This window comes from Myodes glareolus, chromosome X (assembly GCF_982192425.1).
Source record: "Myodes glareolus chromosome X, mMyoGla1.1, whole genome shotgun sequence".
NCBI classification, from domain to species: Eukaryota; Metazoa; Chordata; class Mammalia; order Rodentia; family Cricetidae; genus Myodes; species Myodes glareolus.
The window spans coordinates 130,973,428-131,261,785 of NC_142053.1; the positions used below are offsets into that span (position 1 = coordinate 130,973,428).

Genomic DNA, 288,358 nt, shown 5'->3' on the forward strand with positions numbered 1-288,358 from the left:
CTTTAGTGTTCCAAAGTTTGACTCTGATTTAACTTGACATAAATTTTACTATATTTTCAGTTCAGTTAGCATCAATAGGCTTATACCTTCTGCCAAATCTAGCAAAACTTAAACTACTTTTCTCTAAATGCTTCACTCTTACACTTTGGCCCTCTCCTTCTGGAACTCCGGTGGTGTGGACTTTACAGATTTTATTATAATCCTACAAGCTCCTATTTTATAGTTGGACCACAACTTCTCTCCATTTTGCCCATCCTGCTTCCTCCAGGTCTGCCTGGTATCTCTGCCTTTCTTCTTACGCAGGGCTCTCTCTGTTCAGAAATCCCTGCTATACCTCCTGCCTAGCTATTGGCCGTTTAGCTTTTTATTAAACCAATCGCAGTGACATCCTTTACATAGTGTGATCAAATGTGGTGATTTCCTTTCAGGCTTTACAGCAGGCAGGAAAAAAAATGATCCACAGAATTAAGAATGAAACTCAGCTCATCCCGATTTTATTGTAACTGGGTTGGACCAGGACTTCTAGAGTCTAGACCAGATCATTTTGCTTTAGTCATATTTAAGCACAGCACAACTTTTGAAAAAAAAAGTATTCAGATAACAATTAATTCAGCCCAAAGTACATAACAATTTAAGACATGTTTACATTGAGATTCCTTACACAGCACCTCTGGCTTCTTTCATAAGAATGGAAACTGTTGACTCAGAGATAGGGCCCAAGATCTAGGGGTAGGGAGCTTGACTGAGGTAAATATAATCCCTGTGGGTGTCAGGATTGGCCTGGCCCTAAAATAGCATAGAAGTCACTTAGGCTGTTGTGAAGCACAAGTGACAGCACAAATAAGAGTAGGTTTTATGGTCACAAAGCAATACTCAAGATTTAGGGAAAAGGGGTCTTGGATAAGGAAAAACATAAATTCTGGAAGGTATGTCAGAGCCTGTCTCATCAGACAGCAACAGATCACCACATTGTAAAATGCTATCATTCCTAGTATTTCGGAAAGGTAAGCTGTGTGCTTAACTATGCTGAATTCTCTAGTGCTTATCTGTGTGCACAAGGCTTTTTGCTCTCTACAATTAAATATCTCCAACACTATTTAATTTATTGTTTACATTAAGCAAGGTCAGGGTGGCTTGTCACAGCCTGAATGAGGTGACAGTCCAGGCTTCTCCCCTGACCTCTGCAGACAGAAGTGAGTGGAGCCACCAGGCACTTCCAGTATTTGGTTAGAGTTTTCTGCCTTGCAGCCTTCTCCTTTCCTGAATCTTTTTCTGGAAAGAGTAGGTTTTTTATTTTTGTCTGAAATTGTTGGGGTTTTTGTAAATCTCTAGAACTCGTTCTTGAATATTTGAAGCACAAACGAAACTCACAGAATTCACCTTGTTTCTTGAGCTTAGAGATCTCTAGCTTAACTGTCTCCTATTATATACCTCTCGGAGTCTCCTTGGTTTTGTTTTAGATATAACTACCAGAGCTTTAAACTAGATTCAATGAGGAAAAGAACGTTTGCTCTAACTTCCTGAAACTGGAGGTCCCTGTTATCCTAAACTATAAATCTCTGTCTTTGTTAACTCTGTTAACCCTCCCTTCATTCTTTTTTTTAAAAGATTTATTTTATTTTTAAATTATGTATATGGTGTGTGTTGTCTCCAGTCCTTTTGTCCCTTACTGTTCATTCGGAGTCAACATTCTGGGCTCCTTTTCCTATCTGAGAGATTTTGAAGTTTTTTATGTTTTTCCATCTGATAGAGGCTATCAGACAAAAATTTTCAGTTTACACTGATTGTCTCTTAGTTATAAATACCAAATCTGAAGATTTTTTTCAAGCTCCATATCCATATATCTAATAATTGCTTACAGGATTTAAATACTTAAGTATCTTGCATGCATTTCATAGTTAACATATTTTCAAAAACTAAGCTCATTATTTTCCACTCAAACCTGGGTTTTTTTTTGGTATTTTCTTGGAGACGTTGTGGGGTGGAAAGATTAAGCATTCACTCTTTGTAACCTCAATTCAAATTAAAGTTCATTCAGTTCTGATGCAGAACTATGAAAAGGCCGTTCTATTTGTACATGTACCATTTTTTACCACTTATTAAGTTAGGTAACAATAATAACTACCTCACAGGCTGAAAAGTGGACTACTATGCCTTAAAATTTTCCAAATATTGCCTTTTTTTTAAAAGGTCAAACCCAAACCCACTGCTGTCATGGCAAATAAGGCTTCGTTCTATGCATTGACGATGCGCTCCCTGACACTAACTCCATTTTCTTTATCAATACATAATCTACACTAGAACCTACAAACTTTGCAATTTTCAAAATAGACCAGGTGCTATTTGTACTTGGCCCAACCCTTTTCAAGTAATTCTCATCTTTTAAGGAGCTGCTCAAAATCAAACCACTGAAGAGCCTCTCTTGGTTCATTTAACACTTACATAACATTTTCCCTTCTCTAGATAGGGTCCTAAAAGCTTCACATCCATCATCTCATTTTATCTGTGTAGTTCCATGGGTCATACTATCATTATCACCATTCTAATGGGAGAGGGTGAAGCACAGAGGGATTATACAGCTAGTAAGAGGCTAAGTGACTCTATTACTCTAGGTTTATCTCCTCTAAATGCATGTATAGATGGAATACTTCTTTTATGTGCTTCTACTTAACTCTACACACACTTGAAACTTAGTGTTTATCAGCTTTGGCATTGCTTATCTCCACTCCAGTGCATGGCTGTGGGGAGCTGTCTTTGTATTTCAACATGCAGCACAGGATCTGGCTGTGGTGGGTTGAATGAGAATGGCCCCCATAGGCCCTTTGGTGTATCTGAATGCTTGGTCTCTAGATGGTGGAGCTGTTTTGGTGATAATTAGGAGATGTGGTTCTTTTGGGAAAGTTGTGGCCCTTTTGGGAAAGGTATGTCCCTGGGAGTGAGCTTTGAGGTTTCAAAAGTCCATAATATGCCCAGTCTCATTGTCTGTGTCTCTGCCTTGTGCTTATGTAATCCAATGTAAATCAAATGTAACCTCTCAGCTACTGCTCCAGTACTGTGCCTGCCTGCCTGCCTGCCTGCTGCCATGCTTTTTGTGACGGTCATAGACTCACCCTCTGAACTATAAGCAAGCCTCCAATCAAATGCTTTATTTTTTTAAGTTTCCTTGGTCATGCTGTCTCATCATAGCAATAGGAAAGTAACTAAGGACCATTAAATCTTTGATGAATAAGTGAATTGTACAAAAGTTAAAAGAAAGATGAACTGCTGCAGCCAGCGCAGCCTGGATAGCCAAGACTGGTGGGGGGGGGGTGCCGGGACTGAGACACGGAGGCTTCTTTTCAGGTGGAAGAACAGCAACCTTTATTTTTTCCCAGCAACCTTTTATACCTCAACTCCTTCTGTGGAGACCCACCAGCCAGAAAGAACACAAACATCCTTGTCAATTACAGACCACAAGGAAGTTCCGCTGTCAGTCAGGGGGAGTGAGGGCAGTTGGATCACAACAATGAACTTAACAGGAATAAATGTAATAGACTTCTCATTGGTCCTAAGGACCAGGATAATAAATTGTTTTCACAGTCCATGTGACAATTAAGTAGAGTTATGGTTTGACAGTGACTCCCATTAGAGCCAAAAATGGGATATGGTTGTCAAAGTTCTAACACAATAACTTCTTACCAGCTTCACCTTCCACAGCTGGAGTCTTTAAGAGCTGATTCCAGACATCAGCATGAGACAATCTTGAGAAGTCACGAACATTTCAAATCTAAAATGGCATTCAATTACAAGCCTCCTCAAGACATACCAGAAGGCTCTGGTGTCCTGCTCTTTATTTTCCATGCAAACTTTTTGGGTAAAGAAGTTATTGCTCGGCTCTCTGGAGCATGCAGTGTACAAGCTCTGGCTTTAAATGGTAAATTTCAACTTCCTGCTTTTCTGGAGAGTCACTTTGTTTACTCATTCAACCCTGTTTCCAGCCCCTGTAAGTTGTTTATAAGATTGAAGGAATCACCCTTGCCAAGGTCAAGTTGCTAATAGGTGCTTCCAGAGTGCACCTGCACTGACCTAAGGACTGAGACCAGGGCCATCTTTGAAACAGTGTGGAATCATGGTGCACCTGAAATGTTCAAATATAGTTTCCCTAGAAAGTAGCAATTTAAGTCTGTTTGTTACCTGGTAAGGACAACAGGGGCTTTATCATACATAGTCTACATGTAAGTGTTTGTGCCATTGTTGAAAAGTTCAATGTTCTGCATAGCTTATTCTCACAGTGTGGAACAGTACATATGAGAACTATTTAATTAAAAACTTATGAACTTGAAAAAAATAAAATAAGATAAAATGGCATCCAGTGTTAAATTACATAAAACTTTCATAATCGTCAAGATGAAAAAGGTGACTGAGGGCCATTGAGAGATGCTATTGATTGAAAAGACCCATTTTGCCTTCGAAGAAAAGTGTATGTTTGAGTTGATGAAAAATTAGTATCTGTATCTTTAGATGAATAAAAATTAATATCTGTATCCCACCATTCAGTGAGATTCAATATAACCTCACTATCAATCTATTGGCAGTGCTAAAGCTAAACACAAAGTCCTGCAGCCAGCGCAGCCTGGATAGCTAAGACTGGCAGGGGGTGCCAGGATTGAGACACGGAGGCTTCTTTTTAGTGGAAGAACAGCAAACTTTATTTTGCCCAGCAACCTTTTATACCTCTATTCCTTCTATGGAGACCCACCGGCCAGAAAGAAGACAAACATCTTTGTCAATTACAGACCACAAGTAAGTTCCGCTGTCAGTCAGGAGGAGTGAGGGCAGCTGGATCACACCAACAAAGCTTTTGAATATTTTCTGATTTCTAATATTTCTTTTTGCCTTTTCCAGTTTCTGCCAATTACTCTGTTAGCCCAGGAAGTATGACAAAATATCTGTCTATGCATTTGTCTGTCTGCCTTGAGATCTTCCTTAACATCAGTTCCTCTTGGACCAGGAATCTACTATAAATCCTAGTCCATGTGGATGAGGCTGGACTCACATCTCTGAACCCTTTTATGGGGGTTTGAATGAGAATGGCCACCACAGGCTCCTATGTTAGGACACTTGGTCCCTAATTGATGGAATTGTTTGTGAAAGATTAGGACATGTACCCTTGTTAGAGGAGATGTGAAATTAGGAGGCAGGTTTTGAAGTTTTCAAAAGCCTATGCCATTCCCAGTTAACTCTTTCTGGCTCATGCTCATGAATCAAGATGAATCTCCAGCACCAGCCTACCTGTTGCATGTTCCTCGCCATGATGGTCATGGACTCAAATCCCTTGGAACTGTAAGCCCCAAATTAAATGCTTTCTTTTATAAGTTGCCTTGATCATGGTATTTTATCACAGCAATATGTACAACACTAAGACACTTCTACTCATCAATTAGAGGTTATGCTCAATAAATTAATTACCCAGAATCTTCTAACATTGAGAATACTAATATTGGGCTTCTTAGTCTCTGTGAGCATTTGTATGATGCCCTGTGCTGCCCCTGTGTTTGGGTTGCTATGACCTAGAATTGTTGGTGGCTCCTCAAAGGTTAGCTTCTGCATCCCAGTTAGTACCAATGGCACTATACTGCTTTATTATGAAAGGCTATTGCACCTGCAAAAAAAGCTGCTCCAAAAAACCCACTTCATGGTTTGAAGGCTACTACAGTATTTAAAGCACACTCCATGCTTGATTACAGCCCATGGATAATTTATTTTGCAAAATGTCTGTGGTCATTTTGAGCTCAAATTTGCCTCTACCACAATTGCAGAGGCTATATCCAGGCTCCTGCACTGTCAGTGACCAGGCTCCCTACTCCTGTTCCCAACACTTACTGTATACTCAGGAAATGCAAACTCATTCTAATATCAGCCTAAGTAAAACAGAATTAGGAATAAAAGAAGTAATAAAACAAATAAATAAACCTTAATGCCTAAAGAAGATAATTGCAAGCTTTTCACAACCACAGATAATCTCATTAGCATGTATCAAGTGTGGACTTGATTCTCTGAAAGCATTCAAAAGCATATATAAATGTGTAGCAAGACAAAATTCAGATAGAAACATACATTTTAGTTATCCAGAGATAATTTATAATTGATATCTCTCTGGGACCAGACTAGAAATCAAAATGTTATTTTAAAATAACACCACTAGAGAAACAGAATGAATTGCATGCTTGCTCATTGCTATTAAAACTAAAAAATTATGTAACCAAAAGATATGGGTGGACTGTACCAGAAGATCCATCGGAGGGATGAGTGTGTTCCTGACTGGTTGCAGAAGCCCCGAAAAGGGAGCACAGACATTCCTCAACCCCCTAAACTTTATGGTCATTCTGCAGGGGCTTCTCTCCCCGACTAATGCCTCTCTCTTCCTATCTCATCCCAGCTTGCGCCCAGGCACCCCTTCCCTTCTTTGGGGCCATAAGACCCCCCAGCTCAGACTGTTTTGGGGCTGGGATGGGGTGGTGAGTGCAACTGGGCAGGAGTTCCTTTGTTTCACTAAGCCTGCAAGCAGCAAGCTAGGCCTTTTGTTTGCCAGGTCCCTGGCCAGCAAGGGGCCCTGATCCTGTACCAGAAGATCCATCAGAGAGCATTTGAAGGAAGAATTCCTCCAACAATCTGAAAAACAACATGATAACACCAGAACCCAGAGTACATACAACAGGAAGACTTGAACACCCTAATCCAGAAGAAGTAGAAAAAATTGACATTATGAAAGCGATAGAGTCCCTTAAACAGGAGGTGAAAAATTCCCTTAAAGAAATGGATGAAAAGAATGACAAAAAGTTTGAAGAAATGAATTAAATCCGTAAAAGATACCCCAGGAAACCAAGAAAAAACAATCAAACAGATAATGGAAACAGTTCAAGACTTGAAAACTGAAATGGAAGCAATGAAGAAAACACAAACTGAGGGCTGGTTGGATATAAAAAATTTAGGTAAATGAACAGAGATGACAGAGACAAGCATAACCAACAGAATACAAAAGATAAAAGAATCTCAGATGCTGAAGATACCATAGAGAAAATAAACGCACTGATCAAAGAAAACAGCAAATCCAAAAATGTCTCATCACAAAATATACAGGAAATCTGGGACACAATAAAAAGACAAAACCTAAGAATAATAGGGGTAGAAGAAGAAGAATTACAGCTCAAAGGCCCAGAAAATATATTCAACAAAATTATACAAGAAAACTTTCCCAACCTAAAGAAAGATATTCCTATGAAGGTTCAAGAAGCATACAGAACACCGAATAGACTGGATCAAAAAAAAATCCCCTCGCCATATAATAATCAAAGCACAAAACATACAGAATAAAGAAAGACTATTAAGAGCTGCAAAGGAAAAAAGGTCAAGTAACTTATAAAGGTAAACCTTTCAGACTTACACCTGACTTCTCTATGGAAACCCTGAAATCCAAAAGGTCCTGGATAGATGTGCTGCAGAAACTAAGAGACCATGGATGCAAGCCCAGACTACTATACCCAGCCAAGTTTTCGTTCACTATCAATGGAGAAAACAAAATATTCCAGGAAAAAAACAAATTTAAACAATACGTAGCCACAAATTGTAGCCACAAATCCAGCCTTACAGAAAGTAACAGAAGGAAAATCACAACCCAAGGAATTCCAACAATACCCACAATAACTCAGACATCTAGGGACCCTTCACCAGCACAACTCAAAGAAGGGAAACACACAAACTCTACCACCAAAAAAGAAGAAAAAATAATCGGAGTGAACAACCACTGGTCATTAATATCTCTTAATATCAATGGACTCAATTCACCTAAAAAAAATCACAGGCTAATGGATTGGATGAGAAAACAGGATCCAACATTCTGCTGTTTACAAGAAACACACCTCAGCCACAAAGACAGACATCTACTCAGAGTAAAGGGTTGGAAAAAGGTTTTCCAATCAAATGGACCTAAGAAACAAGTGGGTGTGGCCATACTAATTTCTAACAAAATTGACTTCAAATTAAAATCAATCAGAAGAGATGGAGATGGACATTTTATACTCATAACAGGAACAATTCATCAGGATGAAGTCTCAATCCTGAATATCTATGCCCTTAATATAAAAGCACCCACTTATGTAAAAGAAATATTACTAGAACTCAAGGCAGACATCAAACCACACACACTAATAGTAGGAGACTTCAACACTCCTCTCTCACCAATGGACAGGTCAATCAGACAGAAACCTAACAGAGAAATAAGAGAATGAATGGAGGTAATGAATCAAATGGACTTAACAGACATCTATAGAACATTCCACCCAAAAAGGAAAGAATATACCTTCTTCTCAGTATCTCATGGGACCTTCTTGAAAATTGACCTATACTCCTTAATGTATTTGACAAAATAAAATCAGAAGAGTCATTGCCAAACTCTTTTTATGAAGCTATAGTCACCCTGACTAAAAACCCACACAAAGACACAACCAAGAAAGAGAATTACAGATCAATCTCACTTGTGAACATCAATGCAAAAATTCTCAATAAAATTCTGGCAAACAGAATCCAAGAACACATTGAAAATATTATCCGTTATGATCAAGTAGGCTTCATCCCAGAGATGCAGGGCTGGTTCAACATATGAAAATCTATCAATGTAATCCATCATGTAAATAAGCTGAAGGAAAATAACCATATGTTCATTTCATTAGATGCGGAAAAAGCATTTGACAAAATTCAATACCCTTTTATGACAAAGGTCTTGGAGAGATTAGGGATAGAAAGATCATATCTAAATATAATAAAAGCAATATACAGCAAGGCGACAGCTAATACCAAATTAAATGGAGAGAAATCCAAAGCGATTCCACTAAAATCAGGAACAAGACAAGGCTGTCCACTTTCTCCATACCTCTTCAATATAGTGCCTGAAGTTCTAGCAATAGAAATAAGACAGCATAAGGAGATCAAGGGGATTAGGATTGGAAAGGAAGAAGTCAAACTTTCGTTATTTGCAGATGATATGATAGTGTACAGAAGCAACCCCAAAACCTCTACCAAAGAACTCCTACAGCTGACAAGCACCTTTAATAATGTGGCAGGATACAAGATCAACTCAAAAAAAAAAAAATCAAGCCGGGCGGTGGTGGCGCACGCCTTTAATCCCAGCACTTGGGAGGCAGAGGCGGGTGGATCTTTGTGAGTTCGAGGCCATCCTGGTCTACAAGATCCAGGACAGGCACCAAAGCTACAGAGAAACTCTGTCTCGAAAAACCAAAAAAAAAAAAAATCAGTTGCTCTCCAATACACAAAAAACAAAGAAGCAGAGAAAGATAACTCTAACCAAGGAAGTGAAAGAAATATTTGACAAGAACTTTAAGTCTTTGAAGAAAGAAATTGAAGAGGATACCAGAAAATGGAAGGATCTCCCATGCTCTTGGATTGGGAGGATCAACATAGTAAAAATGGCAATTCTACGAAAAGCAATATACAGATTTAATGCAATCCCCATCAAAAATCCCAACAAAATTCTTCATAGACCTTGAGAGAACAATAATCAACTTTCTATGGAAAAACAAAAAACCCAGGATAGCCAAAACAATCCTATACAATAAAAGTATTTCCAGAGGCATTGCCATCCCTGACTTCAAACTCTACTACAGAGCTACAGTAATGAAAACAGCTTGGTATTGGCACAAAAAAAGAGATGTTGACCAATGGAATCGAATCGAAGACCCAGATACTAATCCATAAACCTATGAACACCTGATTTTCGACAAAGGAGCTAAAATTATGCAATGGAAGAAAGAAAGCATCTTTAACAAATGGTGCTGGCATAACTGGATGTCAACCTGTAGAAGAAAGAAAGTAGATCTATATCTATCACCATGCACAAAATTCAAGTCCAAATGGATTAAAGACCTCAGTATTAATCTGACCACACTGAACCTGTTAGAAGAGAAAGTAGGAAGTAGTCTACAAGACATAGTCACAGGAGACCACTTTCTAGGTAGAACCCCAGTAGCACAGACAATAAGGGCAACATTGAATAAATGGGACCTCCTGAAACTGAGATGCTTCTGTAAAGCAAAGGACACTGTCATTAAGACAAAATGGCAACCTACTGATTGGGAGAAGATCTTCACCAACCCCGCAACAGACAAAAGTTTGATCTCCAAAATATATAAAGAACTCAAGAAACTAGACTTTAAAATGCTAATTAACCCACTTAAAAAATGGGGCACTAAACTGAACAGAGAATTCTCAACAGAAGAAGTTCAAATGGCCAAAAAACACTTAAGGTCATGCTCAACCTCCTTAGCGATCAGGGAAATGCAAATCAAAACAACTTTGAGATACCATCTTACACCTGTCAGAATAGCTAAAATCAAAAGCACCAATGATAGCCTTTGCTGGAGAGGATGTGGAGTAAGGGGGACACTCATCCATTGCTGGTGCGAATGCAAACTTGTGCAACTACTTTGGAAATCAGTGTGGCGGTTTCTCAGAAAATTTGGGATCAACCTACCCCAGGATCCAGCAATATCACTCTTGGGAATATATCCAAGAGATGCCCTATCATACTACAAAAGCATTTGTTCAACTATGTTCTTAGCAGCATTATTTGTAATAGCCAGAACCTGGAAACAACCTAGATGCCCCTCAATGGAAGAATGGATAAAGAAAGTGTGGAATATATACGCATTAGATTACTACTCAGCCTTAAAAACATCTTGACATCTTAAATTTTGCATGCAAATGGATGGAAATAGAAAAATACTATCCTGAGTGAGGTATCCCAGACCCAAAAAGATAAATATGGTATGTACTCACTCAAAAGTGGATTCTTGTCATAATTAAAGGACATTGAGCCTATAATTTGTGATCTTAGAGAAGGTAAGTAGGAAGATGAACTCAAAGAAAAACATATAGTTATCTTCCTGGATATTGGAAGTAGATAATATTGCCAGGCAAAAATTGGGAGTTTGGGGGTGGGGTGGGGTGGGTATAAGGGGAGATGGGTAGAAGGAAGTGAAAAGGGGAGGATGGGAGGAGCTTGGGGGAATGGGATGGTTGGGATGGAGGAAGGATGGATATGGGAGCAGGGAAGTATATATCTTAATTGAGGGAGCTATTTTAGGGTTGGCAAGAGACTTGACTCTAGAGGGGTTCCCAGGTGTCCAAGGAGATGTCCCCAGCTTGTTTCTTGGGCAGTTGAGGAAAGGGCTCCTGAACTGGCCCCATCCTATAGCCACACTGATGAATATCTTGCATATCACCATAGAACCTTCACCTGGCGATGGATGAAGATAGAGACAGAGACCCACATTGGAGCACTGGACTGAGCTCCCAAGGTCCAAATGAGAAGCAGAAGGAGGGAGAACAGGAGCAAGGAAGTTAGGACATGCGCGGGGGAGGGGGGAGGGAAGGGTTGTACCCACCCACTGAGACAGCGGGGCTGATCTAATGGGAGCTCACCAAGGCCAGCTGGACTGGGACTGATGGAGCATGTGATCAAACCAGACTCTCTGAACGTGGCTGACAATGAGGGCTGACTGAGAAGACAAGGACAATGGCACTGAGTTTTGATTCTATTGCATGTATTGGCTTTGTGGGAGCCTAGTCTCTTTGGATGCTCACCTTCCTAGACCTGGATGGAGGAGGGAGTACCTTGGACTTCCCACAGGGCAGGGAACTCTGACTGCTCTTTTGACTGGAGTGGGAGGGGGAAGAGGAGGGAGAGTGGGGAAGGGGAAGGGAAATGGGAGGAGAGAGAAATTTTTAATAAAAAAATAAAAGAAAAAATAAAAAAGAGATATGGGTGGGGAGGGGATGAAGAACTAATAAATCTAGGAGAAAAGGACAATGAAGGGAAGTGAAGGGGCATATAGACCCTTTGGAATATTTGGTAATAATGATGAATACAGTAAAACTAAATAAAACAAAGCAAAAACAGCAGTGTTGCCTGCTACAAAACTATGGCAATGGTCCATGTCAGTGGCTAGGGTATCTTCGGGGATAGATTGTAGATATTTGCACTCCACTGATTTTACCCCCCCCCAATAAAAGATGAATGGTGGCAAAATGGTGGAAATAAGTGATGAGGAAAAAGAAAATAAGAAAATGAAATCCCAAGGAAACTAAGGTGGGGGGGAAACATGTGGTAAAAATAACGCTAAAAGTGTTTGAGAGTTAGCTATTTTAAGAGGTGCTTGATGTGATGAGCCAACTTCAGTTATAATTGGGTACTCATTGTTTAATTCAATGCCCATCACCTTGAGTGTTCGAGATTTGTATGAGTCAGGATCTGTGCGTATGTATATATGCACACATAATTCTATGGAAACTTGGGGAAGATCTAAAATTTTCTTCCACAGAGAAACAAAAATCTTAGTCAAATGCATTTCTACCTCTGTTTCACCAAATCCTTGCCTTCTCAATTTCACCAAGCCCCAATAATGTCCATCTTCACAGGACCACGGCTTTCCTATCTATAGTATGCATCTTGTTGATGTGGAATGTCCTTCTGTATATGTGTTGCATTTATTGGTTGATGAATAAATATGTTTCCGCCAATGGCTTAGCAGAGTAAATCCAGGTGGGAAATCAGAACAGAGCTAAAAAAAGAGAGTGGGTAGATTCAGGGAGACACCATGTAGTTGCTGAAGGAGGACACACCGGAACCTTACCCAGTAAGCCATAGCCTCGTGCTGATACACAGATTAATAGCAATGGGTTAATTTAAGATGTTAGTTAATAAGAAGTCTGAGCTAATATGTTGAATAGTGTTGTAAATAATACAGTTTCTCTGTGATTATTTGGGTCTGAGTGACCGGGAAATGAACGAAGAGTCTACATCTACACCTTGCTTTAAGTCTGCATGTATGATTCACTGTATTTCCTGTTCACTCATTTAGGATAAGGAGCAGTCACTCACAGTACTTTAGCACAGAGAAGACACACAGTAGGTGCATGAAAATACAGAACATCTGGATTAATTGAGTGGAAAATCACAGAATTCATTTTTAATTGAGCTCTTTTGCACTTCACTAAATGAGCTATTGACAAGTTTGCTTTAATTTAGAGAACAGTTAGAAGAGGTTCTTCAAAAAACTAAAAATAGATGTACCATATGACCTAATATTTTTTTTTAGAGAAGTAGAAGCTTGATTTTGTTCTCCAAGGAATTATGTTAAGTTAGAAAAGGAGAGTAGAAACCTTCTAGCATGGTGACTGAAGGTTACCTTTAATTTCTTTGGAAAATATATACATAGGGCTGTTTATTTACCCTTTTCTCCTCCCAGAGAGCATCCTGACCCCAAAGGTCATACCAAGAAATGGAATATCCCATGGTTAGTCAACCTATAATGATCATAAATCCTTTATCCTTTGGGGTCCACATAAAGTTTGATCACATAGTTTAGAAAAAAGCCTATTTTAAGGCATTTTTACTATATTTTGTAAGAAAATGATTCTATGTCTTCATAGTCAGTTAAAGGACTTTAATGCTGTCTGTAGGATGGATATTATCTTGCACACTGAAAAGAGTCTCCAGAAGTTTATTAGCAGACTAGGGACTTGAAAATGATAATGACACCTAATGTTTGAATAGCACAACCCAGTCTAAAAATACCTGTTATTCATTGTAGCATGTAATTCTCAGAGCCATCCTGTGAGGTATAATTTAGTCTATCAGTTTTAAGATTAAAAATTGCAGTTCAGAAAACCGAAGTGACCCTTTGCTATTAAAAGATATATAAATCTGTATATATTTCAAATGCCAACTCTTGTCTATGAACTCCTGTTCTTCAGTCCCACCAGCAAGAACATCTTGCCATAATCCCCTGATGAATATTTTTAAAGCTCTTTCCTTTGGGTCCCTGTCTGTGATAACTTGGAGTCAATCTGGCTTGTTCTTCTTACCCACAACCTTCATGCCAGATGCATGGTCAGATGAATATGAGTCATTTACCCACTATAAGCCTCATTTTATCTCCATGAAGCCATTTGAGGAAAACTTTTAATAATATATGTGCATTTATTTGTGCAGTTTATTAAATTGTACTTTACAAATCCAGCCAAGTTCAGTCAAATAGAATGGACTTAGTGAATATCTCCTATTTGGAATATCTGTCTTACTAAAACCTCCATCTAACCCTTTCCTCCATCTCTGCTGTATCAACTTCTGTCTTACCTTGAGATTTAATTCAAGTTTAATGGTCTTTGTTTAAACAACTCATCATCATTTCTTGGCACATTCCAATTTCAAGGGTCTAGCTACTAAAGGAATTCAGGTTATTTCTCTGTCTTCAACTAATATAACAGAAGAAAAATAGACTTTCATATCTTCATATGACACATACTTATTGAGTCACTTATAGGCCACATACTCAGTAGGTATTCCAGACACAAAGGTGAGTACAATATAAGACATTGCCTCTAGACATTCATAAAAAAGATCAGATGCATTAAAAATGTATTACTACACTATGGGATAAGTATTCTGATAGGTTACTCCTTTAGTGTTCCCCTTGGCAACAGTACTGCCCCTTAGAAGGTGATAAATGACAGGTCGTAGCACTGTCTGGCATTGTCCTGCATTTCATAAAATAACTCATTCCCCCTATTATGAGCATGCTTACTTTGTCTCCCCTATTCCCAAACCTCCCAAAATCTACTTGTCTGTACTTTTTAATAACATCATCACTCAACTCATTTCTCTGACTTGATAAGATTTCCTCCCTAACTCTTTAGTTGTTTTATGCTTTGATTGTTTCTCTCCATTCATTTCATTTGGCTTCTCAGGATCATATTTAATCTAGAAATTCCAAATTGTCTTTTTGTATTTATGACTTTTCTGGATCCTTTCATCCAATCCCATACCTTCTGTTATCATATATTGACTAATAATACTGAAATAAACATTTGGAATAATAGTCCTTACTTGTAGGTGATTTTACTGTGAGAAGTAGAAAGAGATTGTTAAATATCTTATAATATGCAGGTCTATTCTCTATAATGAAGAGTTATATCTAAATGCCTAGTTTACTACCAGCCATATTTATTACCTACCTCAAATGACATTTTTTTAATTTTTTTAATTTCTTTTTTGTTGTTGTTTGGTTTTGCTTTTCAAGACAGGGTTTCTCTGTACCCTGTCCTGGAACTAGTTCTGTAGACAAGGCTGGCCTCAAACTCACAGAGTTCATCTGCCTCTACTTCCTGAGTTCTGGGATTAAAGGTGTGCACCACCACTGCCCGGCCCCAAATGACAAGTTTACTGAAGCTGAGAAAACGTGATTTAATGCAACTAAAAGTACTCAACATTCCTGAACAAATATTTTGCTTCATTCTCAAACAACAATTTTGAGCATATGAAGTAGGATATGGTTGTACATATCTGTGATCTTAGCACTGGGAAGCTGCAGCAAGAAGATCATGAATTCAAATCTAGCCTGGACTACATATTGAGACCATGTTCAGATAAAAAAAAGAAAGAAAGAAAAAGAGATAGAAAAAAAAGGAAGGAAAAAATGATGGGAAGAACAAACAACAGTAAAAAAAGACACAAACATACATACTTACATGTGTGCATACATATCCCAAACTCATAATCTCAATGACTATTTGAAGAAATCAACAACAGACAAAATACTATTTATTATATCTGTGTCTCATCTTTACCACCCATGGCCCCTATTCTGAAAACTATAAATCAATTTTTACTCCTTTCTCTTAGGCATTCTCCCCAGAGATAGCTACATACCTACCTAAACAACATATTTTTCTATTTTTGACAAATATCAAAATTGTCCAGTTTTGTACATTTTTGCTGCCCCAATCCAAGTCAGCTTCCAATATCATTCCATTTCTACTACTGAAAGAGCCCCAGCAGGTTTCATTGTAAATCCTTTAATCCATTCTATGTACTAAGTCCAAAGAAAACCTTCTAAAGTATAAATCTGATATTATTCCATTTCTCATCTTTCAGATTTTTTCAATCTTTTGAAATCAAAATACAATGATGTCATCTCCCCTTCCCTTTTCTCTCTCCAATTGCTCCTATACCTCCCCTGTCCCTTTGCTTCCTCTCAAATTGATGGCCTCCTTTTCTTTGTTATCATTACACTTATATATGTGCATAAATATAACTTCCTCAGTCTATTTAGTGTTACTTGTATGTAAATGATTTCAAGGCTGATTAATTGATACTGGGTAAACAATTAAGGGACTTTTCCTTAAGAAAGACAATTTCTCCATCTCTGAGCAGTCATTGGTTGCTTTTGTCTATGGGTGAAGCCCATGAGATTTCCCCTTCCATGTTAGAATGTATGCTAGCATTGCCATTGTTCAGGTCTTGTTTAGGTAGGTATATTGCTGAAGTTTCATGGGTATAGCTTCCCTGTCATTTCTAAGGGATACAATCTCACAGCAGATTTCTTGATCCTCTGACTCTTACTATCTTTCTGCCCACTCTTCTGCAATGTTCCCTAACCCTTTAGGTATTGGAGTTGTATTGTAGATGCATCCCTTGAACCTGACACCCCACTATTAGTTGGTCTCTGCATTTTGACCAGTTGTGACTTTTTGTAAGCATCTCTGTCTATAGAAAAGATACATTTTAAAATTTAGGACAGAGTTAAGAATTATTTTGGTTTATTATAGTGATAATAGTAGGTTACCTAAGATATGTTACTTCACTAGCCACAGAAAGTTTTGGACAAGTTTCTAGTGCCAGACATGATTTCCATCCTCTTGAGTGGGTCTTATGTCTACATAATACAGCTATTGGCTACCACCAAGATGTACATTTGGAAGTATCTTGTCATACTGGTCATTGTTGTGGATAATAGGCACATTGTTGTGGATAGTAGGACCATTGAACTATTGAATGTTCTGGCACTATGAAAGCTAATCCTCAGGGAAGATGCCCCCAAATCTTGTGTATGAAATGTATGATATCTTCAGCAATAAGGTATAAATGGAGATTTCTCTGTCCTGTCCTGCCCCACAGCTGCTTCTAAATAATCACTCAGAGGATTAATATTGATTACAAACTGCTGGCTTATAGTTCAGGCTTATTACTAACTAGCTCTTACATTTAAACTAACCCATTTCTATTAATCTTTGTATTGCCATGTTGCCATGAATTTTACTTGTCTGCTGACATATAGTTTCTTAGGTGACTGGCTTGTATCTCTCTCAACTCGCCCTTTCTCCCTGTATTCAGTTTGACTATCCCACCTAGCTATATTTTACTTTGTTATAGACCAAAGTACTCTTATCATCAACCAATGAGAGCAACATATATTCACAGCATACAGAAGGGTTATCCCACAGCAATAAGGATATACCTTCAACCTCTGGGAAGCAACCAATATACCACTCAATGTTTGAAAGAACAGAAAGACCTTGACTCCTGATTTACCTTCATAAGTTTCCCATATAGACATTTAACTTAGATCCCTCAGGTTATTAAGTAAACCTTGATATGATTCTGTGCAGGTTTTCTTTGCAGTGCTGAGAAAGGAACCCAAGGTACTTTGAATTCTATGCAAGCACTCTGCCAATGAGATATGACTCCATTTATGTATCTTGTCATGCCTACTCAAAGTAGTCCCGCTTTATCACAGTATAGATGTTGGCAAACACATGGAATAGGTGTGGCCATTTAAACATACAATATGATATTTTACCATATCTTGTCAAATAAATGAATATTGAAATCATAATAAGTTATCATGCCATAGTTTTCAGAATAGCTATAATTAGAGAGACTGAGAATACAAAGTGCTGATACGTGTGTGGATCAACAGGGATGCTGATACACTTGTGGTGGGAATGTTAATTGGTCCGGCCCCTCTAGGAAACTGATGCCATCTACTAAAGTTGAACATCTGTTTACCCTATAACTCAGCAGTATCACTTTTAGATATAAACCTAAAATAAAAGGGTCATACAAATACTAATTATAAACACTAATGTAATCACGTACATAAAGTTAAGTTTGGGGTTATGAATCAGGTGGCAGAACTTTTGTGCAAATTGGTTATGAATAGTTCTTTGCCTTTTAAAAACATTTATTTGTGAGTGATTGGTTGTAAAAAACTGATTGTTAAGGAGAAATAAACATCTCGTATTACAGATTCCAGCTATGATTTCCTTGCTAGAGTGTCAGTGGACTACTGTGTATCTTCACTCATCCTCTCTGACTCTCCCTGTGAATACCTCAAAACCTTGCTATGTGCTACTTCCTCTTCCTAGATTGACCTTCATTTCTATCTAAAATTCTTCTGTATGAGCTGAAATGACGCTTTTTTCAAGAAATATAGCCTGTTAATTTGTTCAGAAAAACTAACACTTTGCTTCATTGATTCTTTGTATTGTTTGTTTGTTTCAATTTAATTAATTTCAGCTCTGATTTTGATTCTCTCTTCCTGTCTATTTTATCTGGGGAGAGTGTTTTGTTTTTCAAATGCTTTCAGCTGCATGATTAAGTTAGTAATTTGTGTCAATCATGTTTCTGTTTTGATGGAGGCACTTTTGTGCTACAAACATTCCTCTCAGGATGCCTTCATTGTGTCTTATGGGTTTTGGTCTATTGTGTTTACATATTTATTCAATTCTAGAAATTTTTTAATTTCCTTCTTGATTTTTCCTTGATCCAGTTGTCATTCAGTAGTTTGCTGTGTATGAAATTTTGTACTTTCTGTAGAAAGTTGCTGCTGATATCCAACTTTATTAAGTTATGGTCAGCTAGAATGTAGGGTGTGATTACAATTTTCCTATATTTGCTGAGACTTGCTTTGTTTCCTAATATGAGGTTCATTTGGAGAAAGTTCCACAGGGTTCTGTGGAAAACGTGTATTCTTTAGTGTTTAGGTGCAATGTTCTGTAGATATCTGTGTAGCAAGCTTTCTTATATGACCATGTTTGGATCACCAGCCCCCAAATAATGAAATGGAGACTTATTATTAATTATGACAGTTTGGACTTTAGTTTAGACTTGTTTTTCAACTAGCTCTTTTTTAAAATTATTTACTTACTTACTTGCTTACTTACATACTTACTTACTTACTTTACTTTCTGGCTAAAGTTTCTACTCCAGCATCCACCCTTTGTTACCACCCCCAAATCCACTTCTCCTCCATTTCTGTTTAGGAAAGGGCAGGTATCACATGAGTATCAACAAAACATGGCATATCCAGTTGCAGTAACACTAGGCACCTCCCCATGTATTAAGACTGGGCAAGGCGACCCAGTATGAGGAATAGGATCCCAAAAGTTGGTAAAATAGTCAGAGTCAACCTCTGTTCCCACTGTTAGGAGGCCCACAAGAGGGCCAAACTACCCAGCTGTAACTTATATGCTAAGTTCTTAGGTCAGTCCATGTTCCCTGTTTGTCGGTTCAGTCTCTGTGAGCCCCTATGAGCCCAGGTTAGTTGGTTCTGTGAGTTTTCTTGTGGTATCACTGACCCCTCTGGCTCCTACAATTCTTCCTCCTCCTCATCTGCAGGATTCCCTGAACTCCACCTGGTCACAAGAGATGAAAAGATCAGGCTATGTATCTGCTATTGCTAGGAGACTAAGCTGGGGTCTTGTGAGAAGGAAGATTCCCTGGGAGATTCCCTTGTGCCAGGTTTTTTAACTGACCTCAAAATGTGCCCAGTTTCCAGTAGTCTCTTCCAATACTCTTACCTTCCATCACCTTAGCCACCCACCTTCAGGTCACTCAAGAATTCTGCTCTATTTCTCCTTCCTAAGGAGATCTGAGTATCACCCCCATGAACCCTCCTTGTTACCTAGCCTTTCTGGGGATGTGGATTATTATCATGGTTATTGAAGTGATATTTCATTTGTGTTATAATAAATAAAGCTTGCCTGAAGATCAGGGAGTAAAATAGTCACACTGATCTATCTTACAGACCAGGCAGTAGTTACACCTTTAATCCCAGTAGCCACACTAGTTTGTCATAGAAACTGGGCAGTCATTGTGCACACCTTTAATCTCAGACCTAGAGAGGAATATGAGAGGACACAGCTCTCAACCCTGTCTCACAAAACCAAAACAAACAAACAAACAAACAAAAGATGGGAGGAGACAGCTCTCACACAGATTCATTCTAAAATTCCAGGAGGCAAGATTGCCATTTCAGATTGAGGTAGAGGTAAGAGCCAGTGGCAGGCTGTTTTGTTTTTCTGACTTTCAGGTTGAATCTCAGTATCTGTCTCTGGGATTTAATTAATTGAGTTACAGGCTATTCTTTATTTTACATCTAATACACATTTATGAGTGAGTACATGCCATGTTTGGCTTTCTTGGTCTGGGTTACCTCACTCAGGATGTTTTATACTTCCATGCATTTGCCTTCAAAATTCCTGATGTCCTTGTTTTTAACAGCTGAGTAATACTCCATTGTGTAAATGTACCACATTTTCTTTATGCATTCCACCATTGAGGGACATCTAGGTTGTTTCCAGGTTCTGGATATTACAAATAATAGTGCTATGAACATAGTTTAGCAAGTGTCCTTGTGATCTGACTGAGCATACTTTGGTTATATGACCAAGAGCAGTATATCTGGGTCTTGTGATAGATTGGTTCACAGTTTTCTGAGAAACTGCCACACTGATTTTCAAAGTGGCTTTAGAAGTTTGCACTCTCACCAGCAATGGAGGAGACTTCCTCTTTCTCTACATCCTTGCCAGCATGAGCTGTCGCATGTGTTATTGGTTTTAGCCCTTCTGACAGGTGTAAGATGGAATCTCAGAGTTGTTTTGATTTGCATTTCCCTGATGGTTAAGGATGTTGAACATCTCCTAAAGTATTTCTTGGCCATTTGAGATTCTTCTGTTGAGAATTCTGTTTAGATCTGTACCCCATTTTTAATTGGATTATTTGGTTTGTTGATATCTAGTTTGTTGAGTTCTTTACATGCTTTAGAAATCAGCCCTCTGTCGGATGTAGTGTTGGTGAAGATATTTCCCCATTCTGTAAGTTGTCATTTTTTCCTATGGATGGTGTCCTTTGCCTTACAGAAGCTTGCCAATGTCATGAAGTCCCATTTATTAATTATTGATAGTGTCTGTGCTATTGGTGTCCTGTTCAGGAAAGTGTCTCCTATGCCAATAGGGTCGCAATTATTTCCTGCTTTCTCTTCTACTTGGTTGAACTTATCTGGACTTATGTTGAGATTTCTGATCCACCTAGACTTGAGTTTTGTGCAGAGTAATAGATATGAATCTATTTGCATTCTTCCATATGCCAACACCCACTTACGGCAGCATCATTTGTTGAAGATGCTTTCTTTTTTCCATTGTATAATTTTGGCTTCTTTGTCAAAAATTAGATGTCTATAGGTGTATGGATTTATGTCTAAGTCTTTGATTTGATTTCATTGATCCACCTGTCTGTTTTTACGCCATTATAATGTTGTTTTTAGAACTATAACTCTGTAGTAGAGCTTGAAATCAAGGATGGTGGTGCCTCTGGAAGTTCTTTTATTGTTCAGGATTGTTTTAGCTATTCCGGATTTTTTGCTTTTCCATATGATGCTGAGTACTTTTCTTTGAAGGTCTGTAAAGAATTGTGCTAGGATTGTGTTTAATCTACAGGTTGATTTTTGTAAGATAACCATTTTTACTAAATTCCAGAAGGGCTTGAATTGGTGTCTTGCAAACTCTAAGAGACCACAGATGCCGACCCAGACTGCTAAAATCTGAAAAACTATCAATGACCATAGATGGAGAACACAAGCTATTTTGTGGCAAAGTTAAATTTAAACAATTTAGAGCCACAAACCCAGCCCTACAGAAGGTACTAGGAAAAAAAATCTAATGCCAGGAAATTGACTACACTCACAAAAAACACAGACAATAGATGATTTCACACCAGGAAAACCCAAAGAAGGGAAACAGAAACACACAGAGACGCATACACACACCCCATACCACCATACACACACACACACACACACACACACACACACACACACACACACACAATCACCACTGACAACAAAATTACAGGAATTAACACTCATTGGTGATTAATATCCATCAATAACAATGGACTCAATTCACCCATAAAAAGACACAGACTAACAAAATGGACTCAAAAACAGGATATATCATTCTGCTGCATACAGAAAACACACCTCAATATCAAAGATAAACATTATCTCAGAATAAAGGATTGGGAACAGATTTTGCAATCAAATGGATATAAGAAGCAAGCTGGTGCAACTATCATAATATCTAACAAAATATGCTTCTAAGAAAAATTATTCAAAAGAGATGGAGAAGAGCATTTCATATTCACCAAAGGAAAAATCCACCAAGATAATATCTCAATTCTGAATATCTATATTCCAAGTGCAAGGGCACCCACATTTATAAAAGAAACATTACTAAAGCTCAAATCACATATCACATACCAAGCCCACACACAAATAGTGGAAGACTTCAACACTTCACTCTTACCATTGAGCAAGTCATCCAACAGAAACTAAACAGAGAAATAACAGAAATAACAGACATTATGACTCAAATGGACCTAACAGATGTCTACAGATTATTTCACTCAAGCATGAAAGAATATACCTTCTCAGTACTGCATGGAACTGCCTCCAAAATTGACGGTATACTCAGTCACAAAGTAAGTCTCAACAGATACAAAAAAAATGAAATAATTCCCTGTATCTTTTCAGACAACCATGGATTAAACCTGGATTCCAATAACAGAAACAATATAAAGCCTATAAACTCTCAGGAAAAAAAACTCTCTACTGAGTTACCACTGCATCAAGGAAAAAATAAACAAGTTAAAGACTTCCTAGAATTTCAATGAAAATAAATGCACAACATACTCCACCATATGGGACACAATGAAAGAAGTGCTAAGAGGAAAGTTCACAGCACTAAGTGCTTCTATGAAGAATTTGGAGAGATATCATGCTAGCAACTTAACAGCAAACCTGAAAGCTCTAGAACAGAACAAAGCAAATTCACCCAGGAGGAGTAGACAGCAGGAAATAAACTGGAAACTGAAATTAATAAAATAAAATCAAAGAGAACAATGCAAAATAAACCAGTGAAACAAAGAGTTGATTCTTTGACAACATCAACAAAATAGATAAATCCTTATCCAAATGAACGAAAAGACAAAGAGAGAATATCTAAATGAACAAAATCAGAAACAAAAAGGGTATAACAACAGACTCCAAGGAAATCCAGAGAATCATTAGGTCATACTTCAAAACTCTGTACTCCATAAAATTAGGAAACCTAAAATAAATGAACAAATTTCTTGGTAGATACCACTTTACAAAGTTAAATCAAGACCAGATAAACAATTAAATAGACTAATAACTCCTAAGGAAATAGAAGCAGTCATTAAAAGTTTCCCAACCAAACAATTCTAGGACCTGACAGTTTTAATGAAGAATTCTACCAGACTTTCAAATAAGAGCTAATACTGACAATTTTAATGAAGAATTCTACCAGATTTTCAAATAAGAGCTAATACCAGCACCCTTCAAATTATTCCACAAAACAGAAACAGAAGGAACACTGAGAAATTTTTTTATATGAGGCCACAGTCAAACTGATACTCAAACCACAAAAAGATACAACTAAGAAAGAGAATTACAGAACAAGTTCCCTCATGAACATTGTTGCAAAAATACTCAGTAAAATACTGTCAAACCATATTCAAGATCACCTCAAAAAAGATTATCCACCATAACCAATTAGACTTTATCCCAGACTTTCAAGGTTCAATATATGAAAAACTGTCAATATAATACACCATATAAACAAATTGATTAAAACCCACAAGATCATCTCATTGGATGCTGAAAAAGCCATTGACAAAATCCAACACACCTTTATGATATAAGTCTTGGAGAGATCAGGGATACAAAGGACATACCTAAATATAATAAAGGCAATATATAGCAAACCAATTGCCAACATCAATTTAAATGTAGAGCAACTCAAAGCAATTCCACTAAAATCAGGAACAAGAAAAGGCTGTTTACTCTCTCCATACCTATTCAATATAGTACCTGAAGTTCTAGCTTAAACAATAAGGCAACTAAAGAAAATCAAGGAGATACCTGTTACAATTTATAATTTATAATAAAATAATCCCACACTAGCTCAGAATGGAGTATAATAAAGGATTATTTAATAGAGAGTGAACTCACAGAAAGGGTAGCAATCTGCAGTCCTCTGCATGTGCTGGGAACTAGAAATGAATTCAGCAGCCAAGAGGCCTATGCATGCTTTACATCTGCATTTATAACACCTGAGACCATGCCCAAAGTAGGCTGGTATCTCAAAGTCTATTGGCTGGAGGAGTTTCCACAACATTCCCCTTTTTTGTCTAGATAAGAGAGTTTCAAACCCAATACAAAACTATGTACAATAAGAACAATATCAAGTATAAAAATTAGAATTACAACAGCATAAAAATATCAAGGAAGAACCATATGCTAAATGTTTCAATAGTTATCCTAACCTGTTAAGAATATTTCTAACACAAGCTCTTTGCCAATGCAAAAATCCCAATCAAGCCAAATTAAAACAAATCAAATTAAAAGATATCCAGGTTTAATTGGAGTCCTGTGTTATCAGGTAGCCCTCCCCCAGGGGAAACCGGAAGCCACCAATGCAACCGTGGGGGGGGGGGCGGGAATAAAAGGGAAAACGACATGTTTATTTTGGGGTGAAGCAGTTTAAATAGACTGGGGAAGTGGTCTTGACCTTTTCTGGGGAAGGTTCAAGGTTTGACAGGCTACCTTGACCTTCCTCAGGGAGGAGTCAAGGGGCACAGGTGTGGGGCCTTCAGAGGTTGGGATTTATTTACATTTCAGACTGTTTGTATAAGGGGCGACAGGAAGCTGAGGTGATATTTATGACCAGCATTTAGGCTCTCTTTGGAAAAAGGGGTGTTGACTCAAGTCTGGCTACTTCCTGTGATCATGGGGCAATGTGGGGGAGGGGAGAGCTGGGTGTTGGTGTGGCTGGAAAGGTATCCTGTGTACTGTCATACTGGAGACACCAGGCATTTGTTCCTTGGGGGAGGTAAGAAGGCATGTGTCTAGGAAAAAAATATTGCTATTAACCATCTTGTTTGTATCACCAAAGATTCGTGTGCCAGGATGAGGAGCAGGTAGGCCCTTAATTATGGCATCTTAGAAAACCAGAGGGTGGAAGATCCTGACTGCTGAACAGATCAAGTGTCCTGAGTAGGTGCCCTCTTGAACCTGGAGAGATAGTACCAACATGGGTATCCCAGGAGCTTGGCAGCCGAGGGGGTGGTGAGGATTACCATGTGAGGTCCTGCCCATCAAGGTTCAAGAGACCTAGAAGTTAGCTGTTTGAGGAGTACTCTGTCCCCTGGGGAGAGCAGGCAAGTTTAGGGGCATTAGCATCCACTGGTGTGGGGGCAGGTAGATAGCTCACAGCATGTGAACAGAGAAGGGACCTCAGGAGGGAGAGGTAGGGTAGGTACCCCACCAGTGGAGGAGTTTGGACTGGGAGGTGATGGTTAAGGAGAAAGGGTCTGCCATAAAGCAACTCAAAAGGTCTCTGGCCCTTAGTTCCATGAGAATAGCATATAGTTCTCATTTGGATGGAATTACAAGGGCTTTGCTCCACCTTATCCACCTTTTTTGATTTTACAAATCAAAAGAGCTTCTGATTTGTAACCTTGTTGGGGTGAGCTGCTTCTTCAAACCAGCTGCCCAGAACCAAAATCATTAACCAGAAATTGTATTAATTAAAACATATCTTCCCTCTGTATTAAAATTCCTGTAGGAGAAATTCTGGGGGACAATATTACTAGAATGCAATTAAGACTCAGATCCATCCAGTCCACATGTGCTTCCTGTAATTACTCTTCAATTAAAGTCAATTCTTTCTTAGCCTCAGTTGTTAATTCCCTGAGACTATTTAAGTCTTTGTCGCCATCTAAAGTTTTATTTAAATGAATTATGAGATCAGGTGTTATCTCAATAGTGGGTTATAGATTGGAAATGTCTCCTAGCAATCTATGAAAGTCATTAAGAGTCCCCAATTGATCTCTCCTAATTTGAACTTTATTTGTTCTAATTTTCAGTAAACCTATTTTATACCCTAGGTAATTGACAGAATCTCTTCTTTGTATCCTTTCAGGAGTGATGTGTAATCGCCATTTAGGCAATTTCTTTTTTTACTTCTTCAAACATTCTTTCCAAAGTATCTACATTTGAATCAGATAGCAAAATGTCAACCTTGTAATGACAAATTATAGATTAAGGAAATTGTTTACATAGTATTTCCAATGGCTGACTTACAAAATATTGACACAGGGTGGTCTATTAAGCATTCATTGTGGAAGGACCCTCCATTGATGTCTCCTAGTAGACTGAGAATTATTGTAAGTAGGTACTATGAAGGCAATTTTTCTCTGTCCTTTTCTTGTAAAGGTATAGTAAAGAAACAATCTTTTAAATCAGTAACTATAAGAGGCCATACTTTAGGTAATAGGGAAGGCAAAGGAATTTCAGATTCTAGAGGGTCCATTGGTTAAATTACCTTATTGACAGCTCTTAGATCTGTCACCATCCTCCATTTTCCAGATTTCTTTTCAACAACAAATACAGGAGAATTCCAATGACTGGTTGATTCTTCAATACAGTTGCTCCTGTAACAGTTGTTCTAAAGGCTGCAGTTTCTCTTCTGTTAAAGGCCATTGTTTAATCCATATTGGTTCCTCAGTTAACCACTTTAAAGGCAGGGCCATTGGTACCTCTGAAGGATTGCTAGTTATTTTATATTTTTATACAGCTTGAATGGCTTGTGACTGTTTTTTATAATACCTCATAATATCCTTCCCAGAAACATGAGTTGGTTTATGTCTCATTTCTGGGACTGCAGGAATGTTAATCATAGTATTCCATTGCTTCAGTAGATCACAAGCCCATAAATTCACTGCTATATTAGCCACATATGGCCTCAGCCTTCCTCTCTGTCCTTCTAGCCCTATGCATTTAACCCATCTTGTGCTTTGTTTTACTTGAGATAGGATTTCAATTCCTAGGAATTGAACATCTGCCTCTTGAAGGGATCAGTTTGGATGCCAAGATTCTGGAGAATGATAGTCACATCTTTACCCTTATCCAGTAATCCTTAAATTACAATGTTTTTTATTTGTACTCTCAGCATTTGTCTTTGATCATTTATAGAAGTCTGCCAAAATATGTATTTCTTATTTTATATTAGAATTTTTGAGTCCTCCTCCATGTTTATTCTATCATCCAGTACACTATGGTTTTTTTACAACAGGCACTAGATTTTTAAATTTCACTGGGGAGACATGTCCTCCACAGTGACTGGGAATGACTGAATCACCTTTGACCTGAGGGCTTGCAAGAAGCTCCCCAGGAGTTTCCTGATGGTAACAGATTGGCTTGTTTATCTCTTGTTGATCTACATTCATTGGTCCAATATCAGCCTTTGCCATATCTTCTACATAAACCAGAATGTCGATATCTTCTATTTTTGTCATTCCTATAGGAGACATTATTTCTAGGAGCACCTTTTCTACAATCCCTTCTCAGATGTCCTATTCTGCCACAATTAAAACATTTGACATTTTGATGTCTCTTCACATCTTTGGAAATTGTTTCTTCTACACAAGCCTCAGTGTTATAGACAAATGCCTTAACATTTACTTATGCAGGATCCATTTATCCATTGGTGCTGATCTAACTTTAAAGGCCCAAGTATCTTTTTGCATTCTAATTTGTCATTTTCAAAAGCCAGAGATTCAATAGGTACTTGTGTAGCTTCTGGATCTCTTACTCCTATTTTTACAGCTTTAGTTAATCTTTGTAAGAAGTCACTAAACATTTCTCTTGGGCCTTGTTTAACCTTAATATGTGATTCAATTCTTTCTGGTTCTTCCTGTCCCAAGAATTTAAGGCTGCTGTACTGCATAGGGACAAGATGTGTTCATTATAAAGAGCTTGACTCTGTGGATCATCATAACAGCCTTTGCCAAGTATTTGATCTTGAGAAATCTCAAATACTTTGACCCTTCCTTGTGGTTATATAGATAGCTTCATCTATCCAATAGCTCTTCCATCATAACTACAGCCCATTTTCAAGAACCACTGAGACTAATTGAAGCCAATCTTGAGAAGTAGCTTTATTGCTTGAAGCCCACATTTTTTTAACCATCTCCCTAACAAATAGTGAGAGCATGCCATAAGATACTAATGCTTGCTTAATTTCTTTTAGATCTTTCATACCTATAGGATTTCATTTACATTCTTTGTAACCATCTGGGCATTTGAATATTTGCTGACTTGTCAGAGGTAAAAATTTGATAAGTAGCTAAAACTCTTGGTAAGTCATCTTTGATTCTGAGAGGAAATGGTAATTCTAAATTCTTTGCTGGTACCTTCTGTCCTTGCTTATCAGTTCTGATACATTCCTCAATTGATTCATTTTTTTACCACTGTTGTTTATAAAGCCTGAATCTCTTGACCTGTGAATATTTTCAATGATTTCATCAATTCAAATGATTTCTGATCCTTATTCTGCACATATGACTCCAAATTATTAAACTTTTCCATTAATGATAACTTCTTATCCTTGGATATTATTTAAATGGCATGCAGACTGCCTTCCTGGAGAGATGTTCTATATGCTAATTTATCATAACTTTTTAACGGAGTTTGATTGTTAATTTCAGCAGTATGAATTCTTTCAGATAATCTCTCAGCATGCTTTTGTAATGTTTCATAGCACATTGACATGGATCGAATTTTGTCTTTAAAATTAAGATTATCCTTTTCAACATATTGATTTTTCAGCTGATTTCTGATTTCTCATTATTAGTCTGTAAAGATTATATCATTTCTAAAAGTATCTCATTCTTGACTCTGTTATCAAACAATTTCTTTAAGAATATAATATGAAGAACAAGGATAATCACAAAAATGGATGTTCAAGGAATGACATGTAACCCATGCAGAATTCTACTCATAGTAGAAACAAAAATGTTATTAAATTCCTGGATGGTGATATTGTCTGCAATTATCTTGGAGTTTGTTTACAAAATTCAAATTTATTTATTTATTTATTAACCAAATGAATTTATCTCCATTATAGTTTTTCAGAAGATTGTTGTAGGTGTAATAATCTTTATTGGCCAGCAGCTGTCATGGTTAGGGACACACAGCAGGCAGATGCAACTGGTGGCCATATGAACAGTCTAGATGTGGTTCCACAGTGGTGATGGCTTAAATACTAACAAATATACTAAAAAATTAAGAATAATTAAATTAATTCCATCAAAGAACTCAGAGCTTGAACACAAACCAGAAAAGCCTATGCTCCCAGAGTTGTAGGCAGGGAAAGCTGCATGGGCAGGCCATGGAAAATTGCCAAGTCACCTCATGGCAGGCTAGCCAAATGGTTTGCAACTGCATGCCAAAGGGGTAGCACAACTGTGGAGGGGTTTCAAGCCATGTGGGCAGGGGTAGAAGAAGGTTGCAGACCTTCTGAGCCAGTTGCAGTAATGGCATGGACTTGTGCTCTACCCCATGTGGTTGCCAATCTGTTGCAATTTATAATAAAATAGTCCCACACTAGCCCAGAATGGAATATAATAAAGGTTTATTTAGTAGGAGGTAAGCTCACAGAAAGGGTAGTGATTTATAGTCCTCTGCATGTGCTGGGAACTGAAACCAAATGTAGCAGTCAAGAGGCCTGAGTATGCTTTATGTCTGCATTTATAGTACATGAGACCACACCCAAAGTAGGCTGATATCTTAAAGACTATTGGCTGAAGGAGTTCCCATGACAGACACCAATTGAAAAGAAAGAAGTCAAAGTATCATTATTTGCAGATGATCTGATAGTATACATAAGTGAACCAAAAACTCTGCCAGGGAACTCCTACAGCTGATAAACACCTTTAGTAAAGTGTTTGGATTCAAGATTAGCTCAAAAAATTCTGTAGCCCTCCTAAATACAAACATTAAAACAGCTAAGAAAGAAATCGAGGAATTTACTGTGGAGTCCAAAAACTGTATGCCTATTTCCACCTTGTCCATAGGTCAGAGAATTTGAGGTTGCTCAAAATTATTGACAACAACCAGGGTTACAAATCTTGATCTAGGGTGTGGTTACTTGGTCCTTTTGACATTAAGACAGCCCATACAGGTAGATCCACTCTACCCTGACCAATGGTCAGAATATTCAAATATATTTCTGTTCCTTCTTTTGAAATAGGAAGTTTGACCTTGGGAGTGGCTGCCTTCAGGATACTTGGTTTAGAGTGGGTTCACTGCCTAAACAACAGAATGCTAAGGACTTGATACCTCAAAATATTGAAGCAAGTAACTGATCTAGTTGTCCTTTGTATCATGTTAAAGCAGTCTTTTGTCTTCTTCCCCCTGCTGTATTAGGGTATAAAAGTATATAGAAAATTAAACACAGGAATTTCAGTACTCACTGGAACTCCCTCCCAGTACTAGCCTATGTTTTCTGTTTCATTATTTTTACTTGCATCTTTGTCCTCTTTACTATTTTTCTGATCTCCATGCCCCTACCCTGGTAAGTGGTATTTTTGTCAAAGCTGGTCTCTGAAAATTAACACCCTTTACAATTGCCTCAGATAATATAATAAATCTTGGCATAAGTAAGTGAAATAACTGAATGACAAAAGCTTCAAGTCTTTGAAGAAAGAAATTGAAGAAGATATCATAAGATAGAAAGATCTCCCATGCTCATAGATCAATAGAATTAACATAGTAAAAATGGCCATCTTACCAAAATCAGTCTACAGATTCAATGCAATCCCCATTAAAATCCCAACTAACTCTTATAACTTAATTAATCCATTTTTTTAATCTACATTTTGTCATGTCACTCGGTGACCTCTCCTCAGTATGGTATATCTGACTTGCTCGAGCCTCTAGTGAAAACCATAGGCCTAGGTTCCCCCTCTTCTTTCTCTCTCTTACCAAAAATCTTTCCCCATTCTGTAGGCTATCATTTTGTCTTGTTGACCATGTCTTTTGCTTTGCAGAAGCTTTTCAGTTTTAGGAGGTCCCATTTATTAATAGTTTCTCTCAGTATCTGTGCTGCTGGACTTATATTTAGGAAGTGGTCTCCTCTGCCAATGCATTCAAGTGTACTTTCCACTTTCTCTTCTATAAGGTTTGATGTGGCTGACTTTATGTTGAGGTCTTTGATCCATTTGGACTTGAGTTTTGCGCATGGTGATAGATATGGGTCTGTTTTCATTCTTCTACATGTTGATATCCAATTATGCCAGCACAATTTGTTAAATAGGCTTTCTTTTTTCCATTTGATATTTTTTGCTTCTTTGTCAAAAATCAGGTGTTTGAATATCTATTAACCCATATTTTTAAATCTATGTTCTATCACATTTTAGTAGGAGGAGCATGCTGTGTCCCGCCATCTGGCTAGCTTAACCCCCCAAAATAACCACACAGAAATTGTATTAATTAAATTACTGCCTGGCCCATTATCTCTAGCTTCTTATTGGCTAACTCTCACATCTTGATTTAACCCATTTCCATTAATGTGTATCGCCACTTGACTGTGGCTTATCGGCATGAGTCTAACCAGCGTCCATCTCGGGCAGAAGAATCATGGTGTCTGCCATACTTCCCTTCTTCCCAGCATGCTGTTCTGTCTACCCCACCCACCTAAGGGCTGCCCTATCAAAAGGCCAAGGCAGTTTCTTTATTTGAACAATGAAAGCAACACATGGAAAGAAGAACCTCCTACACCATTTCCCCTTTTTCTGTTTAAACAAAAAGAAAGTCTTTAACATGGTAAAATTACATATAACAAAACAGTTATCAAGCAAGAATTATAGTTACAATTTTATATCTATTTTATCTTTTATAATAACTAAGGAAATCTATAACTATCTATCTATTCTTCAACTCCATCGAAGACTTCAGAAGGATATAATATTACCTAGATAAACAGGAAGTATATTGTAAGCTACTTCCAAAACTCTAGAAATGACAGAGACATCTTGCTACCTGTACAACAATCACCCAAAGTTCTTTTGTACTGTTGGGGCATCCATCTTTAGCCTACAGGCCCGTAGTGTCCAGCAGACTTTTTACATGAAACAGGAAATTTCAAAGACAGTTCAGTCACTTTTTTCTGTGTCCTGCAGAATGTCTTGCAGACTATTTTTATGAAACAGGAACCCTGAAGGATCATCTCACCTTTTGGCAAGTTCAAAAGTCATCTCTCTGTGGGTTCTTTATGTCCAGTTCATGCAACAGTCCAGGCAAGAGCAGTTTCTTGCCCCAATGACTATCAAACTCCATAAAAAGCCTCTTTGATGCCCATTTTCCTCTTGAAGTAGCTGGTGCTGCCAGGAGTGGACGTGTCTCATTGTCATGAAAAGCCTTAAGTTATTAAAGCATTTTCAATGCTATATTCTATAGTCTTTGAAAGATATGAAGAATGCCTAACTAACTGAAATATATCTCTATATATCTAGAAAATCTAACTAATATGACTACAAGCTTGACTATTATTGATGATTATCCATTAACAACCTATATTTCTTAATTATACATTACATTTTTAGATGAGCTACACAATCACAATACCTTAACCAAGATCAGAAATGTATATACATATAACAAAATTGACCTTAAATTTATATCAATAAAGCAAGATCCATACCAATGCAAATTATTCATATCTATATCATCACATGGCTTGGTTACCTCTCCTTAGTATGGCACACTGACTTGTTCAGAGTCTCTGGTAAAATATGTATACCTAGATTCCTCCTACTCTTTCTCTCTCTCCCTGGAAATCCTGCCTATCTTCTCCTCCCTAGCTATTGGCCATTCAGTTCTTTATTAAACCACTCACTCAGAAGATGCCTTCAGCAGAGACACATCTTTACAGTGTATACAAGTATTCCACAACACATCTGTTAAGTCTATTTGATTCATGATGTCATTTCAAAATAGCCTATAGTGGCATTTCATTTGTATTTTAATAAATAAATCTTGCCTTAGGATCAGAAATGTAAAACAGCCACACTGGCCAGCCTTACAAATTAGGCAGCAATGACACACACCTTTAATCCCAGTAGCCACACTAGCTTGTCATGGAAAGCAGGTGGTAGTGGTGTATGCCCTCAATCCCAGAAATAGAGAGGATTATAATATGGGAGCAGACAGCTCTCACTCTCAGCCTCATTCTGAGGTTTCCTGGGGGTAGCATCATTATTTTCAGACTGAGGTTAAGGTAAGAGCCAGAGGCTGTGTCTGCTTTGCTTTTCTGGTCTTTAGGTTGAATCCCAATATCTGTCTCTGAGTTTTTATTAATTGTATTTTAATAGTTATATGGAAATTTACTGTAGGGGGACAGATAGATAGATAGATAGACAGACAGACAGATATTGTAATACATATGTGTATATTCTGTATATAAATATATACACATATATATTTATGTATATATATATATATATATGAGCAGGTGGTGAGAAAGGGAGAGAGGGGTAGGAGAGTTAATTATAATGTAGAAGCCCTACAATAGTATTAACAATGTCCCTATTGAAGTCCATAAAATAACAAATAAAAAGTTTCCCAGTGATAGGAAAGGACTTTCCCTTTTTAGAGTTATTGGCTAGTGAAATCCCATCGATTTCCCACCATTTCAGGCTAATGCCAGCCTCCAGAACTTGATAGCAAAACTCTATTCCTGAAAACACCACATGCTTGAAACACTGAACATGGAGATATTAAGCAGGTACTGACCTAGAAACTGCACTTCTACTGACTAACTTCCATGGTGTTGGAATGGGCTATCAAAGGAGAAAAGTAATCATCCCCTTTATCCTGGTGTGAACCCTGTGGCCTAAAATAACAAGTGGCCTGGCAAGATATCCCCACTGGTACAATAGTGGCTTGAGCATCATGGGAGCAACCAACCACTTTCTGATTGGCTTTAAGTACTTCTTCAAAAGAAAATGGAACCCTTGGCTGGATCATTATCATGCCAAGAACCTGTGGGTAAGACAGGTCATGGGCCCCAGGAGAGAAACTACTATTATTCTTTCTAAAGGGATATAGTATTAAACTGACTCCTAATGACTTATTATTGTTGTACCTATAGATTAGTGAATCCCTCAACCCTCATCAGAGAAGCTGCTATTTGCTTTAGATGATAATTAACAGTAAGTCCCACAGTTAGCCAAGGTTCAGAGAACAAGAGACTAAGGAGTGTTCAACCCTAAATAGAACATCTATATTGTACCACCTCCTTCCAAAGCTCAGGAATCAATATGAAAATGGGAGCAGAAAGACTATAAAAGCCAGAAATGATGAATGCATACAAGGAAATACTGTCATCTGCACACAATAGGACAGTTGCACGTACAAACTTACACTGTTTATGACAGCATGCACAAGCCCTGTGCAACTGCAAGCCAGACCAAATCCTAGTATGGAGAGAAGAGGTAAACATGAAGTCTTAACTTTAGCCCCTAGCTGAGGAGATATTGGCAGTTGATGGCTGCAGGGAGAGAAAGTGTTGCTACAGGCTGGGTGAACACAATCTAGTGAAAGACCACACATACAGAAAAGATTATATTTAAGAGAGAGAGAGAGAGAGAGAGAGAGAGAGAGAGAGAGAGAGAGAACACATGGGTAGTAAAGAAGAAGAGAACTGGGAGGAGTGGGGGAAAGGGCAGGGAAAATATGATCAAAATTCATTGTACGAATTTCTCAACAATCTAATTTTTTTTTAAAAGAAACTTATTCACAGCTGATACTTAACATCATTCATTTCTACCACCAACATTCTGTACTATTCACCCTCACATAAACCCGGCACATTGGATAATAATTGCTTGTTTAGGGTCTTATTTACCTTGGTAGTCCTAGCATCTGTCACATGTTCTGGCACATAATAGGTACTCAATGAAAGCTGCTGAATGAATAAATCAAAGAAACTTCATCTCTGTGAAGCCATTTCAACCTTTCCCAGTAGAACATATTGCTCTTTCCACATTCATAGCTCCTTTTCAGAGCGCTCTAGTCTAGGCTGCCTGATGTGGTAAGTAGACATATACCAGCTGCTTTCCTCACAAGGTTCCATGTTTTGGGGGCCAGGGGTAGTGGAGGCAAGGAATTAACCTAATTTATCTTTGTATTTTCTCTGCAACTTACCTTCTTCCTTATTTGGCTAAAGCAGACTAAGAAATGTTTGCTTGGTTGAATTGAATTTCTCTGCTCTCTAGACCTATTGGCACAGAGTTTAAAGATTAGTAATGATTGGTTCATGATCTGGAAACAAAAAACCAACTGCACTAGAAAAAATGATATTATAAAAACATGTTAGTGACTGGGAAAAGCAGATAAAAATGAACATATAATATGAGTAATTATCTTCTAGTTTAAGATTTCGTAGATAGTATCAAGGAAGTTTAGATATAACCATACTTCTGTGATTATTTTTGGTGATGTGATTCTTCTGCTTTTTCCTTTTTAGGCGTGTATTAATTAGGTGAAACTAGAGCTAATTTTAAAGAACTAGATGAGAAAACGGTGAGATACCACACACACACACATTCCTACACGTGGAAAAAAGGTCATAAATTAGACGTTTTTGGTCTCATCTATAATCTGAAAGGTCCCAGTTAACCAAGATGAGAGGCAGTATAACGAAAACAGCCTGACATTTTTGCAAGCCACTGATTTAAACTCAAGGCATGCATAGTCATTCTTTATAATTTGTTGCTTACATTGCACTCTTGTCTAATCACAACTTTTAAATTAAACTGAGTGTTACAATCCACTCCACTGCCCTCCCAGATTCTCTTTTCTTTGCACAGTACATCTTCTACACAGCTTCCTTATAAACTACAAAGCACATAGTGCATGATCACTGCTTAGAACTCTCCAATGGCTTTGTACTTTGGCCCAGCAGGACCAGGGTGACTCAACTTCTACCTACTCCTTTGACTATTCAACTTTCTCAGATCTTCTTTCCATCCTGTAAATAATTCACACTCCTGACATCTGTTGACTTTCTCAGTCTTAAGTGAGTCATTTCCTTGACTTCATTGAGTCATTTTGGATGTGGCTAGGCACACCTATAACCCTAGCATGTGGGAGGCAGGTACAGGAGGATCACAAGTTTGAAACTAGATTTGGCTACATAGAAAAACTGTGTTTCAAAATAAACAAAAATAAATGTAGCTCTGTATCCCAACATTGATCCTTTCTAAATCATTACCTTCATAGCCCTTATCATTATATAATACAATTATATAATTCCTTATTATGTCTTACTCTTTAAGAAAGCAAATTCTATTCAAGAAAAGGCCTTATATAATACTATATCTTCAGTAGCCTGGATAGTGTGCTTTGTTTATTGAATATGCTTCATAAATGTTAGTAAAATAAGTTATCATGAAAAGCAGTTAAGATATTTTGCAGTATTCAATAACTTGCCCAGTTCTGATTAATTCAACCTGGTTTAAATTAATTGACTATGCATTTATTTCTTTTATTTACCACCAATGATTATCTAGAAACTAAGCCTGTGTGGCACATAGTAGATGCTGAACTAACAAGGGTTAAATGGCTGAATACACTTCATGCCTTCTTTGTGCAACACTGAGATAGAAATAGGTGCTGGATATGGGGGTCATAGTAACAAGGAAAGCAGCCCAGGAACCATTTGTTGACTGCCAACAGGCTAAGGCAAAGGCCAGGGCTAGTCTCCATGGCAACCATTCAATAGAAAGCATAGGAAGGAATCTATGTTAACCTCCTCCTTGGGCCAATTAGAAGCTCCAAAGATGATGAGAAAAGAGAGAGGCATGTTTTCTGAGGCTCACGTCACCTCTCCTTTTCAGTGGCAGATCTCCACACTGCTCGCATGGTAGGCTTGGAGAAGGAGGCCTCTCCATCGATCCTGTTCCCACTAGAGTGTTTGAGGGAGGAGTGAGCAAAACACCATGTAAGGTGATCCCCTGGGGCCTGCCTGAATCACTGCGGGGGAGGAGTTTCCATGGAGAGGGCTGCTTCCTTTAACTCTGTTAGGCCTGGATAAAAGGTAGGCAGGAGGAGGAGGAAGGGGCTGAGGTTGGAGTCAAGCTGAGGTTTGTAAAGCAGGAGACAGGCTGTGCAGCACTAGCTGCTCTTTATCTAGGTAAGCATCTCCTGCTCCCCTAGTCTGACATCCGCTGACATCTTTATGAGAAATCCTACAGTCTATAGAATGGATTTCTGTTCTAAAAACACCAACTCTAGATTGCTGTATTAGTATTCTTCTCGCTGTTGAAAATACCTGACAAAAGCAAATTAAGAAATGAGAGTTGATTTTAACTCAAATTTAAAGAAAATATACTATATGGCCCATCATGGTAGTGAAGACAAAAGATCATAAGCAAGGGGCAACCAGGCATATTGTATGTGCAGTCAGGAAGCAGAAAACAAGCAGGAAGTAGGGCCATGCTATAAAATTTCAATGCCCACCGGCAGTGACCCACTTCCTAAAGCAAAGCTGTACCTCCCAAACATCCCATAAACCCTCCAAATCAGCAGCACTAGCTGGGGAGCAAGAGTTTGAACATGAGCCTGTGAAGGATGCTTCACTTTCATACAACAACCATCCACAGTCCACGCTTAGGAATTCTGAACCATGGAACCTTCTTATTGACCTCATTATCTTTAGACTAACTTCCACTAGGTGCTACCAATGCAACATGGAAGGTTAACACTTAATGAAATGGGGCCATACCACTCCCAGGTATGGCTGAGAAGGTTTTTATTGTAGATTAAGAGTGAGTACTGTCAGAGGTATCTGGAAGAGTTCAGAACATGGTCAGAAAATGGTGGACATACCAGTAAAACTGAACCCAACCATGGGAGGGCAGGGAGCAAGAGAGGAAGTGGAGGGGGATGGGCAAGCAGATCAAGAGAGCCCAGAGGGCAAAGAGAACCAAGAGAGCACGTGATTACGGAAATGGCAGGTTTACATAAGAATCAGAAGCTGGAGGAAGGGAAGCCCAGCCCAGGGAGGAAGTAGTTTATGGTAGGGGGTGGGGTGAGAACAGCTGAAAGGAGCCACAGGTACTGAATTAGCTGGGAGGCCAGCAAGTGCTTTGGTATGCTAATAGACCCTACAGTTTGCCATTTGTCCTGGGTTTCCTTGGGGCCTGACAAACACACAACAAGCCCACTAACACATCCTTAAAGCTCAACCCAGGCGCCCACTTCCACTGCAGAGTCTCCATTATCTAATCCCGTCTATATGTAGTCATGGGCTTAGCCATATTTCAATTTCCTGGTAATCAAACTTTCCACAAACTTCTCCTATGAGTAATGGTTAAAATGCAGTCCTTTGTCATCAGTACCTCAAAACGCAATTATCTCTGAGAGGATAGCATATGAGACAAAGTAGGCCCTAATACCAAAAATGCCAGTGTTTCTAGGAGTATCTGTAAAGGATCAGATAGCTGAGAAAAATAGGGTACAAAATCCAAACTTCTTGAGGGCTGGGGCCATGGCTGATACATTCACTTCTATAAGAAGACCCTGCTTTTACTGTGCCCTCATTCATGGTGTTTTATTTACTCAGAATGCCCATTTGTATTGCATACTAACTCTTCCAAATACATATGTGCATCACTAGTGTGGAAATTGTACATTACTGCCTCAAGTCATCAATTCTGAATTTTGCAAACAGCACATAGTCTCTTTCAAAAGGTAGGGAAGTGTGTGCTTTCATCTCTTTGCCTCTCCTTTTGACCATTGTCTTAAAGCAAAGGAGAAAAGAAAGCAGAGTGGAATTTCAACTGCTCAAGATCTGAGATGGGAATAAGAAACCAACAATGTCTGAAATTTCCCGAGCTCACTACAGGACAGAATCTGTACAGAAATGATTTGAGAGTCACGCTGCAACCCTTCTGGGAATTTTTATGATCCCTGATCTCAGTGACTGTCATCGCTGAGCTGCTATTAATCAGCAAGGCTCTATTCTTCATTCCTTTTTATAATGGCTTCAATTTTCCCTGTCCTCAGGAAGAGCCTTATGACAGTGTCCTGCTCACTGAACGTCAACCAATCATCTGTCTCTTTCTGTGTCAGACAGGCTTACAGCTGCCCATTTTGTATTAAAGCCACTTAAGGAGAGGCAGAGACAATGATCCTATGAACTTCTTTCTTTCAACAAGGTACTTTTATGATTTCTTGAAGGGAGGATGCATCTGGAAGCTTCCCACACCTTTTTTGATAACTTATCAATGACATCCTTACCTAGAGAAGGGACTGTGAGTTGTCACAATTGTCTGTTTAAAATAAATCCCTGCAAGAAATAAAGATATTGAAAATTCAGGATCAAAGAAAAATATTTTGAGGTTGGTAGCTAAAATTTATCCACTATCTTACGCTTTTGCCAATAGCACAAGCAACCCTTGTCTTCTACATTACTGATTTTTGTCCTTTGGAGCCTTAGTAAGTGAGATCACGAAGTGACCTAATTTTAAGCATATTTATTTTGGTGTCCCACATCACATTCCCTACAACATATTATATATCTTCTCTTCTGCTTTATTCATGCTCTACCTAATCATACCTTCACCTTATTGTAATCGTTTTGATTACAATAAGTAAGTAAGGAATGAATTCTATTATACATACCTCTACTTTATACTTTACCATGATATGTCCTTCCTATCCCTATTTTTCTCTGCAACTATTCTTGGTATCAACCTATCCAAACTTTCGTTAATCTCTAGCACTCTGTTGTCTACTCACACTTCCCTTAGTCTCTAGCACTCTGTTGTCTACTCACACTTTCCTTAGTCTCTAGCACTCTGTTGTCTATTCACACTTTCCTTAGTCTCTAGCACTCTGTGGTCTATTCACACTTTCCTTAGTCTCTAGCACTCTGTTGTCTATTCACACTTTCCTTGGTCTCTACCACTCTGGTGTCTATTCCTCACCACTCTGTTGTTGTTGTTGTTGTTTTTTAATTCTTTTTTTTTAAAGATTTATTTATTTATTATGTATACAGTGTTCTGTCTGCATGTATGCCACCAGACCAGAAGAGGGCACCAGACCTCATTACAGATGGTTGTGAGCCACCATGTGGTTGCTGGGAATTGAACTCAGGACCTCTGGAAGAGCAGGCAGCGCTCCTAACCTCTGAGCCATCTCTCCAGCCCTGTTTTTTAATTCTTGAGACAAGATTTCTCTGTTTATCCATGGCTGTCCTGGAACTAGCTCTTGTAGACCAGGCTGACCTCTAACTCACAGAGATCTATGTCCCTCTGCCTCCTGAGTGCTGGGATTAAAGGTGAAGGCCACCACCATCAGCAGAAAAAATACTTTTTGCTTTGTTTTTCAAGACATGACTTCACTTTGTTCTGTGGATCTCACTCTGTGGATCAGGCTGGCCTCAAACTCACAGAGCTCTGCTCCCTGCTTCTGCCTCCTGAGTGCTAAGATTAAAGATCTGTGCCACCACCACCACCCTCTTCACCACTCTTGCCCTCTTTAATTTAATCAACAAGCCCGTGGAATGAGGTAATTCTTGTAGAGTACATGGTACAGTTCTAACACAGAATGGTTGTTCAATAATATCATATATCTTCCCAAATATTCAAGCTAGCATTCACATAATCCTCACATGTGTGCAGCCACACATACACAGAGGTGAGGAAGAGACAGACAGACAGACAGACAGACAGTCACAGATATAGAAAGAGACAGAGACAGGGACACAGAGAATGAGAACTCCATTGGTTTTCTCTCAGAATTCTCAGCATTTACTTCTTGATGACAATTAACAGCCCTGCTCACTTTCCTTGCATTCCTGGAAGTTTCTGTTACCTGTCTTTAGATACTATACATTAGTGCAGGATCTTATTATTTCTTTCTGTTTTTATGACTGCCCTACTCTCCCCCACAACTGTGGTCCTATTCCAGGGTCCACAGCGGAAATCTCTTTTCTCCCTGTCCGCATCCTTTCACAGATCACTGATACTCAAACAATGTATCGTGGATCAGTGTCCATCAGTAAACTGCCAGTTATAATGGAACACAGAGTGATAAGCAGCATGTCTAGAATAGAAATCACTCACATCACTAAGCACATAAGTTACTTCTCCTGGCATTTTGATACGGATTTCTAATAAAAGAAGAAATGTGTTTAGTTGAAGCATTGTCTCTTCCATTGTATGGTAATGCCATTTAAATTTCCTTTATATATTTCAGGAAGCTTCTACAGAAGAAAATTTCCATATGGATTTTCAAAAAGCCTTTAGTATTAGTCTTCTCTTTCACATTTCCTCCTTTACCCTGCCCTCCCATCCCCTCCTCATTCAATCCTTGTATTCTAGTGTCCCTTTTATTCCTCCCATCACTGGTCCCTTATGAGCCACCTGACCTCTGAGGGCATTCTAAATGAAACATACATGTAAAAATCTTACAAGCTAATATTTAGATATAAGAGAAAACATGCAATGTTTGCTTTTCTGGGTCTTGGTTACCTCAATCAGGATGATTTTATAAAATAGTTCTATTCATTTTCTTGCAAATTTCACTTTTCTTAACAGCTGGATAAATATTTCATTGTGTAAAAAAATGGGCCACATTTTCATTATTCATTCATTGGTAGATGGACATCTAGGCTGTTTCCAATTTCTAGCTACTATATATATATATATATATATATATATATATATCCAATGAATATGAATGAACAAATATCCCTGTAGTAAGATACAGAGTACTTTGGATACACATACAAGAGTAGTATAGCTGGATCTTTTGTTAGGTTGATTTTCATTTGTTTGAGAAACTGCCACACAGATTTGCACAGTGACTGTACAATTTTGCACTCCCAATTGCAATGAATAAGCGTTCCCCTTTCCACGCATCCTTACAAGAATGTGCTGTCATTCGCTTTATTGATCTTGGACATTCTGAATGGGGTAAGATGGCCTCTCAAGTAGTTTTCATTTACAGTTCCCTGATGACTAAGGATGTTGCACATGTCTTTCTTTCACTGCCATTGTGTTACATCTTTTGACACTCTCTGTTTAGTTCTGCACACTGCTTTTAGTTGGGTTATTTTTTAATGTTCAATAAAAATTCTTTATATATTTTAAATATTAACCCTTTGTTGAATATTTAATTGGTAAAGATATTTTCCCATTCTGCAGCCTGATGTTTTGTCCTAATTACAGTGTCCATTGCCTTACAGGAGTTTTTCAGTTTCATGAAGCACCATTTATTATTTAATGAGTGTGCTATATGTACCTTGTTCAGAAAGTCTTCTCCTGTGCCAATGAGTTCAAGACTGTTTTTTACATTGTCTTCTATCAGATTCAGTGTATCTGGCATTATGTTGAGGTTCTTAATCCCTTGGGAGCTTTGTTTTATGTAGGATGATGGTTATGAATCTATTGATATTCTCCTACCTTCAACTATTCAGTTTGACCAGCACCATTTGTTGAAGATGCTGTCTTTTTTTTTCAGTGTGCAATTCTGAATTCTTTGTCAAAAATAAGATACCTATAGGTGTTAGTATTCAGGCATACCTTGGCACTGCATGTCATGCCCTGCTCCTGCCTGTATAGCAGATGATACCCTGTCCCTTTAGCAGACAAACTCCTCTCTCTCTCTCTCTCTCTCTCTCTCTCTCTCTCTCTCTCTCTCTCTCTCCTGCAGTTCTTCTGTATCTCTCCTTCTCCTCTCCTCTCCTCCTCTCCCCTCTTCCCTTCTTTTCTTTCTCTCTATGTATCTCTCTCTTCCTTCCATCTACCAGCCCAATACCTCTTCCCAAATAAGACTCTATATCCAAACTCTCTCTGCATGGCGTATTCTGTCTCCTACTGACATTTTGTATTCACCATAGGCCCTAACAAGGTCTCTCTTAAAGTATTTAAGAACCAGAGACTAGATAGGCCATGGGCCCTAGGGGACAGCCTACTGCTGTCATTATGTCAAATGAAATTATCAACAAAATGACTCCTAATAATGGCTGTGCCCAGATGTTAGAGCATCAATCAACCCTCATCAGAGAAGCTTCTTCTTGAAGTAGATGATAATTCACACAGAGTTTCACAACTGGACAGTATGAAGAGAATTTAGCTTTTTTCGTTTAGATCTTTTCCAGCATGTGTTCATAAATAAACAGACTATGTACTCATAGAAAACATAGGACATTAATTAGTTGTAGAAAGAGGGCCTGCTTTTTTGTCCCGTCTGCCCAGCTAGCTTATGCCCAAAATAATCACACAGAAACTGTATTCATTAAAACACTGCTTGGCCCATTAGCTCTAGTGTCTTATTGATTAATTCTTACATCTTACTTTAACCTATTTTTATTAATCTGTGTATTGCCACGTGGTTGTGGCATACTGGCAAGATTCTAACAGGCATCCATCTCAGGTGGAGGATCCATGGCTTCTCTCTGACTCTGCTTTCTTCCTCCCAGCACTTACTTTTGTCTCTTCCACCTACCTAAGTTCTGCCCTATTAGGGGCCCAAAGCAGTTTTTTTTATTAACCAATGAAAGTAACACAAAGAAAGAAGGACCTCCTATACCACTAATTTATCTTTTAAAAAATTTACTGTAATTTTAGATTGTATGTTGTGTGCATCATTATATTTAATGTATCATCCTCAAATTGTTTCTATCCAATGATTAAAATACTCTGTAGACATTTCTTTGCCAATTCCATAGAGAATTTTTAACCTTTTTAAAAAACTGAAAGTTTTAAATCTTCATGGGAAAGACACATATCTTATTTATACAATTTTTGCTGATAGATAATGTTGGAATGACATTGATATCTATTCCACAACCTGCTGCATTGTCTTTTTGGATATATAAGAAGTCACAGGTGGATGAATGTAGAAGATGATGATACCACAAAATAAGAGAAACTGGATGTCTGAATAATTACAAGAATCAGAGGAGATTTCTCCTCTCTGACCACTTTCACTGTCAGGTTAGCAGACAACATATTTTCATCCTGTAAAATCACTGAGATGCTAGACTTGTTAATTATAGACACTCTAATTGTGTCTCTTAGCTTGTATGGAAAAAATAAGTTGTATAGAAATTAAAGGCCAAGTGTTTGATGGTTCAAAAGTGACTACTACTACAAATGTCTAATTGTCTTAGCATTTTCTTCTTTATTCTCTTCAGAGTGGTGTTCATACAACTGAATGAAATAATAAAGAACTGTGTGATTTAGAATGAGTCTAATCATGATAAAGAACATGTACATCAATCTCTAAAGTCCTTGGAGGTGCCAAAAGCTCTCTTCAGAATTTCCACAAAATATTCATCTGTTTTAATCACACTTGTATTTAAGCCAGTTTATCCTGAAGTATCAGCATGTAAAACCCATGTCTTATGCATGTAACCTGATAGTTCATTTAGCTTAATTATTAATATTACAACAGACTTATATCATGCTTATTTTGTGAAAAAATATAGCATTTCAATTATATATGGATAAAATTGGGTTGTTGGACCTAGCTATAAGGTTACATGTCTTTAATGAGCTCCTTATATTAAATAAACTTCAGGTTCCAAATCTTAGTACCCAGGCATTTGTTAATGCATTAAAAACATAAAATAAAAAAAAATATTCTTTGCTTTTCCACATGTCTAGATAAGTATCCCATGAGCACATAAAAATTGAGAACATGTTATTTTCATTCCCTGTCCTGATGGCCCCAACTCATGGCCAGAAGACAGGCTTTAGGTAAACATGCAACCAAAGAGAAAGCTAAGAGCTGTGTGCCTGTTGCTTTTACTTTCTCTTTTATTTTACCACCATAATTCTTGAAAGAGTAGAACATCAAAGCAAGTGACTAAATGTGTTAGTCATCTTTCTGTCTCTGTAACAAATACCTGAGATAATCATCTTTTCAAAAGAGGATGTGAATTTGGAAGGAAGATGTGTTACAGGGATCCAGCGATGCTGAAGAGAGGGAGTTGAGGTGGATGAAACCAAGACTGTACACTTGTTTGAAGTTTTCAAAGAATGAAACAGAAGATTAATAAAATATAAAATGATTATTTTGACTCACAGTTTGGAAGATTCAGTCTGTGCTTGGTTGGGCATATTGCCTTGGTACCATACTGAGGCAATGCCATAGTTTTGTCAACAAGATACAAACATAGACATACCAAGGAAGAGGAATTCTTAACTAAGGAATTGTCTCGATCAAATCAACCTGGAGATATGTCTGTGGGGGCGTTTTCTGAATTATTGATTGATATTGGAAGTTTCAGCCCATTGTAGACAGTGCCATCGTTAGTCAGGTAGACCCAGGATGTATATGAAAGGTAGCTGAGGAAACCACAGAGAGCAGGCCAGTAAGCAGTGTTCCCACATGGTCTCTGCTTCAGTTCCTACCCTTAGCTTCTACTCTACATGATGAACTATAAAGTATAACTTAAACTCTTTCCACTCCAAGTTCTTCTGACCAGAAATATAAGATAGGCAGTATATTGTTGAAGGGGAGTGTGATAAAGCAAAACTGATCCCCTCATGGACAAGTAACAAAAGAGAAAAAGGAATGGGCAGGATTCTATATTCCCCTTCAAGGGCATGCCTCCAACTATCCAAAAAAAAAGCTCTCCTATTCCCTACCTCTGTAAGGATATGCCACCTTCCAACAACAGCATTCAACTGGGAGCCAGCTGTGTATAACAGAGGCCTTTGGGGGATATTTGATATCTGAAGCATTCCTCTTATTCCCCTGACTCACTTTCTACACCTGAATCCTGGAGATAGAGTGATTAAGAAGTTGATATAAAATTGTGAAGACAGACTCTGGGTATTTAATGAAACTAGCCATTATGATCTCCTGAGTTAACTGCAATAACCTGGCTCCTGACTGGACACGTCTTGTTTTCACAGTTAGGGTAAACTGGAAAAAATGTTGAGGACCATTGCCTAGGATTCAGCCTGTGTAGACTTTGGTTTTAGTTTTCTTCCTTGAGGAATGAAGATGGGTTCCTCACCTTTGACTTATAATCTCCTTCCCCAATGGAAGTACATGTGGGAAGTAATGTAGTGGCGAGAAACGTAGATGCTTCTATGAGGAACAAATGCCCTAAGTAGTAACTGAGGACAAGGTTACTTTGAGTCACCTATTATCTTCCAGAACCAAAGATCTCAGTATGTGTGCAAAACATACTGTTCAGAAAGGATCTTCAAGACTGCGATCAACCATCACCCACTCAAAAATACATTTTCATATCGGCATGTTTACTCATATATGCCATATAAACCATACAGTAATGCACAGAGATTTGCTGTACATTAGGTACAAATAAAAATCAATACCAGAGTGTAAGAGATACTAAGGGCAAAGTTTATTATTATTGGATTGTTTATGAATCCATACTTCAAAATGAAAATAGGAGTCGTGTGAATTCACTGTTCCCACTCCTTTCCTCCAATTTGTTTCTCATCCCAAGTGGAGTAGGAGATCCTGCCACCATTCTAGTAAACTAATACCCAGCACGCAGAATCTAGTAGACTCTGCTCATGTCATGTTTTGACAATGTGGTTCATACCTTCCACCTCACTGAGGTTTCCTCCTGTCTCTCTGGATACTAATTCTTCTCTTACCGATTTCTGTTACTATGCCTATCCCTTCAATGATCCTGTTTTCAGAGGACAAATAGAAGACTCTTTTCATGTCATTCTGAAAAATCTTAGGAAAATCTTCTCTACTCTCATGGTTCCAGATACATATTGATGAAGCGAAAATTGTATCTCTAACCTACACATCACACTTCTACTTTGAACCCATATATTCAATTGCCTACTGGATTGTTTCAACTGATTTTTATTAATGACATTGTCACCTTCCAAGTCACCTAGAGCAGAATACTTAGAGTCACATAAAACCTTTTCTTCTTCACAGTGAATATATTCAACTGGTCAGAATAACCTATTGAAGTTTCTTTAGAACTGACATTTAATCACATCTTCTCCTCATTGTTTCCTCTGCCATTGCCTTTGTTTGAAATGCTATCACTTTTCACATGGAGTTTTAGAACTACTCTCAGTATCTTTGAATCCATTTTTTTCCTTCTGTCAGATTGTCCTCCCTATACTTTCCTGAGTGAACTTTAGAAATTGCCAATAATGCTATGTCATACAAGAGTTTTCAATGCTGAATCCGAGTACTTCAGCATAATATAAGAAAACCATCCAGTCAGGTGGTGGTAGAGGCACATGCCTTTAAAAATCCCAGTACTCTGGAGACAGAGGCAGGTGGATCTCTTTGAGTTTGAGGCCAGTCTGGTCTACAAGAGCTAGTTCCAGGACAGGCTCCAAAGATATAGAGAAACCCTGTCTCAAAAAGGGGGGAAAAAGAAAGCCCTTTATAATAACTGTATGTTCTCATTCTAGAAAAGAAATCATCAAACATTGATTCAATCAAACTGAATTTCTTGTAGATTCTGAACATGGCTATGCTTTGTTTTTGATGTATCTGTATCTTTACACATACAATTTAAACAGTTATTTAGGCCTATGATGACTTTTCTCTTCTTTTTCACCATGTTTTTTGAGACAAGGTCTTGCAATATTATAGGCCTGGTAATACTGGAACTTGCTATGTAAACCAAGCTGGTCTCAGACTCATAGAGATCTGCTTACTTCTGCCTCCTGAGTTCTGGGATTGAAGACATGTACCATCATGCCTGGATTCTTCACCATAGATAAAAGATGTCTTAACTATTATCTCCATTCTAAGCGTATCTCCAGTTTCCTAGGAGCAAAGAAATACCACTTTTTCCTCCATGGTAGCACTTTTTCCAAGCACCCAATCATCACACCTGTCCTACTATACCTACTCAATTTGCATGCATCTGTGATGTAAGAGAGGTATGTGTGTGAAACTGTAAGTGAGTTAAAGGCAGGAAACACATTTTCGATATTTTGCACCTCAGATACACAGTGAGTGCTTCATAAAATTTGGTGAAAGGCTCGATACACTTGACCCCCTAGCAAATCACTCTCTGCCTCAGGTTCAAACAATGAGACACTGTTGCTTGTGTACAGACATGTGAACTTGGAGCACAAACATCTTGGCTCATGGTGAGTGACTACATGAATTTTATTCTGAAGATGCCTAGAGAAATAATAGAAGGTTCTATAGCTGTAATCAGAACTACAATAACCAGAAACAAAGCTACTTAGTCACATATATATTCTATCTTGTTCTTTATTATGCTCATTCTTGGCACTAATAAGGAAAATAGTAGCCTTTAAGAGAACTGAAGAAGTAAAAGTAGAGGAGGGAAGTAAGGATAAGTTGAGTTCTTCAGTTTCATTTACACGACTTTGTTTCCATGGATGAGAGAGAGCACATTCGTTGCTGTCAAGACTATAAAAGCTTCCCTCATCATTCTTGTCTCTAGAGAAGGTGAGTCACTTTTATTAATTCTGTTCTCCGATTTACCCTCACCCCCTTCACTAGTCAAACAAAAAAGGAATTTCTCAGGGGAGGAAAGCCAATGATGTTTTAGTATATAGTCAATCAATCTTTTTTTTTAAATCATTGTTTCAGAAGTATGTCTTAATGAAACTTAATATAACACAAAGGAGATTTACAGAAGAGTGAAGATCTATTCAGGACTCAGCAGAACAAAAGAGTTAGAAACAAAGACTATCATCTCCACAGGTGCTCTCATGGCTAAAGGCACAAAGGAAACAAAACAGTCTATGGAAATCTCACCTAGGTTTGCTCACAGATTTGGTTGTCAAGGTCCTCCTATGTTGTCAACTGAAGTGTACTAAAGCGAATACTCAGATCTTAATGTCAAGGTCCTCCTATGTTCTCAAATGAAGTGTACTAAAGCGAATACTCAGATCTTAATGTCAAGGTCCTCCTATGTTCTCAACTGAAGTATACTAAAGTGAATACTCAGAGCTTAATGTCAAGGTCCTCCTATGTTCTCAGCTTAAGTATACTAAAGCGAATACTCAGAGCTGAATTCACTCTCATAGGTACTAGATCGAATTTCACAAAATTCATGTGCTGAAACTTAATCCCCAAGCCCCTAACTAACATGATGGGACATAAAGATTGGAGCCTCTGGGTGAGGTTATCATGACGGTGAAGCTTTCACAATAAAATCAACAACCTTATCAAAAAAGATACAAGAGAGCTGGCTAATGCCACCCCCACAGTACAGGAAGAGAGAGCCATTTCTAGAACCTGACCAACCTTCCATCCTTATCTCAAACTCCTCTCCTTCATGACTATGAGGAATAACTGCCCACTGACTCAGCAGCATGGTCTGTGGGGTTTTGTTATGATGGCCTGAGCTGACAGACATATCCTTCTACACTTTCTCCTACATAATTTGTAACGAGGGGAGACAGGCATATACTATAATATCTACTCTCATAACACTCACACTTCTGCTCCTCAAAAAAGTCTTCAACTGAACTGAGGCCTTTGCTCTTCTTGTTTCTACTTTCTAGGCTGTATTCAAGTGAGCAATGAAGACCCTTTTAGTCTCATGCCCTCTCTTCCTGAAATTCTCCAGGGAGATTGCAGATAGCATCAAACGTTCTTGATTTCCACCTGGACCTTCCATTCCAACCATAAGCGAGTTTTAAGGTTGCAATCAGAGAAAGATGAACATTCTGGGAAATCATAAAACACAGGAGTGGGGCTTCGTGATCTGGAGGCAGGAATAGGAAGTGATTCCTAAAGGACTGAGAGGGAGTGTGACCAAAGAGATGATACATCTTTCTTAAAGTGTGGAGATAGCAACAAAGAACTAGGAATAGCAGCAGCTGATGTACACTCCTGGCTTTTCTAGAGTCACATTTTGTAATGACACAATCTGCCTCACAAGTGAATTGAGTTGGAAAGCACCTACTTGAAGACTTCTATGGTAATGAATGTATCTGCTTTACAGGACAGTTAAAGAAATTAAATGAAAGAACATATAGACATTCCTTAATGTGGAACTAGTCTGCAGTAATCATTCCATAAAGAAGACCTATTGTAGCTGTTATTGTTGGGAGTGGCTATTGCTTAAGTTAGGGTATCTCTATGATAATAATGTGATCCTAGAAGTATTATATTTGATGACATCAATGGTAGCACAGAGTGTGTACAAGTGTGCTGAAAATGTGATTTACTACAGATCCCATTGAATGTGAGATTTAGTCTCTAGAGCAATGGTTTTCAACCTGGAGAACAAATGACCCTTTTACAGAGGTCATCTAAGGCCATTGGAAAACACAGTTATTTGCATTACAACTCATAACAGTAGCAAAATTACATTAGGAAGTAGCAACAAAAATAACTGTATGGTTTGGGGGGTCACCATAACATGAGGAACTGCATCTGAAGGGATGCAGCATTAGGAATGTTAAGAACCACTGGTCTAGAGTGGGTAAAGCAAAAGTCTGTGGACTGGGAAAAACTTGAGCACAGTAACGATATCTATCTCTATCTCTGTCACCTCTATCATCTGTATCATCGTTATCTCTATCATCCCTATCTCTATGATCCCTATCTCTATCATCTCTCTCTATCATCCCTATCTCTATGATCCCTATCTCTATCATCTCTCTCTATCATCCCTATCTCTATCATCCCCATCTCTATCATCCCTAGCTCTATCATCCCTAGCTCTATCATTCCCTATCTCTATCATCCCTAGCTCTATCATCCCTAGCGCCATCATCTCTAGCTCTATCATCCCCAGCTCTATCATCCCTAGCTCTATCATCTCTATCTCTATCATCCCCAGCTCTATCATCCACTAGCTCTATCATCCATAGCTTTATCATTCCCCGTAGCTCCATCATCCCTATCTCTATCATTTCTATCATCTCTATCTCTATCATCCCTTTCTCTATCACCTCTTTCTCTATCACCTCTATCTCTATCACCTCTATCTCTATCATCTCTATCGTTACTAACTCTATCATCTCTGTCTCTGTCCCCTCTATTTCTACCATCCCTATCTCTATCATCTCTGTCTCTATCATCTCCATCTCTTTTATCTCTATGTCTATCATCCCTATGTCTATCACTTCTATCTCTGTCATCCCCATCATTTCTTTTACCTCTATCTCTTATGTCTATAACAGGAAAATTTAGTTTTCTTATTTATTAGTGAGGCTTCTAGTCCTTTACTCCATTTAGTTCTTCAAGAGTTGCAAACACTAAACAGAGTATTGGTAGATTCTTCGTTGGAAATGTGATAAACTCTAGAAAAAACAAAGGCTGTTGATTTCAGCAGGATGTGGTGACACATCTCTATAATCCAGCACTTTGGAAGCTGAGATACAGAGGGCTATGAGTGCAAAGCCAGTCTGGGGTATATAACACAATTCCGTGGTAGAACAAAAAAAAATCAACTAAGTCTCCTTAATGCAGGTGGGATTATACACCTTGCTTCTAAGATAGCAGAAAAGACAAAGTTGTTAACTTAACATTATATAAGGATCTGCCTTATCAGAATAAAGCTAAGATCTTAGTTTATGGATTTGATGAAATTAGAGGTAATGATGGAGAAGCCAACATGACAAAGAACTGCCAAAAGCCTTAAGGAGCATTGATGGGCCAGTCAACAGGCAAGGAAATGTCAAGACTTCAGTCATATAGTCATAAAAAATGAATTCTGGTACCAATTTGAATGATCTTGGAAGCAAATTTCCCATTTTAAACTCCAAATGTGATTGCATCCTATCACATATACTGAGTTTGATGGAAAGTCCAAGCAGATTCAGCTACATACATGTAAATTCCTGACAGCAACTATGAGCCTGTCAATATATATTGTTTAAGTAACTAAGTTTGTGGTAACTTACTATACTGCAATACAAAAGGAACACACTCCTAGACTCAAGTACTAAGTAGTTTGTCTATCTAATTAGGTTTTAAGGAACCTATTCATAAGCATAAAATGATTGTAATTAATATGAAAGTAGTGCCTAAACTAACAAATAAACCAAACGCTTAAAACGAAAAACATGGGAGAAAAGAATCAGAGTGACATTAATGACCATCATTATCCTCAAAGGGATGAATGAACATATTGCATCTCTCAAACAAGAACAACGCATTATACAAAAAAAAATCTCAGAAAACAAAATTGTTCTTAAAATTACTGTTCCTGAAATTCCTATTATAATTTGTTGTATAATAAAAAAAATTACAGTTTTGTCTCAGGTTCCTGGAACAGTTTCTAGACCTTTGACATTTCTTCAATGGTAGACAACTCTGTGTTCTTCATGTTAAGCCTGTAGAATGACGTTTAAATTTCTGTCAAAGAGGTGACTCATGGGTGAGCCCCTAGATGATTATTTCAGGATGAAACCTGGCCTCAAAATACCAAACAGCATGATTAAAGAGTTAAGGCTTTGAATTAGATGATATCAGCTCAAAATAACCTCTCTCAAGGAGAAAGGGGATTGGGATTAGAGACTGAGTTCAATCAGATGTTTCAACCAACCAGGACTGGGTAAGCAAAACCCAGTAAAAGCTCTAGTTTGGGAAAGCCTCCTAGTTGATAAACATTATTGTTCCAAAAGGACAATCCATTCAATCTATTCAGATTTCATAGAAAAAGACACAAAAACTCCACAATAGAGACGACTCCAGACCTCATCCTATATAAGTCTTTTCATTTTGTTAGTTGTGATTGAATTGATTTTATGGAACTCTAATAATAAAATTTTTGCCATACACATAATCCTCACATGGGCTATATGAGTTATTCTAGAGAATTTTCAAGCCTGAGGGGATTGTTGAAATTCCCAAATGTGTAGTCAGTTGGTCTGAAGGTTGAATATCCTATGGATGCTTGGGACCTGGTATCTAAAGGGAAGAAAACCTTGTTGGGTACTCTGCCCTTAACCAATGGAATCTGCGCTTTGGGTAGTGTCATAATTATACACCAGCATCGCAGAAGTGTTGGAAGATAAAGCTGAGAAAAAATTTCCAGAAGTAGAACGAACAGGAAAACTAGTAAATGGGGAAAAAAAGACAAAAGTGGGCACCACGTGGTGGCACACACCAGTCATCCTAGCACATGGAAGACTTAAAGCAGAAGGATTGTAACTCTGAGATCAGTCCGGACTACAGAATAAGACCATACTTCAAAATAAAAAATATAGTCATCAAGTTACAGTATCAGTGAGAGAAGTTCCATGTAAGAATTTCACAAAGTCTAGAAAACAATAGAAAAATCAGAGAAAAAGCTTAAGTAATTCAATAAAAAATTGACAGCGAGCTTTAAAACAGAAAGTATCCACAAAGTGTTCAGCATAATAGGAGGCGCTAAGTATGCCCAAAGAGATATTAATGGGGTGTTGTATGCACTCATAGCAAAACGAAGAAAGTAATAGGTTCTAGAGAAAAACATTATAAGAGACCAGCAAGTATCATCATTTCAGACATCTCAGAACTCTTCTAACTTCTCTAATGATATCTAGAAGATGACGGTGAAATATCTTTGTAATTACTAGGGACATCAGAGAAGAAAGAGTTTTATAGATTTAGAGGATAATTGGAATAGATTTGAACAATCTCAAAGGATGTCTCCACGAAGACAAAAGAGTCTATGCATCTACACATGTTTGGTAATGTTTAGTCAGTTGAGGAACAGGCTGGAGATGAACTATTTCTGTGTGTATAAAAGTAAACAAATAAAAAGACTGTTATAAGCTCCATTAAATGCAAACATATATGCAAGAAAACAAAAGTAATCATAGTATGCTATATAATTCAGTTATAGGATATGCATAGTTACAATAATATATACTCTGAGTAGTGATCTAATAAAATTTTGAGATAATTAATTGTGCTTGGACAGTGGTACAGTGGGAGATTTCTCCCTATGTCTGGAGGCTTAAGGTAGTACTGAACTAATCTCTTTTCATAAAGAAGCAGTAATCTGAAAACCTATGAATGAGCTTTATAAGTGTATTATTTAGCTTAGCAAATCTGTTCTACATAGTTTCTTCTGGAGAATAGGTAATGAGGAGGAGGATTCTTACAGCTGTGACAAATAATTTGCTTCTATCACAAACAATTGAAAGTTTTATCAAAATCAAAAAAAGTTTTGGAAAAGTAAAAACTAATTTTAAGTGAAAATTCCTATCATAACATCAAAGTGCTTAAATTCTTCAGTGACTTAACGCTGCAGCTTCTAAATTTCTATGGCTCCTTACAATCTAAGCCTGTGGAACGGTTCTTCTTCTCAGACTACTCTGCCCTTGATCCTCAGCCTTCAGCCTTGCTCGCCTGCTTTCTTTCCCACAAACAAGTTTGTTCTCGTTTGAGGACCTTTATTACTTGATGTTCCCTCTGCCTGGAATCATTTTCTCTAGATCATTTTATTGCAGACTCCTTTATTCAGGACTCATCAGAAAGCAGCTTCTTCAGAAAAACACTCCATAAACATATAATTGCAAACAACCTCAATCAAATGCCAATTGAAGTCCAATCTCTAAGTCAATTGGTCTGTGCTTTTCTAACAATACCAATGCAATGAAGATAAAAGTTAGGATCTATTATAAATTAAAAAAGATAAAATCTAAGTGCAATCTATAATTTCATCCCATTTTGTATTAAGAACTTGTATAGAGAGCATTGCTTTGGCAAATGGAGAAAACAGTGTAATATTGTTCATATTAAACATTATGAACTTACTGTTTTCAGTTTTCATGAATTTGATGATTACATACAGTATGAAAGAGGATCCTTTAGGAGATACATACTGAAATATTTGTAGAAGCAAAATCAAGATGACTGCAACTTGAAACAAGGGGGTTGGGAGAAGGACGGAGGGAGGATGATAGAGAGGAGAGAGAGGGAGGGAGAGAGTGAAAAAGAGAGAATGGGAATACATATTAAGCAAATATAATAAAATGCTAATGTGAATGTGTGTGGTGAATAATGGTAAATAATGGTAAAAAAAAGGTTGAAAGCTTCTCAAGTGAGTAGCAAAGAAAAATTCTGAACTTTATCTAGCAGCTTTGTTGTTGACATTAGTATTAGTAAAGTTACTTTCCAGCTGTTTTTAATGTGCTAGAAGAGTAAGCAAATGAATAGCTAGATTGACCAAAGAAACTTCCTCGTGAACTTCCTAGCCTAGTATCCTGTTTGCGTTTCTTTTGCTGTTGTTGATTGCATCACATTTATCATTTTTCTGAAACAATTTCTGTGCATGTATGTCCTTGACTCTCTCATGTGCGTATCACCCCAGTCCTATCCTATACTTAGATGTTATTTGAGCGAGGAAGGTGGAGTGCCTTGTTCATTGGTGAATCACAGGCATTCAAACAAGTATCTGCCGTGTCGGTGATATTTAGTATTAACTGTGAAATAGATGAATGAAGCGATCCCAAGGAACTCTAGAGTCAGATGGTATTGTCTTTGTCCAAAGTCTAAGTTAATGTCATGAGATCCAGTTGCCCTTGCAGAGTTCTGTGAAGCTGAAAAGGCCACCTAGTCTGGTTGTAGCATATGGGATGTGGTTGATGGGAACAGGCACTACCAAAATTTGCAGTAATCCTAGGGGCTACAATCACAAGAAGTAGGCTTAAAACCAAAAGGCGACTGGTGACACAGTCCTGAAACTGTCCCTGTCTCCCCGTGGGGAAGGTGTGCGTGTGTGCGCTTGTGTTTGCGCCTGTGTGATATATATAATTATATGCATGCATGCCCTGGCACATACATGGAAGTGGGAGAGCAGCTTTCAAGCGTCAGTTCTCGCCCTCGAGCTAGTTGAGGTAGAATCCCTCTCGTCTCTGCCTTGCTTCTTACTCAAGGTTGGGTCCTCCACAAGTTCCTGAGCTATCTCCTGTTCCTGTCCGCCATCGCACTTTAGGAGTTCTGTAATTACAGATGGATACCACCACATCTGGCTTCTTCAGGTGGCTTCTGGGGATTAACTTCAGGTTATCAGATTTGAGTGACAAGCGTCTTTACACACGGAGTCATCTTTCTGGCCTGGAACTGGCGGTTTTAACGTGTTAATTTAATCTAAAAAGTGTTAACTTAATCTAAAACAGTTAACTTGGTGGCATTTGATACTTGTAAATTGCTTCAATTGTGTAAATATTTTCACCATGATTCCCTTTAACATTGAGCACTTTGAGAAAGTGTGCACTTTAAGTTGTCTCAATGAAGAAGGAAAACTACAGGGCTAAGGAAGCAGCTAGGAACAGAGTGGGTTACTCACGGAAGAAGAAAACCTTATTCCTCACAATTTAGCCTAAAAGCAACTCTTTGTTTGTCTTGAATTTCTTTTCCTACCTGTTTCCCTGTCCTTTATAACTTTCTCTCCTTGGTTTCATGTCTCAGGCCACTGTCCACTCTCACCCCTGGGAGTTTATTTTCCTCTGCTCTTCTATGTCATGCTCTGAAGGGTTCACCTAAATTCTTTGAGCAGAGATCATGAGGACTAGGTGCCATGGGGATCCTAATGGTAACTTTTGGTACTTCCACCAAGTTATAAGCATATTTTCTTCATCGTCACTGTGCCATCAAAGTTCCAGGAATTGACAGCTGGATTCATCGCTTCTCATTTTAAACTTGTAAAGGGGGATCTCCCGAGGAACGATTTCCTTTAGGTATTTGGGGAAGTCATTCAGAGGTATTGGTATTAAAATCCTTGTTCAATTGAACAGTGATTAAAAGCTTCACTGTTTATTCCTTCCTGGTTAAAAAGCTAATTCTTTTTGAAATGTAAAAGTATTTATTAATGATACACTTATAACATATCATGCATTCTCCTTTACTTCATCTCTTCATAAAACCTTTCACAGTTTACCCTGCTATAACAGAAATGATTTGACTTCCTAGAATTACTTATATAATAAATATCCATGTTTTTATGGAAGTAAATCAAGATGGATAAGTTTCACCAGTTCTATGATTGAGAAGCATGACAAAATAACTTAAAATTTTTCTCTTAGCATTAGTATCTGAGATTTATAATGGCTTTGGATGGTTAATTTATAGTTATTTATCAGTATAAAGAAGGATTAAATGTGCTGCTTTAATCAACATTTAGTTTTATTGAAAAATGGAATTTTCTATCTTATTAAAACACTGTTCAATAATTTACACAACATTTGTTGGCAGTAACTTTACAGAAATAGTTCACATTTGTTCTTGAATAATTTAAAAAATACAAAGTATATATAGTTAGTTTTTATATGTACATGGACGTAATAATAACTGAATCAAAAATATTTTGAGGAAAATTGCATTTTTACTGAAACTTTTTAGTGATATTTTATTTGTGTTTTAATAAATAAAGCTTGCCTGAAGATTAGAGTGCAGAGCTAAGCCACTAGAGGCCAGGGAGTGGTGGCACATACTTTAATCCCAGGACTCAGGGTCACCCTGGTCTACACGAGACTGACTCTGTCTAAAAAGAGAAACAGCTCTCACAAACGTATTCCCTGAACTCGGGATCACACACCTTTATTCCCAGCACTAGGGAGGTGGAGACAGGAGTGATGTTGCTGGGCAGAGAGAGGTATGTAAGGCAGGAGGAGACAAGAGCTCATTGTAGCCTGAGGTTTGGTGGAGAACACTGCAGTCTGCAGTTACGCTGAGAATAGGATCATCCCTTTGTCTGTCTGAGCCTTGGTAGAGGTAAGAACTCTCTAGTGGCTTGGCTGCTTTGCTTTTCTGATCTTCAGCTTGAATCCCAATATCTGTCTCTGGGTTTTTTATTAATTGTGCTACAGACCTTAAAACTTATTTCCTTGACAAAATCCCCTGAACAATACTGTATAACTGCAGTGATCATCCAGGTAAGATATCTCAAAAGGCACTTATATCTTGGGGGGTGACCAATGGCTGTTAAGTTTGACTTAAGGCTCTCTCGAGAGGAGAGAATTCATGTCTGGTCCTGTAAACCTAGCCCACTACCTATGGCTGGTGAGGACATGGAAAGTAGAGTACAATCTACTACTGCCAACTTCCTAAACCAATGTAATTTCTAACTGCATTCTAAATACTTAAGCCCCCCATATTGATATAAATGTAGCTATCAATCCTCATCAAAGAAAAGTAGGTTTTGAGGTAGAGGAAGGCGAATAGCATCTGGGAATGGGGTGGGATATGATAACTGGATTAAAGATGATTAAAATATGTTATATATGAGTATGAAATGTCACAATGAAACCCATTAGTTTGTACAAGTAACATATGCTAATAAAATTTTAAATCTATATATTGAATCAAACTTACATTTAGATATAAACTATAATGCCAAGCACATTCTAAATGTTAAGTAAACTTATGCCTTTTTAACAGGCATCTTTGATTGTGGCCAGCATTTTTTTCCTGTCCTCCTATATTCAAAATGAAAATTCATTCCCTGTATGGGTCCAAGACTATGCAAAAGATACCAATTATGACAGCTTTTGGGTCTTTGGGCTCTCACCCACTTCAAGTACTTTTGAATTTCCAGTTATCTCCTCTTTAAGAGGATGATTGTAACAATTTGCAACAGTACATTATACATATCAGAACTAGTTCTTTCATTTTAAAAAATGATTATCAGATAGGATATTTTGCAATGGCCTTTTAATTGAACTCAAAGTATATATTCCTTAAAGTGTTACTAATGTCTCATCTGCTTTATATAAAGTATAAAATCATATTTAAACCATTTTAAGCTTTGTTTCATTGGGCAAAACACTTTGGAACTAAATCTCTGTATTTCCATGGTGCAACAGGTTATGTCTGTTATAATCTTAGTAACAATATTATTAGTCTTTGTGTGCTTAACCACTGCTTTAATTTTTTTCATCTCCTATCCTTTACAGTTGATCACCGTCAGGTGGCACCGCAACAATTTAACTCCAACTATCTGGGTGTCTTGGCCATATTCTGAGGCCCGAAGAACTCTCTACATAGCCCAGAAGAGTTGGGAACTCACAAACTTCTGGCTTTAACCTCTGGAATGCTATAATTATAGTCATGGTTTTCTCTCTCTCTCTCTCTCTCTCTCTGTTTTCTTCTTCTTCTTCTTCTTCTTCTTCTTCTTCTTCTTCTTCTTCTTCTTCTTCTTCTTCTTCTTCTTCTTCTCCTCCTCCTCCCTCTTTCCATTCTTCCCTCTTATCTTCTCCTTATCTTCTTGTGTGATGCTTGTTAGACAAGTTACCTTCAGTTACAACCCCAAACTCAGTCCTTGGGAGGTAGAGGCAGCCGGATCTCTGTGAGTTCAAGGTCAGTCTGGTCCACAGAGCTAGTTCCAGAACAGCTTGGGCTGTTACACAAAAGAGAAACCCTGTCTAAAAACAAATAACAACAACCAAAAAAAAAATCCCCCAAAAAAACCAAAAACAAGAAAAAAACCCAAAAAGCCTTTTCTAAGCCATAGTGTGTCAAAGATGTTTCAAAGACTTCTTTCAAACTATTCTCAGATCCACAACAACCATCTCACTACTGCCTGCCTACAAAGACTTGTTCTCTTATCCTCTGACCATTCAGCATTAGTTAGAATTCATATTAGAGGTTCCATTAGCACGTTTGGTTCATGGATAACCTATTCCAGAGTGAATCCAAATGTATATGGAGGTGGTTAAGTTGTTTATCTGGAGCTAGAGCACTAGCCTTGGCAATGCAGACCCAAAACTACAGGTTGCAGCAAAAATGAAGAGTTATGATTTTACAGATGACTCCAAGTGAACTGGACATGACTTCAAGGAACAAAAGTAGGTTAGTAGATTCTTCCAGAATAACATATACTGTCAAGAATAGTTTCTCTTTTCAGGCATGGTGTTACAGGTCTTCAATCCCAGCACTCAGTGAGTTCTAGGTCAGCCTGGTTTACAAAGAGAGCTCCAGGACAGTTAGTGCTGTTACACAAGGAAACCCTGTCTTTAAAAAAAGCAAACAGACAATAATTTTTCTAACTGAGTGGTTTTACCATATCACCCCTACACTAAAACAACTTCTGTTGGATCTCAATTTTAAAACAAGAAAGTATGGTTTTCAAAGACTTTTAACACTTTCTACTTCTATTACTTCCTTTGCTTTAATATCCCCACTCAACCCTTGGTATTGTCTCCTGTTCTCAGTCACCCTGGCTCATTCGCACCATGAATTTCCATTGCTTTCTTTCTCTTTGCCTGCCAATATATATTATGCTTCCTCCGTGCTGATCTTCGTTAACTCCCAATCAAGACCTCCTTCAAGAGATTTTCAAGACGTCATCCCGCTTCACTCACAGCATCACTTGGTATTTGGTGACAGAATACACGGAGATACAGAAAAAGTTCCACAGTCATTGTTTTACAGCCCCTGAGCTCAGAGGACAGCACTGTGCTCTGGTTTTTCTCAAATGGGAGTTGAGAGACACACGCTGTAGAAATCTGTTCAACCACCAATTATCTCTGTGACCTAAGACATGGTGCTTAATCTCATTCTTGTCTATAACAGTCCAGGGGTAGGAATGTACAGTGGCAGTCCAGACTTTATTTCTTACACACTTGTTATGAGACTCAAGAGAAATAACATATTTAGATGTAGTTTAGAAGTCAAAACACATTGTATGAACGCAACTTTCTAAATCTACAACCCCATATCTCTTAAACCCTAAGAATTCAAACTGAATAAAGGATAACAGGTTTGCATTCTAATCCCGTCTAAATTATCAGACTCATCTATGTGCTCCATAAGTGTTGTTCATCACTCCATCTCTTTATTTTATTTAGAAGATTATTATAAAAGATTCTATTTTGGCTTTGAATATTGCCAAGGTGACAACATGGGAAAGGTAAGCAGCTGCTAAGACTCATAGAAAGGTAATGAATTCATTTAAAATTTCTGTAAAATGGGGGACTTAAGAAATGTAAAACTATTGGTCTAGGGTCAAGGGGCCCCTCTAGCATTGCATTATAACTCACATTCAATAATAAAAACGAAATGAGAAAAAGATGAGGTTCAATGTTGTGATGGATCTCTGGCCCCTTCTTGAATGATTCTTGGCTATCTGATACCAAATTCTGCTGAAAAGTACAGCAGAAAAAAATACCCTACCCAGTAACCTGTAATGCATGAGCTGATTAGGAAACACTTCCTAAATCTTACTCTAGTCTCATTGCTGGCTTAAAGTCTGAAGAAGATACACTAGCATCTATTCCATGCAAACTTTTCCTGGTTTTGCTTTTACTAAAAACAGGCTATGTGGGGAGAGGGAGTATACTAGTTGTAGCAAAAGAGCTTCCCTAATCAGGCACTAATCAATCATTCTGACTCCCTGCTATTAAAAAAAAGACAAATAAAGCATTGTATTCAAAGCTAGTCAGGAGAAGAAAGATCAAAACAGACAAAAAAAATATCAGCCCTTGCTCTCAAACTGGGACAGACATCTTTTGAAGCACTGAGAATCATTTTAGAAGACTCAGAGCTAATCCTAACACAATCCCGGCTGTATATAGGCCCAGCAACCTACCCTAGAGGAGCAAACGCTGTACACAACACCCAAATGATCTGGGAGCAAGGGATCACACCATAAGTTTTAGACACATTGTGACTGAGCATAGAAAGAATTATAAACAAGAGTTCTTTGAATATACATACAGGGATAACTCCAAGTTGCCTCCTACTGCTGCCATGCTTGATGACAAAATCATCTGTGTCAAAACCTGAGAGGCCATCTTCTGTGACTGCCTAGCCGTCAGCCTTTCTGACTCCATGTTGAAGCTTTGTAAAAGAAACATTTAAATGGGAGACAAAAGTTCCTTTGAAGGGTGTTGTTGGTTTGTTTTATATTCACCAGGGTGTAAAAGACTGAAAAGTGACCCCAAGCCTGGGTTAAAACTGGTTAGATGTGACACATGTGGCTTTCAGTTATGAACACACAAGGTTAACACAGCTTGATTTTTTTGTTTGTTGTTTGTTTTGTTCTGTTTGTTTTTGAGTATGGGATCAGAGAGGAAAGAAAAATCCCAAAGAGGGGGAAGTAGGTAAGCACATAAGGTGGAAAGAAAGAGGCCTGTAAAGTGAGGGAGGTGAAGGACTCAGCTCCTCTGGCTTTCTCCCATCCTAGAGGTTAGAGATGGTCCCTGTGCTGGACTTTGTCGTTGTCAAGCAGTGTGACACGTATTCCAAATAATAGATTTAAGTAAAGATGCTGCAGCAAGTGTCAGAGAGATGCTGACTGCATCGTAGATTCTGGCCTTTGGAGGGGGATATACAAGATCGTCTTCAGTGGTATTCATTGCTAAGACATGGTGTCAAGAACAGAAAAATACTGCAGATTCTAGGAAATTATTGGTGAATACCGGCTAACAAAGGAATAGGGAAGAGCCAATGTTGTACTCTGAAAAAAGATGGCTGGAAGAGGGGCTGCAGATGGAGGGCTGCCATCCAAACTGCAGCATTCTCTGTGTGCGAGATAAATTCACTTGTCATATTTCAAATTAGGTTTATAGGTATTCCTCCCCCACCCGGCTGTGGCTGATGGGAAGACTTCTCAAATTTTCATTCTATATGGCAGCATATTGGCGTCTAAAGTCGAGGTCTAAGATGATAGTTTGTAGGTACATGCGCGTGACTAACAAGGACAGCGCTTCTCAAGTCTCCTAATGTCGCTGGAGGGACGAGAGCTGCAGCAGCAACCTGTCCTTTTTGCAACACATTTTTCCTAATGTCAGAGTGCTTCGGGTCGGGAGGTTTTTTTTTTTTTTTTTAAACAAAAAGAGGTATGGATGTGAAATGATATTTTTCTAAGTCCAGGACATGATCATTTACACACACACACACACACACACACACACACACACACACACACACAGGTTCGCGCGCGCGCGTACACACACACACACACACACACACACACACAAGTTAGATTAGAAGTCCCGCAGATGCTTATGAAGTCCTGGTAAAAGCAGAAGACAGTCTCTCTTATAGCGAAGCCTAGCCAGACAGATGCCAGATAGCTGCGGACAGCAGCATAACCTCTGCTGCTGAGCTCGCAGCCTAGCCACTGCCAGGGCACTCTCTCGCCTTGCTGTCTGGCGCGCTGGGCTGCATCTGCAGGCTGCAGAAAGCCAGGGCTCCAGTTCTCCCTCATAATGCTGCTTTCCCAAAGCGCCGCAAACCCGGTACGGAACACCAACCTCCTCAACTGTTCTGATTTAGACAAAATAAAATAAAATAAACCCAAGACTCGGGAGACACTTGGAAGAGGGTCTCCCCATCCTCAGCCCCCGCGCCCCCGTCTCCTCTTTTTTCCAATCTTTGCATCTTAATTTCTTTTTCTGGGTTTAAATTAAATAAAAGGGATTATTTGTCCATCCTGACTTGGAGATTGGGAGAAGTGGATAGGGAGGGCAAGAGGTTGGTCCCAGGCTAAATCCACCTGCTGCTGAAGTGAGAGGGCAACTACCTTATGGAAGCTGTTAAGACCAGCAGCGGCTCCGTAGAGTAGAGTGTAGAAGAATTGCAAAGACCCTCAACTTCTCTGTCTCTCTCTCCCTCTCTGTGTCTCTCTATCTCTGTCTCTCTGTCTCTGTCTCTCATTGCTGTCACTAAAGAGTTAACCCCGGCCGGGCTCCAATTCCTCCCCAACAGGCACTCCACTCCCCCTCCTCTTTTTTTGCCCCCTCCCTTCCCGCGCACGTCGCTAAGAGGTCATCAAGCGCTCTGCCCAGTCGCGTTCTCAAGCCTTACTCTTTCCCGCCCATCAAACCCGTGGCTGCTTACGGAGAGGTGTGCGCTCACCAAGGGGCGTGTTCCAGCTCCGGGAGACGCTGCGCGCCCCTGGGTTAGATCAGAGCTGCGCTAGCCATGGAGCGAAGCGGGTGCAAAGTTTGGCACCCCGCAAAGGGATGTCAGATAAGCGTGGGCGGACCGCCCGAGGGCTCTTCAGCCTTCCAATCTTAGGGTCGCTGACTGCCTGGACCCCAGACGGTGTGCAGCAATGGACGGGGTAGATTCAGCGGCCCAGGGCACTGCCCAACCTCAGGATGGAGAGCAGCCGGCCGAGTCCCCAGAGCCGCCACCGCCGCCTCCCGCTCCGCCGCCGGCTCCGCCGCCGCCGGCTCCTCCACCAGAACCAGAACCAGATCCTGCTCTGGGACCCTGTCCAGAGCCGACTCCAGAACCAGCCACAGAAACAGACGCAAAATCAACCCCAGAGCCGGCCCCAAAGCCGGACCCAGGACCAGACTCAGAGCCGGAATCAGAGCCGGCCCCAGAACTTGTCCCAGAGCCGGCCCAGGAGCCGGCCCCAGAATTTGCCCCAGAGCCGGCCCCAGAGCCGGTCCCAGAACCTGACCCAGGTCCAACATCAAAGTTGGCCCTAGAACCGACTAGAAAGCCTACCCCAGATCTTGACATAGGGCTGGTACTAGAGTCAGCCCCAAAACCTGCCAGGAAGAGGGCTCCAAAGTCGCGCCCTGAGCCAACTTCAGAGAGTCCAAGGATGAGTTTAGCACTACAACTGTTGCGATGTCAGATAGACTCTGGAGAGAGAGGTCGAAAGTCATCTCCATCTCCATTGCCATCGCCCAGAACGCCACTAACTTGGTCCAGAATAAAGGTAAGAAAAAGACCCCTTGGGGGAGGGGGCGGCAAGGTGAGGTCGGATGGCTATGGAGTTTGCTGGACTCCGGGCATCCCTTGAATCATTTTGGCTGCCACTCACTGACCAGAAATATGTGGGAATGGGAGAGTCTGGGGAAGCGAGAAGTGTCAAGGAAGCGGGAAGTGCTTGGGAGGCGGGAAGCAACATGTGGGAAAAAAGAGTAGGTTGCTTGGGGTTAGGAAAAGAGGCGACAGCAGAAGTGGGAGTCAAAGCAGTTTTCCCCATGGGAGGAAATGACAGTGCAGTGGGTATCTATGTCTTTAAAAAGCCGTGAGAGGCACCCCCAGGGAACGCAAGATACCTGAAGTATTTGGGGCTGGCTCAAGGTACTTAAGTGGATGAGCCTGAGGGAGGAGGGTGATGGGACACACCTCTGCCACAGTCACTGCCGCAGAGGCCCAAGCTGCAGAGCCTCTGCCTGCTAGGCCCCCTCCCTGCCAATGAGGAAGAAGAGGTATATCAACTGAGATGCTGTTGAAGACACTCTAGGGAGGTCCCTGGTGCCTCTGTCCACTGCTGGACACTGGTACTCCAGGCAGAGGCAAGGGGAAGGGCGGCGCCCACGCGCACTGCAGGGGAAGGGCAAGATTCGCTGGGGGGTGGGGGGGCATGCGTGTGTTGAAGCCACCATTCTGTCTGTCTGCAGGATTTCCCAGCAGGTAGGTGCAAACACAGTGATACAGTGACGCGAGGCGTCACAAGCAGGCAACTGTCATCCTGAACCAGGACCAGTTGGAATAGTACTGCAGTCCTTGTTTAGAGACGTGAAAACATGAGTTGGGGTTTGTGAGCAGAGTGTGTGAACTGCAACTTTCGTCTCTGCGCTCTACCGCAATTCCGTGTGAAACACCACACTTAACTAAGGGGCGCGGGGCGGAGGGGATGAATGAAGGGTCCGCTGGCACTAATCCAAGTCAGAAGAGGGAGGAAGGTTTTCAATGTCTATCTCCCGTCTACCTTATTTTCTCCCTGATCTGGTTCCCACCACGTAAAACCGTGAAAATCACGATAATGCGCATCCCTCACCTTAGCTTCACCCTAAGAAAGATACACAGGCAGAGGCACAAGCAAATAACACAACATGCCAACAACGGCAGCCTATCCTGCCCCTTGGCAGGGCTAGGGACATGTCTTGGAAATCCTGCTTCTGTGGACTGCACACTTGTAGAATGCAGAATGCAGGTTTTTTTTTTTTGGGGGGGGGTAGAACTGGCATCATGAAATAGCTTGCCAAATATCTGCAGTGATAAAGTCTGCAGTGAAAGTTTCAAAGAAGACAAAGGGGTGGCCATTTATTTCAGTACATAAAATGGGATGATGGTGACTTGGACAATTCAAAATCAGGGATGGAGCTTTCCCCTTCCTGCAGATACCCTCCTTGGGGAGATCTCAAGAAAGGGAGGGTGGGTAGCTAAACCCCTTGATCATCATACTCCTGAGACTAGCCGTTGTCTCTTTGGAAGGGTTTGAATTAAGCTGTTGAGTGGGAGATGAGCAAGAATCACCTGACCTGTGGCCATCTTAAGTGAAATTTGAGGAACCAGGCTGAATAACTACTGGCCTAGCCCCTTAATTACCTGGGTGGTCTGCAAAGGCATCTTTCCTTTGGCCTCAGGAAGAAAGACGGGGGTGGGGGGCAGAACCCCTTTTCCAATTCCCCAGTGGAAAAAAAAAACATTCTCTGAAAGCACATTCTACCAATTTGACTGGAAAATGCCTGCTGCCAGATATGGAGGATCAAGGCAAGGGGGCTCAGGGCAGTCTCCTTTATATAGTAACAGTTCACATATACCGGCTGGGTGGCCACCCACAACACACACCCATCCACCACCCACACACATACACACACAACACACCCATCTACTCACCCACCCCAACAACCCAACTCCCTCCCATACAACACACATATCCATCCACTCACCCCCCCACACAACCCGCTACAACACACACCCATCCACCACCCGCACACATACACACACAACCCACCCATCCACACCCACACACCCAACCCTCTTTCATACAGCACACACACACTCACCCACACAAGCACAACCCCTCACAACACACACTTGTCCACCACCAACCCCACACACCCAACCCCCCCCACAATACACACCCATCCACCTACCCACCCCAACACACCCAATCCCCTCCCATAGAACACACACGCAACCATATACTCACCCCCACACACACAACCTACCCACAACACACACATCCACCCATCCACCCCCCACACCCAACCCCCTTTCTAACAACACACACACACCCAATCCCCTCCCACACAACACACAAAAACTCAATTCCCCTCCCACACATACAACCCACCCACAACACACATACCCATCCACCACCAACACACATACACACAAAACCAACCCACAACACACATACCCATCCACCACCCACACACATACACACACAACCCACCCACAACACACCCATCTGCTCACCCACATACATACACACACAACCCAGGCACAACACATATCCATCTACTCAACCACCCCAACACACCCAACTCCCTCCCATACATCACACATCCATCCACTCACTCCCCCCACACAGAACCCGCTACAACACACACCCATCCACCAACCCACACACAGACACCCAACCCCATCCCATACAACACACACACCCATCTACTTATCCCCCATAATCCACCCACAACACACACCCATCTACCCATCCACCCCCACACATCCAACCCCTCCCATACAACACACAGACACCCATCTACCAACCCACACCCACACCCAGCCCCCCACAACACACACCCATCCACCACCCACACACCCAATCCCCCACACAACACACACTCACATCCACCCACCCACCCACACATACTCAACCCCCCCACAACACACACACACATCCACCCATCCACCCACCCCCACCCACCCAACACCCCACAACACAAACACACAACACACATCCACACACCCCCACAAAACAAACACACATCCACCCACCCCCACTTTCACACAACAAACACACACAACACAGACATTCACCCATCTCCCACTACATACCCAACCCCCTTTCATACAACACACACACCCAACCCCCCATACAACACACACACACACCCATCCACCACCCACACACACACAAAACCTACCCACAACACACATACCCATCCACCAACCACACACATACACACACAACCCATGCACAACACACCCATCCACCCACCCACTCCAACACACCCAACTCCCTCCCATACAACACACACATCCATCCACTCACCCACTCACCCCCACACACAACCCCCTACAACACACACCCATCCAACACCCACACACATACATACCCAACCCACCTACAACACACACACTCATCCACCCATCCACCCACACACACCCAACCCCGTTTCATACAAAACACACATACTTACACACCCCATACAACCCCTCACAACACACACCTGTCCACCACCACCCCACACACCCAACCCCCCACAACACACACCCATCTACCCACCTACCCCAACACACCCAACCCCCTCCCATACAACACATAAACACCCATCCACTCACCCACACACACATACAACCCACACACAGCCACACACCAATCCACCAATCCACCCACACACACCCAAACCCCTTTCATATAACACACACACACAGTCCCCTCCCATACAACACACACACCCATCCACCACCGCCCATACACATACACACAACCCACCCACAACGCATACCCATCTACCAACAACTTCACATACCCAACCCTCCCACACAACATACACCTATCCACCCACCCACACACCCAACCAACCTCCCGCACAACACACACACACCCAAACACCCCACAACACACACACATCCACCCACCCACCCCCATCCTCTACCCCCAATCCCACCACAACATCCCCCAACACCCAACCCCCCACAACACACACCTATCCACCAAAACCCCACATACACCCAACCCCCTCCCATACAACACACACACACCCATCTACTTACCCCCACACTCAACCCACCCACAACACACACCCATCTACCCATCCACCCCCACACACCCAACCCCTCCCATACAACACACACCCATCTACCAACCATCCATCACCCACACACACCCAACCACCCCAACACACACTCACATCCAAGCACCCATCCACCCACCCACACTCAACCCCCCTACAACACACACATCCACCCATCCACCCACCCCCACTCACCCAAACCCCACAACACAAACACACACAACACGCACATCCACACACACCCAAACAACACACACACACACATCCACCCACCCCCCACTTTCACACAACAAACACACATAACACACACATACCCATCCACCCCCATATACCCAACTCCCTTTCATACAACACACACACCCAAGCCCCTCCCATACAACACACACACAACCATCCACCACACACACACAACCCACCCACAACGCACACACCCATCCACCCACACACACCCACACCCAATCCCCTCCCATACAATACACACACACCCATCCACTACCTCCCCACACACAACCCCCCCACAACACACATACCCATCCACCACCCACAAACATACACACACAACCCACGCACAACACACACCCATCCACTCACCCACCCAAACACACGCACACACAACCCACTACAACATACACCCATCCACAACCCACCCGCAACACAACCCATCCACCCACACACACCCAACCCTCTTTCATACAACACACACACACTCACTCACACAAACACAACCCCTCACAACACACACCTGTCCACCACCAACCCCACACACCCAACCCCCCCACAACACACACCCATCCACCCACCCACCCCACCATACCCAACCCCCTCCCATAGAACACACATACAACCATATACTCACCCCACACACAACCCACCCACAACACACACATCTACCCATCCACCCCCCACACCAACCCCCTTTCTAACAACACACACACACACCCAACCCCCTCCCATACAACACACACACCCAACCCCTTCCCATACAACACACACATCCATCCACTCACCTCCCCACCCCCACACACAACCCCCTACAACACACACACTCATCCACCGCCCACACACATTCACACACAGTCCACCCACTACACACACCCATCCACCCATTCACCCCCACTCACCCAACCCCTTTCCATACAACACACACACCCACCACCACTCCCCACACAAATCCCTTACAATACACACCTGTCCACTACCACCCCCCCACACACAACCCCCCCACAGCACACATCCATCTACCTACCCACCCCAACACACCCAATCCTATCCCATAAAACACATATACACCCATCCAATCACCCACCCACCCACACACACAACCCACATATAACACACCCCCATCCACTCATCTACCCCCCCCACCCAACCCCCTTTCATATAACACACACACCCAACCCCCTCTCATACAACACACACACACCCATCCTCCACCTCCCCCCCCACATACACACAACCCACCCACAACACACACCCATCTACCCACCCCTCTACATACCCAACCCCTCCCACACAACACACACACCCCCAACTACCCTACAACACACACACCCATACACCCAACCAACTCTCTCCTGCACAACACACACACCCCCAACTACCCTACAACACACACACACATCCACCCACCTCCCACCCCCAATCCTACCACAACATTCCAAACCCAACCCCCCCACGACATACCCCCATCCACCAACACCCCCCCACACCCAACCCCTTCCCATACAACACACACACCCATCTATTTACCCCCACACACAACCCACCCACAGTACTCACACACAACACACACATCTACCCACCCCCCCACAACACACACACATCCATCCACCCCACTTTCACACAGCAAACACACACAACACACACATACAACACACACACACATCCACCCATCTACCCCCACATACCCAACCTCCTTTCATACAACACACACACATCCAACCCCCTCCCATACAACACACATACCCATCCACCACACACACACATACACAAACAACCCACACACAACACACACCCATCTACTCACCCACCCCAACACACCCAACTCCCTCCCATACAACACACACATCCATCCACTCACCCACCCACACACATGCACACACATTCTGCTACAATACACACCCATCCACCACCCACACACATGCACACACAACCCACTCACAACAGACACCCATCCACCACCACACCCAACCCTCTTTCATACAACACACACACCCACACACACACAACCCCTCACAACACACACCTGTCCACCACCAACCCCACACACCCGACCCCCCCCACAACACACACCCATCTACCCACCCACCCCAACATACCCAACCCCCTCCCATAGAACACACACACAACCATATACTCACCCCACACACATACACAACCCACCCACAACACACACATCCACCCATCCACCCCCCACACCCAACCCCCTTTCTAACAATGCACACACACCCAACCCCCTCCCATACAACACACACACCCAAGCCCCTCCCATACAGCACACACACCCATTCACCTACCCACCCCAACACACCCAACCCCCTCCCATACAACACACACACATCCATCCACTCACCCACCCACCCACACACACACAACCCCCTATAACACACACACCCATCCACCATCAACACACATTCACACACAATCCACCCACAACACACACCCATCCACCCGTTCACCCCCATTCACCCAACCCCCTTCCATACAACACACATAGACCCACCACCACTCCCCACACAAATCCCTTACAACACATACTTGTCCACCACCCCTCCACACCCAACCCCCCCACAGCACACACCCATCCACCCACCCACCCCAACACACCCAACCCTCTCCCATACAACACATACACACCCATCCACTCACCCCCCCCACAACCCACATATAATACACCCCTATCCACCCATCTACCCCCACACACCCAACCCCCTTTCATATAAAACACACACACCCAAACCCCTCACATACAACACACACACACCCATCCTCCACTCCCCCCCCCACATACACACAACCCACCCGCAACACACTCCCATCTACCCACCCCTCCACATACTCAACCCCTCCCACACAACACACACACCTATCCACCCATCCCCACACCCAACCAACTCCCTCCTGCACAACACACACACCCAACTACCCTACAACACACACATCCACCCACCCCCCACTCCCAATCCCACCACATCCCCCAAACCCAATCCCCCCACAACACACATCCATCCGCCAACCCCCCCACATCCAACCCCCTCCCATACAACACACACACCCATCTACTTACCCCCCCACACAACCCACCCACAGCACACACCCATCCACCCATCCACCCCCACACACCCAACCCCTCCCATACAACACACACACACCCATCTACCAACCCACACCCACACCCAGCCCCCCACAACACACACACACAACACACACATCTACCCACCCCCCCACAACACACACATCCATCCACCCCCACTTTCACACAGGAAACACACACAACACACACATACAACACACACACACATCCACCCATCTACCCCCACATACCCAACCTCCTTTCATACAACACACACACATCCAACCCCCTCCCATACAACACACATACCCATCTACCACCCACCCCCACATACAACCCACCCACAACACACATACCCATCTACCACACACACACATACACACACAACCCACGCACAACACACACCCATCTACTCACCCACCCCAACACACCCAACTCCCTCCCATACAACACACACATCCATTCACTCACCCACCCACCCACACAACCCCTCACAACACACACCTGTCCACCACCACCCCCACACACCCAACCCCCCCACAACACACACCCATCCACCCACCCACCCCAATACACCCAACCGCCTCCCGTAGAACACACACAAACACCCATCTACTAACCCCCCCACACAACCCACCCACAGCACACACCCATCCACCCATCCACCCCCACAACCCAACCCCTCCCATGCAACACACACACACCCATCTACCAACCCACACCCACACCCAGCCCCCCACAACACACACACATCCACCCATCCACCCACCTTCACCCACCCAACCCCCCACACCATGCACACACACAACACACACATCTACCCACCCCCCCCACAGCACACACAAACATCCACCCACCCCTACTTTCACACAGCAAACACACACAACACACACATACAACACACACACAACACACACACAACACACACACATCCACCCATCCACCCCCACATACCCAACCTCCTTTCATACAACACATACCCAACCCCCTCCCATACAACACACATACCCATCCACCACCCACCCACAACAGACATACCCATCCACCACACACACACATACACACACAACCCACGCACAACACACACCCATCTACCCACCCACCCCAACACACCCAACTCCCTCCCATACAACACACACACCCATCCACTCACCCCCCCACACAACCCACCCACAACACACACATCCACCCATCCACCCACACACACCCAACTCCCTTTCAAACAACACACACACCCAACCCCCTCCCATACAGCACACACACACCCATCCACCACCCCTACACACACACATAACCCACCCACAACACACACACACACTCTCATCCCCTTACCCCCCCACATCCACCCACACCCCTACACATCCCCACACTGTCCACACACCCATCCACCCACCACCCACCCCACGCACCGTTTCAAACAATACAGGTCTCAGTATCTACAGAAATTCTTCATAGCAAGCATGAAACTAGCTTAAATATTTTAAAGAAGAAAGAGGCGAAAGCAAGAGGCTGAGAATATGACTGCAAGTTTTTCTCAGGTAATATTGCTAGCTGATATTTCAATAATCAAACCAACAAATCAATAAATGATAAGAATCTTCCTGCCTGTACTCTGTTCTGTTTGCAGCATTCAGTAAGGTTTCCGGACCTACTAGCTGCAGTTTGTGCAGACACTAGAGACTGCTAAAAGGAGCCTCATGTTTTCTTTCCCAATAGCTACCAGGGTTACAGTGTGTGAACCAAACCTATCTGCTCCTTCCCTTCTAAATGTTCTGATTCCCAGGAAATGAGCTTTGGTCTCCCACCTGGTGGCAGTAAATGTAAGTAAAGGATGTGTGAATTGGCTCTTTAACAACACTATGACTCTCTTGGGGGGCATGGGACTTCTATGAAGTTGATCATATTTGTTTCTCTCTCCTCATTTGGGCCTGAAGAAAGACAGTTTGTATTTTTTATTTAATGGATTTTAAATTATAATCACACTGTATGAGTGACTGATCAAAATGTGGGGTGAAACACACATTTGTGACTGTGATTTGTGGGTGGAAGGGTTTGTGGATCCCTGGTAATATTTGTAGTAATTACCATCACCACAAAACTGTAAAAGTACAGTCTTTGTCCACAGAGCTGATGTTTTGAGCACATATTTTCTTATAAAACACAGAATTTTTCAAAATTTTATGATCATGTGTGTTTATTATTGTGAAAATTTTTTTATATTTTCTGAAAATAAAATAAAAATAAACTAAGATTTGGAACCACCAAAACAACAAACATTTATCATATATGATATTGGGTAAGCCTTACTTGATTTTTATTAGCTTACCTGTTTCTGAGTTTTTAAAAAGTAGGGACTACCTTTTTCAATAGCTGGTGCAATGCAGTGCTCCTTGGTTTTGTTCAGTAAACACTTGCTGAAGCTTGGAACCTATCAACGCCATTTCCAACAACACAGAGATTGCTGCTAAGAATAAATGAAAATATATTTTCATCAGTGAGAATTAAATGCTTATCTAAATAGCCTGATATATGTGTGTATATATGTATATCCAAGAAATTAAGTCGATTTAATATTATATTAAATACCTAACATATGTAATATTATGTACACATGCATATGAATACACACACAAACATATATATCCCTTAAATAAATGAAGTCAGCTTACTAATATTCAGAATTGACATTGAAAATATAATTAAGAAAAATATTATTAGCAATTTTTTAAAAATTATTTATTTATTTATATTTTATGTACATTGGTGTTTTGCCATGAGTCTCCTGGAACTAGAATTACAGACAGTTGTGAGCTGCCATGTGGGTGCTGGGAATTGAACCCTGGTCTTCTGGAAGAGCCATCAGTGCTCTTAACCACTGAGCCATCTCTCCAGCCCCTTATTAGCAATTTTTAAATAGTTAAAAAGTGTCCTTATCCCAGCAGCAGCAGACTAATGGGTGATGTCACTGGTTTCAGGGGTAATACTTCTTTTCTTAAGTGCACAGAATATCTTCAGTAGCCATAAACAATTTTAGAATTATAGATTCAGATATTTAACCTGTTGAAGGTCAGGGCGAAATTATTTTCTTTCCTCTTAGGTTCTGTTACCATTTATTTGCTATATTCTGAGAGCTCTTGAGTATTTGCTGCAGGATGTTCTCAGAAAAATAATGAGGTATTTAGTCAGTGCATCTTTTTTTTTTCTGAATGTAGAATTTATATGTATTTGTAAAGATCTCCAGCTGGGGATTCTGCAGGTCTGTCAAAACAAAGGGCAGAACCTTTACCCACAATACCTCCCAAGAAAAGAGAAAAAAATCTACAGAGGCCAAAGAGCACTATAGGAAGGCTTGCAATTTTTTTCTGCTCACATGTTTCTTTACAATTTATAGAATGCTTTCCTCTGTGTTGGTAACTTCTTTAGTACTTAAAAAAATAGAGATACAGGCTCCTTAGTTATTAAAATTGATCCCTAATCTAAATTTTATCAAAAGGAAGTCCAAAATGAATTGAAAGAATTGTTTTTTAGTCATTATCCAGGCCCATGAAGTTATTGTGGAATTGAAAAAAAAGAGACACCATCTTAACCGGTATTTGGACTCTAAAAGATCATGGAATTTATAAATCTTGCATGCACCCTATAGCCCATGCCTGTTCTCTGGTGCAAATTATGGAGGCAAAAACCAGTCCTCCAATCGAAATCTCTAGCCGTCTCTAGGTTGCTCTGGGTTGTTTCTTCCAGTTCCAGGAGACGTCCAAGACAAAGAAAGTCACTCAAGACAGAAAGGAGGTGAGTGGCTGTCAGGAGGAAGGATGGAGGGGAGATTAAGGTGTACGAGACTTCATTTAGGAGGGACAAACATTTGAGATTTTGTTAATGCTGATGTTTGAACACACTCTAACCCACAAGATTATACACATTAAAATGATTAATCCCATGATATGTGAATTACATCTTTTTTTTTTAATTGGTGCTTTTGGGAGGGTTGGTTTTTGTTTTTGTTTTTTTCAAGATAGGGTTTCTCTGTGTAACAAACAGTCCTGGCTGTCCTGGAATTCACTCTGTAGACCAGGCTGGCCTTGAACTCACAGAGATATGCCTGCCTCTGGCTCCCAAGAGCTGGGATTAAAGGCGTGCTCCACCACTGCTGAGCACATCTGTAATTTTTGAAGACAAAGAAAAGTAGACTATCATCCTCCAACCTCAAGGTAATGAATTGCTATCCCCTACTAACGCATAAAGAAGGAAATTACAAAATTATTTAAGAGGGGATTTTTTTCACGCAGAGATTCTCTTAACTTCACCAAAAGTGACAGACAAAAACCGCTTTATTCACTCTCATCTCCAATGTTTCACTTTATTTTTCAAAATGGGAGGTATTTTAAAGAGTTAGTACTCTCAAAATCCCCCATCAATGGGATATATTGTCTCTTTATGTATGAATTTGCTTCTCCTATTCCACAGTCTCACTGTGTAGACCTATGTGACCTTATTACGTATATCATGCTAGCCTCAAATTCATGCCAATCTCCTTACCTTTGCCTCTATCATGTTGGACCTCTAACATGTTAGCCCCAGGCATTTTCACTTAAATAAATATTAAGAGAAAGAGTCCCTGATCATACAAATGTTTAATTTCAAGGGAAAGGAAAAGAAAAATAAAAGAAATAACAACTGTTTCCAGCTGACTAAAGAATAGGTACCTAGTCTTTTAAATAATTAAAAAATATTTCATTTTTAAAGCTGTGTGTGTGCACGTGAATATGTGTGTATGTGTATGCACATTTGTGCATGTAGCTTCCAATAAAGGCCAGAAGAGGACATCAGATCCCCTGACGCTGAAACTACAGATGGTTGTGAACCACCTGATAGGAGCTGAAAATTTGACTCTGATCCCCTGAAAGAAGAGCAAGTGGTCTTCATATCTATGCCATATCTCACCGCCCCCAAAACTTATTCAAAAAAGTAAAATTTCTGTGTGCTCATGATGCTTCCATCTCTCACTGGAAGATGAAGCTTGCTAATTAGCCTAGGCTGCCTGGTCAGTGAACCCCAGAGATACACCCCAGAGACAATTTCCCTTGTACTGGAATTACAAGTATATACCATCACTCCTGGCTTTTTCCACGTGGGTTTTGGTAAATGAAACTCATATGTTTTCATACTTGCACTACAAACACTTTACACCTTAGATTACCTCCCCAAATGGAACATGTGATGGTGGAGGGACTATAGTGAGAGAAATAAAACCAATTCTTTTCTGCCAAAGTACATTTTTTTTTTGTTTTTCGAGACAGTTTCTCTGTGGCTTTGGAGCCTGTCCTGGAACTAGCTCTTGTAGACCAGGTTGGCCTCGAACTCACAGAGATCCGCCTGCCACTGCCTCCCAAGTGCTGTGATTAAGGGCATGCGCCACCACTGCCCAACTCAAAATACATTTTAAAAATGCAGTTCTATTGATTGATTGTGTGTGTGCACATGTGCATACACATGCACAAACCTATTCCACAGTGCCTTTAACATCCAGAGAACAATTCTGGGGAGTCGCTTTTCCCCTTACATCATGTGAGTCCTAGGAATTGATCTCTGCTCATCATGTTTGTTGGTAAACACTTTTCCCCACTGAGTCATCTTACTGACCCAATTTTTTAAAGATGGAAAAATTAAAGAAACTATTTCTAGTGGGAACTGACCCACATTCACTTAAACCTAACAGCTTTATTATTAATATATGATTTAAAAATGAGTGAAGAATAGAATAAGTAGGGGAGAACTAGAAACAAGAGTGTCCATTTGAGGAAAAGCAACCCCAGCCTAACAAAGCCCCCTCCTTTCTTTCTCAAAATATGTAAGTGTATTTAGAAATTATCGGGTACATTCTGGGTAGTACAGAAATGTATTAGAATTTGGGAAATGTATTAGAATTAGGGAGGGAAAAGAAGGTAGAACGCAAGAGGAATTTTAAAAAAATCTTTTAATTTTGGCTGAAAAAGATGCTCCCAAATTCACCAAAGTCCTAGATACCTTTTTTTTTCTAGTGGGAGAAGGAGGAAGAGATTAGGAAGAAAGAAGGGAAAGATGGGAAGGAAAAAATAAAATGAGAGCAAGGGTCTCTGGTCAACATAGTGAGCTCCAAGACAGCCAGGAATATATAGAGAGACGAGGGGGGGGGAGGGAGGAAAGGGAGGAGAGAGAGGAGAGGGGGAAGAAAAAGATGGGAGAGAGGTAGGGGAGGGAGCAGGAGAGAGATAGTTTCTGCTCTAGAGATGAACTTAGAACTTCCCCTGTGCTGAGCAAGCACTCTACCACTAAGCTATGTCTTCATTCCCATTCAATGTATACTGCTTGAGACAATGCATATTGTTCCTGGTCAACTCACCCCAACTCACTATAAATAATGGACCTGGGATTTTGTAGTTTTTCCAAGACAGGGTCTCATCATGTAGCTAAGGTAGACCTGGAACTCACTATGTAGACCAGGCTGGCCTTGAACTCACAGAGATTCACCTACCTCTGCCTCCTGAGTTATGGGATTAATGGCATGACCTCTATGCCCAGTACTTAAATATTTATTTTTAAAAAATACTTATTTATTTGTATTTTATGTGTATGTGTGTTTTGCCTGAATCTGTGCACTATGTGTATGCAATGCCCGTGGAGGCCAGAAGAGGGCCTCAGATCCTCAGAAGCTGGAGCTACAGGTGGTTGAGAGCCGTCATGTGGGTAAAGGGAACCAAATCTGTGTCTTTTGCAAAAGTATCCCAGACCCGTTTTTATAAAAGGAAAGGAAATGAAGAAAGGGAAAGAATTTTTAAGAAAAGGTGTCCTGAATTTTTTTTCAAACAGATTATTTAAAGAAAAGGAAAGGGCAGAAGTTTGATGACCTGGGCTTGATCCCTAGAACCTAAGATGGAAGCCACTTCACACACACCACACCCACACCCACACCCACACCCACCCACCCACACACACACACACACACACACTACCACCACCACCATCATTATGTAGGGTTTTTTTTTTTAAAAAAAAAAGAGAGGGGAAATAAAAGGGCTTTCCATGGAGGCCTCCAGTATCTTGCTCTATTGTCCGAGTTGATCGGAGACTCACAATACTCTTGCCTCAATCTCTCTAGTCTTGAAATTGTACACGTGTACCTCCCTGTCTTTCTTCTATTTTTAAAATTTGCTTCTAATTTTTTCGATTTATTTACTTTATGAGTGTTTTGTCTGCACATATGTTTTACACCATGTGCGTGGCTGGCTCCTCCAGAGGTCAGAAGAGGGCATTGGGTTCCCTGGAAATGGAGTTATGGATGGTGGTGAGACACACTGTGTGTGCTGGGAACTGAACACAGGCCCTATGTAGAAGTAGCAAGGACTTTTACCCACTGAGCCATCTTCCTATTCTCTGAAAATATTGGTTTTTAAATTGCTAGATGAGGTAATAGATTTAAATGTGGCATTTTCATTTATCCTTAATTTTGGCTAATCTTCCTCATCCATTCTTCTCCCTCATCCCTGTGCCTGACTCCAATAATCCTTTTTTTCCCCCAGTTTCATGTCTCATGTGTTCCATTAACCTCCTTAATACATTTATTTACTTTCTTTAATGACTCCTTTCCCCCTCTAATGGTTAGTCCTCTTTCTAGTTTCATGACCTATACCCACACTCTCTCTCTCATAAATACAAACACACACATACGCACACATGTACACACATGTACACACACACACACACACACACGCTTACATACACCATATTCATCTTTCTGGGTGTGGGTGGTGATTGAGCATATGAGAGAGAATATAAAGTTCTATGTTTGGGCTATACCACTGAATAACTTCCATATCCATCCATTTTTCTCCAAATTTCATTTTTCTTTAGTGCTGAATAGAACCCCATTGTGTATATGTACCATATTTTTCCTATTTTTCATCAGGTGATGATATCTAGGCTGATTTCATGTCTTTGCTATTATGAATACAGCAGCAACAAACATAAAAGTACAAGTGCCTCTGTAGGAGATTATAGCTAGCCCTTTTAGTGTACCAGGAGTGGTATAGCTAAGTTATTTGACAATCCTATTTTTAAGTTTTTGAAGGGCTGCCACAATTATTTCTATAGTGGGTATACCATCTTATACCCTACCAACAGTCAATAAAAGTCCTTTCCCACATCCCTTGTCCTCACTTATGAGTGAGTACATACCATATTCATCTTTTTGGGTGTGGGTTACCTCAGTAAGGATGGTGTTTTCTAGTTGTATCCACGTGCATGCAAATTTCAAGATTTCATTTTTTTTTACCACTGAGCAGTACTCCATTGTATAAATGTACCCATTTTCTTTATCTATTCTTAAGTTGAGGGGCATCTAGGCTGTTTTCAGGTTCTGGCTATTATAAATAATGCTGCTACGAACATACTTAAACAAATGTCTTTTAGTATGATTGAGCATCTTTTGGGTATATACCCAAGAGTGGTGTTGCTGGATCCTGAGGTAGGTTGATTTCTAATTTTCTGAGAAACCGCCATACTGATTTTCAAAGTGGTTGTACAAGTTTGCATTCCCACCAGCAATGAATGAATGTTCCCCTTATTCCACATCCTCTCCAGCATAAACTATCATTGATGTTTTTAATCTTAGCCATTCTGACTGGTGTAAAATATATAAAGAACTCAAAAAATTAGACATCAAAACTCCAAATAACCCAATTAAAATGGGGAACAGAACTAAACAGAGAATTCTCAACAGAAGAATCTCAAATGGCCAAATGACACTTAAGGAAATGGTCAACATCCTTGGCCACCAAGGAACTGCAAATAAAGAGATTTTTTTTTTCCAAACAAAGAAAAAATAAAAGTTCTCTTTTTCAGGCCTAACATCTGAAAATAAAAAGTACCCTTTCCACCCAGTTCCGTCCACAGACTCAGAAATAGAAAAGAAAAGATAATAAATATCCTTTTGGAATCATGCCAGTGAATCTCAAATACAGCATAAAAGGCTAAAAGGCTGTACAAATTTAATCCCAACCTGGCATTCCCCTCCCCAAAATAATTTTGGCAACATACCCCATCATCCAGGAAAACTGAATGTTCAGAAAGGCAGATCCTTTCTAAACAAACAAACAAACAAAAAACTATTAGTAAGGTAAATCTATTGAAAAAAAAATAGACTTCCTTTCCAAATCAAACCAACATGACTTAGCTAATGACTGCATCGTTATTTCATGTACTACCACAGAGAGTCTGAGTTCAAAACAGAATATAAGACAGTAACATTCTTCCTAGTAATTCCCAGTAAGACACATACCTAGCAGGCTGTGACCATTCCCCAGTCTCATCATGGGGACTTTCATACCGTCATTGAGTTGTCCTCTTACCATGTTCTGGTTTTAGTGTCTTTTCTTGTAGGGTTTGCTTTTCATGGATTCATAAAATACTATTTATAAAATGAAAAAAATTTAAAATTCAATTTTTTCTTAAAAAATAGAATGCTTGCTTTCTGTGTTTTATGTGTTGAGCATTGTGCTAAAAACCGAAGATTCCTTACCTGTTCAAAAGATCACAAGGATGAGACTTACATTTAGCAAAAGTGATAAATGATTGATCTGGATGCCACATGCTTTGACAAGGTATTCACTGTGAATAACTAATTGTCTCAGCACCCTTCATTTCAAACAAGCAAGCAAACAGAAAATCAGCATAATAAAGGTGTGCTAATTTCTGAGAAAGTGAGAAAACAAGAAAGCTTCTAAAATTAAATGAAATTCTTCTAACACTCCACTGAGAAATAATAGTTGTTAATACCTTGCTACATTTTTCTATTTATTTCACTGAATATATTCATGCATTATACATAGTAAGACTTCAATGAATGTGCAACTATGTCTTCCCTTCCCCTTCTCAATCATCCCACGGCACACACAGTTATTATATTGTGTTAATTGTTTTTAAGAAACACATAATGATTTTAACCTAAATTTTATCAAGTTGAGCTTTTGTATGATATGATTGACATGCATGCATTTGGAATGCAACGGAGTTAATATTTGCTCCATCCTGTAAAGCACAATTGTTATGATTGCTTCTGTGTCAAATGACAGTTTCCATCTCATATTTACTTTTAACACTCTGGTAGATATTCAAATTTATTTGTTCAGCTAGCTTTTGCAATTTATTCTTGAAGAAAATGAGCAGAAGAAACTCCACTCTGTTCCTCATGTAAGTTTGCAAGAGAAAAATCTAAACTTTTGCAACTTTATTGGATCACTTTTTACCATATGCAAACTAAAAATGAGACTTCCTTTGAGTAAGCTGGCAAATGAGATACCTAGATGCCCAAACAAAACTGTGGGTGGGGATTATTTGTTTATCACATGCTTTGCCAAAGTAGAAATCGTGTTAATAGCTAATTCTCTCTGCATACTTTTTTGCAAACAAAAAGTAAACCAATATAATGCAGGAAGGTATACTAATTTCAGAAAATACAACAGATGCCTTTGTCTGCAATACACAGTTATGTTTCATATTCAATTAGATGCCACTGACTGGGAAAGAAAATGTATCCTACATGTGATGATATGATGATATTATCAACAATTCTGAAGAAATAGCAGATCCAACCCATCCAGGTTTCATTAACCAAATGTGGTAGACAATTCAGAATTAATAAGCTATATGCAATTGAAACAAGTTTGAATTGGAAATTTAAAAGGCAACTGTAATGCATTATTAAGATGAGAATAATCTTCAGTCTTGTCTGTAGCACTTCATAATTTTCATCTTCCAAAGCATTATAACATTTACTATTTAAGCCTTTTGCCTTAATGGTCCTATAAAAGGGATCATTGGTTCCTAGGGACAAGGATTCTTACCTCATTTTCCTCAGCACAGGACCAGGGACAGAAGCTCCTGATCAATACCTAAAGCTTTGCAGAATCCCTCTGAAATGAGACGTAGTGGGCCTGGAGAATGATAAGCACTAACATTCATAGAACACTGTTTATCAGAATCAACTCACTACGTTTCTAACCTTGAGCTTGGCATGTTGATGTACATTTGTTATGGTTTGGTTTGGTTTGGTTTTTCGAGACAGGGTTTCTCTGTAGCTTTGGTGCTTTGAATCCTGCCCTGGAACTCACTCAGTAGACCAGGCTGGCCTTGAACTCACAGAGATCTACCTACCTCTGCCTCCTGAGTGCTGGGATTAAAGGCGTGCGCCACCACTGCCCGACTGGTGATGTACATTTGTAATCCCAGCTCTTGCCAGGCAAAGGCAACAGGATTGCTTCATGCTTGAGGCCAGTCTGGGGTGCATAGGACGTTTCAGGCCAGCCAGGACTGTACAGCGCGACCCTGATAATAACAACAATAACAAATTTGAAGCTTCAGTATTTATTTGCTTTCTCCTGCAGATAATGTTTCTACCTGTTCTCTTCTGCAATTTTGAAGCTTGAGGCAGGAAATAAAAAGAACCTGGTGAACAAAACTTGAATAGCAAGGCCCAAAAGTCAGGGAATGTTTCCTTTAACCCTGTGCTCTGTCAATCTCCTAGAGCTCTCAACTCTGACTCTCACAGCAGTCTCTGAGTGCTATGTTGTAAGGAACTTTAGAGTTAATTTCCCTTGATAAGCATCATCTGCAGTTATGATCTACGTTTAATATATAGTCCCATCATTTATTTACCTCGCTATACATATTCCTTGCAGTACGAAAAATAATGTGATATACTTTGATTAATAAATTTTAACATAAGCAGTAAAGAGATTCCTTTTTGTTGTCTTGGGTTTTTGAGACAGAATCTCACTCTGTGCTTTGGATAGTTTTGGATGTAGGGTGATGGTGATCTTCCTGCTTCTGCCTCCCAAGTTCTGGAATTACAGGTATGAACCACGATGCCTAGCCAGAACAACAGAATTCTTTCTTTCAAAATCTTATCAAATTGGTACCCTTCTCACAAACTTCTGTAAGTACTTTCTTTGACGGAAAATTCCCCTCCTATCAGGCTTGAGGCAAATAGAAGCACATTTTTGGTTACTGTGGTTCCTTTGAATCTTTTTTTTTTTTTGGAGAACTTCCAAAGGAGCTTTGCTTTCCCTTCCCAACAGCACCCGACTTTTCAAGAATTTCTTGAATATTCTTCTAACAGTAGAAAATGACGCTAGGAACATTGACGAGGTGCCTTAGTCCTAGTAGTGCCACTCCCTTTGAGTCTTTGGGAGCCATTTTCTTTCAAACCACCACATTCTGCTCAAAAAAAAAAAAAAAAAAACAGCTGGGCAAACTCCAAACTCAGCATCTCCATATCTGATGTCAAAACGATTTCAGATCTCTAACTCCTTTCAGCTTTGTTGTGTTGTTTCTATACAGTTAGCAGCTTTCCTCAGCAGGTATCCCACGGCTCTGGCATTTTGAATATCTTGGGGTCTCTCAGGCACTGCAGGCTTTACCTTCACAGCTTCGCACAATGGCTTCTCTAGGCCTCCATGCCTGGCCTCAGCAGCTTTCCTTAGTGATGAAGGGAGATTTCATAAACCCTCTCTTCTATCCTTGACTCCAAAGGCAGAACCATGTGGCTGAAGCTACGGAATTCTGTTGCTAACTGGGACTGGAATATGGCCTCCTTGTTCAAATACATTCATCTTCACCAGGTTTCTGTTTTTGATGGCTTCCTTTACTGCCTAAACTTTGCTGTCCTGGAACTCAATCTATAGACCAGACTGGCCTCAAACTCAGAAACCTGCTTGCCTCTGTCTCCTGAATGCTGGGATTAAAGGCATACACCATCACACTTGACCCTAAACTTTTTTTAATTCCTTTTCACAAACTGGAAGCTTATCTGGGTGGGGTCCTGCCCTGAGGTTACCACCCCTTTATTCCATTTAGCATCACGTTTTTCTTTAAACTTTTTATCTCCTTGAGCATTAGACTTGACTCTATTACACTTCCTGGGGCTTCCTTTCTTCTCAAACTGTACATTTTCTATTTTTTCCTTTGTCAGCTTTTCAATGTTCTCCTTTTCTTTCTAGATCTGCATAAGTTTGGCCATCAATAACCACATGGAACAGTCAATACTAGGCTCTGGAAATCTCTGTCAAAGCTGTTAATCCAAAACTGTTCAATGTAGTCTCAGGCTGATTTTTTTGGACAAGGGAAGAAAGCAGCCACATTCTTTGTCAAAATATCACCAGAATAGTCTCTAGGCCACATACAGATACTCTTCTTCCCTGGAACTTCTTGGGACAGGTATCCACAGTTCAAATCACCCTCAACACCACAGGCTTCCATGCTCCTATTAGTATGGCCCATTAATCCCTGCTTAAAGCTTTCCTAATCCAAAATCCCAAAGTCTACATCCTGCCAAGAAACAAGGTTAGGTCTACCACAACAATAGTCCAGTCCTTAGTACCAAGTTCTGTCTTTGTCAGTGTTACTATGAAAAGTCACCATGTCCATGGAAACTCTTATAAAGTTAAATATTTAATTGGGGCTGACTTAAAGTTCAGAGGTTTAGTCTATTATTGTATGGGAGGATATGGTGGTATGCCAGCAGACATGATGCTGGAGAAGGAACTGAGAGATCAACATCCCAATAAGCAGGCAGTAGGAAGATAGAGAGACTGGGTATGGCTTGCACTTCTGAAATCTCAAAGTGATACCCTCCCTCCAACAAAGTCACACCTATTCCAACAAGGCCATACCTCCTAGTAGTGCCACTCCCTATGAGACTATGGGGGCCATTTCAATTCAAACTGCCACAGCAGTGCCTTTTATCCAATGTAGTACAACATCATTAACTGATTATGTATGACAATTAAGCCACTTTAAATACTGGATGATATTATATGGAGGATTATTGCATGGCTGTTTAAGAACACTTAGTAATGCCTGAAATTTTTTGACTGTGGTTTTTTTAGATATACAAGTACACTATTACTCTTTCAATCTAAATAAAAGAACAAAGACTTCTAGTTTCCAAAGTTCATTATCTGCCTGGTTTTGAGGAATGAACTGCATTCAATCGTGAAGGATTTCCTGATAGCAAATTCACATTAATATAAAAGGTTTAGGAGGATAACATGATGAATTTGTTTGAGTTAAGTAAAGACATTATAGCACATCCCCCACCCCAATTAGATGGTGACAATCAAAAGTATCTGTAGAAGTGACATTAAACTTGATTTGCAGCAGGGTCATGGAGACAGAAGAGTGAGACCCTGTGCTCTTAAAAGGGTCACTTTGATAGACTTTTAGGATATACACTGAAATATTGTAGAAAATAAAGTTGATGAGGCAAGGATTACTGAAATTAGAAAGGCAACTAACAAGCATACATCATATTGACACGTGGCCACCACAGGGCTATTGATTAATGTTACCTGGTTGAAGTGTAAAGTGAGTCCATGGAACCACTACCAATGTCTTTGCATGACACTTGAACCTATAAAAGCCAAAACTGACAAGTTTTATTTGTTTGTGTTTGTATGTTTACTGTTTCAGACCATCTTTGATCCGCATTCCTACTTTCATAAGTCTGGTCTACTTTCTCTATTAAATCTTCCACATTAAATTTTTTAATACTTATTTTACATTTCTCTCTCTCTCTCTCTCTCTCTCTCTCTCTCTCTCTCTGTGTGTGTGTGTGTGTGTGTGCGTGTGTGTGTGTGTGTGTGTGTGTGTGAATGTGCACATGACTACAGGTGTCCATGGAGACCAGAAGAGGGAGCTGGAGTTACAGGTGGTCAATGAGCCTCCTGACATGGGTGCTGGGAACAGAACTCTCGTCCTCTGGAAGAGTATCAAGTGATCTTAACCTTTGCACCATCTCTCCAATCCCCACATCACAATGTTTTATATAGTGAGAATAAGAAAACATGTTTAGAATCCAGTAAAGCCTCCTACCATCTGCAGTATTACAGACTCATAGAATATGTGAGAGAGTGACTTTGGCAATTACTTAAGTCAGTGTTTGAAAAAGCATTTTAGTAATAGACTCTTGTAGTTTTATTAATGAAATCATAAAGGAAAGTCTGATATTAAGATAAAACAAATAATTATTCTTTACTTCTCTTGTATACTAAAATGAATTTGTAACTAAATGGCCTTCTAAATTATTTATATTAGGCTGATATGACCATGAATTTCCAGACCTAATTTATTATTGGATCTTAACAAAGAAGTTGGCAATATAACACATTAAATAGAAAAAAAGGAGCAAGTTAGATTTTTAACATTTAGCTTACTATATTCTGAGGTAGATAATACTTTCATGGCAATATGGCCATCTCCTCCACTCCAGAATATGTTACAAATATCTTATAAAATGGATTTTCATAGCACTGCTTTTGTTATAGGAACATAATTGCTCAAAGTTGTGTTCCTGAGCAAGGACATCACACCAGGTAAACTGTAGAAATAACTACAAATACATGGGAAAAGCCAGCTTGAAGTTGTAAGCCTCTGTAAACATTTAAGGCAGAAAAGTTGTTCCAAGTTGTATAAAATGGGCCTAAATGTAGAATACACATTGATTTTATAAGCGGCCCCCGTGTGCTATAAACTGTATATAAAGCATATAAAAGAGCCAATTGTACATAAATTGGATGTGCTGTTTACTATTGATTTAGAATTTACACTCAGCCTGCATCCAAAAAGAATATGAAATAGCCTACAAAATCAACTACAATAAAAGAGGGCTATTATGCACAAATAAACACACGGCAAAACTAATTCAAAGCAGTTGAATATGAGATTTAATGCATGCATGCTAGGTATAACATGAATTACAAATTCAATTAGGAGGACTTTTGTTCTGCTGTGTCTGCTGGTGAGGGGACTTTCAGGAATGATCTGGAAGATTTAGACCTCTTTGAGCTGGTATTTGAGGGAATTTGGGCTGACTCCTCATTTTCTGCAGTAGATCTTCCTATAGCAAGCTGTAGCACCCACACCACGAGGGCGCACAGGCTGCTGCCAAGAATGTGCCATGGGTGTTAATTAGTTGTCCTAGACGGCTGTGGGCTTGGCTTACTTCAGTATGCCTGCGGTTTTCTAATATTTTAGTGTATCTTATTGCAAAGCACATTGGTGACCTTTTCAAATTCTTGCTCCATGGTACCTTGTAGCCTGAAGTTCAAGAGTTTGAAGTCTGTAAAGATAAGGGCTTCGGAGCCCAGCTACTGCTTGCCTTTCCACAAATGGCAGCAGAACTCCCTTAGAAGAACACAAAACACAATAACAGCTGGATCAAAAAGTAGATTTTAATCTTTTATCTTTAATTGACATATGTTGAATATATATATATATATATATATGGAATAGTTGGATTTCCAATAGCGTATATAATTATCAGATCAGAGGAATTGGCCTGTCACCTCAGGAATTTTACTAGAGAACTAGATACACATAAAAATAGGAACATGCAAATGATGATTTATTGCACTATCATTCATATGTGTGGCATGATATTTACTTATGACCACTTTTGATGCTTAGGTATGCAGGTAAATTTTGATATATCTGACTCTGCACAATGGACTTTATAGTTTCACATGCCTTACCAATAGGTGATGGGGTGGTGCCTATGAGGACTGTCTTTTTTAAAAAATTTTTTTGAATTGTTTTTATTGAGCAATATATTTTTCTCCTCTCCCCTCCCATTCTCTGTCCTCTCTTTCTACCCTCTCCCATAATCCCCATACTCCCAATTTACTCAGGAGATCTTGTCTTTTTCTACTTCTCACGTAGATTAGATTCACATATGCCTCTTTTAGGGTCTTCTTTGTTGTCTATGTTGTCTGGGATTGTGAGTTATAGGCCGTTTTTCTTTGCTTTATGTCTGAAAGCCACTTTTGAGTGAGTAATATGATATTTGTCTTTCTGGGTCTGGGTTACCTCACTCGATATGATGTTTTTTAAATTGATCCATTTGCCCACAAATTTCAAGACATCATTAATTTCCCCCTACTGTGTAGTACTCCACTATGTAAATGTACCACATTCTCCTTATCCATTCTTTGGTCAAGGGACATTTAGGTTGTTTCCTTGTTCTGGCTATGGTAAGTAATGCTGCTAAGAACATAGTTGAGCACATGTCCTTGTGGTATGATTGAACATCCTTTGGTTATATACCCAAAAGTGGTATTACTGGGTCCTGAGGTAGGTTGTTTCCTAATTTTCTGAGAAATAGCCATAGTGACATCCAAAGCAACTGTACCACTTTGCACTCCCAGCGGCAATGCAGAAGTGTTCCCTTTACCCTACAACCTCTCCAGCATAAGTTGTCAACAGTGTTTTTCTAACTTAGTATACAAAATAAGGAATTTCACTACTATATTTTCATGACTATATCACTGTATCTTGCTCTTATTTATCCCCTCTCCCCATCCCTCTTTCTTCTCACTAGTCCTGTTCTGCTCATCCTTCTGCCTTCATATCATATGAATTCATGTGTACATATATTTCTAAATTCTGCATATAACAGAAAAATGTGATATGTTGTCTTCCTTCCCTACATTATCTTCTCTTGCTCCTACAACCCCAACTGTCTCTCTCTCTCCATTTATGCTTCTTCCTCCCCTTTCATAGACCACAAGGTTATTGTATCTCTCAAAGGGTTGTAGATTTTTCTCTAGCTTTCCATAGAAGTACTTTATGTACTTGAAGCAACCCTATGTTACCATGTCATCTTGAATTACTAGCCTTTAGTTTTAAACATAATTATTTTTGAAAAATGAAAATAATAATCTATCAGGAAAGCCCCCCCCAATAAAAATGCATCAAACTATTCAAGCATTGCCAATTAAAGAGGTTTTTCTCTATTTTACAGTGCTGGGATGGACCCTAGGACATACAAGACAAGCATATACTACTGAGCTACAGGCTTAGTCACTAGCTAAAGTACATTGTACTTATTTTTATATGAATATTATATTTATTATTTGTATTTACAATATGATGTCACGTTCAACAAAAAGTGATGTATCATTTGATAATTGGATAGTCTTTATTAATCTTAACTGTTAATCAGAATTTAATCTAGTTATGGTATTCTTTTTGTCTCAATTGAAAAGCTCTTTGCTCAAAATTTTTCTTGTAGGCTATACTTGAATTTGGAGGTAGGTGTCCAAAGTTGTTTTTTCATGAAGATTGAGAAATAGCAGCTAAGACTTGATGTTCCTTTGGTAGTCCAAGTTGTATCGAAAGAGCTTTCTACTGATTACAGGAAAAGCCTTAATTTTTTATAGCAATGTCTCTGATCAGATTAGCAGCCTGAAACGGAAAAGGGCTTAGAAAGGGAAAAGAAAATCAAGAATCCTAACAGCCATTTAATATCCAATCAGAAGGAAGATCATTTCCCTTCAATGAGGTGGGCAACATCTACCATTTCTAGAATACATGCAGGCATTATTAGATTATAATTTTGTCTGTTGTATGCTACACCAAGGTGTCATGTCTAAGGTGACATTTTTCATGGCAAAGGTATCAGAAGTATGTTTTTATCCTAACAATTGCCTGGTAGATGGCAGTCAAGTGCTCTAACAAAATCAAAATACTATGACAATTTCTGACAAGTTTAAATGAAGTATTTTTAGGGAAGGGCACATTTCCTCTAGTATTTACAGCGTTATTTTATGAGGTGACCTTATACTAATTATTTACAATTAATTTAAAATGCATTCCTTAATAACGTCCAAGAAACTAGTAAATCATATACTCAGAACTGATTTCTAAAAGTAGTTTGTTCTATCCCATATCACATTTAGTATAAGCATAATTTTAAAACAGAAACTTATAAAAAGGATTAAAATTTGGAATTTGAGGAAATGTATAGCCACAGATACATAATGATGCATCATTCTTATATAAATATAAATATATTTATATATTCCAATTTTTGAAAAGCCTGGTGGGTAGGTAACCATGTATGTGAACACTGATAAAAAGAAATTTAGGGGAATATTTAGTGTAGTCTTATAAAACTAAGGGAGGGAGGAAGAAGTGGGGAGTAGGCGTCTCTGACTGTTCTGGCACCTGTTTGCTCAGGCTTCCTATTTAATCTGTTTTCAGGCAGTAAGTTTTCTAAAGTTTATATACTGTTATGTGAGCTTAATTAAAAACAACCTTCACTAAAGGATTAACTGTTCTCAAAGACCTGAGCTATGTAGATGTGAATCTATTCAGTCATGTAAGGCTGTTTGAAAGAAGCAGGATTTGAGCAGCGTGTAAAGATGTGGTAATTTCATGAACAGCTATTTAGATAGAGATAGATGAGGCATCAGGGATGTATTTTTTAATTAGTTTTTTTATCTATTGACAGTTTCGTATATGAATACAATTATTTCCACATTCTTCCTCCTCCTCCTACTTCCCCCACATTCCCCTCACTTTTCTTCATTTTCACCTCTTCTTTATTATTGTTCCTTGTGTGTGTGTGCATATATATAATACATATGTGATAAATATCTTTATAATCTCACCACTGAGTCCATTTAGTGTTTCAAGTGTGTAAGGGGGGAGAATTTGTGATCTATTTTTATAAGCAGTTGTGAACCTTATAAAGTTTTTTCTTTTTTTTGTTGAAAGTATCTATTTAGGTTTAGATTTAAGAAAAACTCTCTCAAAATGTAGAATAGATTACATAGGATGACTTTGTAGGTAAAGATATCAGTCTGGGTCTAAGTAAGGGATACTGAGGACTTGAATACAACACAGTAGGTCCAAAGAATAGTTAGAAGAGAGGCTGAGAGGCTTCTAGTCTGTAGTTGATTTCATGTGAATGCTCGCAGAAGAGATAAGAGTGGAGAAGGAGGCTTCTGAGCTTTCTGGCATGGAGTTGGAAAGGTTTGGAGGGCATGGGAACAAAAGTTAGAGGAAAATTAACAGTGAGATTAGGTTTGGAGCCTGAGAAATTGGTGAAACTGGAGCTCAAGATGGTGGTCAGAGAAAAGCTAGAAGGCAAGAGTCAAAGGACTTGTATGTGCATGTCTTCCATGAAAGGGGGTCAAAGTGGGAAGCGTCTGCATACCACTCACCTTTATCAAAAATGACAAAACCGACCTTGTTAAGGGAGGTGTATGTGGACAAATGTCTTAGGAAATGGATAGACACAAATACCTGAATTAGAGGTTATTGTATTAGATGGTAGAAGGAAAGGAAGAAGATGTGAATTTTAAAAAGAAATCTTAGAAATGGTTAATGTGTTGTTGAGTAAAATGCAGGTGAGTTGCTTTCTGAGCTTTCATGACTAAAGTCTTAATTCAGAACTACAGAAAAATACTGTTTGGGAAAAAGAAAGCACAGTAATTATGCTACTGGTAGGACGAGCATGAAAATACTTTGCTTCTGTTAAAAATAATGAGAATCTGCTTATCAAAGATTCAATATATATCTTTGCTAAAAATATATTTTTACCAAAGATTCAGTTTTAGTTTTCTATATAACTGTTACTTAATAGCTATTGGATAAGAACAAAAAGTAGTCATAGATGGTATATTAATAGATAATAAAGAATTATATAAAGCAATATTAAAATATCTTTAAAGAGAGCAAGCTAAGGTATCACGGATATTATATGCTTATTCTGAAATGTACAGGAAAAGTAGAAATTTTCTTCTAGAAAGTTTGTCTTAGCCAGTTACCTTTGTCTTCCAAGTGTAAGTTGTATAAAAAACACCTTATGGTCCAGTGGTGGTGGCGCATGCCTTTAATCCCAGTACTCAGGAGGAAGAGAGGCAGGAGGGTCTCTGTGAGTTAGACGCCAGCCTGGTCTACAGAGTGAGTTTCAGGGCATCCAGCACTGTTACACAGAGAAATCCTGTCTCAAAAAAAAGAAAGGAAAGAAGGAAAGAAGGAAGGAAGAAAGGAAGGAAGGAAGGAAGGAAAGAAAGAAGGAAGGAAAGAAGGAAGGAAGGAAGAAGAAAAGCACCTTAAAATAAAGCTGTAGATGGTAGAGGAAGCAAAGAAAAGTCAGGTCAAATAATCATGAAACAAACTACTAAAAAGGCTTAAAAGGGCACTAAAGAACCAACCCTTTGATATTTAAGGAAAAAAAATGTAAAGTTTGCATTCTCATTTGGAAGACAAAAAGGACACTGAGATAGGTACTTAACAATTCAAGCAAAGTTGACTTGGTTGTATATGTGGAGTACAGATAATGGAATTAGATTTATGTCTTTCACCCTGCCTAAATATCAACTCCAAATGAATCAAAGACACTAATATGAAACTTTGAAACTTCTAGAGGAAAAAGTAGGGAAAACACATCAAGGTATAGACGTAGGCATGAACGCTCTGAAAAGGACTCCGGTGGCATAGGAAATAATCCCAATAAGACAGATAAGATTGCTTGAAATCTAAAGGCTTTTACACAGCAAGAAAACTAACACTTGGGTGAAGATAAAACCTACTGAACAGGAGAAAATATTTGTTATCTATACATCTAATAGAAGTTTGATACTCAGAGTATATAAAGAAAGGACAGAAAACAACTAAATATCAAAAGAAAAATGATTATCTTGTCTAATCAATTAAATGACCTGTGAAATTGACAGACAGTTCTCCAAAAAGGAAGTACAAATGGCCAATGCAATACAAAAACATGATTAGATATTCTTAGCCATCAGAGAAATACAAATTCAAACTACACTGAGGGCCCAGAGATGGCTCATTGGGTAAAGAAAGCTGCTGCCAAGTCTGACAACCTGAGTTCAATTCCTGGAACCCACACAAAAGTAAAAGAAGATAAGATTCACCAAAGTTGCTCTCTGACAGATCTCCACACCCATACTGTAGCATGCACACTAGAGACTCTTTTAGTCTGTTTTGCACGCTGGTCTGTCTGCTTGCACACCTTGGGAGGGCCTTGACATGTATATTTGTGGAATCCTGCTACTACCACTGACCACCTTTCTATACGCCTCTAATATTGAAGCTGGAGTTTGCCCCTACAGAACCATTTCCCAATCAGGCATATGATACATGAATTGATATGACAATATCTTTATACCACCATTTAATTTTTATTGAGCCTTAATGCAAAGTCCTATAACCTCGATTTGTTACCAGAGTCCCATCAGTTTTACCCCATTGTGCAGATGAGAAAAACTAAGCTAAAGGACTACGGATAAGAGTCAAGGTGTTGGCAGAGATTTCCTGTCCCACAAATGCTCTCAAATAATTACAAAGAAGCTTGATATTAATTACAAATGCTCGGTCAATAGCTCAGGCTTCTTACTGACTAAGTCTTGCAACTTAGCCCATTTCTGTTAATCCATGTGCTGCCCCGATGTTTGTGACTTTTACCTCTATCCCATTTTGTGTGTTCAACTCATTCTCCACCTGTCTAGTGACCCAAATTCTGCCCTTTTTCCTCTCAGTATTCTCCTAGTCAGGCTCTCCTGCCTAACTTTATTCTGTTCAGCCAGTCAGGTTATTTATTAATCCAATCACAATGATAAAATTTCACAGTGTACAAGGTTAAAGTTCAAGATGCTCAACTTCAGAATCAATCTTCAGTCCACCTACTTAGCCCAGGATAGTTCCTTTGGTCACAGAAAATTATCCAAACTAAGGTAATGGAATTGATACAATGTCGAAGTAACTGCTGAACTAGTCAGTATATAAAATGAATGAAAAATATTAATTAAATAAAGTAAATAAAAAAGATAATAGAGGATACCTGTCTTCATTTTAGGACAGTCTTTAAAGCTAACCAAACCCAGGGGCTTAAGGTGATATATTGTTTTAAGGTAGTTGTAATGACTTTTTAAAGCTAACTCTAAAATGCTTGCAATGATTCATCATTTAAATTGTTTGGTAATGCCTGAGATGAAAATTCTCAAGAAGGTCTTTAGTTCTTGAGATTAAAATTGTACTGTTTTTTGGAACTGGAAAGATGGCTCAACAATTAAGAACTGAGCCCAGCTTGATTTCTAGCACCTACACAGTGCCTAACAACCATCTGTGGCTATGCTTCTAAAAGATCCAATGCCCTCTTCTGACCATTTCAGGCATTGCACACAGGTAGCAGACAGACAGACATGTAGGCAAAACAACTGTACACAGAGAATAAAAATAAATATATCTTGTTTACAAACATACTAGTCTAGTGGTATTGTCCTAGAATTGAGATTCTACTATGCTATGCCTTTGTGATTTGAGACAAACCTTTTAACCTTTCACTTCATATTTGTAAATAAGCATATTTTTGATCAAGATATCCAGAAAGCATTTTAAATTCTATGCTCAAAGATATTTTGATTCTTACAAATTCTGTAGAGTACTTTACATACCTTCAAAATGAAAATGAGGTCAATACAAAGTGTAGCTCATTGATAGAGCCCTAAGTTTCCAGAATGACAATAAACAAATGTATAAATAAACAAGTATATTAAGACATGATTATAACAAAGACTATTACTCTTTAATCAGTTCAGGACTATGTTTTGCTTCCATCTCTGCCCTGTGTGGGATTTCCACAACAGTCTGGATCATCTCACAGGATATTGATTTGAGTGGTATATCACTAAGATGGCTATTATCAGTAAGAGGAAATTTTCTAAGGAATAATTTCTAAGGAAATTATTGCACTTCTCCCTTAACAAGCTATCTATGATCCTGAAACTCCTCTCATTAGATAATACTTGTAGAATGAATTCTTCATTGGTAAGGAAAATAAACAAAGATGTAGGTATTTAGCCCATGACATATTTGAGATGTCATAGAGGAAGCTCATGGCAGAGTATGACGCTGGTCTTCAGGAAATTCTTAGACTTAGTAGCTTAACATTGGCATTTGCGTGGCTGAGGATGTAGCACAGTTGATAGAGTGCTCTCCCAGCATGCATGAAATTCACAGTCTTAGCCATACTACCACATAAAACTAGGTGTGCTGCTGCATGCCTGTAATTCTAGCATACCGGAAGTAGAGTCTGGAGGATCAGGAAGTTTAAAGCCAGTTTTGACTACATAACATGTTCAGGGATAGCCTGGGCTACGAGAGAGTCTGTCTAAAAAAAAATAGGTGACATTTGAATTCAAGGAATTTTACAGTTAAAGTTTTAAAATTTGCATATATTCATATTGTATTTACATAACTTTCAGCACCCTCTTCTCTCTTCAACCCCTCCCATGCCTCAAATTCATGACTTCTTTTTCTTTATTATTAATACACATGCACACATTTATAAACAAATGAAGAAATATGTAAATACAGCCTTATGACTCCATTTGGTGTTGCAAACATACACAGACACACGTGTGTGTGCGTTGTGCATGTGTATGTATGTGCATGTGTGTTTAATACTTGGTATTGAATTAACTAATAAAGGGATTCACTCCTGTGGAAGACTAATTCTTCCTGTCTCAGAAGTCTTTAATTGCCTATAGCTCCTCCTCTAGGGATTGAGGCTCCGTGAAATTTCCCTCATCCACTGTAGCATGTCAGTTGGTGTCATTGTTCAGGTCTTGTTTAAGCAACCATATTGTTGAGAGCTCATGGGTGTAGCTTCCCTATCATATATAGAAGACACAGTCTTGCAGCAGATGTCCTGGTTCTCTGGCTCTTAAAATATTTTCCACTGCCTTCCATGAGGTTTCCTGAGCCTTGGAGCACTTGTGGCTTGTGCCGTAGCTGTATCAGCTGCAGTGGGATCCCCACAATCGGTTGTCCTCATATCTTGACTAGTTGTGAATTTCTGTGATGGTCTCCATTTGGTGCAAAAGAAGCTTCTCGGATAAGAAGTGAGAGCTACACTTGTCTGTGGGTATAAGATTGAGTGTTTAGAATGCAGCTAGGAATTATTCTGGTTTAGGGAAGTGGCAGGTATACTTTTTCCTCAAGATGCTATGACCTCACCAGCCATGGAGAGTAGGCTAGATTTACAGTGTCAGGCATGAATTCTCTCCTATTGATCAGACCTTAAGTCCAAGCAGACAGTCATTGCTTATTGCCAAGATATAAGTGCCGCTATTGCACCTTTAGAGATATCATTCCAGCTGTATTGGTCATTTTTTGTGGTTAATAGATGTCATAGCAGGGTAGGACTCACTATTGATTTGTTTTCTCCCTTGGAAACTTTTATGTCCCTTTTTTTCTGTTAAAATGTAGTCCTCAGGGTCCAGGTCAGACCCTGTCTGATTCTTCTTAGTAATGTATCTGAAGTGTATGATGTCTTTAGCAATAGACATACCTTCTGATTTGACTAATGACAAAGGCAATAGCCTATATTGTTTGGAGGGATTATTTGAACTTCCCCAACCAGCAACTCAAAAGAGGATTTCTAATGCCTGGTACTGACCTTTCATTTATGTTGTCTGTAGCTCTTTAGGTGAGAGGAATTATCTCCCCAAATGCTTAACTTCACTATATATACATATTTATATAATATATACTAATATTTCAGGTAAATATGAAATAATCTAATTCTTTATGGCTTTTCAAACATCATTAGTGTTATTTATCCCTCGTTCCTCTTTGTCTTTGTGTTTTCATCCCCAACTCAGTAAAAGCATCTCTCCTGTTTTCCCTATTTCCCCCTTCATATCATCCAGGCTTATTATGGTAGACAATGCTGCTTTTCAATGGTCATATTTTCTAAACACAGCTCAGAGTTGAGGCAAATGGTTATAAATAGCTGTATAGAGGCAGCAACGTACTTGTGGAAAGTGTGAAGTAGAGCCAGCTTCTGTGTGGCCCTACAGCAGGATCAGGTTCTCTCCCCAGATGTCACCCAGTGGAAAGCTGCTACTTCAAGCCCACCAGTGGAGCAAGGTCAGCCAAATGGGCAGCAGCATCCAAGTTCTTACTGGCACCCCCCCCACCTGAGTTAGTGTCATATAGACAGAAACGAGTAGAAATGGAACAGTTACTGTGTGAGGAGATGAGAGTACGGGAAGGTTAGGAGATGAAGAAGAACCTTGGGACCATGGGCTTGTAATGTAGCAGTATATGTGCGGGCATTCATGCCATGCATGTTCAGAAACAAGATGCTATTTTCCACAGCTAGCCAAATCCAAATCTTTGTTGAAAGAAAACAAGTGGCATGAATAATGGGCTAGAGGGGCTTCAAGGCTAAGATTTGTGTGTAGCGTTGGTACTTATCTGTCTGTAGCACAGAAGGCTAGTGAGTACATTTTCCATGATCTTAGAGAGAAAAAAAAACTGTAAAGCTCAACTCTAGGTCAAAGTCAAGTCTACAAAAGGAACCTTGATTTTCAGGGAGATTTGTGGAGGAAGTTGCAGGAGTGTAGTCTCAGAAGTCAGCCATGAAGACGTCAGTTCAGTCGTAGGGGCTGTTGGATGCCCCTTTGGGTGTATGGCTGAGCAATAGTAGGCAGCAGACCAGTTTTGTCAACTGCAACATAGAAATAGTAGTGAATCAGTTTAACTCATAATATCAGAGTATTCTCCTCCTGGCTTTTCTTTCTGTGGAGCCTGGACATTAAGGTCTGTGCATGACCCAACACATTCTTTCTCATAAGCATCATAGAGTATCTGCTCTCTGGTATGTGGCTTTTGCTATCTCTGGGCATAGAGAAGAAAAACAAATGGTCTAAGCATCTAGCCTTCTCTCTCATCAGTATCCTCTAGTCCCATAAAGGAGCTCTTCCTTAGCAGTTTAGGTGGTTTCCCCCACAGTAGGCATCCCATTTACTGTTTGGTTATTGATGGGACAATGAGTATTTCATAAACTTTGAGAGGGCCCTTCCCAGTCTTCATTTGTGCAGGGGAAGAATGCAAGGTGTGACAAAAGACAGTAGCTTTCACTTCACCGATCTCCTCTCTGGGCTATCACCCTAAGGGGGGTGTGATTCTTGTTTTTGATGAAACCGTGTTGTAATTCTCACATTGAAACTTAGACTTCCTGTCAAGCACCTTCACTGTACTAGTGACCTCTCTAGAGGGCAACTGATACTTGACACATTAAATTGATGGAATTAGTACTGACAACAGAGATCTCTCCTTTACTCTCCTCTGTTCTACAATAAAAGGGTCAAAGACTCACTGTATGTATAGATGCCACGTAGTTCATTCTTATAATCTGACAATTATTTTGGCTGAGCAAATACAGAGCCCACATCCCAAGCTTCCCTTCACAGGTCTCTGCAGTTCCTCTAGGGCAGATAAAACTCTTATTCCTAGGAAATCCTGCAGGGGGAGTTCCAGGTCAGGGAGTAGCTTTTGTGGAATTCGCCTTCACCACCTTTGGTATTCCTTGGACTGTGACTTACCTATTGCACCTGATCTTTGTTACCATTAGAAAGAGAGTGGTGTCATCCGGTGCTCATTGTTGGCGCTTTACAGTTAAGAGTTTTACAGACCTTCGAAAGAGCAAAGTGAATCTATTTGGAAGCAGACTCTCGGTATACTAATGTACATTCAGCTAGTTTTGCCCCTGATAATGCTTTTCCTTCCAGTGTGAGTTCATTGTTTCTACGTAGGCGTTTAGCATTGTATTTTTTTTTTTAGTCAAATCCTGTGAGGAACATTCTCAGGAGAATTAGTACAGCAATTTGTTTAGAAAGTGCTTCCCACCTCCAGATGTCCCTAAGCATGCTGTGCTGATTACCCAAAAAAGGGGGCCAATTCAAATCAAAAACACTTTAGGGAGCTCCCAGAAGGTTAACTAGCCTGATTTAAGATCATCCATTTAGAATCTAGGAAAAAGTATTGGGGCCACAGATGGAGATCCTGGGGGTGAGGTGGAAAGAGACAAAAGAAATGTAGTAAAACCTTCCAAAGATCCTCTTTCTTAAAAAGGATACCGTAATCCCTGCTCCATGCCTAATTTGTCTCTCAGTGTTGAAAATACACAAATAGTTCTTGAATTTGCGTTGTCCAGAGGCTAGAAACATTATTTGTTTTGCATTTAATGAAGGGTCAAAGTTCTATCTTGATCGCAATAATAAATTTCTTATAATATTTACTTGGAAATAGACTCGGTACACATAGCATGTTCAGTACTTATTTTAGATCAACATTATGCCATGTTTATCATGTAATCCCAGAAGCTTTTCAAAACTGGATATAGAAAAGCTGGACCTCTGTCCAATCATTCTTGAGAGAAATTCCCACTGTAAATCCAAGCAAGTCATTTGGATTCTCTGTCCTGAATACAAATGATTATTGTGAAAATAACAGGAATTAGCAGTTAAGTATTAGCACAGACAAAGATATGGCATCAGAAATCCTGTCATGCTGTAATGTAAGTTGAGCCTCAAAAGTTGGCTAGTATGATAATTAGTCACTGCTTGATGATATAAACTAGAATCTGATTTTCCTTGTAAAACCACGTAATCAGTCTTCCCCTGTGAGTTTCATGTAGTTTTGACTCATGTTGGTGTCTTACCAAAGTAGGTGGTGTTGGCCTTTGTTTTAAGCCTTGATGCTCAAGTGCTGTCTATGTAAATACTGTTTCTTCTAGAAGAAAAGGAATTTTAGATTTTAGAAGATTTGCTCTTATGAAACCACACCCATTTCAAGGTGGAAATTCCACAGATTTATATAACCTAGTACATACAGTAATCATGCTTCCTTATTTAATCTACATAGAGGGCAGTATAATATGAAGAGGATTCATAGCTTTCTGAGTTATTTCTCTTCTGCTCACACCAAGTGTGATAAACTAGCTGGATTATGTATTTCCATCAATTGCACTATGTGTATTAATAATTAATATGAATTAATAATTATGTACAAGTATAATCAGAGCAGTAAGCTCTAATTCTTCTAATTAGGCCAGGCAGTGTGTGTATACATATGTGTAAGCCTGTATGTGCATGCACACACACAGAGCTACATACATGTATGCACCCATATAAGCACTTCAAAAGATGTGAACAACAGAAAGAACTCCATGGGGAATATTTCTTCAAAAGTATCATATACATACTACACAACATTATGATATTAAAAATCATAATCCATAATAATAAAAATTGAGGGCTGGAGAGATGGCTCAGTGGTGAAGATCACTAGCGGCTCTCCAAAAGTCCCCAATTCAGTTGCCAGCAACCACATGGTGGCTCACAACCATCTCTAATGCTATCTGATGCCCTCTTCTGGCCTGCAGGCATACATTCAGACAGAACATTCACACCTAAGAAAATGTATTAAAAATTTAAGATAAAAATTGGTAAAATAATCCTCATAAAAATATAAAGCATTTCTATTTCCTGTAAATGGCTGTTAAAAGAATGAAAATATAATTTGCAAATTAGGAGAAAATATCTTCAAATTACTTATCCAACAGAGGACTTGTTTCTAGAGTCTATAAAGAACTCTAAAATTTCAGCAATGAAAAAGGAAATTTTCCAATGAGAAAATAGAAAAAAAGACAGACACTTCTGTACAGACTTCATCTAAGAGGATATATAGATAACAAATAAAACAAAAGAAATGTGGGACATCATTAACAATCAGTATAATGCAAACTAAGACTATAGTAAGATATCACTACATACTTAGTAGAATATCAAAAAATAAAACATAGTGGCATTATTGCTCACTGAGAAGTATATATAGAAGCTAATTTCGCACATATGACTGGAGAAAGTTTAGGTTAATACAGCTACTCCGAAAAATAATTTGATAAACTAGTCTTAAAATTTCAAACTGTGTGACCCAGCAACTACACCATTGGGACACATCCTCCAAAAAGTTAAGAATTTATTTTTATGCATAAATGTGTGTTCAAATGTCCATAGTGACTTTATTTATAATAACCAAATACTAGAGACTGACCAAATGTCCTTCAGTGGCTGAACAGTTACACAAATTGTGGCGAATCTGTACAATAGAATATTCTGAACAACATAATGACTTTAATGAGCCCAAGGGTTAAAAGCCAGTTTCCAGAGAATGGCTACTGATTGGTTCAATTCCTGTAATAATAGGGAACCAAGTTCTAGAGATGGTGGTAGTCACTGCTTAGGGAGTAGATGCGGGCGAAGGAGTGAGAATGGCTATAAGCAGACAGTTTGAGTGAATCTTGTAGCGATATGATTCAGTATCTTGTTGTGATAAAAGTTACCCACTACATATATGGTTAATTTTTTTTCCAAGACAGTGTTTTTCTGTCTACCAGTCCTAACTGTCCTGGAACTAGTTCTGGAGACCAGGCTGGTGTTGTAATGAGGCCGCTACTTAGTTCCCGGCTACTTAGCCCTGAAATAATCATACAGAAATTATATTATATAAAACACTGTTTGAACCATTAGCTCTTGCTTCTTATTTGCTAACTCTTACATCTTAATTTAATCCATTTCTAGTAATCTGTGTATCACCATGTGGCTGTGGCTTACGGGCTAAAGTTCTGTCCGGCTCCAGTGGGGTTTCTCCTAACTCTTCCTCCTTTCTCCCAGCATTTCATTTAGTTTTTCCTGCCTAGCTCTGTTCCCCTATAGCTCTGCTATAGGTCCAAAGCAGTTCCTTTATTCATTAATGGTAGTCACAGCATATAGAGGGCAATCCCACATCAGGCTGGTCTCAAACTCACAGAGATCTGCTTGCCTCCACCTCCCAAGTGCTGGAATTAAAACCGCCACCACTACCCAGCTCAGATGATTAAATTTTATAGAAACACACACACACACACACACACACTATTCATGTAACTGGTAAAATCTGAATAAGTTGATGGACTGTATGTATCAATGTCAATATTCTGCTTTTGTTATTATTATACAAGATATCTGGGGGGAACTGGGTGAAGGATGACTGACATTTCCCTGCATACTTATTATTTGTGAGTCCATAAACATTTCATTTTAAACTCAAAAGTAACTTTTCTGAATGATGTATGTTTTTGCTTTGTATATAAAAATGAATTCCTATTTAGTCATATCTGTGTAGTTTTGTCCTTAAAACTGTAAATATATAGTAGTATAGAAATAAAAATTAGTAGAGCCCATGCATAAAGATTTTTAATTCTCACATGTAGAGATAACAAAGAGAGGATATATGTGCTCCAGGATTGGATTTGGAGTTTCTTGGGGGTAGAATCATTGATATATTGTGAGAAATAGACCCTAAAAAGTGACCTCCATTGAATTTTTTTTACCTCCTTGTATTTGCTCCTTTGTATAATCTCTTCAACCTCAGGGTAATCTGAGTCTGTGACTTTATTTTCTATTCAACACAACATGGAATATCATTTCAATGATAATGTTGCTAGCAAGTAAGCTAGGTAGACTCTTTCCACTTAATTAGCGTTATAGATAAACAACCAATGAGATAAGTCTTGTTGAGGAAGCCATGTAGCAAGAAACTGTGGGTAGCTTATACACTGTGAGCAGGGCTTCCAATATGTAACTGAAGTCTTGTGCTGAAAACCACAAGAAACTGAATTCTCCCAACAACTTGAGAGAACTTGGAAGTAGGTAGTCCCGCAGCCCCACCACTGATGAGACCTCAGTCTTGTCAGGCATTTAGTCCACAGTATGATGAGCGCCTGAAGTATATGATTCACCCAAGCTGAACTTCTAACCTACAGAAACTGGGGAGGTGGGGGGAACAAATGGAAGTTATGGGTACATTGGCAGTAACACGTTACTCAGCAATGGAAACCTGAACATCAATCCTCCGTAGAGCCCTACCTAGAATGGAGGCCATAATCCACAGACCTGCTAGAACCCGTCTCCTCAATTTGAGAAAGAAGAAAAGTCAATAGGAATAGCTCAACACTTTTTTAGTGATCATATATCCTGACATAATGCCTTTTCTTTTTCCATAGACATGACTGAGACCAGAGTTAAATTGTAATGGAGCAATAGGACTGTTTGTTCAAGATTTTGTGGTAATTGGTTCTCAATTGTGCTATGACTAGTGATAATACATTTTATACTTAACCTGTAAAATATTTTGCACATTCATTGAAATATAGTTATGTAAGACTGAGTGACGTTATATTCAATTAAGAAAATAGATATTAGTCAATCTTCTATGTAAGCAAAATACCCCAACTTGAGCATAAGGACTGTTGAAAGTTGAAAAATGTCCACTTGACACATGTTCTCTCATCCAAACAACCTTGTATCCACCCTAATTTCAAGACACCAATCAGCATGCTCCTTGTCTCTGAATATACTTTTTAGAAGACGCGTTTATGTGACACTCGGGAAATTGAAATAGATCGAAAGGATCCCGAGGTACCTCTGCATCCTTGACTGAGAATGTAGTATGTCTACGTACTGTGCATATTTTGAGGTCAGAAGGACTTTTCCCATTCATACCACCTAAAGGTTTATGAGGTTTTCAGTTCCTCTTTCTCCTGGCATTTTTAAAATTCTGTAAATTGCTACTCTTCAGCAAAAACTAGTTCAATCACGAATGAGTCTGAACAAGAGTCTCACCATGTCACCAGATAAGAAAAACTGAAGAAAGCCATGAGAATTGTAGGCAGACAGAGTGTCCTTATAACCATTCTTTCTGTAATAACCAGAGAAATTTCATTAGCATAGGCTATGCCTGTCATCCCTGCACTAACTCCCTAAATTAAAAATCATTTTGGTTTTGCACTGCTCTTGTGTTAATACAGCGGAATTTTAGGTATACTTGACAGAATTCAGAGCAAAGTAGAATGAACAATTTCTTTATCTGAAGCAAAGATAAAATGATGAAAATTTTAAGAAAGAAAAAAATCGGGTTACAGATATAGCTCAGTTGTAGAGCACTCGCCTCACATGCATGAGATCCTGGGTTTGAATTCTAGTGCGATATAAAAAAGGAATTAGAAACTTAAAAGAAAAAAATTGTAAGGACTAAGTATGTTGTCTGTCCATATTGCTGTGATTGAGGAGACAGATTTTTGAAGGCATAGTTTACTGAAACTCTCTTAAGACCTCCACATCCTCATAATAAAAATAAGAGCATGCATTCACCAATTCCCAGTGTAGACCTGTGCATTTTGATTTCCCCAAAGCCCGTGAATGACAAGGAAAAACACAAAAGAGTTTCGGGCCTGAGCATAAGCTCAGGGGTAGAGCACCTGCCTATCAAGCACAAGACCTTGAGTTCAGCCCTTAGCACTGCAAATAAATGAGAACACTTACGATTTCTCGCAAGTGTTCTATTGATTTAGTATAAATATATGGTGAAAGTTGTTTTGTAGATGCAGGTTTCTGGGATCTGCCCAGCAACATCGCAAATAAACCTTACTCTTCAAATAGTGCTCTGTGTGAGAAAATGGTCCTTCTGACGACGTCTACCCTCTCTACATTTAACTAGTTTTAAGTTCTCAAGGTCAGGCTTTTAACGTCTAAAAAATATGGATAATTAGCCAGGAATCAGAATATACTGTGAGTATAATTCATACTAGGTAAATGGTGGTGGTACTTCACTCTGGTCAGATTTTATCAGTCCTTGAGTCTGTGTTTCCTTTAGCTATGGGTAAAGGCATACAATAGAGGAGGGTGTTTTCAAAATCAACCAGCCTTTCAGGTCTTTGAAATTTTTCTTTTTGTTTTTAATACAAACACTGGAGAGCATTCCATTTGAAATGTCTATGCGCTACATCTAAAGAGACACGAACACTTGTGTTCACTAACTGTTCCAACACAGCTTTCTCAAACCTATCATCCTTTCAACTTACCTCCAATATTTGTACCTAAATAAATGTTCTCCTACTATTGGAGGTTCTCCTTTTCCTAACAGCCTCACATATTCCAGCAGATGAGGGTTTTTATGGAGACAGCAGACACAACCCCTTTCCAGACTTCAATTAGGGTTTCTATTTGTACTCTTTGCTTCCTTTCCCAGTGATGCTTGTTCTTCTACTTGTGAAAAGTAAAGAATCTCTACTTCCATAGGCTAAATTCATAAAATCTCAAAGTAGTGCAATCTCTGGTTTTCTACAGACATTGTTCTGGTCATACATAAATTACACTCCCAGACTTAGGACAAAACACTGATACTGCATGGACCAGCAAGGCCCTGCGTTAGCTTCACATAAAGCTGCATTTGTGTTCTGATTTCAGCTCCAGAAATGTACCTTCTTCATCACAGAAAGAATGAAGCACATATTGCATGCCTACCCTCACTGTCCACAGTTTCATGCCTTCCCTTCATCCTTATTAGCATTGAATGTCATTATACTTGTTTCTTAACAGATTGAAAATGCCAAGGCTTATAAGCTAGATGACACCTAGTACTGTAAGTGATGCGCTGTAAGCACTGTAAGGGTTAAAAAATCCAGACTTATCAGAGGCCAAAATCTACATTCCTTTTTACTAATACTAAATTTGTTTTGCCTAAATATGTGCTTGGATATATAAAAATATCCAGATGTCTCCTGCAACAGTTACGGCTTTTAAGAGCCAATTGATAAGAACTAGATTCCTGGACACTTGAATATACCCCTTTTTCATTGTCTTCCCTGCATGTGATTTTCCCCACTCAATTTAACTTTACAAACATTCATTAAGCGTCTCCTCTGGGTAAGTGGTGACATTGTGAGTACTGTTCCTGTCAGATGTAGCTCAGCTATACCCCAGAGTGGGATTTGTCAAGAGAATTGTATGCTGACTTTGCCATCTGAACCCTCTCAATTTGGACATAATTTGAGTCCTGGGATAAGGGGCTATGCACAAAGTCTTAAATTTGTTCGGAAGGCATTTTGTGTAGTATTTTTTTCTGTTATATTTTAGCTTCCCTTGATAAATCAAATGCCAAATTTCTATAAACTTTTGAACAGTTCCTTTCAAGAAGATGGCAGCTTGGGAAAGTGATATAATTTGTTTATATTGTATGTTACTTCGAGCATCAAACTTCATACAACTGTTACTATACAAATGCCAAATGAGCTCACACTAATCACTCTTTTTTTAAAAAAAATGATTTTATTGAGCTCTATATTTTTCTCTGCTCCCCTTCCTTCCTCTCCCTTCCTCTCCCTTCCCATTCTACCCTCTCCCATGGTCCCCACACTCCCGATTTACTCAGGAGATCTTGTCTTTTTCTATTTCTATGTAGAATAGATCCATGTATGTCCCCCTTAGGGTCCTCATTGTTGTCTAGGTTCTCTGGGATTGTGAATTGTAGGCTGTTTTTCTTTGCTTTATGTCTAAAAGTCACTTATGAGTGAGTGCATATGATATTTGTCTTTCTGGGTAGGGGTTACTTCACGCAATATGATGTTTTCTAGATTAATCCATTTTCCTGCAAATTTCAAGTTGCCATTATTTTTTCTGCTGTATAGTACTCCACTGTGTAAATGTACCACATTTTCATTATCCATTCTTTGGTCGATGGACATTTAGGTTGCTTCCTAGTTCTGGTTACAGCAAACAATGCTGTTATGAACATAGTTGAGCACATGTCCTTATGGCACAATTGAACACCCTTTGGGTATATACCCAAAAGTGGTATTTCTGGGTCTTGAGGTAGGTTGTTTCCTAATTTTTTGAGAAATAACCATATTGATATCCAAAGAGGCTGTATCAGCTTACACGCCCACCAGCAATGGAGGAGTGTTCCCTTTCCCCCACAACCTCACCAGCATGAGTTGTCTTCAGTGTTTTTGATCTTGGCCATTCTCTCAGGTATAAGATGGAATCTCAGAGTTGTTTTGATTTCTATTTCTCTGATGGCTAAGGATGTGGAGCATTTCCTTAAGTATCTTTCAGCCATTTTAGATTCCTCTGTTGAGAGTTCTCTGTTTAGGTCTACACCCTGTTTTTTTATTGGATTAATTGTGGGTTTTTTTGATGACCAATTTCTTGAGTTCTTTGTATATTTTAGAGATCAGCCCTCTGTTTGGTGTTGGTTGGTGAGGATTTTTTCCCATTCTGTATGCTGCTGTTTTGTCTTGACCGTGTCCTTTACTTTACAGAAGTTTCTCAGTTTCAGGAGGTCCAATTTATTAATTATTGCTCTCAGCATCTGTGCTGCTGGGGTTATATTTAGGAAGGGGTCTCCTGTGCCAGTGCGTTCAAGTTTTCTTCCCACTTTCTCCTCTATGAGGTTCAGTCACACTAATCTCTCGTAGCTTCCCAAACTATCCACCCTCTCACCTGCAAACTGATCTTCAGTTTTCAGAAGAGAGGCATTGGCTGCAGCATGGAATGTCAAGAATTTTGTGTAGGCTTTGGACTCAGGCAGGTTTGAGTTGAAACGCCTCACTCTATGGAACAGTGTATGATCTTGCCGAAGTGAGTCCACCGTGCTGTGAGTCCCCATGCCTTGTCTGTAATAGTAGAGGGATAACATTGCCTTGCTGTGTTGTGTTAGCACTAATGAATACAGAGTACCTAGCAGGATATTTCAGAAAAGATGCAGATGTCAGATGCAGTTAGACCAGTACTTTTATTTACATGAATAAAGAGATAAAAGGGACAGTAAGGGCACACAGCTGAGTATCTGTGTTTCTCCATGCATTAAGGTTTTATTTTTCTGTGCATATTGTCCTTAATGAGTTTGTTTCAAACTAAACTCTTCTTTGACCCCTCCATTTCTTAAAACCTGTTCCTAATTAAAGTCCCTCCTTCTCTACCAGATCAAAATTGCCAACTGTATATTTTGTGTGTGCACAAGATTCAATTCTTCAGATTGCAGCTGATAACAACCCTCTTCCCATTTTCAGTGGCTGCTGCTTTGTCCCAAGCCACTTGGACCAGAGAGCTGCACACATTGATCAGGGTATAATGCAAGCACCAACCAAACGATGGTGTAGAGATTGTTCCAGGACAGTGGGAACCCTATGCATTACTGGTAGGGGAATGAACATCTCTTGTCATCTACAAGTCTGTGAGTGTTTGCTGTCATCCCCAGCTAAGCCTCCCATGGAATAGGAATGTCCTATTCTTGTTTCTTTGTTTTGCTTCTTCGCCTCTTTCCAGCTCTCTTGGTGATCTAGTTCTACTGGTTCTCCCTTCCCTGTCCTCTTTCCTCCATTAGTAGTTTATTTGTACTTTTCTGGTCGCCATTTTTTGGATAGACTATCATGAGTTAAATAGCACAAAATTCAGGCGGCAGTCAGCCTTGCTTTAAGGCCTTAGCAGTGGGGATTTGATCACTGTAGCCAGTGACTATTTAGGAACAGCACTAGTCTCTTAAATACAGCCTGGCTAGAGAGCAGTGGGGATGATTTCACAAGGTGTTTGCCCACAGGGAGACATTTTGAGAAAGTTGCAGATCTGGACAGTGTTTTATAAACTGTGAAAAGGGGAGCAGTGAGTCTTAGGGTCAAGCCTCAAAAACAGCTGTGAGAAATGGCTCTGGGAGGGGGTGCAGCAGGAAGACAAACATGCCAATATGTTTCAGGAGCCTTCTGAGATGGTTTAGTGCATCGGTTGCATGACCAAGTTATTTTGAAAATATTATGAGGAGTCATTCAAATCACACAAATATTTCCCTTTGGGTCCAGCATGGCATTATGTTCATTAACCAAGAGGATGTCTGCCAGTGGCCCATTGGATTGCCTCCTACTTCTGACCAGCAGTGACGGCAGAGCATTTCATTACAGAGCAGCAAGAAAGTAGAAATCAGCTTCTGATTGCTCATTAAAATGGGTATCAAACAAAGAAATCGCACAAAAATCTGGAGATGAAGTACAAAAAGAGACTTGTACCATGTACATCACTTCCATGAGTCACTTTCATCCAGAAACAAAAGTCAATGGTATTTCTTGCCTTGCTTATCCCCTAAAGTTGACTTCAGAGTCAAATAAGGGTCTTAAAGATCAGCCTACAAAATGTTATGTAAGTTAAACAATGATTACTTAATTACTTTAGCTTTTAATATTAAAATCAAGACAACACAAAGCCAACAAGTTTTACCAACAATCCTTCTATCAATTGACTTCAAGTATGGTACTGAGATATTTTTGTTGTTGTTGTTCCCTTGAGGAAATAACTAGTCTTTCACAGGAAGTTTTACCTTTCCCACTTATTAATCCTGTAGAAAAAGTCCTTAATCTTTCCACAACTCAGTGTTTCCATCTACAAAATAGGATTATCATGACATCTACCTTTTAGAATTGTTTTCAGAGTTAAAAGATAACTCATAATATTAGCAAAAGCTTTCTCCATAGTAAGGGCTCAGCAAAAATCAGCAATTCCTATTCTTGCTCTGTTGTTGTTGTTACTCCAAGAGTCTTGAGAGGGACAGCTTCTTTTTCTAGAGATTTTTGCTTTTGTTACCTAGTCAGTAATTTATCTGGAACCAAGGCCCATAACCATAACCATAACCAATTGTCTGTAAAATTCTTAAAGATAGCAAGACTATCCACAGCTTCAGGGACCGAACAGAGGATTTTTTCATGTATGTGTCTCCATGCACCACACCCCAAGGCAGTCCTACCCTTGAGCTGCCCTTCAATTTGACTCTATTCTCTCCCAAACTGGTGAGGTGGAACCAAGTATCTCCCCCATAACTCAGTCTCTCTTGCACCCTCCCGCCTCCCCTCCCTTTTCCTCCTCCACCTCCTCCCATTTTAAGCATCACACACAAACACTAGTGAATTCACCAATTTCACCTTTCCTAGACTACCAGTGCCGCAAGAAGCAAGTAGCACCCGATTCTGTCTGAGAGGAGAAAAATGATAGAAATTTCATCTTTGAAAGCTGATAATCAGGTGGAAGGGTGAAGGAGAAAGCAGTTAGAAGCAGATATTGCTTTGTCGTCCTGTATTCTGACCTCTCTGATCCTGGACAAGTTGAAGATCAGGGTCCAAAATATTCTGGTATTTTCCTTAGAGACTTTCTATGACCCTAGAACTCCCTTCTTTTCAGCAAGAAAGCACTGTTGTAACATCAGGGGCTCCTACTAAACATTCACTTCCATGATTACTTTGCCATCTTTCCCGAATAATTCTAAACTTGGAGTCTCCTCTCACAGCTTCAAAATGATCTTCCTCCTCCCACGGATAATCTGCACTCCCGTGTATTTCCAGACAAAGCCAATCTTCTCCACAAACCTCCAGGTCTCTAACCCAGTTCTCCCTCTGAGTAACATTGTTAAAGTCAAGCCATTTTTCTGCTGGTCTTCTCTCCTTTGTTCCCATGATTCTTATTGAGTCCCAGAACTCTCTCCATGTTTCAGGAGCTCCTGTTAATGGGGAGCAAGTGCAACAGCTGTGGTTACACGAAACCCTCATTCACCTTAGAGAAGTTGTTAAAGAGCCCCAACGCCTGAAAGAAGATGCCCTAAAGCCCAATCCAGGTTCTCCCATTCATTTACTATTTGATTTGGTTTCATGCAGCCCCTCTTGGGTCCTGATTTTCTTCACCTCCATCAGGGTAGGCTTAGCCTGGAAAGTTAAAAGGTAGCTTTTGTGGTGAGAGTAGACTTTGAGCTCTGTAGACCAGCACTCTCATCCCATAGTAGTGAGATGGCTTAGCCAAGGGCGCAAGCCACTCCGCAACAAAACAATCATTAACACATCAAGGGCGTGCAGGTCTGGGAGGTTCTGCTGAGCTCTTCATTCTTCCCAGTTGTTGTTAGACCCAAACCAGTTATCAAAAGCCAAGGTATCACTTTCTGGACTTTGTCAACCAGGGCCCGAATTGTTTACCTCTTCCCCACCCCTTAAACAATTAGCAGTGCTTGCCCTTCTTCGAATATTCCGGTAATTAAACAAAAGGAAAGAGGGATGAGTCAGAGATCTGAGACTTCCAAGCCAAGCTCTCCCTTCACGTGGTTCCTGTCACTGGATTCCCTGCTCACGATTTCATTTGTCCCCAAACTTCTAAGTGTTTCAGCTTTAATATCCCAGTGGACTCATGTTTGTCACCAACCTTTGATATTCGTCTTACTGAAGCTCTCATGTCAGGGAATGACACTTCTATGCAGAGAATTGTTTAAAGGTTGTTTAATGGAATAAGACCTGAAACCACTATTCATCAATAGTAAACCATATAAATAAGTAACATTCTATTTATACAATGAAATGTTATGCAGTTGTAAAAAGAAATGAGGATGCAGTACATATACTGAGCTTGTAATCCCCCCAATACATTAAATTTAGAAATCCAAGAAACATTGTACTCAGACCACTATGAATTACACCAGGAATAAGAATAGATGTGTATCATACATTTGCACGTGTTTATAAACTATCTTCTGAGTGATGTACAAAGGACTAGTTAAAGTTTTTACCTGCTTAGGAAAACTAAATAAATATAACATCATCCTAGTCTTTTCTATATTTTACTGGCAAAGAATAGAAAGCTGGATGATCCTCAACATTTCTTCCTTAGCATCAAATGCAGCAGAAGTAGATTCACGGTACTCTGTATAGTCCCAGGCAGTAGAAGTCGATTCACTGTGGTCTCCACAGTTCCAGGCAGCAGAAGTGAATTCTCTATAGTCTGTACAGTTCCAGGCAGCAGGAGGGGATTCCTTGTCAGTACTAGGATGATCAACATGTTTGTCTGTGGCTATCCTGAATTTAGGGCTACAACTCCTGGAAAAAAGGGCAGTACGTCTCCCTATTTCTCATCCCTCTGCTATAGCACTGAGCCAGCCATGAACTAAAGGTCTCAAAAGGGGTGTGAGTAGAGTCTCAGCCTCACAGTTCTCGCAGGGCACAAGTAACACCGAGTGGCAGCTATATGCTCTGCAGGGTATCCTCATCTAACTGACAAGGAAAATGAGGCTCAGAGAGGTTAAGTGATTTGCCCAAGGTCACACAGCTAGTAAGTGCTGGAGCCAGTCTGTCTGACTCCTGCCCCATCAACAAGACCCTGGGGAATGTAAAGCTTTCAGAGAAACACTGGATCTGGCCTTTCTTAAAGCCCTAAAGCACCCAGAGTTGCATTTTAACTAAATCAAACACTGTTGCTCTGAATCAACTTTGGCAGGGCCATGTTGAGATACGGATTTCTTCCCATTACTCCCACCCCCAAAACAAAGAGAATAGATGTTCTAGGTTTGGAGACCGAAGGAGACAAAACGATAGCTTCTGGAGCTGTCCTCCTGGTGAGAGTTCGGCTCTTATTTGGGGAGTGATCATCTCTCAACTGAAGCCAGCCTCCTTCCCAAGAGCAAGGCGAGCAAACAGAAGAGTGGCTAGCTACTAACAGGTACTGCTGTGTGGCGGGATGGATGTTTGCCTACTGTTTGATTGGGCAAGTGTGCAGTTCAATTTGGCTATGTAACAGGGGCTCATTTTATGAGGAAAGGGTAAGTAATTCCCCCAGAGCCTCACAAGCCAGAACAAAAGAGACGCAGCAGCCAGCAGAAGCTTTGGGGACTTGGGAGGAAGATAAGAAAAGGTCATGGCCACAGCTGTGCTTGCACTTTCTCAATTAGGCAACAGGCAGCAGTTAATTGCCTGTCGGTAATCAGGATCCCATTGAGGTATTTTAGATGTTTTCTAAATATGGAGCAAAAGAAATGCTCTCCATTGGTATTGACAATTAATTTATATGTGCCGAGTCTTTGAGAGTATGTGGAAGAAAATCTCCCTGTGCCTGGGTGTGGGAGTTTGTAGAAGTAATGGATTTAGGGGTTGGCTTACCAGATAGGCTCCAAAATGAAGTGAAGCTGAGTTCCAATACAGGCTCTGCTTACCTGTGCTTCTGAATCCTGCGCGCTAGGGATTTGAGTGAAACTTAGTGCATTTGTGGTGACTGAACTGTGGGGCTATAGATGTGTCAACAACCGAAATAATCCCCCTACAGTGCAGTCCCCCTTGGGTTATCTAGGTTTTAATGTTACAGCTGGCAGGAAAGACTAGGAGGCCTGGCTGCTGTGCGCTCAGGTCAAGAAGCATCACATGGTGGGTGGTGGGCCTTTTCAGTACGTTCGAGGACCTCTTTAACCCTAACGTCTGCCTACTTGGCAGATATTCACAACACAGATATTCACGACAGGAATGTGACAGATTAGACAAGGAGGTTTATGACTATGCTCCATTTTATGAAATCAGTGATGTCCCTGTAACATCACTGTATGTATATAGCTTTGTATGGTCATCAAAAAGATGTTGCTATTTACTGTCCCATTCCTTTGCTCCTTTTGTAAGTACCTTACAAATGTGTTTTTCTGACAACAATTTCAGTTCCAGGATGCTACAATCTCAAAAGGTTTACAAAGCAGAATATTATTTAACAGAAAAACTACTAAATTATTTGATGATGCTTTAAGAAGAAAAATACCTTGATAAATAATTTAAACAAAATATGGAAAAATATTTTCAATAAAAAGTTCAATAAAAAGTAAAAGTAACAAAGAAACTAAGTTCATAGTTTTTTTCCCCCATACGGCAGAATTAAGCTAGACGTTGTTACATAAATATGAATTCTAATTACTCTTTCGGTCACCCTTGGATTGTTATTTTTTATATAAAAAAAAAGCAGAACTTCCTTCATGCTCACCATGGAACATTGTGTCTCTAGAATGATAAGGATGGCTAGTTGCCCCTTGCGGGGAAGCTCATTAGTGCAGATCTGCTAATGACTCTTCAGAGCTGTTCACAGAACACAATCTAATTCTCAGCTATCTGTGGTCATGTCTTTTAGGGCAAAGTTTAGTGGGGGTTGGGTGGGGTTTGTGCTCGCTCTGTTGTATACGTACTAATTAACCAGGCCTTCCCACTTTTCTTGTCAGAGGGAGACAAAGCAGAGTCCAGCAACCATTTATAATTGCAGGTTGGGAAAAGTAGTGGAGAATGTCGCAGCCTTCAGGTTTGCTGTCTGGCAGTAACAGACAGCACAGTGCATGGCTGCCCGGAGAGGGCAGTGAGGTGTGTGGTCTGCAAACAGCCCATGGCTGAGAAGCACTGGGGAGTTCTCCTGGGGCCTAGGAGCTCACCCCTGACCACATCTATCTGAAGGCTAGCTTTGCCTCTCCTCATTTCCTCACCGGCCTCTTGTTCAGTTTACTACCCCCAAACAGGCAAAGCCATTTTCAATGTATGTATCTCAGTGGCTTGTAGAAATCCAATGAAATTTTCTTCTACCTGTTCTATCATCTCGAGGCTGCCTTAAAAAAATATGCAGCAGTTTATTTTAAAGCAATGATTGGGTTAGTATGGTAAGCATCTCTGAAAGGGAACAGAGTTTGCAAAGAAAAGGACCGTGGCCACTTTTAGTTCTTAGACATCCAGGTTTGGGTATTCATATATGTTCAACAGCTGATGAGCTAGAGCCTGTATTTAGACAGTCAGTAAGAAATCCTTACTGAGACATTATCTCTACTGTACATAAATTACGTTGACATTATCTGCCTCCAACTTGGTAACGTGTGTCTTACATGAATGGACTCCTTATCCATGTACTCTAAACTTACTGTAATCCCTCCGAAGTGCTAGCAGCCGTAATTCAGATACTGTGAATTCTTTGCCGGGCCATAGCTTGCAAACTGTTTTCTTTGCCTTAAAAAGTTCTTTTTCCATTATCTGCTTACATTGAAAAATTGCAAAGCTTCATATAATAAACCAGGGCTTGAAATTAGGAATAACATTTCTATAAAAATTGTGTGCAGATTTGCAACTTTTTAAGTTTTCAGCGAACTCGGTATATTTCAGAGATTGCAATTGTTGGATCATACTTTGATTTACAAGAAACTGACAGTCTGTCTTACAGAGTGCCTATAGTATTTTACATTCCTAACAAAAAATGAATGAGAGTTCTTATTACTGCACATCCTTAGCACTATTTGATGTTATTGGTATTTTGAATTTTAGCCATTCTAGTCCATGTGTTATTGTTCTTTAAAAAACAGGCGGGTGTGTTCCCTGGCAGGCTCGCAGAGCAGCCGCTAGTCCGACAAGGATGGCTGTGGGTCCCTGTAAGATCTCCAGGGTGGCAGGCTGGTCCCGCCACGCGGCCAGACGAGTCAGGCGGATGGGTACGGTGGATGAAAGGCTCATAGGACATAGTAAATAAGCATAAGGATAAACATTTATTACTTAAAAAGAAACAGAGAAACAGAGAGACAGAGATAGACAAACATAAAGACATAAAAACATAGAGACAGAGAGAAACACGTGTGCACACGCCGAGAGAGAAAGACCAAAGAGAGAGAGTTAAGATGGCGGCGAGGGACATCAGAAGTGGCTGGGGAGTGGGCGTGGTTAGTCCTTAAAGGCACCGCAAAGGAATAACATGTGTAGTATATGTATAGATAAAATTTAAAGTTATTTTCTTCATGCTTGCTGAATAAGATTACACTATACATCCTAACTTACCAGAATCCATTTCTGATTTCTGATTTATGGTGATATATACTATATATGACATGGATAAACTTTACTCCTACATAGACTTGGTAGCTCTAATGTCTCCTTAATAGTGGAGTTTGGCTGAGTTAACTAATAGTCTCTCAAGTTGGGGTTGCATGTTGGGTTATTAAGGTGGAGAGATGGCTCACAGTTAAGAGTACTTTATCCAGAGAAACCAAATCCAGTTCCCAACACTAACATAGATTCCAGAGTAACCATTGTATTCAGAATGGTATGCAAAGGGAAAGGATGTGGTCTAAAAATAGATAAAATAGGAATTTGAAAAAGATAGTTATTTTTTCTTCTTGCTTATGGTCATATTATAAAATAGCTGGTAAATGCCTGAACTAAATATGAATTCTCTTAAGATATTATATGGCCAAATTAAAAAGTAAAAAAAAAATCTAGGCTTAATAGCTCATTTTTAAAGTGAAGGTGTCTTTCAGAAGAGAACGTAGATGTTTAGATACCTGGCCATCTCAGTTACAGGTCTTTAAAAATAGAGGAAGGAAAATATTCAATAGATTTACAGTACCACGTGTAAATTCCCTCCTGTGGAACAGGCCTCAAGTCTAATCAGAACGTGGATTGGTTAGCTGTGTAACCTTAATGCCACTACTGCACTAGTGGGTACATCTTGCCATGCAGGTCAGTATTATATATGCAGAGTCTAGTGCTGGATTAGACTGTTGATGTCTTTTCCTCCCCAGCAGCTTTCATAGCTCCTTTTAACAACATGTAAGATCAACAGCAGTGAGAGAAAGCGTGCATTTCCTGGCCACTTGAGGCTGATTTCTTTATGTCTTGCTTCCAAAGTGAATGATGTCGTTAGCAATAGGGTCTTACCATCTATTTAGGGTGCCTCTGGAGCCTCTTTGGCCATTAACTTGTAGGACAGTATCCACTGCCTAGCACTGAGTCTTTCATTGAACAACCCGGGCCTTCTGGGAGTAATCATCATCACCCATGAAGGTTCCTTCTGCTTAGCCTCCTTATGCTTTTGATTAACTTGTAAACTAGTGAATTTCTGTAAAGTTTCTTCAGATATCCTTAGTTTGGATAGCCCACCCTTTACTGTCTTCTATCACCAATTCTTCTATCCACATTCAAACATTTAACCTCAAGAAATCTCCCCTCTCCTTGAATATAGGGGCTTGTGCATGGGCTCAGGCTCTCCACACTGAGAAATATACCCTCTCAATGCCTGTTTACATTAGAATCTCAAATTCAAATGTTTGATGAGGTCACATGCTCCGTTGGAAGATGGCAGCAGCTACATGGTTCCAGCTAAGTGTTGCCATGCAAGAACGTAGGCCTCCTTTTCCAGATGTTCTGCTTAAAAATAAATAAAAAGAAGTAAGTCACTGCATTTCTGGACATTTGTCTTTTAAGCATTATCAATTAATTAAAATGTTTAGGTTATACTAGTTAGGCTAAATAAAACACTTTGGCCGCTTAATAGTAAATCCTCATTCTGATGAAGGTGATTTCACAGAAAAAGAAAAGAAAAGGAAAGAAAGAAAGAGCCTTGATTTGGTGAATTTAATCGTCTGGCTCTTTGTCCCATAATTATCTATAGGTTTGGTTCCCGATTAGTGTGAGTACTTCTGCAGTCTTTATGTCGGTTTGTTCTCTATAACATAACCAAGAGTGTCTTCAGTGGTGAAAATGATAAGTAGTCTCAGCATCCGGTAGGATCAGTCTGTTGTGCAATAAGTGGAAAATCATTGGCCAGACCATGTGCTAAATAAAGAAAGTAATCAGAAGGTCATTGTCTTTCGGAGTCCTTTTCATGCTTGCTCCGTCACCAGTTCATGCATCCCCTGAAGGCCTTGATAAGGAATTTATATTTGCTTCTAAAAATATTAGTAAGCTATTGGAGGCTTGTGATCAGTGAAGAGACATAATCTAGTGTAATATTCTAAGAAGAATCCTCAAGAAGAGCTGATTGGAAGGTTATATCTAGGGCCACAACCTTGACAATTAAGGAAAATCTACCTTTACTGAACTCAGCCGTTTCCAGCGCTACTTGTACTTTCTCAGGATTGTCATTTTTATATTTAGACATGCATGCTTTTCTCTCTCCCCTCACCACAAATGGAGATGTTCTTCACTGCTTTTGAGTAATATATCCTAAGAAACTTGAAGGCCATGCCACTGTGAGCATTTTATAGAAAAGAAACCAATGCCTTTTCTGGTGGAATTAATTTCCTTGTATTCTTGCCTGGCCTACAGGCTATTATTCATCAGCTAGGTAGCAGAGATAGAATGTTCCAGATAAGTAATTTTCCCACTTGAGAGAACAAATAAACAATCTCGCAAGTTCATCTAACTTATCTACTGCTATGCTTGTGTCTTTCAGAAAATCCTGAAGGAAGGACCCCTGCTTAAGAACTGTAACTCCTTCCGGAGATGGAAGCTTAGATATTGTCTGATTCAAGGACAGAAGCTCCACTTTGCACACCACCCTTCGGTAATTATAGAATCCTTTCATCTGCATTAGTGGCTGGATGCCAAGGAATGTGTGAGTACGGAGAAGGTCATCAATAAAGGAGAAGTTGAAAGCATCTCTTCTTCCTGTAACTAATCCCTTTGGATCAAATGAGTGGTGTATTTTTCCTTTCCCCTTTCCTATGTCTCTTCATTTTCATGGATTCCCCAGTTAGTTTCTGTTTTGATTTTTTTTTTCAAGGCAGGGTTTCTCTGTAGTTTTGGAGCCTGTCCTGGAACTAGCTGTGTAGACTCACAGAGATCCACCTGCCTCTGCCTCCTGAGCGTGGGGATTAAAGGCATGTGCCACCACCGCCCAGCCATGGTTAGTTTCTGTATGCAGAATGGCCTACAAAATTTGTGGGGCCCAGTGCAAAATGATAATGCAGAACCCTTTACTCAAAAATCAGGAAAAATATCATTAATGGTACTAACACAAAATGTTTCCTATTTATACTAAAATATAAAACATTGGCTTATGGTGTTTTGATTTGGGATTTAATGTTATTCTAAAAAGATAATTTGTATAAAGTTTGCCATTTAATTTTCTTTCGCACCATTCCATTTTTAAATATAAATATAAGAGCATTTAACTTATAAAAAGAAGCACCATCGTTATATAATTTGGGCTAGTATATTTTGTTTTCAGCAGTATACAAAAACTAGCTCTTTATTTTTCACTTTTTTATGTGTTCACATTCTGCCAGCACTTTCTGAGTAAATGGAAAGGGCACAGTAGTTTGCCCCGACTTTCCTAGTCCTTCAGTGCCATCCTTTTCAGCATTAATGGTTGCATAATACAAGGACAGGTGAGGAATAAGAATAAATAGAGTAAGGCTCCCCGGTTGCTTGTTTCTATAGCAAGTCATGACTCCAACAGAACGTGTGGACTGTCAGTACCCACAGCTGCTCAGTCATAGACATAGCATACTTTGTACTTGCCTTACCACCATGATGGGATTCACTGGAATTCTAAGTGCAGGCATATGATAATACAGTTAGAATGACAAAACAGGAGAGGATGTGCAGGTGACATAGGCTTCCTGTATTTGTGTCACAGCCCATGGTCTTATTGGGCTTTATTTACAAAACACAAACCCCAAACTCAAATGATCGGGGATTTAAAGGTGGCAATAGCAAAGCTTTAGACCAAATCCTAGGCCGTTCTGAGCATGGAGTCTTATATGCCGACACAGGTTACATAGTGAGCAGCTAGCCTTGTCTATATTGACGGTATTGATGCTCTGCTGCTAGCTTGGGCAGTCTCTACCGCGTCAGATCTACCAGGAGATACAGGCTCCAGACTGGCTATCACAAGGACATAGTCAAAGACTGCCACCCAATAAATTAGGACTTGGTAATATTTATACTGCAAATTTCCCAGGTAGGCTATATTTTGTTATCTTATCCAGCACGAAGTTTATATTTGGGTAAGTCTGCTGAGCAGTCCAAGCCTTGCTCCAAGTCTACTGAAAAGTTTTTGGAAAATTGTGTTTCTATTTCGTTTGTTTTATACTTGCCACATGCTCTGTCTACAGAAATCATGTGACTATATAAATCCTAGCCCTCAAGACAAATGGTTAGATCGTAACTGCCAAAAATGTTTGTCAGTGGATGTGGATGTGTACCTTTTAATGTCTGTTTGCCTAATCAGTCAGACGGCTTCTTACCGTTCTCCTTCTCTATCTTCCAGTTTGCGCACTTTGAAACAATTGATCTGTCGGAAGTCGCCTTGGCAGAAAGCAGCTGGAGAAATCTTTGCCACAGTTTCTGTGTAAGTAAGATGGGGAATGGCTGGATGTGCACGGGCGGGGCTAGCTAAGAAATAGGGTCGTTCTATTTATTTGTTCTATTTTGGGGAACATCAGGGTTAACAAGTCTTCTTTGATTGAAAAATGTTATTATTTGTACAAATTTCTGCTAGCCTAATGATGGCGAGAACAGTGAATACTAACCATGCTCCCCATTAAAGGCTGCTATAAAGTCAAAGCTGACTTCAAGGGACAAGGGGCCTTTGACTACTATGGCATTCAATCAGTCTTCTGAAAGGTGTTTAGAAGTATCATTGGGGAGAGTTTCGAGAGACTGATAAGCCATAGGGAAAAAATAGAATAACCAAGGTTCATGACATAATTTCCCCTGGCATGGTAGGTCATCCATAGTGAAATCCAGTCCATGGTGAGGTTACGGATGAGAGTACTTCTAAGAAAGCAGAAGTGTTCAGGGCTTAGTGTCCCTGGGCCGTTGTACCGCTTTGGTCATTCACGTATATCTAAACCGGAATAATCACTTCAAAGCATCAAGTCCACTAGCCCCGAATGCTCCTTCCCACCGTCTCCAAAATTGTTTTTGTCAGCCCCATCAGTTGGTTCCATTAGGGTTCCGCTTGAGGCTAGGCTATCCTTTATCTTAGGGAAAGTCCAGGGCTGTTGCACATCAGATCAACTAAGAATTGGATCGAAAACAAAGGAGTGACTGTGATTATTCATTGTCCTAACCAGCTCCTATGCCTATCTGCTGCAAAATCAAGCACTACATGCAAAAGGAGACCAAAATTGCATGTTAGTATGGTTAGCGCTAGCATCAGTTTGAGGCATTCATCATAAAATAACAAGCAGAGCCCCTGAAGCAATGACTGACATGATAGCCAATTGTATTCTCTCTTACTATCTGCAAAAATACAAGTTCTGCTTCTGGCTGCATCACTAAGATCTTCAGCCCTGAAGCAGTGAGGTTCACCAGGCCAAAGAGTTTGCCATGCAAGCTCAGTGATCTGAACTCAATCCCTGGATCCTGTCGAGGAAGGAGCCTTCACACATGGTTTTTGCCACACATACACCTACACTCACATACATACATGTGCACATCATGCACACAAACACACAATGATAGATAGATAGATAGATAGATAGATAGATAGATAGATAGATAGATATTCCTAGTGAGATTCTTCCACTTATCCCTCCCTGCCAATGATAAAGAAAGAAGCTGGATTTTTTTTGACATCTGGTACGGTGCACAAACAGCAAGAGAGGGACTCTGTTGAAGTAAATACACTTCCCCTACTTTCCATAGAACAGCAGTGAGCAAGTAAACACTTTAGGCAAGCTCCTTTTAGAAATGGATGACCGGTAGTTTAGTGTTTAAGAGCATGGACTCAAATGGAGTCAAAGAATCTGCCTTCATTTTTTAACTTCTGGATGACTTTAGACAAGTTTTTTTAATTGCTCTTGTCTTCGTTTTCCTGGTTATGAAAGGGGAAGAAATGCAATGTCCATCTCATGGTACTGTAATAAAGACTGATTGAAAGAATATTTCTAAAAATGTATCAGAATAGTGTTTGGCACACATGAGGTAGCATTAAAGTCTTGATTACTACTATTTTAATTATTATTGTCTTGAATAGTGATGAGAACAGCTGGGGGTGGCTCTGAAAACTTAGGTCTTATATTCAAGCAGTGGTTGTGAATATACTTGGTAACTATGTCTAATTTTGTGGTGAAAAGCAACTAATAATATGATGTTTTGTTTAGCTTATCACACCACATCGAAAAGTCTCCCTGGCTGCACCCAGTCGGAAAGACATGGAAGAATGGATTAACATCATAAAAACTGTCCAGCAGGGAGAAATCCATACGGTAAGGCAACTGGTGGCAAATATACACAGCTCTCGGCAGAGTGTGTAGTCTTAAGGGACTACATTAGGGAAGTCGGTGCTCAAGCACAGAACTGCTCAACTGGGAGCAGAGACTGGCCAGCCAGGAAGTAGATAGACATCATTTGGAAACCTGTTTAGAACTACTCACACAAATAGGAAAAATTCAGTTGGGCTCAGATTCTGGTAAGCATGTAGCTTAGACTCCTCTATATTGGTAGATATGTCATGTTGCATCCAGTAAACGAAATCCATGACATGTATTTATGTAGTTAACTTAAACATCCATAATTGTTAAGAAAATTGCAATTAGCAGTTTTAATTACTGTCTTCAGAAGAAGAATAATAACACTTCAGAAAAGTGAAGCTGAGAAAGAGGAAGGAATCAGATCAAGGAGAAATAATCACTCTCTTTAAAAAGAAATCCAGGCTACGTAATCCTCCCACCTCTGTTTTCTGTCTTTCACAAAAGAAATGTAGAAGTCAGGAGAAGCTTATCCCCCACAGCAGTCCTGTGCTTGCTGCTTTGGGTTCTGTGGGCACATATGAGCTTTGCTCAGTTGATTTAGAGGACTGCGTTCTGGTGTCCTCCATCCCCTCTGGCTCTCACACTCTTTCCACCTCCTCTTCTGTGGGGTTGCCTGAGCCTTGTGAGGAGAGATGTGATGGCAATATCTCATCAAGAGCTGAGTGATCCAAGGTCTCTCTTTGCACAATGTCTGCCTATGCTTCAGGAGGAAGCTTTCTCTGATGATGTCTCAATAGTGCATGGATCCATGAGTAGAGCAGAATATCAGTAGGAGTCATTTTTATCACTCCTTAAGGTATTCTGGGATTTTGACCACTTGATGCTGTCACTATGATGGGGGTAACATCACAACATGACTAAGCTGGAGCCTTCAACATATCATGAAGCCTTCTTATAGGCCTACAAAGAGTTGTTCATTCTTTACTGCTCACTCTTTCTCATTCTCGTGGGACAATGCCTATCTCTCGGTTTACTTCTGTTCAAACTGGAATGTTTCTGACATATCATGTCGTATTTTCAGTTTCACAAAAGGTCGTGCAGGATATTTTGATTTTTAATTATTAGTTTAGGAATGCAAAAATCCTAGAGGAAAAACCATCGGAAAATAGATGGGTCATTATTGACGCCATTGAATTCAATACCTGGCTATTGACAACCTAGCCCATACTAGAAAAGAAAAGAATAATTTGCCTGCTCACTCTCTTGGAAGAACTGTATAAGGACCTAATTCAAGTCTGTGGAGTTGCCTCAGGGACCTAAATATATTGAGAAACACGTTCAGCTGCTAGAGCACTCTGACTACTAGTACTTTAGTATTTCATCTTGCTTGAAGCTTAAACACGAAATGCTTTTCTTTTGTATGTATCTCATCTCTGACAGTCTTTTCTGTCTTCTGTTGCCAGCAGCGCCTGACATTTGTGGTGATGGTGACAAAAGGTTAATCATGGATTTAGTGAGCTATTAAAGTACTGACAAAGTGGTTGGATAAGCTATTGGAAACTATTCCATATGTGTGTATGTGTGTGTGTGTCACACACACACACACACACACACATAATGTTCCGTTCTGGTGTCAAATGTGTTGGAAAAAAGATAGAATTTCAATTCCTGAGCCCAGTGAGTGTTTAGGTAGTTAGGGAGACGAGATATACACAAACATGCTAGTACTGAAGTGAGTTCTCAGATAAACAGATATTAAAGCTGTAGAGGAATGCAGAAGAGGAATGGATATGCATGTCTTTGGGGAAGAATTAGTAGAGAAGAAACTTGAGTCTGACCCTGAAAGATAAATGGGACTTAATTGGTGGCAAGGGTTTGGGTCACCAGGGAGTCCTGAACATGGAAACTGCTATACGAAAAAACTAATTACCAGGAAAAGAGAATCTTCTTGAAATACAATAAAACATGGCTGGGAAATGTTTAGGAATATGACCATGACAAGCAGGGTCAGAGAGGTGAACTGGGGCTAATGGCAGATGCTCTTCCATGTCAGGAGAAGGAGGGAAGACTTACATGCTCTTCCATGCCAGGAGAAGGAGGGAAGACTTACATGCTCTTCCATGCCAGGAGAAGGAGGGAAGACTTACAGTAGGATAACATTTCAACTGAAAGATTGAAGAGAGAGAGTTGTTCACTTTAGAAATACAGACTGGAGCAGCTGGGGAGATTGCTCAGTGGCTAAAACTTGCTAATAATTGTGAGAACCTGAATTTGGATACCAGGACCCACATAAAAAGTCCGACATTGCAGTATATTCTGTAAACTTAGAGGTGCAGAGGCAACTGAATCCCAGGAGTTAATTGACTAATCAGTGTAGCTAAGACAGCAATGTTTAGGTTGAGTGAGAGACCCTGTCTCACAAAATAAGTTAGGGAGCAATACATGTAGATGCCTGATCCCCTCCTCCACATTTGCACACAGGTACACCTGCACATATGTATGTCCATATGTGCAAACGTGTACACGCCCATGCACATACACAAAACACAGAAGGGATTAGACAAGGGGAAAACTAGAGGCTAGAACTTCAGGGAGGAAGTTACATATCACCTCAAGCAAGACAAAGTTAAGTCCCAGAAGGATGCTAGAAAAGATAGTGGAGTAAGAAGAGAAGCTAAATACAAGAAAAAGCCAAAGTGCGATAGGGATGTAAGTCAGTGGTAGAACATACCATGTGAGAGGCCTTTGGTTTCATCTCCAGCATTGAAGGAGTATGGTAGGAAAAAGGTTTTGGACAGGGAAATAAGATTCCAACAATGTTCTAAAGGCCCAATCTTAGAAATTTTCCTTTGTGGCTTTTCATTTTTTCCATTTTATTGAAAATAGATTCATTTCTCATACAGTGTATCCTGATTACAGTTCCCTATCCCATTCCTCCCAGTTCCTCCCTACCTTTCCTCCCATCCAGATCTACTCCCTTTCTGTTTCTCATTAGACAAAAACAGAGGTAACAACAAAATGTAATAAAAGAAAACCAAAAAAACCATAACACCTAAGTTGGCCAAGACAAACAAACAACAGAAAAAAAGAGCCCAAGAGTAGGCATAAGAGTTAGAGACCTACTTATTCACACACTCAGCAGTCCCTACTTATTCACACACTCAGCAGTCCCTACTTATTCACACACTCAGCAGTCCCTACTTATTCACACACTCAGCAGTCCCTACTTATTCACACACTCAACAGTCCCATAAAAACACTAAACCAAAACCCATAAAATATACACAGAGGAACTGCTGCAGTCCTATGCTTGCTGCTTTGGGTTCTGTGAGCGCATATGAGCTTTGCTCAGTTGATTTAGAGGGCTGTCCGCATTCTGTTTCCTCCATTCCCTCTGGCTCTCAGACTCCTTCCACCTCCTCTTCTGTGGGGTTGCCTGAGCCTTGCGGTGAGAGATGTGATGGCGACATCTCATCTAGAGCTGAATGATCCAAGGTCTCTCTTTGCACAATATTGAGCATTTAAGTGGTTCTTAGCCATTTGAGTTTCCTTCATTAAGAATTCTGTTTAGATTTGTACCCCATTTTTATTGGATTAATTGTTTTTTGATATCTAGTTATATATATATATATATGTATATATATATAAAATTAGTCTTCTATTGGATGGTAAATTTCTTCGCCATTCTGTCGGCTGCCACTTTGTTCATATAGCATTGACCTTTGCCATGTAGAAGCTTTTAGTTTCAAGAAGTCCCATTTATTAATTGTCCATCTTAGTGCCTGCACTAATGTTGTTCTATTCAGAAAATCTTTTTCTGTTCCAATGCATTCAAAGCTATTCCCCACTTTATCTTTATCAGGTTCAGTGTATTTGAGTTTTTGTTGAGGTCTTTGATACACTTAAACTTGAGTTTTGTGTAGGGTGGTAAGTATGGATCTGTTTGGCTACTTGTTCATGCAGCCATCCATTTGTTGAAGACACTATTTCCTCCAATGTTACTTTCTGGTTTCTTCATCAAAACTCAGTTGTTAATGGTTGTTTGACTAGATGTCTGGGTCTTCAATTCCATTCCATGAATCAACATGCCTGTTTTTGTAACAATACCATGTTGGTTTTGTTACTATAGCTCTATAATGAAATTTGAAATCAGAAATAATGATACCTCTAGAAGTCCTTTTATTGTTCAGGGTTGTTTTAGCTATCCAGGGTATTTTGTGTTTCCATATGGAGTTGAGAATTAGCCTATCAAGATCTATGAGGAATTGTATAGGAATTTTGATGGAGACAGCATTGAATCTGTAGATTGTTTTTGGTAGAATGACCATTTTTACTATGTTAATCTATGAGCATGGGAGACCTTCCCATCTTATATTTTCTTCAAAGACATGAAGTTTTTATCATGCAAGTCTTTAACTTTTTTAATTAGAGTTACCCCAATCTATTATTATATTATTATATATTATATATTATTTACAGGTTTATTATATATTATTTGCAGGCATATGTATATATTTTATATTATTATATATTGTATATTATTTATAGGTGTTACTTCCCTTATTTCTTTCTCAATCCATTTGTCATTTGTATATAGGAGGGCTACTGATTTTTGTGAGTTAATTTTGAATCGAGCTAATTTGCTGGAAGTTATCAACTGTGGAAGTTTTCTGGTGGAAATTTTTGGATCACTTGTGTAGACTATCATATCATCTACAAATAAAGATACTTTGGCCTTTTCCTTTCGAATTTGTGTCCCCATTATCTCCTTCAATTTTCTTATTGCTTTAGCTAAGACTTCAAGTACTATATTGGCTAGGTATGAAGAGAATGGCCAATTTTGTCTTGTTTCTGATTTAAGTGGAATTGCTTTGAGTTTCTTTCCACTTAATTTGTTGTTGGCTATGGGCTTGCTGTGAACTACCTTTATTATGTTGACAAATATCCCTTGTATCCCTAATCCCTCCTGGAACTTTTATCATGATGGACTGTTAGATTTTTCTCAAGGACCATTTCTGCATCTGATGAGATTATCATGCGTGGTTTTTTTTTGTCTTTCAGATTTTTATATGGTGGATAACATTTATATGTTGGATTATGTTATATGGTAGATTACAGGAAGCATCCCTGCATCTCTGAGATAAAGTTTGATTCATGGTTGATGATCTTTTAGATGTGTTTTACTAGTATTTTATTGAGTATTTTTGCATATATGCTCCTAAGGGATATTGGTCTATAGTTCTCTTTTTTTCTTGTGTTTATACATGATTTGCATATCAGAGTAACTGTGGTCTCATAAAGTGAATGGGCAATGTTCTGTATGTTTCTATTTTATTCAATAATTTGAAGAGTATTGGTGTTAACTATTGTTTTTTTTTTTTTTTTGAAAGCCTGGTAGAATTCTGTCTTAAAACAATTAGGCTCTGAGCTTTTTATGACTGAAAAAAATTTAATGACTTTCTATTTCATGGAGAATAATATGTTTGTTTAGATTGTCTATCTGATCCTGATTTAAGTTTGATAAATGGTATCCATCAGGAAAATTATCCATTTCTTTTAGACTTTCTAATTCAGTGGAATATAGGATTTTAAAATATGTCCTTAAAAAAACCAAAAAATATGCCCTTATAATTCTCTGGATTTCCTTGGTGTCTGTTGTTATGTCCCTCCTTTCTAATTTTGTTAGATTGTCTCACTCTGTCTTTTAGTTAGTTTGGATAAAGGTTTGTCTATCTTGCTGAATTTTCTCAAAGAATCAACCGTTTGTATCATTGATTCTTTGTATTGTTCTATTTGTTTCTATTTTATCAATTTCAGTCCTCAGTTTGATTACTTTTAGCCATCTATTCCTTTTGAGACTGATTTCTTCTTTTGTTCTAGAGTTTCCAGGCAGGCTGCTAAGTTACTAGCGTGAGACTCTCCATTGGTTTTTCTTTTCTATGTAGGTACTTAGTGCAATGTACTTGCCTCTTGGAATGACTTTCATGGTGTCCCATAAATTTGGATATGTTTTGTGCTCATTTTCATCCAATTCTAGAAAGTCTTAAATTTCTTTCTCTATTTTTGTCTTGACCCAATTTTCATTCAGTAGTGAGTTGCTCAGGTTCCACGAGATTGTAAGCCTTCTGTCGTTTCTGTTGTTGTTTATGTCCAACTTTAATCTGTGTTAGTTTGATAGGAAGCAGGCTGTTATTCAGTTTTCTTGTTTCTGATGTGACTGGCTTGGTGTCTGAGTATTTGGTCTGTTTTGGAGAAAGTTTCATGAGGCACAAAGAAGAAGGCATATTCTTTTGTGTTTGAGTGAAATGCTTTGTAAATATCTGTTAGGTCCGTTTGGTTTATAATATTAGTTAGTTTCAGCATTTCTGTTTAGTTTTTGGTTAGACGGTCTGTCTGTTCAGAGTGGGGTATCGATGTCTCCCACTCTCAGTGTGTGAGGGTCAATGTGTGATTTGAGCTGTAGTAGTGTTTCATTTACAAACTTCGGTGTCCTTGTGTTTGGTGTATAGATGATAAAAATTGAAATGTCCTCTTGGTGGATTTTTCCTTTGATGACTATGTAGTGTCCTTCTCCATCTCTTCTCATTGGTTTTGATTGGGTCTGTCTTGTCGTATTAAAATAGTTACACCAGCTTTTTTCTTAGGTTCATTTGCCTGGAACCCGCAGTAGCCACACCTGTCAGGTTCACAGAAAATTTCCTAAGAGGAAACATACTCTCCTAAAAACCAGAAAGGAAACAGACACCAAAGAACAAAACACCCACCCAGCAAAAACAAAACTGATATCAGTATCTAGAGCTGCAATCATCCCAATCTCAGATGCCTAGTCACCAGCAAAAACACAATCAGCAGAAACCCTAATACAGCAGGTCCTGAGGATTCCAATATAACTGTAAAACAATAAAAAGATCTTAAAACAGCCCATATGAGGATGATAGAGGACCTTAAATCTGGAAACAGACACACACACACGCACACACACACACGCAGAGAGAGACAGAGAGAGACAGAGAAAGAGAGACACAGAGAGAGAGAGAGAGAGAGAGAGAGAGAGAGAGAGAGAGAGAGAGAGAGAGATGCATAGAAATGAATAACACCATTCAAGACCAAAAAATGAAAATAGAATCAACAAGGAAAACCCAAACAGATGGAATTCTGGCAATGAAAGAATTTCTGAATTCAAGCAGGAACTATAGAGACAAAGTTCACCAACAGAACACAATAGATGGAAGAGGAAATCCCAGGTGTTGCAGGTGTGCTAGAAAAAAAAATACATTGGCCAAAGAAAATATTAAATCTAAAAAACTCCTGACACAAAAGGTTCAGGAAATCTGGGACACAGTGAAAAGACAAAAATCTAAGAATAATGGGAATAGAGGAAAAAGAAACCCAGCTCAGGTTCCAGAAAATATTTTCAAGAAAATTATACTAACCTAGAGAAGGAGATGCCTATAAAGGTACAAGGATACAGGACACCGAATAGTTTTCACCAGAAAAGAAAGTCCCTTCAGCATATAATAATCAAAATAATAAGCATACGTAACAAAAAAATGTTAAAAGCTGCAAGCAACATAAGCCACATAAAAATGAAGACCTATTAGAATTACACCTGATATCTCAATGGAGACTCTAAAAGCCAGAAAGATCAGGACAGATGTGTTGCAGACTCTCATAGACCACAACTGCCAGCTGACTACTATACCCAGTAAAACTTTCAATCACTATAGATGGAGAAAATAAGATATTCAGTGATAAAACCAAATTTAAGCAGTATCGAGCTACAAACCTAGCCCTACAATAGTTGCTATAAGATAAACTCCAACCTATAGACTTTACTGCTTCCAAGAAAACACAGGGAATAAATAATCTCAGACCAGACCAGTATATTAAAAGGAGAAACACACACACATACTAACATACACACCACCACCACCATTGCCGCCACCACCAACAGCAACAACAAAACAACAGGAATCAACAGTCATTGGTCATTGATACCTCTCAATATCAATGGTCTTAATTCTTCAATAAAAAGACACAGACTAACAGAATGAATACAAAACAGAATCCATCCTCCTGCTGCATGCAAAAACAAACAAACAAACAAAAAACCAAAAAACATGCCTCAACATCAGGAATAGACATTACTGCAGGACACAGGGTTGGAAAAAGATTTTCCATGCATATGGACCTAAGAAGACTATTCCGCCCCTCCCCCCCCAGCATTCTGAAGTTGTCCATAGTTCTTTGTGTATGATTGAGGCCTCTTGGGCTTGCCCATTTTGTCCTCATTACCGTGTCTACAATTCAGCTCAGATTTGACAGTCCTGGTGAGACTTTATGGGTGTAGCTTCTTCCATTCCTAGGAAACATAATCTCACAGCAAACTCCCTGTTCCTTTGCCTCTTACAAACTTTTCCCCACCTCTTGCACAATTAAGATATGTGTATGTGCATGTAACAACATTATTTTCATGAAAAGAGAAGCTATGTATTTGAAAAAAGATCAAGGAGGGGCTTGGAAGGAGGACAGAGAAAGGGAAATTGATGTAATTATATTATGATCTGAAAAAATAAAAGAAATAACTATTTTATGTTTCTTTTTAATTTTACCAAGCTGCCCGGGCTAGCCTTGAATTCATTCAGTAGCCTAGACAGACCTTAGACTTGTGATATTCCAGTCTCCAGAGAAACTAATACTAAAGCCCCATACTCCCAGTCTCAATAACTCTAACACTATATGATAGTTCTGCTTTTAATTTTTTGAGAAATCTCTATGCTGTTTTTCAAACTGGTTATGTTAATTGGCATTTTAATAAACGACTTTTCAAAACTCCCTTTGTTCAATATCTTTCCAATACTTTGTATCTCTCATTTCTTTTGATCAGGGCATTTTAACAGGAATAGGATGCTATCTTACCATGGTTTGATTTACATTTAGTGATCAGTGATACTGAGCATTTTCAATTGACCTTCACAAAAATGTCTGTTCAGATCTGCTGACCTTTTAAATGACTGTGTTTTATTTTTTATTTTATTTTTATTAGTTTCTTTTGGGAACTAAAATATAGTTACATTGTTTTCCCCTTTTCTTTCCTACCAGAAATCCTCCCTTGAACCCCACCTTGCTTCTTCTATAAATAAATAAATATATATATGAAAAAGGCATATATATATATTTGTGTGTGTGTGTATATACACATATATAGGATTATTTTCTTAATATTTTTTCTTAATATTTTTGATAGATCATTATTAGCATATAGAAACACAAATGATTCTTGGATTCTGATTTTATATCCCACAACTTTACATAACTCACCATTTTTAATGTTTTTTTCTAGTCTAAGGGCAATGAATATAGTGGGATCAGATCATCTATCTATCTATCTATCTATCTATCTATCTATCTATCTATCTATCTATCTATCTATCTACACATATCAGAAAATTTGGAGTTGCTAATTTGTATATGATTTCCAAGCTGGGTAGTTGGTATTAGATAACTAATTAGGGTTTAATCCTTGGCTAAGATTATTTCTCCTGTTCTCAGCAGTTCCTAGTTGCCTGTGGGTCTTTATTTATGGGTGGGGCCTCACAAGATTGCCCATTTCTATGTTGGCATTTCTATTGGTGCAGTTATTGTTCAGGTTTTGTTTAGGCAGCCATATTATTGAGGCATCATGGGTGAGCTTCCCTGTCCTTTCAGGGAAATGCAATCTCACAGTAGATTTTCTGATCCTTTAGCTCTTAAAAATTTTCCCCATCTTTCTACCTTCTCTTCCTGAATGTATCCTGAGCCTTGGATGTAGAAGCTGTGTTGTTAGTCTCTAGCTCTTGCAGGGCATATTGTCTGCTTGAGTAGGATAACTTCATTTGAATTATGTATATACATAGACTTACTTGTATTGTGTGTGATTTAGGTAAATTAATAGTAATACGATTCCGTATGGCTTTTTAGACCTCCTTAATGTTATTTATCCTCCTTCCTCCCTCTCCTTTTACATTAATCTCCTTCTCCCACTGCAATTAACAAACCCTCCTTTGCTCTACCTCCTCCTTCCATGTCACTCGTGTCATTTTATATTCCTCTCTAGTGGTACACTTGTTTTCTTTGCTTTTAATTGAATTTCTTACATATTTTGGGTATTATCTCCTCCTCAGATTTACAAGTATTTTCTCCCATTTTGTCCACGTTCACTCACTTGGTTTATTCTGCTATGTTGAAGCTGTAGTTTGATATCATCCCATTAGTCTATTTTTCTTTGGTTACCTGTACTTTCAAGGTCATATAAAGAAAGCTGTTGTCCAGATTCATGATGTGTCTTCTAGGTTTTAGTAATTTTATAGTTTGGGGTCTTTTATTTGTTTCTTTTACTTATTTAGACTTGACTTGATTTTTTCATATGATTGAAATTTCTAATTCTATTCCTCTGCATATTGATATACATTTTTCCATCAGCATGTGTTGAAGAAAGATGCCCTTTCTCCATATTATGTTCTAAAAAACCTTTGCCAAAAACTTGATCATAAGTGCATGGGTCTATTTTTGGGTTTCCTGTTTTATTGGTTTATATTTTTAATGCCAGTGCCATGCTGTTTTGGTTATAATCACTTTATGTTTTCAAATCAAGGAGTGTGGTGCTTCTAGCTTTGTTCTTTGTTTCAAGATTATTTTGGACTCCATACAAGCTTAAAGTAGTTTATTCCAGCTCTGTGGATGTAACGTTTGAATTTCTATAGAGATTGTATTGAGTCTATAGACTGTGTATTATTGACATTTTCATAGTATTAATTCTCTAACCCAAAAACATGTATCTTTCAATCTATTTCTGTTTCTTTGATTTAATTCACTACTGTGAAATACTTTTCACTTTATAGATCCTTTACATCTTTGGTTATATTCAGATGTAAGAACCAAACTTTAAACTCACTTCTATAAGTATGATTATTTTCTTAATATTTTTGGTAGATAGTTATTAGCATACAGAAACACAAATGATTCTTGGATTCTGCTTTTGTACCCCACAACTTTACATAACTCACCATTTTTAATGCTTTTTTCTAGTCTAAGAACAATGGATATAATAGAATCATCAGCAAATAGAGACAATTTTACATTTTCCTTTTCTATTAGAATGGTTCTTAGTTCTCTCTCTTCCCCAATTGCTCTGCTAGGACTTCCAGTACTGTGCTGAAAAGGAGTGACATTTGGCTCTCTGTTTTGTCCTTGATCATAGAGAGAAAGCTCTCTGCTCTCCACTGCTGAGAACTGCGTTATCTATGGATTCGTCATAAATGGCCTTCGCTATGTTTGGGTACACTCCTCTTGCATATAACCTGCTGAGATCTATCTAGCAGGGATGCTGTATTTTGTCAAATGCTTTTTCTGCATCTGTTGAGATGGTCCTACTAATTTATACTTGAATTTGTTAAAATAATATATATCACTTTTGTTGATTTGAATATGCTAAACTACTTTGAATCCCAGTGAGGAAAATCCCACTTGATTGTGGTTATCTAACTCGGTTTGCTGCATTTTGCTGAGGATTTTTGCATCTATCGTCATCAGAGACATTGGCCTACAAGTTAATTTATTTTTTTATAATAGTCTTTCTACTACTTTAGCATCAAGGAAATGCAAGTCTTGTAGCATGAGTTTCTGAGTATCATTCATTCTTTGATTCTATAGATGATTTTTAGAAACTTGTTTGGTATTTCTTGTGGTTCTGAGGCACAAACTCATGCTTCATGCACTCAAGGCAATAAATTTACCACTGAATTACAGCTACATCCCTTCTTTCTATTTTAAATATTTGATAGAATTAGGCAGTGATGCTCTCTGGGCCTGGGATGCTCTTTGGTGAATGGCATTTTATTATTTATTCATTTCATTACTTGTCATTGTTCCTCTCTGATTTTCTCTTATTTATGATTCAGTCTTACTAGGGTGCATATATATATATATATATATATATATATATATATATATATATATCTTGGAATTGATTCATCTGCTTCTTATTGGAGGTGATATTACTGATAAACTCTGTCTGACAAAGGCCTACTTTCTATCGCACAGGCTTTGTGCTGTCTCTTCACATGACAAAGGAAAAGGGAGAGAATTCTGAAGGTTCTTATATAGGAACTAATATTATTCATTATGGCTCCACCCTGAGAACATAGTCATTTCTCAAAGGCTCTCTAGTAATACAGCCACATTGAGAGTTGGGCTTTCAGTAGAGTGTGTGTGTGTGTGGTGGTGGTGGGGGAGGTGTTACACAACCATTCAGTCTATTGAGAGTAAGAGTCTGATTGGAGCAATGGAGTGTATATTTTAGAGATGATAAAAATCAAACACAAATACCCAACAATTAGGCCCTGAGAAGTTTAGGCCAACTAACATTTCTTAGCAATTTGTATGCCTGCTACAGTTTTGAATATGTCTTCAAATTTGATTTATTTATGTATTCTTTTTTAAAAAGAAAACAGTCTTTTTTATTTTACATATCAACCCCAGTCCACTCTCCCTCCCATCCTCCTGCTTCCCCCACCTTCTCCCCACCCCAACCCCTATCTACTCCTCAGAGAGGGTGAGGCCTCCCATGGGGAGTCAACAAAGTCTGTCACATCACTTGAGGCAGGACCAAGCCCCCACTCCCCGCACGCCCCCACGCACCTCCCTGCCCCCGTATCTAGACTAAGCAAGGTATCCTTTCATAGGGAATGGGCTCCAAAGAGCCATTTCATGCCATAGAGATAAATATTGGTTCCACTGCCAGTGGTCCCACAAATTGCCCAAGCCACACAACTGTCACCCACATTCAGAGGGCCTAGTTCAGTCTCCTGTACAGCTTCCCCAGCTGACAGTCTAGACTCAGTGAGCTCCCACAAGCTCGGGTCAACTGTTTCTGTGGGTGTCCCCATCATGGTCTTGACCCCTTTGCTCATATTATCGCTCCTCCCTCTCTTCGACTGGACTCCAGGAGCTCTGTCCAGTGCTTAGCTGTGGATCTCTGTATCTGCTTCCATCAGTTACTGTCAAATTTGATTTTTAAAAATCCATATCAGCAAATAGAAATGCCTGTAGTGACATACTATGCCAGTTCATGGCTGCTATAACAAATTACCAAAAAAACTTTGGGACTTAAAGGACACAAATTTACAAACTGGGTGTAATTTATAAATCCCTATGTTCTTATCACTTAAGAGAAGTTCAAGGTCATCCTCAGCTAACTACTAAATTTGAGGACATGAAATCCTGCTTTAAGTAAAAACAAAAAAATAGAAATGTATTCTCTTACATTGGAGAAATGTAAAACACAAAAACAAAAATGTCTTCTCTTATCTTGGAGGCCCGAAGTCCGAAATCAGAGTGTGAGTACAGCCATGTCTCTGTGACGGCCTTCGGGAGGAATCCTTTGCCCCTTCCTAGGTTTTGGTGGTTACAGGATATCCTTGGTGTTTTTGGACTTGCCACGTACTATTCCAGTCTCTGCCTGGGCCATTGCATTGGGCTTTCCTGTGTGTCTATTTTTCTTTTTTTTGTATCTTCCCAAGTTGTTCTCTCTGTGTCTGTACTCAAAATTTTCTCTTTTCTAAGAATACCAGTGAGGTACCAGAAAGACTTCTTGCATGTTCCTTTCTGTACTCTGTGTATGTTCCTTCTGGGGGCAATATTTCTCCTCTACCTGTGGGCATGTGACACCTCTAAAACAATTTATCTGCTTCTAAAATTCCGTAGTGGAAGTAGTGGAAGATAGACATTCCCATTCTGAAATGGTAAAATAGAAGAACTGAAAGGGCTGCTTATCTAAAGAAAGCTGGCGACCCAGAAAGGCGAGTTCCATTAGGCTTACAGGCCTACAGCTAATTTTCTGTGGCGCAGCGTTGTCGCCTGGCTTCACTTTTTCAGCCCACCTGAGTGGCATCTTCTCTCTGAAAAAAAAAGCAACCTCACCTTCTGGAATCTAGGAGACAACCCCACCCTCTGGAACGAAAGAGGCAATGACTTCCTCCAATAGGCCCATACTCCTATGTTGGCCAAAATAACAAACTGGAGTCTCTCACCAGCATTGCTGGCCTCCAAGTCATCAATGGAACCCATTATTCTGTTTTCCTGAAGGAACAATGCAAACCCACAGCAGGATAGCTTTCTTCAGCACTTGGCTGCTGTAGAGTCTCAGTAGTCACATAACCTTTCATCGACTCTTGTGTCTTGAGCTTCTCAGTCTATGGCAACGGTATTCTGCTGAGATCACTGATTTAAACCTAGTGTCCCATACTGAATTTTCCCAGAAAAGCTTTGTCTACCCATATCATGGATGTTGACACCAGAGTGACTATTTTGTGCTTGAAATATAAATAGGTTGAGAAGTTGCCAAATCTTCAAGGTCTGCCCACTTTTTACTTAGTAAATCTTTTATGAGTTGAACTGTAACCCTACCCCAAACTCATATGTTGAAGCTTAGCTCTAAATGTGACTGTGCTTAGAAATAAGACTTGAAGGATGTGATTAATGTCAAATGGAGCCATAAACACGGATACTAAATCCAGTAGGGCTGATGGCCTCATGAGAAAAAAAAAATCACTTTCTTTCTTCATATGCCTGTTTTAAGTAAAAGTCATGCAAGCAGATAGAGAAAGTGACCACATCCATGCCATGAAGGACGGCCTTGGGAAATATATTGGTTGACTGTTTGCTTTTGAGCTTCCCCATCTCCAAGCAGTGAGAAGATATCTTTCCATTGTTTAAGCCACCCACTCTGTATATGGAAAGCCAAATAGACTAAGAACGGTTTCCACAGCAACATATCTCTTTCCTGTTTCATTTTCTATAAGCAGCAGAAAGAAAACAGACTGTACCTTCATACTTTGCTTGAAAGTTTTGACAGCCAAAGGTTCAAGTTCATCATTTCAACACTCGGCTTTCATCTAACAGGGCAATGACATGGTTCTCTTCCACTCTAAAAAATATTGCCTTTCTGCCACTCTCCTGCATCGGAGACTGTACCAGAAGCAGTTCATATTCCTAATAGCACTCTACTCAAGGCAGCGTAGTCTTCTCAAGATCATCTGTCTCAAAATTCATAGTATTGATATACTAGACAAAGGTCACAGCAGTTTCCTATTTCTAGTGCCTGATGCAGAAACATCTGCATCTCAATTTGAAAATCTTCATTCCTTTTCCAGGATTGCTGGAACAAACAAAAACTGGGTGTGCTGAACAGCAGTTATGCCCTCATATTTCTAGCAGGTAGAGATCTGGATTTGAGTTTGTGAAAGGGTCCGAGTCTCTTTGAAGGTTCTAGAAAGAGGATCCTTCTTTGTCTCTTCCTACAGTCTGGTGATTACAGACAAACCTTAATATTTCTTGGCTGACTCTCTGCACCCACGGTCACGTGATGTTCTCTCCTGTGTGTCTGTGTACTCTATATCATCACAAGGTGTTCTCTCTGACTGCATCTCTTTTCATACTTTCTTATTCTTAGGAAGACACCAGTCCTTGAATTAAGTCCCACTTGGTTACATCTGTTAGGATAGTGTTTCCCAATCAAGTCATATTCTCAGGTACCAAAGGTTAGGACTTGAACGTATTTTGGAGGACATACAATTCAAACTACCACACATACTCATCCAGGACTGGTTGCATCAAACTTTTCTCCCAGAATAAGATAAACATGAGAGATATAAATCCCACTTCCTTAACAACTGAACCCAGGCAATGTCCATTAAATATGAATTCCATTATAGTTAATACATAATCAAGAGTTCTTCATTTCTCCTGCTTGCTCCTGTAGAGCCTTGTACAGTCTTTAAAAATGTATTGTCACCATGTTATGACTATCTGTTTGAGAATTAGTTTCCTCCAGTAGAGTGAGTTCCTTGATCTATGTGACTTACTGATCTCTGTAGCTCCAGCGCTTATTGTGTTACACAGCATATGGTCATAGGTTCCTGGTAATTTGGAGGGAAGAGAAGGAAAATGAGAGGAGGAGAGGGGCTTGTTTAGTTTTAGACAGCAGCCTTAGGAGTAGAAAGGAACTGTGAGCTCAGAGTGCCAGTGTCAAGACTCGGTGCCTTCCAGTCTGGTGTTTCTAGACCTAGGGCTTTTCAGGTGTCACTATATGACAAACTTCCCATCGCAAAGCAATTCCAAAAATTAGCTCATCAGAGTAGCTTTATCTACCAAAAAAAGTCCGCTTCAGTCCGACAGTAGTTTCCCACATAGCCAGCATACCCGTGGGGAATAGAGATCAGAAAGCATTATGTGCAGGCTATGTCTTGGATGGCTAATTCCAATAAATGGACTAAGTGCAAACTTAAGTTGGAGCCCTCAACAGCAACCCTTTTAAGGGACTATTGTCAGCTTACATCTGAGAGAATGTATTGTTCTTTCAAAATCTTACCATGTCTTTTACGCACAACCCATTATAATGACAAAAATAAAAAAAACTCTCGTGAGTCTATGTCTAAACTCTATTTTTTTTTAAAAAAAAAAGGCAGTGTAGAAATGGATATATTCATGGGAACTAGAAAAAAGAGAGGGAAGTCCTGTGAAAATAAACACAGAACAAAGTCAGGGGGTTTCAGTGCCTGTACATCCATGCAACTCAAACCATTGCTGTCACATGGCGAGGCTGTGCCTTTCCTGTAGTGGTGAATGTCAGGCTGTGATATGCAGATGCTGTGTTCACAGGCATGATAACAAAAAGGTTAAAAGGAATAGTATGAAAGAAGACAGTAAGCAGAATGTCACCATAAGGATAAGGACTGTGTCTTGTTAATGATTATATCTCAAATGCTTTGAAAAATTGCAAGCATGTAATAGTGATTCAGTAAGTATTTGTTTAATAACTTATTGGATGAATTAAAATGATTAACCAAGAAACTGCTGTAGGCAGTCAAAGCATGGATTTCAAAAGAGGAAAAAGCTCATGCAAAGAGGATTTAAAGGTCTTTTAAGTGTTGTCCAAGTAGAGTAATGTTCTGCTCACTTGGCAGCTGTATTAAGAAAGCGAAAGCCTTGCAGGTATTGCCGAGTTCTGTGTATGAGCCTTGCACCTGCCGTTCTTTGTCTGAGCATTTGGATAGCCCTCAATTTCCAGCCCACCCCTTTCTTTTGCTTTCTATTTAAAGAGAGCCAAGACCAATCAACAAATTTTGCTTGGACTAAACTAATATAGTGGCTGAGCAAGGTAAAGAAAGACCCTTGCTTCTGTCTTCAGCTCCTATTTGAAATCATTCCCATCTATTTCTTTTTCCCTTCTGAAGCCAGCAACCAAAAGAAATTAAAACAAAAAGTGGGAACTGTACCTACTGGCCCTCTCCTTCACATGCTTTGTCACCTACACTAGGGCTATATTAGCCCTAGCAGAGGAATTTGTGGTCTTCCTGAGTCCACCTCTGTGGTTAACCTCCATTTTTTTCTTCTCTTTGATCTGTTTTAGATACCTGCAGCCGAAAACAATCCTTACCTTATCGGAATGCACTACTGGTATTCCAGCCATAGTCCTCGGACACAGTTCTGCAATGTTTGTCGCGAGAGCATTCCTGCCTTATCTCGAGATGCCATCATCTGTGAAGGTATCTTTCTCTTCCTTTAAAAAGCAGAGCTCACAGGGTAGAGCTAGGCACGAAGGGTCTCCTACTGCGTTAGTATTGCAGATCCAGTCTAAGTCTTTGTGTGAAGTTAATCCCGCGGGAGGGAAAAGGAAACATGCAGGAAGGGATGTTCTCATGAGTAAAAACGGAGGGTTGGCTATAAGAAGATGGAACTATATGGTCAGAAGGATTGAAAAGTCAGAAATCCGTTCTTTCCTACTATTTTAATGTAAAATGGGTAACAGGACGCTTAGCTAGCAAAGAATCCAAAGGAACTGGTTCACATAGAAGTAGGTCTTTGGAAGTAGGTCAAAACTATATAGAAAGCTCTTGGATTCTAACCTCCAGAGAAGCTTAAGGAAGGGAATTAGAGTTCTCATTGTCACTAGACTCACACCTATTTTCTTTTCCTCCTTTCACAGTCTGCAAGGTGAAATCACACAAATTATGTGCATTGAGAGCGAGCAAAGACTGCAAGTGGAATACTTTGTCCGTAACCGATGACCTCCTTCTACCTGCTGATGAAATAGTAAGTACCAGCCATATCCTCCACAGACACCTTCTCTGACTCATTTAAAGTCATGACACACAGGGAAAGGAAGAATTCTTCCTGTCACTAGACCAGCAAAGCAGTCTCTTCCTCTTCCATAGGATCCAATGACCCAATGAATATCATTGAGTTAAACCCCAACTGCCACCTTTCATTAGTCAGTAGCGTTGAGGGCAGGTTCATGAGACTCTTAGCTCATGTTCTCCGAGAGTAGAATAATTAGCCCAGTCTTCCTTCTTTTATCACTAATTTCTGTCTTTTGCCTTTTTCCACTTTAGCAAACAATGCCCCATCAGTGGGTAGAAGGAAGCATACCTGCCGACTCTCGTTGTGCAGTATGTCACGAGAGCTGTGGTAGTCATCACAGGCTTCAAGACTTCCGCTGCCTCTGGTGTGAATCTACGGTGAGTCTCTTTTCATAGCTTTGATACTTGAAGCTTATTCTTAGAGAAGAGGTAGATTGGGGATTGTCTGGAACTATACAGGGATAAATAAGTAAATAGATAGGTAGCTCAGAGACCCTTACAACAAAATGCATTCTATAAATTCTATAGTACAGAGCCCAGTAACTTGCCTTTTGTAAATGACGGGGGAGTCTTTGAGAGAAAGATTTAAAGTGTTCATAATCTGATGCTTATTAATTGACAAAGCCATCCTGGCAATGAGAAAAGCTGAATTCTCAAATGGCAATATGAACAATTAGAAATAAATTCTGGAGTCTATCCTTAAGAAAGGATTCCTCCCTCATTCATTACTTCCTAGAAACTTATAATCTTTATTAATGGTTAATAACAATGACTAAAAAATTATCATTGCCACTGTGTAATAAATATCTTCTATTCATGATCTCAATCATTAGAACAACATTGAAATAAGCCTCATTGTGCCCATTTTACAGATGAGTAATGTGGGGGTTCAGAAAGGTAGACCCAAGGTCATATTGCCAGCAAAAATAAAGTCTTGATTAATAAATAATTCTAATAAGACCATAGTCCTAACTATAATAATACCAAGTCTTGGAAGCACTAGACCTCAACTGAGTATAATTTTTGCTCCAGTAGACATTTTGCAATATCCAGAGACATTTTTGATGGCCCAAACTGGACTGTATAGGAAGGATACAATTTGTATCTTGCAGATTCTTCAAAACTTATAATGCACAGGATAGTATCCTATAACAAGGAACTATCTAAGCCAGAAAAAAAAATCAATATTACAGAGATTGAGAGATTCTGATCTTGACTTTCTAAGGTTAGATGTTTCTCTCAAACTGAATTTTCTAAGATGAAAAGAAACTGAAGTGAGCTTCTTCCCTGAATATTATGTCCACTGGCCTCTTTTTAATTCACTTTGAATAGCCATGCCAGGCTCATGTCCCTAGAAAGTGCAGTTGTTTAGAATGTGGAGCTTGAAGAGGTTTGAAATCTAGGAAGAATGGCAGCTTGCCGGGAAGTCTGCTTTGACACTTTCCAGCTATTTGACCTTGAGTAAGACCCTTGACCTCTTTGGGCTTTCGCACATGCTCGTGCCTAAAATGAGCTCAGTGATGCTTTTCCCACCACATAAAGTTGTTCTAAAGATTGAAATATAAAAATCCTATCAGGATTAGGACTTTTGAAATACAATGAAATTTCCCATTCTGCAGGCTACCATGATTATGTCCTAAGGCTGGTGACAGTGCAGTACCTGTAGTTGGGAATCTTCAGAAAGACACCTTCGAGAGGGCCAGAGGACTACACCTTCAGGGATATTGCAGCTTCACAGCAGAATGGGGTGGGGTGGTGTTAGGTGAGTTAAGGCTTATGTAGATAGTACCAGTGTCAGAAAAGGAGACTTGAAATAGAAAGGCCCAATCTTGGGATGGAACTGAAGACTAATCAATCTTTTCTTCTTCTCTCTCCCCTTCCTTTTTCTCTTGTGCTCTTATCGTTTCAGGTGCACAGCGCCTGCCAGAGGCGGTTTTCCAAGGAATGTTCCTTTGGAAGTCGTCGCTCATCGATCGTACCGCCTACGGCGCTGAGCGACCCTCGAGGCGATGGTGAGTAGGTTGACCATTACTTCAGAAACACACTGGGGAGGGAGGGAAGGTATAAAGGCTGGGGAGGGGGGCATGAATTATTCTCCACAACTAGTAAATTATCTGGGGGAAAATGCGAATTTGTATGTGTGCATCCAAAAGCTAACCGTTAAGCCTTCAAACGTTTTAGTGATGAGTGTAGTGCTCTGGTGTATGTGTATTGTGTATGGGCATGTTCTCTGTAGACTGTCAAAATTCTTTCTGATTGTTCAAAATTAATTTCAGCTTTATTAACTTTTTGAAAAGATTCTGAAATACTACCTATTCTAGAAAATAAATCTCATAGATTTTTGATCCAGTGGTTCAAAACCCATGGAAAACCTAGGTTATATTATGTTTAAAATGGGAACTAACATCAGAATTGTTGCCAAATATGAGACTAGCATGGTTATTGCCCCAGCACTCTTCACTGATATTTTGTCACTTTCTGGTCAATAAGAATTTATTGAAAGTTATTTTCACAAGGTTCTTGAGTTCTAAATTAGACATTATACAATAAGTAATCATGATGAATTCAAGGTTTTGGTATAACACAACAACTAACAATTGGATGGTGCATATTTTAAGTAACAAAGCAATGATAGAGACACTTGGATATCAGGTAAGTGTCAGAAATGTTGACAAAAAATATGGGTGTAGACAAGCATCAGGCTATTGAATGAGCAATTTCCAGAAGTTTCTGAAGCAAGTGTAAGCATGTGCCTCATAGTACCATATAAAGAAACAAAAGCTAATTCATTCAGAGATGCATAAATATATTATTCTCAGATCTATTCAAATATTTATCTTCATAACATCACCTACTCGACAACTGAATAAAGAGGAGAAGAACTTTATCAATGAGAGATGGTTGACTAGAAAAAAAGAACAAAGAGGTTTAGGGAAAATGGAATTGATACATGAAGAATTGATACATTAATTACCTGAACAAATTCAGGCGACTCATAAAAAGTCAATCTACTTTTTTCTTGCATCATTACCATTCATTTATTTCTCCCCTTTTACTGAAAATAGATTATTTTTTATACAATCCTGATTACAGTTTCCCCTCTCTCCACTCCTCCCAGTTCCTCCTCGCCTCCCCTGCTATCCACATCCACTCCTTTTCTGTCTCTAAGAGATAACAATAAAACATAGCAAAATAAAATAGGATAAGATAAAATAGAAAAATTACATTGAGTTTGAACAAGGCAAACCAAGAGAAGGAAAAGAGTCCCAAAAGAAGGCAGAAGGAAGAGACCTACTCGTGCACACACTCAAGACTTTCATAAAAATACTAAACTGGCAGCTATAATATATACACAAAGGACCTATACACGTGTCGGGCCTGTGCTTGCTGCTTCAGTCTCTGTGAGTTCATTTGAGCTTTGCTCGTGTTGATTTAGAGGGCCTTGTTCTCCTGGTGTCCTCCATCCCTTCTGGCTCTTAAATTCTTTTTGCCTCCTCTTCTATGGGGTTCTCTAAGTCCTGATGGGAGGGATTTGATGGAGAACTCTCATTTGGAACTGTGTGTTCAAGATCTCTCTCTCTCTCTCTCTCTCTCTCTCTCTCTCTCTCTCTCTCTCTCTCTCTCCATAATATCTCGCTGAGAGTCCCTGTACTTGTTTCCATCTGCTGCAAGAGGAAGTTTCTCTGAGCATGGAATTCAGGCTACAACCTTAGGTTTTGTGCTCCTGTTTCCTTCACTATTATCTGGAGATAGTTTAGCATCCCACAAGATCATCCCAACTGTATATTAATGGGGATGGTAACTATTTGTGCCCAAGTCAAGCATGTTCTGAGGTTTCTGTCCTTGTCGAAGTTCATTGTTTATATCAACTGTGAGGTTATTTTCGTCCTGCAGCACGTCTGATTCTTGTTATGGTTCACCAGCTAATGGCATTGCTTTCCCTTACATAGAAGTGCCCAGACTAGGCTGTTAGTAACTTGTCTACTAACATACTAACTAATGTTAGTATGTTAGTAATGTTAGTTAGTTAGTTGTCATACTAACTAATGAGATGATGTTTTGTGTCATCTCATGTGCAATGAAGCATCTTTTCATTTTGGCTTCCATGTTGCAGCAATCTTGGTCCACTTGGATATCACACTGACAACCCTTTTTTTTCTACCATGCATTACGTAACCTGGACTTCTCAAAAAGGGCTTTGAAAAACTCCCTTTCTTCTCGACTCTTCCTGGGCTTCTTAGCCTCAACAAATAAGCCCTCGAGGAGTAGGATTCCCTATGAGATGTTCCATTCGAGGGGAATCTTCTTCTGTGTTTCTCAGTCACAGAATCTTAATGGTGGTATTGCGGTTATTCCACTCCAGCCTCTCAGGCAAGCTAGAAAGCCTTTCTCCAGCAAGCAAATGGTGACCTTCTGAGGTGACCTTTGACAGGGCTGCTGCTCATTCATTCCTGCATTCCTTGATTCCATCCAGGGGCTCCGATCAATTGTCAGGACCTTCAATTACCCACTTTTCTCTACTTAGTCTTTAGTAAATTCCTTTAAGGTATAGCTCAAATCAAGTATTATCTTCTATTACTTCTCAAATGCTCTCTTCCCACTTCCCCAAGTTAATTACTTCCCAACCAGTAAAGTAGGAACTCACACAGTAGTTATTAAACATAAGCATGCATCAGACGCATCAGGAAGGGTTTATTAAAACACAGCTTTTTGGGCCACACCCTCAGAGGTTTTGACTCAGCACACCTGGGTGAGGCCCAATAATTTGCATTTCTGAAAAGTTCCCTAATGCTTTCTGTACTGCTAGTCCTATGGACACGCTCCATCATTTACTGTGTGATCTTAGACAAGTTACTTAACGTGTTTCCATTTCTCAATTTTCCACTATTACTAAAGTTTATTTAGCAAAACATGTAATACAGAAATGTACATCACTTAGTTTTGATGGCCTAGTAAAGCAGGCCCTAACGAAGCTTCTGCCATGACACTATTTTATCGTGTGACCACCATTCTGCTACTATTCTGCTGTCCACCAGCTGCCATGTCCACAAACTCAGTGGTCATATCACAGCATTCATAAAGACAGAAAATCCTCACAGTATCTCCTGGACATGTTTGCTACCACGTAGTGTCGAGAACTCATTCTCCATAAACTTCTTCAGCCTGGAAGAGTGGGCCTAGCTCATGGTGTCATTTGTCATTTCTTTCTACACATGTAGAAATACTCAGATCCATTACAAAAGTTCAATTTATTTAAACATCATTAAAGATTACTTTTAATAGTATAGGAAGGGCAACAGGAAGCAGGACTTTCGCCAATTTAGCATCCTTCTGTGGAGCGAAGACAGTGAAGGGCAGTGAAACTAGTGGTCCCCTGGCTTAGGTGACTGGGTTGGTGCAGCTCAACAGAAGCATGAGCTCTTCTTAAGAGGCTCATCAGGGTGTTGACTCATATCCTAAAGCCCCTGTGCTCTTTCCCACTTGAATCTGCCAAGCCAAGTCTCCATTGTTCTATCCCAGCATAATTTATGGCCTTGAGGCTGAGCATGAAGACAAAGGTGCACACTTCCCGATCTGTTTACTCTGACTCATGTGGCTGGTGAGGTCATTTTCTGCTCTTGATTTCCATCAGCCTGCAGCTCTTTCTCAACCCTGGGGTACATACTTCACAGGTCAGCTTTCTGTGCGCTCATCTGAACTACAGAATTAACTTGTGAAACAGTACAGGACATCAGCCTCTTCAGAGCAACCTTGGGAGTCAGCCTGGCTACCTGAGTATGAATCTACCATTTCTGCAGCCCAGCTCACGATGCTGGCTGTTTTATTCATCTTTGCAACACGCTGTTATTATTCATATGAGAAGATGCACCCTTAGAGAACTTAAGATGTCCCTGTAGTTTAATGAATAAACTGGGAGAGCAACCAAGTGTAGCATACAGCTACCTGTCTCTCGTATAGAAATATACTACAAGGTATAGTATAGTATACTTTGCCCAAAGTTGCAAGACGATTCTAGAACAATCATTTCCATTCTGCTCTCATGGTTATTTAACTTGTAAGTACCATTAACATAATTTTCATTTTCCTATTTCTTAATTCTTGACTGGAAAATATATTTACATAGGCCAATAGTTTCCTTTTAAAATTATGTAAATTCTTTATAGGAAAATCTTGTAACTATCATCTCTCTGATTTCAATTTCCTATATCCCTCTCCTCAGTTAGTGAATTAATTACTTTTCTCATTGCTCTGAACATATGCTTCGCAAGAGGCAACTTAAAATAAGAAGGATGTATTTCACAGTTTGAAAAAAACACAGTCTAGTTCATCACAGTGGGAAAAGTGTGGCAGCAAGTGACTCCATGGTGGCACCAACATATGAGCTTGTGCACATCAGTGCAGACCAGGAATCAGAGAGATGGGGGCTTTAACTTTACCTTCATTAAAATAAGAATTGTATTTTGTCCACCAACATAAAGAAGAATTGACACAGAGAACATCCTCATACATATTTGTTGAATGAGTGAATAAATGCACAAGTGAATGAATGCCTGCATGCATGAATGTGAAAAACTACCATTATGATACCATTTTACCTTTCATTAAAAATTGTTAATAATGGTATTTCATTTGTTCATGGAAGATAATTACATCCAAGTTATACTGCTAAGGAAAGATAGTCAATTTCCCTTGTAGTTACAAGTTGAAAATGTGGTGCAGAACTGCTTAGAATGCCTTCAAAACCCACCAGTCAATTAGTGGGAGGCAGTCCTTCTGGGACTTTATAGGAAGCTGCCTTTGATTTTGCCAGGCATACATTTTTTTAAAGTTCAGCATATCTACCTATCTTACATAAGAGTGAGCAACATGATTTTTGCCCTATATGTTAATTTTTTCTGGAGCATTCCTGACAGGCCATGAGCGCAGATGTTTGAGGGCCTGGTATTTGTTGATAATACTCTTTCTTAGAAGACCATCACTGCCTATCTCTTTGCCAATAGGCTTTAACACTCACCACAAGCTGGCAGGATTTGACTATTTAGACTGCTATTTGGCTATTATAATCCTACTTCTCTATGGATAACTTCAGTGTTGGAGATTATTAAACGCCCCTCTCTTCCTCATGAAATTTATCTGTAGGCTCACTCTGCATTGGAATTGGTGTGATAGTATAAATTGCTCTTTCTTAGCCTTAGAGATGCGATTAAAGTTTCTGGCTTTACCTTATATTGATGCATCATTGTGCTAGGAACTCTGTTGTTAGCTCATGGCTTAATGACAGCCTTTCTTTCCCTTTTCTCCTGGTCTGTTCAGTTCTCACCATGAGATCTAAACTGGACCAGACAGAGTGGACTAGCTTGAGGGATGCTCCTCCTCTTGGGCTCTCAACCTTTTTTGAATTTTCTTCACAGAGTTTTGATAATCTGGCTGTTATAGCAATTTCTTCATTAATTGTCTTCCAGCATATCCTGGCTTGAGGTCAAGGGGCTATATCCCTAACGATATCTAATATGATATCTGGTATATAATAATTTCTCAGAAAATGATAGATGGATGCCTAGAAATAGTAGAACAAACACATTACTCTCCTCGTAATAATACCCTCACTTTCCCTCTGCTCCTCTATAGCAAGAGATTGAGTATGATACCAAAAAGTCTCTTTAAAATGTGATGTAGATCGTATCTTATTTCTTATCTCGTCTCAATTGCACTTTTTCTTTTTCTTTTGTGTGTCTATCAGGCCAATTAGTGGTATCGTCTGACTTCTGGAGTCTTGATTGGCCATTGACTTGTTCCTGTCCCTTGCTCATCTTCATCAATTCCAAAAGTGGAGATCATCAAGGGATCATCTTCCTCCGAAAATTCAAGCAGTATCTTAATCCATCTCAAGTATTTGACCTGTCGAAGGGCGGACCTGAAGCAGGGTAAGTATGGGCTAAAGAGGTATGGTTGGGTATACGGAACAGTCTAGGCTAGAATAGCTTTCTGGGATTAGTCCTTGTATCCCAGCAGATACACAAATACATGACTCTGGAATATTTTACCCTTTGGCTCTCTCCCAGAAATCACTTCAGTCTCTTTTCCTGCTCCCAAACTTGCTTCACTTTTTCTGATTGGCAAGACAGAAAACTATGCCCTCTGACATCAGAGGATGAAGAAAAGGGATTTCACTACAGACTTATTTTACTATGGGATCTTTTGCCAATTCAGTGCTGGTTTCTGGGAGCCACTAACAGCCAAGCAAAGTATTCTTCTTGAGACTCAGCAGACGACTAGATTATTAGTGGTTTCCAGAGAAAGGCTAAGCACAAAATAAGATGAGTCGAGGCAAGATCTGATTTCTGAGATTGCCTTGTGAAGCTGTGGTCCCAAATAAACAAAGAGTGCGAGGCTAAAGTAAAGAGAAGGCAGAGTGGTCCATTAGCAGGGTGCTAAAGCAGGCATTCTTAGGTCCTGACAGTCTGGGAGAAACAGAAATTCCAATTCATCATGAAATGATTGCCCTTTCCCCTTCTTCCTTGCAGGATCTGTATGTTTAAGAACTTTTCTCGTTTTCGCGTTCTGGTTTGTGGTGGAGATGGCAGCGTGAGCTGGGTCTTATCCACGATTGATGCCTTTGAAGTGCATGATAGGGTGAGTGCCTGGCTGAGTCCCTTTACCCATTGCTAGAAAGAGTGGGAGTGGGGAGCTGTCTAATCCAAGAAGTCCCTAGTCTGCACTCATCCTATCTATAAACATGTCTTTTACAAGCTTAATGGTTAACTTGACCAATCTAAACATGCTCACCCCATTATTAGAATGGGGTCCAATTCCTTTGAGAAAATATCATTCAACTCCAAATACCCTCTTGTTACTCTTGCTATAAAGCAATTCTTTAAAAACCCCTGGCTGTAAGGCCTATTCCTGCCCATTCCGTCCCAAAGAGCACCCTCAAAGTCTTTCAGCCAGTGGAACATGGTGGAAGGACTATCTGAAAGAGCGTCTCTATTTTTCTTACAGTGTCAGCTGGCAGTCATCCCGCTTGGAACTGGTAACGATCTCGCTCGTGTCCTTGGCTGGGGATCAGTCTGGAGTAAAAACAAGTCACCACTGGATATTCTCAACAGAGTAGAGCAGGCTAACGTGAGAATTTTAGACAGGTGAGTGACTAAAAGGCCATGTCCTTGTGTCTCTTCTATTTATATCATCTTAGTCCAGAACCCAGCTCCCTTGTGATGGAAGGGCGGGCTCACTTGGAAGGTCTTGTCCTTTGAGAAACCAGAGAGCCATGTAGCCCTGCAATATTGTAGAAGCGCCTCTTCCCCCCGAAAGATCACAGAGCAGGGGCTTCGTGGACATGTTTCAGGGGTTTGCTGAGTGTCCTTCAAAATGCGTAGTCACTTGTCCAATGGAAGCATTCGGACGCTTGAGAAAGAATCTACAGTATTAGCAAGTCCTCAGAGAAACCTTAAAAGGGGAGCAGGGGAGGAGATTCAGTGCCAGTTGGCTTATATTTTCTCTGCTCCAAAGAATAGGGAATATCATCATCCTATAATCTGATAAATAGGACTTTTATAGTGAGGTGTGGGTTTTCAAGATACAAATCTGGGGCAATTACAAGGATTTTCATTCCTTAGTTCTTGGGCAAGGATCTAGCATAAACACTTCGTAAAAGTATTTCTTGAGCTCATGATGCTACCTCTGGTTGACAAACACTGATTTCTGAGAGTTCTGAGAAAAATTCCTTCCATCAGACTCACCTAGGGATGTTGTGAAGCAGAATCCCCTCTTAAATATGCTTTGAGGTTATGTACACTGCTTGAGTTCACCCTGCAGGCCACTTCCCCAAGCACATGAATGCTTTGACTTCTTTCTTGAACTGTGATTTCATTTGTAATTAGCAGAGACCTAAGTAACATTTGTGTTTAAACTTCATTTTAGATGGAGCGTGATGATCCGTGAGAACCCCAAACAATTCCCACCACTAAAAGGACAGGTGAAAATGGATATACCAAGATTTGAGGTGATTATTGGTCAGCTATAATTCAGAGCAATCACTTTATCACAAGTGAAATATGAAGAAAAGCCTAGAAAGAATATGAAGTACGTCTATAGACTCCATGAGGCTGACATCTCTAAGGACAGGAGAAATCAGTCAGCAGCTATTCACTGCAAATACATTTGGCATTAGGGATATGAGTCACTCTAGTTACTCATTCATTAATTCAAAATTGTTTGTGGAATAGCTACTGTATATGAGGTACTGTATTAGGAAATGTTCTTACACGTTAGTAGATAGAGAAAAGTAATATAGCCCTTGTTGTGCAGAGCTTGAGTCTATTTAAAGGTAGAAAAGGTAAAATTTTAATAAAGTGCTACATGTATGTCTGTATGTCCCTCTGTGAGGTGTCATGGAAAACATCTAGAATGAGTACCATTTCAACTTAGACCCAAGAAATAACAATAATCAGGAAAAAATGACAAAGGAGACTGGTCTTAGTCTTTGTTCTGTTGCTAAAGAGATGCCATGACCACAGCAACTCTTATAAAAGATAGCATTTAATTGGGACTGACTTACAGTTTTAGACGTTTAGCTAATTATTGTCATGGTGACACACAGACAGACATGGAGCTGGAGAAGGAGCTGAGAGTTCTACATGTTGATGCTCAGGCAGCAGGAAAAGACAGTGGGCATGGCTTGTGCATCTGAAACCTCATACTTCCCCCAACAAGGCCACACCCCCTAATTCTTTCAAACAGTGCTACTCCTTAATCATTTAAATATATGACCCTATGGCAGCCATTCTTCTTCAAACCATCACAAGACCTGTTTTTATGCTGTTCCAAAAACAATAAAGGCTGTATAATATTAACAGAACTGAAACATGTTCATAATGTCCAGGGCATGTTGGTCAAGGATGGAACATACAAAATGAGAGACTAGAGAAATAATCAACCCAGAAAAGGCTAATTAATAAAGCACAGTAGAAAATTTGGATTTTAATCCTAAGAGCAATGAGAATTCTAGAAGAGTTTGGGGGAATGTGTTTACGTGGGGGGGGGGGAGATGTCCATGTGCACAGCATATAGTTGTGGTCAGAGATCAGAGGATGAATTCTGGTTTGGAGTCCTTGGCACCTTCCATCTTTTTATTAGACAGAGTCTCTCATTGGCCTGGAACATCACAGCGTAGGAAGGCCAGCTAGCTGACAAGATTCTGGGGCTCTGCCTGTCTCTGCCTCCTATCTCATTGCATATCACTGGGATTACTATGCTGGGCTTTTTTTAATGTGGGTTCTGGGGATTCGAACTCAGGTCTTTATTCTTTCGGTGCAAGTGCTCTATCAACTGAGCCATCTCCCAGCCATCTTTTCCCCCCTTACTTAATATAAAAACTTCCAAACACATGAGGAAGTTGAAATGGAAATGCCCACCACTAACATCTCATTAAGCTTCCTCTGTCACATAGTCAACCAACTACCCGTCACTGAGCTGTAGCCCAGGGTGTGTGAGGAGGCAACACAATGATTAAAGATCAGAGGCAAGGAGAAAAACTGGGAGGTGCTGACGTTATTCAGACTAGAGATGATGCTGATTTAGGTTTGTGACTCAGTAACAGAAGTGGGGAGAATTGGACAAACTTGAAAGATACTGAAAACATTTAAGTGTATGGACTTGGTAGATGCTCAGTGATAGGAAGGATTAAAACTTATAATTAAGAATACAGACTCAAGAGTCAGTCTACCTGCAATCAAATCTAAATATGTTACTGATTGATTCCTTTCCCATGCCTCAGTTTTCTCTTCTATGAAATGAGCATAAAAGCATTCTTTACCTCTCAGGATAGATATTGAGAATACATAAAAATGATAAGTACATATAACTTAGAACACAATCAGTTACATATTGTATTCTTAGTAACCTTGAAAAAGTAAACTTCTGGAAAGTTATAAATCAGAATTACAGATCTATTATTTACTATCTGTAGAATATGACATTTCACAGAGAGCGTCTCTCATTTTTAGAATGATTTGAGACTCAAAATAATTTATTTCCAGAAAGGCAGTTGAGTTTCTTGTGAAGATGTTGGGGGCGGGGTTGTGAAGAGATGCAGTATGGTAAGTCACAGAGCTCAGCTTCTGAATCTGACCCCTCTGTCTACCCCTAGGCTGCTGCTATCCAGCACTTAGAGGCTGCAAACAATGAATTGAACAAAATCCTGAAGGCCCAGTACCCGACCGAGATTGTCATCGCCTCTAGGTCAGTCTTCCTTTGCTTCTCGTCCTCTGGGGTATCATAGGCTGTTCTAAGGTGATGCTATATGAAGTTCACTCTGAAAGCCTGGGGTTTCAAGGTCAAGTAAAGTATGTATTTGTCTTTTCTAATCATTTTCACTCAACTCCAATTTCCTGAGTGGAACATTAAAGACAAAAAAATATGAGGCTGGAGGGAGGAGTCATGCTGCTCAAAAAGCAGGCAAAATTGCGAGCAGCTATTTGGAAAGAAGGCAACTGAAGGCACATAAAATATTCTAGATAATCCAGCAACACAGACACCTGACTTGGCGCTGGAAAAGGTCTCTTCGGTGCCTGCTGGTACCTGCCTGTTTGTTTGCTTTTTAGTTTCAAATTTGTATTATTTGCCAATTTAAGCTCTATTCATTTTTATATGTTATATATCTACCCAGTACAAAATCAAAAGCACAAGTGTCTCCCATGCATGCCTTTGGGGAGGTCAAAACTCTTCTTTGTGGCTGGATATCCCTGTAGTTTAATTATTCCCAGACTTTAGCAATCATTTTAAATGTACAGTAGCATATAATGTTTGTCATCTTATAAAATGTTTGATTCATTTAACACCATATCTTAGAAATCATTTAGCAAAACAATAGCAGCCGTTATACCCTAGGGCCTATGACCTTCTAACCTATGGGCTTTTGAGAAGGCTACAGTAACAGGTGTGAAATTACTTCCTGTGGAAAATGAAAAAAAAAAGGGAAGAAATGAAATTTATGCCCTGGCAATGCTGAAGCATGCATAGGCAGCCCGAATATGGTGGTTCTGTTGAACTTGTCCATATTGGGTTTCATGGTCTAAGTTGATGAGGACGACTGACCAGGTCTCTTCCTCAAGAGGGCATCAGATCTCATTACATGTGGTTGTGAGTCACCATGTGGTTGCTGGGAATTGAACTCAGGAACGTTGGAAGAGCAAGCAGTGCTCCTTAACCGCTGAGCCATCTCTCTAGCCCCACTTCCTCTGGAGAGGGCCTCAAATTCAATCATAAATCATAGTTACCCCCATAACAGTCATGCCATTTCTGCGTCTGTGGGCACATTTTGCCTCACAGAATGAGACTGTAGCCTGCAGAACCCAACACTGAATGAGATCATTGATGCCTTTCCTTCCCCAGCAACCTGCATCTTATGACACTCTGAAAGGTAACCAGCAGGAGAAAGCTTCCCAGCTGCTCTGAAATTAATCCTCTGCGTCATGCAGCCAAAGTCTATGGTGTTCTCCCGAATAGAGTCTTACCATGTAGTTATGGTGGGTAACCAAGGGCAATGTGATAGCTTGTGTTATTTTAGATACCTCTGGTGCTCCCTGACCAGTAATTCATAGGGAGGTAGCTCATGCCTTGCAATAAAATTTTAAATAATGAGCCTTGTCTCCTGGGAAAAACATTGTTTATCCATATAGGAGAATTCCATTGTTTCTTTTAAAAATTGTGTTAATTTTTAACAAGTGGGTTTTCATATTTTTCAAACATCCTTAGCTTTGTTTAACCTACTCACTACCTCATTTCTCTGTCCCATCTTTTACCCTCGTTTGCTTTTACTCTTTTCGCCCCTCTACTCCCATATTTAACCATTTTATATTTATTTTTATCTTTTTTATTTTCATTTAATTATAAAATTTAAAACTTTTTCTTGATTTTATTTGTATTTTTAATATTGATTGATTGATTGATTGATTGATTGATTGATTGATTGACTGATTGGTTAATTTTACATCCTGACCAAAGTTTCCCCTCCCTCCTCTCCTCCCAGTTCCTCCTATCACCTCCCCTTCGCCCCCTTCATCCACTCCTCCTCCATTTCTGTTTGGAAAAGGACAGACCTCCCATGGATATCAAGCAAACATGGCATATCAAGTTGTGGCAGAACTAAACACTTCTCCTGTATTAAGGTTGGACAAGGCAACTCAGTATGAGGAATAGGTTCCCAAAAAGTCATCAAAAGAGTCAGAGACAGCCCCTGTTCCTGCTGTTAGGACTTCCATAAGGAGGACCAAACTACACAGCTGTCACATATATGCAGAGTACCTATGTCAGGCCCATGCAGGATCCCTGGTTGTTGGTTCAGACTGTGTGAGCTCCTATGAGCCCAGGTTAGTTGACTCTATAGGTTTTTTTGTGGTTTTCTTGCCTCTCTGGCTCCTACAATCCTTCCTCCCTCTCTTCAGCAGAATTCCCTGAGCTCCACCTAAAGTATGGTTGTGGGTTTGCATCTGCTTCCATTAGTTGTTGGATGAAGCCTCTCTGATGGCAGTTAAGCTAGGCCCCAACCTATGAATATAGCAAAATATCATTGTTTTGACATTTTTTTCTCTCCAGTTGTGTTTGGTTCTACCCTAGATTTCTGGGCCATCCAGACTCTGGGTCCTGGTGCCCCAGGCAGTGTCAGAGGTGGGCTCACTCTCGTGTCATGAGCCTCAGGCTGGACTAGTCATTGGTTGGCCATTCCACAATCTCTGTGCCACCCTTATCCTAGCATATATATGGTCATAGGCAGAACAGACTGTAGGTTGAAGGTTGTGAGTCTGGGTCGGTGTCCCAATTCCTGGTAGTCTTGCCAGAGCAAAGGAGATGGCCATTTCCAGTTAAGTATTCCCTATTGTTGGGGGCCTTAGCTGGGGTGAGTCCTGGGAATTTCCCCTGCACCAAGCTTCTACCTGACTCCGAAATTATCCCCTTTCTAGTCCTCTCTTTTTCAGTACTCTCCCCCACCTCACCCCAACTTGATCCCTCATGTTCTCATCCCTACCAGCCTCCAGTCCATCCACGAGATCTCTTCTATTTCCCCTTCCCAGGGAGGTCCATGCGTCCCCACTTGGGTCCTCCTTGTTACCTAGCGTCTCTGGGTGTGGATTGTGGCATGGTTATCTTTTACAGCTAGTGGCCACTTATGAGTGAGTACATACCATGTTTGTCTTTCTGGGCGTCACTCAGGATGATTTTTTCCTAGTTCCTGTCATTGATTTTAGCAGCTGGGTAGTACTCCATTTTGTAAATGTACCACATTTTCTTTACACATTCTTTGGTTGAGGGACATCTAGGTGGTTTCCAGGTTCTGGCTATTATAAATAACGCTACTATGAACATAGCTGAGCAAGTATCCTTGTGGTATGATTGAGCATCATTTGAGTATATGCCCAAAAGTTGTATAGCTGGGTCCTAAGGTAGCTCAATTTCCAGTTTTCTGAGAAACCGCCATACTGATTTCCAAAGTGGCTGTACAAGTTTGCTTTCCCACCACATCTTCTCCACCATGAGCTGTCACTTGTGTTTTTAATATTAGCCATTCTGACAGGTCTAAGATAGAATCTGAGTCATTTTGATTTGCATTTATTTCACTGATGGCTAAGAATGTTGAACATCTTAAGTGTTTCTTAGTCATTTGGGATTCTACTGCTGAGAATTCTGTTTAGATCTATACTCTATTATTAATTGGATTATTTGGTTTGTTGTCTAGTTTCTTGAGTTCTTTATATATTTTGGAAATCAGCCCTCTGTTAGATGTAGAGTTGATGAAGATCGTTTCCCATTCTGGAACATGATATTTTGTGTGTCCTTTGCCTTTCAGAGGATTTTCAGTTTCTTAAGGTCCCATTTATTAATCATCTAGCTTCCTATCCATGCTGTTGATGTTCAGGAAGTTGTCTCCTATGCCAGTGCAGTTAAAGCAATTTCTTACTTTCTCTTCTATCAGTTTCAGTGTATCTGGATTTATATTGAGATCTTTGATCCACTTGGACTTGAGTTTTGTGCAGGGTGACAGATATGGATGCATTTGCATTCTTCTACATGCCAACATCCAGTTAGACCAGCACCATCGGTTAAAAATGCTTTCTTTTTCCATTGTATAATTTTAGCTTCTCTGTTGAAAATCAGGTGTCCATAGGTGTATGGATTTATGTCTGGGTTTTGGTTTCAATTTCATTGATCGACCTGCCTTTCTTAATGTCAATACCATGTTATTTTTATTGCTATAAACTCTGTAGTAGAGCTTGAAAACAGGGATGGTGGTACCTCTGGAAGCTCTTTTACTATACAAGTTTTAGTTATCCTGTTTTTTTTTCCTTTTCCATATGAAGCTGAGAATTGTCCTTTCAAGTTCTGTAAAGAATTGTGTTGGGATTTTGATGGAAATTGCATTGAATCTGCATATTCCTTTTGGTAGGATGGCCATTTTTACTATGTTAATCTCAGTTATCCATGGACTTGGGAGGTCTTTCCATCTTCTTATATCTTCTCTTAAAGTTCTTGTCATACAGGTCTTTCACTTGCTTGGTTAGAGTTACCCCAAGATATTTTATATTATTTGTGCCTATTATGAAGGATGTTGTTTGCCTGATTTCTTTCTCATCCCCTTTATTGTTTTTCTGTAAAAGGGCTACTGATTTTTGTGAGTTAATTTTATATCCAGCTACTTTACTGAAAGTGTTTATCAGCTTTAGGAGTTACCCAGTGGTATTTTTAGGGTTACTTATGTATACTATCATATCATCTGCAAGAAAAGATACTTTGACTTCTTCTTTTCTAATTTTATCCCCTTGATCTCCTTTTGCTGTCTTATTGCTGTAGCTAAAACTTTGAGTACTATATTGAATAGATACTAAGAGAGTAGACAACCTTGTCTTGTTCTTCATTTTAGTGGAATTGCTTTGCTGTCTGTTGGATTGCTATATATTGCTTTTATTACGTTTCTGTATGTCCCTTGTATCCCTGATCTCTCCAAGACCTTTATCATGAAGGTGTTTTGAATTTTGTCAAAGGATTTTTCAGCATTTAATGAGATGATCATGTTGGGGTTTTTCTTCTATTGTGTCTTCAATGCCTGAGATTCTCTTTTCCGTTCTCTTGTATTCTGTTGGGGATGCTTGCATCCGTAGTTCTTGTTCACTTACCCAGACTTTCCATCTCCAGAATTCCAGTTTGTGTTTTCTTTATTGCTTCTATTTCCATTTTTGGTTCCTGAACAGTATTATTCATTTCTGCCAACTGTTTGTTTTTTCTTGGTTTTCTTGACATTATTTAAGAGATTTATTGATTTCCTCCAATTTTTGATTGTCTTTTCTTCTATTTGTTATTTTTATCTCTTCTTTAAGGACCTCTATCATCATCATACGATAGTTTTCTTGTGTTTCAGCTATGTTGAAATAGTCAGGGCTTGCTGTATTGGGATGGCTGGACTCTAGTGGTGACATATTGCCCTGGCTGTTGTTTGTGTTCTTACACTTACATTTAGGCATCTGGGTTTGGAATGATCATAGGTCTTGGTGCCAATTTGTGAATTTTTTTTTCTTGTTGTTGTTTGATGGATGTTTTCTTCCTTAGTTTCTGTTTCCTCTCTGGTCTTCTGGATCTCATGGCCTCTGATTGGGTAGAGATTCTCTGACTGTGTTGGGGGCTGAACTTTTGATGGCCTGGGTGGCCTCTGGTCCAGCAGGAGCTTGCTGCTCAAGTTTGGGCCTGAAGATCTGGCTAGGTACGTGCATGGCCTCTGATGTGGTCTGGGGTCCTCTGAGGTTCAGGATCCTGGCCTGGCTTCTGGTGGGGTTAGAGGTTTCTGCCTGGTTTTCAAGGAGGTTCAGGATGCTGGCCAAGCCTCTGGGGTCCGGATTCTGGCCTGATCTCTGATAGAGTAGAAGGCTCCCACCAGAGGTGTAAATCAGGCCATGCTGACAAGGAGAGGAGGGGCAGTTGGGGTTATGGTTATATTGGGAAGTCATGGGTGGGGCAATGAGGGGATAGCTTACCTGGTTTTTCAGGGAGCTGGCCTGGAAAGCTTCAGCCAGAGGCCTAGCCCTGGATATGATGATGAGGAGAGGGAGGTGAAGGGGGCCCACACACAGCAGGGGCTCCCTTCCAGACCCTGGATTAGGCACAAACCACACCCAAATACCTGTTTTCACAGAAAGATCCCTTATTTAGAAATGAGGGAAGAAAAGTTAAAGTGGCTGCTTTCTGACTCAGGCAGAAAAATAGCAGCAAATGACCTTGCAGGTGGAATTTTAAGAGGAGAAGAAGGAGAGGTCTGTGTTAGAAGGGCCAGGATTCTGTGGTAAAGGAGATAGGGATGAGGGAGAAGGGGAAGGGGGCAAGGGAAAGGGGCCAGGGATATTTGTCCCAGAAGGACAAAGGACAGAGAGGAGACAAAGCTGTCACATAGGCAAATGGCAGTTTATAAAGGTAAAGGGGAAAACCCCATGTTAGGATGAAGTGTTTAATTTTAATTGGCTATGTTAATTAATTGAACCCAAAGGGGCTTCTGATTGTTGGACTTTGATAGTAAGCCTCAGGAGGAGGAAGTGGCTAATAAAGTAAGGGAATAGACCTTGGTGGCTAACGTTAGCGATATAATATGATTGTTTTTAGTGCTGCAGAGGGAATAAGGAGAAGGCTAAGGCCTGCCAGAGCCACATGTTCGCCTGGACTAGTGTCCCTTCAGGAGGGACAGTTGGGGTTATGTTGAGCAGGCATGGGTGGGGTGAGGGGGCAGTTTTATCTGGGGTTCAGGGTACTGGCCAGGCCTCTGAATAAGTTGGCAAGGAGAAGAAATGCACTTGGGATTATGGTGGGGGGTACAGGCAGTGGTAGGGGGCTGGGGGACAAGGGTTGGTGGCTTACCTGGCTTTCAGTAAGATAGCCTGGCCTCTGATGGGTCGGAAGGCTTCCAGGAAGTGTGGGCCAGGAGATGGTGAAGGGCAGTTGCAGATGTTCTGAGTAAGCACAGGCAGGGTGGGGAAGCAGTCTTACCTGGGGTTCAGGAAGCTGGCCTGGTCTCTGATGGAAGAGGAGGCTTCTGCCAGAGGTGTGGGACAGGACGTGTTGACAAGTATGGCAGAGACAGTTGATATTAACTAAAGAATAAGAATAACATTGATACTAACACATAAAATAGATTTTAGTAAAATCATAGAATAAAAATCTCCAGAGTTGAAAAGATGCCCATGCAGGTCCAAGAGGCCTACAGCACTCCAAATAGACAGAACAGAAAAGAAACTCCCTAGGACATCGTACAGTTCAAACATTAAGAACAGAATAAAGGATATGGAAAGGGACTCGTAAGAGAGAAAGGTCACGCCACTTACAAAGGCAGGATCATCAGAATAGCACCTGATTATTTGACATTTAAATCCAGAATGGACTGGAAAAAAATGTATTCCAAGTTATGAAAGACCAAAACTGTCAACCCAGACTACTATACCAACAAAACTATTTATTAAAATTGAAGGAGAAATGAAAATCTTCCATGATGAATACAAATTAAAGAAATTTCCTCCCTGAAACCTGTTCTTCCCCTTCCCCACCAGTGCTTCCTTTCTACTTTTCTGGATTCCATAGGTATTCCATGTCGAACACACAAATCTAAAGATTTTATGTTAATATTCGCAAATAAAATGTTTGATTCTCTGGGTCTTTGTTACATCACTCAGTGTGTTTTCTTTCTTGCTAAATAAAATTCCATTGTGCCTAGGGGCCAAATTTCCATTATCCACTTATCGATTGATGGACACCTAGATTAATTTCATTTCTTAGCTGTTGTGATTTGAATGAGAAACATTTCCCCATAGACTCATTCACTTAAACCCTTGGTCCCTTTTGGTGTTTCTGAGGATGCTAAGGAACATTTAGAAGCAAGAGTATGGCTGGATGAAGTACATCTCTGTGGACAGGCTTCGAGGGTTTTATAGCATTGCTTTAGTTCCTGCTGCCCTTCTCTGCTTCCTGTGAATGACTGAGATGTGTTCTTTCAGCTGCCTGCTCCTGCTACCCTGAGTTCTCTACCATCATGGACATCTAGCTTTCTCAAACCATCATCCGAGATAAGCCCTTTATTAAGCTGCTTTTGGTCATGGTGTGTTATCACAGTAACAGAAAAGGAACCAGCTGTTGTGTTGAGCACACTAGGAATGTGGATGTGCACTTGTCTCTGGAGTGGAGAACAGGGTCCCTAGGTTATATACTCAGAAGTTGTCTAGCTAGGTCAGATTGTTACCTAGTTGTAGGTTTTTGAAGAACTGCCACACTGATTTCCAGGTGGCTCTAACAACTGGTGCTCTCATTAACAGTGCATTGGGGTTTCCAGTTCCCTACACTTCTAAAGCATCTGCTGTCTTTTGTTTTAATATGACTTGGGTAAAATGAAGTCACAACATAGTTGTAATTTGCCTTCCCCTGATGCTAATGGTTGCAAACACTTTGAATTTTGTCTTAGCCATTTCTATTTCCCTTCATGAGAAAACTTTCTTTATGTCCATAGCCCACTGTTTAATTGTGTTGCTTTTGGTATTTAAGATTTATTATATATTCTAAATACTCATAGTTCTGTCAGATGTATGTATATATATATATATATATATATATGGCAAAAATCTTTTTTTCATTCTATAGGCTACCTATTTAATTGATTTACAGGCTCCTTTGCAGTACAGAAACTTTCTAGATTCATGAAGTCACACTTCTTGATTGTTGCTCCTATGTCCTGATTTATTGGAAATCCTATTCAGAAAGTCCTTACCTGGGCCTGTATCCTTCAGTGTATCCCCTACTCTTTCTCCTAGAAGTTTTGGAGTTTTGGGTTCAATATCTATATTCTAATCTATTTACGAATGATTTTTGTGCAGAAGGACCAAGTTTCATTCTTCTACATGTATATATTCCATTTTCCCAACATAGTACATCAAAGATGTTATCTTTTTCCATATGTATTTTTGACATCCATATCAAAATTCAAGTGACTGAGCCAGACATGGTGGCACACACCTTTAATTGTAGCAAAAAGGAGGCAGAGGTAGGTGGATCTTTGTGAGTTCGAGGCCAGCCTGATCTACAAATTGAGTTGCAGAACAGCCAGGGGGTATTACACAGAGAAACCATGTCTTGTAAAACAAACCAACAAACAAAAAAGTCCTGGAGAAAATAAGGACACAGGGAACATGGTAAAAGCAGTACAAAGAATCCCACAACCAACATCATCCTAGCTGCAGAAAAACTCAAAACATTTCCGCTAAAATCAGGCAAGAGACAAAACTGTCCATTCCCCCTTCTCTATTAACATAGTACTGAAGTCTTAGCTAGAGCAAAAAGACAAACAAAAGCCACCAAGGGGATGCAAATGAGAGGAAGAATCAAAGTATCCCTATTTGCAGATGATATGACTCTATATCTAGTTTAGGTGAGAAGTTAGCAGTTATTTTGACAGGTCTGCCTTTGTTTGTGATTTGGCTTTTCTCATTTGCAGCTTTCAGGATACTTTCTTTGTTCTGTACACTTAGTGTTTCAACTGTAGAAATGTTTCTTTTCTAGTCCTATTTGTTACTTTGTGGATGTCTTATACCTGAATGAGTGTCTATCCCTCTCAATTTGAGATTGAGTGCTCTATTCTGTCTTCATACACCAATAGTCTATCTTCTACATGATCATCCTATTGGTGAAAAATTTGCTGAAGATTTTATTTGATCTAGTGTGTTTTTCATTTCCATCACTGTTTTGGCTTGAGTTTTCTTAGGTATGTCTATCTCTTATTAAATTCTATTTTCACATCATGTATTGATTGCCTCATTTCGTTCAGCTGTCTGTGTTCCCTTTGAAAGTATTTGAGTCCTATTTGAGATATTTTTACATATGTATAATTACTGTTTTGATTCTGCACCTGGAGTTTTGTCCAAGTCATTTTGACTAGGGCTCCTTTGTATGGGGTTAGTTGTTTTGACTAGGGGTCATTTGTGTGGGGTTGGTTGTTTTTGGACATGATAAGCTGTTTTGGGTTTTCATGTTCCTTGGGTTTTTGCACTGGGATCAGCCTTTTGGGGGTTACATTGCTGGTTAAGATTTACTGTTTTTTATTTGGTTGCCTCTTGTCTTCCAGTGAGTTCATTTGTAATACTCAGGAAAAACTAGGTTGTTGCCATTGTGGGGATGTTTCCAACGGTTAGACTAGCGTTCCAGGCGTCAGGCTTTATCTCCAGTCTGAGGGTTGACTACTGTCTGAAGCACCAATCACACTACCCAGTAGTTAAAGCACTCTGATAATGGGGTAGAAAGTGCCTACAAAGCAGACACTTATTAAGTACTGATTACTTTAGGGAATAAAGGAGCCTTAATGCTACTGTGCATACTGATATGTTAGTATGAGTAGAATGGGAAAGAAAAGGAGGAGAGGTAAATAATCACAGTGGGTCTAGTGAGAGTATTCTGTTGTTAACACTGGAAGTAGAGGAAGGGACATCCGTTGGAGTTGGAATATTTGGAGCAAAGAAAAAATGAGGTTAATATGTGGGAGTTCTGATTAATGGTAGCCTAAAAAGAGACAGTAAGGATGTGTATCCCAGTGCCATAAACAGGGTCAGCCTCTGGGCTTTAGGAGATGTAATCCTAAGGGATGGATATGGGGGAAAAGGAAAAAAGAAAGAAAAGGAGTGTGTAAAACAGCAAAAGGTGTGAACAGTAGGGGACAGTGTTGGCCTGCTAGAATGTCTACAGCGACAGATAAGAAATAGCCGTAGAAGAGGGAGGCGAGTTGGATGGAGGTCCTGAATGTTAATGCGTGTTCTCTTTGTCATAACCACTGCTTTTCCTCCCTGGTTCCTGCCCTGGTCATGCTCTGGGTTGATTTTTACCAGTTCAGTTCTTCCTCTGTGGGTTCCCCGATCGTCTTGTGTGTAGACTTCCCTTGCCTCAGTTCTGTGGACTGTGAGTAGCTAAGGCAAACCCCATCTAGCCACACTCGCTGCCTTCACACAGGACAGAAGCAGCTGGTGGCTGGGTGACGCCTACAGCACTGTTTAGAGCTTCGCTTAGCTTCCATGGCTTCACCTTTTCCTGCCGGGGCACCGATGGTGGCCCTGGCAGTGGTCACTGGGAAGCCCTTCTGTGAAATGCCTACCAACACCACTTTTGTGGATATCCTGGTAGGGTTTGTTTAGTCTGTTTTTCATGGAATAAAATGTCCACACGGTGGTGGTGGCTGCACTGGTTATAATCGCAGCAGCAAGTCCAAGTCACTAGTGGAGATATTCTGTCGGTCCCATGGTGTTTGAGTTTTGTTGGGGTTTCGATCAAGTAGACACTAGGACTGGAGGAGAAGGTGACTGATAAGATGATAACATATTTCAATTCTTTTAATTGCTGACTGTGATAAGCTGCACACGCTCCAGCATGGCTTCTCATCCACCATCTTACCCAGAAGTCCTGCTTACTGCTTTCATTTCCGGCATGATTTCAGTGTGGCTTTTCTTCACTAATTTTATGTCTTTATTAAATTCTATTTTTATATCTTGTACTGACTTTATTTTATGTATCGCTCTTGTTCTCAGAAAATATCCTTGTCTTCTTTGAGATGTGTAGACTCACTTATAGTCATTCTTTCCACTTCTTTCTCTGGAAATTTTTCTCAGTCAGTTCCACTGGGGTCTAGTAGCATGGGATGAATCATTTTTGTGGAGATATGTTTTCCTGGATTGTCACATTATTTTTATATTTCTGCACTGAGACTTGAGCATCTGAAGTTAGTCCATTGAATTAGAAGTGTGGGCTGGGGGCTGATACTCCAGAGATTGCTTACATTTCAGGCCTAAGAGTTAGTGGATCCACAGAAGTGTGGCCAGGGCTCTCTGGGGACTCCTTACCTGTGGACTTCAGAAACTACTGGATGACAGAAGCTTGTTCTGGGGACTTGGGGTACTAGGTCCTGTCAACACAGAGTTCAGGGGAATAGCCGAATGCCCAGGACCCAGGGACTGATGCCTTACCTGTCAGTGCCTAGGAAGGTAGAAGGTTGGACATGCTATCTTCTGTCTTATAACCCAAGCAGTACACTCCCTCCAAAATATTTGGGTAATTTTGTTCTTCCTAGTACTTTTAGGAGCAAAGATTCTTGGCCCATCACCTACACTCTCATCTGAGAAGGACTAATCCCAAAAAGACATTTCCTTGTGTCATTGTATTTATATTGTATTAGGTAGCCCTTGAACTAGAATTGACTGACCCAATGTGTAAATTCTCTTTTATAACTATCACTAAGAAATGCTAGTAAACCTGTCTCAAGTCCATCACTTGGGAAGTGGGGTGAAATTGGACTCAAGTGTGAACGGGATATATTTCATCATATGTACAGGGAAAATAAAACAAAGAAAAAAGAATGGGAAGTTGGAGAGAGGACAGGGAAGGCAGGATATGTTTCAAAAGTGAGACAGAAGGAGGGGGAAGATGAATATTGATGCTATTGTAAAAGACAAGGGCTCTAGACCTCATGATTTCTATCACATATGCCATCTACCTCGTTTTTCCAGATTCCTGTGCTCAGCAGTGGAAGACTTTATGATTGATATTGTAAAGGCCTGGACCCAAATAAAACAGAACAATACAGCAGTGGAGTCTGTGATTTTGAAAGTAAGTTTCCTTTCCCAGTGTCTCACCTTTGTGGGAGCCAGGACTCACTTTTTCCAGTAAAACAATAAGAAATCATAAAGTATTGGCAAAGGCGAGTAGCTGGTACATCTGCGTGGGAAAGCTCAATCTCCTCCCTTCATCTTTGCCAAATGAAGACTGGTACTTTGCATGCATATACACATGCATGCACCTAGATATAAGCCAAGAGTCTGACCATAAATAGACACAAGTGTACATTAAGCATCAGTGAGTGGAGTTAATATACCAAAGCATGCATGAAAATCTATGCATTTAAACCCACAAAGGGTGGCAATGCAACTCAGTTAGTAGATGCTAGTTATCGTGTGTTCGGCCACAGGTTCTAGCCCCAGCACATATGCATACGCTAGAAATACGCCAGGCTTGGGATATGGCTCAACAGCTAAAGTACTTCCTGTGAAAACGTGAACACTGGGGTTTGGATCCCCAGTAAGGGTGAACATGATAATTCCAGCTCTGGAAAGTGGAAACAGGGACCCCAAGAACAATCTGGATTCAGAGACCTTGCTCAATGAATATGGTGGAAGAATGATTTGAGGATAATCCTGACAGTGACCTCAGACCTCCAATCCCCTCCCCACACACAAACACTCAGTCACTCGTGTACATGAGCATGCACACCATGCACACATTTAAACATAGAAAACACACACCTCCTGTAATAGTACCTAACACGTGACACACACTTTGCATCAGAGCTTGTTCCGAGTGCTCTAATGTATCATGTTATTTCATTCTCACAGCTGACCTAAGGCATGGAGGGACAAGGAGGTCAAGAAACTTGTCTCATACCACAAACTACTAAAGCAGCTGCTCTCAACCTGTGGGTCACGACCCCTTTGGGGAGTCAAGCGACCCTTTCACAGGGGCTACATATCAGCTGTCCTGCATACCAGATATTCGCACTGTGATTCATAACAGTAGCAAAACTACAGTTATGAAGTAGCAGCGAGATAACTTTATTGTTGGGGATCACAGCATGAGGAACTGTATTAAAGAGTCACAGCACTAGGAAGGTTGAGGACTACTGAGCTAAGTTAAGCTTAAATCACATCGCAAATCCACATCCTTGAAATATGTACCTTTGAGGACAGACACAGACACTATGCAGAGGTACACCAGCATCCATAGGAGCATGCCTATGAATATACTTACATGAAAATGTGTTTATTTCGTCATTTTGTCTATGTTCCACATAAATTTAAGGGCCAGCCCGACATGAGAAAGGCTGTGTGAAGCATGCATAGGTACCAAAAGCTGCTCAGAAACAAAGACCTGATGCTTAATCCCCTAGTCATCTTTGGGTGTCAGAACAGTGTGGACTTCATCACCTCACATACGGATTTCTAGGTTGAGTGTTTCTGGCCTAGTATTCCCTTATCATCACTGTTCCTCATTCTGGCCTTTGTAACAATATCCCATTTTCTTCTCTACTCTGTAGAGTGACTTGATGTATGATAAACTCAGCATCATTATTGATATCCTGACTGAGGATGAAGAAGTTACCTCTGCTGAGCGACTAGCCACAACATATGGAACCTCTGAGAAAATAGAACGAAAGCCCTTCGTCCCTCAAATAGACCACGTCACAAAGTCCAAGCTGGAGTTGGCTGTAAGGGCTCATGACATCCAGAAATCCTTGAAGCTCATCATATTCCAGGTGGAACAAGGTAAGATTCTTAGTGCTATTGGCACTAGGAAAGATGGGGAGAAGTGCAGGTTTCGCCTATGAATGGTTTAATGATCTCCTTTAGTCTGGGTTTGCTATCTGGTCTCACTGACAGCACTTAGCTGGATTCGGTGTTCAGGTTGCCTTCCAAATCAGTCCTCTGGCTGCTGATTTGAAAAGCCCCAGTATAGATAATGCTGTCTCTTTGACTTCTTCTTCCCTAGCCTTCAGTTCCCATTCTTACCTATTTTGGGAACTGACACTCATCCTTAACAGCTACACATGATGTAAGCAACACTGCTGAAAGCTCTGTCAGCCTCACTTCTGGCCATGGAACCTTTTCTATCTTTTCCTGCCATTTCAGCAGCCAAGGCTAATCAGCAGCCTGTGGCTATTTGGAAAAAAAATGGTGTTCATGTTTAAAGGACTTGCACCATGTAATCAGGCATATGGATCCTGAGATTGATCCCACTGACTTGCCAGTAATTGCCATTGCCCAGAATTCATGACACTCTCCAAACTTGCAGCTTGGGATGACGTTCTAAACTCGCCCAACTTTTTCGTCTAGCATTTTTGATGGCCACTTCATCTCCATAATGCTCCTTTGGAAAATAAATAAAGAAGATGCTGTGAGATAAATTGCATTCTAACTGAGCTGTTAGAATTAAGCAAAAGTCCCCCCATAACATGAATTCTTTCCTGCTAGCCTTTGGTGTTTATCCGTGGCACCTTTCCCTGCCTTGGTACCTTTAGAAGAAACCTTAGCCATGTTTCTAAGAATAGACAGCTCCCTTTTGTACTGTTAAATGGTGTGGGATTCCCCTCTGTATGCTGCGAATACCATTGTTAATAAAGAAGCTGCTGTGGGCCTATTGCAGCACAGATTAGGGCAAAGAGGAATTCCAAGCAGATAGGGAAGGAAAGAGTAGGCAGAGTCAGGGAGATACCATGTAGCCACCAGAGGAGGCAGACGCTGGATGGAAGGCCACAACCACGTGGCAACACACAGATTAATAGAAATGGGTTAATTTCAGATATAAGAATTAGCCAGAAATATGCTTAAACTATTGGCCAAGCAGTGTTGTAGTTAATACAGTTTCTGTGTAATTATTTCAGGTCTGGGAGGCCGGGAATGAACAAGCAGCCTCTGCCAACACTGGAATAATTAAATAATCTTTTTCTGTTTCTATAGTTAATTTTCAGGGATTAAACAATCATTTTGTGTCTCTTTCTGTAGTAATGAAGATAAAATTAGTTTGACTTCCCCATGGCTCTGTCATAACCCATCTTTACATGTTCCCTCAATACATGTTACATAAAGACTTGGCAGTAAGGTAGTGAATGAACATATGAGCTTTGGCACAAGCTGAACACATGAGCTGTACCACTTATGGGCTCAACACATGCTGAATACATGTGCTGTGCCACATATGAGCTGATGAAAAGGATAGTAACATCTCAGATGTCCTGGGTAGTGGGGTGAGGCATTTGAATGAAGAGCGCTGGGCCAGGAAGATGGCTCAGCACACAGCATACTCACTGTGCTCAGCTAACAACCTGAGTTTGAATCCCCAGAACCCATGTAAAAGCAGGATGTGGTAACAGACACGTCTGTAAACTCAGTGCACCTCTGTGGGGGAAATGGGAGGAAGAGACAGGAGAATCACTGGAAGCTTGTGGGCTAGCTTGGTGTACACAGCAATAAACAACAAGAGATATCTCAAGAAAGGTGGAAAATAAGAACTGATTCTGATGTTGTCTCTGACTTCCACATGTATGTTGTGGAATGCAAGTACCTGCACACACGCAAACACACACACACACACACACACACATCATACACATAAACCATGCATACACACATTTCATGTACACATGCACACACATGCATAGCATAGTCCTAGAGGTTCGAGTCTGAACAAATGGCATGCGAGTGTATATGCTAACAAAATAAAGGTAGCCAGGAATAGTGATTTCCACTCAGGTGTGGAAAACATAGCACCCCTCCCAAGCATCTACTCACAACTGTGTATGCTGTGGGGGTGACAGAAAAAGAGTCACAGAGAAAACAGTATGGATCTTAAGAGACTTGGAAATGACGCCAGAAAGAAGGAGCAGAACAGACATCATGATGGAAAACAGGAGAGGAGTCTACCTACATAGCAAATGCCCAGAAACTGTTGGATAAATGTGACCGGTCTCCCGTTCTCTCATCTCCACTTCCTTCCCTCCTTCTCTCCCTCCATTTCTTCCTTCCGCTTTTCCTCGGTAGTTCTGGATGAAGAAAGCAGACAGTCCTTATCAGTGAAGAACTTCACATCGACTTTCTGCCTGGAAGAAGATGACTCAGAGGAGTTCAGTCAGATGAGCCCGCGACACCGTAAGGATCTTGGTTCTCCCATTCTAGCCTTTGCTGCTACCTGATTTCCAGGGAAGAAGTCTGTTTGCACACATCCGGCTTTATACGTGAGCCCACTCGGGACTGGGGAGTCCTCACTCTTGTCTAGAAGCTCTGCACTCAGTCACACCAGTGTCCGCAGCAATGGCCATGTTAGACACTTGGGAGCTAGTGCTCTCATGAGAGCTGTGATCTGAATTTGTTTTTCCTGCCAGGCAGCAAGCACCTCAGCTTTACCCTCTCTGCAGTGAAAGTCCCTCTCCTTCTAAAAGGATCTAAGGGGCCTCTGTGGTGTGAGAACCCTGAGATTTATTTAGATTAAAAACCACTGAGCTTGACTCGAACCTGCCTGGGAAAGTATAACTAATTACAAGTGGGGAGAAAGGCTTTTCGTTCGCATCTGTCTCCAAGGTGATGTTTTTCCTGTTTAGGTTCTTATTGCAGCACCTTATCGTCTTTGCTGTCTCTCCAAAGTGAAGACCTCAGAAACCTTGACTTAGATTACTTACATTTTACACCTGAAACGATGTAAGTATGCAAGTGGATGACCTCTTAATGGCTTTTCTGTCTCTCTGGCTGGTAGCACAGTCTCACCATATCCAGAGTCAAATTCTGATTCTACTTAACTAATTGTGTGACCTACTCAATTCAAATGGAAGGAAAATAATTACTGGACTTTGCACATAAGCTTGTTCTATTTGTTGCATCTAAACGTGAAAAGTACTTGCACTGAGCTGTGTAGTTGATACTCATACTTAAGTGCTGTATGCATTAGCAGTTACTATCATTATAAACACATAACATGTTATTGTTCAGAGGACTTATTTTCTCAGTGTTACTTTTAATTGTAAATAGTTGAAAGTACCAAAACCGGTCATATAGGGGACAGGATAGAAAATCCAAGGACACTTATTCTCCCAGTCCTACCTCTCTAACAGAGCCCAGCAGCCAAATTCTACCACACTTAGATCACTGGGGTGGGATATTAGGGAAACCCTGATTTCTCACTGTGGTCAAGGGAGGTGAAACTGATGGACGTTTAGTGATTCCTTTAAATCCCCCTATGCTTGAACAGCCAAACTGTACCCTTTTCAGCTTCTCAAAAGAAGGACACACACAGCAAATGTTCCTTAAATAGTTTATTTACGAAAACAATTCTATTCCGGTGTCTGACAGTCCCCTCCCCAAATCCTTCAACTCCTCATTCATGGCTCATGGGTCTGCCTTGTGGGTTGTGATAAGCACTGGCAAATGTTTAACACCAGCTGTGCCAAAGGATTGACTGATTGATTTCTGGTGTAAGCCCTCCCACCATGGCCTCGTCCAAGCAACTGAGATGTCTTTGAGTGCGAAATTGGGAATAAGCATTTCAGTTTTCATGGGATGATACAAACTAGTTCTAGAATAGTCTAGTGCTGCTATTGACACCCTAGATGAATACAAAAGACTGGAAACTGCTTCACTGTTTCACTGCTGCTGTCCCTCCTTTACCAGACTTTCCTCACGAATGTGAGATGTTTTCTGGTGGGAAACTGCCACAGCGGAGTCGGGTACCCCTGCGAATGGTCACGTAGACTAATGTATACTCATCAAAATACATTCGCAACTAAGACACACAAAAAATAGTTATGAGAATGTGGAAAAACAGGACTCATATCTGAGGTCTACAAATATAAATAAGATTGCAAATTTTGCTTCTTTAATGTGTGCCATATCCCTCTAAAGCTTCCAGACTAAGGGACATTCTCCAGTTCTAGGACATGTCCCAGTTCTAAGGGGCATTCTCCCTTAGAACTAACAAGTTACTCTTGGACACAAAACGACTCTCTATATACCTTCCATGAACTGTATGGCTTGTACCCAGTGGAGGAGGCCTTCCCTTAGTGGTGTTTTTTTTGTCATGCAGATGAAGTCTGATGTCTGTAGCAGTAGTATTTCTTTCCTGCTTTAGTGTCTGCCTTCTTCCCTATCCAATTTCAGACGCTTCAAAGAAAAGTGTGTCATGAACAACTACTTCGGAATTGGACTAGATGCAAAAATTTCTCTGGAGTTCAATACCAGAAGAGATGAACACCCAGGACAATACAAGTAAGGGGAAGAAGCTCAGCTCTCTGTATAAATACATATAATCATGATACACATATGTATTCCTACATCAAACAAACAATGAAAAGACCGAGGTCCTTGGGAAATAAGTGCACTCGTCTCAAGACTAGCCTAGTGCAGACAGTGTGTCCTGAAGGCTGGGTTGCTCTGTGATAATCACCCTGCCATCATACATCCGTACTTCCCTTCAGTAGTTCACCCATGTGGATTTCTGTAGAAATATAGCTATCTCTGTTACTGCTGTTGAGAATAGATTGCATTAAGCTTTATGGTGCTTATAAGAGATTAACTGAGTCCTTGTAGGGGCTCCAAATCTATTTTTACTTGACAGGGCTTCAAATATCCAAGCTACTTCTATTGCTTCTTGGCATTCCAGATTGGGTCCTGTGGACCCATTGATTAATATTGCCCTACCTGGCACTTTCTGGTAGTTTTAGCTTACAGATATCCCTTAAGGCAGCTTCACATTTCTTATAAATTAAATGTATAAGTTAAAAGGACTACCCCAAGCCTGCATGGGACTGGCCTAGCCCCTCTGCATATATGTGACAATTGTGTAGCTTCGTCGTCACTGGGAGCAGGGGCTGTCTCCGACTCTTTTGCTGACTTTTGGGAACCTACTCCTCATACTGGGTTGCCTTACCTAGCCTTAATACAAGGCAAGGTGCCAAGTCTCACTGCAACTTAATATACCATGGTTGATTGATATCCATGGGAGGCCTGCCTTTTCTGGATAGAAACAGAGAAGTGAGTGAGGGGGAGAGGGGAGGCAGGAGTGGGAAGAGAGGAGGGAGGGAAAACTGGTTGGGATATAAAAACAAACAAGTAAATATTTTTAAAAAGGACCACCCCACCCCTGCCACTGCCGCTGCCACTAGAATCTCTTTCTCAGAAAAAACCTGGGATGTGGACAAAGTATGTTACCAGATATGTGATTTACAAAGTTTATTAGTGTCCTTTCATTTTCTTAAAGGTAACTTTTTAAGTATAAAAATTTTGAATTTACAAGGGCTCATTATTTTTTTCTTTATGGACCATGTCTCTGGTGTACTAATCTAACTCATGCTTTGAAAGTGTTGTTTTCTTCCAAAATTTTATTGCTTTGGCTCTTATTTTTAAGTCTGTGATGTATCTTGAGTTATGATTATTTGGGAGATGTATGGTGTGAGTTAATGCTCGAAATTCATCCTTTTGCATCTTTAGTCAGTGTTCTATTGCTGCCATGACCAAGGCAGCTCTTACAAAAGAAAGCATTTAATTGGGGACTTGCTTACAGTTTCAGAATTTTAGTTCATTATCATCCTGGCAGGGAGCATAGGCTGGAGAAGTACCTGAGAGGTATATATCCTGACCCACAGGCCAAAGAAAGAGAGAAACACTGGGCCAAGTGTGAACTTTTGAAAACCTCAAAGTGTACCTACCCCCACCCCCCGGGGATACACTTCTTCCAACAAGGCGACATCTCCTCCAACAAGGCCACACCTGCTAATCTTTCTAAACCTATCAAAGTGTTCCACCCCCATCACTAAGCATTCAAATATATGAGCCTATGGGTGGCATTGTTAGTCAAACCACTGTAGACACCTCATTTATCTATGTATCATAATTTTTCAAAAAGTTACCATTTTCCCAATCGTGTCACCTATACATACATCAGAACATGGGCAACCTACCAGAGAGGATAAAAATAAATTGAAGTGTATCCCAGAAGAATTGGTTGGGCAGGTGAATAAGAGATGGCTACAATAGAAATATATTGATGCATGTATGAATTTCTCAAAGAATAAATTTAAAGTATAATTTCAAAAGCAAAAGGCACTTGAAAAATAAGATATGTTCCCTTCCTGTCTTTCCCTACCCACTTACCTATCTCTCATTCACCTTCTGACTATCTTTTTCTACTCCTCTCTCTGTAGTAGCCGCCTTAAGAACAAAATATGGTATGGTCTTCTGGGAAGCAAGGAACTGCTGCAGCGCTCTTACAGGAAACTGGAAGAACGAATACAGCTGGAGGTTAGTAGAAAAGGGCCTGTTTCCTGGGCACGGAGCAAGGAAATCAAGTGACCTCAGAATCACCTTTCCACTATATCTTTAGTTCTTCTCAAATTAAACTCTGGGAGCCTCACTCACAGCCATGGTGACAAGGCATGAGGTTTTATTTCTGTCATATATAAGAAAATAATAGTATGAAGAGAAGCTCCCCCTCATCTCTGTAAAGGATCGTTGTGTTGGTATCTGAAAAGTCAGGCAATAAGAGCGACTCTTTTCTTTCAGTGTGATGGAGAACCCATCTCCTTGCCGAACCTTCAAGGCATTGTAGTGCTCAATATTACCAGCTATGCTGGAGGTGTCAACTTCTGGGGAAGCACCACAGCAACCGCGGTGAGTGCGGAATGAGGAATGGGGTGGGAAGGGGACATGACTCTCCTAAGTTATCTCGAAAAGGATTACTGGACTGGCTAGAATGAACGTAGACAGGGGGGGAAGATGAGATAGGCTTTGAGTCCGTATTAGCAGTGTCTGTAGGTTCAGCTTTTTAAAACAGTTGCCATTCCAGAGCACGAGAATCGACCAGAAACTTGAGAATTATGTCACGTGATCCTGGGTTTTGACTTCCCCTTTACTAAGGCCCAAAAGACACTCAGAAGATCACCCCCAGAGGCCATATTCTTCATCCCTTAATAGTATGTCAGTGAAAACATCTCCCGGGAAGCCAACCATGAGCTCTTTGCTCTGAGTTCATTTTAGAAGTTCAGGAAACTGACACAAGTGGCCGTGGGGATTCATGATGCTGGACTGGACAAGAAAGGAATTGGCTAATTTGTGATCTCCAAAGGAGCTCACATGTATTGCAAGCACAATTCCCATTTCCAAGCTTGGCTTCCTCACGTTAATTTTTCCCTTTAGTATGGTTTTCTCACTTCTTCATGTACTAGATATACTAGAAAAAGTTTTACCAGTAGTCTTCAAAGCACATTTATTTATTATAGACAAAGTATGGATTCTTGGGAGAATTATGACATGATTCTTGTTCCCTAGGAATACGAGGCCCCCGCGATAGATGATGGGAAGCTAGAGGTGGTGGCAATCTTTGGTTCGGTGCAGATGGCCATGTCTCGTCTCATCAACCTGCATCATCATCGAATCGCTCAGGTAAGCGAGGGTTGACTGGATGCAAAGGGGAGGAAATATCTCGCTTCAACCCAAAGAAGTGCAGTGATCCTAGCAATTACCTGTTTGTAGGAGTTCCTGGAGAGTGGGAGTAGGCAATCTGTTAGACAGTTAGGTGGTGAAGATAGAAGTGGCAGAGACCAAAAGCACAAAAGGCTCATGGGTAATACATGATCCACCTCCCTGGAATGATCTGATTCATATATTCTGCCAGTGTCTCTTCAAATACACACTCACACTGTGACCAATACCAGATTAGCCCACAGTAGTTTCCTCATTTTTTCCTTTTTGTCCTCTCTTTCCTTTTTTGGTAGTGCCATGAGGTGATGATAACTATTATCGGTGAAGAAGGTATCCCTGTGCAGGTGGATGGGGAAGCCTGGATTCAGAAGCCAGGCCTTATCAAGATTAAATACAAGAATGCTGCCCAGATGTTGATGAGAGATCGGGTAAGCGAAAAGTTCTACTTGAGCGCCTACGTTGCCTCATTCACAGCTACCACATTTCTAGTCAAGAAGAATTCCCCAAAGGGAGCTCTGTGTGCCTTTCTTATCAGGCACCTTGAGTGACGGTTAGAGGTGCATACTTCTAGGTCCCACACCAAACTCTCTGAACTGAAATGGAAAGAGGTGACTCCTAAGAGCTAGCATTTATAAATAAGCTCCCCAAGACATTTTTACTATGTAAAAAGTTGCAAGACACTGTCTGTCTCTCAACAAGGTTGTCCTCCATCCTACATTGCACAGAAAACTAAAGACCTGTGGTGGTGGTGGTGGTGGTGAACTCTACTCTTTCAGTAACAGTTCCTGCAATGAATATGTTCTTTGGGCTTTATAAGATTACTTAATATTGCATTTACAGATGTCACTCATTTCTTCGAAATAAAAAACTACAATGATGGCAAAGATATCATTAGTGACCACGTCTTCAAACTTTGGGGTTATCTTTTGAATTGTGAACATAAATATATCAGTAGAGAGGGAGGGAATACCTACCTAATAAAATGCCAACATCGTGCTGGGCACATTGCATCTATTGCCTGACATAGGTCCTCCCAAAAACCCTATAAGAAAGGTAAAATTCCTTCTATGTTGAGAGCTTAGATACCTTATGAATAGTCACATACCTAGCAAATAAAAAACAACAGGATTGAAAAAAATAAATTTTGTATATCTGAATCTAAATCCCATCACAACATAATATATACCTTTGGAAAAGAATGAAACCCAAAAGATGTTCTTCTGTCTTATCCATCGCCATGTTCTCATAGCTTCTAGAAGGCAAATATTTTGCTTCATTCAAGACTGGTGTCCCATGAGCCAGTGTACTAACAATAAAAACTAAACTGCCTTATAAAGAAGGCACACTGACTAAAAAGACAAGAAGATGGATAAATAGGTGCATAAGGTGAATGGATACCACCTATATCCCATGATACCTACAGAATGTCATACTCATAGACATATCTGCCACATGTCCTCAAAGCTACAACAATCATTACGGTTTGCCGTTATATTCATCTCTAGAACTTTGAGAACTCACTGAAAACGTGGGAATGTAAGCATACTGAAATCCAAGCTATCCCACCACCCCACCTGGACTTCCAGGAATCTCAAGATAGCCTCTCTGATAGCGAGTATGCCCAGATGCAGCACTTGGCTCGGCTTGCAGAAAACCTCATTAGCAGGTAAGAGAACTGGACTTAAAACAGGGTTGGGAAGCCTAAAAATGGATAGGGAGATGCAGTCAGTTGGTGTCTATTGACTACTGGGGAGCTTAGCCTCAGAAAGGAATCTTAAGTGTTTAAAATTAGGGCCCTGACAGTCTGTGCAAGAAGTATTCTTTGTGATTAACAATAAGGTAGTTTTCACACTCCACATTCAAGCCAGAAGTGATTTTTTTATTTCCCTCTGCTTCCCAAGACCCAGCAGGAATAAGGATGTTTATTCTGGGTCAGTAAAATGGTTCAGGAAGTGAAGGTGCTTCTCATCAAGCCTGACCATCTAAGTTTGATCCTTAGGGCCCCACATGATAGAAACAGAGATAGAGCCAACTCCTGCAACTTACACACACACACACACACACACACACACACACACACACACACACTGGCATATATGTGCAAATATACACGAACAAGCAAAAGTTTACTCTTGCCCTTAACTATTAGAAAGACCTTGAAGTTTTAGCAAGAGTCAGGCATGCTCCTCTATTTTAATTTCTCACTCTATTCAATCTAGCAATATCTAAATCCAAGTTAAACAAACATAAACAAAGGTGAATACTTAGAGAAGATTAGCAACATCTTCTTCACTGGATACCTAATGAAGAACAGAAATAGCAAGAGGGAAGAAAGAGTTCAAATCCAGTACCCAGGGTTTTTGTTTCAATTCTTATCCCAATCTACCAGCTCCTCACACCGTAAATCCATAGCAACAAACTCATCTGGTTTTGCTTTATTACAGACTTAATGACCTGAGCAAGGTCCACCAGCATGTGTCTGTCCTCATGGATTCTGTGAATGCCAGTGCTAACGTCCTGAATGATGTCTTCTATAGCCATGACAGTGGCAATGAGGCAGGTGCAGCTTCCTGTACTCCCATTGAGGTAAGGGGTGAAAAGAAGCAAATGATATAAAGAAGCCAAACTTTAAAGGGAAAGGGGGTTAAAAGGAAAGTGAAACGAAATTAAATGAGGAGCATGTGCAAGTGATAGGATAGAAAACTGATGGGTAAAGTAGATAGGGATTGGGGCCATGGATTCCCAGGTAAAGTGCTTTGCCATGCAAGCAAGAATAACTGAATTATACCCCAAGTGCCCACATTAACAGTCAGGCATGGCGGCATGCATCTTAATTCCTCTGCCTGAAGCAGAGACAGAAGGGTCTTGGAGGCTCTTTAACCAGACAGTCTAGTCATATCAGTGAGTTCCAGCCCCAGTGGCAGACCCTGTCTCAAAAATGTAAGGTGGACGGTAATTGAGAAACACACCCATCTCTGGCCTCTACTGGAACACAGTCACACACACACACAGACACACACATAACCACACAAAAATTGAAAAATAAAGTGATATACTGGGTAAGAATGCAGGAAGTCCTTAGATTGTTACAAGGCCAAGGTGGCTGCTGGGGAAATGGCATGACAAATTTCATCATCTTGAGAAACAGTATTGTTCCTGGTAGCTAGCCCCTACATCAGACTCAAAGTGAAATAGTTAATAAATGGAAAGAAGCATAGTCTTGGACCTTCCTAATTCCAGTTGACTCCCTGTATAATCATATAAGGTCATACCTGCCATTGGAACCAGAGATCCAAGATGCTTTTAATTCCCTTTTGACAGGTCCAGATCAGACATTTACTATTAAATGTGCCATCCCATGCCAATACTCCCTGCCATAAGACTTGGGTGTTGCTTTTAAAATGTGACTTTAGGTTTGGAGATGTACCTTAGTGACAGGGAACGGCCTTGGATATGATGCTTGGTATATGTAAATATATACAAGCACACAGAGACACACAGGCACGCGCACACACACACACATACAGGAGGGGCAGGGAAGGAAGGGAGGGAGGAAAGGATGGAGAGAGAAGTAGGGAGATGGAGGGAGAGAAGGGAGATGAAGGAAAATGAGTAGAACTTCATTAATAGGTAAAAATACAATAGGATCAGGATGTGTTCAAATGTGAGTTAAATTTATTTTAGGCCAAATCCTAGTCGAAGGAGGTCTAAAGGCCATGAGTTTCAAGAAGAGATGTGTATGGTTAGATTTATTTCTATGTGCCATAGGAAAGGCACTTTTAACCTAGGGACAAGTCTCCTGATTTGCAGATTTCCCTCTGGTTTGCAAATTCCCTATTTTCCTGTTACCGACTGTACCCAGTCAGAGACGCCCACTTTGCAGGGCACAGCAATAGAGCTACATTGTTGACAGTTGACCATTGACAGCTGGGGTCAATTCGGATTGGTTGGTGCTCATGCTGGGCCAGCCGTGCTGTATTTTTAATATGACGTTTCCACCTCCAGGCGTGTCCTGTTGGTCTGCTCCTACCTTCCCGTGGAGAAGCCAGCTGCATGCTCACTAACCGGCTCCTCTCTGTCTTGTCCTTTCCCTTCCGCTCCTTTTCCTTTCTTCTCCTCTCAGACTCTAAGCAGAACTGATGCAGTAGATGTTACATTTAGTCTTAAAGGGCTCTACGATGACACCAAAGCTTTCGTGGATGAAAACTTGGTGAGTGCAGGGGGCTGGAGCATGGGAGGGAAAACATCTCTTTTGAATATGGCCACATTCTGTATTGGGTTCCATGGTGCTAGAGGCTTATGATCATTGTAAGTAGGTGCTTGCCTGGTGATTTCAGTCATTCTGGTCGTGATTGCTGTCATCCAGTATTTGTTACCTGAATGTGTTACTGTTTGTGTTATGTCAAACACATAGAGACTACCGTATTTTAGATGAAATTGGTCAATGTCTCCTGGGCAAAGACTAGGCCCACCAGATGCAGGGTGCTCTCATTATACCCGATAAAGCTTCAAGTGAGAAAAGTGAGCTCCTCAGAGATGCTCTTCTCTCGGGTCTGTAAGTGTCACCTTCTCCATGGAGAAAGTAGCAGGAAGTAGGGGAAGTTTTGAGGGCTCTGAGCTCAAATACAAATTAGCTCCCTCCATTAGTATCTTTCCAAGGCTTCCATGGGTAAGTACCAAGTACTATATGACTTTAAATAACACAATCTTACTATCTCATCATTCTGGAAACCCCAACATTCAAACACAAATTGCAAGCAGGCTCATGATCCCTCTAAAAACCCTAGAGGAAGCTTTCTTTGCTTTTTCTTAGCTCTGACCATTTGTTTCTGGCAATCTTTGTTGGTCCTTACCTTATAAGTGCACCACTCTTGTCCTGTCTTCCATCTTCAATGTCTCTGTCTTCACATGGCCATATTCTGCCAGAGTCACTGATAGTAATGGACTAAGGCCTGCCCTGTCTAGTATGACCTCAGATAGTGAGGTATAAATTCAATGACTATAATTTCACGTAAGTGTGCATTCTGAAGAAGTAGAGAATAGGATTTTAATGTATCTCTTGAGAAGAACACAACATAACCCACTTAAGGTACAATACTTGGTTGTTTATATAAATCCTCTAAACAAACTGTAAAGGTAGGGATTATAATTCCTATCTTGGAGATAGAGGAAGCAAATGCAAAGAGGTATAGCTACACTATACCTTCTCAAGAGATACAGGCCAAAGGTATGTAAGGTATTGCATGACTATTGGAGAGAGTAAGAGGAATTATGTATTCACACTACCTGATATACACAGTGTGCTCAAAACTTAGTGATAGCTCTTACTTAGGAGGATGCTGATATGGCCTCAAAGACTGGAAGTCAAGAGTGGGACCCTTGTTGTAGACATTAAGCTAAAGCACGGTGCTAATTCATGCCAGAGAAAAGACCTTCACTTGTGAAACCTAGCATGCCCAGCTCCAAAGAGACCTCTGCCATCTGACTATTTCCTGGGCCTTCTTGTTGAAAAAGGAGCTGTTTAAAGCTAGTATTAATTTTGATAAGTAAACAATCTGATTGTAGGCCAAATGAGCTATAATTTGTCACCACCATTATAAGTGTGTTGTTACCTGTATGATCTCTTGGTCACTAGCATGGACTCAGAGTGGAGTCTAAGGTAAAGTGCTAAGAAATGTGTATTCACTGTTCTCCCTGTCTATGCCAGTTGAGAGATGCTGAGGATGAGGCCACCCTAAAAAATGCCCTGGAGGCCATGAATACGGAGCTGCGAAGGATATTGGCAATTGACTGGTTGGGTCAAATCCTTCTTCGAGAGGTGCGTAACCTGGGGAATGGGACTTTCCCTTGGTGTAAAGTCATAGTATGGGGCCAGTACATGGGACGGATGTCGCAGAGGCCCATCTTGATGCAGTGACCTTTAGCTTCCGCTTTAATGAACCATCCTCCCCTTCATACCCTCACCATAAGTGGACAGAAAAAGGAAGCAAAAATGAGCAAGTAGGTGAGCATGGAAAAATAACCAGGAAGAAGACCATTCTAAAGCAAGAAAAAAATAAAGAAAGCTCATGTTGCTGTCTAGGCTACAAGCTCTCCCTGCTCGGTGTCTGCTGCCAGAACTAAACTGTATCTGGTACATACTGGCATAAACACCCCAGGTGTTTGCTGGTAGCTGTTGTAAATGGTTGACATCTAGGTAGTTGAATCTTCCAACACCTCCTCCTCCTGTTGCTACCTGACCCCCCATTGCATCTCACATTTAATATGTGGCATAGAAGGAAAATCAAACATTGTAACAGATACATAGTTTGAGAGATGCTGTCAATTTTGGACTACTTTGAGTACTCTTCTGAGATTGGAAACTTTCATATTCACTCATAAGCCAAATATCCCAAAGATGGCCACCTATAACAAAGTAAAGTATTCACTTCATGATCTGACAGAGGTTGTCTCAAAAGTTTTTCACCGTAAAAACATTCATCTCAAATTTTAGGATCCCTGCCTGCCTTCTCACATCTATTTTATGAATGCAAATGCCAGTTGAATGTAGTCACACAAGCATGTTTGGAATAGTGCAGACGCAAGGCCACTATTTCAGAAGGAAATTCATATGCAAATTCAAGTCTTAAAGCAATGGTTCTCAACCTGTGGGTTGGGGCCGCAGAGCCCATTAGAAAACACAGATATTTACATTATGATTCATAGCAGTAGCAAAATTACAGTTCATGAAGCAGCAAAGAAATATTTTTATGGTTGGGGGTCACCATAAAGCGAGGAAGCTGTTTTAAGGGTCACAGCATTAGGAAGGCTGAGAACCACTTATTATCTTAAAAGGTTTACCAGTCTTTGGTGATTACAAGGCCTGGTGTATTTCAGGTTTTTATCAGTAACTTTCTGGAGAAGGAAGACGTTCTGTTAGACAATAAGCAAAGCAAATTCTCACTCTTCTTTCCATTACTACCTGCCTCTACCATCTCCCATTAAACTCCTGAGCTAAGTAAACTCACTGGATAGTGAGAGAAATGAGACAAATTCAGCCTATACCCTGGGGTCCTGATTTCCATGTGAATCTTCCTCACCTGGGACAGAAAACTCTTTTCTGAGCTCCAGTATTTCCAGAGAAGCAAAGCCCCGGAGAAAGGAAGCAGACCGAACAGAAGCCAGAGATGTTGCTCACACTAAACTCCCCACCTTGAGATTACAGAAGGTTCAGACCCACTTTTCTGGGGGAGATCAGGACAAGAGTCAATTGTTGGTCTTTTCAAGACTCTAGCTGAGGGTAAGGGCCTGTTCTCGTCCTTGAAGCTGTTTGTACAAGGCACTTCTGGACGCCGGGGTATACAGCTGGGAGCAGCATTAGAGAAGCAAGGAAGTCAGTGCAAGAAGAGGAGGAAGATAAATTTGGACTCTTCCCCCGATGGAAGGTATTGGAGGCATAACTAATCCTCAAAGGAAGATGACTCCAAAACCTCTTTCTTGTAATGTGTTTGGCTAGATTTTCTGGCAATAAATCAACTTCAGGATCATTTTGCTAGCAACAGAAGTAAAATAAGAATGCTTTTACAGAAACAAGATATAAGTTGGCGAATGAACTGGAATTACAGAGCCTGTGTTGTCTGCACAGGAAAGAACTCACATTCAAAATTAGTAAGTTTGTTTAGAGAATCCTGCATTCCAGCCAGAAAAATAGGTCGCCTGTGAGGCAGTGTCTTCCCTATAAGAGGAGGCTTGGCTGGGGAACAAATAGGAGCTCTCAACTAGAGGTGGGAGAAATGGAATGCATTTCCTAATTTATAAAGAACTGTCATACAAGCAACAGTGACCTCAACAATCCAGGCGACCTCACATACAAAGGTCAAGCTCTGAACCTTTGCTTTTTTGGTTTTTCCTTTCTTTGTTTTCTCAATAAACTTGGAAGAGTGTACAGCTTTGTTTGCTTCCTCCTCTTCCCCTACTCCTGCTTGCACAGCCATGCCTTAACTCTGAGCATTTGCTGCTTTTCTAATCCAGGAATGATAGTATCCATTTTCCAGGTTGCCTTGAGGCTTGTGTAAGGAGTATTTATTGATATATCCAGAAAGGCACAGGGTCCAGAGTGGGCGCTTGCTGAAGCTCAATCTCTTTATTAGGACATATGACTAGTGAGAAGGGACAGCTCTCCTACCTGGGCTGAGAGGAGCTCTGCCTGCTTCCTGAAGTCCTTCTCCATCACATTAAAGAGACACACAAGTTCTTTCAGAATGTCACCTAACATTTTGACCTGACTCTTGCTCTGCTTCCCCAGGAGCACTCTTCTGACGCCAACAGTCTAACTCGCAGATTGAGAGTTCGATTCCCCAAGTTGGGGAGGAAGAAGCGAGAAGGGGGAGGAAAGTCGAAATCAAAGCCAAGACTCCCTGGTTTTTTCAGTAAGTCAATTACACACACGTAGAGGACATGAACAGCAGCTTGGATACCTCCAAGAGACCTGAAAGTACCCTCAGAAATGTGCATGGGTGTGTCAGAGAGGGAGGCTCTGGGAAGAAGCCAATATTAGATAATGCCAAGTAAGTTAGAGAATGAGATGGATACTGGCTAGTAAGGGGTGAACCTGAGAAGGAATGGTGCTGTGTGGGCTAGCAAGGAAAACTGCATTCAGACTGCTTGACCCATTCCTAAGATGTTAGGGAAAGGTTTTTGGCCCTGTCAAAAATCCCTTCTCCCTGTTAAATAGAGTCCCTGGATATGCAAATCTCTTACTATATAAATTTTGTGTTTTTTGCCATTCTATTTATTACTGGTCTGAAGTACTGTGAATGGGAAAGTACCATGAAAAGAAATGTGAATGGGACACAAAAGAAGACTCTACTAGAATTGTCGGTTGTCCCAATTCTGATGTGCTTAGGCAACATGGAAGCTTCAAAGATATAGCATTAGCAGACATGTGAAAACAGGGCAAGAGAACAACAGTTTGTTTTAGTTTTAATAAATAGGGTTTTTTTCTGATGTCAAGAGAAAATTTTTTGGACCTAACTATATCTTTTCTTGGGTATGGTCCAACTGGTTTGATTCCTTAAGAATCTGATATTTGGAAATCTCTGGTGTGAGTCCATAGTAGTTCCATAGATAATCAGATTCTAAGAATTAATCCTATTTGCATTTAGTTTGTGTGGTCTCCAGTGGCTTCCTCTTTGATTCAGAGATGGTAGGTCCAGTAGGAACAAACTAGTATGTCTCCCGCCACTCTGCCCCCTCTAGGGAGAGAACATTTAAGCATTTGGCAAAGTCCTAACTTCATTATTTCTCTACCCCCCCCCCTTTTTTGACTCTGAAGGCAAGTTCTGGCGTCGCAGAAATCGTGGCAATGCAGCAAAAGATAATGACTCTCCAACACCTTCAGGTTCTCAGCTGTAGTCCTTGAAAGCTGGAAGAACTCTCAACAGAGAATTTTACTAAAAACTCTCAAAACCTCAAGAAAGACTGAACTATATTATATCAGAACAAAAATGAGCACCACCAAGAAAGACCCTCCAAATCCTTATACTAATATATTTTCCCTGGACTTAATCAGATCTCCTTAGAGGGTTACATTTTCTTGTTGGCCAAAGATTATTGTTCCGAGTTGTTTTATTCAGTTCTCCTTCTCTTTGTGTACCTTGAGCAACTACACTGTTTACTGGGGATAGATTCTTTGTGAACAGCCTGGGACCGATAAGTATTGTGGGAGTACACTGCTTTAGGAAGTGTTGGAATGGTTTTCTTTCACTAGCAGAGAAACTTCTGACACCAAGGAATGAAATGAGTAACCAACTCTCAGAAAGATGAAGGGGCAGGGTATTCAGGCTTGGTTGTGTTTCTCCTCCAATCCCTGCCGAATGCAACTGGAAATTTCAAAAGATGGCTCCTAGTTGGCTCAAGAAGATGAGAACAAGGTCCTGGAGGCTTATCCATTTGTATGTTAAAATGATCATGTGAACATTTCCTTGTAGATATGAGCCTCTCCTCCTCTCCTCTCCTCCCCTTGCCTCCCCTTTCCCACCTTTCCTATTTTCTCTCATTTTCTCTCCTTTCTTCTTCTCTTCCTCACTAACCTTCCATCTCATCTTGTTTCCCCCTCTCTCCCCTTCTTCTCCTCTACTTCTGCTTCCTCCCCTTTCCCCATAGACTCTTCATGTTTTCCCATGTGTACATGTATGTCTTTGCACATGTCAAGGTGGTGCTCTCGTGGCTGGGTGAGCCCACTGGTTGGAACTCACCCCTCATGGCAACCATACAGGCTCTTGTCCTTTTACCTTGATCCTAGCCTGCATGCCTCCATGGAGTACTTGCCTGCATTCTCGCTGGATTTTTTAACTAACTGTTTTGCCGCTGTGCCGCAGTATAGATTATATACAGAGACATAAAGATGTACATATATATATATTTTTAGGAACTGAAAATACAACTCGACCTAAGTGACCCTCTAATTTATTGTGATAGCCCAGTAATCCCTCCCCTTCCCTATTACCCTACACAAATACACAGCTCTACCAACTGCCCGAGCTCTCGGTGGAGCTTCTAATCTTTTGGTGCATTTGTAGTGTCTTAGAAGTAGCTGGAGTCTACAGATAGCCCAGCTAATTCTGACATCCACTTAAAATACTGAGCCAGGTCACAGAAAGGGAACAAAAACACCAACGCCCTGCAGAGGGGCCAAGCTGGCATGCTGCCATTTGCTCTGTTTCTCCTGGCTCTGTATCAGCAACTGCCCAAGTTTTATTGCCCCCTTCCTCAGTAAAAATAATTTCAAAGAGCTCCACCCTTTAGATAACTAAGTTAGGGCCTACTAACCCACCACAGCCTGTGCTTAATTTGGGCCTGCAGCTATTGGGTAGGCTGTTGGGTCACTCTTTAAATTACTTTCAAATCTCATGTCTTGTCCCCTTTCCCCCTGAATAGAAAAGTCAGGGTGACTGGAAGGAAGATGGCTAAAAGCCTCAGCTTCCCTACTGTTCTGCTTCCGGTTTTTCATGAAAACATAGTAGGCCTAAATGGCTCCAAATCTTAATTTGAATCTTTTTGTTTTAAGTGTACAATCTCGGTCAGGTAAACTAATGAAAGTCCAGTGCTCAGAGAGAATGTCTCGGGCCTGCCGCTCATCCCCACCCTCAAGTCATACCTTTTAGAAAGTGTCCCTTCCCACTTCTCAAGAAAAATCCAGACAACTGCCCTCTTCTCACTGCTCAGTCAAACTTAGTGTGCTCAATTATCTGACTCAGTCCAATGGCTGGTTCCCTGAGGTGCACAATCCAGACTCCGATCACTGGTTCTTAACTTTCTAGAATTCCACCAGCCTAACCCTCTTAAACCAGCTGCCTGTGTTCCACCTCTTCAAGGGTGAGAAAAAGAGACTAACAACAGGGTATTCCCCCAATGTCTGATAGCTTTGCCAAACAAAACTGTCCTAGCTATACAGCTAGAGAAGAAACTCAATGGGAAAAGATGACAGAAAACATTTAAAACTTAAATATCAGAATGTGTAATGTGTTGACAGTGTATATATTTAAGTGGAGTGTGCAGTTGCAATGTCTTTGGTTTTCTCTTACCACTCTTTTTTCAAAGGAGGAGGTATCAGATCAAACCACCAAGGCCATTGTTCCTCCTTGGCGGCAGGAACTAATTCCATGCTCGCACATACACTCACACAGTTGGGAACCGTGTTGAATTTTCTCAGAAGAGTCTTTACCAAAATGGATCACTTATAAATAAGCAAATTTAAAGAAACAGAAGGAAATCTTAGGAAACAGTAGCCTTCCCTTGGTAATAACTAAGCAGGGCTATGTCTTGTAATTATTTTTATCGCAAATGATAGTCAAACATAATAGGAATCCATCTTTGCTTATTTTGCTGAAGTACTGTAGGTCCTTGTGTACTGTGATACTGCTGTTGCTCTGTTGTACCATCTGAAGTCCCGCTCATTTTCCACCCCGTTCTCCCATCTGAGTCAGAATAATATTGAAGGACACCTATAGGATGGGGACTAGAAGGAAATGTGGAGCAAAACTGATAAGCTAAGTGTGGCTTCTTAAAATGGTCCAGATACCATCGAAATTGTTTAGTTACTAATTGTTTCCTGAAAAGGAAGCTGGCATACTAAGAACTTGTTCACACATCTACTTGGAAACAAAACAAGAAGAGATCTCTGTGTGTGTGTGTGTCTTTTTCCCTCCTTCTCCCATTCTCTCTCTCTCTCTTTCCCTCTCTCTCCCTCTCTCTCTCCCCCCTCCTTCTGTTTCTCCCTCTCTCCCATTCTCTCTCCCATTCTCCCTCTCTCCCATTCTCCCATTCTCTCTCTGTTCCATTCTCTCTCTCTCTCTCTCTCTCTCTCTCTCTCTCTCTCTCTCTCTCTTTTCCTTAGCCCTTGAGATCATGGGCTTCTTTCAGGATTTCATTGTTAACTATTTGAAGTAATACAGTTGCTCAGGTGGTGGGACCAGACACCAAGTATCCACCACAGTTATGTACAGAAATCATTAAGAATCAAAGTTCTGGGGTTTGGTTGTATCTTTGGTAGCACTGTCTGTAGAACTAATTGTCTAATTCTTGGCCAGAAGGACAGCAGGAAAGGAAAAATCTGAATAGAGTTGTCACCAACTTCTGGCATCGATACTGTAAGAGGCATAAAACTACCCATCAAGGTCCTCTACTACACCCAAAAGGGCAAGGGAAGAATAAAGAGGATATTTTTGGCATACTAAAATTGACTAGAAGAAACAACTGGGGATCAACATCATCCTCCCTTCGGACACAGTAGAATTTTAGTTGTGTAACAGACAGAAACTAATACCAAAGAAATCAGACCCCATTCACATCTTTTCACTGAACAAGGGACCTTGATTGGCTATCTGGTTTGTGGAGTTGCATTTGTTTGCTAATCTGTAACACATTGTTGTTTACTATTATGTGTTCTGTGTTTTCTCAGAGGCCCTGCAAATAGTAGCAGGGCGAGGGCCTGGTCAGGGGAGGAAGCTGGAATAGTCATGGAATAACAGAAAAAACAACACAAAAGGAAAAGATCCACAAAGCGTGCCTATTCCTCTTAGCCCTCCTCATCAAATGGAACGCCAGTCCTCAAAATCAATTCAGTGATTGCTTCTTAAAGTATTTTAATAAATGGATAAATATCAACAATACCTACATCTCATCATTTCTTTCAACAGGGTAGGGGAGCAGTTGAATGGGGCTTGATGTGAGTTAGGGGATTGGGGTGGTCCTTCAAGCTCTCAATAGGTCACCTACAGGTACCAGTGGAAGGAAAGACCAGACAACAAAACACAAAGCAAGACTGGCCCTAAAGGTGCTGCTGAAACTGGTTATAAAACCTAGCTGCAAAGTAGCATATTTCTGTGGGGAAATACGTGCCACCATTATTGCTATAGATGCCAGTTCTCTGCGATATACAGACAGATCTCAGGAAAGTCAGGTAGTGGAAGAGCAGAGTAAGATGAAGGAGTATACCCTAGGCTGCTATAAAGAAGTCAAAGACAGCTTGAAAGCACTTTAAAATGCAGTGTGCTCTCCTAACCCAAACAATAAATGTTTCTCTCCCCTCCAATGGTGTTAAAGTTGGAAGGAGTCTCTTCAGAACCACAACTGAAAATAGTTTAGGGTCACTGAGATGGAACAGCAGGTAAAGGGGCTTTCTGCCAAGTCTGATGATCTGAGTTCAGTCTCTAGAACACACATGACTCCCATATGTTATCCTCTGATCAGACACATGTGCTGCACCATGTACACACACACACACACACACACACACACACACACACACACACACACACACTGTAATAAAAATGCTTTAATTTCTGGCACATATTTGCAGTCATCTTGGGAATTCAGATATTAATTACATTTACTGCACAGGCAACTAGGGATATAGCAGACCAGGATTTCACATAAAGTAAGGGTAAGAATTCAAGTCATAAATCCTTAACTTGCCAAATGCTAAAAATGATTTCTCATTTAGAGACAATGCATTTTTAACAGGACCACATTTTGGGCTATCCTTATAAAAAAAACCAAACTCCTGGGCTTTCGGGGTGGGTGGTAAACAGTTCTGCTGTGGAGGATATAGCAGGCTAGACCCTGTGATCCATATTAAGACTTTTGTTTTGCATATATCAGACTATTGAAACACTATTATAATTGGACATCTCATCTCAGTCAGAATGGCCAAGATCAAAAAACAACTGAAAAAAATATGTTGGCAAGGATGGGGGCCGGGAACCCTCACTCACCTTTGCTGGGACAGAAAACTAGTCAAGGTAGTCTGAAATCACTGTGCAGAGGTCTCAGAAAGGTAAATGCAAATCTACCATTACTCAACTATTCCGCTTCTTGCCCTATGCCCAAAGGATTCGACATCATACTCCACAGCTACTTGTTCATAGCGGCCCTGTTCACAATAGCTAGAAAATGGAACCAGTCTAAATATCCTTCAAGTGATAAATAGATACTGACAATGTGGTACATATACACAATAGAATACCATTCAGCTGTATAGAAAAATGAAATCATGAACTTCCTGGGTAAATAGGTGAAACTAGAATAAATTATACTGAGGGAGACAACCAAGCCCCCGAAAGACATATACTGCATTTCTCTCTCCACTGGGATCCCTATCTCCCAATCTTTGGCAGCTAGATATAAACTATAGTAACCACATAAACCATGGAAGTAAAAGGAGATTATGGGTAGGGAAAGAGCTCAAGAGAGTGGGATGAAGGTTACAGGTGCTATACAGAGGAAAACAGACAAAATGAGAGCGGGGTCTAATTGGGGACGAGGGAGGTAGATAATACAAAGGAAAGGGAGGAAAGGATAGATAACACTATGGGTGTCTAAAACAGAGATAGTCATATTCATTTTAGCTAAAATTACATATAACATATAAATATGTGGATATGAATACATAGTTTAAATGAAGTTATGCTATGTGACAAAGAGAGTACCAGGCACAAGAAGCTTCCTTTCAAGTTTTTTGGCCAGGGATGTCCAAGAGAAAACAATTTAGGCCATTGCTGTTGCCTTTGCTTACTTCCCAGTGGTTGAATTTAAGTCCTTATTGCTGAAAATACCATGTACTTCAGACACAGGACTCAGGATGCAAGTTGGATTTGACCTGAAACCCCCTTCCTTAAGGACTAGCTTTTATAGTACCGGAAAGTGATGTGCACACTGCAGTTAATACTCGTGCACAATGCAATGCCTATGAACCACAACAATGCCCAGCTCATCAAGTTACCCCAAAAGGTGAATCTTATATTGCTGTGAAGAAACACCATGACTAAGGCAACTCATAAAAGAGAGAATTTAATTGGGAGCTTGCTTACACTTCGGAGGGTTAGTCCAGGATCATCATAGTGGGAAATAGACAGACATGGCACTGGAGAAATAGCTGAGACCTTTCTTTCCTGATCAACAGGTAAAGATAAACCCTACCTGGTGTGGGTTCTTGAAACCTCAAAGCCAACTTCCAGTGACACACCTCTTCCAACAAAGCCACACCTCCTAAGCTTTTCCAACAGTCCACCAACTGGGAACCAAGCATCCAAATATATGAGCCTATGGGAGCCATACTCATTCAAACCACCACAAGGTACAATAAGGGCTAATTGGACTTAATAACTATTCAACAGAAGGGAATTCATGCCTAGTACTATCAATTTTGGCCACTACTCATGGCTGCCGAGGTCATGGACCTTAGAAGAGAACCTAATATTGCCACTTTACTAAAGCAGTATAATTCCTAACTACATTCTAAATGTACACTCTTATACTGACAGAAAAGTGCAGCTCTCAATCCTCATCAAAAAAGCTTCTCTTTGAATCAGACAGAGACTATTACAGAAAGCCACAGCGGGTCAAAATTCAGAGAACTGACTGTGGTGTGCTCCAGTTGATGCATTTCCAATACAACCTTTATAGCTAAGGCTCAGGAAACAATGTAAAAACGGGGAATGGAAGACTGTAAGGGATACAAGGCCAAGAAGTCTGCTGCAGGATTTTATCTTTTTGATATGATATAACAACATTTGTGAAATCTCAACAACAGGACTGCCTAAACAAGACCCGAACAATAATAATACCAATGCACATGTCAACATGGATAGGGGAAATCTCATGGGACCCCACCCCTAGATGATTTTTTTGGGGGGTTTTCAAGACAGGATTTCTCGGTGTAACAGCCCTGGCTGTCCTGGAACTAGCTCTTGTAGACCAGGGTGGCCTCGAACTCACAGAGATCTTCCTGTCTCTGTTTCCCAAGTGCTGGGATTAAAGGTGTGCATCACCACTGCCCGGATAGGTGACTTCTGAGAAAGAAAAAGAATTAGCATTCCCCAGGGATGAGACCCCTAGTTGGTTATCCAATATAAGCATATACATACAAGATTTATACATACAAAGCATATACATACAAGCAACACTAAACAGACTCAGCATTTTCCATTTATGTATACACATATATACACAATATTTATATATCTAATAATTAAAGAAAATATGTCATGGATCATATTTTAATTAAATAAAAATTGCTCTAATTTCATTTATTTTATATTTTTATTGTTTAAAACAATTTTTAAATTTAAATCTATTTTGATCACATTCTTCCCCTCCTCCAAGTTTATTCAGATCCTCTCTCTCCTCCCTTCCCATCCAACTTTAAGTTCTTTCTCAAAAAGCAAACCAAGAACAAAATAAAATGCCCAAATCCTAGAAAATAAAATACAGTATCACCGAAAAAGAGGGAAAGAATAAACTGTAACCAAGTAATTAAGCATACCAAAGTAACTGTGTGAAGTTCATCAGTTATTGGTCAATTACTCCTAAAGTATGAGATCTGCCCTGGAGTGGTTGATACACCCAGTATATCTGTAAGCCAAGACTGCTCGTTCGTTTTTGGCTGCCCAGACCCAAATAATCACACAGAAACTATATTAATTACAACATGGTTTGGTCAATGGCTTAGGCATGTTTCTAGCTAGCTCTTGTATCTTAAATTAACCCATCTCTATTAATCTGTATATTGTCGCAAGGGTGTGGCTTACCTGTAAAGGTTCTGAGCATATTTCTCCTTTGATAGATACATGGCATCTCTCTGACTTTGCCTACTCTCTATTTCTGTTCAGATTTTCTGCCTGGCTTTATCCTGCCCTGACATAGGCCAAAGCAGCTTCTTTATTAACCAATAAAAGCAGCATATATACAAAAGGACATCTCACATCATATATCATTGGAGAAAACTGATTTTCCCTCTCCCAGCAGGTTTAAGTGATAGTTTAGTTGTTAACCTTTACCCTAGTAGCTAGGTTTACATTCATTCATTCATCCATTCATTTTTAAAAAAAATAACAAAATAAAATATAATAAAACAAAAACTATCACATCAAAGCTGGACCAGGTAAACAGAAGGAAAAGAGCCCAAGAGAAAACACAAGAAACAGAGACCCACTCATTTACACACTCAAGAACCCCAGAAGGTCAGGTGGTGGTGGCACACACCTTTAATCCCAGCACTCAGGAAGCAGAGACAGGCAAATCTCTGTGAGTTTGAGGCCAGCCTGATCTATAAGAGCTAATTCCAGAACAGGCTCCAAAGCAACACAGAGAAACCCTGTCTCAAAAAACAAAACAAAACAAAAAAACCCAGAAGAACACTAAACTGGAAGCTATAATATAAGCTGATGTGTATGTCTTTATGTATATGTGTTGCTTTTATTGATTGATGAATAAATCTGTTTGGGTCAATGGCTTAGCAGAGTAAAGCCAGATGGGAAATCAGAACAGAGAGAGAGAGAGAGAGAGAGAGAGAGAGAGAGAGAGAGAGAGAGAAGAGAGAAGAGAGAGAGAGTAGGCAGAGACATTATGTAACTACCAAAGGAGTAACATGCTGGCACTAGTAATCCACAGCCTTATGGCAATACACAGATTAATAGAAATGGGTTAATTTAAGATTTAAACGTTAGCCAGGAATATGCCTAAACTATTGGCCAAGCAGTGCTGTAACTAATAAAGTTTCTGTGTGATTACTCAGATCTGGACAGCTGGGAAACAAACGAGCAGTCTCCAGTCTCTGTTTACATAAAGCACAGAGGATTATAATTTCAAACAAAAGAAAAAATTAAAAATTAAATTGCACTTTAATAAAATTCTGTCCCTTTTGGTGCAGACTATATTATATATTCTTTACCAGGACTGTTCATATATGATAGATAGATAGATAGATAGATAGATAGATAGATAGATAGATAGATAGATAGATAGATAGAGAATAGAGACTCTTCCCCAACATTATTGGGATATAGAATGTTTTCTACTTTTTAATGCATGCTTTTCATATTATTCATTTGTAATCACACCTTAATCCTTCCCCTAACCACTAGCTAATTTTTCATGGTTTTTGACATTTGAAACTGTCAACTAATATGTAACCTTTGAGACAGGATTAATTAACTTAGCATAAATTCAGCATAATGCTTTTCAGGTTTTTCCAAGTTGTAATAAATTGTTTGTTCCTTAGGAAATTATTTGCCAGCTGCAAGGTCCAGATATTGAAAACAACAAAGAAAAAATAGAAATGTGCTATTTTCTAAGTGTTTCAAGGTTTTGCCATTATTTTTTCAGTATTGGTTTCTAGTTTCACTTCATTGTGATTATAAAGCCCAGTGTACATTAATTTCAGTCATTTTTAATGGGTTAAAAATTAAAATTTATGAGGTTGTTTTCTGATGTTTTTTCCTCCGCATTCCTCCCAGTTCCTGGTGCTTTGTCTTCAGCTGTCTAATTGGAAACTGTTTCCTTCTACAGTTTTCTAACTCTTCAGATGAGTGGTGGGAGAACAGAGAGATTTAAAAGCAATGGTGTGTGACTCTCCTCTGCTGTGGTTAATCACATAGAAATTAAGGATCCTGTCCCTGAGAGTACTGATTCTGAAAGACTGAAAGGCTTCTATGGCTATCACTACTGTTGCCACTGAATGATTAGATAGAGAATAAGTTGGATCCCCCCCTCTTCTAATCTTGAGGAAGTATCTCTATCCTTTCTCAAGCCAGAACTGGATTTCTACTGGAAGTATTTGTTTGTTCCATAGTGCTCACTTTCAGTTTCCTAACTGTATCAATTTCAGATCAGAGAAATCCAAGAATCAAAAAGAATAGGAATGCCATTACTAGTTTGTTGCTTATTCAAATTCTGACTCTTCTTTAATAGGCTTGATAATGTTAACTTTGAGATCCTCAGATAGATAGCTACACCATGTGTTCTTTCCACATCTTACTGAATTCAGCAGGAGACAAAATATAGGAGACACTTAGTAATCCCACACAGAATTATAAGTTCAAAATTAAATCTATGATTGCCTAAAAGTGCAGACAACTCAGTGTCCAACAATCAATGACAAATAAACAAAATGTTATATATTCATACCATGAAATACTTAGAAATAAGAGGAAATGTAGTAATAATAAATGTTACAATACAGATGAATCTTGACAACATCATGCCCAGTGAAAAAAATTAGATGTGAAAGGCCACATATTGTATGATTCAATTTATATGAAATTTCCAGACAGGAAAATTTTACTGTAGAGACAGAAAGTAAATTGACTGCCCAAAGCTCACTGAAAGTGGGAGTGGGAGATGAAGACTGACTGTTAATCAATTCTGAGTTTCTATGGAGGCTGATAAAAATGTTTCAGAATTACATAGTGATAAAGGGTGTACAAGTATGTGACTACCCCCCCAAAAAAAATCACATACTCACACTTTATCTAGATACAGTACAGGATATGTGAAATATCTTAGTGTAACTGCTCCATGGGCTTACACAGAAAATTATTGACTAGAGTCATCAAAATATGAAAGCTGGTCCTTGATAAAGAAATGACTGTTTCTTTAATAAGGGCCAAAATAACAAGATCCAGTTACAAAAGCTATGCTAATTTTGAAGTAATAATTAATCTTAAAATTAATTATAAAGCATTTGCAACAGCAATAAAATAACTGATGGTTTAATTAGCACCTCTAAAGGACGGAGTTGGAAAATGGAGGAAATAATTCAATTAGTTAATTTTTCTCCTTATGTGAAGCTTGGGATTTTAAAAAGCAGTAGATAATAGATTGGGAGAGTGTGTGAGAGAGAAAGGAGGCAAGTCAGTAAAGCTCCATTACAAATATTTTCTTTCTATCCAGTTATTTGCAACAAGACACAAGTGGTTGATTATTGAAAGCAGTCATTGCAAAGAAAGTTTTGTAAAATAGAGGAATAATAAAAAGTTACATTAAAACCTGTTTTGTGAGCTTATTTCTTTTAGCATGAAGTCTGCAGGCAAGGTAAACTATGTATGCCTTTCTCAGCTGGAGACCTAGTAGCTTTAAAGTGAGGCTTGATTTTTACATATGAAATGAATTGACCAAGTAGCTATAGCCTTGGGGTTGGGAGTTAGGTGCCTGCTGCAGCCAAACTGGCAAAATTGCAGTTAGTCATTGTTGACTGAGGTTTTTGTCCCCTCTGGTCCCACAGCCATTCAGTACCAAAGAAACAAACAGAAGTCTACATTAATCATAAACTGGTTGGCCTGTTAGCTCAGGCTTCTTATTAGCTCTTTCTTACATCTTATATTAGCCTATTTTTCTTGTCTATGTTAGCCATGTGGCTTGGTACCTTTATCAGTGAGGCATTCTCATCTTGTGTCCTCTGCATATGGGTGATGACTGCAGACTGACTTTCCTCTTCCCAGAATTCTCCTGTTCTGGTTGCCCTGCCTCTACTTCCTGCCTGGCTACTGACCAATCAGTATTTTATTAAAAATAATATAAGTGACAGGATAAAAGACCATTGTTCCACAGCAAGTCATCAATGCCTTTAGAGGTCTGAGAAAGATTAATTATAGCAGAGAGTAGAAATCCAATAGCCTATGCATCAGTTAAAATTATAGAGACTTACTGCTACCTGAATGGTTACCCTAGGTTTCCAAGGTCTCACTGGCTTCATGGAGGGCATGGCAGGGAGAGGCCATAGGTCTTTGGCTGTCCCACAGTCACATAAGACAGCATTATATATTCACCTGCTGCATAGGACAGCATTGGCTTTCGGCTACCAGTCAAGATTTGAGAGATTTTCCTGTGGTGGAGGAACTTGGGGGAACTGATGAGGCAGGGTAGAGCCATCAAGTCAATGGTGTCCATAGTTTGTTCAGGGTTCAGGCAGCAGGTGAGCCATGGGGCAGTTCTTTGCCCAGTACTTAGCATCACCAAATCTAGGTAGATTGGTTTGTGTTCCATCACCTTCATTGGAGACCCTAGGGTCACTGATAGGAGCTGGCATTTCTGTCTATTACAGGAAATTTTTTCATTAAACACTTTAAAAGCCATATTTAGAAGATCTCTGTATAGTTTAAGGACCATTATCTATTAAATATGCCTGACCTAAACAAATCTTACTTGCTTTTAGTTTCTTGCTTTAGTCTTAACCTTGAAGACATACACAGGAGGCTAAATGTGGTGGTTTAAAAAAAATGGCCCCCATAGGCTTATATGGAGTGGCACTATTAGAATATGGCCTTGTTGTAGTAGGTGTGGTCTTGTTGGAAGAAGTATGTCACTGTGAAGACAGGCTTTGAGGTCTTATATGTGCTCAATGCACACCCAGAGAGGCAGACCTCTTCCTGTTGCCTGCCAATCAAGATGTAGAACTCTCAGTTCCAGCACCACGTCTGCCTGCATTCCACCATGCCCCACCATGATGATAATAGACTAAACCTCTGAACTGTAAGTCAACACCAATTAAATGCTTTCCTTCATAAGAGTTGCCATGGTCATAATGTTTCTTCACAGCAATATAAACCTTACTGAAAACACTAAATACAGCTCATCCCTGTAAATTAATTACATTTTGATTTATGAGCACATCAAAAATTTGATCATTTATAATGTGACTTACCAGTTTACTTTCATGTCTTAATTATCTTTAACAGTTTACAAGTCAGTAGCTTTTAGATTATGAATTGATAATTTTATCCCTGTTAACCTTGAACCTTAAAATTTTGATTTGAAGGTTCAATCAAAGATCCTTTAACATCAAAATAAAACTTCAAACCATAAATAAAGTCTACAAAGAAACTGGGAAATTTATAAAACCATAAATACCTTCTGCAGAGAGACTAGGAACTTTATTTCCTGATCCTTTTATAGTGTACCATTATAGAATATCAGTTTCTTATAAGACTCAGCGTCTTAGTTTCTATTGCTGAGGAAAGATACCACAATCACAGCAACTCTAATAAAGGAAAACGTTGAATTGAAGTGGCTCACTTACAGTTTCAGAGGTTTAGTCCCTTGTCATCATGACAGGGGCCATGGTGGCATGCAGACAGATATGATGCTGGAGTAGTAGCTGAGAGTCCTACATCTTGAAGGTGACAAGAAGTTAACTGAGACACTGGGCCGTATCCTGAATATAGGAAACCTCAAAGTCCACCCCCACACTGACAAACGTCCTTCAACAAAGCCATGTCTGCAATAGTGCTACTCTATGAGATTATGGGAGCCAATTTCATTCAAGCTACCACGTTCAGTTTATCCAAATAGTTAAACCTTAATAAAGTTAGAAAAGACAAAGAGGCATATAGAAAAGACAAAAAGGACATATATCTTCAAGTCAGTGTGTTGGTATTTTCTTCGTGATCTAACAAATAAAGCTTGCCTGAAGGACGAAGTGCAGAGCTAAGCCACTAGTTAACCCACAGAGGCCAGGCAAACACCTTTTAATCCCAGCAGTATAGAGATAGAGGCAGATAGATCTCTGAGTTCAACACCATCTTGGGCTACACGAGATTGAATCAGTCTAAAAGAGAAACAGAGCCAAGCTGTGGTGTCTCACACCTTTAACTCCAGCACTAGTGGGGTGAAGACAGTAAGTGATATGACAGGATGGAGAGAGGAATATAAGGCAGGGGGAGACAGGAGCTGAGGACTGAGTCTGAGGTTTCATAGAGTTGGCATTCAGTCTGAGAACTTGTAGAGGCAGGCTACCCCATTTGGTCTGAAGATTTCATAAAGGAAAGAACTAGTGGCGGGCTACTCTGCTTCTCTGATCTTTCAGCTTTCACCCCCTAGTATCTGACTCCAGGTTTCTATTAATAAGACCAATTAGAATTCATGCTTACATTCCAACATGGGGCCGAAATTTCCACATAAAGCTGTAAAAAAGCTTTTAAAAGGATTCTAAACACACAAAAATGGACTCAAACTCAGCTTCTTGGTAACTGCTTTTTCTTGGGTGAGTTCTGTTTGCTAGCGGCAAGCAGAGGCAGTGCATCTTTAAGAGATGACGTTCCTACTTAGCATTAGTGACAAAGCAGGTGGCTCTTTTGAGAAACTTAAACACTTAAATGAGGTTTATGAGTAGAGGATGGCATGCTACTTGGTGGCAGCATGAATCTAGAAGTTTCTCAGAGTTGGGGCAGTAATCATGGCTCCTGGAGCAGGAGGTAATTGAGATTAACCTCTTGGAGAACCAAGGAGGGGGGTGAAATCAGTCCGCAAAGCCACTACCTTAGTTCTAGCCAGACCACTTAGTAGTTTAAAGATACATGTGGCCAGAAAAATATAGAAATATGAAGTAAAAACATATTCAGACAAAAAATAAAAACCTCTAAACGATTTGTTTAAAAATATACATAGGATTGGGAGAGTAAATAGAAGGTATAGACAGTCATAAAACAAGAAATATATAGTTTTAAAATAATAAAGTCCTTAACAGGAAGTAAAGCAATAATAAAAAGCCATGTAAAGATAGAAAATACACAGAGAGTCTGTATACTATTTGTTCTTATGTTGTCTTTGAATTGTTTGATTGTTGATGAAGAAGCAACAGCTGCTAAGAGACATTTGAACATAGATGTTGTTGGATTAATCCAACATATATATTTTGAAAATGCCTTGATTTCAAACTTTAAGTCAAAAGTTATGCTACTTTGGAGAAAAGGTTGTATTTTTGTTTCCACAGGAAATGAGAGGCTGTGGATTCATTCTAAGAAAAATAAGTTTTGATTGAGAAAGACTCCCTGAAAAATCTCCAAGGGGAGCAGATGGCCCAGATGATCCAATGTTGCAGTTTCTCCTCTGAGTTCAACATCCAGAATGGCTTCAAGGCTGCTGACTAAGATGATTCGGCCTCATAGAATTCTCTAGTCAGGATTTTACAATAATCCTGAATTTCCTCAGGGTCCCCCCTAAATTACCAGCACCCCAACCAGTAGGAAGTAATCTAGAGAACTACATCTACATTCTCAAAAGATGGGTCATGGATATTTATTATCATTTAAGAGGGTTGGGTAAAAGTTGTTATTGGTAATGGTCAAGAAAAATGCTGAAGAAAGGAGATTAGACTCAGGGATCTCATTGTAAAAAGAAAATGGGTAATAGAGAAATGTGGTAATACAAGTTAGAATAGAAAATGAGTTAGATATAACCTTTTGGAATCAACGAAATAGGATAGATAATAGAGTATTTTCTCTGAATTTGCCAAATGCTAATGGACTAGACATTGTTGATGTAATTATTGCCTCTCTATATTGTATATAGTTATTGTACTTATTGCATATAGTTTTTCTTATATTAGTTATAGCCTTCTTTTTTAATTTTAGACAAAAAGGGGGAAATGTGGTGTTACTCTGAGTAGGCCTTAGGAATTTGTAAACCTTATTTATCAAATATATCTTATGTTGTTTCTTATTTAAATTTTTTGTAGAAGCCTGGTTTTCTACAGTTACTAGAGACATAAGAACCTAGACATACTCCTCTAAGTCATTTTTTGTTAACCTCAAGTTATCATCACATGGTTGGAGAAATAGCTCAGTGCTTAAGAGCAGTGGCTGCTCTTCCAGAGGACCCAGGTTCAATTCACAGCACCCACAAGGCAGTTCCAACTGTCTTTAATTCCAGATCAAGGGGACCTAACACCCATGGCAAAATGCCAATGCACACAAAATAAAAATGAAAAATTAGAAAGAGAATTTATCATCACACAAAAATCCATCCTAATCCAAAATATTTGAGACCTCCAGTTGTCTCCTTAGTCTAAAAAGGATATACAATGATAAAGATATTTTATGACTGTTGCTGATGCATACCTTTAATCCCAGCACTCGGGGGCAGAGGCAGGTGGATCTCTGTGAGTTAGAGACAAGCCTGGTCTACAAGAGTGAGTTTCAGGACTGGTTCCAAAAGCAACAGAGAAACCCTGTCTTGAAAAAAAGAAGTTTTTTGATTGTTGCCTTAATTGTTTATGCATTGTGGTCACCTGACTAAGAATGGTTATAAAGTTATATTGCATGTACTCTTTTTTAACTTTAGTAAATATAACTTCCAGCCACATGATTGCTTCCATCCTGATGAGATCATCAGTCAAGATGCAGGCAAGTCACATAGTTGTTATTTAAAAATATCGATTTTTCCAAACTAGAGTTGAGTTCAAGTTATATACACAGTAAGTAGATCAACTTTTCTAAATAAGAGTTGGATAACATACAGCAAATAAAGATTCAACATTTTATTGCAAATTTTAAGCTAATTTTTGGTTACAGATTTTACAGATTCTTTAACCACACTCAGTGAATTTACAAATTCTGAGGTAAAGACTGTTTAAACAATAGTCTTCAAAGATTTCTTGAGAGTAGAGCACAGAGAAATTGTAGAGATAAAAGATTTGAAAGAGTGAAAATTTGAAAAATCTTAGCAATGAGAGACTTTGGGATCATTTGCTTGTGTGGAGCAAGAAGTTATTACAATATTCAAGAACTTGGAAATCAAGTGTGTCATCTTTGTCCACTGAGCTGTGCTGAGGCCAAGCCATTTACAGCAACAGAGTGAAACTTCAATAAACTCTTTGAGTTTGAAGATAAAAGAAGAAAGGGTCTCAAAAATAAAACTCCTCTGGAGAGAAAGTTCCAATAAGCTCCAAGCAGGAGCTTAGAGACAGAGAACAATCTCACCCTGAGGGATAAGGATAAATAGTTCTGCCCGGGGAAGAATTTTAATATCATAGAGGCCATGAGGGGAGTAGAGAGTTGTGGGCATGGAGTTCCTAGCTGGAAGCAAGAAAGCTCCAGGAAGGAGCTGAGAACAAATGAAGCAGAGAGCGCAGTCTCTTTGTGGGTAGTTGCCATGTGATGGTGCTCTGGAGGGTGTAGGACACTCCAGGAGCCGGAGAGAGGACAGTTACCCAGTAGGTGACTAGAGATGGGTGGTTGGAGCAGGTGAGGGGAGTAAGTGGCTGAAGAGGTAGACTATAGAATTTGCAGTTAAATATGGCAGATGGCAGAGACCAATGTCATGTAGACCTTAGAAAAGTCAAATCAGTTTTGGTTCAGGGAGCCTGAGTCCCTTGAAAGGGAGTCCTTATATCTCACTCCTGGGTTTCAGCACCAGATACATGAAAATGAAGATATAACCACTCCTGGGTATAACTGAGGAGAAAAGCTTTACTTTAGAAGGAGGGAGAAAACAGTCAGAAGCATCTGGAAGAGTCCACACTGAACATGGTCAGTTATAGACTGGGGCCATGAAAGGAGGGAGAGAGGGGGAGAGACAGAGAGGTTGAGAAGAGAGAGGGAGGAGGAGGCCAAGAGCATCAAAAAAACACATGGGAAGTCAGAGCACACAGCTGAAATTATATAGGAATGAGAAGCTGGGGGAAGGGAAACAAAGCCCAGACTCTAGAATGGAGAGGTTCAGGATAGGGGTTGGGTGAGAGGTGTTGGGAGGGACAGCAGGTACTAGTGAGATTTGTCAGGTTTCTTCGGGACCTGACAGAATCATTTTATCACTATAGTTTTTTGGGTTTTTTGTTGTTGTTTGATTGATTTTATGCCAGTAGTATTTGTTTTTACCTTAGGTTCCGGGGCTTTCTAGTATCTGGTCCTTGGTAACACAAGCCATGTCAGGTATGGGTTCCATCTCATGGAATGGTCCTTAAGTCAAATCCAGAGTTGGTTGATTACTCCCACAAGCTTTGTGTCACCATTACCCTCGCACTTTAGACTTTTAAAGACTGTAAAAGAGTATCAGGACTCTGAAGGTAGACTAAATGTAATTTGCATCATGATGTGGTCATGAGCCTATGTGGGGGGAGTCAGTGAATAGAATATGATGGTTTGAATGAGAATGTCTCTCTTAGGCTGAGATATCTGAACACTTGGTCCCCAAATAGTGGCATTGCTTGGGGGCATGGTATAGCCTTGCTGGAGGAGTATATCCCTGGAAACAAGTTTTAAGAATTCATAGCCTCACTCTAATGTGAGTTTTCTCTCTCTCTGCTTTCTCTATATAGATGAAGATGTGATCACTCTGCTCCTGCTCCTGCCACCATGCCTATAATTTGCTACTATGGCCCCGTCCCTACTTTTTCTTCTATAAGTTGCTTTTGGTCATGGAATTAACACAGCAACAGAAAACTAACTAATGCATAATCCTTATACTTAATCACACTATTAATGTTCTAATGTTCTTAACTAAAATATGATGAGCTTGCTACACACTCTACTTCATTATTTGTACTCCAACTTTTATTGAATTCAAAGGGGCTACCGTATTATTTGGCTAGTATGATATCTGTATAGGGTAATATAAAGCAGTTCTGGTTTCTCAAGCAGACAGCATTCTAAACAGGGAATAATATTTAGTTTATATCAAATATCCTGAGTTCTAGTTCTAAGGAACCATTTTCCAAACTTCACATTCCACATTCAACTCTACCATACCCAAGTGTTGCAGGATATTTGATCATACTGTGAACCCTGAGAATGTGTTATTTACTAGAAAACCTGCTTCTTGTTATTTACTAAGAAAAAAACCTGCTTCTAGCTGTGGTGTGACTCAGCCTTAGCACACACCAAGAGCTTTTTGCTTGAATATTTTAAACATGATTAAATAAAATCAACCTCAGATCAAGAGGCAGAGCAAGCAACCAGTTGTCAGTTAAAAGCTCTAGAGAACAAAAGGAAGTCAGGAGGACAGGTAAGAGGGGGGTACAGAAAGTAGAAGGGAAGGACATTTAGTTTGAGTTTTGTCTGGGAAGGCTAGAAGAAAAATCTCTTTCTGGAATGACAGCAGAGGAGAAAATAGCTGGATGCTTTCTCTGCCTCTCTGGGCTAGCAGGTTTTTACCTCAGCATCTGACCCCCAGGTCTTTACTGATAAAATAGAACAATAGAGACTTAGATAAAAACAACATCCAAGTTCCACTTGAACATTGCAAGTTCTTCAAGTGAAACACACACACACACACACACACACACACACACACACACACCTGATTTTAAAAAATAACCACCAAACAAATAACACAAGAAGCATAAATCCCGATGCATTAATATAACAAAAATGAAAAACCAAGGCAACATAACTCCTCTGAAACTTACTAATCCTACAGTAATGATAGTGATTGATGGTCAGATGAAATCCTAGACAAAGAATTCAAAAGAATGTGTTAATCCTACCAGGTGAAAATAAGACCACTACCACAATTTTTGAGACAAATTTGAAGCAAGCTTTTTAAAATATTGACCAGGACGATGGACATTGGTCAGGCCCATGCCAAGAATTCCCAGAGAATAGTTGAGAATTATGTTAGTCCGGTGCTTTCAAAGGCAAAACCAATAAGGCTGTGTACCTGCTTACCTCCCTCCTCTGTGTGATCAAGCACATCCTGTGAAGTTGGGACAACTAACCTTGTTTACAAAAGAGAAAACATGGGGCTTGTTATCGTACCTGAACAACAGCCTCCAGTATTCCAAGAAGTTATCTGTCCTAGGGCAAGTGGGGCTTACAGGTTAGAGACATTTTCGTTTCATAGATCTCCTAAGCACAGAAATTTAAATTTAAAACAAAACTTTAGCCCTCACAAATGATTATAAGTTTGTTCAAAGAAATAAAAGAAAATCAGCTCTTGGTAAAGAACACAAGCAAACAGCTGAATGAGTTAAGAAAGGTGGTGAGATATGAAGAGAGGAATTCAACAAAGGAGAACACTAAAGAGAACCCAAACTTAAATGCTACAAATGAAAAACCTAGTGATAGAGTGCTCAGTTGTAAAACAGGACTCACAAGATCCCTTCAATGTTCCAGAAGCTTGGTCAGCCCAGAAAGAAATAATTTGCAGCGATAACCTATCTCCCAAGATGACCTGTCTTGAGGGAAGCAGACAATTCCAGGAAAGCATGCAGAACTGCAAGTAGACCACTGGCTGCGACAACTTCCCCATCCTCAAGCCCCTCACGCTGACCCTATAAAGGGTTGCAGTCAACCTTTTCCCCTTACAGGTACCTCTTTTTCCACAGAAAAGTGTCTGTCCTTCTCTCTTTCAAACAATCCCGTCTGTTGAAGTCTGAAATCTTACTCTTTTCTGCCTTCTGTCTCTTTAATTGTCCCAGAAAGCTAACGTTTGGTGCTGAAACCAGAGAGCATCTGGGGTTCCTGCCCCACAGAAGGGGGTGGTTCCACACACACACTCTCTCTCTCTGGGACTTGTTGGCTTTCTTCTCATCCTTGTCTACTCTTGGGACCTATTCTTTCAGGAGTTCACTCTACAGGCTAAACAGCCACCATTCTACCTGGAATCCCTGGCCTTTGTGGCCTTTGCCTCTGTGAGTGTTGCAGGTCCTACGGATGAGACTTTTGGATCTTGGGGCTTTGTTGGAGCTCTTTCCCCCACTTTTATTGGAAAAAGATTCTTTTCTCATACAGTATATCCTGATCACAGTTTTCCTTTCCCCTACTCCTTTCAATCCCTCCTCACCTCTCCTCCCATCTGACCACACTCCCTTTCTGTCTCTTTAGGAAAAAAAACAGGCTTTTAAGAGATAACAAAATACAACAAAATAAAATACAAAATAGAAACCATCACATCAAGGCTGGACAAAGCAATCCAACAGAAGGAAAAGGGTCCCCAAGGTAAAGCACAAGAATCAGGGACCCATTCATTCACACATTGAGGAGTTCAGTAACATACAGCTGATAGCTATAGTATATATGCAAAGCACCTGGTACAAAGGCCCTGTGCAAGCTGCCTCAGTCTCTGTGAGTTCAGATGACCTTTGCTCAGTTGATTTAGTGGACCATGTTCTCCTGGTATCTTCCATCCCCTCTGTCTCTTACACTCTTTCTAACTCCTTTTCCATTGGGTTCCCTGAGATCTGAGGGGAGGGATTTGATGGAGACATCCCATTTAGAGCTGTGTGTTCCGAGGGCTGTCTGTCTATGTTATGTTTTGCTGTGGCTGTGTATCTCGAATCTACTCCCATCTGCTGCAGGAGGAAGCTTCTCTGATGATGCCTGAATAAAGAATGGATCTATGAGTACAGCAGAATGTTAGTAGAAGTCATTTTAGCAACATTCTTTTAGACCAGTAGTGTTTGGTTTTACCCTAGGTCTCTGGGTATCTAGTCTCTGATTCTCAGTCACAGATCAGGTATGGGTTCTGTCTTGTGTAGTGGGCCTTACATCAAATCAGACATCGATTAGCTATTCCCAGGAGTTTTGTGCCACCATTGTCCTAGCTTATCTTGCAGGCAGGACAGATTGTAGGTCAAAGGTTTTGTGACTGGGTTGGTGTTTATGTTTTTCTTTCAGCAGCTTGCACAGTACCTTCCCCACCAAAGACACTAGAATATAGACGCTAAGACTCCAGATAGGCACCTACTTGACTTGTCCATGTTCCATGAGTTGTGTGGGTGTTGTTCTCAGTAATGGGGTCCGCCTTTCAGTTTGTGGAGGGAAGCCTATAGTCTTGGCAATAGCCTGGATTGTTTGGGGATTTCCATGGGAGTCCCTTGATGAACAACTCAATTGGATGCCATCTCTTGTCATCAAATGAGGCAATCGGAATGCTGTCTTCTCCATCATTAGAAGATCTCATTAGGATTGTCTTCATATATTTCAGGAAGTTTTCATGGCACTAGGTTTCCATACCATCCCTCAACTGCCCCTCAAATTCAACTGTCTCTCCATACATTCCCTCTTTCAAATCCCCACCCATAAAAATCTATTCTATTTCCCCTTCTGAGAGAGATCCATGTGCCCCCCCCCCAGTCCCTTACTCTATACCTAACTTCTCTGGGTCTATGGATTGTAAATTGGCTATCACATATTTAATGGCTAATATCTACACATAAATGAATAGATACCATATTTATCTTTCTGGGCCTGGGTTACCTCACTCAGGATGATTTTTTTCTAGTTCCATTCACTTGTCTGCAAATTCCATGGTGCCATTTTTAATAGCTGAGTAATACCTCATTGTGTAAATGAACCATATTTTCTTTATCCATTCTTCTGTTGAGGGACATCTACCTTGTTTCCAGTTTCTGACTATCATGAATAGAGCAGCAATAAACATGTTTGAGCAGGTTTTTATTTTTTATAAACCTAGTTTGGGGCTTAAATGGGCTTGCCAGGGCCATTCCTCTCTCCCAAGCAGCTATCCCTTCATCTTCCTCTCTCCTCGTACCTTTCTCTGTCTTGTTCTGACTTTGGGATCCGTCCTGGTAGTCAAGCCCTTGGGATACTGGTGGTTCTGGCTCTGGCAACCAGGATCGTCCAGCACCTTAGCTGAACCCCTTCCAGCCCACCTGACTAACAGAGCTGGCCATCCACCACTCTCACTAACATATATCCTTCATCATCTCTCCTTTTCTTATAAAGCATTCACATTTCTCTTCTCCCACATCTCTCTGTTTTGTTCTGACATAGTCAGACCTCCAGATAAGAGGTCAGTTCTCCACAGCTAACACCGAGCATACATCTAACACAGTCAAATGTCAGAACAAAGGAATTCGTGAAATGTCAGAACAAAGAAATTCGTGAAATGTCAGAACAAAGGAATTCGTGGAACCTAACTTGAAAGTGCCCTGGTTAGATCTTGGTGGTGAGGGAGCTCCCCTCTGTCTTGTCTTGAGAATCGCTCAGGTCAGGGACTCTAGGAAATCCCCCTCCATCTCACCTTCATATGTGCTCAATCAAGAGTCCCACTTTCCAGGTTCCCATGGTCTCTTGGCTTCTGGAAAGGATGACTTTAGGGATCCTACTCCTATTTTCCAGGCTTGTTCTGTCAATCCCAAACTCAAGGGATACCCCAAGAAGTCCTGATTTGGGCCCTATGTCTTTATCTTGAGTCCATACCTGCTATGGGTTCTAAACTGTCTATGCTAAGACACTCCTTAAACTGTTTGAGGGATAACTTAAAGGAACTCCAATTAGGAGAATTGAGACTGGCAACTTTGCTTCCCCTTTCAATGCAAATCTTGTTGCCCAAAATTCAGAACTTTGATTTAGTATCTTAATTGAGATAGATAGCTTCTTAAAACTGGATGGAAAATAGTCTGAAGCCCCTTATGTACATGGTTTTTTGCTCTCTGGACTGATCCTATCTCTGTAACTCTTGCTGTGCTTATCAACTTTTCCTCTGTCACTGACTTAGTTGAGGTTTATATTGTTGTGAAGAGACACCACGACCACAGTAACTCTTATAAAGGAAAAATCTTTAATGGGGTAGCTTACAATTTCAGAGGTTTAGTCTATTATCATCATAGTGGGACATGGCGGCATGCAGGCAGACATGATGCTGGGGCAGAAAGTCCTACATCTTGATTGGCAACCAACAGGAAGTGGTCTCACTGGACATGGCTTGAGCATATATGAGACATCAAATCCTGCCTCCACAGTGACACACTTCCCCCAACAAGACCACACCTACTCCAATAAGGTCACATCTCCTAATAGGGCTATTCCCTTTGGGGCTATTTTCTTTCAAACTACCACAGTCACTGAAATTTTGGTTGTAACCACCCCCCTCCAAAATGCCCCTCACCTTCAGTTCCAACCCTGCATATGATCCTGCACCATATAAGCATCTTACAGATCTTCCACCAGTTCCACTGCTTCCCCCCCAGCCCCCCTCCCCCTCCCCTTCCATATCACCTGTACCTACTCCCTCTACTACTTCAAGAGAGTGTCCTTCTCCACCTCCATTCTTGACTCTCCCTATGTCCCTGGAGGCCTTGGTCATTTTTCCTCATACATACTTGGTCAGGACACATGTCCCCCTTGAGGGAAGTGGTAAGAGAGATGACTGTTCTGCCTACTTCCTTATTTTATTCACCATAGCTGAGCTGGCCCACACTGAGGGAGATAGCAGCCCTTCTCAGAAAACCACTTCTCCACAGGCAGAACTGACAGCTCTAACAAGAGCCCTCACCCTAACCAAAAAATAAATAGGTTAACATTTATACTGACTCCAAGTATGCCTCTAACACTATCCAGTCCAACATCCTAATCGGAAAACAGAGGGGCTCTTAACACAAAGAGGAACACCCATTGCCAATACCACTCAGAAACTCTTAAAGGCAGTCTTGCTACCTACTATAACCTCAATAGCACAGTGTAGGGGACACCAAAAGGATGGACAATACATCTCTCTAGATAATACTATGGACCATGAAAGCTACTTTCCCACACCTGGATCTCAAGAGGTAGAAAGAACTAGAAACCCAGGCGCCCCAAGCTCCTTCTCTTCACAAAGTTTTTACCCACGTATGCTCCCTGTTCCACCCAGACTCTACTCGCATTCCTCAAACAATACTTGCCAGTCCTGCAACAGTTAAGTAGATGTCCTGCTGCTGGCAATTGTCAACACCTGCCTGTCACAGCCCTTTCTGTAGCACCAATCTTGAGACACTTTTGCCTCCCACTGGTGCATGGTTCCACTGGTGGATGGTTTGGGACTCCTGCCTCCAATACTAAATTGATAGCCAGAATCCCCTGGATATGTATCAGGATGCAGACCAAAAAAAGCAAGGGATAGTATGCATAATCAAATTTCAAAACCTTCCAAACTGGGGAAAGCGAACTTGTGGCTTTGGATGGTTAGCTAATGGCAAGGGCCTCCTTCTAAAAGCCACTCTTCACCTGGAGGTGAAGGCTGTAGACATTTCTGTTCCCATCCATACCTTAGATCCAAGGGGTCTCTTGATCCTTCTCCTCAACGATAAAAATCTCCCCTCAGAAAAACCAAGTCAGCCAGAATGGGACAAAATACATGCCAACTATATATCTGATAGAGGATTAATACACAGAATATAAAAAACTAAAAGTCATGAAGAGAAACAATATAATCAAAAATGGGTTGCACAACTGAACAGTTTTAGAAAGAAGAAATATAAATAACTAGTAAAAATTTTTAAAATATTCACCACAACTAGCCATCAGGAAAATGCACATTTAAACGTCTCACCCATATCAGAATGGCTGTCATCAAGAAAACAAATAGCAACAAATGTAGGCATGGATGTAGGTAAGAAGAACACTTGGTATAACAATTATGGAAATCAAGTAGAGGTTTCTCAAAAAAATAAAAAACAATTGCCACATGATCCTTCTATATAAATCCTGGGCACATAACCAAGGACTCCACATCTTCCTTCACACATTGCTTCTCTATTCATAGTAGGCAGAAAATGAAATCGGTCTGGATACCTATTAAGTGATGAATGGATAATGGATATGTAGTACCTATACATAATAGAATTTTATTCAGTTGTAAAGAAGTATAAATTTATGACATTTTCAAGAAATGAATAGAAATGCAAGACATACTAATGAGTTAATCCAGGCCCAGAAAGATAAATGTTCCATGTTATCCCTCATATGTGAATGCTAGCTTTGATTTTTCTTTTTTAGATTTGTGTTTAATTTGTCTGTAGAGGTTAAAAGGCTAGAAAGGGCCCATGAGCTAGGGTTTTATTAGAGGTGACACAATATCACCTCTCCTAGGCTCCATATACCTGACTACAATTTAGAAGAGGAGTTAGGCTTTATCAGAGGTCAGGTCAGATATAGGGCCCCAAGGTAAGATGCTCCCTGCCACTGGCTAACACTCCTTAAAGCCTGCCCAAGAATCTTAGACTGTACTCTCCCCCTGGGCTCCATAGCCCAGTCCACAGCCCCAGCAGCTTCACTGGAGGCCAGGTTGGTCCCAGGGAGCCCAGGAAAAACACCTCCCACTGCCCACTAACATTCCTTAAAGCCTACCCAATAACTCCAGACTGCACTCCCTCCCCTGTGGTCCATAATTTTGTCTACATCTTCGGAAGAAGACTTTGGCTTTACTAGAGGCCAGGCCAAACCTAGGCACCCATGATCCCCAAAGCCCCAGGGAAGATACATTACTGGACCTGAAGACTTGCTAGTCACCAGAACCCCTAGCCACTTAGGCCAGAAGACCAGACAGAAAACAGAAAAAAAGGAACAAAATACCCACCCAACAAAGACAAACACAGGAATCAAAACCTAGACCTATAAGCATCATAAATTCAGATGCCTAAACATCATTGTAAGAACACAATCAATAACAGAAAGGGCAATATGCACCAGCAGAGTCCAGCTATCTTATGACAACAAGGGCTAAATAATCCAACACAGCTAAAGCACAAGAAAATGGCCTTTAAAATAACTTTATGAAGGTGATATAGGACTTTAGAGAGGAAATGAAAAAATGCCTTAAACAAATTGAAGAAAAGACAAACAAAAAATTGGAAGAAATCAATAAATCTCTTAAAAGAAAGACCTGAAAACAAAGAGGAAAAAAAAACAGGTGATAGAAATGGTTCAAAACCCGAAAGCAGAAATAGAAGCAATAAAGAAAACACAAACTCAGGGAATTATGGAAATGGAAAATCTGGGTAAATGATCAGGAACTACACATGCAAGCATCACCAACAGAATGCAAGAGATGGAAGATAGAATTTCAGGTATTGAAGACATGATAGAGGAAATAGAGTCATCAGTCAAAGAAAATGTTAAAACCAAAAAAATTCCAAACACAAAACATCCAAGAAATATGAGGCAGTATGAAAAAATCCTAAGAATAATAGAAATTGAAGAAGAAGAAACTCAGCTCAAAGGCCCAGGAAATATACTCAACAAAATTATAGAAGAAAAATCTCCAAAACTAAAGAAGGAGATGACTATAAAGATACATGAAACTTACTGAACACCAACTAGACTGGACCAGAAAAAATATCCCCTCACCACATAATAATCATAATACTAAATATACAGAATACAGAAAGAATATTAAGAGCTGCAAAGGAAAAGGGTCAAGTAACATATAAAGGCAGACCTATCAGAATTATACCTGACTTCTCAATAGGGACTCTAAAAGCCAGAAGGGTCTAGACAGATGTCTTACAGACTCTACGAGACAACAGATGCCAGCCCAGACTACAATACCCAGCAACTTTCAACCATAAATGGAAGAAAAAAAACGTTGTTTCACAACAAAGTAAAATTTAAATAATATCTATCCACAAATCCAATCTTATATAAGGTACTAGAAGGAAGACTCCAACTAAAGATGTTAGCTACATCCACGAAAACACAGGCAGTAGAAAATGTCACACTTCACACCAGCAAAACCCAAAGGGACTCTCTCTTCTCTCTCTTTCTCTCTCTCTCTCTCTCTCTCTCTCTCTCTCTCTCTCTCTCTCTCACACACACACACACACACACACTACCACCACCACCAATGACAACAAAATAACAGAAATTAGCAATAACTGGTCATTAATCTCTCTCAATATCAATGTACTCAGTTCAACAATAAAAAGACAAAGGCTAAGATAATTAATATGAAAAGAGGTTGGAAAAAGGTTTTTCAATCAATGAGACATAAGAAGCAAGCTGGTGTACCTATTTTAATATCTAACAAAATAGGCTTCAAGCCAAAATTAATCAAAAGAGATAGAAAAGGATGTTTCATCAAAGGAAAAATCCACCAAGATGATGTCTCAATTCTGAACATCTATGCCCCAAAAGCAACAGAACACACATTTGTAAAAGAAGCATTACTAAAGCTTAAATCACACATAGAATCCCACACAATAATAGGGAGAGACTTTAACACCCCATTCTCACCATTAAACAGACTATGCAGACAGAAACTAAATGAACAAATAATGGATCTAACAGATGTTATGGCTTAAATGGACCTAATAGATATCTACAGAATATAGATATAGATTGTGTTCACCCAAACACAAAAGAATATACTTTCTTCTCTGTGCCTCATGGAACCTTCTCCAAAATTGACCAATATACTCACTCACAAAACAAGTCTCAACAGACACAAAGAATTGAAATAACCCCTGTATCTTATCAGTTCACCATGAATTAAAGCTGGAGTTCAACAACAGAAACTACAGAAAGCCTATAAACTCAAGGAAACTGAGCAATTCTTAAAATGGAAATATCATTGTATCAAGGAAGAAATAAGAAAGAAATTGAAGACTTCCTAGAAGTCAATGAAAACCAATGCACAACATACCTAAATGTATGAGACACAATGAAAGCAGTGCTAAGAGGAAAGTTCACAGCACTAAGGGCCTACCAACATAAAGAATTTGGAGACATCTCACACCAGCAACTTAACAGCACACCTGCAAGCTTTAGGAAAAAAAGAAGCAAACTCACTCAAGAGGAGCAGAAAATAATCAAACTGAGGGATGGAATCAATGAAACAGAAACAAAGAGAACAATACAAATAATAAATGAAACAGAGAGTTGATTCTTTCAAAAAATCAACAAAATAGATAAATGCCTATCCAAATTAACTAAAAGGCAGAGAGAGATAATATCCAAATTAACAAAATTAGAAACAAAAAGAGAAACATAACAACAGACATTAAGGAAATATAGAGAGTCACTAGGTCATACTTCAGTAAACTATACTCCACAAAATTGGAAAATCTAAAAGTAGATACATACCAAAATTAAATCAAGATCAGATGAACAATTTAAATAGACCTAAAACCCCTAAGGAAATGGAAGCAGTCATTAAAAGTCTCCCAACCAAAAAAGCCCAGGGCCAGACAGTTTTAACACAGAATTTTATCAGACTTTCAAAGAAGAAAAATACTCCTCAAATTATTCCACAAAATAGAAACAGAAATAATATTGCCAAATTCATTTTATAAGGCCACAGCCACCTTGATACTCAAAACACACAATGACTCAACAAAGAAAGAGAATTACAATCCAATTTCTCTCATGAACATTGATCTAAAAATACTCAACAAAATACTGGCAAACTGAATCCAAGAACACATCAGAAAGATCATCCACCATGACTGAACATGCTTCATAGGCTACATTCTAGATATAAATGGAGGGTTCAGCATATGAAAATATGTCTATGTAATCCAGCATATAAACAAACTGAAAGAAAAAGCCCACATGATCATCTCATTAAATTCTGAAAAAGTCCTTGACAAAATCTAACATTCTTTCATGATAAGAGTCTTGGGGAGATCAGGGATACAAGGGAAATACATAAAATAATAAAAGTAATATATAGAAAGCCAACAACCAATATCAAATTAAGTGAAGAGAAACAGAGCAAATTCCACTAAAATCAGGAATAAGACAAGACTGTACACTCTCTCCATATCTATTCAATATACTGCTTGAAGTTCTAGTTAGAGAAATAAGACAATTAAAGGAGATCAAAGGGCTACAAATTGGAAAGGAAGATGTCAAAGTATCACTATTTGCAGATGATATGACAGTATACTAACAACTCTATCAGGGAACTACAGCTGATAAACAGCTGTAGTGAAGTGGCTAGATAGAAATAAATCAGTAGCCCTCTTATATACAAACAATAAACGGGGTGAGAAAGAAATCATGGAAGCAATACCTTCACAATATCCACAAACAATATAAAATATCTTGGTGTAACTCTAACAAAACAAGTGAAAGCCCTGTATGACAATAACTTCAAGTCTTTGCAGAATAAAATTGAAGAAGCTATCAGAAGATGGAAAGATCTCCCATGCTCATGGATTGGTAAGATTAACAGTAAAAAATGGCCATCCTACTAAAAACAATCTACATATTCAATGCAATCCCCATCAAAATCCCAACACAATTCTTTACAGACCTTGAAAGGACAATACTCAACTTCATATAAAAAACAAATAAACAAAAACCCCAGGATAACTAAAACAATCCTGTACAATAAAACAACTCCTGGTTTCAATCTCCACTACAGAGCTATAGTAATAAAACAGCATCTTCTTAGCATAAAAACAGACAATGGAATTGAATCAAAGTCCATGACATAAATCCACACACCTATGACTACCTGATTTTTGAAAGAAAACAAAATTATATAATGGAAAAAAAGGAAGCATCTTCAACAAATGATGCTGGCATATGTAGAAGAATGCAAATATATCCACATCTATCACCCTGCACAAAACTCAAGTTCAAGTGGATCAAAGACCTCAACATAAATCCAGTTAAATTGAACCTGATGGAAGAGAAAGTGGGAAATAGCCTTGAACAGATTGGTGCATGAGACAACTTCCTGAATAGAACACCAGTAGCACCAACACTAAGATCAACAGTTAATAAATGGGACCTTATTAAAATGTAAGGTAAAGGATACTGTCAATAGGACAAAAGTGCAGCCTACAAAATGGGAAAAGATCTTCACCAACCCCACATCAGACAGAGGGCTGATTTCCAAAATATATAAAGAATTCAAGAAACTAGACATCAACAAACCAAATAATCCAATTAATAACAGAATACAGATCTAAACATAATTCTCAGTAGTAGAATCTCAAATGGCTGAAAAACACTTAAAGAAGATGCTCTATCCTTAGCCATCAGGGAAATGCAAATCAAAACAACTCTGAGATTCCATCTTAGACCTGTCAGAATGGCAAAGATTAAAAATACAAATGGCAGCATATGCTGGAAAAAAATAGGGAGCGAGGGGAATACTCCCTCTATTGCATGTGAGCCACTACGGAAAACAACATGGCAGTCTTTCAGAAATTGGGAAGAAGGGTACTGAAAGAAACGACTAGGAAGGGGGGCATTTAGGGGTCATGAAGAAAGCTAGTTCAAGGGAAACTCCCAGGAATCTACAAGGATGACTTCGGCTAAGACTTCTAGAAATAGTGGATATGTAGCCTGAACTGGCCATCTCCTGTGATCAGGCAAGACTTACAGTGGGTGGATTGGGACTCTCACCCTGTCACATAAACTTCAATCTATAGTCTGTCCTGCCTACAGGATGTGCTGGGGTTAGTGTGATGCAGAGATTGTGGGAGTGGCTAAACAATAACTGGTCCAGCCTGAGACTTATACCAAGAGAGTGTCTACACACCGCTTGGAGTGCCAGGACCCAGAAGCTGGATGGTTCAGAGACCTAAGAGTGAACCATACATGATTGGAGAATACAATATCAACATAATGATGCCTAACTATATTCTGCTATACTCATAGATTGGTACCTAGCCCATTGATCATCAAAGAGGCTTCATTCAGCAACTAATGGAAACAGATGCAGGCCTGTTGTGATCTAGCTGCCTTCACTCCTCCTGACCGACAGCGGAACTTTCTTGTGATCTGTAATTGACAAGGATGCTTGTGTTCTTTCTGGTCAGTGGTTTTCTACAGAAGCTGTGGAGGTATAAAAGGCTTTAGCTCAGGGTAAAATAAAGATTGCTGTTCTTCCACCTGAAAAGAAGCCTCCGTGTCTCAATCCTGGCAACCCCCGCCAGTCTCGGTATCCAGGCTACACGGCAAGTGGAGATTCTACCGAGATCTGGACAGTGGGGATTTGTGAACAGGGCCGCTCTGTCCGCAGGCTAAATCAAGGAGCGGATTGGGGAAGGTAATGTGGGTTTTTTTCATCCCCAGAGATACTCTGAGCAACACACTCCAGAAGACTAGCAATTATAAAGAAGAGGCTGGAGGGTGAATTGAAGGCCTCAAAACATAACTGAAACTCTTAAAGCAACAAGGCACAGAAGTAACAAGGACGACAGCCGAAGATTTTACACAAACCATAGCTCAAGTTAGCCCCTTGTTTATTACGGGAGGGGGTTTAAGTGTTCCAGACTGGAAACAAGGAGTATGTGCTTCTTCATCCCAGAGACACTAAGGGATGCCTTCTGAAAGATTAGCCAGTAGGGAAGTAATAAGAGGAGGCAGGAGGGTGAATTGAGGGCCTCAAAAAGATAGAATATGTACAGATATATGTTAGTATGTTGATTGTGTTATCTTTTGTGTTCTGGACTGGAGAAAGACATTTGATTCTAAGAAAGGTATTTTGACTTTAAAATATGGGCCTAAGGATTTGATGCTTTGGAAAAGAGGTTCTGCTTTTGTCTCCACAGAGGATGAGAACCTGTGGATTCACTGCAAACTTATGTGGTTTGATTCACCAAGACCCCTAAAATGTTAATGTAAAATACCCCCAAGAATGCAGCACCCCCACTCAGCAGGAAGTAGCCAGACAGATTGATGATGCCTAAGTTCCCTAAAAGTTTTGTTTGTCTGTTTTTCGAGACAGGGTTTCTCTGTGGCTTTGGAGCCTGTCCTGGACCAAGCTCTTGTAGATCAGGTTGGCCTTGAACTCAGAGATCCGCCTGCCTCTGCCTCCCGAGTGCTGGGATTAAAGGCGTGTGCCACCCATTGCCCGGCCCTAAAAGATTATTAAAGTGGGGCCCCTTCAATTGTTCTGGAGCAGGAGCAGTGAGCCTGCTTCCCTGAGTTCTGTTCTGCTCCATGTAGCAGTTTGGACCCAGAGAGAGTGTGTCTGGGGCCAAAAAGCAGCTGTAGCAGAGCTTTGATAGGTGGCTGTGGTGAAAGGCATGTTGCCCTGGCCCAGTCAGTGTCCAGCCTGGGGGATACCATGGCGGTGTTGGGAGTATCAGCAAATATGACAACCATAGAAGATCAACAGAAGAGAGACCTTGGAATCACCACAACTGTGATTGCCATTATTGCTGTCTCTGCCACCGCAGATACTGCTGTTGGAGGTGCTCTCTCCCAGACTGTGCAGACGGCTGAGACTGTCAACCACCTGGCTGAAAGTCAGCAATGCTTTGGACATTCAGAATGATCTTAATGGACATCTTCAATTGGGCATATACACCTTGAACCAACAAGTGGCTCTGGTTTAGGAGTAAGTGGACTCTCTTTGGACTTTTCAATGGCTAACATGTTGTAGCTTTTATCATGTTATGTGCATTACTCCTGGCACTGCATTGCATGCTTCTGCTACTGTTATGGAACTCAACATCATATGAGAGGGGTTTGGAATACTCCTTTGGTTAATTTTGTTAAAATTTTTGTTTACTACCCAGTTAGTGCATGCTAGATGGTTGCAGCGCTGGTCTGGCGCATTGGCGCTGTCAGTCCAGGGGATACTTGGTTTAGGGCTATGTGTCTGGGTAGCCATGGAAGGGCAATAATTGGGGACAGGATGCCACCTAAGGCCAGGAATATTAGAGGGCTATTCTCCACCACAGGCAAGGTATTCCACCCAAAGTAACAAGACAGGCACCATTTATTTTATAAAATAAAACGGGGAGGGGAGTTGTTGTGATCTAGCTACCCTTACTCCCCTTGATTGACAGCAGAACTTCCTTGTGGTCTGTAATTGACAAGGATGTTTGTGTTCTTTCTGGCCAGTGGTTTTCCACAGAAGCAGTAGAGGTATAAAAGGTTGCTGGGCAAAATAAAGGTTGCTGTTCTTCCACCTGAAAAGAAGCCTCCGTGTCTCAATCCCAGCACCCCCCCACCAGTCTCAGCATCCAGGCTGTGCTGGCACTGTACAGGCCCATAGTGAAACAGTAGGCAGAGCTCAGAAATCCTATTGAAGAGCGGGAGGAAGGAGTGTATAAGCCAGAGGTGTCAAGGACATAACAAGAAAATCCAAAGAATTAGCTAACCTTATAGTTTCTCATAGGAGCTCAGAGTCTGAACTGATAATCAGGGAGCCTGCATGGGACAGACCTAGGCTTTCTACATATATGTGGCCGTTGTGTAGATTTGCCTACTTGTGGAATTCCTAGGGGTAGGAGCAGGAACTGTCCCTGGTGTTTTGGCTGGATTTTGTGAACCCATTCCTATACTGGGTTGCCTTGCCCAGTCTTAATACAAGGGAGGTGCTTAGTCTTACTGCAGCTTGATATGCCATGCTTTGTTGATATACATGGGAGGCCTGCCCCTTTCTGAACAGAAACAGAGGAGGGGGTACACTGGGGGTGGCAAAATGGAAGTGGTGAGAGGGACTGGGAAGAGAGGAGGGAGGGAAAACTTTGGCTGGATATAAAATTAAGAAATAAATTTAATTAATACAAAATAAAATAAATCATTTCAAAGTCAAAAATAGGTGACATGATAGTAGAACACATGTGATATGAAAGCTGGGATTAATAGAGAAGAGTTAAACGTTTAAATGGAGATTGGTGGTAGGATAGAGGAGAGTAGGAAGTAGGGTTGTTGGGTGCTGCAGACCCCTGGCCCCTTGACTTTCTTTGCCTGCCTCAGACCCTTTGCCTGCTGGAGTGAACAGAGTAAACAACTTGTTTACCTGTGCCTGCAGCTGCTCTGAGCATGAGACCCTCATGAGTTCCTGATGGCAGGGGAGTGGTTTCTGGTGGATTTTACAGCTGAAAATCCCAGGAGCTGGGGCATGGCTATCAGTTAAGGATCCCTATACAAGCTTCCCTGGAGCACAATAAAGTTGGCATTCTTGTTTCAAGGATGACCCGTGTCCCCATGTCTCTCTGTGTGTATGTGTTTAAATATTCAGCCCCTTTCCCGGCTTGCCTACCATCCCGTAGTGCAGATGCCACAGGGTTGGGTTAACTAAACTAGGGATGTAGGACAACCTCTTATGGAAACACACTACTGTGAAAACTAATTTAAAATATAACGGAATGGAGGAATTTGGAACACATGCTCCCTATATGGATGAACAGTGCTTGCCCCAGAATATATAAATCATTAAATTAAAATCCCAGTGCCATGTGAAAAACGTCTACCTATGAGTTATTGTTCAGAGAGTCTCTAGAGCTATCTACACCAATACAGGTATTGCCATCATTCTTGGTTACCTCTCATAACTAGATGTTGAGACCCTTTTGCTTAAGACACAACATACTTCAGTTGTATGGCATAGAGAAATAATGCTGGGACTGATCTGAAAACGTCCTCTCTGCTAGCTAACTTTCATAGTACTGGAAGATGCTACACAGACTAGAAAAGTCATCAATGGTATCACTGCTAAACCCTGAGTGCTACAATATTAACCTTCCAGTCAATATGTGTTCACTAATGCAATAGTGGTGTGACTGTTACCAGAATAAGCAACTACTTTCTGATTAAATTGGAGGTCTGATATACAGGAAGGAACTCATACTTAATACTATAAACCTCGTCAAAAATTCCTGAATGAGGGAGTCATAGTGCCTAGCGGGGAAACTTACTACTGTTACTTTGCTAGGTGTCAAAATGACTTCTAAACATTCATGCTTATAACAATAGGTTAGTGTTGCTCTTAACCTTAGGCAGAGAAGCTTCTTTCTGCCATGAATAGCAGTTCACGCAGTGTCTCACAACTGGTCAAAGTTCTAAGAATAAGTGACCACTAAATGTTCAGCCCTAGATGGGACATCTATTCCAAGCCTTTTAAGGCTCAGGGAACATTGCAGAAGAGAAAGTGAAACAAATGTAAGAGCCAGAGGATCGAGAGGAGTGCTATGAGATGCTAACTTCTGAACGTGACATGGCCATTACACTCCTGAACTTAGAGTCCCATAGTTATCTGCACAAACCTGCACAAAATTGAGTCAATACAGTCAACAGTCCAATAGGCAAGACTAATTGGACTAACTGGGTTACAAAACAGAGAGAAGACATGAAGGTGGGAGGGGGGTATGCGAGGTGGTGTCTAGCATATATCCTCTAGGATAGGAGAGGGAAGTTGAAGTACTTATGTAGGAAATCAACAAAGGTTAAATAAAGGACAAACAAAACATAAAAATAAGGGCTAGAGACATATCTCAATGGTGGCACACTAGCCTACCTTATATGAAACCTTAGGTTCAATCCCTAGTACCACCAAAAAAGGAAAAAAAAATAAAAAATGAGAGTTCAAGTAGTCGTCTGCTGTGGCAGGTACTTCTTGATAGACTTGGGAACGCCCTGGAGACTGAGAAAAAGGCCCTTGGCATGGGGGGTTTTAATTCCTTTCCTAATGAAGTGACTATCTCAGTACACATTACCGCAGAGATAAGGCAAGAGAAAAAAGGACTTCTTGCGGTTTTATGCAAAAAAGATGGAATAACTTGTTGGTGCTTGCATTTATGGAAAATGTTGATTTTATAACTAGAAATGTCTTCTTTTGGTAGACAATAAGGTTCAGAAAAGATTCCAATGAGCCTTACAAGTTGTTTTCATTTTCAAATTTAGACTGTCAAGAGCTACCTTGCGGGAGCTTATTTCTCCATCTTTCACCATTGAAGAAAAATAAATAAAGAATCTGAGATTGGAACTACTAAGAGTTTGTCCTATCTTCCCTATTAGCTGCTCTGGCTCTGCACTGCTGAGGCCTGTCTAGGGGAGAACCGGGGCCCTTCTTGAACTAGGTACCACTCTTGAGGAGCATCCTGCCATAGACTTATTTGTCAGCTTACACCAGATGGATTCCTCTTCCTCTAAGGAGGAAACCTCTAAAAAGACAAGAAAACTGGGTAAGTTAGATCCTGAAACAGGCTTCGCTGGGAGAACAGCCTTCTTGACCACATGTGGGGTACCTTGGCAATGAAAGGGGACATCAGCCATTCTAGAAACCATTGCATTTTTATTAATTTTTTTTAAAAAAAACAAATATAACAGTTTCTTTTCTTTCATAAAAAGCAATTTAAAACATATAAATATTCAAAACACTGTTAATTCAGGAAAATACAAAGAGAGGAAAAACATTAATGAAATTTCAAACATTAGAGAAACGAATGAATGCAGCCTATGTATGTGCCTGTCCCAGCAGCTGCTGTCTGAGGGCATCAGTTCAATAATGCATACTGTAAAATCTCCTCTAGATAGTTCATGTCCAAAGGAGGTATTTTGGCAACTTCAAAGAAGTTCCTGCAAAAGGAAATATGGTCTGCTTAGAGGAAAATAAGCCAAAGCAAAAGAGGTTCCACAGAGGAAATGGCACATTAGAGCCCTTGGTTTCCTATCTGGCTTTAACTATAGAGTAGAGAAAGGAAGGTATAAAATTTCTGAATCCTTTTTTTTTAAAGTGAGATTTTTCTAGGCCCACCATTTGAAAGATTTTCATGAATGAGCATAAACTCTAAGTGGAGTTTGGTACTTACTCTTCAGAATACTTCTCATACACATTCTTGAGGCAGCTATGGGGTTGGAAAGCCACCAAACTGTTTAGCTTCAGGACCAAGGTGCAAAGCTCCCTAATCTTGTAGTGAGTGTAATATTCTAGTAAAGGAATCTGAAAAAAGAAGAATGACCAACAACTTCTATTATTGAAGATATACCCTTGCCTCCAACTATGCTACTCAAGTCTAAGCATCCCATCTCTTGTTTAGGCAGGGGGAGATACTCAAAACATTTCAAAGACTAATGCAGTGCAGATACTAATAATTATAGGGTAGCACCTAAAAGATTAAGTTTCAAACACAAACTTAAAAGATGATATGTCCAGGTATTATCATTTATATGTTAGTCCTAGCTATAGGTGTTCATGTATGCTAAAATTCACTAAAGACCTGAGGAATAGGACTAGTTTTAGAATTTTACCCCAAACACACCATACTGTTTCCTTTAGTACCTTCACATCTTTTCAGTTACTACTTTGCCCACATCAAGTATTCCTTCTCACAAGTTCTACTTTTCTTTCAAGGCTGAGCTTTAAAATGACCTTCTCTGGGGTATGGGTGGAATACTGAAACATACACTATGAAAGTAGATGGGAGGGATACTGAGGGTGGGAAGCTTTTATTGAGAATGGGGGTAGTGGTTGCAGGAAAGCAAAGGTGAATGAATTAATCACAGCTAATAATGTATGAAGGAGCCATATAGAAATCCACTATTTTGTGAGCTAATTTTAAAATATAATAATAATAATAATAATAATAATAAAAAGCTTGAACAGGGATATTCTGCATGAGTGGATACTGCTTCTTCCAGAAGTCATAGGCTAGTGAGCAAAAAATTCCAGTGCCAGCTCCTATGAATTATTGGTCAGGGAGGCCTCAGATGCCTCCAAATCAATATGGGCTATTGCCATTGCTTTTTCTTTGCCCACAAAAATTCGATGGTAAGAACCTACTACTGAAGACTCAACACACTTTGGTTGTAGCACATAAAGAAATTGAGTTGGAACTGAACTACTAGCTTCCTTCCTGCTGGCTAGTTTTCATAGTGCCATAAGGTACTGTACAGGCTAGTTAGGAAGAAAAATTATCAACAGACTCACCCAGTAGAGGACCCTGAATGTTATAATTGATCTGCCATCAAGATGTACCTACTGGTATATTACTGACATGATTGTTATAGAGGTAAAAATGAACTACTTTCCTATTAAATTTGAGGCTCCACAAGCCTCCACTATAACCCTAGTCAAAAGTCCTTTGCTGGGGAGGTTAAAGGCCCTAGTGGGAAACTTGTTACTATTGTTTGCTAAATAAATGCAATGTTAGACTGCCTTCTAAATATTTATGTATGGGCATCCAATCTCTCCACCTAGCCATATCCTGCATATACTTCTCCAGGGTCTAACATAGTGAATCTGTTTGACCCTCCCCTCTACACAACCTACCCAGCCTTTAAGATATAGCCTAAATCCCACATCCAGTGCTCTTGCTTAGTCTGCCCACTCCTGCCTGATCCAAAACCAGCAACTAAGCTTAATACACCCAGCAAAAATATCTGCTATAGTTTAAGGAGAGAGAAAGACTTTCCAAGATATAAGTGTATTAATTTTTTTCAACAAACAAAATCTAAAGAAAACCTAGAAAGCAATGCTTTGGGGTGAAGAGAATAATGAGCATAGCCAAGAAACCAAGGAAACAAATAGAAAGGAATAAATAATAAGATAGATACAAAGTAGCATTTAGAATACAAACAACAATGCCAAAATCAATGACACAATAACCACAATTAACTCATACACATTTCAAAAATAACTTTAAATACTAATGGCTTCAATTTTCCAATTAAAAGAAACTGGCTTGCTGAACAGAACAAGAAACTCCACCCATCTGTTGTTTTCAAGAAACACATTTTATATTGAAAGACAGTCACCACCTTAAAGTAAAGATGGACAAAAGTACTCTAATCAAGTTGGACTGTAAAGCAAGGAGACATCGCTATCCTAATAGTTGAGAAAACAGACTCCACACTAAAACTAATAAGAAGAGATAAAGAGGGACAATTCATTCTAATTAAGGGAATAGTTAACTACAAAGGTATCACTTTCCTAAAAATATATGCACCGAACTCTGAGGTATACAACTTCATTTAAAAAATACTATTGGATGTAAAGACACAGATTAACTTCAACCTACTTCAATATTACACTTTCTCCAATAGACTAATCATCTGGACAAAAATTAAACAGAAAATCATTAGAAATAAGTGACATCACACATCAAATACTGTTATCTACAGAATACTCTACCCAAACACAAAAGAATATCCATTCTACTCAGCAGCACACGGAAGCTTCTCTGAAATAGACCGCATCCTGAAACACAACACAAATCTTTAAAACTTCAAAAAGACTGGAATCACTCCTTGTAGTCTATCTGATCACAATGGAATAAAATTTAAAATTTCCACAGCTCCAGCAGCTTACTGGAAGCCACAATGGTCCTAGGGACCCCAGGTAAGGAGAGAAAATCCACAGAATGGGAGAGAATCTTTGCTGGCTATATATCTAACAGAAGATTAATATCCAGAATATATAAAGAAGTCAAAAACAAATAGTCAAAAACAAATGACTCATTCACAAATTGCACTTAGGGCCTGAACAGAGAGTTCTCAAAAGAAGAAAACATGGGTGAGAAATACTTCCAAAAATGCTCAGCATCCCTAGTCATTAGGAAAATGCACATAAAACTTTGAGATTCCATCTTATCCAAGACAGAATGCAAAAGATCAACGTAAACCTGAAATACTGAAACTGCTAGAAAAAATAAACACAGTTAGCACAGGTTCACCTAAGTGTCTGTGTGGTACTTCCTCAATATTCAGGTTTTCTCATCAAGAGTGGCTCAGAATTTCTAGATAAAGAGGCCTTAGAAATTGCTTAACAAGAGCATTGTTACCACATTGCCTCTAATTTGATTATATGTTACACATCAGTAAGAATTAAATGTTTTCTACAGTTGCTTTTCTCTACAATATCTTATAAAATTGAGGAAAGTATCAAATATAAATTTTAATTATAGGAAACTTCTACTTCAGATGATAGCACTAGAGGCATGCCCTGTTACACACACAAACAGATCCTTTCACTATTCTGTAGTCTCTGGGTCAGTGTTTCTCAAACCCTAGTCGAACAAGATCCTTTAGAGGTCAGTTCTGCTAAGGAGACTGCAAGGGACAGGAATGGAATGGGGTAAAGGATAGGAAGTGAGCCCACAATAGCACTTATGATAACCAAAGTGACTTCATATTGGTCTGTTTTACAATTTTGGCTTTCCTGGGAGGCTTTCTTTTAAAAAAAAAGTGTTACAGTATTGTGGCTAAGAACAACTATGCAATCACTGTAGAAAATCTTGTCCATACATTATGCAAGTGATCAAGAAGCCATAGCCACAGGAACATAGCAGTTTTGTTATAAAAACTTTCAACAGTCCTAATTTCCATCTCCACCCATCATGAATATCTACCCCAAGTAGTTTTGGGGTGTGTGCACATTCATGCACATGTGTGTATGTATGTATGTATCTGTGCATGTACATGCACAGGCCAGAGGAAAATGTCTGATTGTCTTGTGCTACCATTGTCTGCCTTGGTCTTTGAGACAGAGTTTCTCACTGAACCTAGAGTCAGGTTGGCAGCCAGCAAGTTCCCAATGATTCTCTTGTATTGATAACTCTGATCTCTCCCAGCCAGTTCACAGACTAGTGGTATAATCAAAAATGGCTATGAGTAGCTTTTTACATGAGTACTGGGGATTTGAACTTAGAACATCATGCTTTTAACAACTGAGCAACCCCATTCCCATCCATTTACACAATTGTCGAGATTCCTCATATAGAGGGCCAAGGCAAGGCAGGCTGCAGCTAGCTTTGATGGCTTCTCTTGGATAAATTCATATTCCGGCAGGGTTAGCTCACAGATGAAGCGGGACAAAGTTAGTGTCTTCATGCTAGCATGGGCACACTAAAGGAAATAAGAAGATGGGTTAACAATCAATTCAGAAAAACAGTATCAGGCAGAAGAATCCCTTTCAAGCTATCTCATCCCTAATCCACATGATTCTCTGCTTAAACAAAGTACTTCTTCGGCTTTCATGACCCCTTTTACAGACTCCTGCCTGTAAGCCCCTTGAAGCATGCAAGTAGCCAGGTCCCTCCCTTGAGGCCCTCCAACTGCCAGGTTCTAACCCACAGAACACTCTTAATCGCCCTAATAGCCAGTCTCAGCCCCCACACTATGAAGTTAAAAACCCAAGCTCTGTACTTGAAAACCCACCAATACCCACCCTGGAAAACTTCCCCTGCCCAAGAAACGCTATATAAACCCTACCTTCTGTTCCATTTGCTGCTGCTTCTCACCTGAGTAGAGGCGGCCACCCTCCTGGGTTTTTCCCTCCCAATAAATCTCTTGTGTGAGGTTTGTTGTATGGTGTGACTTTGCAGTATTCCTTGACTCCAGACTGCCAGGATACCTTTTCCTTCAGAGCTGTGACACTTTGAGGAAATCCTTCCCCCACTAGAGCTTTCACTGAGGAAGCCTTTCCCCTCAGAGCTGTGACACTTACACTGCCTGCAAAAGTGCAAGCACTCTGAGAGAAGATTATGGTACTGGCATGGAGATTGGCCATCTTTAGGTCTCCTAACTCACCAAGTGTGCACCTTTTGACTCTCTTCACAGGAGTAATCATCCTTGGAAGGGTCAAAGTCTCCCAACTGTGAGCTGCACATAGTCCTACTCTAGGAGATGCTTCATGTTCCAAAACATTCCCTTCTTTCTTATGTTCAAAAATTTAACTTAAAACACACATAAAACATATATAAAACAATTATAGGGAACAATGAATGATTAAAAGGTGATTTCTAGCGTAACCATAACTAAGAAAAAGAATATTTGACATTTCCCCAAAGCATATGCATCTTCTTCTGATCAAAGAATATTTTTACCTCATCCCTACGCTGCTCTTATCCCAAAATCTTAAAGGTATACCACAGAAATTTATAACTTGTCCCACCTCAGGTATCTGATAAACAACCTTTCACCAAGAAGTCTGTCAGCTACTCTGGATAAAGGATTAATCCAGAATTTAAAATAACTAAGCTATGTTTCCCCACCCCAGTCCTGTTACCGTAGTATATCTACGCAGAAAATGATATGCAGTGGGAATACTGATGTCAAAGTCGAGAGTTTCTAGGATGTTCATTTCCAAGGAAGCCATATCACGCGGTTCATAAACATTTTCACAAATATAAAGGAACTCTGGCAGAGAAGGTGGATAAGATTCCTGTGAATAAAAAGGAGACACGATCATCCATGTAAACATCTGTTTCATCTCTGCTTATGATAAAAGGATGGCGAGGAGGAACGTGAAGGAAGGAGAAGTAGGAGTCAGCCACATTTCCAGACAGAGATTTTTGGGGCAGATCTGAGAGTCAGTGCTAGTTTATTTGAATTTCTCAACAGAAAGAAAAAACAAAACAGAAAACGTGAGAATAGTTGCTTGTCCCTCAACTGTATCAACATCAGGCAGAGGATGGGGCTAAATGCTATGATCTCTTACAATGCAAAAAGCAGCTTAACATGACACAACTTCTGAGGTCAGACGGGTGGGAATCGGGAATGAGAATAGAGATATCTAAAGCTTGCTATGGGAAAGGAACATAAGGAAGTCAAAGAAAAAGGAGCTAGAGCTAGAGAAAATATTCATAGTAGGATTGAGAGGAGCTGAGAGTTCAAAATGCTGTGCTGGGAATACCTCCCGCCCTCTGTTCTCTGGAGGAATACCCCCCCTCGTCCTCTGTTCTCTGGAGGAATACCCCCCCCTCGTCCTCTGTTCTCTGGAGGAATACCCCCCCTGCCCTCTGTTCTCTGGAGGAATACCCCGCCCCCGTCCTCTGTTCTCTGGAGGAATACCCCCCCGTCCTCTGTTCTCTGGAGGAATACCTCCTGCCATCTGTTCTCTAAAGGTTAAACAATGGTTTGGGAAATCATGAGTATATAGAAAGACCCTTCAATGCTTTTACTTAACCTAGAGCTCACTGTCCACTCCAGACATACTATCCTCTTTACCTCCTTACTGTCCTTCCCTCTTGCTTTTCTCCTGTTCCCTCTATTCCTCCTCCGCCTATGACTTCACCAGGTTTGCATATTCTCATGTCACTTGTCCCTTTCTTCCATAACAATCTCATTCCCACATCTCCTTTAAAAACTCCTTCAGGTCACCTGTATCGTGATATTCCCCACTCCAGTTCCCTCCTCCCATGGTCAATTTTTACATTCCTATTTTTTGCAGGATATACTCACAGATAAAGATTTGGAGCTGAAACGCACATATCAGAGAATATGTGGCATTTATCTTTCTTGGTGTGGGTTACCTTACTCAATTTACTATTTTCTAGTCCCATCCATTTACCTTCAAATTTCACGATTTCATTTTTTCTTTACAGCTGAATAGTATTCCATTGTGTATACATACTATATTTTCAGTATCTATCTATTGAAAGACATTTAGATTGTTTCCATTTCTTAACTGTTGTGAATACAGACACAATATATGTTGAGGAACACATTATTTATGAAGTAGGAATGTCAATTTTTTTGGATATATGCCAAGGAGCATTATAGGTGGGTCATATGGTTCATTTATAGTTAGCGATTTGGGGATTGTCCCAGCTTAATTCTAGAATGGTTGTACTAGTTTGCCTTCTCATTAATAGTGAACTGGGGTTCCCCTTTCCCACATCCTCACTAGCATTTATTGTCAGTCATTTTGTAATGCTCCCCCAACAGCCACAGACTATCTAGCAAATCTCCCAGAACCACCTTTCATCAAGCTGTTGGTCAGGGTAATCCAGGAAACTCTCAAGTCAACACAAGCTACTGCTGTTAACCTTGGCTGCCTCCCAGAGATTGAAATAACGTCCTTGTTGCTGAAGACACCACATATTTTGGACACAACAACTCTGGAGGAAGAATTTGAGCTGTATTTGACCCGAAAGCTTCCTCCCTGAGGTTTAGCTTTCATAGTACAAGGATGGCATGAGATCCCAGAAGTACAATAGTGACAGTCCTATCTTGGTGGTAAGCAACAACCGTCTAATTAGACTTAAGGCCCTTCAACAGGAAGAACATAATGTCTGCTACTGGAAAGCCAGCCAACTTCCCAGAGCTAGTGAGGTTACTGATCTTAGAGAAGACCCTAAGAACCTATGCTGCTTTATTAGATTGGCATAATTCCTAACTGCTCTAAAACTTACCCGTATGCCCACAGATCAGTGTTAATTATCATCTTTCATCTAAGAAGCTTCTCTTTGCAGCACGTGGAGAGCATTAGAGAAAACCATAAATGGTTAAGATGCAGAAATCAAATGATCATGGGGTACCTACCCCAAGCTGATATATCTATAGCACAAAGCTATATGTCCTGCGCATAAGGTTTGGGGGACACTGTGGGAGGAGGGAAGGAAAGGCTGTAAGAGACAGAGGACCAGGAAGGCTGCTGTGAGATGTGTCTCCTAGAAATGAAAGGAAACCTGTGTCCATGAAATCTCAACAGTGTGGCTGCCTCAACAAAACCTGATCAATGGCAATGACAACAGACATGCAAATGTGGAAGGGGGAAACCTCACAAGCCCCACTCCTACACAAAGAACTACAGGCAATTACTAACTGCTGAGAGAGGGAGAATTCGTCTTTCTCAGAGATGAGCCCCCTAATTGGTTATCTAATATCAAGTGGTCAGCTCTGAAATCACGGACATACAAGCAATATTAAATGGAATCAAAAGGCTGTATTTTTATTTTTATGCATATATGCATATAAAGAATAATAATCAAAGGAAAAGAGGCCATGAATTTGAAATGGAGTAAAGGAGTTTAGAGGGATTAAGGAAGAAAAGGGAGTGGGTAAATAATGTTACATTTGAATTCAATTTTTATAATTGAAAACACTTTCAGGGGTAGAAAAAAATGGCTCAGCAGTTAATAGTGCCTACTGCTATTCCAGGAGACTCAGGTTTGGTTCTTAGTATTCACATCAACTAGCTCACAGCTGCCTGTAAACTCAGTTCCAAAGACATATGACATCACTGATTCCATGGATTCCTGACTTACATGTGCAGCCTCCCATACAGAGATATACAGATTATTAGGAAATAGAAATAAATCCTTTTTAAAAATCTTCCAATATTTCTAAATGCTGTAAGAGGAAGACACCCTTCGTCCATTGGCCTTAGTCGATGCCTTCTGTTCTGACAACAGGAAGAGGGATACTTCTGGTTCCAAAGTTTGGGAAAGTAAGCCGTTCCCCTTTGCCTTTCTTCTTACTCTACCTAGGCCCAGGCTTTTAAAATAAGGTGCAGGACAGTGTCTCTAATGGTAAGTACTAAGAGGTACTTATGGCAGGAAAGAAATGAGATAGGGAGGGAGGGACATAGAAGGTAGAAAAGGAAGTAGGTAGCTAGGAAAATGGAAGAGAGGGAGCAGATGCACAAAATGAAAGGGGGCAACAGACACACCAAAAGAAAAAAAATAATTCCAAAGTTTTTGAACCTTTTAACAGAAATTGGTCCTCCTAAACAAAATAAAGAATTAGTGAAGTTAACTAGATGTATTATGGTCATGAAGAAAAGGCCAGTTGTCTTTATACTGTTACTTCAAAAATAACTATTTCACCCAAACCATTTTAGACTCACTATAATCTATACTGAACCATTTTACATTGATTGCCTCCTAGACTAGACTAATAAAACTCTACTTTGCTTTATTAGAGATGCAGATAGATTTCCCTAGACAAGGATATAGCTGGTGGAACAAGAAAAGCTTGCGAAGAGGGTAGAAAATCATGATTGAGCAGGAAGTTTGTAACAGAACTATCTATCAAATTAGGCACCTGTGCCCATAAGGTATCTTTAAAGCCTAAACAAGTGAACCTTGCTGCTCCCAGGGCAAATATACCACCAGAGACAACCAAGAACTTTCCAGAGTTGAGGAAATAGACAAACATTTGATAAGAAAATATCTGCATACATACACACATATAATTTATATACACATATAAATAAATTTATAGAGATGTATATACACAAGTTTACTTATGTAAGTATATACATATATATACTCATTCTCTGTTTAGGATGGATATTTGATTAGTTCCCCTCAGACCTTAAGGATTCAGAGTCACCTCAAATTTGGCTGCAATCATGTAGACAGTGGAACCAAGGAACTGTAGGTCTTTCTTCTTGCATTGTGCCTTCATTAGGTAGTGATCCATTATCTTCACTGCCAAATACAAGGTCTCATTACTCATCTGAAAGGATGTCTGAAAGAACAAGTAAGATAGGAATTTGCATATTTTCCAAACAAACAGCCATCTCCAGATAGATCTAGAAACCTTGACTGTCTGGAGCATCAAGGATAGCCCTAGCCAGTTTGTATTCTGCTAGGAATGTGGAAACTACTTCAGAAAGGTACTGACATATACTGCTGTCTAACCTCGTTAAGGACCTTGCAATTATCTGTAATTATCCTTCAGACAGATAATAAACCTTACAAGCTAGACAGTGGTTGCGAGTGTCTTGACTCCATATACCCTCTTCCTCCTTGATCTCTAATACAGAGACAGGGCTAAAAGTCAACTTTGTAACAGGTCTATCTTTCTCTCTAGAAGTTCTAGTAAAGAATTTATTGTCTTTCTTATCTAGTTTATAGAGGCAACTAACAATTTTTGGTCTGTTGCCCCCTTTTATCTCCCAAACCTATGAATAACCAGACAAATCTTTCTCATATTATATAACCCAATCTCCCTGCTCCACATTTAAGGACACCTGAAAATACATTCGGTTTACTCTAATAATCTGAGATCATTGGCCTATCTTAAATTCAGCTGATTAGCAACTTTAACATTTTCACATGTTCTAGGGATTCTGACATGGACATTTTATTTTGCTGTCCACAGTATCCAAACGAACGTCTTAAGATAGGTATGGGAAGAGCTCATCTAGGAGAAAAGTAATGGCTACAATCTTAAGTAGCAAATTGAAACCAGATAATCACAAATAAATAAATGATGACAGAAATTGGAAGCAGTATCTAAGGATAATGCCTCTGTGAGAAAAAAAGTACAGCCAATGCTTTCCTGTGTACACACCTGTTCCTGCATGCTGGTATTAAATGGCAACAAATAAATACACGGGTAATATATGAATGATAGTCCTGTGTGTTTTCACATATATGCATGAATGCACATGTAGGTGGTGCAATGTATGCACATGTAGAGGTCAGAGGTCAACCTCAGGTATTGTCCTCAGATGCTATCTACCTTAGTCTTTCAGACAATCTCTCAATGGAATTTGCAGCTCACTGATTTTGGTAGGCCAGGTAACCAGTGAGCTACAGAGATCTGTCATTCCTCACCCTTTCAGTGCTGGGATTACAGACACACTATCGTGCTCAGCCTTTTGTGTGCAGGCTGGGGTTCCACTTGGGTGCTCATGTTTGGATTTACTAGCCTTCTATCCCAGGAAATGGGGTATAACAGAAGGTGAAAGCAAGTTCTTTCCTGCTCCATTCCTGCTGGCTCCACCATGAAACCTGGTGCTAAGCCATTTGCAGATAATCTGCTTCTGAGAGAGTTTAATAGGTAGCAGAGCTGATTGCTTTCTTCAGCCTCTTTAAAGTCAGCCCTTAATGCAAGTGTTTTAAACAAGAAAGTAAAAGAAAAAAGGTAGAAAAAAAGATAAAAATTCTTGGAGCCAAAGACTAAACATTTAAATTTAAAGGTCTTGCAATATTACAAGATAATTATAGAAATCAGAGCCACACAGATACTTTTTAATTCAAAAGTAATACAACACACTAGATAAGACTAATATAGACCTAAACGTTTAGATTTTTAAAATTAGAAGGAGAAAGAAGTGAATTGAAACATATTAACTATTTAATCCTATCTTAGGGGAAGTTATTAGACCAGTTATGTTAAAAGGCTAGTTAGCTAAATGAAGATTTTTATACAGATGAGAGAATCATAGAGCCTTTAAAAAGAGCACAATAGATCTATATTTATAGGAAAAGATTACCTGGATTACGCGTGTGTGTGTGTGTGTGTGTGTGTGTGTGTGTGTGTCTGTGTGTCTGTGTGTGTGTGTGTGTGTGATTGTTTCGAGGTGGGGTCTCATATAACCCACACTGACTTCAAACTTGCTGTGAAGCTGAAGATGGCATTACTCTCTTGATCTGCTGCCTTCACCTCCCAAATATAGGTACTACAGGCTGGTACCACAACATTCGTTTGCGGGATGTGCTTGTATATAGTAGCACAGGCCTGTGATCTCAATACTCAGAAAGCTGAGGCAGAAGGATTTAAGGTTTAATGTGTATTATTGACATAAACAAGAGACAGCAGAACCTTAACCACAAAACATACAGAAAATGGTCTAGAAAGATACACTTTAAATAACATATACTTGTTACTCCTAGAGAATATTGAAACAAAGTAATTGGCCTTAATCCAGCCTCTGTATTTGAACAAGTTTAGCTGAAGCAGACTCTCTGTATAGTGAACTACAACCTGTAAATGTTGCAACCCCACCTTGTAACCAAACAACTGAGTATCAGTCTATCAAAGATGCTGAATTTACAGTCAATCAGAAGCTGATCTACCAAATCATGAACATATAAGCCAAATACTAGTAGCAGCCATCAGATTTTATATTGTATTTACTTGTCTTTGTGTCTTATTTTGCATCTACATAATAAATTTCTAGAACTCAGGAACTATGGTTTCTTCAGCTCTACAGATCCAGTAAGTTTTTAGCATGTTTGATTTGAACTGAAAAAGAGATAAACAGCTTCTCAAGGCAGCAGCTACCAGGCATACCTGTATTTCCACCATCCAGTCCACAAGAATGGCTCTCATCGTACTGGTGAGCTCCATCTGCCGCTCCATGTATTTCCCAACTATGAACTTTTCCTGGCATTGTTGAAAAAATTGTTAATAAACCATTCTTATATTTCAAAATTTTAACAATTAACTCTTTTTCATGATTCTAATGCACTACTTTCAACTGGTATCAGATGTGAGCACATTAGAGTGTTCTTTTACGAACAAGTTCAAGCTATCTTTGGGAAATGGACATATAAGATATCTAAGTGTCTAGCAATTAAGTCGAGGCAGGACCACACCCCACACACACACACTGCATTAAGGCTAAAAATGGCATTCCACCATAGGGAATGGGCTCCAACAGGCTAGTTCATGCACTAGGAATAGTTCCTGGTCCTACTGCCAGGGGCCCCTCAGATAGTCCAAGCTTCACCACCCATGGGAGCCCTTACCTGTTGGGAGGAGTGGATGGGGGTGGGCGGGAGGAGAAGTAGGAGGGATAACTGTGGTTGGAATGTAAAATAAAGAAAAAATAAAATAAAAAGATATTAAGTGTCATAAGAGATATAGGGGAACACACTCTTGGTTGCCAAGGAATACTAAAAGAGTTGCAATACTTCTTTGTAATTCAGTCTAAAACACAATACCATGTTGTGCAGACCAATGATTTTTCAACTTTGATATACATATGTAGGACTCCCTCAAATGTCTTGTAAAGCTTCATATTTTAATTTAGAAAACTAAGCTTGGTGTCTACATTTATGTCAAGATTTCCAATGAGACCCACCAGAGTCAGTCTACCTACCTGCCTGACCCCTCAGTCACCCCACTGGCAATTCTATGTGGACTATGGACTATGTGGTACTCTATGAGCTCAAACTCAGGCATCAACCACAGAGCTAATCTATGAGCCACCCTACCCACGGTGCTACCTAGAGATCTCATGGCTCCTGTGAGTACAGCCCCAGGTATAGAACTTCAGTCCAGCCTACATCCTACCCATCTCCACCCAAATATGGCATAACACTCTGTTCCCTACCTTCAGGGAGCACCTTCCACTCCCATTGAGATCCCAGTTTCTGCTACCCAAGGACAACATGTAGAACTTGATGAGTGAGCTCTCATAGACTTCTAAAGATCAGCCATAAGAATCTTCTAGCTACAGATGGTCTTCTCCTGGGCTCAGAAGTTGTACCTATTCTACTTTAAATGGGACTGCTTATGACATCCCATTTAAACACCAACAGAGTTGCCCCAATACTGAGCTCCAAACACCACTCAACTGAACCATAACCTGATAAATTGTAGTAGCAATAAATACCCACACAACAAAGGTAAGAGCCTGTATCTCTACCAAGAAAAACCACCAACATTTAATTCCAGATACCTAGGTCTCATCACAAAAACAAACAAACAAACAAAAATATCTCACACTGTAAAAACAGAAGATGAAAAAAATCATGACCTTAAAGCTTCATCCCTACTGGCCAGCTTTCCTAGTTCTGGAAAGTGGTGTGTCTATTACCAGAAAAGAAAATTAATCATCAGTCTTACCCAGCTGAGAACCTTGCAGGCCATAATAATAATAGCAAGATATTTCACCTGGCCCAATAGTGGACTGGATGTTATGGAAGTAACCAAACATGCTCCAGTTGGTTTTAAGGCCTGCTCCACAAGACAGAAGCCATACTTGGCACCATTATTTGGGGCCAAAAACCAGGGGATAAACTTACTACTACATCCATAGATTGCATACATCTCTCAACCCTCATCAGAGAAGCTTCTTCCTTTAGTAGAAGGCAATTAACTGAAACCCATAACTGATCAATGTGCCCAAAATAAGACACCATGGAATACTCAGCCCCAAATGGCTCAGAGATACTTTGTGAAAAGGGGGTAAAAGCCAGATGATGATGACGCACAACTTTAATTCCAGCACTTGGGAGAAAGAGGCAGACAGATCTCTGTGTGTTCGAGGACTGCCTGGTCTACAAGAGCTAGTTTCAGGACAGGCTCCAAAAACTACAGAGAAACCTTGTCTTGAGAAAGAAAGAAAGAAAGAAAGAGAGGAGAGAGAGAGAGAGAGAGAGAGAGAGAGAGAGAGAGAGAGAGAGAAGGAAGGAAGGAAGGAAGGAAGGAAGGAAGGAAGGAAGGAAGGAAGGAAGGAAGGAAGGAAGGAAGGAAAAGAGGGTAGAAGGACTGTAAGAGTCAGAGATGACTGAAACAGTGTTTTCCAGGCCTAATATCTATGCATTCATAGTGGTCGTGGTGGCATGCAGAAGGCCTGCACAAGCTCTACCCAGATAAAATTCCAGCATGGAGGCAGGAAGAGGGCATGAAATTCCACCTCAGCTGGGGAACTATTGACAACCTATAGCTTCTGGGAGAAGGAATGTCAATTTTCTTAAGAATGTGATTCTTGGTATATTAACTATGCTCCACGGGTGGCCAAGAAATAATTTTAGGTCAACACATATGGGACTTGATGGGCTGAGAAAAAGAAGACACAAAGTTGGTGCTTATGGAGGTAGGGATGGATCTAGGAGGAGTTGGGAAGGAGTGTGAATATGACTCTGGACTGACAGTGGGGGACGCTGCATAGGACTCAACTAGGCCCTCTGAATGTGGGTGACAGTTATGTGGCTTAGGCAGTCTGTGGGGCCACAGTGGCAGTGGGACCATTTATCCCTACTGCTTGAACTGGCTTTTTGGAGTCCATTTTTTTGGGGGGGGGCTCCAAATATAGGAAGGAGGGCCTCGGTTCTGCCTCAAAGTGATATACCAGACTTTGCTGACTCCCCATGGGAAGCCTTACCCTCTCTGAGGAGTGGATGGAGGTGTGGTGGGGAGAAAGTGAGGGGAATGGGAGGAAGTGAGGGAGAACTGAGATTGGTATGTAAAATGAGAAAAGATTGTTTTAAAAAATGCATTATAGCATCATGGAATTCTGAAATAATAAAAACTTTTAAAACAGAAAAAAGAGAAATTCTCAAATAATTAATAAAATATCTGAAATTAAAAAAAATCCAAAGAAAGAAAAAGAAGGCATGGAGTTGGTAGGGAGGGAGGAAGGACCTGGGAGTAAATGGTGGAGGGAAAACTATGAGCAGAATATACTGTACGAAGTGTGGTTGACATGGTAAAGTAGTCCATGATGCCAGGAACATATGGCAGCCTGGAAGCACAGAGACTATGGCCCCAAAATACCCTCTACAAGCATTCTTTTGATAATTGAATCTCATCTTTTTTATCTTAGAATACTTATCTATTGTCCCTCAATCTCAGAATAACATACTAAGAATTTGAAATCACCAAGAAATTTGTACTTTTTTCACTGCATCATTATTCTAAAATGAATCATCATTGCTAAGTGTTTTTTTTTAAAAAAAAGTTTATGAGTTGTATAAAGAGCAGAAAATGTAACCAACAGATTTTTTTAATGGTGTGTATGATTTTTTATAATTAGGAACAATCAAAAGATAGTACAATAACAGGTTCTCATAACAGCCTACAGGAATATCCAATGAAAAAAACAATAGACAGTTTAGATCTTGAGGCTGGAGCTATTGTCGGTGGTTAAGAGCAATTATTACTCTTGTAGAAGACTCAGGTTCCATTCTTAGCACCCGCGTGATGGTGGCTCACAATCCAATAAATAAGTTCAGCTCCGAAAGATCCAACGTCTGCTTCTGGCTTGGCAGGCACTGTACACACCATGCACTTGCATGCATGCAAAACAGTTACACCAGCAAAATAAAAATAATTATAAATAATGCACATCTCCCAATTGGATAACAGCCTCTCATGGAATGAAATGTGGAAACTGACCATTAAAGGACAGGAAAGTGTGTTATAACTAGAGAGATCATTCCGAGACTTACATAGAGTATACTATATCTATCTTAATCACTGCCTGTGGCCAGTGTCACAGCAGTGACATCATCATACCACTCAGCATTAGTATCATGCCCAGTCCTTTCCTTTACACTTCCCAGCTTTAGTCTTTAGGATTTTTCTTGACTTTCATCCATCCTATCCCCTTTTCAAGGATGCTTTCCTCTCACTCAGTTTCACCAGTCAGGTATTACTAATGTCTTGATTTTTACTTAGTTTCATACGCCTTAGATACATGGAAATGAGGCTCATTCAGCAAACATTTGCTCAACAACACAATATGCTGGGCCATATCACAGAGAATAAAAATAAGACAGACTTTTTATTGCTGTCATAGAACCTACAGGGTCTCAGGAAAGACTGATAATTATACAAAGCAACAGCAAAGTGAGACCTGTGTTCTTTTGCATCATGGGGCAAGTTTCCCATAAGAAGAGGCATTTGTGTTAGACACGAATCTCATCTTAAAATGAATCTCCTAAAGGTTATGCTACCTCACAATATCATTTCAAGTTAGGGACTAAACCTTTGTGGAAAATTCGAGATCCAAATAATAGTATGAGGAATCCTGGGAAATGTGAAATTTGTTATCAAATGGGTAGAAACATGGGCATCCCGGATACCTTGTCTATGTTTGATGTATGGGGTTGGTACATTACTGTGTAAATGAGCCCTTTATCTGAGGGAGCTGATGTGAAATTTAGGGGCTCAGTGTCAGAATCTACCAAACTGTTGAGTAGTTGTGTTAGAGAAATGGGCAATTGCTGCGTTGCAAAATGTTGCATCAGCTTTGGATGAAAAAAAATTAACTCTAATTCCTAAGGAAATAAAAATTACAACTTATATTACTTTAAAAAGAATATAATGTATGAAAATTTTATTTTCAAAAAAATAAAAAGTATGAAACAGGAAAAATTCAGATTTCATCTGATACTGCTAAGTTAAGACTCAACTTAAAAAGCAATACAAATTCAGTAGAAACACAACTACTGGTTCTTAATTTTGATATTTTTCAAGGCTAAAAATATATGATACAAACCTCTCTCTCTCTCTCTCTCTCTCTCTCTCTCTCTCTCTCTCTCTCTCTCTCTCTCTCTCTTTCTCCACCCCCTCTGTATCTCTCTCTCAGTACTGGGTAGCTTTATCAATCTACATTTTACAGTGAACACTGTAGCTGGGGGTGTATATTTCAATTTGCAGTGAATTTATTTAGATGTTATCTTCTTCATATGTCAAGAGGTATCTGCATATTAGAAAAGGCATGGACTCAGATAATCAATACTCTCTAAAGAGAGTGTGAGATATTCATTCACCATCATATAAAGAGTCTGCTCAAACTTCTATTTGGTAGATAATCTTGTTATTACCTATTCCATTGAAAAAGAGGAGAAAATTTGGAACTAATCAATATTTAAAGCAGGCTTTCATTTTCAAAGGCAAAGAATACTGCACCAAATTGAAAAGTTGAAACAAGGGGTGTGATTATTACATATAATGTCAGAAACATGGGAAAACAAGGAAAAAAGATCTCTAACAGAAGTTACTCAGAGATAAGCTACTTATGATTTTTATCTTAGACTGTCTGATCAGCACTTAGATGTTGCAAGGTTATGATCTCCATGGTAATCAGACATTTGTTTCTATTTCAATTCTACCATGTAATATGGATGACTCTGGGTTGTTTCTCTTAAATTTTTAGAAGGAGATAATAATCTCTACCATCAAGAAATTTTAGAAGAGTTAAGATAATGTCTACAAATTCTTTACTGTAATGATCAACTTACAATAAGCTACCAATAGATGCTATTCACAGATATTGTCATTTTCAACATCATTATCAGTCCCCACTTCAATTTATATGCTGAAGGAGAGAATGAGAAGGAAATGAGAAATAGAAATCACTGTCCACCTCCAGCAACCTACAGACCCACCTCTCTCTTCTTCAAGTAAGAGAAGATTTCCTTGATATATACAGAGTTGCACGCTGGATTCCTGTCTTCCCTTTCAATACTTTCCAATGAGTCACTGTCATCCAGTGTGATTATCTATTTAGAACAAAAGACAAACATTTTGAGCACATGTTCTATGGTTCCATCTATCAGGCATTCAACCATGATTATTTTGGCAGGAGACTAAAAAGGGCCAGAGGGAACTTTCTAGGGGTAGATAGTGAAAATGTTTTGTGCATGTTAATGTATTTGTATTGATGATTTGTGCATTTTTTACTCTATATCAATTTTAGCTTAAAAATCATCTCCTTCATTCCTGCCTACAAGATGTGCTGGAGTAAAGATGACACGGAAATTGTGGGAGTGGCTAGCCAGTGACTGGTACAGCCTGAGACCCATGCCATGAGAGGGATCCCATCCCTGACACTGCCTTGAGTGCCAGGACCCAGAGGCTGGGTGGCTCAGAGACCTAGGATAGAACCAAACATGATTAGAAAAAATTTCAATGTATTGATATCTAATGATATTCTGCTATACTCGTGATTGGTGCCTAGCCCAGTTGTCATCAGAGAGGCTTCACCCAGCAACTAATAGAAACAGAAGCAGAGATTCACAGCCAAACACTAGGCAGAGCTGGGGGAATCCTGAAGAAGAGCGGAGGAAGGATTATAGGAGCCAGAGGGATCAAGAACATCACAAGAAAAACCACAGAATCAACCATCCTGGACTCAAAGAGACTGAACCGACAACCAAGGAGTCTGTGTGGGCTTGACCTAGGCCCTCTGCCCATGTTACAGTTGTGTACCTTGGTCTTCTTGTGGGACTCCTAACAATGGAAGCAGGGGCTATCTCTGACTCTCTTGTCTGCTTTTGGGACCCTTCCTTTCTACTGTGTTGCCTTGTTCAGCCTCAACAGGAGATGAGGTGCCTAGTTGACACGCAACATGATATAACATTTCTGGTTGATATTCTTGGGAGGCCTGACCTTTTCTGAATAGAAACTGAGGAGGAGAGGATGAGGGGGCATAGGGGAGGTGGGGGCAGAAACTGGGAGGAAAGAAGGGAGAGGAGAAAGCAGTTAGGGTATAAATAATAATAAATAATTTTTAAAAAGAAGAAAGAAATCATCTAAAGGACACTAGGAAAGAGTTAAAAGAAAGCTTAGTTTATACATACTCATTTTGCTTCACTGTCTTCTACCACTGTCCCCCAAGTTTCAAGTGTTTTGGACTATCACAGACCATGTCTTAGCCCTGCAATCTGCACACTGTCCAGCAATCAATAGTTGCCTAGTATATGCCTGTTCTCCACAGGCATATGTACCCTCTTTACATATGACTTCGAGTCTCTCTTTTATTTATTTTATATCTGGGTGTTTTACCTGAATGTTCTGTATGTGCATCATGTACATGCAGTGTCTGTGGGGGCCAGAAGGCATTAGATCTCCCTGGAACTGGGATAATAGTTGTAAGAAGCCATGTAGGTGCTGAGAACCAAACCTGAGTCCTCTGCAGAAGCAGCAAATACTCTTAACTACTGAGCCACCTCTCCAGTCATCTCTCACTGAGTGGAGGCTCCTTCCCCAACACAGTACACAGTGCTTAGCTGCTTAAGCAGCACATAGAAAGAAGGCTTTTGAGGTATCTGAATGATGGCTCAGTGGCTAAAAGCACCCATTGCTCTTGTAAAGAACCCGAGTTCAGTTCCTAGTACCCATTCTGGGCAGCTCACAACTGGCTATAACTCGAACTTGAGGGGTTTTTCAATGCCTCTGTTTTATACAGACAAGTGAGCTCACATGCATAGACAGACAGACAGACACATAAACACACATACACTTTATTAGAATATTTCTTAAATAATCCCTTTGGGGGTTAGGGTTGTGAACTTATGGCAGATCATGTGCTTTGTCCTAGTTTCAATATCCAAAACCAAATAAAAAACTATTTTTCAAAAAGATAGTTTTTCTCAAATTATATAAAGCACCTTATCTAAATTAGATAAAATATCCTATCTAATTTAAGGAAGTAGAGAAGTAAATACCTCAGGAAGTCTTATGCCTTGAGTTAACTGAAAGTCTTCGGAGTCAGAGTCATATGGACTGGAACTCATGAGAGGACTGAAGTTCTCTACACAGGGCATGACAGCACTGGAATTGTCTGGTTTGGATGCTAAAGTATTGCTGGACATATTAGGGTTAGTCTCAGGTGGAAAGATAAGGAATGATTTGGAAAAATCCTCGCCCTCAATAACAGTAGTGTCTTCCAAATCTGGTAGATCTGAGAAGGACAATTGGTCTGCAGCAGTGAGTCCCTCATTCAATGCCAATGTCACTGTGGACTCCTCAACAGTTAGTGTCTTTCTGGTTACATCATCCTTCTCAATGTCAGGCTTATGATCAAAGGTCAAAGACTCCATGTGGCTTGCCTTCTCAACGCTGGGATTCTCTTTCAAGGTAGGGTTCTCCTGCAAGACCAAGGGCTCCTCTAGAGCAGATTCTTTTGCAGTAGGTTTCTCCACCAATTCCAATACTTCATTCAAGAGATCCTCTACATTACTGAGTGGTTTCTCCTGAGAGATCAATGCTATCTTCTCTACACTGGGATTCTTCACAACGACCAGTAGCTCCTTCAGAACAGTCACTAACTCAGCTCTGGGCTTCTCCTGTGAAGCTCCAAGCTCTTTCAGAGTTACCTCCTCAATGCTGGTTGTCTCCTGCAAGGTCAAGAACTTTTTGGACTGAGTTTCTGTGTCAGTGATGTGCTTCTTGATGGCAGCCTCTTTAATAGAATTACCTTGTGTGATCGATGACTCCATACAGACAGCCGTCTTCTCCAGAATGTTTAAAGGTTCCTCCGAAGCCTCCTCCTTAGTGCTGGACAGTGGCTGATGACTAAGAGACTCATCAACGTCACCACTGCTGCTCTCATCCAACACTTTCCTTAAGACAAATTCCTGCTCTAAAGCAGCAGCCCTTTCTTGGCTCGATTCTGCGGAGGAAGGGTATCCGTCCTTACAAAAGAGCTTTCTTAAAAACAACTCTTCATCGGAAACACTGTCCTGGGAGGAGGGCAGGTTTTTGTGGGAGTCATTTTTTCTATCCGTCTTCTCTTGAAAGTCCAAAGGCTTCTGGAATGTCAGTGTATCTTCATCAACAGAACTATAAGAAGAAAATAGCTCTGGAGAGAAGAATTCCTTGTCATCATTTAAAGTCACTGATTCATTACTATATGCCCTTTCTTGACTGGTGATCTCCTCTGAGACAGATGGCATTGCAGGGGGTAGTTTCTGAGGAATGGAGTACTTTTCATTCGGTGAAGATGGATTCTGTTGGAAACTAGTTATGGTTTCATTCCTAGCTGATCCAGGCTTTTTAAAGAGAAAGTTCTTAGTTTCATCAATTTTTTCCAGCCACTCTGACTGTGCTGGCCAGAGGGGAATTATATGAGTAGTGCACTTTTTTTCCGGTAAAGCTGTATTTTCTTTCTTAAAGGGCAGTGGCTCCTTTCTCAGTGACTCTGCTCCTAAAATGTCTGTCAATAATACCCGTGGGTTTTGAAAATGGAACACTGTCCCTTGAGTAAAAGTCTGCTGCATCTCTGAAGTTAAAGGCTTCAGAGTGGAGGTTGGTTCCTCCATGATGCGCCGTTTCTTAAAAGCTGAAGCTAACTGAACATGTGACTCCTCCTCAATGTGCCGCTTTTGTGGACCACAGAGCTTCTTTGACTTGGACAATACCCCAGGACTACTGTGCCTCTTTCGCAATGCAGATGGCCCCTGGAAATGGGGTTCTTTCTTGGTGGTAGACTTCTTAAAGGACAGTGGCTCACTTGTGACTGGCTCTTGTACTACAGGGCTATTGAATAAACATCTCCTTTTACTGAGATGCTGCTTCTTCTTTAAAGGTGAAGGCTTCTTTAAGTGAGGGGCCTCTTCCATGCTCCGGCACTTCTTCAAAGCTGGAGCTATATGAACATGCCGCACCTCTTCCTCAGTGGTAGGCTTTGGCAGGGCCAAGGACTTTCCCACAGCTGATACCTTCACGTGAGCAGTGCACTTGCCGGGCAATGCAGACGGCCCCTGGAAATGGGAATCTTTCTTGGTGTTGGAGTTCTTATAGGACAATGGCTCATGTTCACGGGTGCCTTTCCCCTGAGTGGCACGGTTATTTTTAAAAGAGGATAACTTTTTTGTGTGGGTTGCTTCTTTGGTACTATGTTTTCCTTTAGAAGTAACTGGCTCTGCCAAAGCATCATCTTTATTATTTGTATTCTCTCGCAACACCCGTGGCTTCTTCAAGATGCTTGCCTCCCCTTGAGCATTACATTTCTCTTGCAGTAAAGACGGCTCCTGTAACAAAGACTTCATCTGGGTGGTAGGATTCTTTTTCTTGAAAAATGACTTTCTACTTACTGACTTCTCTCTAGTAGCTGGCACTTTTAATGCTAATGATTTCTTCTTGACTAAACTCTTCTCCTGAACAGTATACTTCTCTTCTTGTATAATATATTTATACTTTAAAGGCAATGGACTCAAGGTGACAGTCAACTTCCTGATGAGAGGCATCTTTAAATCAATCATCTGTAGATGGAAATAATTAGGAGAAATTTAGTCTTTCCCAAACAATACCTTCTGGTGAAGCTGCATTTCTGAAAATATTTATCTCAAAAAAAATTGGATTCCCTAAGGATACTACCTTCTCAGTGATGTCTGCTTCTTCTGGCTTCTTCTTCCTTTTAGAAGTCAACATGGGCTCTGCATCAAACTCATTGTAGTCTTCAGTCTCCTCCACCAAGTTTAGTGGCTTCTCCACTAGAAATGTCTTCTGATGGCATGCATGACTCTGTAATGTCTTCTTTAAAAGTCTTGTCTCCTCGGTAGCAGGTTCCTTATTTAAAAATAAGGTCTTTTGAAAGACAGGTGGTTCCTTAGTAGTTAGTGTTTTAGACTTGGTGGGTATATCCAGAATAAACTGTTTCTCCACGTTTGACAGTGAGGTGACAAGTCCAACCTTGGAACTGTAAAGGAAACAAAGTGTGGGTAAGAAGAATGCAACTCCTAAGTCCTCTCACATCATTCCATTCTGCTGCCCCATTAACTAAAGAAAGACAAAGACATTCAACCCTAAGACAGCACAGAGGGTAACAAAAAGATGCACACCATACGAAATTAAGTTAGTAGCACACCATATATTTTCTATGCCTACATTCCTACACTTTTCTACTTTTCCCATAAGATCCATGTCATACTTTCTCACATATGATTTACTATCATTATTCATATACAAAGTTTCTATTATAATACTTATTGGATGAGTTACCTGCACATGCATTGATCACTCTCACTAGAAACAGTTATTTCTCTTTGTCTATCAACACCATGCCTTTGACAAAATGCAGGTTGAAATTATTATTGTTTGAAGGCTAATGAGAGATGAAAGCTGATAATTAACATTGATGATATTTAACAACATTCCCTGTGCCAAGGAGTATTCAGAAGATGTTTTTTCAAAGAAGGGAATAGTAAGATCAAAAAAGAAGCATGTCACGGATGTCAGATCTAAAGCTCTGCTTTGAATAGGGCTTCATGATTAATGACAGTGATTAACTCAGCATAATCAAATCATTCAAAGAATACAAGTGAAAATAAGAACTAAAGGGAAGTAAAACCACCATCCTGAACACCAGGTACAAATGCCTCCAAAGATTGCATATCATACAATTCAATTCACATGAAATAGGATTCTAGGGTGTAGAGCAGTGATTCTCAACTTGTTGGTTGGCCTCTTTGGGTGTTGAACAATCATTTGACGGGGGTCACCTAAGACCATCAGAAAACATAGATATTTACACTATTATTCATAACAGTAACAAAATTACAGTTATAGAGTAGCAACAAAACAGTTGCATGGTTTGGGGTACCAATGACATGAGGAACTGTATTAAATGGTCATGGCATTAGGAAGGCTGCGAACTACTGGTGTAGGAAGAGTTAGAAAGTAAACTCCTAGATATTGTTTGTTTTGAAGGTGTTGACACCTTGTAAAGTTACAAAATGGTAACAGCTCTGGAATCATTTTTTAAACCACTGTATTATAAAAGGTAACAATTAATTAAAAGGAAATATAAGATTCTGTTTGACAAAACAGGTTTTCATTCTGGGAGGTGGTGGCACACACCTTTTAATCCCAGCACTCTGGAAGCAGAGGTAGGTGGATCTCTGTGGGTTTGAGGCCAGCCTGGCCTACAGAGTGAGTTTCAGGACAGTTAGGGCTGTTAAACAGAGAAACCTGTCTCAAAAAACAAAATGAAACAAAAACAGGCTTTTCTGATGAGGACATTTAGAAGTTATCTCCAGGTCTTCAGATAATCTAAGTACAATAAGAACATGCATTGCCAGGAGCTAGCTTGTCAAGATTCAAATCCTGTATCCTCATTTTGGACCTAGGTAATCTTGGGCAAATTAATTCAGTATTTTAGGATTCCTAACTATAAAATGAAGATAAAAGTAATATCTCTTTAATAAGCTTGTTGTGAAATTTGACAAAATAGTATGCTAATGACACTTAAAGGAACGTTAAGAACAGCTCAACAGAATTACATAACAGATCACTGGAATTATATAATTTAGATAAAATGAACAAATTTGTAGAAAGTAATAAACTATCAAAGTTCATTAAAGAAAAAAATAAAAATTTAATTAGACTTCTATCACGTAAAGGAAGTGAATTAGCAACTAAATAAACTAACCACAAAAACGAGTTCAGGCTCAGATGGCTTCAATGGTGAATTCTACCAAAAACTTAAAGAGAGATGAAAACCAGAACCTCATAAACTCTCTTAAAAAATAAGAAAGGTGGAAACAGTATCCAACTCACACTTAAAGGGCAGAGATATTATGATACCCAAAGAACAATAGTATTGCAGAACAAGAAAACTATAAACTATTACCTTTTATGGCTATAGATGTAAAAATCCCCAACAAAATAAAAGAATAACAAATACAGAAATGCATTTTAAAGGATGATCTATCATAATCAAGTAGATACCCTAGTAGTGCAAAGTTATTTTAACATCCAAAATTCAAATATTATACTGTACTAACAGAACAAAAACAATGCTATTATTATCAATAGACCCATAAAATCATTTGATAAAACTCAACGCTTTTTCATAATAAAAACCATTCCACAAACTGTAAATAGAAACAAGATTCTTGAGCTGGCAAGATGGCTAAACAGGTAAAGGTGCTTGCTTCTCAGTCTGATGACCTGAGTTCAATCCCTGGGATGAATATATACACACATACATACATACTTGTGCAAATGTGAAAAAATTAAAGGAAATAGCAAATACTAATTGGAATCAAAAGGTTTTTGTGTACAATTGTTTGTGTGTGTTTATGTGTGTGTTTATCTAGACAAACATAGGGAAAAATACACTGACCAATGGACACAGACTAGAAGACAGATGGACAGATGGGTGGACCAATGAATAGATGGATAGATAGATAACAGACAGACAGATAAAAAGATCATGAATTCTAGATGGTTGGGAAGATAGGATTCATAAGGAGTTTGATAGGAGAGAAGGGCTAGAAAAGATGCAGATATGGTGCACTTATGCATTAAATTCTTAAAAATACATTTAAAAGAGGAAATGAGATTCTTGAACCTGATAAAAGACATATATAAAACTCTAAAGTGATCATATTTAATAGTGACAGAATAATGCCTTCCCCAACATTGGTCAAAACGGCAAGAATGACTAACTCTTATTTTACCAGTATCCTAGCTAAGGCCAAATTGAATAAATAAAGATATCCCTATTAGAAATGAATTCTCGAAATTATTAACAAAAGTTATAACTAATAGACAAGCTAAGCGAGATTTCAGGACAATACATAAAGATTAGAGGACTTACCATTCCAGATATGAAGATCTATTGTACAGCTATAGTGCTACAAATAATATGGTACTGGCACAAAAACCGACATGTAGACCAGTGAAACAAAACAGAAAACCCAAATGTGAGTATATGCTATTAGAGTCATTTGGTATTAGACCAAAAGGCCAAAATTATACATTGCATCTTTAAGAAAATGGCTCTGAAAAAACTGGATGCCCACATGAAGAAAAATAAAATTAGACCTATATCTATTACATAGCACAAAAATTAGACCCAAGTATACCAACGACTTCAGTTTGAAACCTAAAACTGCTAGAAGAAACATACGCTGTACCTTATAAGATATAGAGGTAGGAAATGACTTTCTAAATAGGACTACATTTGCTCAGGAATTAAAACTAACAATTGACAAGTAGAACTTTATACAACTTAAGGCTTTTGCATAGCTAAGGAAACAAACAATCAAGAAAAGATAAGGCTCACAGAGCAGCAGACACTCTATCAGCTACACATTTGACAGTGTATTAATATCCAGAATACATAAAGAGCTTAAAAAAAGTCAAGATCCAAATAAAGAGTTCTCAAGTGAAGTAATAAAATTAGCTAAGAAATATCTCCAGGTGCTGGGATTGGGCTGTAAGTGCAACCCGGCAGGAGGGAGGTCCTGTGTTTCAATAGCCTGCCTGAGGAAAGGTAGGCCCTGTGTCAGCTCAGCGAGATTCCTGGCCAGCAAGAGGCACTGATCCTCTAGTGGACATCCATCAGAGGGGTGAGTTTGCTCCTGACCTGCAGCAGAAGCCTGGCAAGGAGGAGCACAGACATTCCCCGACCCCCCTGACTCCCTGGTCACTCTGCAGGGGTGAATCCACCCTGCTAAGCTCTTTCGCTTCCTATCCCATCCCAGCCTTCACCCAGAAACTCCTTCCTTTATTCCTCCCTTCCTCCTGGGACCACAAAATCCCCCAGCTCAGCTGCCTTGTGTGCTGGGACTGGGCTGTAAGCGCAACCCGACAGGAGGGAGTTCCTGTGTTTCAATAGCCTGCCTGAGGAAAGGTAGGCCCTGTGTCAGCTCAGCGAGATTCCTGGCCAGCAAGGGGCTCTGATCCTCTAGCAGACATCCATCAGAGGTGTGAGTTTGCTCCTGACCCGCGGCAGAAGCCCGGCAAGGAGGAGCTCAGACATTCCCCGAACCCCTGACCCCCTGGTCACTCTGCAGGGGCGGCTCCACCCTGATAAGCTCTCTCGCCTCCTATCCTATCCCAGCCTTCACCCAGGAACCCCTTCCTTTATTCCTCCCTTCACCCTGGGGCCATAAAATCCCCCAGCTCAGCTGCCTTGTGTGCTGGGACTGGGCTGTAAGCGCAACCTGAAAGGAGGGAGTTTCCTGTGTTTCAGTAGCCTGGCTGCAGAAAGGTAAGCCTTCTGTCAGTGAAGTCCCTGTCCAACAAGGAAACCTGACCCAGTATCAAAAGACCCAATAGAAAGCATTTGAAGGAAGAGATAGGCAGACGCCAAGGCAAGAATTCCCCCAACAATCTGAAAAACACCATGAAAACACCAGACCCCAGCGACCCTACAACAGAAGAACTTGAACACCCTAATCCAGAAGAAGTGGAAGAAAGTGCCATTATGAAAACAATAGAGTCCCTTAAACAGGATATGAATAACTCCCTTAAAGAATTGGATGAGAAGCATAACAAAAAGTTAGAAGAAATGAGTAAAGAAATGGATGAGAAGTATAACAAAAAGCTTGAAGAAATGAGTAAATCCATAAATGGTACCCTGGGAAACCAAGAAAAAACAATCAAACAGGTAATGGAAGCAGTTCAAGAATTGAAAAATGAAATGGAGGCAATGAAGAAAACACAAACCGAAGGCCGGCTGGATATGGAAAATCTAGGTAAACGATCAGAGACTACAGAATCAAGCATAACCAATAGAATACAAGAGATAGAAGAACGAATCTCAGATTCTGAAGACGCAATAGAGAAAATAAATGCTCTGATCAAAGAAAATAGCAAATCCAACAAATTCTCATCACAAAACATTCAAGAAATCTGGGACACAATAAAAAACCAAATCTAAGAATAATAGGGATAGAAGAAGGAGAAAAATTGCAGATCAAAGGCCCAGAAAATATATTCACCAAAATTATAGAAGAAAACTTTCTCAACCTAAAGAGTGATATTCCTATGAAGGTTTAAGAAGCATACAGAACACCGAATAGACTGGATCAAAAAAAAATTCCCCTCGCCATATAATAATCAAAACACAAAACATACAGATTAAAGAAAGAATATTAAGAGCTGCAAAGGAAAAAGGTCAAGTAACTTATAAAGGTAAACCTTTCAGACTTACACCGGACTTCTCTATGGAAATCATGAAAGCCAGAAGGTCCTGGATAGAGGTACTACAGAAACTAAGAGACCATGGATGCAAGCCCAGACTACTATACCCAGCAAAGCTATTGTTCACTATCAATGGAGAAAACAAAATACTCCAGGATAAGAACAAATTTAAACAATTCATAGCCACAAATTCAGCCTTACAGAAAGTATTAGAAGGAAAGTCGCAACCCAAGGAATCTAACATTGCCAACAATGCCTACAATAACTCAGACATCTAGCGACCCTTCACAAGCACAACTCAAAGAAGGGAAACACATACACTCTACTACACACACACAAAAAATAATCAACCACTGGTCATTAATATCACTTAATATTAATGGACTCAACTCACCTATAAAAAGGCACAGACTAAGAGATTGGATACGAAAACAGGATCCAACATTCTGTTGTTTACAAGAAACACACCTCAACCACAAAGACAGACATCTGCTCAGAGTAAAGGGTTGGGAAAATGTTTTTCAAGCAAATGGACCTAAGAAACAAGCAGGTGTGGCCATTTTAATTTCCAACAAAATTGACTTCAAACTAAAATCAATCAGAAGAGATGGAGACGGACATTTTATACTCATAACAGGAATAATTCATCAGGAGGAAGTCTCAATCCTGAATATCTATTCCCCTAATATAAAAGCACCCACTTATGTAAAAGAAAAACTTCTAGAACTCAAGGCAGTCATCAAACCACACACACTAATAGTAGGAGACTTCAACACACCTCTCTCACCAATGGACAGGTAAATCAGACAGAAACCTAACAGAGAAATAAGAGAGTTAATAGAGGTAATGAATCAAATGGACTTAACAGATATCTATAGAACATTCCACCCAAATAGGAAAGAATATACCTTCTTCTCTGCAGCTCATGTAACCTTCTTGAAAGCTGACCACATACTTGGTAACAAAGCAAACTTCCACAGATACAAAAAAATATTAGTAACCACCTGTGTCCGGCCAGATCACCATGGAATAAAGTTAGAATTCAACAACAATTCTAACCCCAGAAAGCCTACAAACTCATGGAAGCTGAACAGTCAACTACTGAATCACCCCTGGGTCAAGGAAGAAATAAAGAAAGAAATTAAAATCTTCCTTGAATTTAATGAAAATAAAGACACAACATACTCAAATCTATGGGACACAATGAAAGCAGTGCTAAGAGGAAAGTTCATAGCACTAAGTGCCCAATTAAAGAAAATGGAGAAAGCACACATTGGAGACTTAACAGCACACCTGAAAGCTCTGGAAAAAAGAAGCAGACTCACCCAGGAGGAGTAGAAGACTGGAAATAATCAAACTGAGGGCTGAAATCAACAAAATAGAAACATAGAAAATAATCCAAAGAATCAATGAAACAAAAAGTTGGTTCTTGCAGAAAATCAACAAGATTGACAAACCCCTAGCCAAACCAATCAAACGGCAGAGAGAGAACATGCAAATTAATAAGATCAGAAATGAAAAGGGGGACATAATCACAGACACAGAGGAAATTCAGAGAATCATTAGATCTTACTACAAAAGCTTATATGCCACAAAGTTGGAAAATGTAAAAGAAATGGACATTTTTTTAGATAAGTACCATTTACCAAAGTTAAACCAAGACCAGGTGAACAATCTAAACATACCTGTTAGTCGTGAAAAATTAGAAGCTGTTATCAAAAACCTCCCTACCAAAAAAAGTCCAGGACCAAATGATTTCAATGCAGAATTCTAACAGAACTTCCAAGAAGAGCTAATACCTATACTCCTTAATGTATTTCACAATATAGAAACAGAAAAGTCATTGCCAAATTCTTTTTATGAAGCTACAGTTACCCTGATATCAAAACCACACAAAGACACAAACAAGAAAGAGCATTACAGGCCAATCTCACTCATGAACATCAACGCAAAAATTCTCAACAAAATCCTGGCAAACCGAATCCAAGAACACATTAGAAAAATTATACATTATGATCAAGTAGGTTTCATCCCAGAGATGCAGGGCTGGTTCAACATACGCAAATCTATCAATGTAATCCACCATATAAATAAACTGAAAGAAAAAACCATATGATCATTTCATTAGATGCTGAAAAAGCATTTGACAAAATTCAACACCCCTTTATGATAAAAGTGTTGAAGAGATTGGAGATACAAGGATCATACCTAAATATAATAAAAGCTATTTACAGCAAGCCGACAGCTAACATCTAACTGAATGGAGAGAAACTCAAAGCCATTCCACTAAAATCAGGAACACGACAAGACTTTCCACTCCCCCCATACCTCTTCAATATAGTCCTTGAAGTTCTAGCAATAAGACAACATAAGGGGATCAAGGGGATTCGAATTGGAGAGGAAGAAGTTAAACCCTCGTTATTTGCAGATGATATGACAGTGTACATAAGCGACCCCAAAAACTCTACCAAAGAACTCCTACAGCTGATAAACACCTTTAGTAATGTGGCAGGGTACAAGATCAACTCCAAAAAATCAGTTGCCCTCCTATACACAAAAGATAAAGAAGCAGAGAGGGAAATCACAGAATCTTCACCTTTCACGATAGCCACAAATAGCATAAAATATCTTTGGATAACTCTGACCAAGGAAGTGAAAGACCTATTTGACAAGAACTTTAAGTCTTTGAAGAAAGAAATTGAGGAGGATACCAGAAAATAAAAATATCTCCCTTGCTCTTGGATTGGGAGGATCAACATAGTAAAAATGGCAATTCTACCAAAAGCAATCTATAGATTCAATGCAATCCCCATCAAAATTCTTCACAGACCTTGAGAGAACAATAATCAACTTTATATGGAAAAACAAAAAACCCAGGATAGCCAAAACAATCTTATATAATAACGGAACTTCTGGAGGTATTACCATCCCTGACTTCAAACTCTATTACAGAGCTACAGTATTAAAACCAGCTTGGTATTGGCATAAGAACAGAGAAGTCGACCTATGGAATCGAATAGAAGACCCGGATATTAACCCACAAACATATGAACACCTGATTTTCGACAAGGGAGCTAAAGGTATACAATGGAAGAAGGATAGCAGCTTTAACAAATGGTGCTGGCATAACTGGATGGTAATCTGTAGAAGAATGAAAGTAGATCCATATCTATCACCATGCACAAAACTCAAGTCCAAATGGATTAAAGACATCAACATTAATCTGACCACTTTGAACCTGATAGAAGACAAAGTGGGAAGTAGTCTACAAGACATAGGCACAGGAGACCACTTCCTAGGTAGAACCCCAGTAGCACAGACAATAAGAGAATCAATGAATAAATGGGACCTCCTGAAACTGAGAAGCTTCTGTAATGCAAAGGACACCGTCAGTAAGACAAAAAGGCTACCTACCGACTGGGAGAAGATCTTCACCAACCCCTCATCAGACAAAGGTCTGATCTCCAAAATATACAAAGAACTCAAGAAACTAGACACTAAAACTCTAATTAACCCAATTAAAAAATGGGGTACTGAACTGAACAGAGAATTCTCAACAGAAGAACATTGAATGGCCAAAAGACACTTAAGGTCATGCTCAACCTCCTTAGCGATCAGGGAAATGCAAATCAAAACAACTTTGAGATACCATCTTACACCTGTCAGAATAGCTAAACTCAAAAACACTAATGATAGCCTATGCTAGAGAGGATATGGAGTGAGGGGAACACTCATTCATTGTTGGTGGGAATGCAAACTTGTGCAGCCACTGTGGAAATCAGTGTTGCAGTTTCTCAGGAAACTGGGGGAGTCAACCTCCCTCAGCACCCAGCAATTCCACTCTTGGGAATATACCCAAGAGATTCCCTATCATACTACAAGAGCATTTGTTCAACTATGTTCATTGCAGCACTATTTGTACTAGCCAGAACTTGGAAACAACCTAGGTGCCCCTCAAAAGAAGAATGGTTAAAGGTGTGGAACATATACACATTAGACTTTTACTCAGCGGTAAAAAAACAATGACATCTTGAATTTTGCATGCAAATGGATGGAAATAGAAAACGCTTTACTGAGTGAGATAACCCAGACCCAAAAAGAGGAATATGGTATGTACTCACTCATAAGTGGATTCTAGCCATAATTAAAGGTCTTTGAGCCTATAATGTGTGATCCTAGAGAAGGTAAATAAGAAGGTGAACCTAAAGAAAATCATATAGTTATCCTCCTGGATAGTGGAAGTAGACAAGATTGCCAGCCAACCTTGGGTGCATGGCGGGGGTAGTTGGAAGGAAGGGGAGATGGTTAGAGAGAAGGGAGCATGGCAGGATTGGGGAAAGCTTGGGGGAATGGGATGGGGCGGAGGGAGGAAGGATGGATATGGGAGCAGGGAAGTATATATCTCAACTAAGGGAGCCATTTTAGGGTTTGCAAGAGACTTGATTCTAGAGGAGTTCCCAGTTCCAAGGAGAGGTCCCCAGATTGGTCCCTGGACAGCAGAGGGGAGGGTACCTGAACTGGCCTTGGCCCATAACCATACTGATGAATATTTTGTATATCACCATAGAACCTTCATCTGACGATGGATGGAGATAGAGACAGAGACCCACATTGGAACACTGGACTTAACTCCCTAGGTCCAAATGAGAAGCAGAAGGAGGGAGAACGTGAGCAAGAAGTCAGGATGAGGGGGGAACCTTCCTCCGACGATGGATGGAGATAGAGACAGAGACCCACATTGGAGCACTGGACAGAGCCCCCAAGGTCCAAATGAGGAGCAGAAGGAGGGAGAATATGAACAAGGAAGTCAGGACCGCGAGGTGTGCTGATACAAGGGGACTGATCGAATGAGAGCTCACCAAGGCCAGCTGGACTGGGACTGAACGAGCATGTGATCAAACCGAATTCTCTGAATGTGGCTGACATGGGGACTGTCTGAGAGGCAGTCTCAGACTCGATAATGACACTGGAACTTGTTTCGTCTGCATGTATTGGCTTTTTGGGATCCTAGTCTGTTTGGATGCTCACCTTCCTAGTCCTGGAGGGAGGGGGGAGGAACTTGAACTTCTCACAGGGCAGGAAACCCTGATTGCTCTTAGGACTGGAGAGGGAGTGGGGGGAGTGGGAGGGTATTGGGAGGAGGGGCGGAAGTGGTAATTTTTATAAATTAATAAAAAAAGAAATATCTCCAAAAGGGTTCTTCATCTGTAGCAATTAGGGGAATACAAATTAAACAACTTGGAGATTTCATCTCACCCTAGTCAGAAAGGCTACGATAAATAAAAACATCTGATGATAAATGCTGGCTAAATGTGGAGAAAGAGGAACCCTCACATTCATTATTGATAGGAATGCAAACTAGAAAAGCCAATCTATAAATCAGTATAGAGAATCTTTAAAAAGTTAAGAATAAGTACACCATATAACCCAGTTATACCACTCCTTTGCCCAAAGGACTCAACATCCTACTGCACAGATCTTTCTCAGTTATGTTTGTTGTCCTCAGTTCACAATAAGTAGGAAATACAAGCAACTTAAATGACTTTCAACAGATGAATGAATGATGAAAATGTAGTACATATACATAATGGTACCGGAAATTTGAAGGTAAATGGACGAGACTAGAAAATATTATGATGGTTGAGATAACTCAGACACATAAAGAACAATGCTGTATCTTTTCCATCATCTGTGCTTCATGTCTCCAAATCACCAGATGTGAATATATAACCTGAAGTAACCACAGAAACAGGTAAAGGGAGAAAAGACCATTGGTGGTGAGGTTAAAGAGGGGAATATCAGGAAACAGGTGATATGCAGGAGATAAAGGAAAAATGGGGAGGGGTCTTGAGTTTGGGAGTGGAGAAGGAGATCAATACAGAAGAAAAAGAGAGAGGGGAGGCAAATGCCACTAAGGATATTTACAAAAGCCTTGAGAAGTCATATTATATTTACCTAATTTTTTATTTACCCAAAGTTATGCCACTTGGGCTGATGATGTTCCCCTCCTCCCTGAAAAAATCTGTAGACTATCTAACAACAACCACAAACCCACACAGAACCAGGTATGAGAAACCTTTCAAGATGTTGGTCAGGGTAGTTAGTTGCAGAGACGCCCCCAAACAATATAAGCTACTGTTCTTACCCTTGGCTGCCTCCCAGAGGTTGACAGTAAGTCCCTATTGCTGAATGTAATGGTTGTTCTGTCTCTTTAAAAGACAAGCAATACCTACTCCCTAGCTGCTTGCAGCCTTGGTCTCTCCTCCATCTTCCTCTGGAGAAGGCAACTTCTGCCTCTCCCCCCTCTCTCTTCCCACTTCTCCCCTTTCCCCTTCCCCTCTATAACCTACCTAATAAATGTCCAACTTCACTCTGTATGGTGTGCCTATCTGTCTGTCTCTCTGCCTGCCCACATGGCCAGTCACCAGGGAAACTGCCGGGGACCAGCCACCTTTGGAGACCTGCCATGTGGTCTCGTGCCCTGGCCCTGCCTGGGATTGGCTGCTCTTGGGACCCACTGCCCCCTGCCTGCAGGGGATCCTGCAGCAAGCTACTCAGGGATCAGCAATTTTTAATAATCATTACATTGGTGCCGCAAGATTCGGGAGGCTCTCCTGACCCAAACCCCTCTCCCAGGGTTGGGATCCTTAACCAGGTATTTTTTTTCTCTACAACCACGTGTTCCATATGCCTGAGTGAGATTTCTACAGCATGATTTCTACTCACACCTAACAGGCATCGACTGGTGAGTTTCTCCCATTCTGCTATGGTTGCTTCTCTTAGCTAAAATTGTGTTTGGACTGACCTGGGGTCAGTCTGCCAGTGCTAGCACTGCACACTCTGTGCGGTGCATTCAACTGGGGGCCCAGGGTCCCTCAGAATCTTCTTTTTCCATTTCTTTTCTTTTTTTTCCCCTTTGGTGTGTGAGAATTGTCTGTATTCTGTCAATCATGTTTTAAATAAACGCTGATTGGCCAGGCAGGAGGTGTAGGTGGGAAAACCAGACAGGAAGTGGAAATGATACAAGGAGAGCAGGAATATTCTGAGGAGGAGGAAGTTGATTCCTTGCACTCCTACCCAGATCACCGAAGCAGCAGGATGTGAGCTGCCCCACTGAAAAAGGTACTGAGCCACATGGCTAACATAGATCAGAAAAATGGGTTAATCAAGATGTGAGAGTTAGCCAGTAAGAAGCCTGACCTAATGGGCCAATTAGCTTTATAACTTAAAGAGATCTCTTGTGTGATTGATTTTTCTTTGGGGCTAAACAGCTGGGGGAACTAGGTACCAGACAGAAACACAAACAAGCCGGCCCTTCATGTTACATCCCTTGCCATAAAAGGCCGCTTGGAACGGCCTCTGGTCTCTCTGGCTTCTGAGTCACCCCAACTGGATCCAGCCAGGCCACAGCACCCCACCTGGGGTTAGGGGACACCTGGCCACGGGTCCTGTGGTGTTCGTGCAGATTTGCACTCTGCCTATATAGGGGGAGATGTCCCATTATAGGCCTTGTGGTGTTTCGTGGGTTTTCAAAATTTCAGCTGAGTAGCAAGCCATCCATGTGTGTCCCCCCCTGAGATGGAAGCCTTTTAGAGGCCCAAAAACCCCAAGCCTACTTCTTCAGCTCTTACCCTCACTCTGCTGGTGTCCCACCAGCTCTACTTTTATGGGAGCTTTCTGACTACTGTCAGTGGGAGCTTTCTAACTACTGTCAATGCACAGGCAAATGGACCCAGCCATGGTTACTGCTGACAACAAGGTTGGTCGGATCCACGAGGCGGCTTTTTTCAATATCAGCTTTTTGCTCCCTGCCGTGACTTGTGGCATGGTGCAACTTTTTCAGTTTCAGCCTTTTGCTCCCCTCTGCAGCTTGTGGCATGGCAATTCAGCCACAGGGTGGATCACACCTCTAGGTCTCTCCTTATTAAGCTTAAAATCCCTGCAGCTCAAAAACTGTGGCTTTTTCATACAACATGTGACCACTGCCATTTTGACTGGGGTCAGGTGACTTCACCACCATCTTGGCTGAGAGACAGGTCAGGTGAACAAGTTCCACCATCTTTACTGAGGTATTCCCTGCCTGGTTCTCCAGTGTAACTCTGTTACATGGGTGACCTTACTGCCGAGCCAGGTCAGGTGACCAGGTTCTCCCATTTTACTGAAGTATACCCTGCCTTGCCTCCCGGTTTTCACTAAATTCATCTTGTTGACTCTGTTGCATGTGTTTTGCACAGTGGCATGCCTTTGGTAGGGCCCACCAAGAGCATCCACTTTGTCCAATTCCTGTTCACTCTCTGTGCGTTCATACATGTAACTTAAATGTACCTATGCTAAATGCTATAATTGTTTATTGCATCTCATTTCAGACTACAAAAACAATAAGTCTCATGCTTTAAACTGGTATGTACTTTTAAGTTTCTTGCAAAAATACTTCATATTTAATCCAACCTTCATTTAAAATATATTAAGCTGTTCTCTACTATTGTTAGCTCTGCCATTAACCTTCTATTGCAAGCAGTTTTTTCTTCTTTCTGTCTTTTTACGAGTGTAAATCATACCTGTTAAGTTGAGAGCCAGTACAGTCAAGCTCAGAACCAGCTCTCCAGGCAAATTCTATACTGTAGTTAAACCTGATAAACAGCCCTCAACTGCTCAGAGATCAAGGGAATATGGCATTTAGATATTTAATCATTAAAAACTTTTCATAACAAAAAGAGACAGGTTGGTTTCTAGCAGCAGTACTCTACTTCCTCCAAAGAAGACAGAATGTAAATGGGCACACAACAACCTCCATCTGCAATTCCCTGCAACTGCCAAGTGCTGACCACTGGGAAAAACTGCCTTTTATATAAACTGAAGATCACCTGACATGGACAGAATCACTGGAATCAATAGCCTAGATGCTCAGATCAAGGTAGACTTGTCTTCCTACAGATTTCTCAGCCCATAGGATCTTCTAGAGCCTGGCAGGCCCTGAACTAAACAGCAAAAGGCAAGTGCAACCTTCAGCAACCATGGAGGACCCGGAGGAGCAGCTCTGGGTGCCAACCAAGTAAGTACTCTATCGATTTTTAAATCAGTAACTCAAGTAAAATTTTATCCTTCTCAAAGATCTCTGATGCAGTTTGACAGCTGAGAGGTTTTGTCAATTTAAAAGGACAACCTCACCAAACAAATTTCAGTGAAATAAAAATACAAGTCCTACAAGTTATAAAGGTGTGAGGGCAAATACAAGTTATCAAACTTCTTTCTCATGCTGCCTTCCATAGTCTTAAAAATACTTTTAATTGTGCAAAAAATAATCTGTCACAGTCATTCTGACATAAATATGCTACTGTTTATACAATGTATATGTCTAAAACTTCTGTTTTCACAAACTCAAAGAATTCTTGTGAGTTCCAGGGAGCCGAATTGAGGGATCTACCTTAAACAGATCAGCTACATCCCCCTCAATTCCCTGGTCCTATTTTTTTCCCCTTAACTTAACTTTGTCCTCTGTTTTGCCAATACCTTAAACAGGTGTAAGAGACACCAGACATTTCCATACCACAAACACCAGACAGGAGCAAAGAGACTGACTATGCCAGGATGTGATCAGCACCCAGCCTTCTCAAGTTCCCAAAGATGACACCCACAAATAAGGAGGAAGAAGCCTTGAGAATCCACTGCCCCGATTCCTTTAACCTGTGGTGTCTAACCTCCCACCTTTGTTTTATAAAAAAAGATGGGAATGTAATGGTTGTTCTGTCTCTTTAAGAGGCAAGCCATGCCCACCCCCTCACTGCTTGCAGCCTTGGTCCCTCTTCCCCAACTTCCTCTGAAGGAGGCAGCTTCTGTCTCTCTCCCCCCTTCCCCCCTCTCTCCTTTTCTCCCCCTTTCCCTTCCCCTCCATAACCCATCTAATAAATGCCCAACTACACTCAGCATGGTGTGCCTATCTGTCTGTCTCTCACCCGCCCGACGCCCACATGGCTAGCACCGGGGACACTGCCAGGGACCAACCACCTTCGGAGACCTGCTGCATGGTCTCATGCCTTGGCCCTGCCTGGGACCGGCTGCTCTCAGGATCCGCTGCCCCCTGCCTGCAGGGGATCCTCCAATAAGCTACTCGGGGATCTGCAGTAATTTTTAATAATCATTACACTGAAGACACCATATACCTTGGACATATCCTTGAAGGATTCAAGCTGGGCCTGAACTAAAAGCTTTCTTCCCCATGTCTGGCTTTCATGGTACTAGAAAGTGTCATGAAAACTGCCAAAGGAGGGAAGCACCCAACAGTCTACCCAGCTAGGATTTCTGTAAACCAAAACAACAACAAGCATGGCACGAGATCCCTAAAAGTACAATAGTGACAGTCCTATCTTGGTGGTAAGCAACAACCGTCTAATTAGACTTAAGGCCCTTCAACAGGAAGAACATAATGTCTGCTACTGGAAAGCCAGCCAACTTCCCAGAGCTAGTGAGGTTACTGATCTTAGAGAAGACCCTAAGAACCTATGCTGCTTTATTAGATTGGCATAATTCCTAACTGCTCTAAAACTTACCCGTATGCCCACAGATCAGTGTTAATTATCACCTTTCATCTAAGAAGCTTCTCTTTGCAGCACGTGGAGAGCATTAGAGAAAACCATAAATGGTTAAGATGCAGAAATCAAATGATCATGGGGTACCTACTCCAAGCTGATATATCTATAGCACAAAGCTATATGTCCTGCGCATAAGGTTTGGGGGACACTGTGGGAGGAGGGAAGGAAAGGCTGTAAGAGACAGAGGACCAGGAAAGCTGCTGTGAGATGTGTCTCCTAGAAATGAAAGGAAACCTGTGTCCATGAAATCTCAACAGTGTGGCTGCCTCAACAAAACCTGATCTATGGCAATGCCAACAGACATGCAAATGTGGAAGGGGGAAACCTCACAAGCCCCACTCCTACACAAAGAACTACAGGCAATTACTAACTGCTGAGAGAGGGAGAATTCGTCTTTCTCAGAGATGAGCCCCCTAATTGGTTATCTAATACCAAGTGGTCAGCCCTCAAACCCCATACACATAAGCAACACTAAATGGGTTCAGCATATATGTAACAATACTAATCAAAGAAAAATAGGATATGAATTTAAGAAGGGGTGGGGCATAGAAAGGTTTGGTGGAGAGAAAGAAGGAAATGATGTAATTATATTCTACTTAAAATTAAAAAAAGACATAGAATGCTATGTGATTATAGTGAAGTCTCAGCAAATGGTAGGTATTACTCATTCTAGTATCATTATTAGGTCCATTCCACTAGCCCCTGAAGAAAAAGAAGAATGTTTGTTTCCTGGTAAAGCTGGAATAATAAACGATAGTCAAGATAAAATGACATAATGAATTAAGATCAAATATTGTAGGCACACCTAAGGAATTTAATTTAAGCCACAAACTAAGTAAGAATAAATGTGAATCTTTTAGTTTTATTTCTCCCTACTGGCTGAATGACAATGTGCCCATGCGTTATGCTGGTTAATTTCTGGAATGTCCAACTTATTACCTTACTCATTAGAAGTTATGCTTAGCTCTGTTAGAGTCTCTGTCTAATTTATTTAAGTACATATTTTTCAGTCCCTAAAGATGCAATTAGAATAAAGAGAAACCCTTAAAGGAGAGGGGAGGAAAGAAAGGGTAACAAATACATGTGACATGAAAGCAGAAGGGGAGACCTACTTGGTTAGGGAAAGAAGAGAATCAGTCTGAAACCACATGAGACACGAAGGAAGGTGATGGGTAAGGCTGATGAATTAGAACAAAATATAGTCAAATAGGCATGAATCATAGGAAATCTTATTACTTTGTATGTTTACTTAAAAAATAAAATTAAAAAACTGTGAAATGGTAACTGTAAATTTCTAACCACATTTGAAGATTTAGGAGAGAGCAAGAACAAATAATTCTGATAGTAAGGAGTCAACACTTTTTCTATAAAGTAACAAACAATAAATATATATCAGATATGGTGGCCCACACTTGCAATGCCAACATATAGGAGGCTGAGGCGGGGAGGATCATGACTTCAAGGCCAATGTGGGCAACATAGTAAAACCCAAGTTTCAAAGAAAAGTTGATAATCAACTCTGTCCTGGCAGTGTAAACAAAACAAAATACATTGTATAAAGTCAGGAGTGGAGCTATATATGTTTAATAAATTTTTATTGCTAGCCACACTAAGAAGGACTAAGAAGAGAATGTAGAAAGGCCTCACAGTAACCTTTCAGTCTTCTTTTTTAGGAAAGTCAAAAACTTTCCTAAAAGTAAATTATTTTTTCTAATCTAGTTGTAAAACTTCTAATAGCTGGAAGGCACAGGTTTGGGGTACAAGGAGACAGTAATTTACGTCCAGTAGCAAGAGGAATATCTCCTAAAGTTTCTAATTAGTTAAGCAAACTGGTATGCTATTAGCTAGCTTCTTAGATTTCACGAAAAGTTGGGCTGATTCCATGCTCCCCCCACAGAGACTATCTCAAACAGGGGCTAAATCAAATATATAATTTTGTTCAATTCTGTAATGATGATAGCATTTTCAATTTATGCACTAACACACACAATCCATGAAAAAAAGAGAGAAGAGGCCTATAACTCCATCAACCACAGATGGTCTTCCACCAGCACTAAGAGGTAATGTGGCAGTCACCACTGTGCCTCACTAAAAATATTCTTAATGGAGACAAAATGATGTCACAGTCTCTCCTTTATAATATGAAACACTGCCAGTTAACTCTTACCTTTTTGCCAGAGAAATTTTAGCAACTTTCTTGCTTATCCTCTTGGAAACATGACTCCTAAGCTCTGTATCATCTTCCTTCTTTGACAGCACAGTTTGACTTTGAGAAGTCTACAAAAAAGACAGCAAATTAAGAAATCACATATCGTCCAATAATTGATTTTTATAAGAAACTCAAGGCAGGTTCGCCATCCTAGACAGCTTATTTGGATGTTCCCAGGAGTCACAATCTAAAATTTTCATAAAACATATGGCACTGGACCAACCAACCACGGTGAAAGCTACACTAAGTACAATAATACTGGTACACATAAAAATAGCAGCCCCAAGTGTTCCCAAGAGATGTAGGACACAATTCTGATTTCCATGCCAGGCACACTGGCTCATGAATAACTGACAAGATAGTTTAGTTTGTCTTATGTTTTGACTTAAAATGTATAGAGGATACAAGAAATACAACTAATTTTATTGTCTAGTTTTGCCAAGAATAACTACCTACTCAGGCTAGACCTTTAACACACATCTACTTATGATACCACTATTCTATTTTGTCAAGTGGTATTTATTTAATATTTGACTCTCAAGAATATGCCCTACACTAATCTTGACTACTCTATTAAACAGTAGGAGAAATCATTAATCTGAATAATATCAGTAAAAAGTCAACGTAAAGGTTATGCCTTTAAAATATGTGCTGTGGGATAATGCTCTTGTGCACTGTAAAGATTTCTCACTCATATTGGTTTAATAAAACCCTGATTGGCTAGTAGCCAGGCAGGAAATATAGGTGAGGCAACAAATCTAGAAGAATTCTAGGAAGATAGGCAGAAAAGCAGATGTATTCAGAGGAAGCAGGATGAGACTGCCTGACTGAGAAAAGGTACCAAGCCACGTGGTTGAACATATATAAGACTTATGAGGTAATTTGAGTTGTAAGAGCTAGTTAATAATAGGCCTGAGCAATAGGCCAAACAGTTTATAATTAATATAAGACTCTTATATTAATGTGTTTATTTAGGACTGAATGGCTGTGGGACCCTGCAGGGCAGAAACTTCCATCTACAAATGAGCCTAATTATATTTCAAATAAATACTATTATTATAATTACATTAAATGAAAAAAATACAAGAATCAACTAATCTAAGTAATTTATAAGTACATTACTTGACTATATATCCTCAGTCAGGATGGATATCCAAGGAGTGGATATAATGAATAAATATGAAACACTGTTTATTAGCTTTGTTTTGTGACATAAATATGAAAGTGTTGCTTTGAAACTGCTGCACTACAATGTTGAGTAAATGTCTTGATGATCTGACCTCATGACTGGGATTAGTGCCCTTATTTGTAATACCATAGAGAATTTTCTTGCCTTTCTGCTATATGAGGACACAGATAGAAAATAGCATCTATGAGGAATGGCCCCCAACCCAATACCAAATCTACTGGCATCTTCATTTTGGATTTCTTAGCTTCTAAAACTGTACATAATGAATTTTTAATGTTGGGGCTGGAGAGATGGATTAGTGAGTAAAAGTATATGCTGCTCTCCAGAGCACCTGGGTTAGATCCTCAGCACCCACATGGCAGCTCATAACTGTTTGAACTCCAGTTCCAGGGTATGTGACAACCTCTTCTGGTCTCTGCAGACACCACATAATCATGAAAATGAAACACATATACACATAAAAATAATTTAAAATTTTTAAAATTATATTGTTTGTATAAGTTATTCATAGTTTCTTATAGCAGTCGAAATGCACAAAAATACCTTGTCCTGCTATGGAATATTAGTTGAAGATGCGCTACTTTCGTTTATGCTATGGGATAATTGTTTAATGATGCAAAGATATGTTGTATTCTTTTATTTTGCATTTGCTTAACTCTGTAAAGCTGTGTTACTTTGCCTGTCTAAAACACCTGATTGGTTTAATAAAGAGCTGAACAACCAATAGGTAGGGAGGAGATGGATAGGCGAGACTGCCAGGCAAAGAATAAATAGAAGGACAGAGAAGAGAGAAGAAGGGGAAGGAACAGGAAAGAAGAGAGGATGCCAGGGGCCAGCTACCCAGCCACACAGACAGCCATGGAGTAAGAAGAAAAGTATATAAAATAGAGACAGGTAAAAGTCCAGATGCAAAAGGTAAATGGGATAACTTAAGAAAAGCTAGCTAGAAAGAAGCCAAGCTAAGGATAAGTATACATAAATATAAGTCTCCATGTATTTATTTGGGAGTTGGTCAGTGGGCCCCCAAAGAGCAAAGAGGAAAAAAAAACAACTACATTGTCCCATTCCATACATTCCCATTAGGGATTCTGAATGAAAAGGACCAAGGGAAGTTAAACTAAGACAGATTTCTTTTCTAATTTGTGTATCTATCTACCTTGTTTCAGCCAAATTCCTAGAGCCATTATTTACCAGGATACCAGTCTCAATGGCAAGAAAATGGCACATTGGATTTCTAAATTCTCACAGATTGTGACAATTTCTACCATGGAGCAAGCAGATGGTCTGAAATAATTTATCTCTAAGTCTTTTTTGCTTCCCCCTCTCCTCTCTCCTTCTTATCACTGGGTTCAGTCTTACAGAGATTCAAATGCCTTTGGGGTATGGATAATATTGAAATAGTTTCACATGCTGTTTTACTCTACTAAAAAGCTGGCTGTGGGAATGGGATTTGGCCCGCACACTTTAGACCAAGCATGCTTGTCTCCAAGGCCTGTCCTGGGTCAGGCTGCCCTCTGATCCTGTGACAGGGAATAGAACCACAACAGGACAGACCAGGAAAGAGATGCTATGTGCTTGAGAATAGCTAAAAAATAAACTATATTCAGAAGAGGTTACTGTTGTTTATCCCATGGCATTTAAATGTTTTACTCAAGAGAAATTTATGTATAAAATTAATATGGTTAAATGCAATCACATGTTTAGCCCTCTGAATACCACTCCCCTTTTCTTGGTTTTGTTTAAAATGTTCTGAAAAGTCATGGATTTCTTTGAAGCTTCTGCATAAATGTAAGCTTTCTTTGTCCTGGGATCTGTAAGATCATTGGGAGTATGGTTTTAAACGTCTGTAAAATTCCAGCAGAGCAAAAGGTATCTTAAATCCTGTAACAAAAAAGGTTGGTAATTAAAAATCTATGTATAGGTAATCTTAATTTGCTATACCATACCACAGATGTTACTTAGACTCAACTCTTACTTAGGAAAATTGATTTTTAAATTAGACTAAGGAGGCAATACCAGGCCTCCAAGATGATTTGTTTTTATTTTATTTTCCTTAGGTTAAGGAGGCAACACCAGGTTCTAAGATATTTTGCATAATGATGAATCTTTGAGTTTTTTTTTTTTTTGAGACAGGGTTTCTCTATGTAACCCTGGCTGTCCTGGAACTCGTTCTGTAGACCAGGCTAGCCTTGAACTCACAGACATCCCTCTGCCACTGCCTCCAAAGTTCCAGTATTAAAGGCGTGCACCACCACTGCCCAGCTAAGGATGAACTTTGTATGATAACTTTTGTCCTAAGAGTGGAAAGAAACACATGAGGACAAAACCATGAACTAGAGTTACAGAAGATAGGATTTAGGAGCAACATATGTTCGATGATTAAGGTTTATAATTTCCTAAGATTATAATGGTTTATTCAGTTTAACATAAACTGATTTACAAACATATATCTAACTACTTATATCTTTGCTGAGTTTGTTAGGCTTTAGCTATTTGGAAAAATCATGTCATAAAAACTGCAATATTTTGTAAAAATACATTATAAAAGGATCAGGAAAACAAGGTTCTTAGTCTCTCTTTGAAATGTATTTATTGTTTAAAGTTTATTTTCATACTAAAGGATCTTCATTTTAAAATGTTATAAATTTTAAGGCTCAAACTTGATAAAGATTATGAAATTCTAATCTTATAAAAGATGCATATTGTAAACGGTCAAAGATAATTAAAACATACAAATTAATGATTGATCACCTTATAAATGATCAACCTTTTTTTAAATTTTTATTATGTATATAGTATTCTGCCTGCATATATACCTACTCGCAAGAAGAGGGCACCAGATCTCATTACAGATGGTTGTGAGCCACCATGTGATTGCTGGGAATTGAACTCAGGACCTCTGGAAGAGCAGACAGTGCTCTTAACCACTGAGCCATCTCTCCAGCCCAATGATCAAATTCTTTAATGTGCCCAAAACCATGTTTGTAATCATGCTAAATACCAATGTAATTTGTTTACAAGCACAAGCATGGAGGGATAAACCATTTTTTATCTCCCATTATATAATCTTCTGTATATATATTGTCAAAGTTAAGCCTGAAGCAAGTAACTGAAAACAAGTTTAAAATAAGTTTAAACTTTTTTTAAATGGTCCTCAAACCTCCCAGAGATCTGCTAAATATGGCATTTAAGGTGTTTAATGAAAGGGAAAAGCAAGAAAGACCCCCAAAAGCTTCCAATGATAGATGGAAACAACTGCTTCTGGAAGAAGCCCTGAGGCCACTTCTAAAAAAAATGGGCAGCAACAAACTTCACCAAAGACCTGGTTCAAATGTGGCAACACCAGTCACTGGATGAAGAATGGCACCTCACCTCACCCTCCACCAGAAGCCTCCCCAAACTGTGGATATGCAGGACACTGTCTTTCTTTGTCTCATCAAAGTAGGTTAGTCCTCCAAGTTCCTTCTCCACAGGAAGATCTCTCAGGTTTTCTGGGCCTGGTGGCTGAAAAGTGGTAATGCCCTGGGACCTTAGCCCCCAACAAAATCATCAAAATTACCATGAAGGAGCTAGGGTAACTGGTTAGATAGTGGGCTGTGGGTATATCTTGTTTATATTCTAACAAATAAAGCTTGCCTGAAGATCAGAAGACAGAGCTAGCCACTAGTTAACCATAAAGGACTGGAGGTCTGTACAGACAGACAGAAAGTGATACGGCTGGGCAGATAGAAGAATATAAGGTAGGAAGAGACAGTAGTTTGGCTCTTTTTCAGCTGGGGAGTTAGCAAGGTAAGAGTTGGCTGTGGCTTGCTCCTCCTCTCTCTGATCTTTCAACATTTACCTCGATGTCTGGCTCCAGGTTTTTATTATTAACACCAATTAGAACTCGTGCAACAGTGGGCAAGACTCATTTTAATTGCTATGGAGGCTGTTTGGTCCATACTTCCCATTTCCTCCAGTAAGTTATCCTCCTCATATCTCTGTGATGGGTATTGATGGCTGGCTCCACCAGTCTGCAGCTACAGGTCTGACCCTTTGAAGTTTGATAGACATGAGGTAGTTTTGATTGTCACTAGGACTAGGCTAATTATAAAATTTAAATCCTGGGATACAGAAGTGGTGGGTGAGGTAAACCCTACAGAAAAGAAAAAAATGGTCTTAGCCAAAACTCTCATAGTGCTTGAATTTGTAAAGCTACTCTGAACTACAATTATTCTATTATAACTCATTTCCAAAGCTGAGGGAGCCATCTCTGGATTTTAGGTAAACATAATCTCCCATAGTTTTGGTAGTTATTTACAATTCATATACTAGTCACTGCTTAATGTCTCCAGGGAACATACAAATTGACCTAAATGGTATGTTCCAGTAAAAAGAGCTTCTATAGTTTGTGAAATTGTGTCACTGTGTGTCCAAATAAATTCTGCTCTCAACATTCTGAGAGTGCCAAGGTCTGATGGTAAACAAGAAAGATTGCTCAAGATAAAGAATATGTATTTTATGTAAACATGTAATTTTATGTAAAAATATGTAAAACTACAGGAAAGAATGGGAATAGCATACTCACATTAGTGAGGTCTTCAAAAGCTGATCTCTTTTTTTCTGTGTCTGGAGATGAAGGTGAAAATGTTGTATGGTCATCCTCCTCACTCTGTAGAAATAAGAGGCAAATGAGCACGGCCAAGTGTATATAAATCCCTTTGGAACTTTAGGTCATACTCAGGGCTTGAATAAACTCCACAATAACTATACTAAATCTTATGATGTACAATGAAAGTTTATTTTGGGTGCCTGAAGATGTTTACACAGTCACTGAAGAATATAGTCATTGATGATAGGGACAAACAACGAAGAGACTAGATGAACCTCAGCAAAAATTTCAAAATGGGTAAAACAGCTTGGTGAAGCTAATTTATTCTCTTTTTCTTCCCGTAGTTATGGTTATAGTATTAAAATTTAACAATCAACACTACTAAGTGATTCTTTCAAAAGGGCTACCTCCAAGTAAGTTAGTTAAATAAACCAAGTAAGTGCCTCTTATACTAAATGCACTTGTTTAATATTTATTCAATAAGGACAATAGTGTACAATCAACTCTCTGCTAAATATTGACCTTGGAAGAATCATTCAATCTATGAGACTCAATTTTCTTATCAATGAAACTGGAATGATGATCCACATTACAGAGACTTTATGGATTACAAAAGAGAACATACTTTTGAAAGTGTTTTGTTGTAACTGTGCTAAAGATGAAACCCAGAGTCTTGTATATCATAAGTAAATTTTCTACAATAAAATACATTTTTCAGTCTGTATAAATTGTAAATAGAAAGAAATATCACTTTAAAACCATATAGTTCTAGTCAGGTGGTGGTGGTGCACGCCTTTAATCCCAACACTCAGGAGGCAGAGGCAGGTGGATCTCTGTGAGTTCGAGGCCAGCCTGGGCTACAAGAACTAGTTCCAGGACAGGCTCCAAAGCTACAGAGAAACCCCGTCTTGAAAAAAAAAAAACCAAAAACCCACAACTATGTAGTCCTGAAAGCTTGTAAACATCCCAATAGAATCATTTTAGGAAAACAGTTTGTTAATCCAGATTACCTCTAACTGTTTTATTTTATCTGTGAGAGTCTTACGGGGGAGAAGAGATGTGACTACGGAGAGGAGGGAGCTGCATACTTTAAGCAACAAGGGTTTTCTTTCTAGGTACTGTATATCTGTACATGCCTTACCCCACTCCCAAGAGACTAAGACTGCAAGTGAAGGGACACCAGCCCACTTGAGCATGTGACTCTGCAGGCCCTGCCCTACTCCCCATTCCCTCTACCTTGCTAAATTCATTCGATTATTTTCCTAAAGCTAGCCACCAAGGTCTATTCCCTTATTTGGCCACTTCCTCCTCCTGAGGCTGACTACCAAAGTCCAGCAATCAAAAGCCCCCTTTGGCTCACCTAATTAACACACACCCAATTAAATACCTCATCCTAACGTGGGCTTTCCCCCTTTACCTTTATAAACCACCTTTTGCCTATGTGCCATATCTGTCTCCCCTCCATCCAGAGGCAGTTCTTTGTCCTCTGAGACAAATACTTCTTCTCCCTCATCCCTATCTCCTTTATCACAGCATCCTGGCCCTTCTAACACAGACTTCCCCTTCTTCTCCTTTTAAACTTCCACCTGCAAGGTCATTTGCTGCTCTTTTCTGCCTGAGTCAGAAAGCAGCCACTTTAACTTTTCTTCCCTGCTTAATAAGGGATCTCTCCGTGAAAGCAGGTGTTTGTTTGGGTGTGGTGTGTGTCTAATCCAGGGTCCAGGAGGAAGCCCCTGCTGTGTGGGGGTCCCAATCATTGGTGTTATGACATCGATAGGCCAGTAAAGCTCCCAACCCTTTTTCACATCTCCCAGTCCTTCTGGAGCCTGATTCCCTCATCAACAGTGACTGATTGGTGAGTCCCCTACCTTTGTTGTCCTGAACAATCCCCAGGTTATTGGGTGATAGCTATCGAGTGTCTCACACCTCCATTCTGTCCTGTGGAATTGAGAGACTGTACCCCATGACCTTCACTGGCTATGGTGGACTCCCACGGACTGGCTGCTATTAGTCTCATTCCATCCAGTTAGGCACACTGCATCTAGTCTGGTTTTGATTGATGCTTCCCCTTCACTCTTGGTGTTCACACTGTCAGAATCTGGTGCCCTTCCCACCTTCCCCAAATCCTGTTGATGTCCCCAATTCCCAGACTCACTGGGGTCCGGACACCCCTGGGGTCACTTTCTTGGTGATGGAGCCTGGGTGATGACCTCCTCCCTCCCAGAGACCATTCCTCAGCTTCTTGAGACATACAGGGATACCTGGTATCTTGACCTTTGGCCCACTAATACCAAGAGTAATGGGTTCCACCTTCCCCATTCTGACTGACTTGTCTTTGGGATGTCTCCTCCAGAATCTCAAACAGCTACAACACTCAGACATCAAAACTCAACTCATTGACTATAGTACACAGACTTGGCCTCTATGTCTACCAGACAATCAATCTAAATGACCCTCTCCCAGCAGCTCTCTGGATCCTAACATCATTCAGGATCTTTACAACTCTTATGAGTGCACAGGAAAATAGAAAGAGATCTTTTACATCTTTGCTTTCTCTCCTGTTTCAAGCCCTCTGTGCGACTCCTACACCAGCTGATTTTTCCAAACTCCATTGTAAGCCTTCCATGGCTATTCATGGCTACATGAATATCGAATGTCAGGCACTCTATGCCAACCAAATACTGTACTGCCCATGCAGCCAGCCCTGCTTCTCATCGTCACCTGCCTTCCCAACAATCTCCTCCATCCACCTAGATTTCACCAAGGTTAGACAGACCAGCCTCTATATCCTTGGCTCCCACTTCCCCTCCCCCACTTCCTCTGCGTGAGCCAGCTCACCCCAGGGCTTCCCAGGTCACACCCCTCAGGCCTGAACTTCACCAGCTGTTACAGTCCCCTCTGCCCGCAGCTGCTGGAAGGCCCCATCTTCTTCCATCCCACCTGAGCTCCTCGGTGCTGCTGCACAGAGCACAGCAGTCTCTCCAAAACCCCTTAACCTCAGGTCACTCTCCTCCTTCCAGGAGCTGCAGTTCCCTTAGGCCCAAGTCTAGGCCACAGAGACTCCCTTAGCGCCTCTGGACTTCTACCATGTCCCTCTATCCCTCAGCTTCCCTGGAAAGAAGTACAGATTTCCTAGGCCTGTATAGGGATAGTGTAACCCCCCCACAAACCTCCTTCCCCTGCTTCCTCCACCACTTGTTCCAGTTGTACTAATGCTCCAATAGCCTCTCACTTTCTCCTCACCCCAAAAAGCCCCTTATTTCAGCCACACTCCCCCTCCCTTCTTAGAGCCAAATTCTCCAATGTTGATAACCAAGCTGCAATACAATTTATGGCCATGCTATATAACACCTGTTTACTGCTGCCATTTTCCCACTTTAACCCTTTCCTGTCCTGACATTGCCTACAGTATAAATTGTTAAAGATAATTAAAATATACAAGTTAATTGCCAGTTACCTCATAAATAATCATTCTTTAATATATTTATAACTATATTTATAGTCATGAATAATTATATAAATAAGCTTCAATTAGCCTCATATATATGTATGTGTATATATATGTATATGTATACATATATATAATGTTTTAAAAGTTAAGCCTTTGAAACAAGTAACTACAAACAAAGTTTGGCTAATCTAGGTACACTTAACAGATAATGGTCCTCAAACTCTTCAGAGATTTGCTAAATATGGCATTTAAAATGCTTAACTTAAAAAAGGTTTTTTGTAATAAACATGCCGGCTCCTGACAGTACCTCTAACCTCCTCCAAAGAAATCTTTGGGCACAGAAGAACTCCACCTGGAGCTCTTTGTGACAAAGCCAGACGTTGGGTGAAAAACTGTCCTTCACCTCAACAACTGCCATGACCCTGTCCAAACTCTGGACAAACACGACACTGGGGAGTTCCTCTCCCCACTTTGCCTAGACAAAGTAGGTCCGTTTCCTCTCCCCTACTAGCTCCTACTCCACAGGAAGGTCTGTTGGACACTCTGAACCTAGTCGCCGAAGACTGCTGCTGCCCTGAGACCTCTGTCCCCAGTGACCATACAGGAACCTAAGCAGCCACTTTAACTTTTCTTCCCTGCTTAATAAGGGATCTCTCCGTGAAAACAGGTGTTTGTTTGGGTGTGGTGTGTGTCTAATCCAGGATCCAGGAGGAAGCCTCTGCTGTGTGGGGGTCCCCTTCAATATGGAGTTAGAAGTTGAGAGAAATTATTCTTGTAGCAATTTTTTCTATCCTTTAACAGTTCCTATTTGCTGAATATCTATCAAATGTCAGATTTCTCTCTTAAAATTCTAAGAACAAACTCTGTCTTACCCATATAAGAAATTTCTTACAATTATTAAACAGAACACTGTGATGGAACCACTTGCTTTGTGCTAGGTACATCATTAACGGTATATGACGCTGTAAATGCTCAAAACCTTGGAAAATTGTATTCATGACACAATACACTATTCCAGCAAAAGACTGCAAGTCTAGGGGAGCTAAGAATTACTTCAGTTAAAAAGTAAGGAGGGAAAACATGAGCAAGGAAGTCAGGACCGCGAGGGATGTGTTCACCCACTGAGATAATGGGACAGATCTAATGGGAGATCACCAAGGCCAGTTGGACTGGGACTGATGGAGCATGTGATCAAACTGGACTCTCTGAATGTGGCTGACAGTAGAGGCTGACTGAGAAGCCAAGGACAATGGCGCTGGGCTTTGATTCTACTGCATTGACGGGCTTTGTGGGAGCCTTTTCTGTTTTGAATACTCACCCTTCCTAGACCCTGGGGGGGAACGGGGGAGGACCTGGGACTTCCCATAGAGTAGGGAACCCTGACTGTTCTTTGGCCTGGAGAAGGAGGGGAAGGAGGAGTGGGGAGGGGAGAAGTGGGAGGAGGGGAGGAGGTGGAGAAATTTTTAATAAAAAATTAAACCATTCATCTTTATCTTATTTGTAATAAATAATCCTAGTACAAAATAATTAGCAAATAATAAACAGTACTTTTCTTTCAAGCTGGCTTTTTTCATATTGTCAGTTTGTCTTCTAGTTCTTATTTAGTATTACTGTTAGAAAGAATCTCCTCCATACAAAATTAACAATGGAAAGTGAACTCAATAAAACTCATCCTTACAATCTGTGGTCAAATAAAGTTGGGGCTGGAAAAAATAATGGCCATAAAAGAAAACATACAATGTTCTACAATTAGAACATTTGATACAATGAAAGGTCAATCAAAATATTAAATCTTTCCTTATAAATTAACATCTAAAAAAACATGATTTCCTCCATGAAAATCATTTTACTAAGACAAAGTAAAAATTAATAGAAACTGCTTATCTGCACTGCAGCACACTGCGCCGTCTGCACTCTATGCGCCGCCATATAGTTCCCGAGCCGGGCAAGGGGCTGGAGATTGAAACACACAAACACACACACACACAGAGACACAGATCATCCTTGAAACAGGAATGCCCCCTTTATTGTGTCCAGGGGCAGCTTATATAGAGATAGCCACGCCCCAGCCAAACCCACCAGAAACCACTCTCCTGCCATCAGGAACTCCTGAGGGTCTCGTGCTCAGAGCGGCTGTAGGCACTCAGATCAGGGAAAACAAGTTGTTTCAGGATCTGGGGGCTCACTGCTCCCAACACCGCACATATAGAACGCCAGAGTCTGCAGTGCTAGAGGCTGAACACAAAAAGGCGCCGGCACAGTCAAAGAAAGCATAAGGCCTAATGCTGTCTGCTTCAAGAAACTCTCTCTTGATGAAAATTTACAACTGCTAATATAACTCTTGTTAAAATATATGGTGATGAATATAGCACACAATAGGGTCAGAATGTCAATGTTAAATCAGGAAAATTTAAGTGTACCAGTATTAAATTATACTGGTTGAGTATTCTATATCTAACATGTTTGGGATTAGATGTTTCTTGGTTTTCAGTTTTTTCACGTTTGAAGTATTGACATATACATAATTAAATATCTTCAGGATGGGACCCAGGGATCTTTCTTTTTAATTCTTTTTTGAAACATTTATTACTACTTTAATTATGTATATGTATTGCATATGCTTTGGTATGTGCACATGACTGTGCACATGTGGAGACCAGAGGCATGGGATTCCATGAAGCAAGTTGCTCAGGCGAGGATGAGCAAGAGGCAGAAGGAGCTGTGACCATGAGACATGAACAACGAGGCTGAGGCTCAGATGTGTGCCCTGGGTGGACAACCTCCTGTGGTCTCACCCACACAAGTGACAAAGTCACCGTCATCTCCCATTCACACAGATATACGCCCCACCCCGTCCCACCCGGGTGCTGTAAATTGAACATGGATCATCTGGAAAAGCAATACACACTCTAAAAACCCAAACAATCTTTCCAGCATCAAAATTTATTTTAATTATGTGCATGTATGTGTGCGTCTGCATGTGGGTATGTACACATAAATGTAGGTACCCACAGAAGCCAGAAGAGGGCTTCAGATACCCTGGAGCTGGCTTACAGATATTGAGTTCGAGGCCAGCCTGGGCTACAGAGTGAGTACCAGAACAGGCTCAAAGCTACACATAGAAACCATTTCTCGAAAAACCAAAAAAAAAAAGAATATCTTGAAGGCAATTTATATAATATTTTTAGTGGACCTGAATATATGTATATATATATATACATATTATATATATATAGGTTTGCATATGCATGAGTATACATATATGTGCAAATGTGTGCCTTGTATGTGGAAGTCTAAAGCTGATATCAGAGATCTCCTTCTCTTGCTCTCACATTATTCACTGAGGCAGTGTTACTCAGTTGAATCTAGAGTTTGCCTACACAGCTGGTGTGACTATCCAGCTTGCTCCATGGATCCCGTTTTTGCCTTCTGAGCACTAGAATTACAGGCCAGCTGCCATACCCACTCAGCATTTACATGAATGCTAGGTCTTCAAACTGGTCCTTGTGCTTGCAACTCCTTCCATCACTGCACAATCTTGCTGGCCATTAGTATGCCTGCAGTCTGACTGGAAACTCCATTGATTGACATTAAATATGGAACTTTCTGCTTGAAGAATTAGGTCAGCACTCAAAGAGTTTAAAGACTTTGAAAATTTTTAATATTGTATTTTCAAATTGGGGATACTCAATCTGAATATTTAAAAAGTATGATAATATTCTTACTGAAAAAATGTACTACCAAGAAGCCTCCTGGAGCTTCTAAAAGAATATAAAAGTATAGACATGATCATTAATGAGAACTCACTATTGTTTGGCTTTGAAAGATGTAGAAAATGGCCTTGACTTCATCCATACATATTGAGGTATGAGTAGAATTTATACATTTTGCTCAAGTTACTTAGGGTTAATGGCTGGGACAAAACCTAACGCCTTGCACATGTTCGGCAACAGCTCAACCCTGAACCAAATTTTAATTCCTAGTCCCATGTTCCAACTTCTGGTATCTTCAACTACAAAGATTGCTAGAAATACCCACTTTCTCAGAATAATACAAACACCATAAAATATTCAGAGGCCAGGAAAAGCACCAAAGCAATGCCTAAAGAGACTACATCAGACACAATTGGAAGAGATAATTTGCTTTAACCTTTTCAGGTTGATCTTCCTCACTGGGCATGATCATGCCAGCCTGGACTTTCTTAGTCTCCAGTCTGGAGCTTTTGGGTAGTGGTGGTCGTGGCATCTTAGTGCAGATTCAGCAGTGTTTCATTCAAGGCAGAGCTGCAATCAGAAGAAAAAAAATTATAATATCATTCACCAGAAGTACCACAAAATTTTGTAGACACTCTTAAGAAAACTTTGTTTTTCTATGGCCATCTCCAGGAAAATGTATACCTTAGATTGAGTAGATCTGGGTAGAAAGCTTGGTTCTACCACATTTAACCCTGAGGAAATGACTTAACCTGGGCTTCAGCTGCCTTGCCTATAAGAGATGCAATTATACTTAATTCTAGCTACAGGATCTTTTAACTGGGGCATGCCGCCCTCTATTAAATGCCACGGCTGTGACTTAGTCCCTAGTTTAGACTCGGGAATACTATACACAAATTTACATAAGAGTTGCGCACTGAAACAATCAAATACATGACAGCTCATACAGCATAGTTACTACCTGGTGGACTTAATGATATTTTTAAAGTCCTGGCCACAGAAATTATGACACTACTCAAACATACAGGAGAATGACTGCATATAGCCATGTATGCATGACAGGCAGGACTGTAGCCAAAGCTGGCATTTAGTTAGAAGACACTATAATCTAACTCTGTATCTAGGTATCTTGTCTAGAACCTAGGTAAAAAATAAATAAATAGAAAAGATGAGAGCAGAAGGAAATGGATTATTGGAAATAAATTTGTGATAAGAATTTAACAGTCCCTTAAGAGAGTTCTAGCTTTGCCAATATCAGTGTGGGGTTTTAGTTTATAGTCTAGAAAGCTCTTTTAGTTTGTGAATCCCCGGTAGTTACGATACACATAAACTGGACAATGGTGACACACATCTTTAATCCCAGCACTAGGGAGACAGAGACAGGCAAATCTCTGAGTTCAAGGCCTGCCTGGTCTACAGAGTGAGTTCCAGGACAGCCAGGGCTACACAGAGAAACCCTGTATCGATTTAAAAAAATAGATGCACATATGAAACTTACAAGTGGCTACATTATTATTAAAATTGTTGCTTTGCTACACGAGAGATCCTTTGGACTCTGACAGAGCTGCCCTAGCAAACCCACTCACATTCAATTTTCATTTTACAGTACTAAATGAGTTAAGTAAATGACTACCCCCCAAGGAAAATATTAAGCAACACAGATTACCAGCACTTTCTAAAGTACTATAAAGTCTTTCTGATCATGTTTAAAAAAATTTCAAAAAATTGAAAGGTTGCAGTATTAAAGAGGCAGAACAGACACAAGTTTTAGAGTTTGAGTAATCAGGCTTCTAAATCAGCTAATTTACCATTCGTGAGTCTCAGGGACCTCGTTTGCAAAAAAATCTATAATGCTACTTACATAAAGGGGAGTCATGCAGCTCAAATAGAAATCCATATGTATAAAGCATGGATGGTAGGTGCTCGGTAAACGTTAAATCCCTCTCTCTTCTCAAATCTAAACCATTTTTTTTTATCTCAACCCTCCCCAAAAAACTCAGCCAAGCAGCAATAAAGTTATATTGGATGCACCTATTATTTAGTATGCTGTATAAAATCACTTATACGGCTATCATCATTCTTGTTTCAAATACATTATTTATCACGTAGAAGAGACCTATGATATGAAACCTTTACCCTTCAAAAGGAAAGAAGACACAGGTAATCAAGAGACTAAAAAATTCTCAGTTGATGACTACACACTAAACCCCAGGGAAAATAAAACTATGCAGATGATGGCTATACTCATTATCCGAGTACAAAGCATATGCTTTGAGGGATACATACATGCACTTAAGTAAACTAATTCCCCAGCCACAAGAGACACAGAAGGAGGGACCAACACTCTCTAAAACATTCTTTTATAAATGGATGCTTTGGGGGTGGGGAGATACTTCAGTGGGTAAAGGGCTTGCTCTACAAGTATCAAGATCTGAGTTTGGATCCACATTACTCATGGAAAAGCCTGGCATAATGGCACATGCCCATAACCCCATAACTGGAAGAGAAGGGTGGAGACAGATAGAACCTAGGCACTCCTTGGCCATTCAGTCTAAACAGTCTGTGAGTTCCACATTCAGTAGCTTGTTGCAAAAAATAAAGCAGAGCTCACTTAAGGAAGGTACTTGCACTTTGATCTCTGTACTTATTCGTGTGTGTGTGTGTGTGTGTGTGTGTGTGTGTGTACAGAAAATAAAATTAAAAAACCATGAAAGAGTACTCTTGATTTATACCACCTACAAAACCTCAAACCTTCTTTAGAGGAAAATAAAATCGATTACTTTCCCCTATCCAGATTTTTCATCTCCCCACTTTTATGCTGCTAATTGTTGGATTCTATACTGTACATTCTAACCCACACAAGGGGAGCAGAATGAATCTGATCTAAACAGATTATAGGAATGAGTATCAGCATCATTTTACATAAAATGTGGTTGGATGCAGCAAAACACTGGAAAGGTCACAGCATAGTACCAGTGAAAGCAGCACTGGCGTAGAAAACTGCTGAATGTAGCTTTGACCCTGCCAGTAACTGTTTGAATGGCACTGGGCAATCTGAACTTTGATTTTCCAACTCATAAAACGAGGTAACATGACCACGGCTGTCTCCTTATTCAAAGTGTCATCGATGGCATGCAGCATTAACAAAAACCTGGAAGAGTTACAAAATCCCAGTATGCAACTAAGCATCTCCAGGTGTCGTGCATGCATTTTAAAGTTTAAGAGGCACTACTCTGCAGTTCCTGGGCCTCTCATCTTCAAAGACTCTAAGTGTATCTCAGCAGAAGACATCCATAGGAAAACCAGCGTTGAAGAGGGCTGAGGAAGAGGCAGCACCGGGGCAAGTTCTGCCCTGTAATCTATAATTCCAAACACATTTTCAAGAAGCATTCTGTCTTAGGAATCCAGCAGATCTCACAGCACTTGTGCATGAAATCAACCTCACTTGGGAAAGTCCCCATGCGAAAGTATTCTGACTGCGGCCATATGTACTGGATCATCTGAATGGGAACCCACTACCATTAGCTTTTCTACCTACTCCCCCATTAAACATTCCTTGCCCAACTTTGTGCAAGGGTTCATTCCAAAGAGTTTTAACTGGCAGGAGACCAATATTTCCTTACAGGGATACTGTACATTCCAATAAGAGAAGACAGGATGTAACAAGTAGTTAGAGTAGCAGGTAACAGTGCCAGATACTTGAGTTGACAGTGTAAACCAAAGGTATCTATCTCACACAAAGATTAAACACAGAGCAAGAAGGACCACGAAAAAATAATAAAGAGCCAGGTAGTGGTGGTGCACACCTTTAATCCCAGCACTCGGGAGGCAGAGGCAGGCAGATCTCTGTGAGTTTGAGGCCAGCCTGGCCTGCAGAGCGAGTTCCAGGACAGGCTTTAAAGCTACAGAGAAACCCGTCTCAACAAAACAAAATAAAAAAATAAAAAAGAAGAATAGAAAGAATAAAGATAAATGTCCTTACCTACCCAGCCTGTCTCAACCAGTCCTGAGCTTTCCCTTAATAGGGCCCACCTAGAGTTAGCTTCAGGAGGAAACAAAATGCTGATTGGTTAACAGGGTGCCAATCAGCATACTCAGCTACTATGATTCCCGGGAAACAAGAACTCCTGGGCTAATGGACCTGTCATTGGGTTGTGGTTTTGTGTTAGATCAGGCTTGGGGAGTAATGTGTCTCTGCAAAGACATATTTTAGTCCTCCTGGATGATGGGGAAAGAACTACTGAACAGTGTAGTGTCATGGCAATTCAAACACTTAACAACCCTTACAGAGTGCAGTATTAAAGTCCTGAGGCTTTTACAAATGACTCTGTAGGAGAAATAGGACATAAAGTGTGTTCCCTACTTTATGATTGAGCACCTGAAATGCAGAAAGCTAATAGAAATTAAAATTAATTCAGTCCTAGTGCTATACCAGCTAGAAAAATTTTAATTGCTTTAAATACTGGACAAAAAGATAGGTCCTTGGGGCTGGAGAGATGGCTCAGTGGTTAAGAGCATTGCCCACTCTTCCAAAGGTCCTGAGTTCAATTCCCGGCAACCACATGGTGGCTCACAACCATCTGTAACGAGGTCTGGTGCCCTCTTCTGGCCTGCAGACATACACACAGACAGAATATTGTATACATAATAAATAAATAAATATTTTAAAAAAAAGATAGGTCCTTTTATTATTCCCATTTTACAGATGACAAAATGCAGCTTGCTAAGTGCCCAGTATCACAAAGCTACACTGAGGCATGGCAATTCTATAACACAGATGTTCTCATTTATTTCATTTATATATTAATGTAATTGTTTAACAAATTACTTAAAGAGCAGGGACTTCGTACCCCAAACTGGAAAGGATAGAGGAGGAATTGACAGAAAGTTTATGGAATTTATCATCTGCCTAATCCTCCGAGGAGACAAAGAGAAAACTGGGATGCTAGGGACAAATCTTGGACTTCACCTGCATACAGGAAGTATACTACCACAGAACCACATCCCTACCCTCATTAGTATTCCTGACAGTCTCTCTCAGTGTCCACATTAAAAATATTAATATGATCCCAGGCCCTCTCCTTTTTATAATCTCCCATCCATATGACAGCCCGCAAGCATCATCACTGTGCATAACTGTGTCCCACAAGGATTAAAAATTCATATGAGTCACTGTTCTTCAGTCACCAGAAGAAAAGGCTCAAAGATCAAAAGCAACATAAAAATCACAAAAGAAGTAATTCAGGTTTATCTATTGCCTTCTAGCTCATCATAAAACAAAACAAAACAAACAGTAACTTAGTAAAAGGTGTTTTAAAAAAATCATTTTAGTTTTGACATAAAATTTCACTATTAAGCCTAAGCTGGCTTCAAATTCAAGATAGTCATGCCTCATTTTCCAAGTGCTAGGAGTATGGGAACGAACCACCATTACTGACTCTTTCTGAAACCCAAAAATTAATTTTTCTCTTAGCCTCATGCCTCAAGTCCATTTAACCTTCCCTTAGGGGAGTAAACAAAAAGAGCATGGAGGAAGAGGTGATATCCCTAAACTCCCTCATCATCCAATAGATCACTCCCAGGCGTGCAATATACGCTGTCCTTTCTTTTTCTACCTACACCCTATATTAATGCCCAGTAGAAAAAGCTATTATCAATCTCACATTAAAATATATTTTAGATGGATCCGTGACTTAAATGTGAAAATGAAGCTGTGAAAATATAGATGAAAACAAAAGAATATTTTTATAACTTTAGAGAAAAATTCTAAAATTAACAGCAAAGAATCCCCTTGAGAGCTGCAAAGGAGGACTAGCAGCCTTCAAATGGGAGTCAAAATTTGTGAATGACATGGATTCCTCATCAGGAGCCACGAGGCCAGAAGGAGTAACACAGCATTTTCCAATAACTGAAGGTAGAGATCTGTCAATTTAGAAATATATAGGCAGAGACAATCTACTTTAGGAGTAAGGGAGGAAATCAAGTGTTTCTCAGAGTATGGGAAACCAAGAGAATCTGTCACCAATAATCTACAAACAGAATTTTCATAGAATAGCAAAACAAATAAACAATTTTTAAAACAAGAAAGGTAATAATGGGAGTACTGGAACACCAAGAAGAAAAACAATGACAACAATGAGCACTAATGCAGGGCTAGAGAGCTAGCTTGGCGGTTAAGAGCGCTTACTACTCTGGCAGAGGACCCGGTTTCAGTTCCTAGCACACAGGCACATGACAGTTCACAGTTGCTTGCAACTCCAGTTCCAGGACACCTGATAATGAAAAGGAAAAAAAAATTAGCAAAAATATAAAGCAAAAAGCTGGACTTCAATAGTTGAAACATTTGACAAGCTCTAGCAAGACAGACAAGGAAGAAAGGGGACTTAATATTTTAAAAGACACCGAGGCAAGCTAGAGAGATGGCACAGCAGTTAGGAGCACCTGTTGCTCTCACAGGGAACTCACGCTCAGTTTCCAGCCCCTATATTGGGACGCTCTCAACGCCTGTAATTCCAGTTACAAGGGATCCATCCCTCTTTTGGACTCCAGGGGTATTCACATAGCATACATGCAATGCACACGTGCACATGTGTGCAATCTCACATTTAATAAAAATAAGAGACAGGCATAAATTATAGAGGTATTCTATACAACAGTGACTAGAATCAATAATGTGGTGGATATTGTTAACTTCCAAATTTAAGAAAGTAGATCTCAGTGGCCCAGGGTATGGTAATATACACTTATAATGAATAGTTAGTTCAAAGCCAGCCTGGGCTACATATATAGCCCCCTGTCCTAAAAAAATAAACAAGGGGTTGGGGAAGAGAGAGATAAAGACAAAATAAATAAAAATATCAAGAATAAAAAGAATACCTAAATTGCAGTGATGTTATCACAGATATTGCATATAAGTAAAATCATCAAATAATACATATTAAATATTTGACGGTCCTGCATTTTAATTATGTTTTAATAAAACTATTTATAATGGGATACCAAACAGAGCATAACACCACAGTCTCTACTGACATCAAAAGCATCAGTGAATACTTGCAAACAATCTGTCAACTTAAATAAAACATAGCAATTCCTTGGAAATCACAACTATCCATAGTATACCCAATATGAAACAATTTGAATGAAGTTTTAAAATCAATTTTCCTTTTGAAAATTTCAATACATTTATACAATGTTTACTGATCGGATCAACCTGTCACTACCTCCTTCCAACTCTCCCCAGTGTCCTTCTATCTCAAGTTCCACATCCTGATTTTAAATTTTATCATTAATAACTCCCTGAGTCCAATTACTGCTGCATATGTTAACATTAGTTCTATGTCTATCAAAAAAAACCCTTAGGAAGTAACATGACAATTCAACAATACAAAAACCACCCAAAGACAAGCGCAAAATAGGAAAACTTCAGGCCAACATCACTCATACAATAGAAGCAAATATTTAATGTGTGCACAGGGCTATAAGCCCAAGTTAAAAATTAAAATTTTAATTTATAATTACTCTAAAAATTAAGGCCCAGGTACTTTAAATTGAGAGGTAAACTAAGCATTTAAAGAATATTTAACGTCAGTTTTATGCTTATCAAAAAAAGCAAAACCTCAGAAGGCAACATTCCAACTTGGTGATACTGAAACAATTCAAAGACAACACACAAAAGAAAATTACAGGCCAACATGTGATTGAAACAAAATCCCTAAGATACTAGCAAATATATTTTAGCAATATATTTAAAAATACCACTGGTCAGGCAGTGGTGGCACTCGCCTTTAATCCCAGCACTCTGGAGGCAGAGGCAGGTGGATTTCCACGAGTTCAGGCCGGCCTGGTCTGCAAAGTGAGTTCAAGGTTTACACAGAGAAACCTTGTCTCAAAAAATACAACAACAAAAATACCACTAACAAATGAGCTTATTACAAGGACATGAGACTTATTCCAAAAATTAAATATATGTAAACTACTCCATATACAGATAGGTTAAAAAGAAACCTACAGAAAAGATGATTAACGCTAGCAAATAAGTTTAAGGTTTTGGGATACAATATCAACAAACAAATCAATTAAACGTCTATACCCTTACAGGGAATTATCTGAAAATTAAATTAAGAAAAAAAATCTATTTCCAATGGCATCATTAAGAATCAACTTAGCCAAAGAAGTCCATTCACAGCTTACCATAAGGAATCGCTGGGGGACTAAAGTGTGTTAAATTCTATTACAAAGCTGGAATACTATTAGGAAGGAATTACCAAATTCCCTGTCGAGGAGCAACTCCTCAAAATGTACTCTTTGAGAAAACATGTTTCTAAAAGCTGCTATCTCTAGTAACCACATAGGTCTCTACCCAGGATCCTGATTTGTGGGCGCCAAGCGCTGGCGGTCTATGGCTGGCAGGTAACCTCGCCATTGGAGTACCAGTCAAGGCCTGGGGCAAGTTGGAGGCCATCTTCCGGGCCCACGTTCCATGGAGCCTGGCCCAAGTACTAAGGGGGCCTAAAACGCTTTACGCTTAAAGATCTCGCTTACGGCTAACAAAGACAACATTATATAGACTGAAAATAAAGGTTTTAACACCAAGGAATAGCAAGCACATCTAAGTACTTTTTAAAACTTTTTCTCCTATCAGGTGTTCAAACTTGATGGTTTTGACAGAAAAACGTACCCACAAAATCACTAGTTCTGTCAGTCAAAATCTCCTCCAGCATCTTAATCCCTGATACCAAAATATACTCATAAAAATGTGAGGCAAGGGAATTTTAACAGACAATAAAATAAGTATTTTTACTAAGGTAAAGAACCATAAATTGCTGGAACACTGAGAATGTTCCAATCTGTGGAGAAAAAAAAAACCCACGTCATCTACAGATTGAAAATGGCGCGAGGGAACCCTCAACCGAAATTAAATAAAAATGGCGCGAGGGAACCCTCAACCGAAATTAAATAAAAATGGTGCGAGGGAACCCTCAACCGAAATTAAATAAAAATACGTTGGGGGTTACCTGAACAGGGACCACTAACCAACTGCGTCAGCATCACCGCCTCGATGGCCTTCTGGTACCAACGGCAGAAATGGCGGAACCGGCGGAACCGGAACCGGTACCAACTGTCACCACCTGCTAGGAGGCGCGAAGAACAACTGCCGGCTACCCGCCATTTTCATCACCAGGGCGCAGGGGCTTGGGGGGGAAACGGAGTTCATGCTTTCCTCACAAGGGCTTTAAACCAACCCATGGGGTCAAAAGATCATAGCAGGGAGTTTTTAGAGCTTCGTGAAATTATTTCTTGCCGGAATCTCCAAAGTTTAGAGGAAATAAAAGGCTTACCAATCTGTGAACGCACCAGTACACCCCTGCCAGCTTCAACACAATGGACGCGTCCAGAAGCAAACCGCGTGCCTCCCCACCCCCACACCCCCATCCCCCCCACCCCCGTCAACGTGCTAGCCCTCGATTTTTAAAATGGAGGTTAAGCCTCTGATGACGTAACTCCAGGAGAGACGTGGCTTCGAATCCCAACACTACCAAAAGACAGACTATATTTCAGAATAAAATAATGTCTGTTTTAGCCAATTTACAATTAGGAAGAATAAATCATAGCATGATATTGAGTAAGAGGATTACTACAAGAGATTATTTTTCGGGACAATTGCATGACTAGATGAGACAGCTTGTCAAGACGGTTCGGGAGTGGGGGTGTTTTAAAGTGACATTTATTTTTTCAAGGCAAGGTTTTCCTAAATATCTCGGGATGGTCTGCAACTAGCCCATAACCTTAGCCTAGGCCAGAAGACTTTCTTTTTTTCTTTCTTATAAGGCATTTATTACTTTATTAATCGTCTAAGCCTCAATTTATTTGAGATTATAATATAATTACAACATTTTCTTTTGCCCTTCCTCACTGCAAACCTTCTCCTCGCCACTCTCTTTCAAATTTTACTGCCAAACCAAACCTGCCTCTCCAAAATAGTTGTAAGTCTACAAGGGAATAGAACAGTCCTTAGTTATTTAATTGAGCCTCTGACTGTGGAGAATTTATGTTTATCTTTAACAGTTTCCCTATAAAATTGAAACTATAAATGAGAATGTTTAGAGATATTGAAATAACCCATGCTAGATAGTTACTGACAACCATGCTAATTAAGTCAATTAAGAGTATAAGAGCCCTTTAATAATGACCAGACCAAGAGTAGGTTAATGCTCTGAGCATTTGAAAAGACAAAAAACAAAACAAAAACTTTAAGAGCACAATTACATTAGTGTTCCAGGGGGCTGCAGCAACCTTGTGACATCTGTCTTTTTGCAGAGATTAGCAGTATTTTCCAGACACAGCATGACAATTATTTCTGATTTACATTTTCTCTAATTATTTTTATTTTCTGTTTTAGCTCACACAAGCATTAATTACTTTGGTTAACACAGAAGGACCATAACTAGGGTCCCAGACAGTCTCAAAATCCTTGTCAAGGCAGATGTGGCTACTGGGGGATGGGAGACCTAGATGTGTCTAAGTAGATACAAAATAAAGTCAGAACAAGGTGGGAATACCTTATTCACTGCGATATTTAAGTCTTTATATTTTCCTTCTACTCTTGATCATGGACAAGGACAGATGTATATAATAGATAACATAATAACATACATTCTTTTTTACTAATTGTTACTGCATACATATATGTATTTGCATATACATATATATTCCTAAATATAAACTTGTTCGATACCTATAGTTCTGCCTGAATGCATGTTTTCAGGGCTGATGGTCTGGCACTTGATAACCAATCAGTGTGCTTCTCTTCCCTGGGGAAGACCACTTATTCTGCTCCCAGCTCCTCAGATGCTAGAGTTCTTTGTGTATGGTTGAGGCCTCCTGGGCTTTTCCTCACCCAGTTTGGCATGCTCATTGGTGGCACCCTTATTCAGCTCACATTTGACGCTCATGTTGGTGAGAGTCTATAGGTGTAGCTTCTGCTATCACTAGGAGACATAATCTCACAGCAAACTTCCTGATCTTTCGGCTCTTGCAATCTTTCCAGACCCTCTTCCACAATGTTTCCTGAACCTTAGGTGCATGAATGTTTTGTAGATGTTAGAAGACTATTCTTAAAAATTAGAAAGCCAGGAATGGAGCTCAAATATCTTGTTCTAAGTGGCTGCCAGATGACTCTCATATGCCCTAAAGTATGATATTCATTGTTCTGGGAACAATTTTTCCCACTTGGGTAAATGAACAAACTTTATTTTATCACTTTTTGCAGATCCCATGACTCTGTGGCTTCTCAATTATGCTTCCTGACTAAATTTCAAAACTGGTGTTTATTTCTTGACCCTCAGTTGTATGTCTATAATTGTGGTACATACAAGTAAGACAACACAAATAATTTGATTTCCAGACTTGCAATATAGATGTATTATTTAAGTATATATTATCCACATGTATTAATTCATTAACACAGCATATTCTTTATTTTTAGTCTTTGAATAGATCTCCTTTCCTTCTGCACTCCCCCCCCATCGTCAGTCCAAGCCATTTTGAGAACTTGAGCAACTTCAGACAAAGAAGAAGAGGTAGTTGCATTGATTCTTTTCCTACCCTTTCATTATTGTTCTCATATTCAAATACTGTTAATGTCTGTTTCTAGTTAGACTCCAGGACGACATATTCAGGGTATCATTGGACAGTGCTCTATTGTCTACAGTTCTCTTTGTCACTTGGGGAATTGATAAGACATTGCCCACACAAAGATACTGGTGGTTCCCTCCTTCTGGTCCAAAAGACATCAAGTTTTAGTCTTAGGGATATATATATATATATAGCTGTATGTAGAGTGCATATAAATATTTTCTGCCTTTGTTTCTTATTCCACAAAGAAGAACAGACATAGGAGACCCAATTTTGTGTTTAATTACCAAAAGTTCTCCGTTTGGAGTCACTTGTATATCTATATATTATACTCTTATTACATATGTAATTTAAATATTTCCTCCTATTATATAGCTTGTATCTTACCTCTTACACATTAAAATCCTTTAAATCCGTTGCTTGCTTTTCTTTTCTAAGCTTTCTCAACAAAAGTCCCTACCCATTGCAATATCGTGAAACAGTTATATATTCTTCTAACTTCATTTTTTCAGACTTATATTTAGTTATTTAATCAATTTGGAATATATTCTTCTAGTTGGTGAGAGATAATGTTCTTGCTTCATTATTCTGCATAACATAGACAATTTTACTAGCACCATTGGTTAAAATGGGCATTTCTCAAAACAAGATATATAAATGGCCAACAAGCATATAAAAAATTGCACATCAGTATTCATCAAAGAAATATAAATCAAAATAGTTATCATAATAAATATAAGAATCTAAAGTGCTGGTGAATAGCACACTGCTAATAGGAATGTAAAATAATTCAGTCACTATGGAAATGTATACGGCGGGGTCTTTCGAAAATAAAAAAAAATTGAACTACTCTATGATCCAGATATTCCACTACTGGGTATACATCCACAGGAAATGAATTCATCATGTTGAAGAGGGGTCTGTACTCCCCTCTTAGATGCAACATTAATCACAGTAGCCAAGATATGGAAAACAAACCTCTGTCTATCAGGTAATGAATGAATAAAAAAATGAGAAGTACATATATACCATGTGATACTACTTAACTATGAAAAGATGAAATCCTGTCATTTGGTATGATATGGATGGGACTGTGGAATATTAATTTAAGGGAACTAATCCAAGCATAGAAATACAAGTACTGTACAATCCTATTAACATGGAATCCGAAAAATTGTTCTCATAGAAATTCAGAGTAGAGACCATAGAGACTAGGGGAGGTAAGGATAAAGAAGATTGACTAAAGAGGAGTAAGTTAGAGTTAAACAGGAATAAAATGTTCTGATATGCCCTTGTACAACAGGGTGGCTATGGATAGCAACAATATATTATATATTTCAATAAACTAGAAGAAAATATTTAAATACTTTTATCATGAAGAAATGATGAGTAACAAAATAATCCCTCCAAGAAAAGAATGCCATGAGGGTGCGGCAGTCCTGTTTGTGGATGTTGACTGACCAATACTGATTCTCTTCATGATCAAATTTTTGGTCAGGCTCCTTTGAAGCCTCTCCTCAAGTAGGCCTCAACATTGATATATAAGAACTGAAATTTTCAGGACAAATTATTTCACTAATACACCACACACACCCACACACACACAGAGAGAGAGAGAGAGAGAGAGAGAGAGAGAGAGAGAGAGAGAGAGATATGCTTGAACAAATAGTTTGTTTATATAAGCACAAGGCTATGTTACTAATTTAATGACAAAGTCCCCTAAAATTCTGCCTAAGAAAGCTTAATGCTGCCAAAGGAATTTACTGTTTCTTCCTTCTGTATCTGACTACAGACACTAACTCCCTTTCCCAAGAATATATACTTTAGAAAACTACGGTTATAAAATCTTTCTCTAGCTCATTGAGATGTTATCTTCTACAATATAGCAAAGCCTTTCTCAAGGACCTGAGAGTCATGCCTTTGAACTGTAATCATTGAGAAAGGTAAAGCCAGTGTCTCCCAGACTCCTTGAGAAAGTGTGGTGGTTTGAAAGAAAATGGCCCCCAAGGGGAGTGGCACTATTAGGAGGTGTGGCCTTGTTGGAGAAATTGTGTTACTGTGGGTGTCTTCCTGTTGCCCTTCAATCAAAATATACGGACTCTCGGCTCCAGCACCATGTCTGCCTGCACGTGTGCCACTAGCTCCCTGCCATGATGATAATGGACTGAACCTCTAAAATTGTAAGCAAGCCACCCC

General features: G+C 39.9%; 2 protein-coding genes and 1 long non-coding RNA gene across 3 annotated transcripts; 2 read left to right on the forward strand and 1 right to left on the reverse strand.

The window, feature by feature from the left end:
- Positions 1-63,875: 63,875 nt before the first annotated feature.
- Dgkk (diacylglycerol kinase kappa) lies at positions 63,876-187,628 on the forward strand. The gene is made up of 28 exons (XM_085684309.2): positions 63,876-64,626; positions 118,487-118,597; positions 120,308-120,388; positions 122,148-122,252; positions 139,687-139,822; positions 140,263-140,369; positions 140,669-140,794; positions 142,326-142,428; positions 148,158-148,341; positions 148,942-149,050; positions 149,417-149,556; positions 150,338-150,419; positions 152,565-152,656; positions 164,974-165,073; positions 166,554-166,782; positions 169,054-169,161; positions 169,611-169,707; positions 171,160-171,267; positions 173,202-173,298; positions 173,560-173,667; positions 174,325-174,438; positions 174,771-174,905; positions 175,983-176,143; positions 176,922-177,063; positions 178,601-178,687; positions 180,185-180,295; positions 182,762-182,885; positions 183,791-187,628. Exons 1-28 carry the CDS (start codon positions 64,006-64,008, stop codon positions 183,868-183,870), a joined length of 3,798 nt encoding a protein of 1,265 aa, XP_085540435.1. The 5' UTR covers positions 63,876-64,005; the 3' UTR covers positions 183,871-187,628.
- Positions 187,629-220,308: 32,680 nt separating this feature from the next.
- On the reverse strand, positions 220,309-283,661 carry Ccnb3 (cyclin B3). The gene is made up of 14 exons (XM_085684530.1): positions 283,543-283,661; positions 280,713-280,797; positions 274,962-275,095; positions 267,338-267,421; positions 261,540-261,649; positions 243,225-243,546; positions 240,572-243,109; positions 238,511-238,624; positions 232,680-232,772; positions 229,986-230,123; positions 225,934-226,089; positions 224,622-224,771; positions 220,739-220,869; positions 220,309-220,505 (listed from the first exon to the last, which is right to left on the reverse strand). The coding sequence occupies exons 3-14, from the start codon at positions 275,055-275,057 to the stop codon at positions 220,424-220,426; spliced, it is 4,014 nt and encodes a 1,337-aa protein (XP_085540656.1). The 5' UTR covers positions 275,058-275,095; positions 280,713-280,797; positions 283,543-283,661; the 3' UTR covers positions 220,309-220,423.
- On the forward strand, positions 257,716-258,706 carry LOC146889072 (uncharacterized). Its single transcript, XR_015000423.2, has 2 exons — positions 257,716-257,835; positions 258,303-258,706. It is a non-coding gene; the product is annotated as an uncharacterized LOC146889072 (long non-coding RNA).
- Positions 283,662-288,358: the final 4,697 nt, after the last annotated feature.

Coding starts and splice junctions, on each gene's coding strand:
- Dgkk (XM_085684309.2), top strand. CDS start 64,006: ATGGACGGGGTAGATTCAGCGGCCCAGGGCACTGCCCAACCTCAGGAT. Junction 152,657..164,973: donor GAGATTGTCATCGCCTCTAG/GTCAGTCTTCCT, acceptor TCGTTTTTCCAG/ATTCCTGTGCTCAGCAGTGG. Junction 174,439..174,770: donor ATCATCATCGAATCGCTCAG/GTAAGCGAGGGT, acceptor CTTTTTTGGTAG/TGCCATGAGGTGATGATAAC.
- Ccnb3 (XM_085684530.1), bottom strand. CDS start 275,057: ATGCCACGACCACCACTACCCAAAAGCTCCAGACTGGAGACTAAGAAA. Junction 232,773..238,510: donor CTTACTTGAAGAAGAGAGAG/GTGGGTCTGTAG, acceptor CAACAATGCCAG/GAAAAGTTCATAGTTGGGAA. Junction 220,870..224,621: donor TGAGGAATCTCGACAATTGT/GTAAATGGATGG, acceptor TTCTTTTTTCAG/ATTCCTTTACTAGAATATTA.